Raw genomic sequence first — 288,358 nt, 5'->3', positions numbered from 1 at the left:
TATTCCGGGAAATCACCTTCTCTAGGGGCAATCACCTGGACACCAACTACTGTCTTCAGATTATGCAGGGAAATCCCTTTCTGTCCTTTGGGGAATTCCCTGACACCACATTGTGCCCTCAGAATGTCCAAGGAAACCCCCTTCTGTCAGTGGGGAATTCCCCGGAAACCAACTTCTATTCTCAGAATATCCCAGGAAACTGCTTTCAGTTGGGGAATCTGCCGCACTATACCTTCTGCCTTCAGAATTTACCAGGAAATTCCCTTCTGTCAGTGGGGAGCTCTGGACACCATCTTCTCTGATCAAATTCCCAAGGAAATCACTTCTGTCAGTGGGGAATCCCCCGGATACCACCTTCTGTCCTTAGAATATCAGGCAAATTTGCTTCTGTCAGTGGGGAGTCCTGTGGACACCAAATGCTGACCAGAGAACATCCCGGGAAACCCTCATCCATCAGTGGGGAATCCCCTGGACACTGTATTCTGACAACAAAGTATCCCAGGAAACCCTCTTCTGTCAGTGGGGAATCCCCTGGACACCACCTTCTATCCTCAGAATATCCTGGGAAATCACCTTCTCTCAGGGGGCAATACCCTGGACACCACAATGTCTTCAGATTATCCCGGGAAATTCCCATCTGTCCGTAGGGAATCCACTGGACGCAACATTCTGCCCTCTGAATGTCCCAGGAAATCCCATTCTGTCAGTGGGGAGTCCCGTGGACATCAAATTCTGACCAGAGAATGTCCCGGGAAATCCCATTCTGTCAGTGGGAAATCCCACAGATGCCATATTCTGACAACAAAATATCCCAGGAAACCCCCTTCTGTCAGTGGGGAATCCTCCAGCCACCAACTTCTGTCCTCAGAATATCCTGGGAAATCCCCTTCAATCAGTGGGGAATCCCCAGGACACCATCTTCTGTCCTCAGAAAATCCCAGGAAACCCTTCTTTAGTGGGGAATCTCCCGGAGAGCACCTTCTCTCCTCAGAATATCCTGGGAAATCCCCTTCTCTCAGGCGGCAATCCCCGGGACACAACCTTCAGTCCTAAGAATATCCCAGGAAGCCCCCTTCAGTTGATGGGGAATCTGTCGGAAACTACCTTCTGCCCTCAGAATTTCCCAGGAACTCACTTCTGTCAGTGGGAAATTCCCCGGACACCATCTTCTGCCCTCAGTAAACTGGGGAATTCCCCTTCTCTCAGTGGGGAATCCCCTGGACACCACCTTCTTTCCTCAGAATATCTCAGGAAACCCTATCCTGTCAGTGGGGAAACCCCCAGACAACCATCTTCTGCCCTCAGTAAACCTGGGAAATCCTCTTCTGTTAGTGGGGAATCCCCTGGACGCCACCTCTGTCCTCAGAATATCCCAGGAAACCACCTTCAGTCAGTGTGGAATTCCCCGGAAATCACCTTCTGTCCTCAGAATATCCCAGGAAACTCTCTTCTGTCACTGGGGAATCCCCAGGACACCAACTTCTGGCTTCAGAATATCCCAGGAAACCCTCTTCTGTTAGTGGGGAATCCTCCAGACACCACCTTCTGTCCTCAGAATATCCCAGGAAATGCCCTTCTATCCGTGGGGAATCCCCATGACACCACCTTCTGTCCTCACAATATCCGAGGAAACCACCCTCTGTCAGTGGAGAATCCCCTGGACACCAACTTTTACTCTCAGTAACCCCAGCAAATCCACTTCTGTCAGAGGGGAATCTCCCGGACACCACCTTCTGTCCTTAGAATATCCCAGGAAATCCTCTTCTTCATTGGGTAATCCCCTGGACACCACCTTCTGTCCTCAGAATATCTCGGGAAACCCCCTTTTGTCAGTGGGGCATCCTCTGGACACCACCTTCTGTTCTCTGAATATTCCAGGAAATCCCCTTCTGTCAGTGGGGCATCTCCAGGACTCCACTGTCTTTCTTCAGAATATTCTGGGAAACCCCCTTCTGTCAATGCGGAATCCCCTGGACACCACCATCTGCTGGTCGGAAATCCATCACAAACTCCCTTATGGGTCAGGAATCCCTGGAAACCGTCTTTTCTGGAGAATATCCCTGAAAACGCCTTCTACTCCTCAGGAATTCCCAGGAATCCTCATTCTGCCCCTCAGGAATGCCCCTTGGAACCCCCTTCTTACACTCAGAATCCTCTGTAAACCCCTTTTACTCAGTGGGGAATCCCCTGGAAACCACCTTCTATCTGTGGGGAATTCCTCAGTAACCCTCTTCTGCCCCTCAGGAGTCCCCATAAACCTCTTTCTCTCTGTCAGGATTTCTTTGGAATCCTCCGACTCTGTTAGAATTCCCCAGAAACAACCCTCTGTGTGTCTGAATCCCCTCAGAAATCTCTCTGCGGAATTCACATTAGGAATTATATACTTAACATTTCTCTTGGCCCTTTCTCACAGAAATAGTTGAACACATACTTTTAAAAAGTAATAATTTGTAGTTTGATATGAAACTATGAGAGAGAAGAGATTATGAGTTAAATCTAAGTTGATTTAAATTTTTGCAGGGAAGTATTTTGATGTTGTTCACTACTACCTCATGAGTTCATTGATCATGTGGGGAGAGTAATTTTGTAAACTACCTTTCCCTTGTGGGTAGGAGATCTCACAAATGAATGAGAAAGGACATATACACCCTTCTCTGGAAGGCTCTCTGTTGTAACACACTGAATTCACAAGTTATATCCAAATTGATTTCCACTAAGAAACTCAGATTTCTCTCAAAAGCTACTGTGAATGTATGGGTTTAAAGTGGGGATGTATAAGATATTCCTATTTTGTGCATTCAAGAAATCTGGAGAAATAAACATTGCTTCAGTTTGACATTTTTTCAAACTTATAAAAAATGTTTTTTGAAAGTGATAATTTGTGTCTTTTTACTTGTAGATAAAGGAATGAGAGAAGTTTATGAAACAGTTACTAAAACTTCAGGTTTGTATACCAGAACAGTTACAGATTTAAATCAAATAAGGTGATCTGTTCTCTACTATGCTCTGTGCAACCAAATAAACAAATTTCTGATTCCTTTATTCCATGAAAAAGTTAATGTTTCAGTTATTTAAAACACCAAGCCCACACATATTCCTGTTTCTCTTATAACTGTGTTTTACTAATGGAATAAGAATGCTTTACTTAAAAGGAAAACCTCTGTTTTTGTCCCACACTATTTTACTAAAAGGTGCCTTGGACACTTTGCAGGCAGAAGTAGACATCAGATATTGACCCAGAATGTGGTATACTGGAGAGCCTATAAACAGGGTTGTGTGTCTTTCCTCTGCACGAGAAAGCTACAGTAAACAACATATCATGACAGTATCAGCTGTGCATTCCAGCAGTTCAAATGTGGGGCTATATCCTTCCCCAGGGATCTCCAGCATCAGACATCCTCTGCCTCCAATACCTTAATTCTCATCTTCTATTGTGTGTGATACCTTGCTTAATGCACACGGTAGCAAATAGGAAAGGTGCAGGTTTATTTCCTAATGAAGATGTTCATTATTCCAAATCACCTGGCCTGTTGTATCTGTTTTAAATTTACAGAATATTTAAACAAGACAGTGTGTCCCCAAATTATAATGTAAGCCAAACTTGAAAAAAAAAAAAAAAGAACAGAAAACATTTAGATAAGTTGCGTTTTCTGGTGTTTACTTTATTCAGGTGTTCACACTGGTATCTTAGACATAAACTCTGTTCCAGGATCAAATGCAGAGAGGGTATATGAAATACTATAGTTCAGTCACAGTTGCTGGGTTTTGCATTTAATTCTTAGATGAAGCAAAAAGTTCTAACATGGTTAAAGGAATTCATGAATTGTACACCATGAAGTACCTACTTTAAAATTTTAAAATTAAGACCTACCGTAAATGTTTTTCTGGACTATTCTATGTAAATGTTATTTAAAAATCAAACACAGAAATCAGTGCTCTATCTAGGCAACATTTTCTTCGATGGAAGGTAATACAATGGGTGGTGGTGATGGTGTGTTTTTTTGTGTTGTTTGCTGGTTTTATCAAGGGCAGCGAAAAGTCTGAAGGCTCTTCTTTAAAACTTATTTTTAACTGAAGGATAACTGCTTTGGTTTCTACCAAATATCAATATGAATCAGCCACAGAGCTGCAAACTCTACATCAGTGTGCCCATCCTCTCTGAAGGCAAACATGATGAAATGGGCTTCTGTGTTTAGGGGCACAGTCTCACACCTCCACTGTGGTGGTTACCTTATGCTGCAAACACCAGCAAGAGGTCAGAGGAAAGGGACCCAAAAAGATCCTCCATGTCCCCACTGGTCACAGCTGAGCACAGCTAAGCCAACGCCACAGACCTGCTGCTGCTCCCGCTGCCCAGCCCTGCTGGCCCACCTGACCCGCCAGTGAAAGGACCTCGACAGGCAAACATCCCCTAGGGCTGGAAAGAAAAGCACAACCAGGGACACTGTGCTTTGTCCTCATCACGCTGTAGCTAAAAGTGCATTTGAGAGGTAACATGAACTCACCCTTGGAAAGAAATCACATGAAAAGAGGTCAGTTCTGCTAAATATGAGAAATGCAAATCGAAACCGCAGGAAGGAATCGCGTCACAGCGCTCAGAATGGCCGTTGTCAGTAACTTGACAAACACTAACTGATGGAGAAGGCGTGGAGGAGAGGGAATATTCCTCCCCCGATGCTGGCAATAGACATTGATAAGAGACACTGTGAAGGATCGTGAGAGGCTTATTAAAACAAAGGAAACAGGAATGAGGTTAGAACACTCTCTAACACCATACACGAAATGAACTCCAAATCATAAGTATCTAAAGGTCAGGAGGGATTCTATGAAAGTCTTAAAGAAAACATAGGCAGGAAATGTGAGGATGGATATAAACTTCAAGGTCTTTTTGGGTTTGGATGACTTCATTGCGAGGTCTTTTGGAATTCATCTCTTAGCACAATGAGAAATAAACACAAACCACGACCTACTTCAATTTCAAATCAGGTGTCCAAAAAAGTAAACCTTCAGGAATGAAGAAGGCAACCTGGAAGGCAAAGAAGTTTGAAAAACACACAAGCAGTTCATCTGCAAAACCAACAGAAAGCTCACAGTTTGTTAATATTTCAATAAAGTGGATTCCATAAAAATATTGCATCCCTGCGCTGTATCACAACACACATAAAGTTGTATTAATCAACTGCACTTCAATTACAAAAAAAAAATATGGAATGCATAGCTGCAAACACAAAACTGGAAGAAAAAAGGAACAAAAGGAAAATGGGAAATATTATACAATACAAAAAGCAATTGAGAAATCACTTTGGATGAGATTATTAAAAATCACACAAAATAGATGGGCCATTTGAATCTTTGCTTCAGAAACAACTAACTAGTCAAAAGAAGACAATGAATCTACCAGCAAGATAAATAAGGACAAGAAAGCCTTATTTAATGGGAAAGTCACATTTTACCAAGCCCACGTTCTAATAATGAGTACCATCATAAGATACATAAAAATTTTGATGATTTTTCAAAAACAATTCAAAAGGTGTTAACTCTGAAGATGTATTTCCCATATTTTATCTGTGCCACAAGCTTCCAGGCTGCACTATAGAAAATTTGGGCCTCAAATGTCCCTGCTGAAATAGGGAGAAGTTCCTATTTCAGGCTGGCAACTCTGTGCCCCAAGTTCCCAGGTCAACATAGGGAAAAGTTCCTATTTAAGGCTGGCAACTCTGAACCTGAAGTTCCTGTTCTGAAATAGGGAAAAGTTCTTATTTCAGGCCAGCAACACTGCACCCCAAGTTCCTGGGCTGAAATGAGGGAAAGTTCCTATTATTTCAGGGTGGCTACTCTGTGCTTCAAGTTCCCAGGCTGCAACAGGGAAAAGTTCCTATTTCCGCCCAGAAACTCTGCACCACAGGTTCCCGGGCTGAAATTGGGAAAAGTTAGCATGTCAGGTCAACAACTCTGCGGGTTGAAAGGTGAACAAAAGTCCCTTTCACATTATACTATTCCTGAGAATTTTTTCAGAAGAATTTATTTACATATTCTCATCTAACGCAAGGTTGTCAGAAACACAAAGAAAACTGCCATAGGAAATCACACTTAATTCCCATCTAAAATTAGACAAATGGAGTTATCTATTAAACAGAAAGAGATTCACAAATGCAGAAACTAAGAATGCCTGTGGGGATTTGGTTGTGGATGTTGCCAGACTGAAGTAGAAATTAAGAAATAAAATTCACTATGTACAATGTAAGAAAAATAATAGCATATTGTATGCAGCAGAGAGAACTATAGCCAAGATTTTTGCAATATGTTTATATAGCATATATTTCATGAAAATATTGAATCACTCTCTTGTATCCCAAAGCAAATAGAGTAATGTGAATCAACTGTACCTCAATTGAAAAAGGAAGAGTGGATGGATGGCTACAAACACCAGAAATAATCAAGAATGAAGGTTCACAAAATAAAAGTGGGAAAAGTTTAGGAATAGAAACTCCCATCAAGAAATTATTTTGGATGGGAGTACTAAAAATCTCCATTGGTTCAGCCACTAGAAAGATCAGCATGGAGGAGCTTTAGTGTTTTCTAAAACATGGAAGCGCATGAGGAGACAGCAATCACGTGTGTGGGCATACAGTCAGGGAAAAGAAACATTTTCAAACACAAGGGGACCCATGCCTTCCCTGCCGGACCGGTTTCCAAGGAAAGTACACTGCTGCAAAACTGAGGGGACAAGGACAAGGAAACAAATAAAGAAAATGGGTTCTATACACACAATGGTACACGCATCAGCCACAGGGAAGAATGAAACGATGCCATGTTCGGGCACAGGCAAGAAGGCAGAGATGATCGTAGCAAGCGCAGTAAGAGAGACATGGAGTGAAAAATAGAATGTGATGTCACTTGTAGGTGGAATCTAAAAATTGAAACATAGGAGCTCTTTGAGCCAAGAAAAACAGTTCACAGACAGAAAAAGCTCGTCTCACTTACTGTTAGCAGAGAAGAAAGGTGTTGGGCGCTTAGAAATAAGCTAATTCTCTAATGTGCACGTTCCTATTTAGAAAATAAGCCACAAGGACCTACTGGATAACACTAGGAATGATACTCCAGTTTTCGTCACAATCTATATAGGAACATTCAGAAAACGAAGACCATGGCATCGGGTCCCATCACTTCATGGGAAATAGATGGGGAAACAGTGGAAACAGTGTCAGACCTTATTTTGGGGGGCTCCAAAATCACTGCAGACGGTGACTGTAGCCACGAAATTAAAAGACGCTTACTCCTTGGAAGAAAAGTTATGACCAACCTAGATAGCATATTGAAAAGCAGTGACATTACTTTGCCAACAAAGGTCCGTCTAGTCAAGGCTATGGTTTTTCCTGTGGTCATGTATGGATGTGAGAGTTGGACTGTGAATAAAGCTGAGCACCAAAGAATTGATGCTTTTGAACTGTGGTGTTGGAGAACTCTTGAGAGTCTCTTGGACTGCAAGGAGCTCCAACCAGTCCATTCTAAAGGAGATCAACCCTGGGTGTTCTTTGGAAGGAATGATGCTAAAGCTGAAACTCCAGTACTTTGGCCACCTCATGCGAAGAGTTGACTCATTGGAAAAGACTCTGATGCTGGGAGGGATTGGGGGCAGGAGGGAAAGGGGATGACAGAGGATGAGATGGCTGGATGGCATCACTGACTCAATGGACGTGAGTCTGAGTGAACTCCGGGAGTTGGTGATGGACGGGGAGGCCTGGCGTGCTGTGATTCATGGAGTCGCAAAGAGTCGGACATGACTGAGCAACTGAACTGAACTGAACTGATACAGGAACAGTCCCTGAAATACAGCATATACACATCAATGTGTGAGTGAATCAAGTGACTATGAATTAAAAAAAAAAAAAAAAAAACCCACCGCCTGGTAATTCACCTATATACTCAAGTTCAAATAACTGGATAAACACAATAAATATAGAAACATATGCTGATTCTATTCCCCTCATCCCATGGTTACCTTGACTAATCTCTTGGTAATTCTGGATTATGTCGATAGTCTCTGGAGACTGGGCAGGCTTGGGTCCCAAGGCTGGATTGTTTTGGGGCTCAGGGTCCTGGGAGGATATGGTAGGCAGTGTGACCCCATAATGTTTGTGGAGTGCCTCTTGCCCTCTGCAGGAGCCCTCAATCTCTAGGTACCGGTGATGTAAATGAAGAGATTTGAATTAATATAGACACACATATATGTATCCAATAGATGACCCCAAATGACCTACTGAATAACAGGTGGAAGTTTACTGAATGCACTGTAATCACCTAGATGGTAACAGGAACTTGAAAGAGAATAGATAAACATATCAAGTTCCTATACACTTGAAACACACATTAAATCAGAAATCACTTCTATTCCAATAAATAATCACACAGAAATCAGAAATCGCCTCTATTCCAATAAAAAAATCACACAGGGGGTGGGGGGAATCTTGTGGGATGAGTAATTCTGCCTTGCAGCCATTTTCTGTAACAATAGCCTGAAAAGCTGTGCTGATGGGCATTGAATAGTCTCAAGGCCAAAGGGTCTGAAAGTCAAAAACAGCTGATCTCAACAAACGTCCAAGGGGTGGTCATCAGAAGAGAATTTAAAACAGGGTTGAGTTACAGGAAGCTCCATCAAGAGGTAACATGAACTCACCTTTGAAAAGAAATCACATGAAAAGAGGTCAGTTCTGCTAAATATGAGAAATGCAAATCGAAACCGCAGGAAGGAGTCGCCTCACAGCGCTCAGAATAGCCGTTGTCAGAAACTTGACAAACACAAACTGATGGAGAAGGCGTGGAGGAGAGGGAATATTCCTCCCCCGATGCTGGCAAAAGACATTGATAAGAGACACTGTGAAGGATCGTGAGAGGCTTATTAAAACAAAGAAAACAGGAATGAGGTTAGAACACTCTCTAACACCATACACGAAATGAGCTCCAAATCGTAAGTATCTAAAGGTCAGGAGGGGTTCTATGAAAGTCTTAAGGAAAACACAGGCAGAAAATGTGAGGATATAAACTATAAGGTCTTTTGGGGTTTGGATGACTTCATTGCGAGGTCTTTTGGAATCCATCTCCTAGCACAATGAGAATTAAACCCAAACCAGGAAAACACGACCTACTTCAATTTCAAATCAGGTGTCCAAAATAGCAAACCTTCACGATTGAAGAAGGCAACCCGGAATGCAAAGAAATATTTGCAAACCAAGATACACACAAGCAATTCATCTCTAAAACCAACAAAAGCTCACAATTTGTTAATATTTCAATAAAGTGGATTCAATAAAAATATTGCAAAACAATCCCCTATGCTGTATCCCAACCCACATAGTTGTGTTAATCAACTGTACTTCAATTACAAAAAAAATATGGGGTGTATAGCTACAAACACAAAAGAAAATAGAAGAAAAAAGGAACAAAGTGGAAATGGGAAATGTTATACAACAGAAGAAACAACTGAGAAATTACTTTGGGCGAGATTATTAAAAAGCATACAAACTAGACGGCCCATTTCAATCTTTGCTTCAAAAAGAAGAAACCAGTCGAAAGAGGCCAATGAATCTACCAGCAAGATAAATAAGGCCAAGAAAGCCATGGGGAAGTCACATTTTACCAAGCCCACACTCAGATAATGAGTGCCATCGCAAGATACATAAAAATGTTGATGATTTTTTCAAAAACAATTCAAAGGGTGTTAACTCTGAAAATGTATTTCCCTAATATTTATCTGCGTGCCAAGGTTCTGGGCTGAACTATGGAAATGCTGGGCCCCAAATTTCCAGGCAGAAATAGGGAAAAGTTCCTATTACAGGTGGGGAACTCTGCACCCCCAGTTACCAGGCTGAAATAGGGGGACAAGTTCCTATTTTAGGTGGGGAACATGGTGCCCCAGGTTCCGGGGCTGAAATAGGGGTGAAAGTTCATAATCGAGGTGGGGAACTGGGCTCCCCTAGGTTCCTTCACTGAAATGGGGGGGGGGGGAATTCCTAATTGAGACGGGGAACCGGACGCCCCGGGCTGAAATAGGGCAACAAGTTCCTATTTCAGGTGTAGAACGCAGCGTACCAGGTTTCCAGGTTGAAATCAGGGGATAAGATTCTGTTTCATGTGGGGAACTGGGCTTCCCTAGGTTCCTGGGCTGAAATAGGGGGAAAAGTTCCTAACTGAGGCAGGGAACTCAGTGCCCCAGCTTCCCGGGCTGAAATAGGGGGAAAAGTTCCTAACTGAGGCAGGGAACTCAGTGCCCCAGCTTCCCGGGCTGAAATAGGGGGCAAAGTTCCAATCTCAGGTGGAGAACTCGGTGCCCCAGGTTCCAGGGCTGAAATAGGGGGGAAAGTTCCTAACTGAAGCGGGGATGAGTGCCCCAGTTTCCCAGGCTGAAATGGGGGAAAAGTTCCTATTTCAGGCAGGGAACTGGGCTCCGCTAGGTTCCCAGGCTGAAATGGGACAAGTTCCTACTTCAGGCGGGGAACACAGCATCCCAGGTAGGGGATAAGTTCCTATTCCATATGGGGCACTGGGCTTACCTAGGTTCCTGTGCTGAAATAGAGAGAAAGTTTCCTAACTGAGACGGGGAACTGGACTCCCCAGTCTCTTAGGCTGAAACAGGGGGACAAGTTCTTATTTTAGGTGGGAAAGGCAGCATCCCAGGTTTCCAGGTTGAAATCTGGGGATAAGATTCTATTTCATGTGGGGAACTGGGCTCCCCTAGGTTCCTGGGCTGAAATAGGGGGGAAAGTTCTTAATTGAGGTGGGGAACTGGGTGCCCCAGTTTCCCAGGCCGAAATAGGGGGGAAGGTTCCTATTTCAGGCAGGGAACCAGGTTCTGCTAGGTTCCTGGGCTGAAATAGGGGCACAAGTTCCTACTTCAGGGGGGGAACACAGCGCCCCAGGTAGGGGATAAGTTCCTATTCCATATGGGGAGCTGGGCTTACCTAGGTTCCCGGGCTGAAACAGGGGGGAAAGTTCCTAACTGAGGTGAGGAACTCAGAAACCCAGCTTCGCAGGCTGAAATAAGTGGGAAAGTTCCTATTTCAGGCAGGGAACTGGGCTCTGCTAGGTTCCCAGGCTGAAATAGGGGGACAAGTTCCTATTTCAGGCAAGGAACGCAGCACCCAGGTTTCTTGGCTGAAATAGCGGGATAAGTTCCCATTTCATGTGGGGAACTGGGCTCCCCTAGGTTCCTGGGCTGAAATATGGGGGAAAGTTCCTGTCTCAGGCAGAGAACTCAGTGCCCCAGGTTCCCAGGCTGAAATAGGAAAGATTCCTCTTTCAGGCCAGCAACTCTGCACCCCATGTTCCCAGGCTGAAGTAGGGAAATCAAATCGCACCTGTTAGACTGGCCGTCCTCACAAGTCTACAAACAAGACATGCAGGAGACAGCCAGCAGGCGAGGTAACCCCACTGCGTGTTCAGCAGAAATGGACATATATTTCCTTTCTGTAATGATAGAAATACGGATTAAAATCACAATGCTATATTTGTTCCCATTCACTAAATGGTTATAATCAAGATCAAGATATTAACAGCAATGTAGAAAATCAGAAACATTACACTTTGCTTGTGGACATGGAAAATAGTACAGACTATATGTATAATAGTTTGGCATTTCCTCAGAAAGATAAAAAGATACGTACTGTTTACTTCACCAACTCCACTCTTGGATATACATGCCAATGAACTGAAAACAGCTGTTCAAACAACAAATGGTACACAAATATTCATAGCAACATTATTCACAATAGCCCAAAGGTAGAACCCATTCAACTGTCCATCAGTGGGTGAATGAATATGCAAACCAGGGTACATGCAAAAACTTCAACAATATTCTGCTATACAAGAGGTACCGTGAAATGGTGTAGCACTCTGCAAGACATGACAGAAATTCCTCAAACACCAGCAAATGGAATTAACATACAATATGTCAACTCCAATTCAGGTTATGTACCTAAAAGGTTTGAAAAAAATGGGCTGAAAAAAAATAAACTCATATTTCTACACTCGTATTCTGGCAAACAACTGGAAGGAATCCAAGTGTCCATGGACAGACAATTCCATAAACAAACTGCGGTATACACACAATGGAATATGATTCAGCCTTTAAAAACAGGTGATTCTGACAATGCTACAATGTGGATGAACCTTATAATCATTATGTTAAGTGAAACAAACAAGACCAAAAAAGGACAAACATTCTGATTCCACTAGCATGAGAAAGTGGAATCATCTCAAAGCAAGTCAAATTCGAAGACAGAAAAAGCAGAAAGTGATTCCCAGCTGCTGAAAAGAGTTGATGTTTCATGGACGCAGTTTCACTTAGGGAAACCGACTTCCTATGATATCTCCAAAAATTCTTACATAAATAATTGGAAACCATATGCAATCAAATTAAAGTATAAAGAAGCTTTACAACTTACACCAAATTCACTCAAACTTCTCAACAGATAAAATGCAAAGCTGTGTCTACAGTACCTCAGTTTTGCTTATGAATTTTAACAAAAAAAAACCTAAATTCTATCCAAAAGAGGATATAAAATTTATAAAACAACCTTTAAAAGATTAAAAATTTAAACTCTATAAAAGACCTTATTCAGAAAACCTAAACACAAGCCTCAAAAAGAGAAATACATTTACAAAATACATATCTGATAAAGGGTTGTACTCAAACAATACCAAAAAATCTGGAGCAAACAACCTCATTAAGGATGGATAAATCTGAACACCTAGCCAAAGAAAACATACAGATAGTAAATAAATATATCAAAAATACTCAAAAATCATATATCATTAGAAAATTAGAAATTAAAACTACAGTGAAGTAGCACTGTACACTTATTAGAACCAATAAACTTAAAAAAAGAAAGAAAGAAAGAAACCCGGGGCTTTTCTGGAGGCTCAGTGGTAAAGAATGCTCCTGACCTTGCAAGAGACTCAAGCTCCATCCCTTATCTGGGAAGACCCCACATGCCACAGAGTAACTGAGCTGCTTTCTTCCAAAGCTAGAAAGATAAATAAGGACAAGAAAGCCATGGGAAAGTCACATTTTAGGAAGCCCATGTTCGGATAATGAGCACCATCGTAAGATACCTAAAAGGTTTGAAATATCTTCTGAAATGCCACCCAGCAAGAGAAAGGCAGCGCCCCTGGCATCCCCTATGGCCCAGTAAGACTCCACCCTCCACTGCAGGGAGCCCAGGTCTGATGCCTGGTCAGGGACCTAAGATCCTGCATGCCCTGAGGCCAAAAAGAATAAGTAACTGATTTAAATTTGGAATTTGACTTAAGAGGTATAAGAGAATTTTTTTATATAAATTCAAAAATTATTTTGAATCATTTAAAATATCTTAACATCCACTACCGCAGCATTGTGTTGCCTTAACACAATTTATTTCTGCTTCAGCATGCTGTGTGTGTGCGTGTGTGTGTGAACAGTTGCTCAGTCATGTCTGACTCTGCAACCCCCTGGACTATGGCCTGCCAGGCTCCTCTGTCCATGGGATTTTTCCCCAGCCAGAATACCCGAGTGGGTTGCCACTTCCTTCTTCAGGGGGTCTTCCTGACCCAGAGATGGAACCCTCATCTCTTTAGTCTCCAGCACTGTAGGCAAATTCTTTACCATGGAGCCATGGGGAAAGCCCCTGTAATAGGAGAGTGCTGGCTAAAAAAAAAAAAAGCACAATTTAAAAGCTGGGAGTTGGGCTTCCCTGGGGACTCACTGGAAAGGATCTGCCCACCAACACAGAAAGCACAGGTTTGCTCCCTGATCCAGGAAGATCCCCCATGCCACGGAGCAGCTAAGCCCACGCTTCACAAGTGCTGCTACGCTCTAGAGCCTGGGACTGCAACTGCGGATGACTTTGCACTCTAGAGCCCATGCTGCACGATGAGAGAAGCCGCTGTGAAGAGAAGCAACTGAAGGGTAGTTCCCGCTTGCCACAGACAGAGAAAAGCCCAAGAAGCAATGGAGACCAAGCATGGCCAACAATAAATTTAAAAGTAAATAAATAAATAAAGATTTTTTTAAGCGGAGAGTTATGTTTTATTCAGTGGAGAAATGGAGGATTTCAGCCCAGGATATAGCATCTCAAGCAACTCTGAGAAACTGCTTCCAAAGAGGAAAATGGGGAGCCAGGAAATATATAGGAGCTTTTGCAACAAAGACCAGGTAGTCGGAACATCAAAAGATTATTGATAATTAATGAAAACCAGATATCCCAAGTTAAGGAACTTAGCACTTTTCTGCGTATTGGAAGACATAAGAGTCTGGCTGCTCAGCTATCAGGGGCCAGTATTCTTGTTTTCTTGAGTCTTCCTAGGGTGCACCGTCCGGGTGGCTGCAGTGTCTGATGACCTGGTGGCAGGCATCCTGCCTCCATCCTGAGCTCCCTCAGGGTTCACTGTTGTGGCAGCTGTAATGTGGTGGCTGAATGGCTGCAACATCCTTTGGTTACTAATACTGTTATCTAGTCCAAGCTCATTCTGCTCACTGCACAATAGGCCAATAAATCCAGGAGATGAGTTGTTGAGGAAAGGAGTATGACTTTATTCGAGAAGTCAGCTGACTTAGAAGATGGCTGACTCATCGCAAAACAACTAGTTTGTCAGGGATTGGATGCCAGGTTATTTTATGGATCAGAGATGGAAGGAGGTGAGGAAACAAAGTAAAAAGATCATTTAATTCTTGCAAATATCTTCTAGCTGGCAAACCTCAGGCTAGGGGATGTGTTAATTTCTTTCTTCACCCTATAGGTGGACAAGGTTATAAACAAAGGTACTTTAACAGTCAGGCAGTGGGGGGCAGGCTTCCCTGGAGCAGGCTGTTGTTATTCAACCATGAAGTCTTGTCTAACTCATTGCAACCCCATGGACTGCAACACTCCAGGCTTCCCTTTCCTTCACTATCTCCCAGAGTTTGCTCAAATTCATGTCCACTGAGTCGGTGATGCTATCTAACCATCTCATCCTCTGCCACCCTCTTCTCCTTTTGCCTTCAATCTTTCCCAGCATCAGGATCTTTTCCAATGAATTGGTTCTTCGCATCAGATGGACAAAGTGTTGGAGCTTCAGCTTCAGCATCAGTCCTTCCAATGAATATTCAGGGTTGCTTTCCTTTAGGATTGGCTGGTTTGATATCCTTGCCATCTAAGGGACTCTCAAGAGTCTTTCCTGGCACCACAGTTCTAAAACATCAATTTTTCAGCACTGAGCCTTCTTTATGGTCCAAGTCTCACATCCATACATGACTACTGGAAAAACCATAGCTTTCACTCTATGGGCCTTTGTCAGCAAAGTGATGTCTCTGCTTTTTCAGAGAAAAATAGCTGTCAACTGCTCACTCTGGGCAGGCACACTACTAGACCCTGGAGAGACAGTGATGAGCACACAAATGTGTGGATGTGTAACAGCATCATAGATTCCTGAGTGTGCAGGAGTGGGTGGAACAGTGGGGTCTGCACAATAGAGAGGGCAGATGCCGAGAGGGAGAGGTGGGGACCAGATCTTGAGGGCCTTGTACTTAGTACTCCCGGTGCTAAGCCAGGAGTTGGAATTGTATCCTGAAAGCCATGGATTACCACTGAAGTATTTTAAGCAAGAGAGTGATGTAATCTGATTTGAAAATGATACCTCTAGCAGTCACCAGGAGAAGGCTTTGGCCAAAAGCACAGGATTAGCAACGGTGAAACCAGCTAGCCATCTGTGGCAAATGCTATCACTGACCTTTTCTTTGTCCGTGTTTATCCATTCCTTATTTTTAAAATTTCCTTATTTTTGGTTGCACTGGGTCTTCATTGCTGCACACAGACTTTCTCTAGTCGTGGTGAACAGGGCCTACTTTCTAGGCACAGTGTGTGGGTTTCTCATTGTGGCAGCTTCTCCTGTGCAGAGCATGGGCTCTAGGCCCCCGGGCTCAATGCATGGGCTCAGTTGCTCCACAACGGGTGGAATCTTCCCGGACCAGGGATCAAACCCATGAGACGTACATTGTCAGGCGGGTTCTTATCCATTGCACCACCAGGGGAGTCCCCTGTCCTTATTCTTTAAAAAGAGAATAGTGCTAAGTAGCTATGACTTCTATCTTCCCTCGAAACGGACGTGACAACGGTTCTGGCAAAAATAGAATTGTGCTGGGAATTCCTAGCGCTGTTTCCCTTTCCTGATAAGATGCTGCTCTCCCTTCTCACCACTCCTCCTGCCAGCAGGGCCGTTAGGAGGCTCTTGGTCAGTCCTTGGTAACTTCCTTGGGCTGTTGCTCCAGCTCCGCACTGTTCATTTCAGTTTGTTTAAGACTCTATATTGGGTTTCTTTTACATGAAGCCAAACACAATCCTGATATTATTGTTGCTACAGCAATTCAGGTAATGATGTAAGGAGAGCCTGATCACCACTCTGAACTAAGGCAGTGAAATGAAACTAGAGGTGTCAGGATTACCTTAGAAGCTATTAAGGAAGCAGGATCAATAGGATTTGTGATTAACTGGATGTGACCTATTAGGAATTATCATCAAAGAGGTGACTATTCTTCTGAGTTCTCTGTATCTTCATGGTCCTCCTCCTGATTTTTTCCCTACCTGGTATCTTTTCTTCTTTTAGTAATTTATCTTCCCCAATTTAGAGAAGCTTTTATGTGTCTTTGTTCAGAGGCATTTGTGTAGTAGACCAAAAAAAAAAAAAGTTGCATAAGACAGTCCCCTCTCCTGGCTTTTGTTTTGAAAAATCTAGTTTCATTTGGGGTTACACTGGTCACTTTCCAGGGGAAGGAGACTGATCACTCGTGGCCTTCCATGCAAGGAACTAAACCCAGTGAGAGTCGCTGGAGAGATTTTCTGAGACTAAAACAGGGCATGTAGGGCTGTGGTCTCCTCCAATGTTCCCTGCCTCAGGGAAAGGTCTCATTGAGCAGTGCAAGCCACCAGCCTATGACTCACCCTCTATTAGAACCTCTCCTGTATTGCCTCTTGCATTCAGCCCATCACCTAGACCTTTCTATCCGACCAAAATATCTCCTGTGTCTCTTCATTTCTTTCCAATGTCATCGTCAGAACCCTACAACATTATTTCAACCCTGGCTGCTGCAAAATCCGATGTGTTATCTGAACATACTCCATAAAATGATCTTTTTAAATTTAGAATATTTTAGGAAGGATATAGATATTGCAATGGCGTCCCTTTGCCCTTAGGATGAAAAAATATGTCCTCCAAAGACTGGCCTCTGTCTAGATCACCAGCCTCATCTCTCCACTCTTTGCTCACTGCCCAAACTCCTGCCATGGTGATCTTACAGCAACTAGAAAGCTCTTTCTCCCCCCAAAGACTTTATCCTAGCCTTTTTCTCTCTCCAGTCAGGTCTGCTTAACTGCCAAACCCACTTGCAAACACACACATGCGCAAGCACACACACACACACACACACACCTTAGCTAACTTATTTTCAACTTTGAATTTCAACCCAAGTGTTATTTCCCCAGAGAAGCCTTACCTGATCTCACCCCACTGCACAGCTAAATCAGGGGCCCTGATTTTAAGGTATAGTTTTCTTTCATAGCACATTTTATGTATATAGTTGTGTGATTATCTATGCGTCAGAAGTTCCATGGAGAAGGGACCCTACTCATCACTGTCTCTCCAGGGTCTGATAGTGCGCCTGCCCAGAGCAGATGTTTGATGGCTGTTTGTTGAACACAAAAAATAAAATGAAGAAAAAGAGAAATAAGAGAAGAAACAAGAAAGAAAAGAAGAAATAATAGGAGAAATGAAAGAAGACAAAAGGAGTCTAGAACGAATATCAGGCTTCTGGCAAAAGCTACTAGGTGGATTGTGAAATTCAATTCAGCTCAATTCCATTTAATTATTTTATTAAGTAAAGTGCAAAGATATGTATGTGCATGTGTGACAAAGAGATCCAGAAGAGATACGTACTCTTTTGCCTCTGAGGATTCCTTCCCATAGGCTTCTCTGGGGATGAGATTTGCCGTCTTACCATAGCATGCTTTTAAATTTAACAATCAGGTTTTTTTGCCATCTTGATAAAACCTCAAGATAATCTGTTGAGGGATCATTGTACCCAAAGACAGTCTGAATAGGTCCCCCAGCTGAGCACATCCAACCTGCCCATTCAGAGATCTGCCCTCACGCACGGCTCTTCTCTCCAGGTGGGCTCCGTGTTTTAATAGCCTTGCCTGGATTGCTTTTCCCTTTCCTTTGAACGTACTCTTGATTTTATTCAGACTTCAGCAGGTTGTGTAATTTCTTCCCAGAAGTCTTTCTCTTTTTCTCTCCTAGAGTTCCTCAAGTTTACTACCTCTTTCTTAGACGGCACTTCTCACCCTTTCTTCTGGTCACTGGCTTACTGGGTGGTGAGTGCCTCGAGGGTAGAGAGACTGTGTTTCACTCATTTCTCTGTTCTCAGCTCTAAATGTGTCGTCAGTCGGCGTGTTCTGAAGGAGTGACTCCAGCCCATTTGCAGTGGTTTCTCCTCTGTAGCATAGATGAATGTAGAGAGCTGTCCATGTCTTACATATTTAACAACCTCCTTTCCTAGAGGAGAAGCCGGAAAATCAGACACGATGCTTCAGGCGGAATCTCTGGAGCAGTTAAGAGCTTCAAACTTCCTTTCCCAGAGAGTGTTTTCCAACCCAAGAGGGAAAGAAAACTTTCTCTAATCTCACTTCCTTTCCTTACCTCATTTATCCAGCCTTGGTGGGAATTCCAAAAGATAATAATGTAAGTAAAGCAGAAAGAGGCAGAAACAGAGTTTGCACCATGAATTCCTACATTAGTGAGAAGTGGGCAAACACTGCCTCATTCATCCGTAGAGACTTCACAGCGTGTTACAGGCTGCCTGTTTGGTTTTCCTCTCCCCAGTTTTTTTAGCTGAAACCCTCACCCCCAGCATGATTGTATTTGGATGGAGTAAGGAAGTAATTAAGGTTAAATGAAGTCATAAGTATGGGCCCTGATCAAATAGAATTAGTGTCCTCACAAGAAGGGACACCAGAGAGCTCCCTCCTCACCCCTGACTTGTACAGCAAAAAGGCCATGTAAGGACAGAGCAAAAGGGTGGACATTTGCAAGCCAGGAAGAGGACTCTCCCAGATACCAGACTGACTGGACTTGCCACCTCCAGAAAGGAAAGGAAATAAATTGCTGTTGTTTAAACCACCAGCCTATGATGCTTTGTTATGGCAGGCCAAGCATACTAAGACATGGCCCTTGGAATATGCTTTCTCCATAGTGAGTAGCCAATAAGTATTTGTCCAGTGTGCACATGTCTAACAATATGTCTATAAAGGAGTTTACAAATAGCTATCTGTGAAGATTGTGACTAGGGGTGATTTTCACTTTTGTTACTTATATGAGGATAATTTGAATTGTTTGGGGGGTAGGTATATTACACTGTAAAGTTTTTAAAAAGCAATTCAAACGTCAGAGCTAGATGGTTTAAAATGCAAAACAGACCAGGATATAATGGTGAGTCCTGGAGACAATGCTCTGGGCCTTGGAGCAGAGAATACTTCCTGTGTGGGCTGCACACAACGTCTCCTATCAGGGCAAAGGCAGCTGTGGGGATGAATTTCCTGAGAGTCTGCTCAGAGGTGCTAGCATGGATGGCACCAGTGTGAGCTCCGCGTGGGGTCAGTGTCTGGCTCTGCTCATCATTATGTTCCTAGCACATAGGATAGTGGCACATTGTAGCAAATCTTTATGTGCTGAGTTTTAAAAAGGCCCATCATTCTTTTGGTTAAATATGAAAAGAGGAATAAATATTTACAGGACAGTCAAATGAATGAAGCAAAGGCATCGCAGGCTTAAAATGACTGTATTTCTTTTGAAATTTGAGAGTGACTCTGTCTAATAAGAGTCGAGTTAGAGATCTTGATGAATGAAGGAGGGTGGGAGGTGGAGTGCAGAGGCCAGGGCAGCTTTCTAAATGGTGCAGCTTCTATCCCTTGCCCTCTTCCATAATTCTTGTCGCTGTTAGAAAGGCTGTCTTATGAGGCCAGGACAATTGTTTGGAGGTTGGAGTGAATGAACCTGTCCACTCCTGAAGATGCTGACTGGTTGGAACTTGAGCCCAGTGGACTTCAAATTTTGATATAATTTGTATGCTAGGGCCCTCTTGTGGTAACTCTGTGTACTTCATCTCTCAGTACCTAGAAAACACACACATGGCTTCCCAGGTGGCGCTAGTGGTAAAGAACCCATCAGCCGATGCAAGAGACTTAAGAGACTCGGGTTGGATCCCTGGGTCGGGAAGATCCCCTGGAGGAGGGCATGGCAACCCACTCCAGCATTCTTGCCTGGAGTATCCCATGGACAGAGGAGCCTGGCGGGCTACAGTCTATAGTGTCGCAAGGAGTTGGACACGACTCAGTGACTTAGCATGCACACACTAGGAAGTGAAGTCATTACTGTTATTTGGGGAATAAGCACAAATGTTGAGTGTTAAAAATGTAGGAATACAGACGGTCAGTAGACATCTAACTTTTTTCAATAGCTCTAATAATTAAAGAAATTTAATCTGTGTGTGCATGTGTGTAAGTGTACTTAGTACCAAATTTTGAAGAGAGTTATACCCAGAATTGAGATGAGGAAAATAAGCATTAGGCATTCCTACAGACTTGGTGGGAGTGTACATTGACACCAATTAGCAAATTAGGTGTTAAAATTGCTTTAAAATATTTATATTTCCTGACCCACATAATTTACTTCTAGAAAATTTCCAATTGAAGTGACTGAAGATACAGATAAGTTTTTCATATTAGGATTTCCATTCAGATATATAGAAAAAAGGAAATATATAAAAATAGGAATATGGCTAAATAGATATTTCCACATGAAGGAATATTACTTAATATTTAAAATTATGTTTCCAAGTGATATTTATTGACATGGAAGTATGCTTATAACACTAATAGAAAACTCAAATTGGAAAGGATACATAGACCCCAAGTTCACAGCAGCACTGTTTACAATAGCCAAGACATGGAAGCAACCTAAATGCTCACTGACAGGTGAATGAATAAAGAAGATGTGATACATATGTACAATGGCATATTACTCATTCATAAAAAAGAATGAAACAGTGCCATTTGCTGCAACATGAATGGGCCTAGAGATTATCATACTAAGTGGAGTAAGTCAGAGAAAGGCAAATATCATATGATATCTCTTACATGAGAAATCTAAAAAAGTATGTGTGCTGTGCTTAGTCATGTCCGACTCTTTCCAACCCCACCAAGGCTACAGTCCATGGGGTTGGAAAGAGTCGGACATGGGATTCTCCAGGCAAGAATACTGGGTTACCATTTCCTCCTCCAGGGGATCTGCCTGACCCAGGGATCGAACCAGTGTCTCCTGCACTGCAGGCAGTTTCTTTACCACTGAGCCACCTAGGAAGCCTCCCTAAATGATACAAATGAAGTTATTTACAAAACAGAAAGAGACTCGAAGACATAGAAAACAAACTTATGGTTACTTAGCAAAGGAGAAAGGAGGAGGGGGAGGGATAAATTAGGAGTCTGGGATTCGCAGCTACAAACTATTGTATATAAAATAGATAAACAACAGCAAGGTCCTGCTGTATAGCGTAGGGAACCATATTAAATATCTTATAGTAAATTATTACGGAAGAGAATACAAAAAGGTATATATATACACATATATGTAACTGAATCCCTTTGCTGTATGCCAGAAGCTAACACATTATCCATTTCTTTTACTTCAATAAAAAGTTCAATGCTAAGACAGTAAAGAAGAATGACAACTGTAATATCTGTACATATGTATCTATATCCATACACACATATGACACAGACCGATGAGAGACAACGAGGGAGAGCTGCAGAGAAGTCAGCATGGCGTAGACAGGCGAGAGACAGAGACGGAGGAATCGACAGTCACACAGACATATTCTCATTACAAAACCGTAAGTCTGGGCTTTCATTTTTTAAACTTATAGTGGTAATATATGTGAGGTGAGGTGAGGTGAAGTCGCTCAGTCGTGTCCGACTCTTTTCGACCCCATGGACTGTAACCTACTAGGCTCCTCCATCCATGGGATTCTCCAGGCAAGAATACTGGAGTGGGTTGCCATTTCTTTCTCCAGGGGATCTTCCCTACCCAGGGATCGAACTGGGTTCTCTCCCATTGGAGGCAGACGCTTTAACCTCTAAGCCACCAGGGAAGCCCCGGTAATATATGTATATGTATATATTGTTCCAAAACTAGTTTTTTCATTGTATGTTTTGGAGCTATTTCTATACTATTAATAGTTCAGACTCACTTCAATGAATATAAATGTTTATTTACAGAAAAAGATACCATTTAAAACTGCAAATGTATGACAAGCACTGCTGTTAGCTCAGTTCAGATATATCCTTTTTGGGGGGAAATATCTAGTTCCACCAAAGAGGATGTGAGAGGTCTGATGAAGTCACCCATTTCCTCTTTAATGAGAATCTAAGATTACATCTTAGAGAGAGACGCACTGCATAAGCAGATGAAAACCTTGCAAGCAGGCTGCTTCTGCACCCCTCTGCTGTGACTTGGAGCCGCCCTCAGCACCTTGTTTAGGCGCCTCTGTGAAGCTGGGAGGTTAGAGTAGAAAGTTATTTAATACATGAGTTCTTCAAAGCAGAAGTTCCTGTGAATCTATAGCAGTTTGGTTGCAACTTGCAACAAAAGATATCACTTAATGCATTTTCAGTGGAAACTAGAGGTGAGAACTCCCCTCAGAAAATTTAGGTACGTTTTAAAAATTAAACACATACACCCAGAGTCAAATATTCAAGCAATATAAAAATGCCCTCCTCCCTCAGATCCCCAGTTCCCTGTTCTCAGGAAGGAACTGTTGGCAGTTACTGATGTATCAGTCTAGAAGTCTTTTATTTAAATCAAAGTATTGAACACTTTGATACAAATAAAGTATACAAGACATATACCTGTCCCCCTTAACTAAGACACAGGTGGAAGGGCACTATTTACACACTCTTTGGTATCATGTGATTAAAAAAAAACAAACAACTAACGGTTTATCTGGTAGATGTTGTGTGTGTGTGTGTGTGTGTGTGTGTGTGTTTAAAGGCATAATGGGACTTCAATAGGATTTTATTTATCTTTTAATTTTAAAAATGTATTTCTTTTTGGCTGTTCTGGATCTTTGTTGGTACACGCGGGCTTTCTCCAGTCCTGGTGTGCAGGCCTTTCAGTGTGGTGCCGTCTCTTGTTGTGGAGCACGGGCTTTAGAGCACGTGGACTTCAGCAGCTGTGGTTTGCAGGCTCTAGAGCAGCATGTATTATCCTCCCAGGGACTGAACCCATGTCCCCTCTGCATTGGCAGTAGGGTTCTTAACCACTGGACCACCAGAGAAGGAACTTCAGTAGAATTTCAAAAGTTAACTTGGGAAACTTTACATCTCTAGCAATATAATATATATCCTGAAAAACACTTCTGCTATGGAATATCTATGAATGCTAAATAAAATAGAATATGTATATATATTTTTTTTAATGCATTGACTTAGCAGGTAAAAAGTGAGGGGAATGAAACAAGCCTAAGATCCAGACAGATGAGTGAGTTCTGAAGTTTCCTGACCAGACACCGAACTACCATCCCCCCGGATGTGAAAGCTCAGAATCCTAACTACTGGATCACCAGTGAAGCCCCTTGTCATGTTTAGCTATGAAAACTCTGTGCATACATTCCCCGAATTAAGTCTCCCTTCTATTCACTAAAGATTTAAACACTTTGCATTCCGTGAGGAGCATTAATCTCACGTGTTAGGTTTTGCTGTGGTTCACGCTGATGCGTGCCATGTTACAGATTCTTTGCTTTTAATTTTTATTTATTTAGTTTTGGCTGTGCTGGGTCTTGGTGGCTGCGTGGGCTTTTCCCTGGTTGTGGTGAGTGGGGGATGCTCTGCTGCGGAGCACGGGCTCCAGGGCGCACAGGCTTCAGCGGATGCAGCTCAGGGGCTTTAGAGCGCAGGCTCAGTAGCTGTGGGGCGCAGACTCAGTCGCTCCACAGCATGTGCGGTCTTCCGAGATCGGGATCAAGCCCATGTCTCCTGCGTCGGCAGGCAATTTATTCTTGATATTAAAAGTCCTTATGGGCTGGGAGGGGTTGAGTGAAGTAGGTGAGGGAGAGGAAAAGGTACACACTTCTAGTTTTAAAGTCAGTGAGTCACCAGGACGAAATGCATAGGGCAGGGAACACAGTCGACAGTATCATAACAACTCTGCAGAGCGACAGCTGGCGACTAGACTTACTGTGGTGATCATTTTGTTATATATAGATAATACTGAGTCACTGTGTCCTGCACCTGGAACTAATATACTGTTGCAGGTCAATTATACGTCAATTTTAAAAATAGAGAAAAGAAAAAACATTCAGTCAGAGTATTCTAATAGGTTCTGCAGTGAACAGTGTTTACATTGTTACAATGATGCAAACATATGTTGACATAACTCTATGATAAAACTTGGGGAAAGGATGAGGAAGGGGCAGTGCAGGTACTAAATCTTCATCTATTGAAACACTTATAAGTGTAAAAATTGCTTTTTTCTTCTCATTATGTCTATATGAGATGATGTTAAGCAAACCTAGGGTGGTAGTCATTTCACAGTATGTGTGAATCAAACCATTATGCTATTTGTCTTAACTTCATACAGTGATTATTAATATTAATATTAATAATATGTCGATTATTTCTCAGTAAGCCTGGGGGAAAAACAAAAGTACTTTCTGTTTTTTCCTGATATAAAATAAAAGTACTTATATAGTAAAAGTTTCTGTTATCCTAAGTGCTTTTTAAAAAATTGACTGAAAAAAAAGAAAAGAAGTTTGATGCTTGGAGGTCGACATTACCTTATAGGAAAGTTTCTCTTTCCTCTCAATAAGAATACTTATATCAATTGTACCAATCTGCCATTTCACTTTGTCTAGTCTTCAAGTTATTCTCAGAAGTTGAATACATTTGTGACTTTGAGAGGTTTATGTGGTGCTTCATGTTGTCAAAAGCAACCTTTTCTTAAAAAAGTAATTCTACACTATATCTTAACAGAAACAGATAAAAACAATAGTGGGTTTAATGAAACCTCTTTGAAACTCAGATAATTCAATGAAATATAAGCATTTTCAAGAGTTCAAATATTTTTCTAGATTTTCCCAGGGCTGTTACTAGAGCTGAGTTTTTTTCAAAAGGGTAACTATAGCCCCTGGAGAAGAGGGGTCGAATGGTTAAAGAGGGGGAGGTGGGGGGTTACCTAAAGAGTTAAGTGTTGGCTAGAATTGAGTCATAAATAACATGGGAGGTCAAAGTAGAATAAGACAACTCTTAGGACGACTGTTTTGGGATCAACAATATTAAAAAAAAAAATTTGCTTTTCAGTTGTACGACATAAGGAAATCAACCTAAAACAATAAAATTATGCTAGACATTTTCAAAATCCTTTTTTGGTAGCCAAAAAAACTCACAAAGGGGTTGTAGCTAGTCTAGACAAATGGGCGATCTATTTTCATTATACAAGTAATCACCTTGTTTGGGCAGAAACATAATAGTAGGATTCATAGTAGGATTTACGTACAAAATCACTTGGAGAATATACATATGGGTTATTATAAAAATCCTACAAAGAAGTCTTTACCTATTGATACAATGAAGGTACTTTTAAGAAAAGACAAATATGCTCAAACACACATACACAAGGGTGTCCAAAAACTACATCTTTGAGTTTTCAGGATGACCCAAAAGGAGGCATTCAGGCAAAAAAAAAAAAAAGGTTTATTTTGACTGAATGTCGCATAAGAAAGTGACTAATAACGAGAAGGTTTAAAATCTAAGCACCATGACTGTGGCAACCTAGAGGGGTAGGATGGGCTGCGGGGTGGGAGGAAAGCTCAAGAGAGGGGATGTGGGTATACCTGTGGCTGACTCACGCTGATGCATGGTAGAAACCAGCAAACTTGTAAAACAACTATCCTCCAATTAAAAATAAATAAATTTTAAAAGACAACATGTAGACCAGAAATAAATACGGGTCTAGCAGCGTTCTTGCCTGGAGAATCCCAGGGACGGGAGAGCCTGGTGGGCAGCCGTCTATGGGGTCACAGAGTCGGACACCACTGAAGTGACTTAGCAGCAGTAGCAGCCATAAAGAAACAGTGTAAGTACCATGAAAACCACAGTTAGAAAAACCCTTCCGTTCAGAAGTTCATTGTGATGATGTGCTAGCCATTGTTGTTAGTGAGCCCCCATCTCTCCCCACTCCTTCCTAACAGACGTAATACAGACCTCAAATGACCAAGACAGGGCACCACTTCCCTTCTATTCTGGTAAGGTAATGGGTGTTTTCAGTCGCTTAGCCATGTCTGACTCTTTGGGGCCCCATGGACTGTAGCCCACCAGGCTCCTCTGTCCATGGATTTCTCCAGCCAAGAATACTGGAGTGGGTTGCCATTTCTTGCTCTGAAGGATCTTCCCAACCCAGGAACGGAATCCAAGTCTCCTGCCTTAGCAGGCAGCTTCCTTACCACTAGCACCGCCTGGCGAGTCCTTATTCTCATAAAGTATGGTGCTTCCCAGGTGGCGCTAGCGGTAAAGAACTTGCCCTGCCAATGTAGAAGATGTAGGAGATGCGGGTTCGATCCCTGGGTTGGGAAGATCCCCTGGAAAAGGCAGTAGTGGCTATCCACTTCAGTATTTTTGCCTGGAGAATTCCATGGACAGAGGAGCCTGGTGAGCTACAGCCCACGGGGTCGCGAAGAGTGGGACACGACTAAGCGACTTGGCAGGCATGGTCTAAGATATAGCATGCAATTTTATTTTCCACCTCTAGATGGTGCAAGTGAAAAGTAATTTCTCTTTTTCAAGGTTCAGGTTTACTTTCGCTGCATAATCGCAGGAAAGGCATTTCCGATCTTATCTTTTTACAGTTTGCTTAGTCTATTTCATATATATATCTATTCTTATTTCATAATATTTTCATTATGGTTTATTACATGATATTGAATAGAGTTCCCTGTGCTATACAATAAGACCTTGCTGTTTCTCTGCTTAGACTTTCTTAACACACTTACCTATGATGTACAGAGGTCAGTAAACATGGAAAATAATTTTTACTAGATGTTCCTAACAACCATTTCCTATCAGATTCAACTGAGTTAAAATTTTAAAGCAAAACAGTTTACATGGTCTAACCTATATTCCAGGAAAGAAAATTTTTCTTACTTAATTCGACATGAAAATTTAGTAGGATCCTCGTAAACCATAATCCAACATAACAGATTCAGATCTGCTAATGATCAAAAAATGATGACAGTTGGCAAACTTTTTCTGTAAAGGGCCAGAGAGTAAATATCTGGGACTCCATTTGCAGCACAAAAGCAGCGCTGACAAGATACAAACAAGCGTGTGTGGCTGTGTTCCTATAAAGCCTTACTTAAAGAAAGGAGACAGGCTGGATTCCTCCGGGCTGTAATTTGCTAATTCCTATTATTTATGGTGAAAGGCTGATTTCATATAAGTCACTGTCATTTTCAGACTCCCCGCAGAACTGGATGCCTGAGTCTGTTACAGGTTACAGCCTTCTTTAGCGTTGGCCATGATATGAAAAACAGTTGAGTTCACATAAAAATCCAGATTTCCGTCTCGTCTTGGAAAGAAAAGTGAGGACCCGAAAGCCCGCGCCCAGGAAACCAGCTGGGGTTGAACACTCTGCCCTCCACGGACGGGTCGGGTGCCCTCCAGCCGCTGCGTGCTCCCTCGGGCTGGCGCGTCCACTCACTTTCCCCGACACTGGGCCCTGGGACTGATTCTTAGAACTGCAGTCTCCATCGGTTCTGTCCCCTAATGCTCTTCCTCATGCCTGGCTGTTGACTACCCGTTTATCTCCTATTCTGGTCAACATTTTCTCTATTTCAGCTCTCACCGTTTTCATTTAAACACCAAATCCTAATACCATGATAGCAATGAGCGGTTATTTATGACACGCTTTTGCTGCAAATATGAAAACAAGCATTCTAATTAGTTAAGAAATCTTCATTTTGATTAACTCTCTTCATATACATCATGAGAATGAAATAATATTACTGTCTCAGACACAAATCAGGAAACACTCCAAATTTTGAAAATCTTTTATTTAAAAATGATTTTTTAACTTAAAAAGCAATCTTTTTATAGTAGTGTCCATTTTTTCCCCAAAAGCTTTTATATACATTAATTAACTTTAATAGCCATGGATTTCTGGAATTGGAGTTAAATAATAAGTGAAAAATTTATTGAATTACTCGGATTGTATCATTATCCCATTCATAGATTTTGCTTTGTATTAATCAAGACATGTCTGAATCAGTGCAAGAAATGATTTCCAGATGAATGCCCTCATGAAAAAGACGCTTAGCCCTGCATTGTGCGGACTTCTCACATTTTTACCTTACTTAGTCCTGTATTTTCCTCTTTCGCTATTTTTCCCCTCCTTCAGCATTAAGGAGAAAATGCAGATCTTCTCCTTTCTTCATAGCATTTTCCTAAGTTTAGGTTTGAGGTTCCTGTGTGCTTGACATCATTAGCTCTTCTCCTTTCAAAATGAGAGGCATGAAGTTTAAAAAAATCCTTTGATTTTTTTAAAGCCCTTTGGTTTTGAGGTAGGTGGATTATTCCTGAGTCTCCGCTGGATGCAGCTGTCTTGTCTGGGTCCGCGTCAGGTAGCTTGTCAGTGGTTCATTTCTGGAGTTCTGTGCTGTTCACTTCAGCTCTTGGGAGAAGTGGGTCAACTGTATTATATTTTGAATCTCAGTTTGAGTATCTCAGTTCAAGACACACACATAAAATCAAAGCATACATAAGGGTGTGCATACCTTGAGGAGCCTTGTTCCTCGCCTGTCCTGTCCACGCAGTTCCCCCTAGGTAACTGCTTTTGTTAGTCACTTTTGTTTCTTGGATGACCTTTCAATATTTATTTAGGTAACATATTCCTATTATTCCTCTTTCTTGAGTAAAAACTAACACAGTATATCCTGAAGATCTTATCAATCTTATCACAGAGCTGTTTCTATTTTACAGAGATTTTACACTGTCTAACTTTTATTTTCCATTCTCAATGCTTGTTTTTTACTTTTTACTTTACTTTGTTATGTATTTGGTCGTGGTGCACGGCTTGTGGGATCCTAGCTCCCACTTCAGGAATGGGAGGCCTCAGCAGTGAAAGGGGTTCTAACCATTGGGTGCCAGGAAATACCCTTGGTGCCTGTCTTTCAAATTAATATGCCCATTTCTTCAGAAGTCTGAAAGTTTTACACAGAAGGTAATGATAAAATGCCTTGAGTCGTAGATTTAACGGATGCCCTTAGAACCATTTGTCAGTTTAGACATGATCCAATTAAACTTGGGGTGACAGGGGATGAGATGGTTGGATGGCATCACTGACTCAATGGACATGAACTTGAGCAAGGTCTGGGAGATGGTGATGGACAGGGAAGCCTGATGTGTTGCAGTCCATGGGGTCACAAAGAGTTGGACACGCCTGAGGAACTGAACAACAACAACTGAACTTTGCTTTCCTGTTCTAAAGTTGATAGGTTGCCTGATATGATTTTTCCTCTTGGTTTTTCATGTTAAATGTATTGGAGGTATTTGCACATTGCTGGGGATTCCTGGAGGGGCAATGTTTTAATTCAAGAGAGTGGCTCTCTTTTGAATGACTTGTAGGAAATGCTCCAGATTCGAGGAATAGATAATTTTGGAAAGGGGGTCATTCAAAAGCAGTCAAGGCTTTTCTGGAACGTGCATGGTACAAGAAGAAATATTTTGGCTTGTAGATGTAAACTGGATGCCTGGGGAAAACGAGCTTCAAGGACCAGAGCCTGAAGTGCAGTTGGAATCCCCTCTAATATCTCATCCCCGCCTCCATCGCTGATCAACCTCATTCTGTCATGTCAGCTTCTTCCATATGACTGAAACCTAGCTGCCTGCAGCTCCCAGACTCTCATCTCTCATCTCTCATCTCTGACCCTCGAGAGGGTATGCCTTACTTCTCTCAGTGCACGTTCACAAAGATCTGAGGGAATGACTAGCCTTGACCCAGATCTCATATGGCAGCCTGGACCAATTACCCGGCGGCAGAAGGCAGGGCGCCTTGGTTGGGATTGGCAGTTTGCAGCAGATGCAGTCAGTGCACGTCTCTCTTCGAGCTTGCCCTGGAGACTCACTGGACGGTGCTTGCTGGGCTCACCTAAGCGCCTCCCGTCTCTCTGGTTCAGGTGCATGCTCACCCTCCAGGTGCAGCAGACCGCGGGGCAGAGAATGAACGTCCACGGAGCATCCTTAGACAGACGACAGTTGGTCTTGGGAGTCCAAGTCCAGCACTTCACCTCTTAGTGAGCCAGTTCTGAAGCAGGCTTTATAGTTCCTCAGGCCCAGTGGGACTGAGCCCCATATTCCCACAGAGGTCACCCATTTGACAAGATACTCTTTTTCCTTTGTCTGCAGAGATCAAACCCTTGCCCCCTGCAGTGGAAGCATGGAGTCTTAACCTCTGGAACTGGAAAGTCCTTGACAATGCACTCTTTTTTATCTGTGGATGGATATATTTTACTGTTGGCTGTACTGTGTCCTTGTTGCTATGTGGGTTTTCTCTCGTTGAGGCGAGTGGAGGCTGCTCTCTAATTACGGTGCCTGGGCTCCTCTTCGTGGTGACTTCTCTTGTGCGAGCACAGGCTGTAGCGCACGCAGGCTCAATAGCTGTGACTCACGGGCTTCGCTGCTTCACAGCACAGTCAAAGATTCCTGCCCCTGGAGAATTTAGAATTTTCTACTTATCGATGTAATGTATGGTTTGGGGAAGAGAAGTAAAGAAAAGCTGTGTTGTTTTTGACTGTCCTAACCTGAGACACAGAGTCTTAAGTTGGTATTTAATATATGAACATGAGTTTCAAGTGAAGAAATACACAATCAAAAAAGGAACACTAAGTAATTCAGGGAAAAGAAAATGCTAAAGAATCCGACTATGTGAATATGTAAATGTTATTACTCTATGAAATGGAGGATATCTGAATGCTTGGAGAATATTCCTTTCCACCCACCAGACCCATTGTTTCTTTTTTTCCTTTTAATTTATATAATAGATACACATCATTGCATAAGTTTAAGGAATACATATCATGACTGGACCTACATATGTCATGAAATGATTACCACAAGTTTCGTGAACATCAATCATCTAATATAGAAACAAAATTAGAGAAATAGAAAAAAATTGTTTTCCTTGTGATGAGAACTCAGGGCGTACTCTTAACAGCTTTTACATATAACATTCAACAGTGTTAGTTGTCCTTACGCTGTACCTTATTCCCCTATTGCTTACAGCTGGGAGTTTGTACCTTTTGACTGCTTTCTTTAAATTGCACCTCACCCCATCCCTACCTCTGGTAACCACAGTTTGTTTTTGAAGTGTAATTGGACACTGTGTTAGCTCTTTTACACAACATAGTGACTCAGTACACAAATAAAAGATGCTGCCTTCCATTCCAGTTCTACAAGAATCAAGTCATTCACTGTTGCCATCCCAGAACTGTAGTACATCCTGAACGGAATTCAGTGCCGTGGATATCTGGTCCCCTAGGCAGTTAAGATGCATATCTAAGGAAGAATTTCAATGATTCCAGATTGTTGCATCTTTCCATCCAGAGATAAGCACTAAAATTATTAACTTATGTTATCTGGTTTTTGTGATTAGCTAAGATCTTTTTTTCCCTTGAGGTTTGCAGGATCTTAGCTCCTGACCAGGGATCAAAAACCCGCATCCCCTGCAGTGAGAGCTCAGAGTTTAACCACTGGGCCGCCAGAGAATTCCCACCAGCTGTTATCTTTTAGCAAGATGTGTGCTTGATTATATGTATTTCTGAACCAAAAAAATTCATCTATACACTGGCTCCTCCCCTATCTCTTTGGAGCAGTTCTTCAGAGCTATCTGAGAGGCTATCTCCTAGTCTTCAGTGAATATATTCAGTGAATATAACTGAACTCAAAGCCCTTACACTGTGAATTTTTTTTCCAACCAACAAATAGTTCTACACATTTCAAAACGAACTCCATAGGTCTAGTTACCATCCACCAGATGCTCTCTGAATCCAGTCGTCCAGGGTTTTTATGAAGGTTCCACCAAGCAGTCATGTGGACTTAATTGGTTACATCATCAGTCCTGGGTGATTAACTGGATCCTCAGCCTCTCTCGCCTCTCCGGTTGGGGAGTAGGGCTGAAGTCCCAACGCTTTACTGTCTGTGGTTGCTTCCTCTGGCAAAAAGCCCGCATCCTCCAAGAGTCACCTCATTGGCATAAACTCAGGTAGGCTTATTACAAATAAAGAAAGATGTGACTCTCAGACCTGTGCTCAGAAATTTAGAAGGGTTTTAGAAGCTTTGTGTGAGGAACTGGTATGAACACCAAATACATATTTCTTATGATATCACAACATCACAGGGTGTGTGTGTGTATGTGTGTGTGCGCGTGCGTACATATGTGGAGAGGTGGACATAAGGAGGAGAGAAAGAAAGAGGCAGCGAGAGAGAAAGGGGGAAGAGGGAGGAAACTGTTCCCTTTCTCTTACTCCATGTGAGTAGGTGGCATGGGGCCCAAGGGAAAGGCAGGGTCTCCTGCTGACCAGAAGCCTGCACTGCTGAGGGCTCTGGCCTAGGGGGTAAAAGAGGGCCTAAGAGTCAGCTGCCCTGGAGGGGTGCACGGACACCACCCAGGTGGGCTAGGGGGAAGAAGATTCATGTCCTCGCCCTCCAACGTCCTTCCTTCCTCTGGTAACAAAGAACCAACCGGTGCAATGCTCACAATTAACAGAGGGTTCTGGAAGGCTGCTGGGCTCAAAGAGAGCTGTAAGTGGTTGCGTCTTGTTTTCATGAAGCCTCGCCTGGGAACAGAGCTGCCCTGGACAGCCCAAGCTAGGAAAAGCAGCCGGGCTTCTGTTTTTCTCTTTTTCGAAGGGAAGAAGCCATCAAGTCATTTATTAGTATGGGCCCCAGTTCTGATCTGATGCCGAGGGGACCGAGGAAGTCCCCCAGCGTATACTGATGCAAGCTTCATGACGACGGCAGGCACGGCATTCCCACGCGCTGACTCACACTCGCATGTGGAGAACGCTTAACCCTTGGGAATGAGCCTCCTGCCTGTTGTGCTGACTGCAAGGCTTGAAGGCTTCATAGTCAGAACGTGACAGCGTCTTTCTGGACCATAATAACTGCATTACTTTGTATACAGATTCGTGAGGAATTAGATGAAACAGCATATAGGTGCTGCTAGAGCATGCTTCTATTTAAGGGGAAAAAAAATACTTTTCTGGGTTTCAAATAAGTAGACTAACAACAAGGTTGATTGTTATTATTGGTTCCATAGCAATTGTCTTTTTTTCTTGGAATGAAAGTGTGGAAGATGAGAAAGCACCTTTCAAGCCAATGGCTTAAATGGTGGATGTTTTCTAGTCAAATAACCTTTTTCCTTTTCTGATTTGATAGCATTGTTGACGATGTATGAACTTCATCTGTAGTTATCTAAGGTTTAGGACACCCTCCTGCCTCCCATTTTAAGGGAGATCAACCCTGAATATTCACTGGAAGGACTGATGCTAAGCTCCAGTATTTTGGTCATCTGACGCCAACAGATGACTCATTGGAAAAGTCCCTGATGCTTGGAAAAATAGAGTACAGAAGGAGAAGTGGGCATCAGAGGATGAGATGGCTGGATGGCATCACCGATGCAATGAACATGAACTTGAGCGAACTCCAGGAGATGGTGAAGGACAGGGAGGCCTGGCGTGCTGCAGTCCAAGGGGTTGTAAACAGTCAGACGTGACTGGGCTGCTGAACAACAACAACAACAACCTCCCACCCAAGCTCATGGACCACATTCCTGTGGAACAACAATGATAGCTGGTTCTCAGGATCAGGAGGTTCTCCAAAAGTGATGCCAGGAACATTGGTCTGGCATGTGGCATAGAGTGAAGCAGGAAATTCCTCACCCTTCTCTGTTGCTGTTAGTTGTCTTTCTTTTCTGTACGTCCTTTTTCCCTTTGGCCATTTCTCTGTTTTACGCAGCATCTCTTCAGTTATGCTGTTAGGAGACCTCTAGAGCTGTAACGTCTTCTTGATGTTGAGTGTGTTGTTGTTTGCTTGTTTATTTGTTTCCAGGTCTAGATGAGGAAGGAGACAGACCCTGGGCTGGACAGCTGGTGTTTGTCAAGTGGGGTAAAACTGAAGCTTTCTTCTCACCCAGATATCCCAAGGATAAAGCTAGTGGCAGAAGCTGGACTCTGCTAAAGTAAAGAGATAAAAAGGATCACTCCTGAGATCAGGGGAAGCTTCTCTGTTTGCACATGTGGAGGAAGGCTCCTTGGGGGTCAAAATGGGAGGGGTCCCTACCCATCCCCCTCCCACATAATAAGTGTGGACATGCACCCACAGGCCTCCGAGGTGGGATCCATCTTAGCAAAAAGATGCGCACATATACTGGGGGAGTGTCCTAGGGCTGGTCAGGTGTGAAAAAAGAAATAATCGTTCAAAGGCAAAGACCTAGAAGGACTGTCCTGTTGAAGTGTTTAAACCATCTCTTTATTACGCTCCTCCTCATCAGTGAGAACACCCACACCCTTTCTCTCCAGATCTGTTTCTGCTTTGCTTCTGACTTAAATAAACTGCTTCTCCGTGTGCTCTCCCATATGCTGTGCTGTGTTTCTAACAATAAAACGTTGTGCTTGTTTTTACAGTTTTTCTCTCCTTGAAACATTCTTGCTTTCTAACGGGGGACAGAGCCAAGGCCACTTTGCTTCCAGCCTCTAGCTGATGGTGGACTAACAGCTAGGATTCCTGATTTTCATCCAGGCTACTCAGGTTCAACTCCTGGGCAGGGAATTAAGGTTTCTCTTCAGAACTGCTCACTGCTGTCTCACTGAGATCACACTCAATGTTATGTGACCTTTTGTCTGTTTTGGTTGAGGATAATAAGTTCAAGAAACTGACACGCATAAACTTAAATCACAAGAAGCCAGTACAATTTATTATTATTTCTACTCTTCGAGTTTTCATCCTTGGGATTTAAGGCAGTGTGGTCCTACAGGAGTCAGAGCTTATCTTAAATCCCTCAGTTTCTTTATTAAAAATACGAAGAATGTAAAGATTAAGATTGAACTAGCATGCCATTATGGAAAAAAGGTTTAACAAAAACAGCTTTCCCTCACCCCATGTCCATTTGATGCTGCTCAAAACACATCACTGGCCATTCAAAAACAAAATTAAAATTCCCAAGTGCAATATGCTTGTACACAGACACATAAAGGAATGGGGAAAGAGAAAATGAAAGATTGGAGAACATGACACTAGCTGTTGGGAAGTGATGGGACCAAATTATAGCTTTCTAACTGAGAATGTATCCTTGCCTGTAGAACCAAGTTCCAGGATCAAGTAGCAGGTGTTTCTTTCAGTAGACACCTTGTTTTTACTGCCCAACACATCAACTGTATCTTCTTCAGCCACTCTCAGCTGTTCAGGTTATCTGTTTCATTGATTAGCTGCTCATCAAATGGAGATCTGATTTGTTTAACTGACAAAAGCTATCATTCGCAACAGGTACCAGCATTTGCAGGCTTGACTAGGGCTAGGGTCTGCTTCCAAAGTGGCTCACACATAAGCCTGGCAAGTCAGTGCGGGTGGCTGGCCGAGGTCTCAGTTCCTCACCCACGGGACTGCTTGAGAGTTTTATGATGGGCAGCTGGCTTCCCTCAGAGCCAGTGACTCGGGCCTCAGGCCTGTTTGTTGTTCTAATTTGGCTGCTCCAGGTCTCAGTGGCAGCCTGTGGGATCTTCGACCTTTGTTGGGGCGTGCGGGCTCTAGGTCCCTGACAAGGGATCAGACCAGGGCCGCCCGCGTTGGGAACGCAGATTCTTAGCCACTGGACCATGAGGGAAGTGCCAGCGCCTCAGGTTCTGATTCAAAAGAATTCCCAATAGAGCAATTCTCCCGACCTGTTTCATCACCTCTCGCCCTTTCTTGCCATGGGAGAAGGTGGGATTTCTGACTGCTTGGGGTTATTGCCCAGTCCTGCCACAGGGCCACAGAAGCAGGGTCCAGAACCAAGGTCACCTCTGAAGGTGACTGAGCCCCTTTGTAACCTTGCCCAAAGCCCCCTGATTATCACTAACAAGCTCCCACATAAGCCTGGCTGACTCCCAGCTAGGCAAAGATGCCCATTCCGGTAAACACCCTGCTGCTGCTGCTGCTGCTGCGTCGCTTCAGTCGTGTCCGACTCTGTGCGACCCCATAGACGGCAGCCCACCAGGCTTCCCCATCCCTGGGATTCTCCAGGCAAGAACCAATCACCTAACGCCAACCTTCTGGCAGGAGTTTTCTTTGTCTTGAGGCTATAAAAATTGGCTATGAACCCACAAAAACAGTCAATTTTCCCCGGTCTGTCAGGAGGTTGGCCAACTGTGTTCTCAGGGCCCAGTTTTTCTCTGATCTTTGTTCTTAATAAACTCACTCCCCTCCACTCCCTGTGTGTCTGGAAAGTCTTTTCCAACCCACGCTTGGACTGCCTCAACAGTGGTTTTCCTTTGGTGCAAGCATGTCTCCAGGACACAGGCATCCCAATCTGCTTTTGGTCAGACCAGCGTCAAGGGCCAGCACTCTGGGGAGTCCCTGACTTGTCCTGCTAGGCTGGGACCTGAGGAGGTAAGTTCATCTCACTGGGGTAAGTTGATGGCAAACCCACATGGCTGTACATCTAAAGTCATGATTCCCCATCAGCATTGCCAGGGATCATTTGAGCTCTCTTTGTATAACTCTTAATCTCAGCTAATTCTGAACACTGGAGGGAAAGATGGAGCCTCTTCAAATCTCAAAATTTGTGGGGAGAGAATACAACTAGAGTAAGTCAGCCCATAATCTGAAGAACTAAATTGCTTCCTGCTGGCTTAATTTTGGCATCTTCAAGACTGACGGTGTTACTGTGTTCAAGTTTTTCTTTTTTTTTTTTTTTTCTTTAGAGCCTAAGAAGGTACTCCCAAGACTTCTAGAGCAGTGTCTGGGTAGGGAGGGCACAGGGGGTGGGAAAGAAAGAGTCATTTTTCTTTATCATTCTTGCCCGCAAATTCTTTCCCCTGGTTCAGTCAAATGTCTAATCGCTGTAACAGTGTGAGAAATTTTCCTGGAAGACTTGACTCCAATTTCCATTTCCTATTCTAATTATCATGATGATGATAATAATAATAGCCATGATGGCGCTGACTATTTTGAGCACCCACCATGAGCCAACCAGTGTACTGTGAGTGCTACAAATACTGTGTCTAATCAGTACATCAACCCTAAGAGGCAGACATTTTCATTGACACAAAGATTATGCAATACGGTCCAAGTTTCACAGAGCAGAGACCAGAATCCCATTCTGGCAGCTCCCAAGCCCAGGCTCTTTTGACTTATGCATATTTCTCTGAGGCCCTGCTCCATCTCAGCTTTTCGGGGTAGGAAGAGCAGTTAAAAAAGAGGCCATTCTTGTTTTTCAAGGCTGGCTGACTTCTCTATAGAGGGTTTTTTTCCAAATAACCTAGAAACTCGGGAGACATGAAGACTGAGCATGCAGCTCAGAGGCTCTTTAACCTTTCTAACACCCCCATCCTACACTGCACTCCCCAAATGCCCTCCCTCCCCAACCTCCCCAGCCATGAAACTGCTCCTGTACCTAGCTCAGAGCTGTACTCAGAGGCCATCTGTTCAACCAGGGGTGCCATTATCTTTATGGTCCTTTAAAACGGCCATTTCCAGAAATTGCGCTTGATAATGGAAAATGGGTTTCTGTGTCTCTAAGGGACCATATCTACATTGCTATTTTCTCCTCCCATGGCAAAAGGAATTTGAAACAACTCTAATATTGAGATAGAAAAGCAACAATTCCCTTAATAGGTGTGGTAGGCAGAATAATGCTTCCCAGAAGATGTCCACGTCCTTTTCCCTGGAACCTGCAAATATGTTCCTTTACATAGCAAAGAGAATTTGCAGATGTATCTAAGGATCATGCAATGTGGGAGATTCCCATGCCATACCTGGTGGGTCTAATGTAACCACAAGGGTCCTTTTAAGGAAAAGAAGGCAGAAGAGTCAGAGAAGGAGACACACAACATGAGCAGCTGGACTGACGGGATTCATAACTGGAGGCAATGAGCCAGGAATGCAGGAGGCCTCTAGAACCTAGAAAAAGCAAGGAGATAGGCACTTTTCTAGAGCCCCGAGAAGCAACAAAACCCTGCCAATACCTTGAGTTTAGCCCTGTAAGACCCATTTCAGACTTCTGATCCCTCGGAACTGTGAGATAATGTTACCAAACTGAACGTGGGTCCGCCCACCCGCCACATGGACACCAGCTCATGGAGAATGGAAGTGCAGTGGTTTCTGCAGGTGTCAAGCAAGAACAGGGAGCTCGTGCTCAAGACTCAAACTTCTTAATACCTTTCGGGGAAGGGTTTTTAAAGGCAACACCTGGGATGAAGGTTGCAGCCTATGGACTTTCTTCTGATGGGTTGGTGGTGTGATCAGAGAGTAAAGTTTTGGGAATCTTAATCCTCAACCTGAGAGGAGAAGGGGATGACAGAGGATGAGATGGTTGGATGACATCACCGACTCGATGGACATGAGCTTGAATAAGCTCCCAGAGTTGGTGATGGACAAGGAAGCCTGGCATGCTGCAGTCCGTGGGGTTGCAAAGAGTTGGATGCGACCCCACGTATCCAACTGCACTGAACTGAATCCTCAGCCCTCTGGTTCCAGCCAGTCTGGGGTCTAAAGCTTGTGGTCAGCATACAGTCTCTCTACTCCATCTGTGTAAGGATCTTAGTGTCTGCAGAATAGCTCAAAGATATGCCTCAGGTTGTTATACATACACTTGGGGAGGAACCAGGACTCCTGTTTTACTACTGAACTATTGTTCCTTGACAGCTTTTCCTTTGTTTCTGCATTCCCTCACTTTCCTAATTATTAACTGCTTGAGTCTGTTCTTTGGAACTCAGGAAAGGCCTAGGAGATTAAAGTCTTTTTTTTTCCCTACAAACAAGAAACTTGGGGAACCTCCCTAGTGGTCCAGTGGTTAAGACTCTGCACTTCCAAGGCAGGGGGTCCAGGTTTGATCCCCCGTCAGGGAACTAAAATCCCACATGTGTTGGAAAGCGGTCAAAAGAAAAAAAAAAAAAAAAGAAAGAAAGAAACTGGGACACAGGGGCTTTTGAACCTGGGAAGGCCCCAGACGGTCCTGCTTAGTTTCAGTTCCCTCTTTTCTTTGATACTCCTCAATCCTGATGAGGGCAGGTGGCAAGAAAGAGTAAATAAAGTTTTGGACAGAGAAATTAGTCGTAAACTCAAGCAGGGGGACTCAGTTCCAATAATAAATAAGTGTTGCTTTGTTTGTGGTAATTTGTTGCAGGAGAAACAGGAAACTAAGACAATAGAATACTCTCCGCTTTTCTCTGCTGAATCATTTATACCACTGGCCACTAAATATCCAGGTCAGAAACTCCAAGTCAGCTAGTGACCCTGCCCTTTGAACTCTTCTCACAACATGGGAGATACCACGGCAAAATACGCCTGGTGTATGTGTTCATTATTGCCTTTTTTCATAACAGCCTTTTGGAAAAACAAGTTTATACAATCCTTTTTCATGGTAATAAGATAAGAATTCTTTATAGATCCAGACCGTACTGCTGGAGGTATAATAGATAAGTCAGCAACTATGTAACTAACAGTTGTCACATGTCCAGTTGTTGCTTGCGCTCCTGGAAAACAAGACAGCCTTATCACCACCGAGAACCGCCCCTGAGCTTCCTGATTCAGGTATTAAAATAGAGCTCTTTCAGTGCTATGGGAACTGGGGTGAAAAGGCCAATGACACCTAATCGGACTAGGAAGCAAGTTGTACAGCTAATGCAAGATCCACAGAAGCTGATCCAGTCTGTCAGGGCGGAAGGTTAATGGCCCAGGGCTGGGTCCCCAATTAGAGAGCAGGACAAGGAGCGTCTTAGCTGTTTTCAGCTGAACACTTTTGAAACTGCCTTGCATCAGCAAGGCTGCCACTGTTTCCATGCCAGCCAGCGGGATAATGATTTAATTAACCCTCCTGTTGAAGTTGGTGGGAACCCTAAGCAGTCATTCATCAGTGGAAACTTTCACCACAAAACAAATTCAATTGATTTCTGCCTGCTTTTCCCATTCTCTGTGGAGAACTGAAAGAGTAAACCACTTCTAGCTGGTAAAAGCAAAGATCCCTCCAGGAAGGCTTCACTGGCTAACACTTGTCCAGAAGGCGCTTGGTCCAAATAAATCTTACATGTTTATGGTGCCAGGTGGCAGATCACTTTTGGAATCTTGTACCCTCTGTGCTCTCGGCAGTCTCCTCCATTCATAGAAGGGGGAGGCTCCCATTCATTGATTAAAGTCTACATCTTTCCTTAATGGCTGTTTCTGCAACCCTGCACTGTAAGGAACACCATATAGCATTAATAATTTGTATACGGGAAGATAGCCATATGTAGACCAGGCATGATATACTCCCATGAGATTTTATCCCTGCCACATCACACTAACAGCTCATGAGTGTGGTCAACTCAGATCCCAAGATCTTCTTCAGATAAGCTGAATACTGAGAGAATAGAAATGGGACAGATAAACATACATGAAAGAAGGAAGCAGCTCTGACAGCTTGAGAACTAGAGGAGAGAAAAATACATGGAAAAGAGGCCTAGGAAACAGCATGATGATGTTGAGTGCGAGGCAATAGAAAGAAACAGTGCCAAAGGGGAGAGGTTCTAATAAGAAAGTGGACAGTTCTATTTAAGAATTCTACATGGGGAGGACTTCCCTGGTGGTGCAGTGGTTAAGAATCTAGCTGCCAATGCAGGGAACATGGGTTCAGTCCCTGATCTGGGAAGATTCGTCATGCTGTACTAAGCCCATGAGCCACAACTACTGAGCCTGCATGCCTACAGCCCATGCTCTGCAACAAGAGAAGTCACTCCAGTGAGAAGCCTGCACACCTCAACTGGAGAGCAGCCCCACTCTTTGCAATTAGAGAAAGCCTGCACACAGCAACAAAGACCCAGCACAGCCAAAAATAAATAAAATTGAAAAAATATATCATCGCTATAAAAAAATTCTACTTGGGAAGACCTTCATTTACACACTTTCATCACTAAGTATAACCACATTAATAAATGTGGTTTATTATTTAGTTTAACATTTCAATTGGTATATTCTGAGATTGGCAATGATGGAGCATAAGATGGTTTGGACTGGCGGCTCTCTGCAGGTTTAATCAACTGCTTTTGCAAACAGGACTTGGGTACAGAGAGCTCCAAAGTATTGAAAAGCAGCAAGTGTGTACTCAACAGGAAAAGGGAGTGAAGGAAGATGGGAAGCACCAGCTGTGAGAGGTGATCACCCTATGCTACCTAGTCCTTCTTTCCTTGCTCCCCTAGGGGGTCGTGAAGGCTGGGTCAGAGGTGACGTCAAGTGGCTATATTTGCAGGTTGGCAATTTAACTTGCAATAACACTCCAGAGGTTGTAGTTCATTTTAACAGAGGCCCGGAGTGAGTGCAACTTCCTCAAACCATAAAGAAATACACATACAACGGCCAACAGTTATCTATCAATCGAAAACAGTTACAGTTAAGTGGGATAGAAAGTTCACAGACTGCATCCCATTAAAAAATATTATGGCTAATGTCCCACTAATTATCAGCAAATGAGTCAGGATTTCACAAAGATTAGACACACACACAATTTATTACTTTTGAGGTTTGACAACTCTGCTGAATTATGAATCATCAGAGGAGACAGAATGATCTGTTACTTAACATAAGACAGAAGCAATAGCTTCCTACATTTTGTCAGCCAGCTGAAGAACTGATTCTTGAGGACTGACATCAGCACACTGATAAAAAAAATACATATATATAAAAATATTTTAAGAGAACTGAAAGACAGATATGAAAATTGAAGAAAATGATGGCAAAATAAACAAACACTATGAAACACTGATATCTTTCAAAGGCTGTTGATTAGTTTCTATGTGCAATTTTCTTTTCAAATGACTTAAGAAAGTAAAAAATTAATAAGACCATGAGAAGAATTTACCATTATTTTCAAAAGCTCTAGTAACTAACTGTTTAATTAAATATAGCAATCATCACTGCAAAAACTTGCATGATTTTCATACAAATAACATATATGTACTAGAAATATTAAAAATAGTGTATAATCTCACTATCCAGAAAGAATTTGTTAACTTTTTGGTGTGTGTGTTTTCAAACTGTTTCCTATATAGTAATGGCTTTGGGGCAGAGAAAAGAAATGAAGTAGCAGAGAAGAAACCAAATATTAATATGTTTTGAGGATCTGTTGAGGAATATTTAAAGGTATGTATAAATATTGACAATTATTTTCAAATAATCGACAAATGTGAACATTTGCACAATAAACAGTAAACACTAGAAGACAATGAAAACACCCCAGAGAATGAGTAAAAGGAGATGGTCCAAGGTGTGCATGTGATTAGTGCTTCTCAGGACCTGAGTGGTCATCAGTTTGTAAGGAACAAAATTAATATAGTCATCTTAACCAGTATTAAAATGAAAAAGGAAGTGGAGGGAGAGAAATAGGATAAAATTGGAAGTATCTGTAATTGCAGTAATCTGGAGAAGGCAATGGCACCCCACTCCAGCACTCTTGCCTGGAAAATCCCATGGACGGAGGAGGCTAGTAGGCTGCAGTCCATGGGGTCGCGAAGAGTCGGACACGACTGAGCAACTTCACTTTCACTTTTCACTTCCATGCATTGGAGAAGGAAATGGCAACCCACTCTAGTGTTCTTGCCTGGAGAATCCCAGGGACGGGGGGAGCCTGGTGGGCTGCCGTCTATGGGGTCGCACAGAGTCGGACATAACTGAAGCAACTTAGCAGCAGCAGTAATCTGTAAAAAAATTAATTCTGAAGCTTTTGTTTCAAGTGTGTCTGAGTGGGTATGTGTACGTACATGTGCTTAATTACTGCAAATAATGCACTTTTGCTCTGAGGTGAGGTTAAAAAAATGTATGAATGCTACAGCAGTTGACTGAAATCTAATAGACTGTGTCCTCAGAGAGTAGAGCAAAGAAAGCGTGGAGAAAGGATTCCCCTTCCAGGTAACAATATGGTCCAGTCCAAAGGGGAATAAGAAAGGAGAAAACCATTGCATCCAATGAGAACCTTACCTCTGATGCCATGTTTACTCTGCCTGGCTAATGGAGACAGATTAGCCTGCTGGATACACCATCAATATCTTAGAGGTTCATCACTGTCCCCCTCATAAAAGAACTGTCTCCTTCAGGACGCTTCTGACTCTTCACTGTATTCTTCAGAAGCAGTTGAAATATCATGTTTCTTCTGCCTGGCTTGCCTATGCCTGGCACCCCTGACTAAAAATCCCCTTAGCCTTCGGGGATTGGACAGGTCACCACCACCCACCTCTGGGCCAAACCAGGAGCCAGTAGTTCTCAATTAAATTAAATCCAACAAGAACTACAACGCTGCCTGTGGTTTGGGACATAACCCACTGCACTATTAAAATGCCAAGGGAACAGTACGACGTGCTGTCTTGAATTGCAGAAATACTGCCATCAAACCCCAAAGCAGGCTTGCTACAGGGCAGAGGTCAGGGTGACTCCTGGAGACCTCAGGCCATTAGCTCTAGTCAAATGTCAGCCCTGCCAATTAGTCCTAATTGATGACCCAGGCCAGTGCCTGGAGTCCTCTAGGGAAAGCTAGCCATGTGGCAGCTGTCATCCTGACAGCATCGTGTGGTGACCACATTGAGAGGACCGGGTGTCAAGGCTCGTGTGAGATGTGAGAAGTACAAGATGGCAGAGCTCACACACACAACTGTGAAATCCATCACTGCACTGTAGGGGACCTCAAGCTTGGTCTATCGTTTAAGTCATTTTTTGAAACAGAAATGGCAAATGCGGAATCACTGTCATTGTCAATCTTCCTCTTTCCATGAGATCACAGAGGGTGAAAACAAGCCTCAGCAAGAGTCCATGCTTGTTATTAGGCTTCAGGGGATACAAAAGAACAGAGAATGCATTCAGCTGGGGACATCATGCATGATTCCAAGCATCTGCAGAACAAATCATGCAACGTGGACTTTATTTGCATGGTGATTTTCCACCCACATCTTCTTCCTATTGGTTGATAGTTGCCACAAGGGAGGCTAGGACAGCTGCCTCTCATTCGCCAAATGCTCTGTTTCTCCTCGACTTCTGTCTGTGTCTCAGTCCTCCGTGGCCCTTCTGATTCTGAGGAGTAATCTGGAGTCATAGAGCCATCGGGTTCTTTTTTCTTTTTTTTTTTTTTAATCAAAGGCATTCAAGAGAATTTGAATGTAGAGAGGCAAACAAATTTTAAACAAATCTATTTCGGTCAAGACCACTACATATTGTCTTTCTTTCCTTCAGTTCAGTTGCTCAGTCATGTCCAACTATTTTCGAACCCATGGACGGCAGCACACCAGGTTTTGCTGTCCATCACCAACTCCCAGAGCCTGCTTAAACTCATGTCCATCATGTAGGTGATGCCCTCCAACCGTCTCATCCTCTGTTGTCCCCTTCTCCTCCTGCCTTCAATCTTTCACAGCATCAGGGTCTTTTCCAATGAGTCAGTTCTTCTCATCAGGTGGCCAAAGTATTGGAGCTTCAGCTTCAGCATCAGTCCTTCCAATGAATATTCAAGACTGATTTCCTTTAGGATAGACTGGTTGGATCTCCTTGCAGTCCAAGGGACTCTCAGAAGTCTTCTCCAACACCACAGTTCAAAAGCATCAATTCTTTGGCATTCAGCTTTCTTTATAGTCCAACTCTCACATCCATACATAACTACTGGAGAAACCATAGATAGCTTTGATTAGACAGACCTTTGTCAGCAAGGTAATGTCTTTGCTTTTTAATATGCTACCTAGGTTGGTCATAGCTTTTCTTCCACGGAGCAAGTGTCTTTTAGTTTTATGGCTACAGTCACCATTTGCAGTGATTTTGGAGCCCAAAAACAGAAAGTCTCTCACTGTTTCCATTGTTTCCCAGTCTATTTGCCATGAAGTGATGGGACTGGATGCCATGATCTTAGCTTTTTGAATGTTGAGTTTTAAGCTAGATTTTCACTCTCCTCTTTCACTTTCATCAAGAGGCTCTTTTTAGTTCCTCTTCACTTTTTGCCATAAGGGTGGTGTCATCTGCATATCTGAGGTTATTGACATTTCTCCCAGTAGTCTTGATTCCAGCTTGTGCTTCATCCAGCCCAGCATTTGTCATGATGTACTCTGCGTATAAGTTAAATAAGCAGGGTGACAATATACAGCCTTGATGTACTCCTTTTCCTATTTGGAACCAGCCCATTGTTCCATGTCCAGTTCTAACTGTTGCTTCCTCACCTGCACACAGATTTCTCAGGAGACAGGTCAGGTGGTCTAGTATTCCCATCTCTTAAAGAATTTTCCACAGTTTGTTGTGATCCACATAGTCAAAGGTTTTGGCACAGTCAATAAAGCAGAAGTAGATGTTTTTCTAGAACTCTCTTGCTTTTTTGATGATCCAGCGGATGTTGGTATTTGATCTCTGGTTCCTCTGCCTTTTCTAAAACCAGCTTGAACATCTGGGAGTTCTTGGTTCGTGTACTGTTGAAGCCTGGCTTGGAGAATTTTGAGCTTTACTTTGTTAGCATGTGAGATGAGTGCAATTGTGTGATAGTTTGAATATTCTTTGGCATTGTCTTTCTTTGGGATTGGAATGAAAACTGACCTTTTCTAGTACTATGGCCAAATTTGCTGGCATATTGAGTGCAGCACTTTCATATCATCATCTCTTAGGATTTGAAATAGCTCAACTGGAATTCCATCACCTCCACTAGCTTTGTTTGTAGTGATGATTCCTAAGACCCACTTGACTGCACATTCCAGGATGTCTGGCTCTAGGTGAGTGATCACACCATTGTGGTTGTCTGGGCCATGAAGATCTTTTTGTATAGTTCTTCTGTGTATTCTTGCCACCTCTTCTTAATCTCTTCTGCTTCTGTTAGGTCCATATGATTTTTGTCCTTTACTGTGCCCATTTTTGCATGAAATGCTCCTTTGGGATCTCTAATTTTCTTGAAGAGATCTCTAGTCCTTCCCATTCTGTTGTTTCCCTCTCTCCTCCTGTCTCTCATCTCTTTACACATACTGAACTCCTTTCTTGGAAGCACTGTAAGAAGAAAGCCAGAGATTTGCCACTGACTATGTTCTAATTCTGGCTGGATCTCTATCTGGTACTTTATGTTTCAGAGAATTTGAAAGGTCAGGGAAAATCCTAAACTGGACTGAAACTAGATGGTTAAGTGCTTTGTTCTTAGGATGACAAGACCATTTGTCAATAAATACTGATTGAATTCCTATGGTACTGCAAGGCTTTGCATGTAGGGGATGTACAATTTTTCTATTTCAGTGACGATTTTAGTCAAGTGGCAATCAAACCCTCATGACTTCTGAGACAATATTTCTTCTCTCCCACCTTGATGAAATGGTCTGTCCTCAGCTTCATGTGAGCCTCTTCTCCAAAGCAGGGTTGGCAAGCTTGAGAGACCGCCACTGCCACACCTCTCACTAATGTGAGAGCACAGAATGGGAGCCCCAGGGCTCCCAGCCCCATGAAGGTGAATGCTGGCCCTGAGAGAGCCTGCAGGCAGCTGAACTGCACACACAGCGTCTTGTCTGCAGAAGCTTCTGAGTGCTCTGAAAATGCTTGGGTCTTATGAGCCTCTTTCTTGTAAAAGGATCATTGCTGAGGTTAAATGACTTCCCTGGTTATCACTCGGGCAACTCAGCAGCTACACCAGAAATAGGATCCTGCCCAGTGCCCCTGACTGCCTGGTGGGTGCTTAAAACACTTCCAACACTTAGGGCAGGAGAAAGAAGTCACCCGTGCAGTCCTTGCCCTGAAAAAATACAGACGCTCACCTGGCCGCTGAGGTTGCAATGGTTCTTGCAACTTGGGGTGTGCCAGCATCCCCCCCAAACCCAGCTCAGTTGTGAGAGCAACCTGAGAAAGTTGCTGCCTTCTGAGTAGCTGGCAGTGCAGGCTGGTGCATCTGTTCTGTTGGCGTGCAGAGCCATGTTCAAGAGGTAATGGAAAGTCCTGGGGGGCGGGGCTCCCCGCATGCACTCAGGCTGCAGGAAGATGAAGCAGGCTGCCCCTCAGTTCTGCCCACTTGCTGAATGATTCATGGACAGAGGTGCTGGCCTCAGAGGGTGGCTGCCCAGTTGTTGGCTGGAGCAGAGACAGTCAAGGCTAAGATGCTGCAGTGAGACTCCTGCACTCAAAGCTCTCAGGCTTGTTCTGCTTTCTACCAGTGGGACAGCAGGCAATTTACTACTACTGTCTGCCTGAGTTTCTTCGTCTGCAAAATGTGGACGATAATTGCACCTACCTGATAGGTTCTGATGCTGGAATTAAATGGCTAACTGAGTAAGGTACTGAGTACCTGGTATGCAATAAGTATAACTACTCACTATCATGTATTTACTCAAAGGGCTATATGGTGGCCATTAAAACTGATAGTTGGGTCTCCCAGGTGGTGCCAGCGGTGAAGAATCCACCTACCAGTGCAGGAGATGCAAGAGATGGGGGTTCCATCTCTGCGTCAGGGGTGATCTCCTGGAGGAGGAAATGGCTAACCACTCTGGTATTCTTGCCTGGAAAATTCCATGGACAGAGGAGCCTGGTGGGCTACAGTCCCTAGGGTCGCAAAGAGTCAGATATGACTGAGTGCGCACACACACACAAATGATGGTTATAAACTGTGATGTGCTGGTAAATCTTTGACCACCTGTTCTCTGGGGGAAAGCTCTGATTTGTAATGTGTGCTGATTTCCACAGTTTGGATATTTCCATCATGAATGATTTCAACAACACAGACTTTGGAAGAAGTACTCTTGGTTAGCTTTCAAGGGCTGGTATGCCACTAGTTACAAAGCCCAAGTAGTAAAGTGAACGATGCTATGGTATATTATGTGGAAAAATAAGAATAAACATGAAATACAAAATCATTATCAACTATGTAAAAATCTATGTGTGTGTTCAAAGGAAAAAAAAATGCAAAGAAATATACAGAACACTGACCAAGAGTAAGAGTGGCGGGCATGTAGTTAACTCTTCTGGGTATTTATTTTTGTTTTCCTTAAAGTGCCTATGTTAATTTTAGAGTGGAAAAGCAAGCAGAGTTCTAGGGACATCAGCTAAGACAGTGGTGTAGAAAGACTCTGAGCTCACCTCCTCTCATGGGTACACCAAAATTACAATGATTTATTGAATACCTACCAATTAAAAAGACCAGAACCTACCAGAAAAGATCTTCTACAACTAAAGATATATGGAAGAAACCACAATGAGACCAGTAGGAGGGCTGGAGTCGCAGTAGAGTCAAGATCCATATGTTGGGCCACCCACAAACAAAAGAATAATTACGATTGCAGAGGTTCTCCCCAAAGAACAAGGGGGTCTGAGTCCCACATCACTCCTAGCCTGGGAGTCCTGTGCCAGGGAGATGAGCTCCCAGAGGGCCAGAGGGGCTTACTTTGCAGAGAGCCAGAGAGCTGTGGAAAACAGAGATGCCATTCTTAAACAGCACACACAAAATCTCACATGCTTTGGGACCCTGTACACAAGCAGTAACTTGAAAGGATCCTGGGTCCGACCCAGCCCTTGGTCCTGGAAAGCCTGCTGGCGAGGTGGAAGGCAACTGGAACTTACCCTGGGGACACAGTTACATGGGCAGTAGGCTTTTGGGGAGCTCTTTCCACCACATGGCAACATTCAATGCCAAAGAATGTTCAAACTACCGCACGACTGCACTCATCTCAAACCCTCGCAAAGTAACGCTCAAAATTCTCCAAGCCAGGCTTCAACAGTACGTGAACAGAGAACTTCCAGATGTTCAAGCTGGATTTAGAAAAGACAGAGGAACCAGAGATCAAATCGCCAACGTCTGCTGGATCATCAAAAAAGCAAGAAGGTTCCAGAAAAATGTCTACTTCTGTTTTATTGACTACGCCAAAACTTTTGCCTATGTGGATCACAACAAACTGTGGAAAATTCTTCAAGAGATGGGAATACCAGACCACCTTACCTGCCTCCTGAGAAATCTGTATGCAGGTCAGGGAGCAACAGTTAGAATCAGACATAGAACAACAGACTGGTTCCAAATCAGGAAAGGGGTACATCAAGGCTGTAGATTGTCACCCCTGCTTATTTAACTTATATGCAGAGTACATCATGCAAAATGCTGGGCTGGATGAAACACAAGCTGATATCAAGATTCCTGGGAGAAATATCAATAACCTCAGGTATGCAGATGATACCACCCTTATGGCAGAAAGTGAAGAGAAACTAAAGATTCTCTTGAAAGTGAAAGAGGAGAGTGAAAAAGTTGACTTAAAGCTCAACATTCAGAAAACTAAGATCATGGCATCTGGTCCCATCACTTCATGGCAAATAGATGGGGAAACAATGAAAACAGTGAGAGACTATTTCTTGGGCTCCAAAATCACTGCAGATGGTGATTGCTGCAATGAAATTAAAAGACACTTCCTCCTTCGAAGAAAAGTTATGACCAACCTAGACAGCATATTAAAAAGCAGAGACATTACTTTGCCAACAAAGGTCTGTCTAGTGTTTTTCCAGTAGTCATGTATGGATGTGAGAGTTGGACTATAAAGAAAGCTGAATGCCAAAGAATTGATGCTTTTGAACTGTGGTGTTGGAGAAGACTCTTGAGAGTCCCTTGGACTGCGAGGAGATCCAACCAATCAATCCTAAAGGAAATCAGTTCTGAATATTCATTGGAAGGACTGATGCTGAAGCTGAAGCTCCAATACTTTGGCCACTGATGCAAAGAACTGACTCATCTGAAAAGACCCTGATGCTGGGGAAGATTGAAGGTGGGAGGAGAAGGGGACGACAGGATGGATGGCATCATTGACTCAATGGACATGAGTTTGAGTAAACTCCGGGAGTTCATGATGGACAAGGAGGCCTGGCGTGCTGCACTTCATGGAGTCACAAAGAGTCGGACACGACTGAGCGACTGAACTGAACTTCCACCACACTTATACCAGGAGTGGTAAATGCCAGTTTGGAATCCTCCATCTACCTTATCAGCCTCAGGACCCAGCTCTGCCTACCAGTCTGCCGACCCCAATTCTGGGATGCAGCCAGAGTCCCCAGGACCCAGCTCCACTCAACAGTGGGAAGGCACCAGCCCAGAAATCCACAGTCCCACCCACCAGCAAGCCTGGTCTAGCCTGGGGACCAGTCTCGCCCACCAGTGGGTAGACAGTAGACTCAGGAAAACTTCCACCCCACAGCCTGCAGACACAGTCTCTGTATCAGCAGGCCAGTTCCAGCCTGTGAGCTGCTGGGCCCTGGCTCCAGGCACCAGGGAGCCTGCTCCAGCCTCAGGACTGGTCTTACCTACCAGTGGGAGTTCACTGCCCCAGGAGAACCTCATACCGCAGCCTATGGACCCAGCCCACCCACCAGCTGGGTCACCCACCAGCTGGGTCACCCACCTAGCAGGCCAACACAACCTTTAGGACACTGCAGACCCCATAGCCAGCCATGTCAGGAAGCAGCCACATTCACCAGTGGCCCAACACCAGCTCTGGGCCCTGCAGCTACATCCTAGGACCTGCCTCTGCCTGCAGTGGGCTGGCAAGAGCCCCAGGACCTGGCTTTATCAGACAGTAAGCCAGTAGCCCCAGGCTCTCCACAAAACTACAATTATCACATTGTAGTGGTATTGGCACCAAAACAGGCATACAGATAAATGGAACAGAATAGAGAACTCAGGAGAGAGCATACGCACTGTGGTCAATCTATGACCAAGGAGGCAAGAACGCACAGTGCAGAAGATACAGTCTCTTTAATAAATGGTGCTGGAAAAACTGGACAGCTACATGTAGAAAAATGAATTAGAACATTTCTTACACTATATCAAAAATCAACTTGAAATGGATTAAAAAAAACTAAATTTGAGACCAGAAAGCATAAAACTCATAGAAGAAAACATAGGCGGAACACACTTTGATACAAATCATAGCAATACTTTTTTGGCTCTGTCTTCTAAAGCGAAAGAAACAGAAGCAAAAATAAATAAATGAGACCTAATTAAACTGCAAAGGTTTTTCACAGCAAAGGAAACCACTTGCAAAAATATAACTGATAAGGGGCTAATATCCAAAGTATATAAATAGCTCATACAACTCAACATCAAAAAACACAAACAACCCAACTGAAAAGTGGGCAGAAGATGCAAAAGGGTAATTTTTCAGGGAAGACATACAGATGGTCAACAGGCAAATGAAAAGGTGTCCCACGTTGTTAATTGTCAGAGAAATACAAATCACAACCACAATGAGATTTTACCTTATACCTATCAGAATGTCTATCAATAACAACAACAAAAAAAAACAGAAATAACAAATATTGGTGAGGATGCAGAAAAATGGGAACACGCGTACACTGTTGGGGGAATCTAGATCGGTGCAGCCACTGTGGAGAACAACATGGAAGGTCCTCAAGAAAGTGAAAATAGAACTGCCATACGATCTATGAGCAAGTCCATAACCGGGTATATACCCAAAGAAAACAACAACACTAGTTCAAAGAGATGCACGTACCCCAGTTTCAAAAAAGCATGATTTATAAGTGCCGGGATGAGGGAGCAACCTAAGTGTCCGCCAGCAGAGGAACAGATAAAGAAGCTGTGATATACGTATACACAATGAATACTACTCAGTCACAAAACCAAATGCAATTTTGTCATTTGTCCCAACATGGAGGGACCTGGAGGATGTCATATTTAATCCAATATGTCAGAGAAAGATAATACATTGTATGCTATCACTTATAAGTGGAATCTAAAAAATAAACTAGTCAATACAACAAAAATAAACAGACTCATAGATAGAGAGAATAAATTAGTGTCTACAATGGGGAGAGGGATGGCCAAAGGGGCAAGATGGGGTAGGGGACCAAGAGGTATACACTACTATATACAAAATAAATGAGCTACAATATCCACAATATTTTATAATAACTACAAATGTAGTATAATTTATAAAAATTTTGAATCACTATATGGTACACCTGAAATCAACATAATATTATAAATCAACTATGTTTCAATTTTTAAAATATCTGGAAAAAAGCAAGCAGAGTTAACTAAAATACACACACAGCCTTTACGTAATGGAAAATTTCAAATATGCGTAATAATAGCATAATTGACTCATTAACCAACAACTGTCAACATTTTGCCAATCTACTTTCACTGTAATAAAATGAAATTTCTTGCATTTCATTTATCTCAGAAGACCATGTTATTTTACTTGAAACACTCCAATGTAATACATAGGATATTAAAAAAAATAAAAACGTACCACTAATCATATGCAACCAAAGTAATAATTCCTCAAATTCATTCCCAATTGGGAAAGATGTCTTTTACAGTTTGTTTCTTTGAATCATGGTTCAAACATGGCATTGGGTTGTTATTCTTCTAAGTGTCTTTAATTCCACAATAATTATCTTTTCTTTTTGTCTCTTTTATGCCACCAATTTAATGAAGAAGCTGATAATTTGTCCTATAGAGTGTCTTACAGTATAGATTTGGCCAAATATTTTCTTATGGTTACTTGTACCTCTGGTCCTCATATTTTCCATAAGCTGGTGGTTACATCTAGAGAGGGAGTCAGATAAGAACCTCCCTGGGTGACGCCATGGACTTCCTACTACATCGCAGAACGTTTGCTTCTGCAGCTTTTAGTGATGCTACGATTGAGTCATGGACTTAGAAATGTAAAAACAAAATTAAATAGGAGGAAACAATTGGGAGAATTCACTTAGGCAGATGATAAGAAGTACAGGGTCTAGATCAGTCAAGAGAAGGTGTACTTGTGTGTCAAGATTTGCAGACAGAAGGACTCAACCCAGGCCTTCTTGGCCTTCTATACTTTGGTGATAGTACAACCCATATGAATGAGTTTTGTGACTCCTTTTGATGACACCTTTCTCATAAAATTGGGGAGGATGTGACAATTTTAATATTGGTTCAGTTAATTCTTTGCAAAACCCTAAGGCATTCTCTGGTTTGAGTCCACTACAGAAATACCAGACACAGAGTAAACCAATTTCAGCCAAACGTGAGTCAAGGTCCCTACACTCCTTCAGCCTACTGAGGGCTCATTGCTCACTACAACAGTCAGAACAGCCTCCCTACCCAGAATGCCATCTCCAAGCCATCCTCCACACCCCAGCTGCCAGACTCTCAAGTACAAATCAAACCATCTCCCTATCTGCGCTGGTTAGACTTTTCCAGTGGCTTTCCACGGTCTGCTGGAAAACGTATAACTCTTTAATTGTCAGTCAAGGATGCTCCCCATCTTCCTTTTTGTCTGTCTTCCGTAGGCCATGCCTTCTCCCAATACTCTAACCTCATCCAACTCTATGTTGCTCTCCGGATGCTATGCTCCTTCACAGCTCAGGGTCTTAAGGCAATTATCCCCCTGCGTAGAATGCCTTTCCTTTGGTCAGGCTGGCAGTTTCCCAACCATCCCTGAGACTCCTGATGCCAGGCCATGCTGACCTCCCCGGTCTGACTTGAAATCTCCTCTCCCGTTTCTGTTTCCTCACCAGTCATATCATCGCACTGACCCAGCAGACTTTCCTGGGCCTGGCATGTTGCAGGCACTCAGGAAATAATTGTTGAATGCATTAACTGAAAATGAAGCCCAGGAGGAAGAGTGAAGAAAGCGCTGGGTGAACCTGCCGTTGGCTGAATAGGCACACTCGGAAGATGAGCTAAGTGCTATCTGACCACGTCTGCACTGGAACACCCCTGGCTTTGAACTTATTTCTGTCTGCTCAATGGTTTCATCCCTTTAAGAACTTGGCTTCAAATACAAATGACACCTCTCTACAGCTGTGTGGTCTTAGGCACTTGCCGTTTCTTTTCTTGCTTTTAAAGGCTATGCTGGGCCTTCATTGCCGCTCTCAGGCTTTCTCTAGTTGTGACACATGAGCTCAGTTGCCCGCCCCACCCCTCCACATGTGGGATCTTGGTTCCCTGACCAGCGATCAAACCCACACCCCTGCTTTGGAAAGTGGATTCTTAACAACTGGACCACCAGGGAAGTCCCTCTTACCAGTTTCATCATTTATAAACTGGAGACAATTATAGAATCCATGAGAAAGCTTCTTTTGAGGAGTCAGTTAATATATATAATGTGCTTAGAGTGGTGCCTGGAACATAGTAATAGGAAGCTCTATTTAAATGCTTGTTATTAACATTTCTGCGTAGGTCTTAACATCTCTACTTGACGGTTGGTTCTTCAAATGCATAATTTACATCTGATTGAGTTGTATTTACTCCATAGCATGTGGCATAAACAGCTGCAAGAATGAAATGAAATGAATGAAAGCAACCAGGGAGATTGTTCAGGGTGGCCGTAAAGAGGATGGGCTTTGAGGCCAGGCTTCCTGGGTTTCCATCCCAGCTTCCCCACTGACCACTATATGCACTTCAGCATACAGACTTAAGCCCTTGGTGTCTCCGTTCTCCTTGTCTGTAAAATGATAATAGTTGTGGGTCTGTTGTGATGGTTGTGTGAGATCAGAGATCATTTGTGTAAACGTCTTAGCACAGTGCCTGCACATGGGAACTGCTCAGTAGACGTAAGTTAATATTATTATTTATTTTCCTTCTTGAGGATATTTGCACTTTTGCATGAACTAAATAGGGAACCTATGCTGGGACAAATTAGTATTTTGGATCTATCCCAATAATCCATCCTCTTTGGTTATTTTTTTCATTCTAAAGTCTGCTTATACTTACACAAATAAGGTAGCTGGAATCCTGTCTGTTCACTAGAATGAATGACATATATGTCTGTCATTGGCTGTGTTCAGTGCAGCCCCTCCCACGAATTAAAAGGTATATTAAAAAAAAAGAGCAACCAGACCATTCAGGTCTAAAGATGGAACCAATCCAGGGAACTCAGGCCAAACGTGGTTCTTTAGCAGTCTACCTATCAGTCAGGATTCCCAAAGAATCCTGGGTGAGAATTCCCAAAGATCTATGACCTAATGGCTAGGGCATCTTGGGCTAAAAACAGGCCCCATTGGAGATCAAATTGGAATCCAGGCATGACTCCAATTCAGCACTAGGTTTGAGCTGAACTGACCACCCCTCTGGTCAGTATTCCTTAATGAAGAACAAGACCCTGTTAGCGAGCAGGATGGTGGACAGTGGCTTGGATCTCAGCATCCTCATAGGCTAAGAGCCCAGGGAAATGGACACCAGAAGAAATTGACTGGAGGTCACTTCATAATGACTTTTATATCCTACATACACCATATTTTTCCTGAAAGTTTATCTGGGGATGTTGTGAACATAGCTTCTTTGCTTTATAACCCAAGTTCAAATGTCCTTATCTTGTGACTACAGGTTAAAAATATATTTCTTTATTCTTTGAAAAAAAAATTTTATTGGACATGCATACTCAATTGCTGAACTGTGTTTGACCCTTTGTGACTCCATGGACTATAGCCAGCCAGGCTTCTCTGTCCATGGAATTTTCCAGGTAAGAATACTGGAGTGGGTTGCAATTTCCTATCCCAGGGGATCTTCCTGACCCAGGGATCGAACCATGTCCCTTGCATCTCTTGCATTGGCAGGGAGATTCTTTATCACTGTGCCAGCTGAGAAGCCCAATTTTGACTGGAGTATAGCTGATTTACAACGTTGGTTAGTTTAAGGTGTACAGCAAAGTGAATCAGTTATACATATACATATATTCATTCTTTTTAAAAGATTATTTTCCCATATGGGCCACTACAGAGAAAAAGAGCCTTCTTTCTTAAATCTCACTCCTCACTAATGCTCATAGATTATGGATATCAAAAAATTCTTATGATAAGCTATCAGACCATTCTAAAATATCTTCAGGCTGCCAAATGAAGTTCTATGTATCTATATAATTTGTAGGGATCAAGGAGGAAGATGATTTTAAGACTCTGGGGTCTTTCTTATAATAATAACAGCAGATAACATTTATTGAGCACTTCCTATGTGCCAAAAATGTTCCTTCATTATCTCATGCAGCCTCATAGGTGACAGGATTACGTACCAACATCCACCCCATTTTACATATCAGAAAACCAAAGAAGCAGAATTGAAGCAACTTTCCCAGGGTTGTCCAGCTAGCAAGTGACCAAGCTACATTTCAGAGCAGGAGTGTCTGACCTGGGAGCTGAACTTCTAAGTGTAGTGAACGGATGGTTGTCATGTTCAGCAGCTTCAGTGGTGTCCGACCCTTCGTGACCCTATGGACTATAGCTCGCCAGGTTCCTCTGTCCATGGGATTTTCCAGGCAATAATACTGGAGTAGGTTGCCATTTCCTCCTACAGGCGATCTTCCTAACCCAGGGATCTAACTCACGTCTCCTGCATTGCAGGTAGATTCCTTACTGCTGAGCACCAGAGAAGCCCCTATACCTCTCCTCTTTTCCCACCACTTCCATATAACTACAGATCTTCTTTGACTTAAGGTGGGATTATATCCAGATGAATTTACCATAAGGTGAAAATATTGCAAGTAAAAAATGCTTTTAATACCCCAACCTATTGAGCATCATAGCATTCTCAGAACATTTAATCTTAGCTTGCTGCTGCTGCTGCTAAGTCACTTCAGTCATGTCCGACTCTGTGCGACCCAATAGATGGCAGCCCACCAGGCTCCCCCAACCCTGGGATTCTCCAGGCAAGAACATTGGAGTGAGTTGCCATTTCTTTCTCCAATGTATGAAAGTGAAAAGTGAATATTAGCCTACAGTTGGGCAGTCATCTATCATAAACTCTGTTTTAAAATAAAGTACTGAATAACCCATATAATTTATTGAATACCATACTAAAGGGAAAAACAGAATGGTTGTATGTACACAGAATAATTTTATCAATTGCTTACTAGTCATGAGACAGTATCATAACACATGCCACTAGCCCAAGAAAAGATCAAAATTCAAAATCAAAGTACAGTTCCTACTGAAAGCATTACACCTTTACATGATCAAAAAGCTGAACAATCATAAGTCAAGCCATCATAATTTGGAGACTGTATATGCTAAATACATATGCCCCTAAATTCATATGCTGAAATTCTAACTCCCAAGGTGATGGAATTAGAAGGTTGGGCATTTGAGAAGTGATTAGAACATGAAGGTGGGGCCCTCATGACTGGAATTGTGGCTTCATAAAACAGAACCCCCAAAAGAGCTCTCTAGTTCTTTCCACCATGCGAGGGCACAATGAGAAGTCGGCAGTCTGAACCAAGAAGAGGGCCGCACTGGAACCTGACTGTGCTGTAACCCTGATCTCAGACCTCCAGCCTCCAGAGCTGTGAGCAATATGTTTCTGCTGTTTGTAAACCACCCAGCCGATGGTATTTTGTTAGAGCAGCCTGAACAGACCAAGACAGTCTATATGCACAGGGCAATATCACAGGGTTGGAAGCCCACGGTGGTCATACCCTAGTCCCTGAGGTCACAACCTTCTCCGCACTTACCACTCATCCTGTAAGCATCATTCAATGAGTATCTGAAACTGGGCATTGACAACATGTCACATGGAGAACAAGCCCTGGGGATGCAGAGGTGATCAATAATTAATGCAGCCCTGTTCTTATGGAGCCTACAGTTTACATCGGATGTCGACACACGTGAAGTAATTAAACACACACGTGAAATGGCAGCTGGGATAAGAGCTACAAGGCACAGGAATGAGACGCTGTGAATCTGGGTAAAGTGCACTGGTTTGGGAGGTCAGGGAAGCTTTCCCTGACTCAGTGACAAAAGAAGTGATAGCCAAAGAAAGAGGAGAGGGGAAAGTCCCCCAGTGGGAAGCACAGCATGGGAGGAGGCCCTGCAACATGAAGGGCTGTTGCACTCCTGGGACTGAAAACTGACCTGTGGCTGGAGAGCGCCCTGCTATGCTAAGGACTTGGTCTTGATCACAAGGGCAGTGAGAGGCCTTTGAATCCCAGTTTTGACTCCATTCTTAAAAAGCCGGTTAGAGCCAGCAGTGCCTCTAGAGTCAGCCCATGTCTGCCTGGTGCCTTGATGTCTGGAGCATCAAGGAGGCAGTCTCTGCAGCACCAGCATCCCTAGAATTCAACTTAAGTCATGGCGATGGCCAGCTTGGGAACAGGGAGAATGGGCCCTGGCAGCTTCCTGCTCTGCCTGTAAACACATGCCTTTGGCCTGGTAGCGAATGACAATTCCAGGAAAATGAAGGGTCACAAGATAGATAGTAACTATGGAATTTGCCCAGAACAAAGATTACCCATACTTCTTTGCAAGCAAATTGGCCCACAGTAAGGAGTCGTTTTCGTGCACTGTGAACAGGATTTCACAGATGATATTCGCTCTCTCTGCCTTTTCCGCCAAACAATGCTAAACATTCTTTCCTTGAGAAATGTGATTACATGTCATTTTCTGACACAGAGCTCTCTGCTGGCATTCCATGAGCATAAAAGAGTATTGATTATGGTGACTCATTTATTACACTTGCTGTGCTTGTGCTAAGTCACTTCCGTCGTATCCAACCCGGCGGACTGTAACCCGCCAGATTCCTCTGTCCATGGGGTTCTTCAGGCAAGAGTACTGGAGTGTGTTGCCATGCTCTCCTCCAGGGTATCTTCTTGACCCAGGGATAAAACTCACATCTCCTGTGTCTCCTGCATGGGCAGGCGGGTTCTTTACCGCTAGTGCCAACTGGGAAGCTTACTACTCCTGTAACTTGAATATTATTCACTAAACTTCACAAAGAATAAAGAGCTACTATCAAACGACTTCTCTGCCTCACCAGATACAATTTTCCCTTTGCATTCAGATGCCATTTCTAATGCCGTCTAAGAAAACTCACTTTTTGGAAAGGTTTCTTCAGGCTTGCTGTGCTGTGCCTAGTCACTCAGTCATGTCCAACTCTTTGTGTCCCCATGGACCACAGCCCGCCAGGCTCCTCTGCCATGGGAATTCTCCAGGCAAGAATATTGGAGTAGGTTGCTATGCCCTCCTCCAGGGGATCTTCCTAACCCAGGGATCAAACCCAGGTCTCCCACATTGCAGGCAGATTCTTTACCATCTTAGCCACCAGGAAAGCCCCAGAATACTGGAGTGGGTAGCCTATCCTTTCTCTGGTGGGTCTTCCCGACCCAGGAATTGAACTGGGGTCTTCTGCATTGCAGGCAGACTCTTTACTAGCTGGGTTACCAGGGAAGCCCTTCTTTGGTGTAGGCAGTGTTATTTACTTATTTATATCTCTCTTTCTCTGTGAGGGTTCATCATTTTCTGCATCTCAGTATCAAAGGATGGGGCAGGAGACAAAGTAAGGGAAACAGAGGTTTTGGCTTAGAAAGTTCAGACTCTTGGTTAGGTGGGAGGGAGGTGGAAGACTGGAGGTCTTCTTATCCTACCTCCTACTCAAGGCAGAAGGGCTTTCCACAAGGTGCTGGGCATGCCTAAGCATGCAGTCCTCTGGTTTAGGCCTGAACACCCTCATAGAGACAACGCTGCTGCTGGTTAAGAGCAAAGCTCGAAATCTGATGCCTTGGGTTCTTCCTGGTCTCCACCTCTTAGTAGCTGTTTGACCCTGAGCACCCACAAAAGGCCTTACTTGACTAATTTCTAAAATAGAGATAATAATAACACACATGGATTGTTAGGATTATCCCTTGAACTGGCTCGAAATGCAGAGTTCAGGTTCCAGGCAAAGTGTACACACCTTAAGTTTTGGCAGAAGGCTCTGACCAAGATGATGAAGTACACGAGGCTAGTGGTAGAATTCTACAATAGGGCCCTAGAGGCCCCTTTGCAATTTAAGCCTGCATAATGTTCAGCTCTGGCCAACATAATGAAAGTCAAACTTATAGGAGGGATTCTGAATAATAGAAAGAGCAGAACTAGGGGGAGGCAGGGCCAGGGCTGTAGTAGGAGCTCCTGGACTCTGCCACGGCACTGGCGCTAGGTGCCTCAACACCACTTGTCTGCGTGCTCAAGGCACACTGTCTGACTGGCACAGCCTGCGGCAGCGCCTTCTTCTCTTGGATCAGTTGGCCCTGCCCAGGTTGAGGGGGCAGCTGGGAAGGTGCTGAGCCAGGAGCCACCCCAGTTTGTCTCCACCACAGAGACCATCTCCCAGGAAGACAGATGAGTCCAGATTTTTGCTCCAAGCAGCCTTCACAGATGTCCATTTAAATGAGCTATACGCATTGACAATTTTAGACAAAGCTAATGCAATGTGAGGCCTCTTAAACCTTGCCTCAAGGAAGAAATCATGAAGGGAGCCTGACTCAGAAAGAATTATTTTGGGAGAATAGTAGTGTATTTCCCTGATCAAATCATTGGAAACTGCTAGCACGTTTGGTGTATGTTCTTCGTAGAGATTTTCTGGGGGGAGTTTAATCAGACAAAGGGTTCTTTGGGGATTGTAGCTTCCTCTGAAAGCATCATTGTCACCACCAATGGCTACTGAATCTGAAAAAATAGAGCCATTTTTGGCTGAATTCAGCCATTTGGCTGAATTTCCCAGACAGCCATATCTGGACACCAGGACAGGGCTATGGTAATCTGAGGGAGAAAATTAGAAGAATTTCCACACCTTTATCTGGACTGCTGCTTTGATAAAACCCCAACGATCTGGAACTCAGGTCAGGAAAAGGACAAGCACATTCTTGGCGCCCAGCCCTTTTATGCATTAAAGAAGTATCGTGGCCACATCTTCAAAAGGAATAACCCCACTGTTGTTTGAATTAGCTTGAGCTACACCTGGGGTGTGTCAGGTATGTGGGCTACCTTCTGAGCAGGGCGTTGGAAGTCAGAGGATTCCAGGTAAAGAGCATCAGAAAAATGAAGAGAAGTTCTGTATGTCGGATTACACAAAGAACCATATGGTGTAGAACCAGGAAATGGGAACCATGGAATTTAGGCAGAAGCTGCCTCTTCAGCCAGGGTGGCCAAGCAGACAAGGCAGTCTACAGATATGTTTTCTCCTGCTCCTGAGGGGCAAACTGAGATCCTCAAGTGGTGGTGATGATGGAGAAAGGGATTTTCAATGAATATAAATATATTTATTTCTGACACAGAATCTCTATCATGGAGAAGATTGTCTGTGATTGGAGGAGATGCTGTGATGCATCTAATTCATGCTGGAGAGATTTCTGAAGCAGAAATGTCAGATTTGAAAGAATTAGAGGAGGTGAGGGAAACTCCTATCAAAAGGCAAGGAGATTCATGTTGATGTATGGCAGAAACCAAGACAATATGATAAAGTAATTATCCCCCAATTTTAAAAAATTTAAAAATACATTTAGAAAAAAAGAGTTAAGGAGTGGGGGTGTTGATAACAGGCGAGACTACACATGTAGAGGGAGGAGGTGGAGGGGGAATCTCTGAAACTTTAGCTCAGTTTTGCTGTGAGGCTAAAACCACTGTAAGGAATAAAGTCTACTTTAAACAAACAGAGAGAAGCAAGAAGAGGAATCTGCTTGTTCCTGAGAGAGAGGAGGGAGTGGAAAAGGGAGATGGGTGAAGCGTGAAGCCAGCAAGAAGTGAGCAGGTAGGAGAATGGCAAGAGGCAGACCCGGGGAGGACAGAATGGATTTGGGAGTCAGAACATCTCTTTGCTCCTTCCTTCCATCATCCATCTGTATCTAGATCTAGAAATATTTTAAATGTTTAATTGAAGTATAGTTGGTTTCCTGTGGCTTCCCTTGTGGCTCAGATGGTAAAGAGTCTGCCTGCAATGCGGGAGACCCAGGTTCTCTCCCTGGGTCAGGAATATCCCCTGGAGAAGGAAATGGCAACCCACTCTAGTACTCTTGCCTGGAAAATCCCATGGATGGAGGAGCCTAGCCAGTTAAACAGTCTGTGGGGTCGCAAAGAGTCAGACACGACTGAGTGACTTCACTTTCTTTCTTTTTTTCCTCCTTTGATTTACAATAACATGTAAGTTTCAGGTGTACACCAAAGCAATCCAGAGAAAACTCTAATCTGAAAAGATACATGTATCCCAATGTTCACAGCAGTGCTATTTAAAATAACCAAGACATGGAAGCAACCTAAATGCCTGTCAACAGATGAATGGATAAAGAAGATATGATACATGTATATAATGGAATGTTACTCAGCCACAGAAAAGAATGAAATAAGGCCATTTACAGCAACAAGTATGGACTTAGAGATGACCACACTAAGTAAGCCAGACAGAGAAAGACAAGTATCAGTAGGTATTTTTGAGCGCTCAAACCTCTGTGCTAGGGGGTTAATACTGCAGACAGAGTGCCTACTCCCCAGCAGGCTCACATTCTAGCGGGGAGATGTCAATAGACCAACACATAAACATTCAGTACCTCAGCCCCTGGGAAGTGCCACGAGGAAAGCCAAAGCCAAGGAAAGCAGCTGGGTGAAGAGAGTGATAAGGCAAGGTTGTACAGGTCTGAGGCAGTATAAGAACTCACAGGAGCCTAGAGCCTGAGATAGAGGCCAAAATCCCTCACAACGTAAAGCACGTGCTCCCTCTTTGAAACTTGCAAATATCTTGGGGAAGACTTTAAACTTGAACATGCTCTGAAACTGTTAGGGTTGAAACCAATTTTACCCAGATTTTGCAGAAGCAAGGAAGTCTTACATACACTTGATCCTGAAATCTCTCTTCAAGGTTCTCACATGTGTATGAAACGTTCATCTCTGAAATAATCTACATCAAGGCTTCCAGAGGAGTGCTACTGCATCGCGTAGGAGGTTGAAATAAATAGTTTTTAAGTCTGACATAGTACCAGAGTCACCTGGAGATTGTTTTAAAAATAGGTTTCTCAGCCTCACCTCCAAAATTCTGAATCATAATCTGGAAAATGGAGACCAGGAATCTGTCCCCATTAAACAAAAGTTTCTGGGTTTCCCTGGTGGCTCAGCGGTAAAGAATATACCTGCCAATGCAAGAGACATGGGTGTGATCCCTGATCCAGGAGGATCCCACATGCTACAGAGCAACTAAGCCCAGGAGCCACGACTGCAGCGCCTGCGCTCTAGGGCCCGGGAGCCACGGCCGCCGCGCCTGCGCCCCAGGGCCCGGGAGCCATGACCAGAGAGCCTGCGCCCCAGGGCCCGGGAGCCACGACCGCTGAGCCCACATGCTGCATCTATGGAAGCCCCCACACCCTGAAGCCCGTTCTCCCAAAAAGGGAAGCCTCCACAATGAGAAGCCCTTGCACTGCAACTAGAGAGTAGCCCCCGTTTGCTGCAAACAGAGAAAAGCCTGAACAGCAGTGAAGACCCAGCAGAGCTGTAAATAAATAAACAAATAAAAATTGTAAAAATTTCCTACACAACCTAGAGATATGATCCAATGACAAAAAAAAAAAAAAGTTTCTTACAAAAAAGTTTCCCTGGTACTTCTGATGCAATTAGAATACAGATTGCATTTGGAAACCACAAAATTAGATGACTTTTGAGGTTTTCTTCAGCTTGGACTTTTTGATGGCATGAAATGTCAGCTCTTCTATGACGTCAGCTCTAAACTTTCAACTGGAGTTTTAAACATCTTATGGTTTTAAAGGAATACACGTTTGTTATGAAAAAACTTGACTGATATAGAACTACAGGCTATACACCCTCAAAAATAACCATATTAATATTTACTATTATACCAGATTTTTCCATATATATGTGTGTATACAATGGCGACCCACTCCAGTGTTCTTGCCTGGAGAATCCCAGGGATGGGGGAGCCTGGTGGGCTGCCGTCTATGGGGTCGCACAGAGTCGGACAGAACTGAAGCGACTTAGCAGCAGCAGCAGCAGCAGCAGCAGCATACACATACCTAGATGCGCAAACACACATATGATAAAATCATTAACCTTTGGTTGATAAAAATTGGCCATAATTTACTGCAATTTGCTTTATCTACTTGATATATCTTCAAGGTCTTTCCATTGTATAGCTATGTTGTAATATAGTGGACATTGGTTTTCAGTTTTTACTGTTACAAACATTGCTGCAATAAACACCATTGCAGTATATTTCCTGGTTTTCCTTCTAAGTGTATTTGGCATAAATTCCTAGATTTGGAGTTTTGAAGATATTCCTATAAGGCTCTACCAATTTAAACTTATACCAACAGTTGTATTAAAAAGTTCCTACTTCCCCATCCTCTCATTCTTGACTGGTATCATCAATCTTTTAAATTTAAGGTAATCAGGTTCATGAAAAATATCTTCTTTTTGTTTCAATTTGAACTTATTTTGTACCTGCTGAGAATAGTATCATTACATATTTATATCTATTGCTATTTGTTTTTCTTCTATAAATTACCTGTTCTTGCCTCTGATATTGTGACTTACAATAAGAAATGTGATATTTGTCCATTTCTGGCACAGAACTCCTAAAACCTTCAGATTTTCATGACAAGCGCCTTTCAGCCACACCTGAGTTTACATTAATGAAGTGAATTTGGAAAGCCCTTAAGGATGGGGGCTGGTTGCCAGGGGAACCAATCTTACGATTAGAGGGCTGGAGATTGATTTAATCACCAACTTGGACTTGTGAATGGCATCTGAAGTGTGTGTGAATGTGGAGGGGGGGAGTATTGTGGAACTGAACACTTACCCTATGAGATCTAATGCTGACTTTAGCTAGACAGTGTCAGGATTGAGTTATGTTGTATGACACCCAGCTGCTGTTGTAGGGTTGCTTGGTGTAGAAAAAATCACCGCACGTTGGTGATCAGAAATGGGAGTAGCATGCCGAGAGTAGAGGAGATAAACAACAGAGGACAGATTTTTCTGTGAGTCCCCTTTGCTAGCTTTTCTACCAGATCAAAATTTCTTATTTATTTGTGTGAACTTTTTATACTGTTTTGGAGAAGGGAATGGCAACCCACTCCAGTATTCTTGACTGGAGAATCCCATGAACAGAGGAGCCTGGAGGACTATAGTCCATGGGTCACACAGAGGGACTAATACTTAATACTATTTACCGTGGCTTCTCTTAGTCAGTTCAAGCTGCTATAAGATGAAGTGGCTTAAACAACAGGTATTTACTTCTTCCAGTCTTGGAAGTTCAGGATCTAGGCACTGACAGGTCTGGGGTCTGATGAGATCCGCTTCCTGGTTTGCGAATGGCTGACTTCTCATTGTGTCCTCACATGGCACAGAGAGAGGGGTGCGGGGGAGGGGAGCGCATGCACACGCTCCAGTGTCTCTCCCTGTAAGGGCACCAATGCCATCGTGTTAGTCACTCAGCCGTACCCACCTCTCTGTGGCCCGATGGACTGTAGCCCTCCAAGTGCCTCTCTCCATGGAATTCTCCAGGCAAGCATACTGGAGCAGGTAGCCATTCCCTTCTCCAGGGGAATCTTCCCAACACCAGAGATTGAGTCCTGGTCTCCTGCCTTGCAGGCAGATTCTTTACCACTCAGCCACCAAGGAAGTCATGTACAGTTGGACCATAAAGAAGGCTGACCACTGAAGAATTGATGCTTTTGAACTGTGGCACTGGAGAAGACTCTTGAGAGACCCTTGAACAGCAAGGAGATCAAACCAGTCAATCTTAAAGGAAATCAACTCTGAATATTCACTGGAAGGACTGATGCTGAAACTGAAGCTCCAATATTTTGGCCACCTGATGCAAAGAGCCAACTCACTGGAAAAGACCCTGATGCTGAGAAAGATTGAGGGCAGGAAGAGAAGGGCCAACAGAGGATGAGATGGTTGGATGGCATCATCGAATCAGTGGACATGAGTTTGAGCAAACTCTGGGAGATAGTGAAGGACAGGGAAGCCTGGCGTGCTGCAGTTTATGGGGTTGCAGAGATCGAACATGACTTAGTGACTGAACAGCAACATTGCCATCATGAGAACTCCAACTTCATGACCTACCTCCCAAAGTCCCTACTCCCTAATACCCATCACATTAAGGGTTAAGATCTCAACCATGAATCGTGGGGGGACAAAAACATTCCGTTCTCAACATTTCATGATACAAGCACTCAGTCCATCCCATGGCTGTTAATCCTTTATGTAGTTTCCCTAGAATGTCAATTATCTTTCTAATTTAATTTTAAGATCTAATAGATACTATATTTTATAAGATTCAGAAGTCAAAAACTATTCCGAAAGGTAAACAGAGAAAAGTCTCATCTCCACCTCTATCCTCCAGTTTGTTCCTCCCCATCCCCTGTAGGAAACTCCTTTCCTGGTCTTCATTTTGTAAACATAAACAAAATTGTATCTATAGTCTTTTCATTCCTTTTCTTACATAAATCGTAGCAAACAACAACAACAAAATGTTCTGCCCTTAGTCTTTCTCTTAATTCACACTGTAGATCTGCAGGTGACCACTCCATGTCCATACATAGGGGTCTTCTTCATCCTGCCAATCACCCAATAGACTACTGTGTGGACGCTCCACAGTTTATGCTGAATACTTGAGTGGTCTCCAGGTATTTTACAATTATAAGCAACACTTAAATGAATAATGTTTTCCATATATCTGTGAAGTATATTTACAGGATAGATTCCTAGAAATGAAACTGCTGTGTCAAAGAACTGTCACTTGTCTCTGAACTTTATGATGTCTTTCATTGTAAAGAAATTTTTAAGTTTTTATGCTATTTTTTTTTTCTATGTAATACTTTTGGGTTTTGTTTTGCCTTCCTTGGGAAGACCCACTCTGATCCTAAATTATAAAAGCATTCTATTTTCTCTTAAGGTGTGTAAGGACATATTTAAACACACACCTATCTTTATCATATATGGATTTTATATTGTCTGTGATGTAGGGTCCTACATCGTATTTTCTCCCATAGAGATATCCTGTAACACTTAATGCCTCATTCATGGAACTTACCACCTCCTTTCTCCTTCTTCCTGGAAAGATGAATTTGTGTCAAATATTAACTTTCTATGTAACTGTGAGTTCCTGGAGAGTAAACATTGTGCCCTATTTATTTTTATATGCCTGATAGCTCCTATCACAGTACTGGCTTGTAATAGATGTTAAATACTTCTTGATGAATTCAATAGCAACTATAAAATGGCAGCCAGCCTTCCAATCTCAGGCATGATAAAATAAGAGAAAATTGACTTATGGTGCCATTAGAAACAGTGGAATTTGTGTTAGGATAAACTTCTAAAACTCCAGCAATATGAGACACTGGTGTAAATGATAAACAAGAAGGAATTCTTGGAGGTCTCTTACAGTCTATGAAAATTCTGGGTGAAACAAGTCAGAAGTGTTAAAAAAAAAGAAGTTTTATAACACTGGCAGAAATAATTTTACAATACTGGGAGTGTGTTTCTGTGGCTTCTTTAGAAATCAACACCTTATGGGAGAAATCTCATCTGTTCAACAAGTATTAGACTGAACCAGATGAAAATGCTAATATTGAACTGTTCTTTATCTATGAAAGCTGCAGTTTCATAGGGTACCACCCAATATTTACTGAACTTTGATTGTGCCGCAGGTATTATATAAATAAAGTGACAGATGATATTTCACTGGAAAAAACAACTATGGTCCCCATCCTAATGGAGCTGAAAATTTAGCGAGCAAGACAGACTGTAAACAAGAAAGTAAGAAATAAAGAAGTATAAATAATGATAAATCTCTAGATTAGTATGTCTTTCTAATATTTATTTGACTCATTCAAAATATGTTGAAGTTGCTATAAACTATATAAGAAAGCATAACACTTTTTCATTATTTTATTATAATCCTTTGCTTCACCCTTAACCTTCTATATATCTTTTGTCTATATTTTCTAATCTTAAACAATTAAATTGTGCTTAGTTAATGTATGACTGTGAAGAAAGCTGAGCGCCGAAGAATTGATGCTTTTGAACTGTGGTGTTGGAGAAGACTCTTGGACTGCAAGGAGATCCAACCAGTCCATTCTGAAGGAGATCAGCCCTGGGTGTTCATTGGAAGGACTGAAGCTGAAGTTGAAACTCCAGTACTTTGGCCACCTGATGTGAAGTGTTAACTCATTGGAAAAGACTCTGACGCTGGGAGGGATTGGGGGCAGGAGGAGAAGGGGACGACAGAGGATGAGATGGCTGGATGGCATCACCAACTCGATGGACATGAGTTTGAGTGAATTCCGGGAGTTGGTGATGGACAGGAAGGCCTGGCGTGCTGCAATTCATGGGGTCGCAAAGAGTCAGACACGACTGAGCGACTGAACTGAACTGAACTGACCATACTTTAAGTTTGACTTTTCTTTCATGTATTGCCGCTGAGTAGGCTTGCCTCGAAAAAGTCACTGTTCCCTGTCAGAATTGTTACTATCAAAAAAAAAAAAAAAAAAACCACAAATATCAAATGTTGGTGAAGATGCAGAGAAAAGAGAACCCTTATACATTGTTGGTAGGAATGTAAATTGGTATAACCATTGTGGAAACACTATGGGGGTTTCTCCAAAAAGCTTAAAGTATAACTAACATATGACCCAGCAATTTTACTCCTGGGTATATCTGAAAAAAAAAAAAAAAAAAAACACCACTAATTCGAAAAGATACCTGTACCCCAATGTTCATAGCAACATTATTTACAAGGGGCAAGTTATGGAAGCAACTTAAGTGTCTGTCAATAGATGAATGGATAAAGAAGATTTGATTACATATATATATCACATCTTTTTATCCATATATCTGAATATATATGTATGTGTGTGTATATATATATACACACACTACTCAGCCATACCAAACATGGAACAATGGACTGGTTCAAATTCAGAAAGGAGTACGTCCAGGCTGTATATTGTCACCCCACTTATTTAACTTCTATGCAGAATATATCATGCAAAATGCCAGGCTGGATGAATGACAAACAGGAATCAAGATTGTCAGGAGAAATATCAATAACCTCACATATGCAGATGACACCACCCTAATGGCAGACAGTGAAGAGGAATGAAAGAGCCTCTTATGAAGGTGAAAGAGGAGAGTGAAAAAGCTGGCTTAAAATTCAACATTCAAAAAACTAAGATCATGGCATCTGATCCCATTACCTCATGGCAAATAGATGGAGAAAAATTGGAAACAGTGACAGACTTTATTTTCTTGGACTCCAAAATCACTGTGGACAGTGACTGCAGCTATAAAATTAAAAGATGCTTGCTCCTTGGAGGAAAAGCTATGACAAGCCTAGACAGTGTATTAAAAAGCAGAGACATTACTTTGCCAACAAAGGTCCATATAGTCAAAGCTATGGTTTTTCCAGTAGTCATGAATGGATGTGAGAGTTGGACCATAAAGAATGCTGAGCACCAAAGAATTAATGCTTTCGAACTGTGGTGCTGGAGAAGACCCTTGAGAGGCCCTTGGACTGCAAGGAGATCAAACCTGTCAATCCTAAAGGAAATCAACCCTGAATATTCATTGGAAGGACTGATGCTGAAAGTGAAGCTCCAATACTTTGGCCACCTGATGCGAAGAGCTGACTCATTAGAAGAGACCCTGATGCTGGGAAAGACTGAAGACAAAAGAAGAAGAGGGCAACAGAAGATGAGATGGTTCGATGGCATCACCTCCTCAAGGGACATGAATTTGAGCAAACTCCAGGAGAGAGTGAAGGACAGGGAAGCCTGGTATGCTGCAGTTCATGGGGTCGCAGAGTTGGACATGACTTAGCAACTGAACAATAACAACTAAAGGATCATATCTTCAGAGGGTTAAGGTCTTTAGGTTCCTGCTTCTCTCTTTTTTCCCCTCAAAGAGAAGACTTTGTTATTTCTGCCATCATGAGTACAACATATTACTTCAACATACTTTGTATCCATGGAAATGAAGGCAAACCAGACAGTTACAGTTTTAAAACAAAGAAACAAGAGAATGCTAATCTGCTTTCACTTTTTAGATTACATCTAATTCTATTATATAAAAGATTCATACATTTCGTCATCTGTATTTATCAATCTTCAAACACTTGTGAAAGTGAAAGTCGTGTCTGATTCTTTGCAACTCCATGGACTTTACAGTCCATGGAATTCTCCAGGCCAGAATACTGGAGTGGGTAATTTCACATATTACAGATGGAAAAACTCCATGCAACAGATTCCCAAAATGCAGATATTTGGATGGAAGGGTCATTCACAGCTAAGGTATGTCACTAGGAAATTTCAGAATCCGCTTCTTTCCCTTTTTTCAACCTCAAAACTCATTTTATTAAAAGTAGGGATGCATTTGCCAGCCCCTGTTTCTCTATCTTCACAATCAAATCTTGCTTTTGGCTATTGTCTTCTGTAAGTTTTCTGATGGCATGTACCACCCACGGGGTCAGAAAGGCGTGACTGTCATTGACGCTGCAGCTGTTCAGGATAAAGAAACTGCTGTCCAGCTATTTACCTTGTCCTGGTAATTTTTGTTCTTACAGCACAGTTTTCCAATCAGACAAATGAAATGAGACATAAACGCTTCAGTCAGTCTTATTTGTGGTATCACCTTCAGCTCTTCTGCAACCAGAGGTACTGACGATGTTTATGGTGTTTTTTGAGCTACATGAATCAGTCGTAAAAGACTTGATTGCAGGTTTTTAATAAAAGGATATAACTCAGAAATGGTCAGATGGAGGAGATGTACAGGACAAAGTCTCTTTTTTGTGATTTCCTGCTTTAACTGACTTTTTCAATTACCAAACAAACCACCAATTTTAAGAGCTGGCAAAGAGGTTTGCAGAAAATATTATCTCCCCCTCACTGTTCATTCTTCCCTTCTTCCACATTAAGAGAGTTCTCATTTTTAGCTGTGCTCTAGCCACCTCTCCACCCCACATAAGAATATTTCTCTTAGTCCCTTGAAGTTCAGCATAACCATGTGACTAAAGCCTGGTGAACACATAGACATATACTGAAATATCTTTTGGCAACTCCTGGGAATGTTCTTTAAGCTCTTTGCTCCTCTCTTCTTCGTCTGCCTTCCATCCTGCTACCTGGAATGCATATGTGATGGCTGGAGCTCTAGCCACCAACTTGAGTAATAAGGAAAATGTAGAGGAATCCTGGTCCTCAGAGGACTTTATGTGCCCCAGCTGTCAGAATAACATGGAAATTTTATGTCTGCCTTCCTTAAATTACTATTATTTTAGCTCTCTGTGATTCACAGTCAAGCTTCATTATAAACGATAAAGAGAGTTTGGGTCTTATTATTTTTTCTGAACTGAATTACAACTTGACCTGAATATTCTGACCACCAATATTTATGTAGACATTATTACAACACTTAGGGGCTTAATAGAAGCAATACTGGAACTAGGAAGAGAACCCTCCTCAGGTCTTTTAAACTCAAAGATTCCACAGTGCTACAATTTACTTTTTTTTTTTTTTAATCATAAAGTGTACGCCTTGCCCTGAGATAATCCTATTAAAATCAGTAATTCAGCTTAGTGGTCATAGTAAATATTTCTGCGTGCAAAATTTCCTCAGGCCATATTGATTTATTTTCCCTTGTCTAACTTGGAAATGGTTGCAGTTTTAGAGCCAGGACCAGTGTGTTAACACATATTAATGACAGAAGTACCCTGTTCCCTTGGTTCTGAGATGCTGTCAAGAGAAGATGCATCACTGGCTTCATAACAGCTTTTGAGAAAAATATATTAAATCAACTTTTTTTTTCCTTAGTAATGTTAATAGTGATATATATATATATATATATATAAAATGTGTGTATACATAATATGAGTGAGTGAGTGAGTGAAGTTGCTCAGTCGTGTCCGACTCTTTGCAACCCCGTGGACTGTAGCCTACTAGGCTCCTCCCTCCATGGGATTCTCCAGGCAGGAGTACTGGAGTGGGTTGCCATTTCCTTCTCCAGGGGATCTTCCCGACCCAGGATCGAACCCTGGTCTCCCGCATTCCAGGCAAATGCTTTAACCTCTGAGCCACCAGGGAAGCCCATATATACATTTTATACATATACATATATATATATATATATATATATACACATTATTTTTTTCATCTTTTCCACATCTAATCTGAAGATTCTTTTGAATTCCTTTTGTTTCACAACACACTGAGTCTCTGCTTTATCGAACAAGTTCTCGTGTTTTGGGGTCAATTTGCATCTGTGTTACTAATACTGTGAATGGTTAATACTACGTGCTCCTATTTAATTGTCTTTCGATAAAGTTCTTTTCATCCTTTTCTCTATTTTTTCCCAATAGAATTCATCTTTAGGCCTGATTGTTGTTTTGAAAGTTAATGAAATTCCAGAATCCGGCTTTAAAATGCAACTCCTCATAATGGACAAGAAGTTTCAGAAAAAAATGGATCTGTGTCTTCCCCTGAGCTTCAGAGAAGAAGGTTGATAGGGTCACACTGTGTCTGTAGACAGCTTGGGGCAGTCTGGCTAACACAATGGCAGTTTACAAGTCACTTCCTAGGAGGGTCACTGTTGGCATCCTGCCTAGAAACCCTTGGCTACTTTTACTAGCTCTGTTTAATCACTTTCTTTTCCCCCAAACCCCCTAAGGCACCAACAGAATATTTTACATAAAATATTTTACTTAAAAAAATGTTATTGAGTAAAGGGGGAATGTAGATAAATGGGTGGACGAATATATTTGTAGAATTAAAATTAACTGTGTCGAATAATTCATTAACTGATAAGGGAGAAAGCTTGTTAATTATTATCCATTTGCCAGAATAGGTTTCAGAATAACAGAGATTTCACTCAGGGAATGAAACTGAGGCAGGAACATTTATTCTCTTTTCCTGTGATTTGATGACTATTTTTAGTGTTGTATTTAGATTCCTTTGTGTGTGTGTGTGTATTTATTATAGATTTTTAGGTTGCAGTTACCATGAGGTTTTTTGTATAGCAGTCTCTCTGTCTCCCTCTCTCTATATATACACACACATATATATGATTGTTTTTAAGTTGCTGAACTCCTAATTTCAAAAGCATTAAAAATACTCTGATTTGTACTCTTTTCCCCTCATGATAACTGCTTTTGATACCATATTTTAACATTTAATTGTTTTGTGTATCCTTTAACTGAAAACATACGGGGGACTTCACGAATTTGTATGTCATCCTTGCCCAGAGGCCATGCTAATCTTCTCTGTATCCTTCCAATTTTAGCATCCGTGCTGCTGAAGTAAGCACGAAGACAGGAACATTTACGGAGAAATTTCCAAGACTGGGCATGGTAACCAGAGAGGCTTGCCCTGGTTGAGTGAACATAGTGGAAGGAAGATCTGCTGCTGTGGGGACTAGCACAAAAGGAACACAAAGGACACGTTTATTTGGTCTTCATTTCCCTTAGGTGGACCCATAAAATATCTCAGTTCTCTGTGCAAGGCAGACTAAGCCAGGGGAGGACAAAGCAAAGCTCCACCCTCTGGGGACCAAATCTGGCAGGGTCAGAAACTGGCCAAGACACCACCCCAGAGGCCAGTGAGGCTGTTCCGGGCCCCTAGACTGAAAAGAGCTTTCCAGGGTGGAGGGGCCACGAATCACCCGGCTGCGCGTCTTCCTGTCTGCCCTCCTCCCAGCTCATTGATTGGGCTGAGTGCTCTGCCGTCTCTTCCTGCTGAGAAAACTGCCTAAGTGCGGCTCTCTGCTCTCCTGCTCTTTCCGACACGCACGCACAGACCCACTCCCAGCAGGAGATGAGCTCCAAGAGTCGCAGCAGTCATCTAATCTATTGATTGCCCCTTCCCGGTGGCCTTTCCTGAGAAGCTGCGCTTACTGGGACGGCAATGTGTGGAACTGATGTTTGAAGAAACAGAAGTTGAAAGGAGGAAGCAGCACAGACTGAGGTGCCTTGCTGTGAGAGCCAGGGTCTCATGGGCGGCCTGCACAACTTCCGCGGGCCTCCCTGCCCAGGAGGGCCCACGGGGGACCTGCCCTTTGAGGGGGTTTGAGTGGTACCCAATGTGTACATGCTCACTGCCTCAGCTCGGGCACTGTGAGTGACAAGACACAGGAGAGGGAAAGAGGTGGGACTGGGGGATTTTGCTCACCCACAGCTCTCACCAGCATCCTCCAAAGTTGCCCAAAATAAATATTAGATCCATATAATTGTTTCTGGCTATGTAAATGCAGTTTCAAAATAAGTCCCTGACAGCTCTTCCAACCATAAAGCTGCCCCAAGCCCCTTCTGGGAAGAAATCCTAAACTGAGGGACAGCTTGGCACAGAACAGTTCCCTAAGAGAAGTTCTGCAAATTAGGGCGGACCTCACCCTGTCTACCAGTATCGGATTCCTTTTGTAATCCAGGCCTGTGGAAGGCTGCGCTTCTCAGCTTTCGTGTTCCCTGAAGTTGAGGAGGGCCACGTGACTGGTTTTGATGGCCACTGTAATGGCACACACCATTTCCAGGCTGAGACAGGGAATCGCCCGTGTGTGATTCTCCAGGCTTTTTCTTGCCCTACTGAGGCAATCGTGAGATGGAAGGTCCAAAAGAGAGCAGCAGCCTGGATGCTCAGTCCCCATGCAGAGGACAACTATCCTAGAGAAATGCCTGGGCCCGTAAAGGGCTTGGCATGAGAGAGAAATAAACTTTTGTTGTATAAAGCCTTTGAGATTTGGGGCTTGTCTGTCATTACAGCATAATTTAGCCAATCCCTACTAATTAATATAAGAAGTACTATTCAACAGAGTGCCTATTTTTTCTCCAAATATGCTATATTTTATTTGATTTGACTTTTTTTGTTTAATTGGAGGATACTTGCTTTACAGTGTGTTGGCTTCTGCTATACATCAACATGAATCAGCCTATTAATTCTCCTCAGATGCCACGTTCCCTTCCTTCAGCTGAGTACTATCCTCTGAACCAGACCTCTCTCTTCCAATCTTCTCCCAAGCCAGATACCCCTTCCAGGCCTTTCTTCCACAGAGCCTGCTCAGTTGTGGAGTTTATACTTAACCACTCAAATCTTAGGGTGCTACAGACTCAAGAATCTTTCTCAGCCAGACTGGCCAAAGCAGGAATTCTGTTGAAAACTTATCCATTTGTTTCATGAACCAAAAAAATGTTAAGCCCCATGGGGAATTAGTTTGAGTATCCAGGGAAGAGAGACTATTTGACTGTCTTCACTCAATAAGTATCTTTACCTGACTCAATTGTGAAGCAGATCAAGTATGTCTTCACTAGGTAAAGATAAGACTCAGTTCAGTTCAGTCGCTCAGTCGTGTCTGACTCTTTGAGACCCAAATTGCAGCACGCCAGGCCTCCCTGTCCATCACCAACTCCCGGAGTTCACTCAGACTCGCGTCCATCGAGTCAGTGATGCTATCCAGCCATCTCATCCTCTGTCGTCCCCTTCTCCTCCTGCCCCCAATCCCTTCCAGCATTAGAGTCTTTTCCAATGAGTCAACTCTTCGCATGAGGTGGCCAAAGTACTGGAGTCTCAGCTTTAGCATCATTCCTTCCAAAGAAATCCCAGGGCTGATCTCCTTCAGAATGGACTGGTTGGATCTCCTTGCAGTCCAAGGGACTCTCAAGAGTCTTCTCCAATACCACAGTTCAAAAGCATCAATTCTTCGGCAGTTAGCCTTCTTCACAGTCCAACTCTCACATCCATACATGACCACTGGCAAAACCATAGCCTTGACTAGACTACTTTCCCTTTTTCCTGACACCTATAAGTCAGTCTTAGGACTTAAAATGTTGGTGTAAAAATAATTGCTCTTCTATGTCTATGAAGTTAACACGTAAGTGCCTGGAGGCTCTGACAATGACCAAACATGAAAACCCAAGCATTTCCACAGAAGGATGCCCCCTTGACCAAATAAAATGTCTCCTTGCTCTAAAAGTCAGGCTTGCAGGCTTGTGCACTGCTCCATCAATTTGTCTGGAACTTGCCATGACTGCTGGGAAGAACTAACTGGGTCTCCTTTCTCACTGATCACCTCTGAGCCAAGCCTACAGGATAAACAAAGCAATGTCTCCTCAGATGGGCTGTAAGAAATCTTCCAAGGTCACCTTTGAAGTTAGTGAAGTAAGCATCACTTGGATGGTATGTCCACTTGCAACTCTAACTTATTTAGAAGCAAGTAACAGAAAGTCTCAACACAGAGGTTTGGACAATCAGCATTCAATTGATGATTTCTCCTTGGTTTAATATTTTAGAGCTTCAAAGTCCTCTTGAAGGTAAGAGGCATCCTCCAGAGAGCACTGGAATGTTATCCCTCGTCCCCAGGACACAGAAACTTTTTTTAAAAATCCGCTATAGAAAGGCTGGAAAGCAGCCAGTTGTCAGGAAAGTCTCTGTGGGATATGTGCAGGGCAGTCATGCTGATCTTACTTTCTGCAAAAGACACTGGTAGTTGCCTCAGTGCTAGAATCTGCTGCTTATCTATCCAACATCCAATATTTCTCTCTCTTTGCTTCTCCAGTTCTTTCAGGGTAGCAATACGTCTACTGATAAGTCGTACCCAGCTTAAGCCAGTCACGACAGTACCATGTCCTGCTTTCTCAGATTCACAGATAAAGATGACCTCATTATGGCCACTGAGATAGAAGGGTAAGTTTGCTAGGGAACTTCTGGGAAAATACTCGTGTTCGTAATGAAATGAACAGGCACGGCTAGCACTAAATCCTGCCTTAAATGTAAAGATAATGCTTAGGGATAGAGGAATCATTTTGTAATCATTAGACCAAGCAAGAGGGAGACGTTTCAAGAAAAAGCTTGAGATGCTAGCTAGCTCTCCCCTCAAAACCTCTGCTTCTGGCTAAGATGGAGTGACAGGGATCAGGTTTACCCTTCTACCTGAAATGGACAAAATATACGAAATGACAGATTTCAAGGCAATGAAAAACAGTGATATATACGAAGCTGAGAGGAAAAAACATGAGCTCTGTGATTGCTCCAGATTTCTGCCTTGACAAGGGTTTCCAGGCTGTGGGACAGGAAGGAGGGACCCAGGCAGAGACTAGCGGCCTTCCTGAGTTGAAAAGATAGAGGAAGAATCTGAGAGGAAATGGGCAGCTAGGTTTGCAGGATGGGGCAGTGGAGAAGAGGCAGCTACCAAGACAGAAATCCAGCAATCTGCAGAGAGTTTTCCTTGAATTTCAGCCAAATATTGATTAACACGGCATGTAAGAAAATTATGTAAGGCCAGGGAAAAAAACCAAATGGATTATGGCATGTTGCCTGACCACATAGAATCAAATTAGAAATTAATAACAGAAAGATTTCTGAAAAATCCCTAAATATTTGGAAATTAAACACTTTTCAAAATAACTAATAAAGGAAAGAAAAAGGAAAATTAGAAATTAGTTGGAACTGAAAAAAAAAGAAAATATATCAAGTTTGATGGGATGCCACTAAAACAGTACTTGGCAGAAAGTTATAGCACTATTTTAGCAAGAAAGATTTTTAAATACTTTCAAATTAGTGATCTAACCTTCTCTCTTGAAAAAAGAGAAAAAACAACTAGAAAAGAGCCAGTGAGAACCAAGACACACAGAAGAAGGGAAATAATAAACTTCAGCACAGAAATCAGTGACATAGGGAAAAAAAAAAAGATTGAAGAAATCAAAAGCCAGTCCTCTGGGAAGATTAATATATGTAATTAACAATCCTTATTAGTGAAAAAAGAAAGACAAAAATTAGCAATGTCAGGAATAGTAGAAGTAAAATTACCACAGATTCTACAAATCTTAAAAGGGTAACAGTGGAGTATTATGAATAAGTTTATGTCAATAAGTGTGATAGACGGAAGGGAAAAATCCTTTGAAAGACCCCCCCCAAAAAAAAAAACCACACATAAAAAGAAATAGATAATCTGAATAGCGCTATGTCTGTTAAAGAAATTGAACTTATAGTTAAACTTGGTCCACATGACTTTGCTCATAAACTCTACCAAACACTTAAGGAATATTAATCCTAGAGAACTCTGTGTTAACTCTAAGACAACTGACCCCATGGAAAATCTCCCCCAAAAATTGAAGATAAGGAAAATGTTTCCTAATTTGGTTTATATGGCCACGTAACCCTGAGATTAACACCAGATAAAGTCATTACAAGAAAAGAAAACTCCAGTGTAATATACCTCGTGAATATGTATGCAAAATTTTTAAACAGACATTAGAAATGCAAGATTGGTCTAATATTTGAAAACTCTATCAATGTAATTCACCAAATAAACAAACTAAAAACCAAACAACTTTATATGATCATCTCAGTAAATGAAGAAAACATTTTTTTAAAAACTCAGCATCCATTCCTTATATAAATTCTCTGCAAACTAGGAATGAAAGGAATTTTCCTTAACCTGATAAAAGACATTTATAAAAAGGTACAGTTAACATCATGCTGTACATTGTACAGGAGACAGGGATCAAGACCATCCCCATGGAAAAGAAATGCAAAAAAGAAAAATGGCTCTCTGGGGAGGCCTTACAAATAAATAGCTGTGAAAAGAAGAGAAGCAAAAAGCAAAGGAGAAAAGGAAAGATATGAGCATCTGAATGCAGAGTTCCAAAGAATAGCAAGGAGAGATAAGAAAGCCTTCCTCAGCGATCAGTGCAAAGAAATAGAGGAAACCAGAATGAGAAACCTAGAGATCTCTTCAAGAAAATTAGAGATACCCAGGGAACATTTCATGCAAAGATGGGCTCGATAAAGGACAGAAACGTTATGGGCCTAATAGAAGCAGAAGATATTAAGAAGAGGTGGCAAGAATATACAGAACTGTACAAAAAAGATCTTCATGACCTGGATAATCACGATGGTGTGATCACTCACCTAGAGCCAGACATCCTGGAATGTGAAGTCAAGTGGGCCTTAGAAAGCATCACTACAAACAAAGCTAGTGGAGGTGATGGAATTCCAGATGAGCTCTTTCAAATCCTGAAAGATGATGCTACGAAAGTGTTGCACTCAATATGTCAGCAAATTTGGAAAAGTCAGCAGTGGCCACAGGACTGGAAAAGATCAGTTTTCATTCCAATCCCAAAGAAAGGCAATGCCAAAGAATGCTCAAATTACTGCACAATTGCACTCATCTCACACGCTAGTAAAGTAATGCTCAAAATTCTCCAAGCCAGGCTTCAGCAATACGTGAACCATAAACTTCCTGATGTTCAAGCTGGTTTTAGAAAAGGCAGAGGAACCAGAGAGCAAATTGCAAACATCTACTGGACCATGGAAAAAGCAAGAGAGTTCCAGAAAAACATCTATTTCTGCTTTATTGACTATGCCAAAGCCTTTGACTGTGTGCATGACAATAAACTGTGGAAAATTCTGAAAGAGATGGGCATACCAGACAACCTGACCTGCCTCTTGAGAAACCTATATGTAGGTCAGGAGGCAACAGTTAGAACTGGACATGGAACAACAGACTGGTTCCAAATAGGAAAAGGAGTACTTCAAAGCTGTATATTGTCACCCTGCTTATTTACCTTATATGCAGAGTACATCATGAGAAACGCTGGGCTGGAAGAAGCACAGCCGGAATCAAGATTGCCAGGAGAAATATGAATAACGTCAGATATGCAGATGACACCACCCTTATGGCAGAAAGTGAAGAGGAACTGAAAAGCCTCTTGATGAAAGTGAAAGAGGAGAGGGAAAAAGTTGGCTTAAAGCTCAACATTCAGAAAACGAAGATCATGGCATCTGGTCCCATCACTTCATGGGAAATAGATGGGGAAATAGTGGAAACAGTGTCAGACTATATATTTGGGGGCTCCAAAATCACTGCAGATGGTGACTGCAGCCATGAAATTAAAAGACGCTTACTCCTTGGAAGGAAAGTTATGACCAACCTAGATAGCATATTCAAAAGCAGAGACATTACTTTGCCAACAAAGGTCCGCCTAGTCAAGGCTATGGTTTTTCCAGTAGTCATGTATGGATGTGAGAGTTGGACTGTGAAGAAAGCTGAGTGCCGAAGAATTGATGCTTTTGAACTGTGGTGTTGGAGAAGACTCTTGAGAGTCCCTTCGACTGCAAGGAGATCCAACCAGTCCATTCTAAAGGAGATAAGTCCTGCGTGTTCTTTGGAAGGACTAATGCTAAAGCTGAAACTCCAGTACTTTGGCCACCTCATGCGAAGAGTTGACTCATTGGAAAAGACTCTGATGCTGGGAGGGATTGGGGGCAGGAGGAGAAGGGGACGACAGAGGATGAGATGGCTGGATGGCATCACCGACTCGATGGACGTGAGTTTGAGTGAACTCCAGGAGTTGGTGATGGACAGGGAGGCCTGGATGCAATTCATGGGGTTGCAAAGAGTCAGGCACGACTGAGTGACTGAACTGAACTGAACATCATACTCGATGGGAGATTGACTAGTGTCTTCCTAAGATCAGAAAGAGGACAAAGATGGCCACTCTCAACAGTTCTATTCAACACTGCCATTGAGGGCAGTGCAATCAGGCAAAAATAAACAAATGAAATGGAAAACAAACCAAAACATTCAGATTGAAAAGAAAGAAATAAAACTATTTACATACATACACAGAAAACTCTGTGTAATCTATAAGAAAGCTACTGAAAGAAAAAGGTGAGTTTGGCAAGGTTGCAAGATACATGCATAATCTATAAAAATGTATTTTATTTCTATATATTAGCAATGGACAATCAAATATTGAAAGTATAAAAAACAATACCAATTACTATAGCACAATATATTTAAAATATTTAAAGATAAATCTAATGGAAGTGTTCAACATCTGTATACTATAAATAAGAAAATTCATAAGTTACAAATAAATGGACAAATCAGTTGTGTTTATGGGTCTGCAAACTCAGTTATTACTATAATGCCATTCCTTCCCAAACTGTAGATTTGATGAATCTCAACCAAAATCCTAGGAAGCTTTTTTTGTAGAAATTGACAAACTGATTCTAAAATTCATATTGTAATACATAAGACCAAAACTAGACAACCATCTTTGAAAAAAATTGTTGAAATTAAATTATCTGCTTTGAAGATGTTACAAACCTACCATAATTGAGACAGGATGATAATGACACAGTTAGATAAACAGATGAATGAAACTGAATGGAGAGACCAAAAATAAGCCCATAGCTATGTCAATAACATATTTTTCACAAAATTCCAGAAGCAGTTCAGTATAGAAAGATAACGCCAGAATAACTAAATATCCATATGCAAGAAGAAAAAGTGGATTCTGAGCCTTGTGTGTGTGCGCTCAGTCATGTCTGACTCTTCGCAACCCTTTGGGTTATAGCCCACCAGTTTTCACTACCCATGAGATTCTTTCGGCAAGATTACTGGAGTGAGTTGCCAGTTTCTCCTCCAGGGGATCTTCCTAACCTAGAGATCGAAGCCACGTCTTTTGTGTCTCCAACACTGCAGGCGAATTCTTTACCCCTGAACCCTACCTTATACTACACACACAATTAACTCAAAATAGATCATAGACTTAAATGTAAAACCTAAAACTACATTAAAAAAAACTTTTAGAAGAAAGTATAGAAACTTGTGGTGACCTTGGGTTATACAAAGGTTTCTAGATACTACAGTAAAAGCATAATTCAGAAAAGAAATAATTTATAAATTGAATCTTATGGGAAAAAAAAAAAAACATCTGGGGACTTCCCTCTTGGTCCAGTGGCTAAGACTCCATGCTTCCAATGCAGGGGGGCCAAGGTTCATTCCCTGATCAGGGAAATGGATCCCAAATGCCACAAATAAGAGTTTGTATGCCACAACAAAGATCCTATAAGATCTAGAGTGCTGCAACTGAGAACTGGCACAGCCAGAATGAATGAATAAATAAATACTTTTAAAAATGAAAAACGTCTGCTTTTTTAACAACACAAAGAGAATGAATAGGCAAGCCAAAAACTGGGAGAAAACATTTGCAAATAACATATCTTATAAAAGATTTGTTTCCAGAACACACAAAGAACTTTTAAAACCTGATAAAAAGGAAACAACAGTCCAATCAATGGTGGGCAACATTTTGGACAGATGCTTCACTAGGAAAACACAAGGAAACAAACACAGAAAGAGAAAAATGTTAGGGAAATACAAATTGAAAACACAATGTGATACCACTGTAAACCCATTAGAATGGTGAAGATTTTTTTTAAATATTATCATACCAAGTGTTGGCTGAAGGATGAAGAATGGGAAGTCTCATACTGTACTGGTGAGAAGTTAAAATAGTGGAACCATGTTGGAAACAGAAGATCCCCTAGAGAAGGACATGGCACCCCACTTCAGTACACTTGCCTAGAAAATTCCATGGATGGAGGAGCCTGGTGGGCTGCAGTCCATGGGGTCACAAAGAGTCTGACACAACTGAGTGACTTCATTTTCACTTAAAAAAAAAAAAAAACAGTTATTTACCATATGATCCTGCCACTCTATTTCCAGGTATTTATCCAAGAGGAAAAGAAATAAATGTCTACAGGGAGATTTTTACACAAAGATTCATAGAAACTTTATTTGTAATAGCAAAAAACTGACAACATACTAAATACCCCTCAATAAGTGAATGGATAAACAATCTGTGATACAGCCATCCAATGGAATACTACAAGAAATAAAAAGAATCAACTATTGACTTGATGTTGCAACATGAATGGACCTTAAAATAATTATGCTGAGTGAAAGAAGTCAGAGGAAAGGAGCCCATACTGTTGATTCTATTTACATAAAATTCAAGAAAATAGAAACTAATCTATAGTGACAGAAAGCAGATTAATGGTTGCGTGAGGAGTGTGGGGACATGGAACAACAGGCTGGTTCAAAATTGGAAAAGGAGTACCTCAAGGCTGTATATTGTCACCCTGCTTACTTAACTTATATGCAGAGTACATCATGTGAAATGCCAGACTGAATGAATCACAAGCTGGAATCAAGATTGCTGGCAGAAATATCAATAACCTCAGATATGCAGATGACATCACCCTCATGGCAGAAAGCAAAGAGGAATTAAAGAGCCTCTTGATGAAGGTGAAAGAAGAGAGTGAAAAGGCTGGCTTAAAACTCAACATTCAGAAAACTAAGATCATCACATCTGATCCCATCACTTCATGGCAAATAGATGAAGAAACAATGGAAAGAATGAGAGACTTTATTTTGGGGGGCTCCGAAATCACTGCGGATGGTGACTGCAGCCATGAAATTGAAAGATACTTACTCCTTGGAAGAAAAGTTATGACAAACCTAGACAGCATATTAAAAAGCAGAGGCATTATTTTGCCAACAAAGGTCCATCTACTCAAAGCTATGGGTTTTCTAGTAGTCATGTACAGATGTGAGAGCTGAGTGCAGCAGAATTGATGCTCTTGAACTGTGGTGTTGGAGAAGACTTTTGACAGTCTCCTGGATAGCAAGATCAAACCAGTCCATCCTAAAGGAAATCAACCCTGATAATTCATTGGAAGGACTGATGCTGAAGCTGAAGCTCCAATATTTTGGCCATCTGATACAAAGAGTTGACTCATTGGAAAAGGCCCTGATGCTGGGGGAGGAGAAGGGGACAACAGAGGATGAGATGGTTGGATGGCATCACCGACTTGATGGACATGAGTTTGAGCGTGCTCCGGGATTTGGTGATGGACAGGGAAGCCTGGAGTGCTGCAGTCTATGGAGTCGTAAAGAGTTGGACGTGACTGAGGGACTGAATAGAACAGAACAGAAGCGGGGGGACAGGAAGAAGGGATGAAAGAAAGAAAGGAGTAAACTTTTGGGGGTGACAGTCATGTTTACTATTGTGAGAACAGTGATGGTTTCATGGATATATACAAATGTCAGAATTTATCGTATATTTAAATTATGCTGAGTCTCCTCCATGTCAATTATACTTCTAGAAAACTGGCTGGAAAAAGATGCTATCCCTGATGTTGTTAAGCCATTTAACCAATGGCTGCTTATTTCCAAATCATTGATTATGAAAAAAATCTAAATAATCCAAAATAAGTTAAGTTTCCCATATTTGCAGCTGGAAGCAAAATTTAATACTATATCTACCCAACATCTTGGCTTACATAAAAAATCACAGCATATTAAAGCTTGAAGAGACCTTGGGGATTAGCCATTAAACACTTCCCAACAAACCTCCCACCCCCATTTTTTTTTCCCAAATGAGGGAAATAGAAACCCAGAAAAGTGGACGTTGCCCAGATCTTTCAGGAGATCCATGACAAGAACCACAGTGTTCTCATTCCCAAAGCAAAGCTACTTCCAGGATGCCATACCACAGTTTGCCATTTTAATTTTTTCCATTCTCAATTTTATTTCCTTAAAACAGCAAAGAGAAAAAAGAAATAACACAGAGTGGAATTTCATGCTTACAAGGGGAATTACCTAAAGGAACACTTGCATGTTTTATAAATGAGGCAACAGAGCCTTGTGGTACAGGAAAGAAAGGTGATATTTTCTCCTAGAGTCTCAGCAAACATGAAACTCGCTGGTCTCTTGAAGCAAGTAAAGGAAAATGACATCACTCACCCCAACAGTAATTCTCAAGTGTAGACTCACTTCCAGGAGCCAGTGTCTGCTTCCCTTCACTGCCCCTCTGAGTTCGCACAGCTGGAATACTATCAGACATTTCAGTCCCGAGGTTTCCAAGGGTATTCACATGTTAAAAGTGAAGTGCAACCACGCAGTCGTGCTGTGTGGATTGACGTTTTTTAAATGGCATGGAGTTTTTGTTTGTTTGTTTGTTTGTTTTGTAACTTTAAATTTGTTTTAGATTAGGCTTACTCATGAAGAGCAGAAAGTTTCATTCCTTAAATGTTCCCCTCTTTGAGCAAAGGCCAAGCAATGAAAATTCTAACTGAGGTATGAGGGGAGCATGAATGTTTCTCCAAACCATGGGAGCCTGAGAAACCTTCCTGGCTCCGCGTGCTGGGAGGGAGGCTGCTTTCTACTCACGCTTCTTCTTTTACCAGAAGGGTGCCTTCAAATCTGGGCTCATAGGAGATGCTGGAAAGTCACAGTGACTCGCGGAAAAGTTACTAGAATGACTAAGCTTTGAAAAATACCAATGAGCTCTGAGGAAAGATGAAAGGAATGGCAATCACTGAGCCTCAGCGACAGCTTCGGAGGATACTGAATCTCCAGCCAGTATTATTTCCCAGCCTTTCTGTCCAACTCCTGCTGGAATTGCTCATGACGTTAGTTACACCGCATGGTGGACTCTGATATTTGCCCCCTTGATATCCATTCCAGTTTGTTCCTCAAAAACAGAATTACGGTTTCGTTGAGGCATGGCAACGTGCCCAGCACAATTACTCTCTACATCCCCTTGCAGCAAGGGTGCCCATGTGACCCTCATCTGATCAATGTGAGACGAGCTGGGAGTTTCGGGGAACGCTTTCTCCCCTATCTTCCAGCGCCCGCTGCTCCACACCTTCTTTTCTAACACACGGACAGGAAGCCTGGAGGCGCAACAGACAGCTGGGGATGCAGGGGACAAGCCGAAGGAAGGCGTCCCAGGCCCAGCTGCCTTCCCAAAATTCTGCTAAGATGCTCTCTGGCATTTCAGTCTCAGCATGCCCCAAAGGGAATTCAGGATCTTTCCATTCCACCCTTCGAGATTTCCTATTTTGCTAAATGGCATCACCACTCCTGCAGTTAAGACTGATCAAACACCAGGACATTGTGTTGACCCACTCCCCTCACGCCCAAGTCCCCCTAATTCTACTAATCAAAATTTCCCTTTTTTTGTTGGGTCTTAGTTCCCCAACCAGAGATCAAACCCAGCCCCGCAGCAGCGGAAGCCCTGAGTCCTAACCCTGGACCCCTGGGGATTCTTCTAACCAAACATTTTCTAACAGGGGTCTTGCTTCCCGCTTTTTTCTCATGGTGGTAAAGTGCACATCAATATAAAATTTAGTCTTTAAACCAAAGTGTAAGTTCGGCGGCATTTAACACAGTCACAAAGCTGAGCAAGCATCATTACTTGTTCTACACTTTTAAGGGTTTCCAAGTGCCCTCATACGTTTCATGATGAAAACATGTTTTCATCACCCTCACCCCTCAAGAAACCCCAGTGTCATTAAGCAACAATTCTTATTCTCCCCTACCCTTGGCTCCTGGCAACCACTAGTCGACTGCCTATGAATTTGTCTATTCTGGATATTTCATATAAATGAAATCATACAGTATGTGGCTTTTTGCATCTGGCTTCCCTCATTCAGCGTGATGTTTTCAAGGCCCATCTGTATTGCAGCACACATCAGTACTGTGCTCCCTTTCACGGCCAAATAAATTCAAGTGTCTGCATATACTGCATTCTGTTTAACCATTCATTCCTTGAGGGACGTTTGGATTGTTTCTACAGTTGACTCTCGTGAATAGTATTGCTATGAACACTCAGTACAAGTGTGTGTTACAACATCTGTTTTCAATCTGGGGGGAGGATATGTATTGCTGAGTGGATTTGCTTGGTCATATGGTAATCTACGTTTAAGCTTACTGGGGTACTGCCAAAATTTTTTGATAGTGGCTGCACAATTTTACATTCCCACCAGAAACTGAAGGGTTCCAATTACTCCACATCTTCATCACACATGTTCTTTTCTATTTTGTTTTAAGTATAGCCATCCTAAGGATTGTGAAGTGGTATCTCACTTCAGCTTCGATTTATATTTCCCTAGTGATGAATGGCACTCCGCATCTTGCCATGTCTTGTGGCCTTGTATGTCTTCTTTGGGGAAATGTCTATTTAAGTTATTTCCCATTTTTCCTTGGCCTGTTTGGTTTCTTGTTGTTGAGCTGAGAGGCCCTTATCAGGTCTATGTTGCTGTTTAGTCACCAAGTCCTGTCTGACTCTTTTGTTTGCCCATGGACTGTAGTCCACCAGACTCCTCCATCCATGCATTCTCCAGGCAAGAATACAGGAGTGTGTTGCCATTTCCTCCTCCAAGGGATCTTATCCACCCAGGAATGGAACCCCCGTCTCCTGCATTGCAGGCAGATTCTTCACCACTAGGATGACTGTTGAGTATTTTCTCCGTTCTGCGGGTTGTCTTTTTACTCTCTGGGTAGCCTCCTTTGATCTACGAAAGTTGTTAATTTTTATAAAGACCAACTCATTTATGCTTTTCTTGTGTTGCTCGTGTTTTTCTTGTCTTTCGCCCACTTTTAATCCTTTACCTCATACGTGGCTCAGCTGGTAAAGAATCCTCCTGCAGTGCGGGAAACCTGGGTTCAATCACTAGATTGGGAAGATCCCCTGGAGAAGGGAAAGGCTACCCACTCCAGTATTCTGGCCTGGAGAAGTCCACGGACTACAGTCCATGGGGTCACAAACAGTCGGACACGACTGAGCGACTTTCATTTTCAGAGAATAATAATATTTTAAATACTTAAATCTGATTGTCACTTTCCTGCTCAAACCTTCAATAGTTTCCCAGTGTGCTCAGGATAAAGTCCAAAATCCTCTCCATGGGCCACAAGGTTCTGCATAATTAGGTCCCTGTCTTTCTCTTTCATCTCACTTTTCCACATTTTCCCTCACTGTCTTTGCTGTCGTTTCTCAAGTATGCCAGGCCCTCTTTAGTCCTAGGACTCGCTTACCTGCTAACGCTCCTGCCTGGGGAGGGTGTCCTCACCCCTTCTGTACGGCTCATTTCGCTAATTCCAGTTCATCTTTCAAGGTCAGTGTCACCTCCCCAGGAAAGCCTTCCTTAACCCCTGGCTCCAAACGTGTTCCCACTTGTGAGAAATGGAGTTTTACAAGCTGGATATTAAACAGCCACAATTAAAAATTGAATTATGTAAACACAATTCGGAGAAGGCAATGGCACCTCACTCCAGCACTCTTGCCTGGAAAATCCCATGGGCGGAGGAGCCTGGTAGGCTGCAGTCCATGGGGTCGCAAAGAGTCGGACATGACTCAGCGACTTCACTTTCATGCATTGGAGAAGGAAATGGCAACCCACTCCAGTGTTCTTGCCTGGAGAATCCCAGGGACGGGGGAGCCTGGTGGGCTGCCATCTATGGGGTCGCACAGAGTCAGACATGACTGAAGCGACTTAGCAGCAGCAGCAAACACAATTCAATACAATAAACACGTGGAACTCTTGACATCCTAATCTCACATTACATTTACTATTACCTTCGTGAGGCATTCTCTACATAGAAATAGAATGTAATGGTCTGCTATTGTGCATCCCGTCCCACCTTTTCCCTGGTGACAGGGATAAGCTTGAAATCCATCATGGTGGGAGTATTTAGCCAAAGGCTACAAACCCGGCGTGGTTTTTTAGAGAGCAAGTGTTAACATTTACCAGTATACCATCACCAGTCAGATTTCCCATTACATGCTGACACGGCACTCTGAACTTGTCTGTGGTTTTTCTTTCCATGCTCACACTCTTTTAGTTTTTTATTCATAATAAATATTGCATTTCACCCCTGTGTTTCTCACAAGAGTGTGAACTCTATGAGGGAAGAACCAGGGTCCATAGTGTTCCCTTTTGATCTCCGCACCCATAGTACTTAGCATACTTCTTGACACATGGTAAATAACTAAATAACTTTGTCAACAGATTGTCAACAAGGCCCAAGAAGCAAACTTTAATATTTTAAACATAGATGAATTGATGGCAGGGATTCACCTATAAAAGTATGAAATGTTCCATTTCACTGACTGGCCTGTCTTGAGGATTTAAATACTGATGAAAAGTCAATTACATTCAAAAGGCTAAAGCATTTCTTTGATGCCTTTTTCATTAAAAGAGAGCCCGTGATGGCCAAGGGCAATTTTCACCTGGCTCTCTGCACAGGCGTACAACCCCTGTGTACTGGTTTTTCTAACATGGTTTCCAGCTTCATACATCCAGCCTCTGCCTGTTTCCACGTAGTGTTCTCCTATTTTTTCCACTGTTTTCTTCTAAGGACATCAGTCATATTGGATTAAGGGCCCACCTTACTCCAGTAATGACCTACTCTTCACTAATTGCATCTGCAGAGACCCTATTTCCCCATAAGATCACATACAGAAGAACTGGGAGTCAAGACCTTACCATATTTTTTTGAGACACAGTTCAAAATAACACACCTACAAATGGCCCATTTCAAATAGCGCTTTCTCAGTGTGTTGCAACAATTTGAACCCAGCAAATTGCAATTTGTCTATGCAAGCTTCACATGATCAGCCAAGGCGGCTCTTTACTTCCTCTAGCTCCAGAATTTGCCTTCACTGTCAGAGGAAGGAGTTCCTGGAACCTCAAAATAACCCCAAATTCAAATACAGTCATTATGTTTTGTTTGAGGGTTTAAATAAACCCACCCACAGGCCATCATTGCCAGGGATCAGCAGCTGGCATCAGGGCATTAGGACACACTTTCCAGCCCTTGGCTACCTGTGAAGAGGGGGCCAACGTTTACACCAATTCTACATAAGCCTTGTAACATCAAAAGTGACCACCATCCTTAGGACGCAACCAGTGTACCAGGTGGCTGACATAGAGGGTGGCCCATCTGGGCATCCCTGGTGGCTTAGTTGGTAAAGAATTCACCTGAAATGCAGGAGGCCCAGGTTCGATCCCTGGGTCAGAGAAGATCCCCTGGAGAAGGAAATGGCAACCCACTCCTGTATTCTTGCCTGGGAAATCCCATCGACCTGGTAGGCTACTGTCTGTGTCTATGGGGTCACAAGAGTCAGACACAACTTAGTGACTAACCCACCATCACCCTTTCAGGGTCATTTCTCAAATTATATTTCTACCCTCTGGGGATAGCCTTGGTATATAGATTTAGTGATTGTAGAGCTAGAAATATCCAGGAAAGCTCTCTGTTCCAAGCCTCTATTTTACAAAACCCAGAAGCCTAGAGGAATGGAAAGGTAGCTCGTGTCATCAGGCTGGAGAGTGACAGAGCCCAGGCCAGACCCAGGTGGTGGCCCCCCATTTGGGTGCTCAGCCCACTGCTCTGTTAGCAGAAGCAATAACCAGAAGCTTCTGCCCCTCTGTCCAGGCTTAAGGTTAAAAACTCCAGAGAGTAGAGGGGTACAGACACGTTCTCTGATATCCAGGAAAAGACATGATTGTTATGACTTCCTAATGAGAAAAGAATAAACTTAAATATCCTATTTTCATTCTGGTCAATACAACCTATTAGAATGGTTTCCTTATGACTTTCTGCAAGAACAAAATACATGAGAGATTTAACTGTTACCAGCAATATACGATCATCTTTGCAATCAGTTCTGAGTGTACGGGACTTAGAGTTCTGTGATTCAATTTCCGGTGATATAGAGACATAAGAAAAATTACTCGCTGTGAACTCTGACCAGGAGAACCGTCATCCTACTCCATGCTAGTACCCCTAAATCTCAGAGGCCAAATAGTTCACATCCTACATTTTCCATGAAGGTTGTTGATTGGATGAGATTGCTGTAATTATGCAACCTTGAATTTCAAAAAAGATTCAACACATGGTTTTATCTCCACTGTCTTCTGAAATCCCACAAAGTGATAGTAAAGGAAGAAAACAAGTCATAAATCACAAATTTCAGGAGAATGGAAATGGAGCTGAGACAAGATAAATGAAAGGATAAAAGTTTGGAGGAGCCAGAGTATGTTAACTGACTTATCAGACCAAAGGAAAAAGAAACCAAAGCCCCCAGTGGGGGAAGCCAGTACATTTACTCAGAACCCTGAAAAGCCTTAGGAATCTGAAAGCAGGGGTGCAGAAACTGGAAAAATCATTTCTGTCTCTTTGCAGTTTGGCAGGAAACTCAAGACTGACTCTGTGGCAAAACCAAATTCAAGGGGACATATTTAAAGGGCCCCAAGTAGGGCTGAGACACCGTACTGAAATTGGGTGAAGGCCTACAGATGAAAAGGGACAATGCCAGCCCCCTTCTCCTGCTTTGCTTTTAGAATACCAGCAGCCAGACACACAAAATCTGTGTAAGAGATTGGAGGATTGTCTTCCAGAGATTCTGACCAGCCCATGATGGAAAATGACAAATGTATGGTAGGGTAAGGCCTTGCTTGATCTCTCAGCAGTGGCTCTCACCCTGGGCTACACACTGGAATCGCTTGGAAACTCTAATCCATACTGATATCTAGCTTCCCAGAGATCTAATGCGATGGGTCAGAAGTGCAGCCCAGGATTGGGGCTTAAGTTCTCCCTGGGTGATTTCAATGCATAGCCAAGACTGAGAAACGCCAATGAACCTACCAGTCAATATCTTCTTTTAAGTGCTTCATTCCTGATCTTTTCAAAGAACCAACTTTTAGTTCTGATTGTCTCTGTTCTTTGCCCATTTCCTGTTTATCTCACTGATTTCTCAACTTATTTCCTTTCTTCTGCTTATTTTGGGTTTAACTTGCCCTTCTTTTTTCAGTTTCTTAAGGTAGAAACGTAGAGCACTGATTTTAGACCTTTCTTTTTTCCTCAGAAAATACTCCAAATGCCCCTTAAGGTACCGCTACAACGTGTGTGTCCCACAACTGCTGATGTACGGGCTTTCATTTTCATTCTGTTCAAAATATTTCCAGGTTCTCTTGTGAGTTCTTCTTTGACATCTTGTTTAGAAATACGCTGCCTGATTTCCAAGTATTGGGGCTTTGTGGTCACATATCTTTCTGTTACTGATTTTAAGTTTAATTCTACTGAGCAGAGACTATGCTTTGCATCATCTTGATCCTTTTAAATTCAGCGAGACTTGTTTTAATGCCCAGAATATGTACTGCTTGAATATTCTATGTTCTTTTGAAAAGAATGTGTACCCTACTGTTGGGTGGAATGTTCCATAAATGTCAACGAGGTCAAATCGGTTGAGAGTATTACGAAACTGTCTATACGCTGATTCACTTTCTACTTCATCTGTTCATTATTGAGAAAGAAGTATTAAACTCTTCAACAATAATTTTAACTTTGTCTACTTGAAGTTCCAAAAGCTTTTGTTTCATGTGTTTGGAAGCTATGTTATTGCGGGCCTACACACTTGGAATTGTTATGTTTGCTTGACAAATTGTTCCCTTTATCACTCTGAAATATCTTTTTGTCTGTGATAATATTCTGTGTTCGAAGGACATTATTTTATTTGAATATGATCCAATACAGCCACTCCAGCTTTCTCATGGTTAGTAATTGTATGGCCTACCTTTGTTATTTACTTTTAACCTATTTGTTTTTATATTGTAAGCAGGTTTCTTACAGCCTATAGACGGGTTGTTTTATAAGTTTAAAGATTCTTTTGATGGCATGACACAACACGATGACCCTCAGACAGCTGAAAGGCAAAACTCTGTTACTTTTGGTCCAAAGGAGAGTAGAACAGGGCCATACAGGGCTCTACACTCAGGGTAATAGCAAGCTGGAGCTACAGAAGACAGTTTATGTATGGTTAGCTAGTTTCTCCAGGGTCTAGGAGATGGGGATCTCAAACAGAGACTGCAGGAAGCCCCCAAACAATGCTGAAGGGAAGCTGCTCCTTTAATAGCTACTGAAGTTCAGCAAACTTTTCTATAAAGGGTCATGTATTCAATGTTTCCAGCTTTGCAGACCATCTCCGCTGCAACCAGTCAACTCGAGGGTTACAGAACAGCCACAGATGGTACGTAAATGGCGTGGCAGTGCCCACGGCCCAACAGAACTTTACCTGAATCCATGCGGATGCCAGCTGGCCTGCCTGCCAGAGCTCTGTCCCCTGACAGGCTGAGAGACTCACAGATTCTTATTCTCTGACTTCTCCTTTCTCTGTCTTCATTCCAATAATCTCAGAGTGTCTTTAAACTTCGGAGAAGGAAATGGCAACCCAATCCAGTATCCTTGCCTGAGAAATCCCAAGGGACAGAGGAGTCAGGCTGGCTACTGTCCGTGCGGTCACCAAAGAGGTGGCCATGACTTCGCGACTAAACAGCAAAAACAGAGAAACGGTGACCTAATTTTAGTTCTAAATGACAGCATCTGGGTTAGATTAAGGAATCATCATAAGGTCAGTGGTGGATCAGCCTCCAAATCAGCCTGCCTCAAAATTACTTGGGAGATTTTTTCCACAGAGGTGATGGGACAGAGGAACATGGGTTCTGTCTTTCAGAGGGGGAAGTTCCTTGCTTCCTCTTGCCCTCACTCCCTCCCCTCCTTCTTCCACGTTCCTCTTCTCCTCCTTTTTCTTCTCCCTTCCCTCCCTTTTAAGCCTCTGTAGTTTTCATCACCATTGTTGCTAGACATTTTTTCTTAATCTACATGGCATAAACATCTTTCTGCGATACATCATTATAAGCAACCTGTGATATGGCGCGCATGCCCAGTCACTGAGTAGCGTCTCTCTGTGACCTCATGGACTGTAGCCCACCAAGCCCCTCTGTCCGTAGAATAATTCTGGCAAGAATACTGGAGTGGGTTGCCATTTCCTACTCCAGGGGATCTTCCTGCACCATCTGAGAAGCCCCCTGTGCTATGGCATAAAGATCTTTTTGAGATATATCATTAAAGTGCCCTCTGAGATGTGTTTGCAGTGTTTGCACTCTTTGGGAGAAAAGGCTGCCTATATCAGGTGTGAACTAGGGTCGAGCTGGGTTGTAGAGCTGGCGAGCTGCTTCTGCAGTGATCCAGGCTCCATCTGTAAGGAAAGCACCCAGCACACATTAAGGGGTGTCGGGTCAACTCTTGCTAAGATGCTTCCTAGACCCTGCTTTGGCCTCCTGTGAGGGCATGATGCTATTCCTATATGATAAAGGAAAGGATTTCCCTCACCTTCTCAGAGTCACAGAGCCCAAAACCCAAGGCCAGGCACATTTTCAGAACAAAGGCAGAGGGCTGGATAATTCTGGCAAAGTAACTGCTTACTTGTCCTAATCCCCAGGTTTGATTCCACAAATCTGCTTGTCTGGGATTTTATCCTGGGATTACCCATTGATATGATTCTGAACCGCTTATACTCCCTTTTAGAAATTCATGTCTTATTGATCCAGAGATCTGGCTTCTCAGCAGATCACCAAGTCCAACAAGAGTTATAAATTTGAAGGGGATTTTGGCCATTCATGTAGTCATTACCAGGCCAGGTGCTCTGGAAAAGATAAAAAGTTCATCCTTTAGGAAATATTTCACATCCACTGTGTGCCAGGCATTGTTCTAAGTGGTGGAAATGTTGCTGTTAACAAAAATCTGTGCCTTCCTGTAGTGGGAGTGTGGTTCTAGGCAGTGCAGAGTGAGGGGACATAGAGAATAAACACATCTGAGTCAGATGTGAGAGCTATTAAGAGAAATAAAGCTCAACAAAAGGACAGGCCTCTAGAGTTGGGAGGGGTCGGCAGGCTAGTTAGATGGGTGCGCAGGGAGGCCTTGCTTGGATATGGTGATATCAGAGCAGAGACTTCACTGCAGTGACAGAGGAACCGTGTGGATACAAGGGGATGAGGGCTCCTGGCAGAGGAAACAGCGACTGCAAAGTCCCCAAGGGCTGATCGGTCTCAGCTGTACTCATGGGATTTCAGTTCATGAAGGTGACCAAGCGATGACGTGGAAACAGTGAAGCCACTGACAGAAGATTTCATTGCCTGACGTGCTGGGGGGATGGGGCATGCCACACCACGCAGGGCCACTCAGGGAAGAATGAGGTGGGGGCAGAGGGGAGTGAGGGGAGAGCCTCCCCGCCAGAGCGTTGGATGGGGCTTCCACAGAAAGGGCAGGACCCGGCAGAAGAAACAGCAGAGGAGAGGCTAGTCTGAATAGTGTAGCTGGGCTTTGGCTATAGAGGTGGTCCCTACCTGTTTGGTCACTGGCCCTTGGGTGATTTAGGGCCGTGGAAATATGGCTCGGTGTGTGAGGATTAGACTAAGAAGTGGTTCAGTGTGGGCTCTGGATCACAGCAAAGTGTAAACAACTTTGAGTTTTAGTTTGGTGCTGTGAAGAATGGATGCCAAACAGACAGAGAATCTCAGAAGGGCTTCCCTGTGGTCCAGTGGTTAAGAATCCACCTGCCGATGCAAGGGACACAGATTTGATCCCTGGTCCAGGAAGACCCCCAAGCCGTGGAGCAATAAGCCTGTGAGCCACTGCTGCCGAAGCCCACATGAGAAGCCCCGCAACGAGAAGCCTGCTCACCACAACTGGAGAAAGCCCGTCCATAGTGACAAAGGCCCAGAGCAGCCAGAAATAAAATAAGTACAAAAATTTTCAGAAAGAATCTAAGGAAACTCAGAACACAATCACGTAGGGTCATGCTAGCATAATAAGATCATGTTTAAATTCCTACAGTGGGAAAGCTGGACGCACCTCTGGAGAGTCAGGAATCCTTCCAGTCACCAGGACCTGTGTGAGAGGAACAAAGATGAGCCCTGACTGCTTGTACTCAGTTCTGAAGATTCCTACTGCCTCCGCTCTGATTTTAGACTCTATCTCTATGCACATTCGTACAGCTGGTTACAAGTTTTATCTGACCATTCTTGGTATCATTTAGCATGTTTTGTTTTTCCTATTTTTTGCCCTGTTCCAAGTCCTATTTTGTTTCTCTTCCAAGACAAGTAACAGCAACTCTTTTAGCCAGGGACTTTCTAGAACAAGACCGATGATGACAAAGATGCCAGCAAGAGCCTGTGCTTTGTCATTTGTCATTAAGCTTTCATTTCATGGAAGAATGTATCATGAGATTCACACTCATATTAGGACAGTTTAAAGGTTCATTTTGTGAACTTAAAGATGCTTCTTAAAAAATTAAAGATGTCTCTCACAGCCTGGCTGTCTGACCAGCTCTGGCTTTTGTTCATTTTGTTTTCACCGCAATTAAAAACCACAGCAATTATTCAAATGCCAAGAACCGAAAGGGCAAGAACCTTGTCATTGTCTAAACCTTGGAAATGCACATTTCGCTTCCCATATGCTGCATTCTGGCTTACTCAATCTGCTGAAAGCAAAAAGGCCAAATAAACAATGTCTTTGTAGAGCTGCCTGAGTTCATATGACAGAGAAACGTCAGTTGTAGGTTCAGTCACAGAAAGCTCCAAATTTCATTCATTTGGCTAACATTGATGGGGCACTTACCGTGTGCCGGGCACACACAGAGACATAGTGTTGAATGAAACAAACGTGGTCTCTGGCTTCATGCAACTTAGGTCTAGTGGGCAAGACATTTAAAAATGAAAAAATGCCTAACTACGTATGCAACGATAAACTGTGATATGTGCCAGAAAGGAAAAGAGGGGAATGTAACTTAGACTTGGAGGTGGCGTCCAAGGAGGACTCTTTGAAGAAATGTTATCTGATCTGGGGCTTAAAAAAGGTGAATAGGAATTTCTAGTTATCTATTACTCCCTGATGAAGTGAAGTTGCTCAGTCGTGTCCGACTCTTTGCGACCCCATGGACTACACTCCTCCATCCATGGGATACTCTCTGATAACCCATCCCAAATTATATGACATAGAATACCATGTTATTATACTCAAAAGTTCTATAGGTTAGGATTTCAAACAAGACATGGTGATCACGACTTATTTCTGCCCCATGATGTTTAGGGTCTGAGCCAGGGAAATGTGAGTGTCTGAGAGTAGCTCAAACACCTGGTGGGCAGGAATCATCTCCAGGCCACCTCACACACATGGCTGGGGCTGAACAGTGGCTCAAAAGAGGTGGGCCAAGTCCTAGGCCTCCTTAGCTGTGAACTTTGACCTTATTTGGGAAAAGGGTCTTTGTAGACACAATCACAGTTAAGGTGCTTGAGATGCTCGCATCCTGGGTTTAGGGTGAGCCCTGAAGCCAATAACTGGTGTCCTTACATGAGAAAAGAGAGAATTGAGAGGAGAAGCACAGGGGGAAGGAATACGAAGGTGGGGCAGAGGTTGGGGTGAGGTGTCGACAAGTCAGGGACCGTCAGGGATTGCCAGATACCATTAGAAACTAGGATAGAGGAGTGGAATAGATGCCCTCTTAAAGACACAGAAGGCAGCAGCACCTGTTAACGCCATGACACCCGCTGACATCTTGATTTCCGACTTCTGGCAGGATTCAGAACTGCAAGGAAATGGATTTCTGTTGTTTTAAGCCTCCAAGTGGGCGGTAATTCATCATGGCGGCCACAGGAAACTAATATAGGTGCCTGGGCGGGATGCCCCGAAGGATGGAGCAGCTGCACGTGGCCTCTCCGCACGGCTGTGGCCTCTCATAGGGTGGTGACTACTTTCTGTGATGGAGCTTCCTGAGAGCAAGTGTCCCAGGCCTACAACCTAGAAGAGACCAGGGCAGAAACTGCAAGGATTCTTCTTTCCCAGCCTCGAAAGTCCTGTTGGAATCACTTCTGGGACTTCGGGTAGCACGATGGTTAAGACTCCGAGCTCCTGACGCAGGGCATGTGAGTTTGATCCCCGGCCAGGAAACCACGACCACTTTGGTTGTAGTGTTAGTGGCTCAATCATGTCCAACTCTATGCAACCCCCTGGACTGTAGCCTGACAGGCTCCTCTGTCCATAGTATTTTCCAGACAAGAATGCTGGAGTGGGTAGCTGTTTCTTTCTCCAGGGGATCTTCCTGACCCAGGGATCGAACCCACATCTCTTGGGTCTCCTGCAGTGCAGGAAGATTCTTTACCATCTGAGCCACTTTGGCTGTACGTGTGCTGCCCAACCCTAATCACTTCTGTCACTAGGCCGTGCCCGACTCTTAGCAACCCCATGGACTGCAGCCTACCAGGCTCCTCCATCCATGGGATTTTCCAGGCAAGAGTCCTGGACTGGGTTGCCTGCCGGAAGCCAGTGTGAGGAATCCCACCCATGACAAGGTCATGAGGAAGGAAGCTGACATACGCAAGGCGTGATCAGACTTCAGGAGCCCCCCTGGAAATTCCTAAGCATGTACCCCAACCAAAAAGAAAATCTGCTGGCTTTTGTGCTCTGCTTTTCCACTTTTCTGATATTCTCTGGAAAAACGTCAATTCAGGGCTTTAGTCTTCTGCATTTGAAAGGGATGTTTCAGTTAAACCCCTCTGATTGCTCTCTAGCTTGTCTAACAGGTTCCCTGGACCTCTTACAGCTTGTGAATTGCTTGCAGCCCCCAATCTCGAGAGGCACAAAGCTTAAAAGCATCTTAAAGATACAGAGTCTTTTCTAAAGAGTTAAAAATTATATTGGTGATGGGTTTTCACTGTTGAGTCAATGACTGCTGCCAGACCTCCATAGTCTTTATCTTTTAACACCTGAAGGATATTAATCAATGTAATTGGGATATAGAAAAAGGAATATAGTAGTTTTGATGTTAGCAACACTAGACTTTTGAGTTAATTACTTTTCTTTTGTTATAAATCACTGTACTCCTTTCACTTGTTATAAACTGCTGTATCTTTGCTATGTAAGAATGTAACTTTATTTAGTGCTTTCTGAGAATGGCACCAGACTTTGGGAAGATCAACACAAATAAGTCTTCTGGTTAACAAACCCTTATCAGAAAAAAGGCTGTAAAATGTTAATTGGCCCTTCTTAGCCAGAAGATGATGTAAATCACCCTAAGACTTGTGTATACAATTAGGTATGCAGAGAGAAAAGCCTGGTTTTGATAAGAGTCTGGACTGCTAACACTGCATAACTTTGTGTTACCCACTGATCTCCATGTTTTATCAAAAGTATAAAAGGCCTTCTGAACAATAGAAGACGGAGCCAGTCGCTGGACTGGTTTCCCCCGTGTCTCTCTCTTTTTCCTCTTTACTTAAATTTCAGGCTGAATTCCCATCTGGGGCGCGGAGGCTCGCCAAGTCTACTTACTTGCCCTGGCTGTTAAGACCTGCGCGAAAGGGAGCCTAAGGCGAGGCATCCTTAGATATTCAAGCGAGCACCGGCGGCCCAACGTAGATGGTGCAAATTCCTTGTCTGGAATTTTATTGGTCTTCCGCGTAATCCAAGTTATTCAACCCTCTTTCTCCACTTAATTTTCTTACTACACTATTGTTTCTTAATCTAATCTTATATCAATAAATAAATAAGTTTTTTCCTCACCGACTCTGTCCACCCTTCAAATTCCCTGGATCCACCGGGGCTGGACCCCGGCAGTTGCCATTGCCTTCTCTGTCACTAGGCACAAGCCCAGCTAGATCCAAAGAGAGGGGATATAGACCCATCTCTCAATTAGAGGAGTGTCAGAGAATTTGTGATGACTTTCTAGAACCACCTGAAGGTGTAAGAAGCTGTGTGCCCCAGAGTAGTTGGGATCTGTACTGTCTATCCTGGCAGCTGCTAGTCACGTGTGATTGTCTAAATATCAATTAATCCAATTTAATCTAAATATAAATTAATCTAATCTTAGTTTCTCAGCCATACCAGCCACATTTCAAATACTCAGTGGTTACATACAGCTAGTGTCTACCATGTTGGACAACACAGATTAAGAATATCTCTATCCCTGGAGGAGTCCTATTGGGCAGCCCTGCCTTAGACTGAAGGGACAGCACGGGGCAAGGCTCTGAGTTGGAAAATAAATGAGCTTATAAGCCAAATAGATAAAAAGCTGTCTCTAAGGGTAGGGTCTGCTGCCATGTGCCCACGTAGCTCATGCACGTCCTCACAAGGTATTTGTGTTACAAACAGCATAAGCCTGCAATATTCCATGTGTCCTGCCAGAGGACAGTGGTATTAGATGAGACTAGACAAGCTGATAGGGGTCAGATCACACAGGGCCTTTTTGACCCCTCTAAAGGAGTTTATATTTCATTCGAAGTGAAACGGAACTTGCCTATAACTTATTTTGCATTGTGAATACTTATGAGAGGTCCAAAAAGAAGCAGATTTGTGGTTAGTTGATACCTTTGTTAGTAAAACGTTCTGCTACGAGACAGAAACCCAAACTATCACAAAGGCTTCAGGAAATTAGAAGTCTGTTTCTTAGTTTCTGCTGTTGTTACCAGAGCTTTGCTCTCAGCTCTCCAACCCCCACCTTTGGCAGGGGTTCACCTAAATCTTTAAGTTAAAGTGTCCACAGATAAGAAAAGATGCTACAGACAAAAAACCAGGTGGAACCAGCTGGGACCAAGATGGCAATGAATCTGACCTCCAACAGAGCTGAGCCTCATTATACCTTGATTTTACTACATTAGCATATTAAATGACATACCTACCAGTGTGACCAGGTGGCGCAGCGGTGAAGAATCTGCCTGCCAAGGCAGGAGATGCTAGAGATGCCGGTTTGATCCCTGGGTTGGGAAGATCCTCTGGAGGAGGAAATGGCAACCCACTCCAGTATTCTTGCCTGGGGAATCCCACAGACAGAGGAGCCTGGGGAGATATAGCAGCACCAGTGGCCATGACGGAACATTAAGGATCAAAAAAGGATTAAAAAAAAAAAAGGTGTGGTGCAACCTACTCCCTGAGAGAAAGCCTTTCCTGGTAGATTAATTCATACGCTTCCCAGCCACATACAACAGAAAAGGGAAGATGGAGAGCTGTTGCCCCTCATATCCAGGGAAAGCTCACTGCCAAATCTGTAACTTCATTATGTTTGCAAAAACCCTTTTCCCAATGAGGTCATTCACAGTTACGGGGCTGAGGGCTTGGACACCTGCTTGATGTACATCCCATTGGCCAATACTTTGTCATATGACCACACCTGCCTTCTGAGGAGGGCTGGGAAATACATGACCACACTCACTTTGCAAGGGAGGCTAGGAAATAGAATCTTTCTTCTGGGGAGCATGTGCTCAGCTAAAGGAGAGTTCTGTTACTATGCAAGAAGCAGAGATAAGATGTGAACGGGCAGCAACTATCGGTCCCTGGCATCATGAAACAGGAGGGAAGTGGGCAGGACACAATGTTTAAAAGAATGACAAAGGCTGGTTAGAACTGACTAGGTCCAAGATGGTGGAAGATCTGACTTCCAGTAGACCCTAAGCCTCATTGTACACTCATTTAATGCATTAGCATGCTAAATGGCACACCCATATGGTCATGACAATTCTGAGGCTGTGAGCATTAAAAGCCCCAAATCGGGAAGTGGCTCAGTTCCTGGGAATTCCCTCATTAGACTTTGAAATTACCCAGCCCATAAAAACTAGCCACCCTATATTTAAGGGCCTGTGCCTTCTGACCTGACCCAGACTCTGTCCATAGACTGTGTGTCTCTCAAGGCCCTTCTAGCCTATTGAGATGGACTGCGTTCCATCTGTAGAATGTGTACCTCTCTAAATAAATCCACTTCTTATCACTTTGCTTCTCACCGAACTCTCTCTACGAGGAGACATAAAGAACTTGAACCTCATTAAGTCCCGAGGCCAGATGTGCCATCTCGATTCAGACAGTGGGCTTGATTTCCACAACCTGTACAGTTTCAGTTGTATGCACACATGCATTTCCCCCTAGACTATGAGCTCCTTGGGGAGAGGGAATCCCCAGCATTTAGCATGTAACAACCCATCGGTGGTTACCCATGTAACCAGCCTGTCATTCTTTTAAACGTGGTGTCCTGTCCACTTCCCTCCTGCTTCACAATGATGCCACGGACCGATAGTTGCTGCCCATTCACATCTTATCTCCGCTTCTTCCATAGCAACAGAACTCTCCTTTAGCTGAGCACATGCTCCCCAGAAGAAGGATTCTATTTCCTAGCCTCCCTTGCAAAGTGAGTGTGGTCATGTATTTCCCAGCCCTCCTCACAAGGCAGGTGTGGCAAAGTACAGTAACAACCCTGCCTGCTTGATTTTAAGGTTGTTTCCTAATTCCTGCATCTTTTTCAGAAAGATTTATTTTCTTGAAGCCACACTGTCTTTTCCCCTCTACTTGTTGGAAGTATGAGGGGATGTTTCTCTATTCTTCTTCTTGAGAATCTGATGATGCTTCAGGAAATAAAAGAATAGACATCCTCACCTATAAGCACCCCCATCCCTCCCCTCCCCATTGCCTTTGGAATTTTCAGCTCTCAAATTAGCCCACTCTGAGCCTCCAACAATTTGTCACTTACGTTTGCAATGCTCCCACTGGCTCCAGCTGTGGACTCATGCTTCTGGTAGACTGTGTATTTTCTCATCCCTCCAATTTTCAGGGTGATGGTTGCCTTGTGACCTCAGTTTTCTGAGGGATCTAGGAAGAGGTGTTGATTTTCAGGTCACCTTTTCTCTTTTTGAGATGAGGATTTGAGAAGTGGATGGATTAGTAAGGGGAAATGAAGAGAGAGTGACATTGAGGAGAGGCAAAAAGCACAGGCAATGAAGAGGCTTGAAAGCCAGGAGCCCCACCATCCTGTAACCATCGCACTTCTTCTATCTGGCCAGGGATTCATCCAACTGACCACCCAATATCTGCTGCTGCTTCAGTCTCCAAAACAGTGTTTTTCAACTCTGACTGTTCATTAGAATCAGCTGGGGAGCTTGTATAACTCCCTGCACCTAGGTCCTCCCTAATTAGAAGCACATTAGGTGGCTCTAACGTGCTTCTAGGAGGTTAGGGGAGTTAGGTTCAGTCCCTGGGTTGGGAAGATGCCCTGGAGATGGGAATGGCCACCCACTCCAGTGTTCTTTCCTGGAGAATCCCAGGGATGGGGGAGCCTGGTGGGCTGCTGTCTATGGGGCCGCACAGAGTCAGACACGACTGAAGCGACTTAGCAGCAGCAGGTGGCTCTAACATGTTTCTAGGGAGGTTAGCAGAGTTAGGTTCGATCCCTGGGTTGGGAAGATGCTCTGGAGAAGGGAATTGCAGCCCACTCCAGTGTTCTTGTCTGGAGAATTCCATGCACAAGTAGTCCACGGTTTTGCAAAGATAGGACACAACTGGGTGACTAACGCTTTCACTTTAGGTGGCTCTAACACGCAGTTGGTGCTGAGACTCAGTGCTCTGGATTCTTGTTACTCGACAAGTGGTCCACAGACCAGTGGTGCGGGTATCGCCTGTTAGCTTGTTAGAGACACAGCATCTCAGGAGCTGCCCTAGACGGGTGTGCGCGGGTGCTCAGTGGCCTGTCCAACTCCCAGCGACCCCAGGGACTGCGGCCCACAGGCTCCTCCGTCCATGGGATTCTCCAGGGAAGAACACTGGAGTGAGTTGCCATGCCCTCCTCCAGGGATCTTCCCAACCCAGGGACTGAACCCACGTCTCCTGCACCTCCTGCGCTGGCAGGTGGGATTTTTACCACGGAGCCAGCCGGGAAGCCCCACCCTAAAGCTACTGAATCATAATTTGCATTTTAACAAGATCCTGGTGGCATTTGCATGCATATCAAAGTTTGAGAAGAAATGATGAGGTAATCCTCCTATACTTCCACTTCTAGTTGTCCTCATGAAGCAGCCAGCTCCCTGGGAAGTGCCATGTGAACTGGGCATCCTACTGACCGCATCAGAGCACTGGAGAAGTCCAAAGCAGCTGGGATAAATGGTGTGCCTGCTGTAATTCCCCAAGGCTAATATATTTGAAACGGACAGAATTAGATCTTCCAGCTGAGGGAGGTGCAATGCTGGGTTCACTAACTTCTGGGCCCACCAGGCAAATCACTGTTATTGAATATGTTCTAGCTGAAGAGCTGGGGTTAGCTTGGAGGCTGGGGTTGGAAGGAGGCTAAAGAGACTGAGCAAAAAAGAAAATAAATCAAGAGTTAAAAAGGAATGACCACTGGGGTGAGGAGGTGAGGGAAGGAAGACTAGAGGTCATCCAGTTTGGTGGGGGTGGGGGTGGTGAGGAGCGTGGCAGCGAGGCTGGTGGACTCAATCAGGAATGCCTGGGGGTGGTTGACTAAAGAAAAGAAGTGCAACAGACCATCCCAAATCCTGACTCCCCTGGGCCACATGGATGCGGTCCTTCAACCCTGCTTGCTTCCATAAGCTCTCATGCCCTTCTTCCCTACAAGATCTCAGCACTTTGTGAAATAAAATAACAACAGGCGTGTGTTTGGCACTTTATTGCTCAGCGGGACTGGGGAATACTAGGCACAGATGGGGAAGGGCTAAGAGGTTGGGCTTTGGAGCCACATGGCTTGATTCCACCCTCAGCTCTGCTCCTTACTACCTGATGATCTTGGGTGAGTCAGCCGACCTCCCCGGGGGTGCTTCCTTGTTCACAAAACACGGACAATACTGGTAACCCCTTCATGAGGGTGAATGCAGAATGGATGTGAAGCAAAGAGTGCCCTGCCTGGCAGGGGTGTACACCCACATGCAACACACATATAAGGCATATTATTCAGTGTAGTATGTGGGTGTAGTAAGCAACATAAACAAGAAGCTGGCACCTGATTCTTCTGACTTCCGTCTGAGGATTGCCCACCATCTCATATCACCTTTCTAGATTCCTTCAAGAGTGCTAAATGAAAGTGAGAACACTTAAAATGATATTTTAACCAAATCACTGTGGAGACCTTATTCAGATTCTGTTTGAACAAATAGTGGATACGGAGACATATTTGATACAAGTGGGAATATTTGAAAATGGACTTGGTGTTAGATATTAAGGAATTAATCTTAATTGTGTTAGGTGTGATAATAGCATATATCCAAAAAAAAAAAAAAAGTCCTTAGAGGTGGGATTAGATTCACATAGGGCTTCCCTGGTGGCTCAGATTGTAAAGAATGAATCCACCTACAACGCAGGAGACCAGGGTTCAGTCCCTGGGTTGGGAAGATCCCCTGGAGAAGGGAATGGCTACATGCTCCAGTATCCTTGCCTGGGAAATCCCACAGACAGAGGAGCCTGGCGGGTTACAGTCCATGGGGTCCCAAACAGTTGGACAGGACTGAGCAACTAACACCTTCACTTTTGATTCATTTTGAGGTGTTAGATCAAGCCATATAATATTGCCAATATTTGACCATAAAGTTTAAATATGAACAAAATTGGCCTTTGTCTGGCACCTTACTTTTCACCAGGACCAGAGCATAAAGCACAGGTACATTGTAGGGGCTGAGTCAAACGTCTGGGATTTTCTTTTAACATATTTCTAAGGAACAGAAAGGGTAGAGAGATAGATGGAACAAGATAGTAAAAACATTAACAGTTGTGAAGCTGCGTGATGCAAAGTGGAAATTATGCTCCTCTTTCTACTTCCGTGTTTGTTTGCAACTTTCTGTAATAATATTATTTTAAAGTTTTGTTCGATGCTTTTTGACTGTGTATCTATGACTACAATGGAAAGAAACCCAAGTCAATCTTGCTTAAGCAAAAGGAGGGATTTAACTGACCAATGGGCAGCATAGAGCTGGTCTGCAGGAAGATTGGACTTACTCCCTTGAATACTTTGAGGACCCTCTTTGTCTTTCTCTATTTCTTCTCTGTTTGCTTTGGTACATTAATTCTGTTGGCTGGAAGGAACTTGTCCAGAGAGTGAGGTAGAGGACTGCCCTTACAAATATATCCTTGGTTTTGTAATCAGAGAAGAACCAGGGGTTCTCACCCGTGGGCCGGAATTTGATGGCACGTAACTCCGTATCAGCTCTCGCCAGCAGAGCTGATTGGCTTAGTTTAAGTCATGTGCCCACTTCTTAGGCCCATCACTGTGGCTGTGAGGATCTATAATTGGCCTACTACCCTGGGTCACCTGACCACCTCTGTAGCGAGGACGGTAGTTTTCCGAAGACTTGGGAGGGATGAGGGGAGGGACAAGGGCTGAGCTGACAGAAACAACAGCTGCGCTTACAAGGTTTCTTGTTATTTGCACTAGCTGTTAGATTACAATCAGCCTTTGATCACAGATCACGTCTTTTTCCTTTCCAGTGTCTGTTCCCTCCCCCCCCAGTTTTTATTTTAAGGTTTATGGAGCTGCTTGCAAGCCTTGTTGAAAACAAAAAAATTAGCAGTTTCCATCTCTTCCTCCATTTCCCGTCTTCAGAGGAAACTAGTTTCAGCTCTCTCGACTGGCTCTTTGGCTTTACTTTCACATATCTGAATAACATCCTTATACTCCTACACTTGACGTTTCAGTCTTAGGCATTGTCATTGATTACCACCTTGAGAGATGATTTTGATATCTCTCACATACACCTACACTCCCCACCCCCACGGGTTCAATCCTTTTAATCTCCCCAGGTTCCCAATAAATTATATCAGCATCCTGTTGATTAGATCAACGTTTAAATATTACATGGTTAACAGTCTATGATTATGCCTATGAAAACAGTATCTAGTTAGGCCATAACTGTACTACTCTTTGTTCTCCTTAAATAATAACTTTTTCTCATAGACTTTCATTCAGTCCTCAGTTCTCTGATGATCTAATTTGCCTCTAAATAAATGCTCCCCTTATAGCTCAGTCGGTAAAGAATCTGCCTGCAATGCAGGAGACTCAGGTTTGATCCCTGGGATGGGAAGACACCCTGGAGAAGGAAATGGCAACCCACTCCAGTAGTCTTGTTTGGAGAATCCCATGGAGAAGGGAGCCTGGCAGGCTACAGTCCATGGGCTCGCAACAGTCGGACACGACTTATCGACTAAGCCACCACAAATACACTCAGATTTATTATGTATTTCTCATCCTGGGGTGTCCATTCAGCATCACCCTTGGGATCCCTTTCACCTCTTCCTGCCTTGGAGTCCCTTTGTCCTGCACAGTGCTCTTCTCAACAACAGTGAGAAAAACTACCTGTAAAACTGGATTAATAATAATCTTGAAAAAAAAAATTAGTAGCCGTTAAGACTAAATTCAGAGAAGGCAATGGAACCCCACTCCAGTACTCTTGCCTGGAAAATCCCATGGATGGAGGAGCTTGGAAGGCTGCAGTCCATGGGGTCGCTACGAGTCAGACATGCCTGAGCGACCTCACTTTCACTTTCACACATTGGAGAAGGAAATGGCAGCCCACTCCAGTGTTCCTGCCTGGAGAATCCCAGGGACGGGGGAGCCTGGTGGGCTGCCCTTTATGGCGTCGCACAGAGTCGGACACGACTGAAGCGACTTAACAGCAGCAGCAGCAAGACTAAATTAAGCAATGGTGAATCTTATCTATTCCTTGTTGGAATTTAAAACAAAGCAGTGAAAAAGACTCTAAAAATAGGAAGCAATTTCCTATTATCAGGCACATACATTTTGCTGAGTTTTCTTGGTCCCTCCCCTCCGCCTTTTTTTTTTTTTTCCAGTATCCACTCAGCCTTGAAGTAAACACTTGAAAGCATTTATGAGATGGCATGTGACTCTGTATCTATTTTGCATTGGCATTCCTGTGATGGCCTGGACTAGTGAAGAGTTAGAATGATAGGGCTGTTTCACTCTTTCAATAATTTCTCAGGACTGTCACACTAAAATGTTCCTGAAAAATTCCTTCTGGGTAGAGTCTGCCTCACCAGCAAATACCTTTGTTTAACAGGATTAACGCATCATCAGTCTCAGCTTGAGACTTTGCCACCCCAACTTCAGGTTAAATTCATTTATTTTTATACATTTTATAAAATAGTTCCAAATAAGGTAGCAATGTGGTTGAAAATAACTTCAGGAGGACATGCAGATATGGAAATGTAAATCAACCGTAGTCATTATTCAGAAAATAACAGATAGCTATTTCCTCAGTGGCGTAAAGAAAGCACATAAAGCAAAGCATCTGAAAGATTTCTGGACTTTTGACCACAGTGTTTTAGGATCTGAAGGTATGTATTTTTATTGCCATGTATGTTTACTGATGTTTTCTAAATGTATTTGGCCTAACGTTTACAACATTGAAGAAGTAATTTGGGGGAAAGATACCCTAATAGTAGTTCTCAAAGTATGGTCCAGAACAGCCTCATCTGGGAATTTGTTAGAGGTGCAAATTCTCTCCCCACATCCACCCCATTTAATGAAAAGTTCAGGGAAGGAGGAGAGATCTGTGTTTTAACAAGCCTTCTAGGGCAAAGTTTGAAAAGCATGGTCTTAGAAAAACATTGTGTAAGTTAGGGCTCATGTTGTTCTGCGGTTAGTAATAGAGAACTAAAATAACAGTAGTTTAAATATACTTTTTTTCCTCCCATAAAAAAATACTGAAGGTAGGTAGTATTGGCTGATTCAAGTGTCATATTTTCATTGTCTTTGCTTATAACTTATATACTCCTGGTTTTAAAATGGCTGCTAAAATTCCAGCTATTACAAACACATTCCAGACAGTAAGAAAAAGTAAGGGAGGTGGGAGGAAAGCAAGCTAAGTCAGCCACCTTTAAATTGCATTCTCAGATGCCCCATGCAATGGGGCAGAAGTCTCTGCTTTTTCTCCTTTGCCACCACTGATCGAAAGTGACTGTATATTTCAGTTCAGTTCAGGTCAGTTGCTCGGTCTTGTCCAACTCTTTGTGACCCCATGAACCGCAACATGGCTGCAGTCACCATCTGCAGCAATCTTGGAGCCCAGAAAAATAAAGTCAGCCACTGTTTCCACTGTTTCCCCATCTATTTGCCATGAAGTGATGGGACCGGATGCCAGGATCTTAGTTTTCTGAATGTTGAGTTTTAAGCCAACTTTTTCACTCTCCTCTTTCAATTTCATCAAGAGGCTCTTTAATTCTTCTTCACTTTCTGCCACAAGTGTGGTGTCATCTGCTTATCTGAGGTTATTGATATTTCAGATCATTTGCTGCCATGAAATTAAAAGATACTTACTCCTTGGAAGGAAAGTTATGACCAACCTAGACAGCATATTCAAAAGCAGAGACATTACTTTGCCAACAAAGGTCCATCTAGTCAAGGCTATGGTTTTTCCATTGGTCATGTATGGCTGTAGGAGTTGGACTGTAAAGAAAGCTGAGTGCCGAAGAACTGATGCTTTCGAACTGTGGTGTTGGAGAAGACTCTTGAGAGTCTCTTGGACTGCAAGGAGATCCAACCAGTCCATTCTAAAGGAGATCAGTCCTGGGTGTTCTTTGGAAGGAACGATGCTAAAGCTGAAACTCCAGTACTTTGGCCACCTCATGCGAAGAGTTGACTCATTGGAAAAGACTGTGATGCTGGAACGGATTGGGGGCAGGAGAAGAAGGGGACGACAGAGGATGAGATGGCTGGATGGCATCACCGACTCGATGGACGTGAGTTTGAGTGAACTCCGGGAGTTGGTGATGGACAGGGAGGCCTGGCGTGCTGCGATTCATGGGGTCGCAAAGTGTCGGACACGACTGAGCGACTGAACGGAACTGAACTGAACTGAAAGACCAAAAAAAAGAGTTAACTATAGTTCAGGCAACTAAAGTGGAGCAGGGTGGCCACTGTGGACATAATTTCAGACACTTTCCTAAACCACTGAGAATTTGAATCATCTCTGAATTATATCAAACTCAGCACACAACCAACCATTTTTAAATCAGTATCTGCCAGCAGCTGCAAGCTGCAAACTTGTAGCTACAAAGTTCCCTCCGTCTTTGCAACTACGTAATCATTTCAGACCCTAACTAAAGCTTGCTTAACAAACACTCACCTTCTTGCCAGCTTCAATCCTAATTCATGACAATTTATTTAACCTTGTAGGGTTTTGCCTTGATAATCCTCCCCCATTTGCAGTCCAGGGCAATATAAGCACTTGCTTCTTGAATCTGTGTCTCCCTGCCTACAGTCCTAACAACTCCCCAGTAACTGTCTCCTTACCTCAGTCAGGTCTCTGTTTCTGAAATTTTGGTTAACAAAAGGCTGGGAATTAATAGTTGCCCAGAATTAAGTCACAGAAGCCAGGAAGAATGGATACGAGAAGGAATCAGCAGCCTTTAGATCCTTGCTGGAATGGAGTCAGTCATCAAAATGCAAACCTTGAGAATAATACTATTCTGAATGGGCTTTCACTAACCACACAGCAAATGCCGTCTTTGATTTGTTAGAAGACTGGTTGCGTCCTTGCTTTAGGCCAAAGTCTTTGCTTACCTTTGAGATTCAGACTAGCCTTTTACTGGAATAAATAAATACAATTTATTTCAAATAGGTTGAGGTTGTAGTTGATATATACCAACTGGATGTCCTATACAATTTCTTGAGAGGGAGTTTTGCAACATACATTAAAAAACAATGCATTTTTAAAAATCCTTCATCTTCAGGATTGTCACTTCTCTCTCAGAAATAAGGAAGTGACTCAAGGAAAGGAGAAGATTTATGTATAAACCTGTTTATAACACTGTTATTTATGACAGAAGGGAAAAAGCAGTTTACAATCCAAATGTCCTACAATCAAGGAAGGACTGAGGGAATTATGGTATGACCATTAGGTAGCCATAAAGATTAGGCAGCAAGCAATACGGGAAGTGATTGAAAGTATGTTGGCAGTGGGAAGAGATAGAGGATGTATATGGAAATGGATAAGATTAGAAGGGCATTCAAGATAACTCTAATGGTTTTGTCAGGATGTTAGAATTATGAATACAAACGATTTCTGTTTAACTTTCCTTTATTGCTCTGTAGAAAACAGCAACATTAACAACAAAACAGGTGAAATAAATTTACCCACGTCATTGAGCATGCTTTTTTTCTCAGATTCTTTCCTGGCTATTTGTCCTCTGCATGACTTGGTCCAAGCTGCTCCCAGGAAGGTCCCTACATGAACGCCATAATCGAGGGCAGGTGAATAGTCTTTCTGGGGCTTTTATGCATCCTTGTGGGCTGACATCTATCTGTGAGACAAAGCTCAAGCTGTTTACTATGCATCATCATAGGAATTTTTTCCCAGTAGTAGGAATAAATTTGCAATCATCTACTTTCTCTTGCCAAGCTTTCCTCATAATCGGTTTCATGAAACTAGAAGCCAGTTGTCCTAATTTAGATATAGATTTGTAGGCACCAAATGGGATTTTTAAAATATGGAATTGCTAATCTGGGAACCAAATAGATTCTTTTCAAATACCTATGAAGAGAAGTGAAAGACAAGGGAGAAAAATAAAGATACATCCATCTGAATGCAGAGTTCCAGAGTTTAATGCAGAGTTCCAGAGAATAGCAAGGAGAGGTAAGAAAGCCTTCCTCAGTGATCAGTGCAAAGAAATAGAGGAAAACAATAGTACGGGAAAGACTAGAGATCTCTTCAAGAAAATTAGAGATACTAAGGGAACTTTTCCTGCAAAGATGGGCATGATAAAGGACAGCAATGATATGGACTTAACAGAAGAAAAAGATATTAAGAGGTGGCAAGAGTACACAGAAGAACTGTACAAAAAAGATCTTCATGACCCAGATAATCACTATGCTCTGATCACTCACCTAGAGCCAGACATCCTGGAATACAAAGTCAAGTGGGCCTTAGGAAGCATCACTATGAACACAGCTAGTAGAGGTGATGGAATTCCGGTTGAGTTATTTCAAATCCTAAAAGATGATGCTGTCAAAGTGCTGCACCCAATATGCCAGCAAATTTGGAAAACTCAGCAGTGGCCACAGGACTGGAAAAGGTCAGTTTTCATTCCAATCCCAAAGAAAGGCAATGCCAAAGAATGCTCAAAATACCACACAATTGCACTCATCTCACTGCACACCCTAGCAATATAATGCTCAAAATTCTCCAAGCAAGGCTTCAGCAGTACGTGGACCATGAACTTCCAGATGTTCAAGGTGGATTTAGAAAAGGCAGAGGAACCAGAAAAGGCAGAGATCAAATTGCCAACATCCATTGGATCACTGAAAAAGCAAGAGAGTTCCAGAAAACATCTACTTCTGCTTTATTGACTACGCCAAAGACTTTGACTGTGTGGATCACAACAAACTGGAAAATTCTTAGAGAGATGGGAATACCAGACCATCTGACCTGCCTCCTGAGAAATCTGTATGTAGGTCAAGAAGCAACAGTTAGAACCAGACACAGAACAACAGACTGGTTCCAAATTGGGAAAGGAGTACGTCAAGGCTGTATATTGTCACCCTGCTTATTTAACTTATATGCAGAGTTCATCATGCAAAATGCCAGGCTGGATGAAGCACAAGCAGGAATCAAGATTCCCGGGAGAAATATCAATAAGCTCAGATATGCAGATGACATCACCCTTATGGCAGGAAGTAAAGAAGAACAAAGAGCCTCTTGAAAATGAAAGAGGAGAGTGAAAAAGTTGACTTAAACCTTAACATTCAGAAAACTAAGATCATGGCATGCGGTCCCATCACTTCATGGCAAATAATGGGGAAAGAGTGAAAATGGTGAGAGACTTCATATTTGGGGGCTTTAGAATCACTGCAGATGGTGACTGCAGCCATGAAATTAAAAGACACTTGCTCCTTGGAAGAAGAGTTATGACCAACCTAGACAGCATATTAAAAAGCAGAAACATTACTTTACCAACGAAGGTTTTTCCAGTGGTCATGTATGGATGTGAGAGTTGGACTATAACGAAAGCTGAGCACCAAAGAATTGATGCTTTTGAGCTGTGGTGTTGGAGAAGACTCTTGAGAGTCCCTTGGACTGCAAGGACATCCAACCAGTCCATTCTGAAGGAGATCAGCCCTGGGATTTCTTTGGAAGGAATGATGCTGAAGATGAAACTCCAATACTTTGGCCACCTGATGTGAAGAGCTGACTCCTTGGGAAAGACCCTGATGCTGGGAAAGATTGAAGGCAGGAGGAGAAGGGGGTGACAGAGGATGAGATGGCTAGGTGGCATCATTGACTCAATGGACATGAGGTTGAGTAAACTCAGGGAGCTGGTGATGGACAGGGAGGCCTGGTGTGCTTCAGTCCATGGGGTTGCAGAGTCAGACACGACTGAGTGACTGAACTGAACGGAGTCTGGAAATCAAGCCTAATGGGTCGTCGATGCCATGCTGTATCCCCGCCCTACCACTGCCGCTACCTAAAGCAGCCCAGATTCTTCCATGGGATTACTGTGGGTTTGCAAAGTTGTCCAGCTTGGTAAGACCTAGAATTAACCTTAGGTTAAAGGAGATGTTCATGTTTTATATTGAGTTTTCCTAAAACAGCCTTATTCCTCAAGATGGATTGTGAATTATGAGTGTGACATGCATACTCCTTGTTAGTTAGGGAGGATGGTGACTGTTGCCACTTTAGAAGGGTGCTAGAAGAAAACTAACTGGCCAGGAGGATCTTCAGAGCAGGGGTGGAGGTGGGGCCAACAGTGATGCCAAATACCCCTCAGTTTAGTAGAGCTGCAAAGACGGTGTTACCCAGGACAGAGAGAAACTCATCCAGAATCACCCACCCATCGAGTCGGAGGATCCTGGTGCAGCCTCCTCATACCCATGGGGCTCACAGCCAGGGCAGGCATCCTGGTGTAGAGAGGAAGTGTTGCTTTTCCAGGGACTGAGGAATGAAAGAGAAAGAGCTCAACCTACTCTATTAAGAACAAACTTCCATAAAGTAATCAAGCAAGCAAGAATACTACTCTATATAGTTAATCTGAGAGGAGAAACTAACCTGAAGGAAAATTAAGAGAAATTCTAGAACATCCTTTGAGACTTTGCCAAATTAAATTCAAGTTTGTACACCTATATTGTGCATATAATACACACACTGATTTTTTAATTTTGACTCTGAGGTGAAATTAACTGTCCTCTTTGAATATTGGGCAAGTGTCATCAACTGAAAGAATGTGGGGAACCAGTACAACCAGAAAAATGAAACATCAGAGATTCCAAGGTCTTGGTTTTAGAGGCACATTTTATTTGACAGTACTAGAGATTAACATCTAGTAACAGCATAATACAAAAATGCAACCCCAATCTATTTTAAACTCATATAATGGGAACACATCTTTCAAGAAACATGGGAAAAAAAGTTGGAGATTTCAAGACATGTTGATAAAAATGTTAACAAAAATCAAACCTCATTCCATCATCATCATTCACTTTACATTCTCATGAAAAGATTGTCGTTTTGTTTTCTTCACAATATGTTAAAAATATATATACTTATGCATAATATTCACATTCTGGAAGGCAAGAGAAATCTTCAAATTTAATTCCCTAAATTTAAACATTACATATATTTCAATTAAAATGACCCACACATTTAAAATAGCAGCAACACTGGTCTTTAAATTACAGTAGATTATTCACATAATGTAGACATATTTGCGTGGCTCTTTCACTATTATCTAATTTACAAACTCCAAGGTAATGGTCTCATCATCAAATAACATAGAATCTAGTATCAATAAATACTATGCAAAGAATTATTATAAAACACAGATTGCCAAAACATTCTCCAGACTAGAGAGAATCATACTAAAACATTTTAGGGGAGAATCAGGTTTGAAGGAGGTTTGAAGGCATGCAGGAATCTGCGGGATTCCCAAGGCAAGAGAGAATGATCTGACAAGCTCCCCAAAACGACAGGCAAACTGCCAGGAACTGAATCCTGAGAAGTGTGTCCATGGGGACAAGGCACCGCCACCTCTTCATGGCGCCACGCTTCACTTGAATATGGCATTAAAGTCACTAACATCTGGAAAATTTCCCACTAAACAAAGGCTAGGATCATTTCTCACCAGGAGACAAGACATTGGACCAGAAGGTCGGTATTTATCTCTCATCATTTACATTACACTGATGACCAAAGGCATAAAAAATATTTCAGCTGAGCTTTGTGTTTTTAAGCCTGGGTGGTAGGAAAAGTATTTCTACCCCTACTCCTCATTTAAGCCACTGGGCCAATTTCCTAATCCTACTGGCTTAAAAAGGACCCCAGGTGTCGGGACAGGGGTTTCTTCATAACTGGACTCAGTTACAGAAGTTGCCTTGAAGATTGTGCCTTCTTTGTATATTTGGAAGGTTTTTCAGAAAAGGTGAATGGTTAAGTATCACAATGGGGTTGGGATCTCTGTTTCCCTCACAGTAAGACTGCTTGCTGGTATTTCAATAATTTGTCCCCATCTTCAAGCCACTTCATACATGATTGCATTTGATACCCTCAAACAGAAATCTGTGAGGCAGCCAGGACACACCCACGTGTTCCCTTTATAGACGAAGAAAACTGAGGCTCCTGGAGATGAAAGCAACAAGCTTGTCACAGTCACACACACGGACAAACTGGTAATTTGAAGGAGGCAGAAAAAAAGAGAGGATAAAAGAGTTCATAAGAAAAGGAAAGGGAGACGGAAGCAGTGCCACTTGGCAGACTGTATCATAAACTTCAAAACAAGCAAAAGGCATCTCCCACATAGAACACAGACATTTTAAAACAATTTAAATACTTCAATCTTCCCAACTGTCTCAGACTAGCCTGGATTACCATATCTTTATGTAGTTACTGAGGCTGACATTGAAACATAAGATCACCAAGAAATTCTGACATGAGTTTCATGATTTCCCAGTAGACATAAAAATACTATAACCTGTTCTGAGGACCCTCACTCCTGTCTCATTTCACCTCCAGCACAGTAATTACAGGAAAATACATGTATATTTTGACTCATTTTGGTAGTTTTCTAAGGTGTAGTTTCACAAAATATTATTAGTGAATTCCCTTGCTATGTCCTTAGGAAAATTAGCTTTTTCTCTCTTGGATCAAAGCTGAGAACACTGCAATAAACTTAGAGCTTTGATGATTTTACGTTTGAACTCTACTTGATAGCTGTTGAAGAAGAACATGTTTTAAATGACTAATAGTTAATTTAGAAAGCTGTCTTATTTCATACCATCTTTTGAAGAAAATTCAGTAATTCTTAGCTTGACAGTTTCATGAAACAAAATTAAACCTATTGCGCTGTAAAAAAACAACAACAACTTACATATACTGATAATCTGTGAACTGAAAGACTTAGGTTCGATGCTCTGGAGAGTGACACTGAGCTGTTGAGCAGTTTTTAATTTTAACCAGAAAATATGTTTTAAAGAAACAGCTGAATTAAAATAGGAGGCCGTTCAGGACACCATTGCGAAATGTGACGGAAAATCATACGGATCCCTTCATTCCCGCTCAGCAGCACCCGCCCTCCTCCAGGCCCCCCACCACCTTCCTGACACTCACACAGTAGAAACGCAGGCCGTCAAAGTCCTGGGCCCTGCGCTCAACAAACAAGGCTCCACAAGGTAAGCTGCGCTTTGGCAAGTAGGAAATTGACCAATTCTTTGAGTTCTTCTGAGGTAGTACAGTCTTTCTAATATCCTAATGGTTGAGGAGAGTCTAAGGAGCTGAATTAACCGGCAAGTGGAGTGTGGTCACTGTGCTTAAACACTGCTCTGAAACTGGTGGTGAACACGGTTATGTGATCACTCCACTACTCTTCAATGGCACCCGATTGTTATGCGGAGAACCTAAGATATAAAGATTGCTGTGTGACTGGGGTAACTGTACTCATGACAACTTGGATTTAATTCCTGTACGTTTTTTTAAAAAGTGCCTGGTATACAGCAGAAACTCAATACAGATCAGATTACTGACTGTTTAAAATCTCCCACTTAGCTCAGTGAGATTACAAGTGAAAACACATAAAAACACCCAGCCAATTGCAGACTAGTTGTCACCAAAGGCCAGGTCACTTTCCCTTGCTCATGGAATTGTAGACACCTTTCCAATGGTACTGGCCATGGTATAGCATGCAATTCCATCTTCACCTTTTATCCATTACGATTTTATCACGAGGTGGTTATGGAAGGTTTAACCATCAATAACTTTGCTGAAGACAGTGTGATCCACTTTCTCTGCTGTTCCTCAAGCTTTTCTGCCAAGCATTTAATCAAGACGGGGTCCACCTTAGAATCAAATTTATTAGCAAACCAATGTCCGTACTTCATAAGCCACCTTAGTTCCGCTGCTCCATAGATACACACACTTCGGAGGTGAGAGCCAGTACAACTGGGATAGAAAAGGCCTTCTAGATAATTCCATTTGACCAGGCGGGTCTTACTCTGCAGGTCAGACACATCCTGGGCTGTCTTAGAAATCTCCCCAGGGATTCCTGGTACCCGAATTAAGGTAGCCCAAAAGTGCTCATCAGGTGAGTATGTATCTTTAGACCAGGCGAAAAAGTCTTTAACAAAGGAGTTGTTGAAAATATATTTAATGAATGCTCGACTTAACACAAAATAAGCACTGCCAACAAATATCTCGATGTTATGAGGGGGGGCCTCCTTGGAAATGTTCGTCCTCATCGGTAGTTTCACATATTCATAAGGTACCTGTTTGAGTTCATGGTGAAAAGTGAATCTTTCCGTCTTAGTGCTAGGGGGTTTCACTGTCTCTAACATATTCGATCCATTGAGTTTCTTCAACTCTGACACTAATTCGAAGTTTGACTTCAAAGGAAAATCCTGCCCACACAGGTTGATAACATATTTCCACTGAACTGAAGACTTGAGGAGGTCTGACAAGCAATTCAAATCAGCCTGGAGTCTGGAAATGTGTGCATACTGCACAGCCTCTAACTTGGAAGCAATGAAAATATTGGAGAAGCACTTAGCTAAATTGTTCATGGCAACTTTGAAGGTATCCGATGATTTTTGGTCATAATGGATGCAATAAATATTGTGCTGGTTGTATATAGCGAGGATTAGCCTTTCAACCATAATTGCATCTTTGTGAACAACCAAAGAATAGGCTATTGGGAAGCTTTTCTCCTCCTCTGAAACAAGCTTTTCATCGTAGCTTCGTAGCGCCTGATAAATCTCACAATCACTGGTGATTGCCACAACGTCGTCATCATCCAAGTCGACGATGGTTCTTCTTCTTATTTCCAGACTCTTGCCAATTTCCAAAGGCTCCTGTTCATAGACACCCGAACAGTTAATCTCATATCCGATTTCATTCTTGACATGGGTGTATCTGTTCCTTACAAAAGGCGAGGTGCTCAGAGAGTACTCAACCAAGTAAATGCCCCGTTCAGGGAAGAGGAATCGTTTAACATTTAGGAGCTTCAACAAGGAGAATAGCCATAGGGTTAGAAACAGGATGAAAACTTTCTGTTGTAGGTGATATTTAAAACAACATTTGAATGTCTTCATTCTGTAAGAGAACAGACGAACAATTCAGTTGAAATAGGAAGAGAAAATTAGCTCAGTTCAACCAACATCCACTAGGTGCCTACCACACACTAGGCAGAATGCTGGGCCCAGAAATGATTTAAATAAGGGTTCTTGCCCTTTAAAGAATCCAGAAATAAGGAAATGGAAATATGTTCAAGGGTTGTATTTTGTCGCATTCTCTGTTAGATATCTAATTTTGAGAGATATTGGTTACCAAATATTAGAATGAAAAATAATGTTAACTCCTTAAATATAGGTACTAAGTATCTTAATTGTCTGATTTTATGCTTAGCATATTTGCAGAAGGATTGCTGTGGTTTGCACAGAGGTCTAGAAGACTGGATTTTTCAGTAGTCATATACAGATGTGAGAGTTTGACCATAAAGAAATCTGAGCACCAAAGAACTGATGCTTTTGAGCTGTGGTGCTGGAGAAGACTCTTGAGAATCCCTTGGACAGCAAGGAGATCCAACCAGTCCATCCTAAAGGAAATCAGTCCTGAATATTCGTTGGAAGGACTGATGCTGAAGCTGCGGCTCCAAAACTTTAGCCGCCTGATGCAGAGAGCTGACTCATTGGAAAAGACCCTGATGCTGGGCAAGATTGAAGGCAGGAGGAGAAGGGGGTGACACAGGATGAGATGGTTGGATGGCATCACCGACCTAATGGAGATAAGTTTGAGCAAACTCTGGGAGATGGTGAAGACCAGGGAAGCCTGGAGTGCTGCACACAGTTCACAGGGTCGAAAAGAGTTGGACACAACTGAGTGACTGGATAACAACAACAAAGAGGTCACTGAAAATGTAAACGACCCAACTGAGGCTAAAAGGGATACCCATCTTAATTTTTACCTTCAGATTCTGATTAGACCTAGATCTGAAGTCAAATGGTGAAAGCGCACTCAACTCCACTGCTATAAACCGAATGTCTGCATCCTCCCCCCAAATTAAAGTTGAAACCTGATCGCCAATTTAAGTTGATCAGGAAGTGGGGCTTTGGGGGAAGTTTTTAGGTCTTGAGAGTGAAGTCCAAATACATAGGATAGGTGCTCTTATAAAAGAGACCTCCCGGCTAGCTCCCTTGCCCCTTCCATCAAGTGAGGGAAACTGTGGGAAGACTGCTATCTGTGAGCTAAGAAGCAAGCGTTCATCAGGCATGGAATCTGCTGGAGTCTTGATCCTGGACATCCCAGCCACTAGAACTGTGAGCAATATATTTCTGTTGTTTATAAGCCACTCAGTCTGTGATATCTTATTATAGCTGCCTGTGTAGACTAAGACAGTCGCCTTCAGAAATAAGAGCATTGGGCAGACCCTAAAGGAGGCTACAGTAAATATTAGACATTGTAAAATTTTATTCAGATTGCACAAATGTGGTAAACTTGCACATTTCCCTTATTTTGTTAGCTCCCTTTTCCTCACAGGGATTAGCAATTTAGCCCTTAAAAGGAAAAGAATCTGACTCACTGAGGGTATGTGGTAGGGGGCCAGTTTGGCTGAATCTGTCAGCTTTATGTACTTATCCAGAAGAGTTCATGTGTGTGTGAAGGTTCCCTGCAGGTCAGGCTAAAACCTGAAAACCACTAAGATGTCCTACAGGGCAGTGATTAATTACACCCAACCTGAGACGAGTGTGCACGTGCCTCTGTGGGACAGCCCACACCACAGACTGTGAAACAGAAACAGGAGCATGCAGAAAACAGTGTGGAATGAGCTCACATTTGTGTCCAAAAAAAGACTATATATACCCAGCAGCCTACACACAAAGAGCACACGTCAGTGAGCTTTTTCTTTCTCTGTCACAGCTGCTCAACTCTGCCACTGTAGTGGGAAAGCAGCCACAGACAGTGGGTAAATTGACTGGATGTGACTGTGTGCAAATACCCGTGTGCCAATAAAACTTTATTGACAAAAACAGGCAGCTGAACACCAACATTTTCATAAGGACTAAGAATCTGGGGCCTGGGGGAGAGGGGATTCATTTTTCATCAGATAGCCTTTTGGACTATTTGAATGTTAAAAATGATTATATTACTGCACCCAAATAGACGAACATGTTTAAAAAATGATTATATTACTTTATCAGATAAAAATGGGCTACCGAGTGGACGGGCATTACATGTACTTATTTGGGGAGCAGCAGGAAATAGGCAAATCCACAAAGTATTACCCCGAGGCTTGAGGACAGCAAGGCTGGCCAAGCTCCTTGCAATGCTTCCAGCAGGTTCAAATACTGAGAACTGGGGAGGTCTGAGGAGCCCACATAGAACTTCCCTATACATCTCAATAAATCTTAGACAAGGACATAATCATTGAACCCAATTTCCTTAGAAATAGCAAGACATTTGAACCTGATTTACTTTTGTAGATTTATTTTATATAGATTAATTGAAAAAGCTCCTGTAGGAATGACATACTCTGATCCACCTTCACCTGAATTATTCCTTTTAAAGAATGACACCTTATTTATCAACAGTGAAGTGCCCTGCAGAGTCTGTGTTCTCCTGCCACGCCTCAGACTCTCCTCTGGTTTCCCCAGGGTCCTATTCTCAGCTTACTGCTCTTCTCAGGAACACTTTCCCTTGCTTTCAGGATTCCACCTTCCATGTACACACTGCCAGCGTCTTTATCTTCACCCTCCACCTCTTGCCTAAGCTTCTGACATGAACATCCAATTGCTTGATAGACATCCCCACTTAGACACCCCTTGGGCACTCCACTTCAATGAGTCCGTAAGTGAACAGGACACCTTCACCTCTCCTGTGTTTTCCATCTCAATTTATCCACTCAATGACTCAAGCTTGAAATGCAAGAGCCACTTGACTCTTCCATTTCCTGTACACCCATATGGTCATCTCACAAATACCCCTCAAATGCATCCTTTCTTCTCCTTCCCAGTTACCAGGCCCAGACAACATCTTTGCTGACCATCACCCTCACACTTATTAAAAGCAAAGGCTTCAGCGCCCGGGGGGATAACCTGCTGACTCTCCCCAGAGCTGGGAAGAGGCTGAAAGCCCCTTTCAGGATTTGATAAAAGCTCTTTCTGATCCAAAGGCTTGTACCTCCACCCCTTGTTCCTTCTAACTTGGGAAAGGGAGTGCTTTCAAAAGCATTTTTGGCCATAGTGAGCAGGTTAAGATGCTTCACGAGGACTTAGGACAGGACAGAACTGGAAGGCTGCTGGCTTCCCTGATGTTAAAGGCTACCCTGGAGACAGGTAAGTTCTCCTTCTTAAAAATGCCTGGCATGTGAGGAGTCAGAAAGCAAGCTTCTGGGCCGGCCCGATTCCCTCCCTGTCTTCCTTTAGAATTAACTCTCCTCCCTGGTTGGCAAAGCTCAGACCCAGGGCCCAGAGCCCTCCCATAGGACTTCTCTCAGTAGGCTGCCACCTCTCCTGCCCCAGGCGCCCTGCGACCCTCCCCTGGGCAGCCACGGCCTCCTGGCCCAGCTCAGACTGTCCTGGGAACCAGCACAGCCATGCCCCCTCGACAAGCACCCCATCTGCTCTTTCCCTCTGAATGGCTCATGGGCAGAGAGCAGGCAGGTGTGTCTCTTCCTTGAAGTAGTCTTATAATTACATTACAAATAATTCCCCGCTCCTGGGAGAAGGGGTGTTTCCTTCCTACCCAGCCAGGCAGGAGAGGAAGCTGACGTGCTGGGGAGTCATCACTACACTACACGGGTGCAAGTGCCTCGTGATGACGCAGAAGGAAATGGCAACAAAGGTTGACTCATCAAATGAGTTCTATCTGGATAATTCAATAAAACCCCAACAGGGACGAGGAATAAAGCATTCTTCCCAAACCATCTTCTCTCCCCCTGCCCTCCCAGGCATCGTTCACAGTCTTAAAAGGAAACAGCAGGCACACCAAAGCACACCCCAGCTAAGTGGGTATAACTGCCTTCAGGGTTAAATGGCCACAGCCATTAGCAGCTCTTCAGCGACCTCTCCTTCATCGGCAGTTTAAAACCCAGGGCTGTCACTGCAGTGCCTGCCTCCTCACAGGGGCAGGAAGGGAACGGGAATAACCAGGGAAGGAAAATGGCGAATGTGGTCTAGCTTGGGCACCGAGAATGCGGGGCCCACCGTCCATGTTGCAGGCGAGCTGGCCTCCGCCCCGCACCTCCCTCCCCTGCCTGCTCCCTCCCTGCACACCCGCACACCTTCCCAGGAGCGCACAGGGGGAGGCCGGGGAGAGAAAGCAGATGGGAGGGCTCAGGGCCTCCAGACCCAGGCTGCAGTCCCCGGAGTGGCAATAGCTTTAAGACTGGAAAAGCAACCCTCTTGAGACCCTCTTGAGTCTCAAACCGGGGACTGGAAAGGCTCCCCGCTCCCTGCGCTGGGAGGGTTCGGGAGCCTGGGTTAAAGGAGTCCCCACAGACGCCCTCGGAACACGTCCCAGGTCTTTTCTTTCCCAGTGCCCAGCTTGTCTGGGAAGACTGAATCTTGGTTTTTTCCCCAGTATTACACAGGATGTACACTGATTGTTTTTTTTTTTTTTTTTAAGAAAAGAATCCACTAGGTAATTATAGGCAGACAGTGTGAAGGAAAGGATCTGCACTTTTCTGGCCACATGAGGAGGTGGGAAGGCAGAAGGCAGAACAGAGCGGCTGAGAGTTACCTTCCTGCTCCAGGCTGAGCGGGAGAAGAGGCGGTCACACGTGGGCCTGGCGCACAGCCAGGCTTTAGCTGGTGGGAGGCCCCGGGTGGGTCCCTGGGCGAGCCCCTTACCCGCCACCCCCCTGCCCCATCAGTAGAAGGATGTAACTAACAGTAACTACCTAAAGGGATCTGAAGGCCAAACGAGGTAATGCACGGAGCTTGGGCACAGTCCAGACCCTGGCTCCCTGGGTAACGCTGGTGTGGCTTCCCCCTCGGCCTCACCATCTCCTCCTCGGCCCCCCAGCCTCCTTCCTCCTCCTGTTTCTACCACTACTCACTGACTTCGTTAAAGATCCTGCCCAGACCTAGGGCTTACTGGGCTACTTTTCAATCTGTCTCCCATTTTACCCCAAAGTGTTGACATCAATTCAATATTTTAGAGTCAATGCCTGAATGCTTTCATGTAATGCTCTTTATTAATTTAGCAATACCATGATTATTAATGTAGAACCACTCAGGAAAGAGCTGTTACATGATTCTAGGTACTCCACATGTAGCAGCAGTTTCCTCCACGGATCAACCAGGTAGATGCTACCTGTATCCCTCTAACACGACAGGAAACGGAGGCACATGGAGATTAAGAGATTGCCCAAGGTTATAAAGCGCTAGCACTGAAGAAGTGATGACTTTGAACTGTGGTGTTGGGGAAGACTCTTGAGAGTCCCTTGGACTGCAAGGAGATCAAACCAGTCCATCCTAAAGGAAATCAGTGCTGAATATTCTTTGGAAGGACTGATGCTGAAGCTGAAGCTCCAATACTTTGGCCACCTGATGTGAAGAGCCACTCATTGGTAAAGACCCTGATGCTGGGAAAGAGGGAAGGCAGGAGAAGGGGGTGGCAGAGGATGAGATGGTTGGATGGCATCACCGACTCAACGGACATGAGTTTGGGTGAACTCAGGGAGTTGGTGATGGACAGAGAGGCCTGGCGTGCTGCGGTCCATGGGGTCACAAAGAGTCAGACACGACTGAGCAACTGAACAACGACATAAAGAGCCAGAAAGTGCTTCAGCTGGAACTTGAACCCAAGGCAGTTTTGCTGCAGGGACAAGCCCTGTAGGCAATGCTGGTTTTTGGAATATAAATAAAAAATATTTTCACAACAGTTTTACTCCTCAGTTAAAATTTCTCATTACTATGTCTTATCTAACTGTCTTAAAGTTGGAGCAGAAGTGAACATCGAACCATGTTTGAGGTCCAGAGACCTTCCACTCGGTAGTTTAAGGGCTTGTTTAAATGGAGAATTCAAGGAATGCTGGCTGATGAACAAGGTCTGTTCCTGCAGCCAGGGGCTGGAGTCAGCCCACATGCTGATGAAGAGATTAGTCCATGCTTCAGTCAATGGAATCTAAGAAAGGAGAAGAAAGTGAGCTCACCCTACGAAATTCCGCCATCAGCTACTCTCGTGTCCTGTCACTGACTATTCACTGATTCACTTGTTCTTGCAGTGACCAGTGCTAAAAAGTGGGTTCTCTGAGAATCCCTAATTATTTTAGAAAAATTTCTGGGTGCAATTTCTGTCTACATAGTGAATATACCCTGTGTGTGTGTGTGTGTGTGTGTGTGTGTGTGTGTGTGTGTGCTCACTCAGTCGTGTCTGACTCTTTGTGTGTGTGTGTGTGTGTGTGTGTGTGCTCAGTCACTCAGTCGTGTCTGACTCTTTGTGACCCCATGGACTGTAGCCCACAAGGCTCCTCTGACCATGGAATTTTCCAGGCAAGCATACCAGAGCAAGTTGCCATTTCCTACTCCAGGGCGTCTTCCTGACCCAGGGATCAAACCTTTATCTCCTGCGTCTCCTGCACTGGTAGGTGGATTCTTTACCACTAGCGCCACTTGGGAAGGCCTCCTGTAAATTTTTAAAGTTTGAATCACTACATGTCAGTGTAAAAAATAAGATTTGAAGAGTCTATTGATACAAAAATGTCAGAATTTTGTTTCTTTCTTACAGAGAGGAATTACTTAAAAACACTAATACAAACATGAGTTCCCTAAGAAAGAAATCCTGTCCTACTGCACTCATTCTCCCCTCGATGACATACTCATCATCAAACCCAAGGAAAGTTATGGAGTAAGACCATGAGAGGAGGGATGGCACAGCCTAGATGCATTTCTTCAGAGCCCCCAGAGCACCTGAAGTCAGCAAAGGAGCAGGAAGGCCAGTTTTTTGCTCTGATGACCTTACATCATTGTTCTACAGGGACGATCGCAGTCAGTTCAGTTCAGTCGCTCAGTCATGCCTGACTCTTTGTGACCCCATGGACTGAGCTTGCCTGTCCGTAACCAACTCCCGGAGCTTGCTCAAACTCACGTCCAACCAGTCAGTGATGCCATCCAACCATCTCATCCTCTGTCATCCCCTTCTCCTCCTGCCTTCAATCTTTCCCAGCATCAGGGTCTTTTCCAATGAGTCAGTTCTTCGCGTCAGGGGGCCAAAGTATTGGAGTTTCAGCTTCAGTCCTTCCAGTGAATATTCAGGACCGATTTCCTTTAGGATTGACTGGTTTAATCTCCTTGTAGTCAAAAGGATGATTGCAAAAGGCAAGTAATTACCAGGCTGTGAGCAGGTAAAGAGAAGCAAAAAGCAAAGGAGAAAAGGAAAGATATAACCATCTGAATGCAGAGTTTCAAAGAAGAGCAAGGAGAGATAAGAAAGCCTTCCTCAGCAATCAATGCAAAGAAATAGAGGAAAACAACAGAATGGGAAAGACTAGATCTCTTCAAGAAAATTAGAGATACCAAGGGAACATTTCATGTGAAAATGGGCTCAATAAAGGACAGAAATGGTATGGATCTAACAGAAGCAGAAGATATTAAGAAGAGGTGGCAAGAATACACAGAAGAACTGTACAAAAAGATCTTCATGACCCAGATAATCATGATGGTGTGATCACTCACCTAGAGCCAGACATCCTGGAATGTGAAGTCAAGTGGGCCTTAGAAACCATCACTACGAACAAAGCTAGTGGAGGTGATGGAATTCCAGTTGAGCTATTTCAAATCCTGGAAGATGATGCTGTGAAAGTGCTGAACTTGATATGCCAGCAAATTTGGAAAACTCAGCAGTGGCCACAGGACTGGAAAAGGTCAGTTTTCATTCCAATCCCAAAGAAAGGCAATGCCAAAGAATGCTCAAACTACTGCACAATTGCACTCATCTCACATGCTAGGAAAGTAATGCTCAAAATTCTCCAAGCCAGGCTTCAGCAATACGTGAACCGTAAACTTCCTGATGCCCAAGCTGGTTTTAGAAAAGGCAGAGGAACCAGAGATCAAATTGCCAATATCTGCTGGATCATAGAAAAAGCAAGAGAGTTCCAGAAAAACATCTATTTCTGCTTTCTTGACTATGCCAAAGCCTTTGACTGTGTAGATCACAATTAACTGTGGAAAATTCTGAAAGAGATGGGCATACCAGACAACCTGACTTGCCTCTTGAGAAACCTATATGCAGGTAAGGAAGCAATAGTTAGAACTGGACATGGAACAACAGACTGGTTCCAAATAGGAAAAGGAGTACGTCAAGGCTGTATATTGTCACCCTGCTTATTTAACTTATATGCAGAATACATCATGAGAAATGCTGGACTGGAAGAAACACAAGCTGCAATCAAGATTGCTGGGAGAAATATCAATAGCCTCAGATAGGCAGATGACACCACCCTTATGGCAGAAAGTGAAGAGGAACCAAAGAGCCTCTTGATGAAAGTGAAAGAGGAGAGTGAAAAAGTTGGCTTAAAGCTCAACATTCAGAAAACGAAGATGATGGCATTTGGTCCCATCACTTCATGGCAAATAGATGGGGAAACAATGGAACAATGTCAGACTTTATTTTTTTGGGCTCCAAAATCACTGCAGATGGTGACTGCAGCCATGAAATTAAAAGACGCTTACTCCTTGGAAGGAATGTTATGACCAACCTAGACAGCATATTCAAAAGCAGAGATATTACTTTGCCAACAAAGGTCTGTCTAGTCAAGGCTATGGTTTTTCCTGTGGTCATGTATGTGAGAGTTGGACTATGAAGAAAGCTGAGTGCCAAAGAATTGATGCTTTTGAACTGTGGTGTTGGAGAAGACTTTTGAGAGTCCCTTGGACTGCAAGGAGATCCAACCAGTCCATTCTGAAGGAGATCAACCCTGGGATTTCTTTGGAAGGAATGATGCTAAAGCTGAAACTGCAGTACTTTGGCCACCTCATGTGAAGAGTTGACTCATTGGAAAAGACTCTGATGCTGGGAGGGATTGGGGGCAGGAGGAGAAGGGGACGACAGAGGATGAGATGGCTGGATGGCATCACCGACTCAATGGACGTGAGTTTGAGTGAACTCCGGGAGTTGGTGATGGACAGGGAGGCCTGGCGTGCTGCGATTCATGGGGTCGCAGAGAGTCAGACACGACTGAGCGACTGAACTGAACTGAGTCCTATTCTAAACTGGGTCTGTGAACTGTTAGAAAACAAAGGATTTCTAACTGAGGTCAGCATACTTTTCTACAGGAAGAAACACTGAAACATTTTGTGGGGCCTTTCCCACAAAAGCTGATTTAATTATCGCATAATTCCTGAAGAAGCTTAGAAGCAAAAGCTAAAGTTGCCAGGGACTTCGGTGGCGATCTGCGTCCAAACTCCTCCTTCTCTAAGTGAGGGAGCAGAGGCCTAGTTATCAACAGATGCTGTCTCACTCCTCACCTTCCCCCACCACATGCGCCTTTGTATTTCCAGCTGCTTCTCTTCAAGGGACTGGGCAGAGGGGGCTGTCTGCTGCCCCCCAACCCCCCGCCAGGTCCCTCAGAAGCCACTGGGTCCATCTGGCTCCCCTGCCCCCTTAGCTGAGGCTGTTCTCCCAGCGTCGGCGCACACAGGCCCATCTGTCTAATGGCCCATGCTGAGCGCCAATACCATTTACACTCTTAGGAATTTCAGCCAATAAACCTGTGGGGGAGGTACTATCATCTCCATGTTTCAGATTCGGGAACTGAGTTTCAGAGGATAAAGAGCTAGGATGTGGAAGAGCCAGGATTCTCAACGGTGGCTGATTTCAGAGCCTACACTAGTAACTGTAAAGCAAGCCCGCCATGCAGTCTCCCGGCAGTAGAAGAACCCTGTTGGTTCTACAACTAAAAGGTCGGGGAATCCACCCATCCGTTTCCACGCTGCAGGAGCCACCCTAATCCAGGCCAGCACCACCTTTTGCTTGTATATGAAGTAACCTCCTTACCCGCCCGCCTTGTTTCCCTCTAACCCACTCTCTGTACTGTAGACAAAGGGATCTTTGGAAACCATCAGTCAGATCACACACCTAGCCTGGCCCCACTCCCAACACCTACACCACCTTCATTTGGGTTTCACTGCACACAGAACTAAAATCAGAAGTCCTTTCCATGGCCAGAAGGCCTAGCCAGCTCCTGCCCCTGCCTTCCTCTCCAACTAACTTCAGTTTTTTTTTTTTTTTTTTAATCACTCATTAAGCTCTAAGCAATTCCAGCCTTTCTACAAGTTCCTAGAACACCACCTCGGGACCTCTGCACTTTCCTGCCTCAGGACCTCTGCACTTGCTATTCTCACGCTGCGATCATTTTTCCTGAATCCTGGCCTGACCGGCCCTTCCATATCCCTCAGGCTGTAAGAGAAATATTCTTCCCTCTGGTCCTCTCTAATCACCCTTCTTGCATCTCTTTCCTGAATGGCGTACTCCTGTTTGCTTCTCAACACTCATCCAGCATTGGAGGCAGACTCTTTGCCCTCTGAGCCACCAGGGAATCCCACCCTCATCACAGCAGCAGTTAACTTATTTATGTCTGTCTCTGGGACAAGCCTTATTTATACTCTACCGCCTGCCCCAAGTACACACCTACCTGGCCCAGAGTGCTGCTCAGCAGGACAAAGTCAGAAGACTCATGTTCCATCTGGGCTCTGCCACCAAAATGCCTCAAGTGACCCTGGTTAAGCCATTTAATCTTATCTGCACACGCATGCATGCTCAGGTGTGTCTGACTCTTTGCGATCCCATGGACTGTAGTCGTCCATGGAATTTTCCAGGCAAGAATACTGGAGTGGGTTGCCACTTCCTTCTCCAAGGGCTCTTCCCGACCCAGGGATCGAACCTACATCTCTTGCGTCTCCTGCATTGGCAGGCCGTGCCACCTGGGAAAGCCCTCAGCTCATCTTGGGTAAGTTTTTATTTCCCAAGTGTTGAGCAGGATAACACCCAACAGTGCTGTTATGAATGTCTTATACCACCATGCATGTGAAATAACTATGCAAAGAGAACTGTGGTATGCAGAAGTCAGGTACTAGGACCTTTACAAGATGGATGATTTCTCGGGAAACCAACATATTGACTCTTTCCCAGTTTTATAAAATAGTACATTCATTATATTTCTAAAAGAGTACATTCATTATTCTCTTCATTCTGACATTCAATTATTATTTGTTTTTCACTTCCTGAAAACATTCTTTTTTTGTTAATGCCTGCCGCATATTGTTCTTGAAGACATCCACCCATCTTGGATTTTCAAAGGCAGAAAAATTTACTCTAGTTAAATTTAAAATTTTAAAATTTAGAATTTTTTCCCTATGTCTGCTCTATATCTTTTGAAAGATCAAGAGCCAAAGAATTCCTTTAAAAGACACCCAAGGAGAGCCAATAGAACTACTTCCGTGTGGTTACAACCAGCTGAACTGTTCCTGTAACTCCCTGCATTGCAGTGGCTATAAACTTTCCCCGAGTTCATTATCTTTAGGGCAATTCTCTAGATAGTACAAAATTGCAGTGACTCCCTCTAGGATCCCTGGCAAGCAAAGCCATCTCCAGGAACCACTAACAAAGCAGTCCTGAGAAAGCTGCAGCAATTTGAGTACACAAAACACACCCTTGAACAGGGCCTCCCTTGGCTCAGTTGCTCAGATTGTCCATTCAGTTGAAACCGTCTCACTGGGGCAACCAGATGCCCTTTATCCAAAGGGGATCTGATTATGGTCCCTGGGAAACATGTCACAACTGAGAGTTTCTTCTACAGGCAGCAGGCTTCTGTTGACAAGTACAAGGACTATGCTCACAACTTTTCTTAAACAAAGGTTTACTTAACCCACAAGATGTGAGAACAGAAGTCTGAATAAAAATGCTGGATGGGAATCTCAGTCTATCAAATACCTCTTTACATTATAATTCTTCCAAATAGCGACTTGGCTGGCTCCTCTGAAGCTTGGGAGAGATTTATAGGGTCATTTAAGGTCACATGGGAAACGAGCAACCCAAATCAGGATGTATTTACCTCACGTCCGACCCTCAAGGTCATCAGAAATCTGGGCTTGCAGCAATGGAGCAAAAAAGTGCCAAACTCAGCCAGCTTTTTATAGTCACACCAATGAGGAGACAGCCAAGGATTCTGGGCTTTGTTTCATCTGCTCCACAGGGCAAACCTCAAAAGCTGCTTGTGTATCCTGCTGGGCAAAGCTATATGACTTAAGAAGTCTTTGCTGCAGTCCATGGGGTCGCTAAGAGTTGGACACGACTTACCAACTTCACTTTCACTTTTCACTTTCAAGCGTTGGAGAAGGAAATGGCAACCCACTCCAGTGTTCTTGCCTAGAGAATCCCAGGGCCGGCAGGCTGCGGTCTATGGGGTCCCATGGAGTTGGACACTATTGAAGCAACTTAGCAGCAGCAGTAGGAAGTTGAAAGGACCAGAAATGATCCTACTGGGTGAAGTTTTTATTTTGTAACCATTTGTGCCCCCTCATTATGTTGCAAAACATTGGGTTTTTCCATAGGAAGAAAGAAAGAGAAAAAAAAAAAAGATTGGGGCTGGGGACCGGGTTGAGGGTTGGTTCAAAAATACCTATGCTCTCATATTTTAGCTCTGATGGCAACAGCTTAAATCAAATATTTCCTTCTCTGTAGATATAAAAGGTTACAAACAAGACGTTTATTGCTGTACTTAATCTTTACCTCCCAAGTTTATAAACAGCAAAGTTACATTCCTTTCTCTAGTTCTTCTCATCTCTGCCTTCCATACTTGGCTGGCCCAGTACAAACCAATACATAGTTTATGCTTTATGTTCTAATTTAAAAATGTGGCTTTATTTTGGCTTCTTTTTCTATAAAGAGGAAAAGCTTAACTAGAAAACATTTAACTCCTTTAAACAAACAAATGAACAAACAAATGCATGTTTAGTGTGCTAGAAAGAAAAAAGAACTTTCTCTGTCCAGCGTGTACCTGGGGTCCATCCCACTCCAGAAACTTCTATATGGCTAACTCTCTATTTCACACTGGCCAAAATTAATTCCTCAAAGGTTACGCAGCTACTGAAGAGGTACAATAACTCTGATTTCCACATGTGCATTTAAAGTAGAATCTCCAATGCTCATAAATCACTACATCCCAGAGACAGCACAGGGGCCCGCAGATGTGAGTCAAGGTTATGGACAGCAGAAATGGCTTAAGGCCAGGCCACACTCTTCTTGAACGGATTAGACACACACAGTTTTAAAATCATCAGAAAGGCTCCTTTGTTTGTCTTCTGTGGTGGGGAGCCGAGCCGGAGATTCAATATGCTTCTGCACTTTCACTAAAAGATTCTAGGCTGGCAACACTGTCAGGCTGCCACGACCGAGTCAAGATCTGAATTGTCCTGAGAACTTGTGTGCACAGAGACACAATAAAGTTAAGACCCAGGAACTTAAAGGGATGGAACAAAGAAAATCGGCAGGTCTCAGGAAAATTCTGCCAAAACAGTAACTTCAAAAGCAGAGGTTTTGTGTAAAATGTCTTACCCAAAGTCAAATCTAGAAACGACTTCAGAAAATTCTCCAGCTGGCATCTCCTAAAGGAGGCATTGGAGCAATGGTTCTTATTACTATTTTTATTTTTACTGAGGTGTAGTTGGTTTATAATGTTAAGTTTCAGGTGTACAAAACAATGATTCACAATTTTCAAAGGTTATAGTCTATTTATACTTATTATAAAATATTGGCTATAGTCCCTGTGTTGTACAATATACTCATGTAGCCTATTTATTTTATACATAGTAGCTTGTACCTCTTAATCCTCTATCCAAATCTGGCCCCTCCCCCTTCCCTCTCTCTACTGGTAACCCATAGTCTATTCTTTATATCTGTGAATGTTTCTTTTTGGTTATATTCTTTAGCAATGGTTTTAATTAAGATAACAGGTCTCAACATGGAGGTTTTATTTTGGGCTAATATAATAAAAATTTTAAAGATTATTTAGTTAAAAACTAAGTATCTCAGCAGACTTATATGCCAACTCAATAGAATGCAAAAGTAAAAATCAGACTCTTCGGTCTCCAAGTGAATTATAATGTTACAATCACCGAAACAGTGTGGCCAGAATAGACAGAGTTCAGTGGGATGAACTTCAGAAACAGATCTGGTAGGGAAGGACTGTATTAACAGGTATGGCTCTGGTAAAGATGGCAATTGCCTCCCAACATCCACCCTCCCTTTATAAGAGAATCTCTATACTGTTGACAGCAGAACCACACCCCTCTAAAAGACTTTTCCCCAGCCTCCACTGTAGAGGAGCAGTCAATGAAATACAGTGTGGGGTGTCTGCGAAAGCTCTTCAGATGAACCTGATTCAGGGCAGATGGCACGCCAGTGTGGCTTTCCGTCCCCGTTCATCCACTTTTTCGCTTGGAATTCTGACATGATGGTTCGTACAGCAGCAACCACCTTGGGACCATGAACAGGCCAAGAGTACACTAGCAACTGCGGCCCCCAAATCCTCAAACCATGCAACCAGCAGCAACCACCCACTCTACAGTTTTATTATGTTAGAAAAATAAGCCTTTATATGTGTAAGCAAATTTGCAAAGGTGCAACTTTGAAAGAACATATGAAAATGGTAATGCTTCACACACACACGAATCAAGCTTAAATTGAAACCAGGTTAAAGTGTCCACTTGAACAATAGTATAATCCTATATACAGGCAAGCACAAACATGTCTCACATGAGGCTGACATTCTCATCTGTTTGGATTTAGAGGCAAATGGTGGCTTTAGATAAACCTCTGAAGAAAAGCAAACTCTCAGAGTTATCAATTTAACTCTGATATTGGCATGAACTGAGCAGTCTGCTCACCAGGCTTCAGGTAAGCTCTCTTCAGCTTACAGCATACCCCCTCTTGGATCTCTGAAGGTCACCTTGCAGGTTGGCTGCCTTTGTGAGAGCATGTTTTGCAACAAACTTGTTGTATGTCAAGAAACAGAGTTTCAGCACCATGGAGGGTGAAATGTGTCCAGCGGTTCTTCCCTCCACCTCTTGCATGCTCCCCTTTCTCTCCTCCCTGCCATACCCTCAGCTGCCTCCATCTCACCCTCCTGCTTTATTTGTGTATAACATTAAGGTTTGGAATTTAAAGCCACGGTTTCTGAATTGAAGTCCTAAACTGCACTGACAAGAGGTCACTAATCTCGTTAAAACTTTGCCTCCTCATCTGTGAAAGAGGGTCAGGGGCGCTCACTCCCATGAATACAGTGATGACTAACTCAACTCATGCACTGGGTATATTTTGGCAGGAAAAGCCAATGGGTGCCATTTGAGAAAACCATTAAAAAAGTCAGTAGTGTTAAAAAGTCTTGTTCCTTAGCCTATCCTAGCAAAGCTGTCCCATAAATGTTGGCGAGGTCATGGGTGGGTGAGTGGCTAGATAGATGGACGGAAAGATGGGTGGCTGGCTGGCTGGAGAGGTAGATGGACATGGATGGATTCATGGTTAAAATTTCAACCATTTTTTTTTCCTCTTAAAAAAATTTTTTTTTAAGTTGAAGGATAATTGTTCTACAGAATTTTGCTGTTTTCTGTCAAACCTCAACGTGAATCAACCATAGGTATACATATGTCCCCTCCCTCCTGAACCTCCTTCCCACCTCCCTCCCCACCCCACCCCTCTAGGTTGATGCAGAGCCCCTGTTTGAGTTTCCTGATACACATGGCAAATTCCTGAGGGCTGTCTATTTTACATATGGTAATGTCAGTTCCCATGTTACTCTCTCCATACATCTCACCCTCTCCTCCTGTCTCCCCATGTCCATAAGTCTGTTCTCTATCCACGTTTCTTTCTTTTTTTTTCTTTTTTTTTAAATTAATTAATTTTAATTGGAGGCTAATTACTTTACAATATTGTGGTGGTTTCTGCCATACACTGACATGAATCTGCCATGGGTGGACATGTGTTCCCCATCCTGAACCCCCCTCCCACCTCCCTCCCCATCCGATCCCTCAGAGCTGTCCCAGTGCACCAGCCCTGAGCACCCTGTTCCATGCATTGAACCTGGACTGGTGATCTATTTCACATATGATAATATACATGTTTCAGTGCTATTCTCTTAAATCATCCCACCCTCGCCTTCTCCCACAGGATCCAAAAAGTCTGTTCCATACATCTGTGTCTCTTTTGCTGTCTCGCATATAAGACTGTCGTTACCATCTTTCTAAATTTCACATACATGCGTTAATATACTGTATAAGTGTTTTTCTTTCTGGATTACTTCACTCTGTATAATAGGCTCCAGTTTCATCCACCTCATTAGAATTGATTCAAATGTGTTCTTTTTAATGGCTGAGTAATACTCCATTGTGTATATGTACCACAGCTTTCTTATCCATTCGTCTGCTGATGGACATCTAGGTTGCTTCCATGTCCTGGCTATTGTAAACAGTGCTGCAATGAACACTGGGGTACACGTGTCTCTTTCAATTCTGGTTTCCTCGGTGTGTATGCCCAGCAGTGGGATTGCTGGTCATATGGCAGTTCTATTTCCAGTTTTTTAAGGAATCTCCACACTGTTCTCCATAGTGGCTGTACTAGCCTGCATTCCCACCAACAGTATAAGAGGGTTCCCTTTTCTCCACACCCTCTCCAGCATTAATTGTTTGTAGACTTTTTGGCAGCAGCCATTCTGACCGGTGTGAGATGGTACCTCATTGTGGTTTTGATTTGCATTTCTCTGATAATGAGTGATGTTGAGCATCTTTTCATGTGTTTGTTAGCTATCTGTATGTCTTCTGGGAGAAATGTTTGTTTAGTTCTTTGGCCCATTTTTTGATTGGGTCGTTTATTTCTCTGGTATTGAGTTGCATGAGCTGCTTGTATATTTTTGAGATTAATTCTTTGTCAGTTGCTCCGTTTGCTATGGTTCAGTGGCACTAAGCACATCCACACTGATGCACAACCATCACCATCACTCATCTGCAAAACTTACCATCTTCCCCAAGTGAAACTCTGTGTCCATCAAACACTAAACACTCCCCTCTCCATGGCCCCTGGCAGCTGCCATTCTAGCTCATCTTCCTACAAATTCAACTCCTCTAAGGACCTTGTTTGAGAGGAATCATGCAATACGTCACTTCATAGCTGGTTTATCTCACTTAACACCAAGCCTCCAAGGTTCACTCACGTTACAGAGCATGTGAAAATTTCCTTCCTTTTAAGGCTGCATAGTATCTCCTTGGATGTACAAAACCACATTTTGTTTCTCCATTTGTGGAAAGTGTCTGTTTATGGGCGCTTGCATTGCTTCTACCTTTGTGTAACCGTGAATGCTGCTGCTGTGGACATGAGTGAACAGATACTAGTTCACGGCTTTGCTTTCACTTGTGTCCATATTTTACACGCCTTTATTTTTATATACCCTATTTCTACCCCCTTTCACTGGCTGCCCATCCATCCAGCACTCACTCACTGGGTGTCTACTACATCCCAGGCAGGCACGGTGTTAGAGCCTGGAGAGATGCAACTAGAGACTATGCTGTCTGGCGGAATAAATACACAGAGAAAGAGCCATGAGGTTCTGGGAGACTTGGCAACACCGTTTGAGGAATCCCAGTGGCTTTGTTACATTGAAATTTTGTTGTTTAGAGATAAACTCCCAGAAAAGGTAAGTCACTAGCTAGCATTTAGAAAAGTCTCTTTTCTTTAGAGATTCTTTTGCTGTGGGGTTCATCTTACGTCAGGGCTTCCCTGGAGGCTCAGACAGGAAAGAATCTGCCTGCGGTGCGGCAGACCCAGGTTTGAGCCCTGGGTTGGGAAGATCCCCAGGAGAAATGAATGGCTACCCACGCTAGTACTCTTGCCTGGAGAATTCCATGGACAGAGGAGCCTGGCGGGCTACATACAGTCCATGGGGTCGCAGAGTCGGGCACGACTGAGTGACTTCCACATTTTCGCTTCTCCTTCGCATGCCCCCTCTGGTTCCACATCCCTTCCTCCAGTTCCACAATCTCCACATCACTCTGGCAGGATTTTTCCGCGATCCAGCCTTTGCGACTTATTTTGTGCCTACCTCGTGTGTCACTCCGCCTCTCTCTCCCAACCCATCAGCTTTGACTTCTCTCTGCTTCTGCCCGCGAGTAGGGCAGGCTGTGGCTGGACTTCTCTCTGCTTCTGCCCGCGAGTAGGGCAGGCTGTGGCTGGACTTCTCTCTGCTTCTGCCCGAGAGTAGGGCAGGCTGTGGCTGGACTTCTCTCTGCTTCTGCCCGAGAGTAGGGCAGGCTGTGGCTGGAAGGGCTGAAGGAAGGGAGAACCCGGGGAAGACGACGGCTGGCAGAGAAAGCCCTCCTTGCTGCCCCCAGAAGATACGTGGGGGGCGTGGGGCAAGGATACCACAGTGCAAAACTTCCAGCCACGCCGCAGTGACGCAGAGAAGGAGGAAGAGAAAGGGAACCCAGGGGCTGCGCTATGTCTTGTTCTTGCTGATCCTGGGCTTGCCCTCTGCTGCCATCTGAACGAGTTCTGCCATAGGCTGTCCTGGTAGGAGAAATACCAAGGTCTACAGAAACAGGATTGAAAAACAGGGTTTCCAAGGTTCTGCAGAACCTTTATCCAAGAGCAGACCGGCTGATAGACCTGAGTCTGAGCGCAGCCAGGAAGTCTTCCTCCAAAGTGACAACCTCATCTATTTTCCCCTGAACTACACTGGAAAAACAACAAGGGGGGCAGGAAGAAGGAAAAGCAATCAAAGAGGCAGATGGACAGGGTATCATGGAGATTTCCTAGAGATTACAAATAGTTCCCTTATCACCCAGCACTTTTTTTTTTTTCTTGCCATGCTAATCTCGAATGTCACATTAAAAAAGGTTTGGTAGCATCGTGGAGGAGGAAAGTAGGCTTGGATTTTATGGGGATTTTTTGCAGTTTGGTTTAAAGCTGGTCTTTCAAAGCAGCCTGATGGAGGTGGGAGAGGGCTGGAGTGGGACTGCATAAAGTGCTAGTTGCTTAGTGGTGTCCAAGTCTTTGCAACCCCATGGACTCAAGCCTGCCAGGCTCCTCTATCCATGGGATTTCCCAGGCAAGAATACTGGAGTGGGTTGCCATTTCCTTCTCCAGGGGATCTTCTCCAACCAGGGATGGAACCCGAGTCTCCTGCATTACAGGTGGATTCCTTACCATCCGAGCCACCGGGACTGGATAAAGATCAGGAATGATCATGAAGGACCATGAATGTGGGAGTGCAGGAGTCCAGGCATTTTTTCACGCTCTAGCAACCATGGTTCAAAAGCATTCTCGCCACAAAATTGTTCTGCTTTGCTTTCTGACTTTTAAAACTTATTTTGTGTGTATGATTATATTATTTAAGTGTACTCCTTTAAGAATCATATATGAGTAAAATCTCACATAAAAAAAATTAAATAACCCTAATCTCCCAGCAAAATACAGACTTGACCACAAAATATCTGAATTCTAGAGCCTGGATGGCTAGGGTCCTGAAGCAGAGAGAAGTGACAAGGCACATTTTTTTGCTTCCCATTAGTTGAAAATTTCTGAATTCACCTTAATCTGACCATTAACAAGCTGAAACTTACCTTGGGTCACCTATACAAAAAACCAATTCGCTGATGATATAAACATAATAGGGAGGGAAAAGCAACTGTCAGAGACCAACTGCTCCAGCCCAAAGTACTAGGGAGACTGAATCGTGTAGGAGGGGAGGGCACTCAGGAAGGATCTGGGAAACATGCCTTACCTGGCGAAACCACACCAGGGGCACTCCCAAACAGCAGTAATTTAAATGCAAACACCAATGGGGCTGATGATAAGCATCCTTCTGATTTTAGGCCCCCCCAGGGTCCACGAAGATGCCAAGTTTTTAAGCCTCATTAACTGTGACAAAGGCTGCTAACCAAGATGCTGCTGTTGTTATTACAACCTCGGGCCAGGACACCAGCAGAGAGATCGGCAGAGGGCTCAAAGGTTCACGTGAAAAAGGACAGAAGGACCCAAACAGATCTGGGCAGACTTGGGTCTAGTAAGATGAAACTGAACAGAGATAAATACAAAGGCTAACAGTCAGGTCCACGAAATTAACTGCACTGTACCAGATGGAGAAACGTGATTTCACAGGAGCATCTGGAGAGAATGGTTCAGGGTTCTGGCTGACTGTATATTCAGGAGGAGTCACAGTTTGTTTGGTACAAGACTGACAAAAGATTTTTAAAAGGTAGAAAAACCAAACCAGAAACCAAACCAGTACAATCCTGGGCAACATGAAAATCACAAGCTGTAGAACGTTAGAGCCTAAAGGGATCTTACCGTTTTCCATCAGCGTAGACTGTGGGACAGAGGAATGAATGGGTCTGTGTCTGAGTACCACCCTCTACCAGGACACTGATGGAAAAGTAAGCAACACAGTGAGCTAGTGACCACAGGAGGGAAACGGAAGGCTAAGACCAAAGAAGGGAAAAAACAAAGAGGCATGAAAGCTGGCTCCAAATGTTAAATCATAGGTTTACTGGGCCCCATTGGCAGAGGTTCTGATTCAGCCGGTCTGATGGATGAAGAATCTTCATTTCTAACAAGTTCCCAGGTGACGCTGGTGCAGCTTGTCCACAGATTACACTTTGAGAACCAGTGCTCTAAGGAACAACATCATTGTTTTCACAATATATATATTTCTAAGATTTTACTAGGACATAATGGCCTGTTTTCTGCTAAGTCCAAATTAGGGAGAATTTACTGGTTTTGAAACGCCACACATTTATATTTAAGAATATGCTCCTTTTAAAACCTCATTGTTTAGCAGAAGTTCCACCTTTGCTTTCTGACCCTCAGTGTTTCTTATTAGTTCAGCTTGACAAAGCAGACTTCTGCTTCCATTTCTGGCATTTTTATATAATAGGCAGTTTCCCTCTGGCCTTCTACTTTTCCTTAATTTTCTATTGTGTTCAGCAAATCAAGCTTCATTACATATTAAGATGTGACCTGCTTTTACCAAGTGGTATCTGGTTTCCCATATCTTCTAAAATAGTAAATATTGACCCAATCCTTTCCCTTAAAATCCACACTGAGCACACCATGCCTGGGGGCCCATTAGGTTTTGAAGCAGCTGCATTCAACTCCTGATTAATATAATTTGATCTTATATATGTGAAGCTTCAGCCTGTAGATCCCACTTGGTAAATAACCAGCCTGTGAAAATGCATATAAAATGACATGCAAAGCAATGCAAATTAATACAAAACATATGTCTCTAATTTGCTTGGGAAAAGTCTGTACGCCTTGACATTGTTATTATCGGCTTTGCTTCTTGCGTTCTGACAAGCAGTGACCAGATCCTTTTATGAATTTCATGGAGCATCCAGTACGTGACACTTGTTGACATGCTAAGGGGGAAGTGACCCTGCCGGTGAGTCAGGCAAATGGGATCCTGGCCTTAACTTCCACCGCTGTTGGGCTCTCTGGACTTGGACAGGATCTCAAAATTCTGAGTCTCCGATTCTATGTCTGGAAATGATGGGAATGAGATCATCGTCATAAAACCGCCTGCTCTACGGCTTACCGAGCACTCATTATGCACCAGGTACAATGTACACAGGAACACACTGAACAAAGATGAGGTGCACACAAGTGTAGTGCGCACACGCCTACCTTGTGCACACCTCATGCACACGGGCAACCCTCCCCACAGCCCCTGAGCAGCGACAGAACACACACACCCCTCTGACGCGGGGCCGTTTCAGAGCCCAGGAAACCAGGGCAGAAAGGCAAGGAAACGTGTGCAAGGCCATAAGGTAGGCAGCGGAAGGGTCAGGGCCAGGGACGCTCAGCAGTCACACTCCAGGGGCCGCTCTGAGCTCCAGTGCCGCTCTCTTCCATGGTTTCCATCCATGTTCCTCCTCACCATTAAATTTCCCCGATCTACAAAGTAAAACTTCAAATTTCACGGTCATGCAGGCTTCAAAACATCATTTCAGTAGATGGTGATGGTTTATGTTTTATGAGTTTGATAGTAGAATGGGAGCATAATCAGACTGTTTTTAACCCATTGCAGCTTAGTTATGTGGCTTCTGCTTCGTTATGTGGCTTCTATTCATCCATCAGACCACAGTGATTGTGTGCTTAGTCACTCAATTGTATCCAACTCTTTGCGACCACAGGGACTCTGGCCTGCCAGGCTCTGCCCATGGCATTTTCCAGGCAAGAATACTGGAGTGGGTTACCATTTCCTCCTTCAGAGGATCTTCCCAACCCAGGGATTGAACCCAGGTCTCCTGCGCTGCCTGCCTTGGCAGGTGGGTTCTTTACCACTGAGCCACCTGGGAATCCCACTCATCCATCAGGTCCACCTTAAATCTCCCCAAGAAGGCTTCCTGCCTCCCCCAGATCAGTGAGCTACATCTGTCCCACTGCACCCCAATATGGGCCTGGCACACAGTAAGGGCTCACTGAATTTGGACGGATTGGCTTTTCAACCTCACATCACACAACCTTACTATCTTATTGCCTTCTTCCTGCATCTAAACCAAAAAAGGAAATCACAGTTTTACTTCATAATCATAGTTTTAGCCATCACAGTTTTACTTCCAGTATGTGGGGCTACGATGAGGCCCAGGGCACCAAATCATACTGAGCAGTCACATTCCAGGGGCCGCTCTGAGCTACAGTGCAGCTTTCTTTCTGGGTTTCCATCTATGTTCCTCCTTACCATTAAATTCCCATGATCTACAAAGTAAAACTTCAAACTTCACGGTCACGTGGGATTCAAAACACTGTTTCAGTAGATGGTGAACAGTGTGGCTTCCCTGGCTTCTGTCGTTATTCTCAGAGGACCAAGAACTGGACATCACTACAGCCCCACCTGCCCCCGCCCGCCCAAGCGAGCTCATGCAAAGTCAGTTTCGTAACTACTGACTGCCCACCTATCCTGAGGGAACTTAGTGTGATGCCAAGCGCCCACCTTGACTTACTGCCCAAAACGCGCCATTCACTCTTACCTCCCTCTGGGCAGACCTTGTGGCATTCAGTCAATGTGCCTCTCAAAGGAGACAAATTTACAGTTGTCCCCACTTCCCGCCCCCAAAGGAAATCCTCCTTTCGCTCAGGGCCACACAACCTGATTCTTTGGATACTGTTTCTCTGCAATACAAGCATGATACGATTCAACAGCAGCTTAATCGATCATTTCTCACAGAGAATTGATTCTTAGAAAGTGCAACAGAGGAACTGCTCCCTGCAGTAACCTCCTGACTTCTACAGATTTTACTTCCTCAAGACGCCATCAACAAAACCTGTTAAAACTGACGGCTAGGTTCTAGATTGTCTTAAACTGATAGGTGGTTCAATAAAGGCATGCTTCTGTAAAACCAGAAGAGGTGACTTCTATCTACCAAACCACATGAACATTTAATTTAATATCACTGAATGTCATTCCCAACTCCCTTAATCTGGTTTGCCTCTTTTCAGTTTAAAGGACTTCTGAGAAGAGGGAACGACAAGCGCCTAAGGGCGAACGTCACCTCTCCCTTTTTCCAGCGAGAGGAAAACACGGTTCCCACTACAACCACAAGGAAAACCTCACCAAGGCAGGACAGCTCAGTCCTGAAATGCACATACAGTATCCATCCGCTCGCACTGTTAGCCTACGTGAAGATGCTTAACTGACTCGAGAGTCCAGATCTCTGGGCTCAGATCCTCGGAGGCTCCCAGCTCGATGGAGGAGGTACCGCCACCTCACAAGGGGACGATCCGGGCCAGCTCTGCGGTACGAAAACTTGACCGTAAGCGGCAGGGGCGGCGGGGAGGACCGCTCCGCAGCTTCTAATCCGCGACCTCCTGAAAGACGCGCACTCCCCCCTGGTCCTAAAGGAGAAGCCGCGCCAGCAGCCCATTCCCGCGCGCCGCGCCCCGCGCCCGCCCCTCGCCTCCGCCGCCCCCGGGCAGCGCGGCTCGGCGCCGCGGGTCCAGGCTGCGGAGAGGCTGGCCATGGCGCGGCGCAGCGCGCGTCCGACCCCCGGCTCCGCAGGTCCCTCGCGGACCCGCCCCTCGCCCCTCACCTGGGCGGCTCTCGGGGGCCGGGAGGAGCGAGACCGCAGGACCCCAGCCCGGGAAGGGGCGCGTCGGGGAGCCGCGTCCTCACCGCTCGGGGAGAGCCCGGGACGAAACCCAGGTACGGGTGCGCCCGGCTGCTCCCGGCCTCCCAGACCGGCCCTGCCCGGCCCCGGGAGCCCGGGATGCGGGCACCACGGCCGCGTCTGCAGGGCAGCCTCAGGCACACGCGCGCTGACCGCCCCGCAGCCGGCCGGCCTCGGAGAACTTCCCAGCGTCCGGCCGCCGCAGGGGCCCGAGTCAACGAGCGCGCGCAGCCGGGCCAGGGCTCAGCTGGGCTCGCGCGGCGGCTGCCCCGGGCCGACCCCTTCCTTGCTACCTCTCCCTCCCCCGCCGAGCGAGGGACGCGGCGCCCAGGTTCTCCCCGGCGGGGAAGTGAAAGTCGTGAGCAAGGGGTCCCGGGCATCCGCTGCTGCGCCAGGAGCCCCGCGCGCTGGCCCCGAGCGTTCCTCGCCGGCCTGCGTGGCCGTGGACTTACGAAAAGGGAGCGGGGGCGCCCCGGGCGCGGAGTCCCCGCGGATGGACGAGTCGCTCCGGCCCGGCCGCGAGCTGCGCTTTGGGCTCCCGGCCCCTCGGCGGCGGCGGCGGCGGCGGCGGCAGCCGCTGGCTCCGGGCTCTCGCCTCCTCCTCGTCCTGCGCCGCCACCTCCTCGGCGCGCCCGGCTGGGGAGTCGCTCTCCCCCGGCCGGGGGCTGGGAGCGCGCTGAGCGGCCCCCGTGACGTGGAGGGAAAGGAGGAGCGTCGCCGCCGCGCTCCCGCAGAGGGAGCTCCGGCCCCGCGCCCCGGGGCCCCGGCGCCGCGCCCCGGACTAAGTTCCCAGGTGCGCGGTGCGCTGCGCTCTCCGCCGGCGCTCGGAGCCTCCGCCAGCCTCGGTTCCCTCCCCGCGTTCAACAGCACGAAAGCAGAGGTCTGGAGAGCCAAGTGACTTGCCCAGAGATGATCAGAGGGCGGTGACGGAGCAAACACATCTGCGACTCCTTGCTTTTTCCTTTGCGAGGTCCTGCAGGAATCGCCTCGCTCTCGCTGGTTAAGACCCACAGGTCAGTGTCCCAGGCAGCCTGGAGAAATATCTAGGAGCGGCGTGGGAAGGTGGAGTTTTATGCCCCATAAATAGACTACAAAGTTGTTTTCCCGTCTGTACCTGCAGGTCAAATAGACACTCTAAGGCTTCCTCTTTACCCTCAAGCGGGGGTGAGGGTGGCGGGCCGTGCCGGCATGGTATCCGGTCCCATTTCTGTTCACCCTATTGCCGGAAACACGCCTACTTAACCAACTGGGCAGTATCTCCGCCTCAGCCTTGGTGGCGGGTTCTTGTGAATAGACCAACTCTGAGAAGTGGATGCTCTGCCTTCCATACCTTCTAATTCCCCACCTTCCAGACTTATCTCGCTGCCCTCCAGTCCTTGGTGGCCAGCGAGGCTCCTGGGGGCCTGCCTTAAGGACCGGGGATGCACCAGGGAAGTCAGTCCCAGCCGGTTTCTTCCTTCCGTCTTCAGTTAACCCACGTAGACTGAGCGCCTGCTGTATGCCAGGTGTGTTGGTGAGGAGCCAGATCGGACCAGGTAAAACCGGTTAGGCCTTATGACCCAGGAATCCTAAAAGAGGGAGCTGCATAGGACCCCATATCCTTTACTCCTAGGCTCTGAAATCTGCCCACAGTAGTAGAGACTCTGAGACCAGCCTGCCTTAAAAAAAAAAAAAAAAAAAAAAAAAAAACCCAGTGTTTGGAAAAAGAAGTATTTTCATAAAGTAATACTTTGCAGACTTATTTTCAAGCAAATGGCCAACTTTGCATGAATCTCTCCAGTGGGGCCCCCTGTTTCTGGAAGAATCATTAAAGGTCACATTTTTCACCCTTCTGGTCTCGCTCATGATAATGATAAGAACAACTAAGCCTTCTGCTACCTGCTGTGAGGACTGTTCTAAGCCATTTGGGCAGATTAATCTTTTAACCCTCACAGCTTTATGAGGGAGATGCTATTTTTTCTATTCTGATTTTCCAGAGGAGAGGGAGGCAAGTGAGGGGAAATAACTTGCCAGTAAATGGCAGAACCGGAACTCAGACCAGCGTGGTCTGTCCCAGTGTCCATGAGATAACAGCTGAGGAAGCTGTGACTTCCAGGGCTCAGGGGTCCACCAGCCACCATCAGCCCGGCTCCCACCATAGGCCCCAGTTATCTAAGCAAGGGCTGCTATGAAATCCAAACACATATAGTTTCTCCCAAATTGGTCAGTTTAAAAATGTGGATATATCGTATCATAAAGTAGTTGTCCATTCACTTACTTGCAGCCCTGTTTCCAACTCCAGGATCAACCTTTTGTCACAAAGTAAACTGTTTCTATGATAAGACCTTAAAAAATACCTGTATGAACTTCCCTGGTGGCCCAGCAGTTAAGAATCTGCCTTCCAATGCAGAGGACACCCATTAGATCCCTGGCTCAGGAACTAAAGATCCCACATGCTGTGGGACAACTGAGCCCGAGAGCTGAAGATACCGAGCACTGCCACTAAGACCCAACACAGCCAAAACAATTAAATCAATACCTATTAAAAAGTACCTTTACCGTAATGCTTGTAAACCCTTTCTTTTCTACCCAGACTATATTCAGTTCATTCCCTGTCCTCTTCAGTTACCCTCTTCCCTTAAAGCCTTGCTCTGATCAGCACCCCAGGTCTTCAGAAAGGATGCCTCTCAGCTGCACATGTATGGGTTTATGCTTAGTCACTCAGTCATGTCCAATTCCTGTGACCCCATGGACTGCAGCCCACCAAGCTCCTCTGTCCATGGGATTTGCCTGGCAAGAATACTAGAGTGGGTTGCCATTTCCTTCTCCAGGGGATCTTCCCAACTCAGGAATCAAACCTGCCTCTCCTGTGTTGGCAGGTGGATTCCTTACTGCTGAGCCACCAGGGAAGCCCCTAGGCTGCATGGTGGCCCCCTAAGGCCCCCACTACACCCTACAGTGTGCTTAGCACTCCTAGGGTATTAGTTTCCCGGGACTGCCATAACAAGTCTCTACAGACTGGGTGACTTCAGACAGTATAAATTTATTCTTTCACAATTTAGAGTCTAGAAGTGTGACATCAAGGCATTGGCCAGACTGTGCTCTCTTTGAAGGATCTTAAGTTCAGTAGGGGCTTCCCTGGTGGCTCAGTGGTAAAGAATCTGCCTGCCAATGCAGGAGACTCGGGTTCGATCTTGGGTCAAGAAAGATCCCCTGGAGGAGGAAATGGTAACCCACTCCAGTATTCTTGCCCAGGAAATCCCATGGACAGAGAGGAGCTACAGTGGTGGGCTACAGTCCATGGGGTTGCAAAGGAGTTAGACATGACTTAGAGATAAAACAACAACAACGAAGTCCAGTATGACCTATTCATAACGTGATTACATATGCAAAGACATGAACTTTGAGGGGACACTTGTCAACCCAGTACAACACCCAAAAGTCACTGTTAATGAAAACACATTGTTTGAGCTAAGAATACAAAGAGGCATGCATAAATCACAGACCTTGCCCTCAAAGAAAAGACACTGTAGTTAGAGAGGTCGTAACTCCACAGTAACTCCACATGTCCTGTACGCAAAACATGCATCACCAACAAGACAGGAGATGCTTAGAATCAGCTGCCTGGGACCAAAGGGCAGCCATGCCAGGGGAATTCACTGAGGATTCACTCAGAGTACAGGGAGTTCCGAGCAGGTCCTTGAAGGAAAAGCAGGAAAGGCGAAGCTAAGTAAGGAGGGCTTGTCAAAAGCACAGCTCCAAAGGGGAAGATGTGCCTGAAAGAATCTTACTTCTGAAGTTTTGCTGTAGAAATGGGAGGCTGAAAAGGATGTAGATAAGTGCCATACAGAGTGGAAGAACTCAGTGAATTACTCTATGATAATACTATGCTGTAATACTGCAGCAGTGAGCATGCTGTGAAGTGGTCCCTAATTCATTCATGTTATTTGGTCTTTATGGCAATCCTGAGTGCTGTTATACAGCCAAGGATCCTGGGGCTCAAAGAAATACTAACGTGTCCAGGTAAATCAGCAAATCAGTTGTAGAACTAGTAGGAAACACATTGGTCTTGCTATTCTTCGTTTAGGAATTCCACCACAAAATAATGTGCCTCCTGGGTTACCCTTCCAGTCCTGATTGTGTTGTTCTTGGCCCAAGGAAACCATTTGAAGAAGACAGTAATCCTGCAAGAAATGGAAATGTCTTCTAAAAGTCATGTAAATCCCAAATTGGAATTGTGGTAAGCCCTTCCCAGCCATCTGAATTACTTTCACGAAACCTTATGAGGAATTTCTAATGTATTTAAAAAGTCTTCTTAGGCCTTCAGAGACATCATAGGATCCAGTGTCTTTCTGCAGAACTAACTTAGCTGGTTATCTTAAGGAAATAGGGGCTGAATGGAACTTGAAGGCATGCAGAGACACTGATAAGAAGTTGAGGGGAAGTTGAATACAAAAGACGAGAAATTACACCACAGGTCAGCAGAAACTGATAATTCAAGCTCTAGGTCTGGGCTCACCAGCGTGGAGTCAAGCACAGATGACCAGATCTTGGCATGTTTTGGAGGCTTTCTAATAGTAATTTGTCACAGGCTACCAACGGGAAGCAAGCAGGAAGTCTAGCCTTGGGTTGGCTATCTGATACTTACTGTGTTTCCCTGGATTTTCCTTTACTTAGCAAGCATGTAGCTTGCCAGATTCTCTGCTGGCTGAGTGTTTAAAGGTATATTTAAGGATGAAATGCTTTGGAGACTAATGTGATTCACTGAACTCTTGCTTGTGCAAAATGCTGCACTGGTTGCTATGGAAGAATACAAAAATACAACAGCCCTTGACCTTGGAGAAAATCCCATTTAATTTAGGAGACATGAGACATATAAAGTGTACATGATATAAGTGAGACTAAATGAAATTTGTAAGCAGTTTCTCATGTTTAGATACAACTTCTTACGACGAGGCCCTCCCAGCTCCCCTTTTTAAAGCCAAGTTCTGCTTTGGAGAAAGGACCAGGAGGGGTGAGGCGAGTGGGACAGAGGGATGTGTGGGTGGTGGGGGTAGTGGCTGAGAGCACTGTCCAGGCCCGGAGCCAGCTGGCCAGCTGATGGAGTTTCACAGAAAAGCGCTACAAGGGAAGAGCTTGCTCTCGGGACAAAAGAGAAATAGGGGCCCCTAAGGCTGCGGAGGCAGTAGACTTTTCCCTGTATGTCGACTGAGGGACTCATGTCATTTGGCTTGGCTTCTAAAGGAAAAGGAGACCCACCACTACAGAGACAGGGCTCTAGGGCTCACATTACTATACATAAAGTCATTTGAGGCACAGAGCTAAGCTCTTCCAAATTTAACTGTTCACTCCTTTTTTTTATCTTGGTTTTTTATTTGGGTCAAAATCACCATTTTCTTTTTTTCCCCCTTTTCAAAAAAATTGAAGTACAGTTGATTTATAATGTATTGGTTTCATGTGTACAGCAAAGTGATTCAGTTATGCACACATATATGTTCTTTTTCAGATTCTTTTCCATTATAGGTTATCACAGGATATTGCAAACCAACATTTTTTTAAACCTCTTCATTTCCATCACCAGTATTTCTTTGGGGGACATTTTTACACAGAGACATAGTCTCTGTTTTGTTTAATCATTTCACGACAGTTAATGAGTAGGCAATAATGAACAGAACCAAAAAAGCTGTGCTGAACTGAAGATGCTAGGGGATTGGCAAGGCTCACCCACTAGCTGGGTAACTTGCCTCACCATTTCCTTGCCTCCAGCTTTGAAGGACATGAACCAACTTCGCATCTCAGCCACAAGGCCAGACATCATCGAACTTTAAGGTGTGTCGTGAACAGCTGAAAACAGAAATGTTAACTGCTTTTACCTTTAGAAGTATCACTACTTACATTACAGCTTCAAATGTTTGCACCTACTGTTCCTACTTTAAAGAAGCCTAAATGAAAGAATATGAACTTACAAATACAGCCAACGAATTTAGAAGTTAACTATGCAGCCTATCGGAGAAGGCAATGGCACCCCACTCCAGTACTCTTGCCTGGAGAATCCCAGGGACAGGGGAGCCTGGTGGGCTGCCGTCCATTGGGTCGCACCGAGTCGGACACGACTGAAGCGACTTAGCAGCAGCAGCAGCATGCGGCCTATATGAGGGACTTTAAGATACAGGCAGCTTGATCTATTGTTCAGTCACCAAGTCGTGCCCAACCAACTCTTTGCAACCCCATGGACTGCAGCACACCAGGTTTCCCCGTCCTTCACTGTCTCCTGGAGTTTGCGCGAATTCATATCCATTGAGTCAGTGATGCTTATCTAACTATCTCATCCTTGATCTGGCATGGCTTCAAATTCCATTCTTCTTATTTAACTGGTAAGAGAATTCAGGACATGAAAACATTACAATTAACATTTAAGCAGAAACTTTCCACATTTCTTGGCTTTTATGTGTTTTGAGAGAGATGTATCCCTGGTTTCCTTTTGCAAAGCAGGCTTCAACAAAAATGAAATGAGAATAAATAGAAAATGAGACCGTCCAAAGAAAACACATGTGGAGGTTATGTGCTATTATCCCTCACAGTCTTTGAGAACCCAATGAGACTTCAAATCCAAGTCTTATGGGCACATGCAGTCAATTAACAGGGTAGTTTTCCATGAAAACTGAGTTTGGGCAGTATCTCAGATGAATCAACTTTACTTTCTTTATGCCTGGGGCTCCTAGATTGAAAAAGAGAAAGCCCAAGAGCAGGGATCAACGGATTTGTACTGAAGCTCTTCCAGCAGGAATTTTGCATTCCATTTTCCACCAGCGAGCATCTCTGTCTGCCCTGCCTGTCATTCACCAAAGTGAGTCAACACTGACTCCTCAGAATGTGTAGGTGGCAGGAGTCAGTAGGGCCGCTGTCACTCAGAAAGCTGTCAACACTTTTAATCATAATGTCTATTTTTTAGGCAGATACCTTTGATTTAGAGAGAGGAAACATATGATACCTAACAGCGTGAGTTCTGAAACCAGATTACCAGGTTTGAATCCCAGCTCTACCACTTGGTGGTACAAGTGTGACTTTGGGCCAGTTTACTTCATCCTATACCTTGATTTCCTCATCTGTAAAATGGGGACAATAGTTCTACCTCATAGGGTGCGGTTAAGATTAAATGAGATAATACATTGGAAGTGCTTATAACAATGACTTGGTATATGTTAGGTGCAATAAATACTAGCTCTTACCCCACCCCAGCCTTACTCACATGCTTTTTTTTTTTTTTACTAGCTGAGTCCGGAGTGTGTACTCCTGACTACTCTTCTGCACGTGGGCATGTACTTAAACTTTTCTCAGCCAATCAAGAGTAGCCCGCTTCCCTGGCTAGTGACTGATGTAGGAACAAGCAGAAGGTAAAATTTTGCCTAATGAAATAAACTTTCCTGAGGTGGTGGTGGTGGCGTTCAAGGAAGGTTTCTTCCCAAATGATGTGTGTTGGAGGGAATGTTTCTTTCTTCTTCTAATGATGCTGTTTCTGCATCTACATCTGCCTGAAACAGCAGAGTCATCTTGGCACCCTGAAGGGAGCTGGAAGAAAGATGGAAATAGTCATAACACTGTTGAGTTAAAGAGCTAACCAACCCCCAGATTCCTACCTCTGGACTTGTTATATGAAAGAATAAATTTCCATTTTGAATATGGTTTTCTGTTATGACTTGAATATACTCTGTATTTCTTGAGTATCTAGTGTGTCTGAGATATTTTATTGGAAACATGAAGTATAAAACTATAAAGCTGACCTCGACAAGTTTTCCAGCTACTTGAGGGAAATAAGCCATGAAAAGAACACTAATACCAAGCAGCAAATATTCAGTGCTTGGCCTGAGAAATTAACCCAGGAAGATATGTATAAGGAGAGGGCTCAAAGAATAAGGAAAACATAAATGGACAGATGAGAGAGGGAACATTCTTGATAGTAAACAAAATATTGGGTAGAGTTAGGGATCGTGTTAGTTTGCCAGGGCTGCCAAACCGGACGGCTTAAACAACAGAAGATTATTTCTCTGGAGGGGAGAAGTCTAAGATCGAAGGGTCAGCGGGGTTGATTTCATTCAGAGGCCTCACTCCTTTGTTTACAGATGACTGCCTTTTAGCTCTGTCCTTATAGGGTCGTTTACCTGTTCACATGCACCCCGGGATCCATTAGTACAGCCAAAAATTTTTCATAAAGGACACCAGTCAGACTGTATGAGGACCTACTTCAACTGCCTTATTTTAAACATCTCTTTTAACGATCCTATCTCCAAATACAGTCACATTCTGAGCGACTGAAAGCTAGGAATTCAACATATGAATTTTGAGAGGACACAATTTCAGCCCATAGAAGGGATGAAAAGGGAGTTTTAAGAGTGAGTCAAAGGTTACAGATGATTGGGAGATTAAGCTGGAAAGTTATGTCAGGACCAGAGAGTAGGAGCCTCAAACCTTGGGCTGAGGTTTACTCCTGCAGCAGCAGCAAGGAAGTAAAAATAGACCTTTAGGAAGAAGACTGTGGCACAGTGTGCTGCAGGTTTTTATAAGGCGAAGAACTGGGGTGAGAGAAATGGGATGAGGTTGCACGTAGTCTAGTCCTGATAAAGGACAACTCAGGAAGGGAACTTGAAGGGACTGAATGAAAGAGAAGTGTAAGAGAAAAGGACAAGATGTATTCTTGGACACTGCCAGCTGTCAGGCCAGTGGAAGCTAATCTGTAATTCAAGTCTTAAAAGAAAGTGTTATTTTGTCATAACAGGATTCTGAGTCCAATTCGGGTGATTGGGGTTCCAGCTCTCTGATACTTAGGAGTACCTGTCTGAACGGCTTCCTTGTTGGGTGTGAAGTATCCTGGAGGTGTTCAGGAAGTTAATTTTATTGAAAGGATACAAATATCAGGGATTGTATAATTGGATATTCTTGGAGGTCTCTTATAATAGTTCAAGGTCTAGAAGTTAAACTAACTTTTTAGGGTCTAAAAGCCTTTCATTTAGAACCCAGAATAGACAAAAGTCTTGCCATCACTCCAAACTGCCCAGTCATCTCAGAGGGAAGATCTGGGGTAAGGTAGCTCTCTGGACCCGAGTCTGGCTTGACGTAGACCCTTATGTTTGGTTTGGGCAATACTCATATGCCTCTATCAGGTGTTATGTTAGTTACCAGTTGGTATATTTAATGTTAAATGGGCTTAGAAAATTAAGTTTAAGAATTTGATTACTAAAATGAAAACTCAGAATTGCAAGATTGGAAGAATTGATGCTTTTGAACTGTGGTGTTGGAGAAGCCTCTTGAGAGTCCCGTGGACTGCGAGGAGATCCAACCAGTCCATTCTAAAGGAGATCAGTCCTGGGTGTTCATTGGAAGGACTGATGCTGAAGTTGAAACTCCAATACTTTGGCCACCTGATGCGAAGAGCTGACTCATTGGAAAACACCCTAATGCTGGGAAAGATTGAAGGCAGGAGAAGAAGGGGATGACAGAGGATGAAATGGTTGGATGGCATCACCAACTCGATGGACATGAGTTTGAGTAAGCTCCAGGAGTTAGTTGGTGACGGACAGGGAAGCCTGCTGTGCTGCAGTCCATGGGGTCGCAGAGAGTCGGACACGACTGAGCGACTGAACTGAACTGAACTGAGAACGTATGACTTTTATAAACTGTAATCACTAATAAACAAAAGACCTGCTTTTAAGTTATTTTCTTAAAACTATTTTTAAATTACAAAAGAAATGTTTGGCTTTTTAAATTTTATTTTTTGGCTTTTTTATTTTTAAAATGTTGAATGTAAGCTGCAAAACATCTTTCTACCTTCCCCAGTCCAGCTCCCTCAGGGATAGGCACTACAGTTTTATTTGTAACATTCCAGACCTTTCACTGGACATTCCCAACACCACACACATACTTATGCATACAAATACACATTTCATAACTTATAAAGTATATATACCATATATAAAATATGTATAAATATAAATATATGGCTTTACATATTACACATGTACTCAAGGCATATAATTTTTATTTAACATAATCAGGAGTTATACTAAATACTGTCTAACAATCTGCATTTTTTTAGTTACTTATATATACAATTTCCCATGTAAGTACATATATTCCCAGATGGCCCATGTTTTAAATATCTCCTTAAGGAATGAAAGCCAAACAGATCACCAAATAAGGTAGGCTATTCAAAAATTAGAAAAATAGGGTAGTCTAAGAAAATGATAATGGAATAATTCTTGTCAGGTCTCACACATTACAACATGTAGGGTCACTTTATCCTGAACATTTTCAATTGACTCTCAAAGGAAGGAAAAGTAAAATGATCTGTCTTTACACTTTTATTAATAGGTAAAACTTTTCAGCTGCTTTCTTTTCAGATATTTTAAATTTTTATCTGAATAGAAAGAATAAACACAGTACCAATTTCAAAGTTGCCAAAGGGTGCACGTAGTTAGAAGTCCTTCTTTCCCTGTAGCTCTCCACGGGCAACTGCTGACCAGGTCACTGTGTATTCTAAAGATATTTAAGATGCTGTACATTTAAAATAAGAAAATATCAAGAAGCAACACATTATGGCTCCTCTGCATCCCCACCAAATCCTAGCACTTGCTGCTGCTGCTAACTCACCCCAGTCGTGTCCAACTCCGTGCGACCCCACAGACGGCAGCCCCCAGGCTCCCCTGTCCCTAGAGTAATCTTTATTGCAGTTTGACATTGCTACCCAAAAAATGAGAGAGAAAGGATAGAATTAGGCCACAGAGTTAAAAAGCATATTTGGGAATCTGGGGTAATTACAGATAAGAATAAGATGGCTATCAAAGACAGCTATTAAGACACTTGTTTTTTAAAAAGCTTATGAAAACTTATAAAACCCTTGAATATAATCCTTTAAAAATAACTTCATGGCAATGTAGCAAACTTTACAGGTAAAATATACACCCTACTTAAAATAATCAGCCCCCAAATCAACCCTTGATTCATTGTTTATTGTAAGACAGCACAGCTATAATTCTATCGACACTAAATTTTATGAAACTTATGATAAACCTCTTTCATAATTCTACATTTTGATTTCAATATAAATTCCAAAGTAAATGGGGGGTAGATAGTAAGGTTTTAAGTTCTTTTTTGAAGTAGATTCACTTTATCAGGGATTTTTTAAGACCAATTATCACTCCTAGTTGTATCCTTACTTCCCATAAAGAACAACTGTTATTTATGCAAAAGTGAGGTGTTGATTTAAAGATTAAAAGTCTGTGATAGTAAAAAGAAAGCCAGAGAGTCAATACTGTTTCTGTCAAAAATGTCTTTAATTGCAAAAAGTATTAATCTTACTATAATAGCTGAAGAGTTACATGTTTTCTTATATAGACATTATACTTACACATCTTAAGCAGCAGCTCATAAAGTGTGTGTTAAATAGGTTCACCAGTCCAAACAAGATGAAATATGAACACTGACTAATAACATGAACAAATATCAAATAAGTTATTTAAAAGCAAGGCTTTAGAATGTTAGCTCCTCACATTCCACATAGAACTTCCAATGCTCATCCATTATATGGCATGGGAGGAATTCTTGATCGCTGCTTAACAGTATTTCTTTTATTTGAAGATAATGTGGGATGCTTTGCATTGATTCTTTGGAAGTTCCTGTTTAAAGAAGTGTCAACAAATTAGAAACTGCCTTTTGAAAAAATAAGATTTAAATTTACTTATTACAAACCTTAGACCCTGGTCAAGTGTATTAGCACACATAACGGGTTTTCTTGCCAGGTCATTCTTCACTCACTCCATTTTCTATACCCAAGAGAAAGCTGTAAATCAGCACTGACCCATCTGGGAAGAAAGAAGCCTGTTTGTAGTCTAAAGTACCAAGGCAAAAAAAGGATAACTGACGGTTCTGAAGGTAGTTAAACAAATTCCCTCTGTGCCTCCATTTCCAATAAACTGAGGGTAAAGTAGTTGTGAAGATTAAATGAGACATCGCATGTGAAATGCGTGGCTACTGCCTAATACACAGCAAACACTCAATAATACTAGCTGCTGTTATTGTCTTATTTATCACTGAAGACATTGTTAGGCTGGAAGATGGGTGATCAGTTTTCTAGGTCACACAAACTTGGTTGTGACCTCAAACAAGTTATATGGCTTCTCTAGACTTCCATCTCCTCTGAGAGGTGAGAGGAGATGACCCACGGGGTCCCTTTCGGCTCTGCCCATCTGAATCAATGATTCTAAAACTGGCTTCTTTAAGCTCCCTGCCAGTCTCAGAGAGTCCTTTCTTGGAGACTGGCTATATGACCTGTAAGTCACTCAGCTAATTAAATCTTATTCCAGGGATAGCACCAATATGCGTCTGTGTGACCTCGGCCAGGCAGTTTCAGATAGACACGCTCTAAGTCCGAGAGCTCTGCTCATAATTCTAAGCAGTACAAATGTTTACACAGTTACCCATCTGCATAGATATCTGGGGTTTCTAATAACTAGGACTCATTTATCTTTCTAGTGGTGATCCCACACTAATTTGCCTCTGGAGGATGATCCTTTCCTGTCACACTTGGCCTAGGTGCTTCTGGTGAAATTGCTCTCAACCATGTGGCTGAACCACACTGCCTGCCTCTTGTCAGCTCCATCTTAGGTCTGCAGTCCATCCCCTCCCCTTTCTGCACGACCACACCTTAGTCTGCTCCTGAGGAATGTGCCCATCAACCCACTCCAGTATTCTTGCCTGGAGAATTCCATGGACAGAAGAGTCTGGCAGGCTTCAGGGAGTTGCAGAGAGTCAGGACTGAGCAACTACCACTCACTCACTCAAGGAATGTGCCCAAGCCAGATAAACTCCCTAACATCTTGCCTTACCCTTGCTTTCAACTGATGTGAAAGCTGGAAGAATGCCTTTTGCTGAGGTATGGTAAATGGTCGTGAGACCCCCAGGGAAGGGCGGGGAGTTCCATCAGCACGGCCCAACCAGGCTTCTCCCTAGTAGTCAGGTTCTGTCCTTAGCTTTGGCCCCTTCAAGTCCTCCTTACCCTCTGCAGAGGCACGCAGTACCGCTGTGAACGCTTCTGGATCATCTCCTGATCCCTCCCACCTGTACGTAAGTTACCCACAATAAACACTTCACAACTGTACTTTAAGGAGTTGCCTGCTTAGTGTTTTGGTCTTCAAGTTTCTTCTCTGTTCAGGGGACATTATTCAATGTCTCTGCTTTCCAACATCAATCTGATTGGTCTAGATGTAACCCAATTAGTGAACAGGTATTGATTCATGGTAAGAACATGACCCATTCAGAGTAGGTTACATGCAATGAGATCTTTGCTTCACCTTCTAGAAAAGAGTCACATCCAGGTTCTTCCCCTCTGGACTTGGATCTGAAAGCATGGAGCTCTGGAATGAGGAGAGGAGAGGCTGTTACAAAGGAGCTAAGAAATGGAGAGTGAGAAACACTAGTGGTGAGAAAGTGAGAAACAGGCGCTGCCACTTCCTTGGTAAACACACAGTCATGCTGTCTGAACCCGGGCTTATGAAAACCTATTCCTGGTACACGAACCAACAAAATCTCTTTTTAGGGGGTTTTAAGGCAGTCTGACTTGGGTTTTAATCTGTTACATATGACTCAAAGAATTTAAACCTTTTTACACATGGTCCATACGTAAACAAAATAATTCCTTTATTAGCAGCTTTGTTGTAGACAAAGCTGTCTATCTGAGGCAAGGTATCCCACCAAAGCTGGAAGTGGAGAGCATTCTTTCAAGAAAAACTCATGGAAATAAGTTTAAATATGTACTTAGGTTCATTTTGCTATTATTATCTTAGTTTCATAAGAGCAAGGATGGGCTTGTATACACAAAAGACCTATTTCCTCTGTCCACTGAGTGGGCCTTGCCTTGAAAGTCACAGACCCATACAGGGGCACTTGTGAAAGATGGCTGGGAGCTTTATCTTATCTGTAATGGGCGTAACCAGAAAGGATCAGCACAGTGCTCACACAGCAAAGGTCACCAACAGACCTGCAGGGTGATAAGCAGCAGTAGCTTCAAGGGGAGTGACCTGCCCATTTTCCCAGCTGACATACTTGAAACAGAGGGGCCCAAATCTGGGGTGCGGAGATGACACACCTGAAGTGTTTGAAAGACAGTGTTTTCAGATGGACGTCTGTTAATCTATTAAGCCCTAGAAGTGGGGTTTTCAACCAAGTAATGCTAGTGCTAAACACTCTGATGCTGGGAGGGATTGGGGGCAGGAGGAGAAGGGGACGACAGAGGATGAGATGGCTGGATGGCATCACCGACTCGATGGACGTGAGTCTGAGTGAACTCCCGGAGTTGGTGATGGACAGGGAGGCCTGGCGTGCTGCGATTCATGGGGTCGCAAAGAGTCGGACACGACTGAGCGACTGAACTGAACTGAGTGTTAAACATTCTTTTCCTTTTGCTTTACCATTCCCATCATTCATCACCTTTGTCAAATGAGGAAGTAAGAAATGTGAAAGCTTTCTATAAAACTGTAAAGTGTTATTCAACATTGCTTTGCACTCTAAACGAGCTTTGCTTAGAGATGATTTGGGTTTCTCTCTCCCTCATGGGCTGTAATAAATTGAGAGAAAGGGACCATTTTAGGTCCATCTCCTCTTTTTGTTGTTGTTTTTTGTTTGTTTGTTTTAAGCAGTGCTGACTTTATCAGTAAAGTCAGTAGGATGTGCTGGTTTTGATGTACCACTTTCTCAACAGGTTAGCTGTGACAGTATCCACAAGGGTTATTTGGTTGATAGCTAGTAGCTGTTCACATGGCTTCTCTTTCAAAGGGACAGAGGTCATGGCAGCCAAAATCCCACTCCCAGATCCACTTCTCACTGTTAGCATACTGTTAGTAATTAGAATTACTTCTGAATTTCCTGTAATCACAGGACTTTAGGAAAACTGCAAGGGGCTCCGTGGTAACGGGCGGTGCCACTTCCTTGGTAAACCCATGGACAGAAGTCCTGGAAACACACTATCACACCACAGAATGCAGTATTAAGGACCACAGTATTAAGGACATCTCCTCGTTTCTCACAGTACAGCCTCTTTTCCACAATAACCAGACTGGAAAAATCAGAGGTCACTCTGCAAAACCCCTGCCCTCATCTCCTTTGCCTCTCGCCCTCTGCTGCCTCTCCCTTCTCCCCTGCCTCCTCTTCTGCACCGGGGATCTCTGAGCTCCGTCCACCACTCACTCCCACCCATTTCATTCCAGCCAGTGCTGCCAGGAGCCGGAACTTTGGCTGACCACAACTTCTAACGCTTCCAAGTTTCTTTGTTGTTATCTACTTCTCGATACGTTGGGACCAGGCGAGCAACAAAACCAACAAACAAAACACACACAAATATACAGAAAACTGAGCTAAACAGAGTAAGCCGCATGTAAGGAAATGTAAGAATGCAGCAGATTAATTTCAAATGTACGATCCTGGTTTGAATTGTGTTAAGTAACTATACAATTGCTACATTATCCTAGTACATAACAGTACAAGCTTCAAAAACATTTGAATCATTCTAGACAAGTCACATTCAGCAAAGTTAAAAGACAAACAGCTTCACTAACTTTCCTTCCTTTTTTAAAGCTGAACAAACCTTTTCTCCATGCCACATATGAAAGCATATCTGAAAGCCTGAATGCCAGTATATAATGTTCTAATAACTCTTCACTTTTTCTTTTCATAAAAAATTAAATATATATCTAGTAGAGTATATGTACATAAAATGAGTAAAAATATATCATGAGATGTATTATCAGTCTTCTGAGAAATAATAATAATCTGTTATTAACAGCAGCTGAGGACACAACTACAGACAGAATTACGAGTCTCCTCAGTGGGTCCGCGTCTGGGCTCACTCTGCAAGCCTCCTGGCTTCAGGGCTTTTAGAGCTGAGCTCTTATGTTTTCAGTTCAGTTCAGTCGCTCAGTCGTGTCCAACTCTTTGCGACCCCATGAATCACAGCACGCCAGGCCTCCCTGTCCATCACCAACTCCCGGAGTTCACTCAGACTCACGTCCATCGAGTCCGTGATGCCATCCAGCCATCTCATCCTCTATCGTCCCCTTCTCCTCCTGCCCCCAATCCCTCCCAGCATCAGAGTCTTTTCCAATGAGTCAACTCTTCGCATGAGGTGGCCAAAGTACTGGAGTTTCAGCTTTAGCATCATTCCTTCCAAAGAAATCCCAGGGTTGATCTTCAGAATGGACTGGTCGGATCTCCTTGCAGTTCAAGTGACTCTCAAGAGTCTTCTCCAACACCACAGTTCAAAAGCATCAATTCTTCGGCACTCAGCCTTCTTCACAGTCCAACTCTCACATCCATACATGACCACTGGAAAAACCACAGCCTTGACTAGACGGACCTTAGTCAGCAAAGTAATGTCTGCTTTTGAATATGCTATCTGGGTTGGTCATAACTTTTCTTCCAAGGAGTAAGCATCTTTTAATTTCATGGCTGCAGTCATCATCTGCAGTGATTCAGGAGCCCAAAAAAATAAAGTCTGACACTGTTTCCCCATCAATTTCCCATGAAGTGATGGGACCAGATGCCATGATCTTCATTTTCTGAATGTGAGCTTTAGGCCAACTTTTTTGCTCTCCTTTTTCACTTTCATTAAGAGGCTTTTTAGTTCCTCTTCACTTTCTGCCATAAGGGTGATGTCATCTGCATATCTGAGCTTATTGATATTTCTCCCGGCAATCTTCATTTCAGCTTGTGTTTCATCCAGTCCAGCGTTTCTCATGATGTACTCTGCATATAAGTCAAATAAGCAGGGCAACAATATACAGCCTTGACGTACTCCTTTTCCTATTTGGAACCAGTCTGTTGTTCCATGCCCAGTTCCAACTGTTGCTTCCTTACCTGCATACAGATTTCTCAAGAGGCAGGTCAAGTGGTCTGGTATTCCCATCTCTCTGAATTTTCCACAGTTTATTGTGATCCACACAGTCAAAGGGTTTGGCATAGTCAATAAAGCAGAAATAGATGTTTTTCTGGAACTTTCTTGCTTTTTCCATGATCCAGCAGATGTTGGCAATTTAATCTCTGGTTCCTCTGCCTTTTCTAAAACCAGCTTGAACATCAGGGAGTTCACGGTTCATGTATTGCTGAAGCCTGGCTTGGAGAATTTTGAGCATTACTTTACTAGCATATAAGATGAGTGCAATTGTGTGGTAGTTTGAGCATTCTTTGGCATTGCCTTTCTTTGGAATTGGAATGAAAACTGACCTTTTCCAGTCCTGTGGCCACTGCTGAGTTTTCCAAATTTGCTGGCATATTGAGTGCAGCACTTTCACAGCATCATCTTTCAGGATTTGAAATAGCTCAACTGGAATTCCATCACCTCCACTAGCTTTGTTCGTAGTGATGGTTTCTAAGGCCCACTTGACTTCACATTCCAAGATGTCTGGCTCTAGATTAGTGATCACATCATCGTGACTATCTGGGTCGTGAAGATCTTTTTTGTACAGTTCTTCTGTGTATTCTTCCCACCTCTTCTTAATATCTTCTGTTTCTGTTAGGTCCATACCATTTCTGTCCTTTATCAAGCCCATCTTGGCATGAAATGTTCCCTTGGTATCTCTAATTTTCTTGAAGAGATCTCTAGTCTTTCCCATTCTGTTGTTTTCCTCTATTTCTTTGCATTGATCACTGAGGAAGGCTTTCTTATCTCTTCTTGCTATTCTTTGGAGCTCTGCATTTAGATGCCTATATCTTTCCTTTTCTCATTTGCTTTTCGCCTCTCTTCTTTTCACAGCTATTTGTAAGGCCTCCCCAGACAGCCATTTTGCTTTTTTGCATTTCTTTTCCATGGGGATGGTCTTGATCCCTGTCTCCTGCACAATGTCACGAACTTCATTCCATAGTTCATCAGGCACTCTATCTATCAGATCTAGGCCCTTAAATCTATTTCTCACTTCCACTGTATAATCATAAGGGATTTGATTTAGGTCATACCTGAATGGTCTAGTGGTTTTCCCTACTTTCTTCAATTTAAGTCTGAATTTGGCAATAAGGAGTTCATGGTCTGAGCCACAGTCAGCTCCTGGTCTTGTTTTTGTTGACTGTATAGAGCTTCTCCACCTTTGGCTGCAAAGAATATAATCAATCTGATTTCGGTGTTGACCATCTGGTGATGTCCATGTGTAAAGTCTTCTCTTGTGTTGTTGGAAGAGGGTGTTTGCTATGACCAGTGCATTTTCTTGGCAAAACTCTATTAGCCTTTGCCCTGCTTCATACCGCATTCCAAGGCCAAATTTGCCTGTTACTCCAGGTGTTTCTTGACTTCCTACTTTTGCATTCCAGTCCCCTAGAATGAAAAGGACATCTTTTTTGGGTGTTAGTACTAAAATGTCTTGTAGGTCTTCATAAAACCGTTCAACTTCAGCTTCTTCAGCATTACTGGTTGGGGCATAAACTTGGATAACTGTGATATTGAATGGTTTGCCTTGGAGACGAACAGAGATCATTCTGTCATTTTTGAGATTGCATCCAAATACTGCATTTTGGACTCTTTTGTTGACCATGATGGCTACTCCATTTCTTCTGAGGGATTCCTGCCCGCAGTAGTAGATATAATGGTCATCTGAGTTAAATTCACCCATTCCAGTCCATTTTAGTTCGCTGATTCCTAGAATGTCGATGTTCACCCTTGCCATCTCTTGTTTGACCACTTCCAATTTGCCTTGATTCATGGACCTGACATTCCAGGTTCCTATGCAATATTGCTCTTTACAGCATCGGATCTTGCTTCTATCACCAGTCACATCCACAACTGGGTATTGTTTTTGCTTTGGCTCCATCCCTTCATTCTTTCTGTATTTATTTACTGTTATCTATACTTTGAATTAGGCCTATAGGCATGGTTTTCCTGAAACCCTCTTCCTGTTCCATCTCCCCGCCTACCCTGGTAACTAACCATAACAACCCAAGGTATATTACCAGCTTCTGTAGTTGGTTCTGTGTTGACAGTATAGCGCACATTTGCCCATCAATTTTCAATACTCTACTCTTTCCACAAAAATGTGAGACAAGAAAAGGAAAGAATCCAAGTAGTTGGGAAACTGGGATTGAGATTTTTTAAATTTAATAACTCATTTATAGTATTCAATACATTCATTGTTACTTAGTAGGTCCTTAATAGGTTGCACAAAATACAGGCACTTAGAAAAGAAAACAAGTCTGGCCTCATCCATGCAGTCTATACTCTTACTACAAGCCTTACTATTCCCATCAAGCTCTGGGCCAGTTTGGAAGGATGGGAACAAATAAAGCACGAAGGGCGTACTTAAAAGACCTGCTTCCAAACTGGAAGCTCCCAGACACTGGAGTTTTGCTTCCACTCTAACCCGGACAGTCATGTTGGAGGTGGTAGCTGAGAGGGAATGAAGCAGCAAGATTCAGAAACTGCATGTAAAATGCTTAAACATAAGATACTTTATAGGGAATGAGTCTACTCTGGGTCCAGGAGCAATTGTTCCTGTGCCGTGGCTGCTGTGATCTGCAGTGACGTGAACTCACAGGCAGGATGCTGTAACACCAGGAGCAAACCCACACGTGCAGCCTAAGCCGTCTGGCAGGATCTACTATTCATCTTCCCAGTCTTCACTGTGCGGAGGATTAATGTGTGGACTAGTGCTCAGAAGTTCTGTTCTGCTTAAGGGGCCCGACACCTCCTGGTCCTGAAGCCTCCAAGAAACTAAGAGGAATACGAGGATCTTATAAGTTCTATCACTGAAAGAATTCTTGTGAGTGAGGAAAGGAGAAATCAGAACCTTGAGAAACACTAACTTAATTCGTTCTTTGGTCAAGAAATTGTCTTCTTTGCAATGATAACCAAGGACATCTATTTGTAGCCTTGTGACAAAAAATTTATTCCATCAGCACTGTGAAAACTACCGAATCACCCCACTAGTAGGTAGGAGCCCTTCTCCCTTTAATTTTCACTTTTACTTGAGGTAGATTCCCTAGACAAAGTCAGTGCCCTCTGAGACCAGTAAATAAAATTACTGAACAGTAGCACATTTAGCCACCCAGTACAGTCAGGAAGAAAGCCATTTAATTGGGTCTTTGGCTCATCTTGATCCTAATCTCCAACAGGAAAGGCACAGCTAAGGAGACATTCTGCCCATGGACAGGGTAGGGAGAAATAAACCTCCTTCAAGTAGTATCACTCCATGTTAGCTACTCTGCACAAGTCTGCTCAGACTGAATTCTAGATTCACTAGTAGGCAAAGGAAGGGCTCATGCAACTATTCATGTTATCTAGTTGCAGAAACTGGCACTTCAAAAATGATAAACTAGTTAGTTTAAAAATAATTTTAACTTTTACTGTTCTTTTTCCTGTTTTTTTTTTTAGTTCTCTTGATATGTCAAAACCAAAAAATAATCAGATTCATTATTTTAACTGATAGTTCACTTCAGACACACCCCTAACCCATTTTACTTCTCTTGCTCTCAAGCTTCATTATCTGTAAAACAGGTACAAGACCAGCTGATGTATTAAAAGTTCACTTCTAACTTTAAAATTATTGAACTGAGACTTCGAAAACTTGTGCTTACAAATGAAGCATTCTACACTTCATTAAGATTATGGGATGAAACATCACTTACTCTAGTTAAAAATGAAAATGAATATACTTATGTATACATTCTCATTCTGAATCAGAAATATAATTTCAATCAAAGGGAAATGATTAAGAATAATTTTAATAGACTGTAAAAATACATCTGCTCTAGTTATGATGGGGAAAAATTCTATAATGGCTATTTAAATGCCAAGTTCAATGCCTTCTGATAAATGAAGGATCCTAATTCAAAAGCAGAGACATTACTTTGCCAACAAAGGTCCGTCTAGTCAAGGCTATGGTTTTTCCAGTAGTCATGCATGGATGTGAGAGTTGGACTGTGAAGAAAGCTGAGTGCCAAAGAATTGATGCTTTTGAGCTGTGGTGTTGGAGAAGACTCTTGAGAGTCCCTTGGACTGCAAGGAGATCCAACCAGTCCATTCTAAAGGAGATCAGTCCTGGGTGTTCTTTGGAAGGAATGATGCTAAAGCTGAAACTCCAATACTTTGGCCACCTTATGCAAAGAGTTGACTCATTGGAAAAGACTCTGATGCTGGGAAGCATTGAGGGCAGGAGGAGAAGGGGACGACAGAGGATGAGATGGCTGGATGGCATCACCGACTCAATGGACGGGAGTTTGAGTGAACTCTGGGAATTGGTGATGGACAGGGAGGCCTGGTGTGCTGCAATTCATGGGGTCACAAAGAGTCGGACATGGAGAGCAACTGAAGTGAAGTGAAAGGATACATATGGTGATAGAGTATTATATGATTGGATATCTAAAACTAAATTAATAATTTGGCATATATTTACACTGAAGGGCTTCCCTGGTGGCTCAGCTGGTAAAGAATCCGCCTGCAATGCAGGAAACCTGGGTTAGGACAACCTCCTGGAAAAGGGCCCAGCTACCCACTCCAGTATTCTGGCCTGGAGAATTCCATGGGCTGTATAGTTCATGGGGTTGCAAAGAGTTGGACCCGACTGAGCGACTTTCATTACACTGATAAAATCAAAAGCCATCTGTGAAAACTGGACTGGAATCAAGAAACAGACTTGATCATAATATTTAGAAGTTTAAAACTATTTAGGCCTTCATTGTTCAGGGGAAAACTGAAACTAACAGGCAGTTCCTTAAGCTGAACTGGGTTTGAAGGACTTGATTGTAATTGTAAGGTGTTCGGGTTTTCTGTGTATCTGTCGTACAGATGTGAACTTTGGAGTTCACATCCTGAAAAGAAGCTCCTATCTACCCTAATGTATGTAACATAATCCAGCAGCGGGATGGTGCATGGCAAGTGCTCAACAGATCATTTGTTTTCTTCTCTTTCTTCCTCTATCAGTAGATGTAAACTACCAGGGTGAAAAAAAAAAAAAAAGACCTGTTAAAATAGTGAAGAACAATCAAAAGAGTTTAAATAGGAGCTGAAAGAAACACCCACTGCTCTGTTATCAGACACCCGTCTTCCTTGGGTGTTTAACTTTAACCACATCAAACAGAAGCACCTGTGAATGTTTGTCTTCTATTACATATTCTTTTACAGAGAAATGAAGCACAATAACAGCACTAAAATGAATAAAACTCTTTCTTTAAAGTCATGTATTTACAACAGCTTGCACACATGTCAAAGACTTTTCAAAACAAAAATGTCTACTTTTTAGAACAGAAAAATTGTGTTCTATTTCCAAATGAACTAGTAATGTTAGATCCTCATGAAAGAAAATTATAAATTATATAATCAGTGTGCATTACATGATAGCTTGGGAAAAGAAAAGGCCTCAGGAGACACCTTTTTGTTTTGCTTAGATAAATACACTGAGCTTCAGGTGTTCTGAGTGTCTTGGTACTATGGTGAGAGGGGATATAAACATAAAATTGACTTTCCAGGTAAATGATGAAATGTGATCTATATTAACATAATGCTTTTTCAGAGAACTTTATGAAAAGTATATCAATATGTTTATACACAGTGTTCACAAATGATGAAGAAGTTTTGGGAATGTTCCTTTTTTCCTATTCCAATATATACTGAAATATCAATGCAGAGTCCCTCAATAACACAAAAGGGAACTATAGCCAAGTACGCAGTGGAGAGAGAGGCTTGGGAGGAAGCTGTGAAATTTTAAGGGAAAGTGCACCACAGACTCACTCCATTTTAAAGCTTAAAAGGACTTTAGAGATAAATACTTCAGGGATTCAATCAATATTTCATCAACAGAATTTCATTTTTAAAGGTTATCTCTGGTATGTTTAAAATCTTTTATTAGACTTAACATATACCCTAAAACGTGTTAATATACCACATGTTAACACCCTGTAGTCTATCAATATGTTGCCTCGTGTTGCCAAGTTAACTAGTTTTTGTGTAGAACTCGAAAAAATAAAAAGTTCTTCCATTATCTCTGACTTATTGAACAAAGTCATATGATCTCTTATCTTCAAGACTCAGGAGTTTCTTGATACCATGAATCCAAAATGATATGTATTAACAGAAGTAAACTGGATGAGGGGTAAAGAGAAATAGTTCTCTTAAATTTCTGGATGAGAAAATGTGAAGGGCCATCACTTCTTTTTTTTTTAAGTATAGTTGATTTATAATGTATTAGTTTCTAATGTACAGCAAAGTGATTGAGTTACACATTGTATGGCTTTCATTGTGGTTTACTGAAAGATACTGAGTGTAGTTCTCTGCGCTATACAGTAGGACCTTGCTGTTGATCTCTTTTACGTTTAGCAGTTTGTATCTGCTGATCCCAAACTCCTTGTTTGTCCCTCCCCCCAAACCTCTTCCCCCTTTGGTAATCGTAAGCTTGTTTCCTATGTCTGTTAATCTGTTTCTGTTTCATAAATAAGTTCAGTTGTGTCATATTTTAGATCCTACATACAAGTGGTATCATGTGGTATGTGTCTTTCTCTATTTAACTTACTTCAGTTAGCATGATAATCTCTAGGTCCATTCACGTTGCGGCAAATGGCATTATTTCATTCTTTTTTATGGCTGAGTACTATTCCATTATGCATATATACCATTCCTTCTTTATTTAAAAAAATGTATTTATTTAACCGCATCAGGTCTTAGTTGCGGCATGAGGGCTTAGGTGCCCTGCGCCATGTGGGATCTTAGTTCCCCTACCAGGGATCAAATCCACATCCCACACATTGCAGGATGGATTCTTAACCACTGGGCCACCAGGGAAGCCCCTACTACATCTTCTTTATCCATTCAGCTGTCAGGAGACATTTAGGTTGCTTCCATGTCTAGGCTATTGTAAATAGTGCTGCTATGAACACAGGGGTGCCTGTATCTTTTTGAATTATAGTTTTGTCCAGATGTATGCCTAGGAGTACCCACTCCAGTGTTCTTGCCTGGAGTATCCCAGGGACGGGGGACCCTGGCAGGCTGCTGTCTACGGGGCTGCACAGAGTCGGACAGGACTGAAGCGACTTGGCGGCAGCAGCAACATGCCTAGGAGTAGGATTGCTGGGTCATGGGACAGCTCTGCTTTTGATTTTTAAAGGAACCTCCACGCTGTTTTCCACAGTGGCTGCACCAATTTAAATTTCCACCAACAGTGTAGGAGGGTTCCCTTTTCTCCACACTCTCCCCAGCATTTATTTGTAAACCTGTTAATGATGACCACCTCTAACAATGAAGTGGTACCTCACTGTAGTTTTGATTTGCATTTCTCTAACAATAAGCAATGATGAGTATATTTCCGTGTTCCTGTTGGTCATCTGTATATCTCTGGAGAAATAAGACAGCAACCTTGCTTGTAATAACATTAGAGACTTTACATTTTTCTGACTTGCCAGGTCTTTTGATTTCTTTTAGGTACCACAAAACCAGGTACAAAAGAATCCTAAATCAAGGAAGGTTTAAATAAAACTTCAACGGCAGCCTACAGACCTGTTTTATAGATTCCTAGGTCCAGATCAAGGTAGCAAGATGCTAGTTGGCATACTCGTGCCTCCACAGTTCTCAAATTAGTGCTAACAGCTGAAATTTCTAAAGGAAAGAAAATTCAGGATTTCTGGAGAGAAATTAGTAACAGGAAACGGTTTATACTGCCAGCAACAGAAGCAGAATCCGTTTTTCAAGTTTCATGCTCACTTAGCAGGTGATCTATGAGCCCTCTGAGAAAGGAGATGTGTGGCTGGGGATACACGCCTGGAGCTAGAGACTCTGAGGAGCAGACCACCTTGCTAGTATGAGGAAGGACCTGTATTTCCGCTTTGACTCTCAAGGATAAAACTAGGAGAAAGGTTTGCTTATCTTCCTTCAAGAAGTATGTGTCGTGTGTGTGTGTGTGTGTGTGTGTGTGTGTGTGTGTGTGTGAGAGAGAGAGAGAGACAGAGAGAGACAGAAAAAGGGAGAGGGGAAGGGACAGAGAATGTGAGTATGCAAGCCCTGGGGTGGGGATGCTTTGGAATCAAAGTGAAGGCCTGAATATAAAGAATTTTCAAATTATTACCTGCATAAGAAATCAGATACTACTAATCATTCAGAGTCAGCAGTCAGGCTGGCTGCCTAAGAATCACTTCTAAAAACTGAGTCCTGGGCTCATCTCCAAGATTAGGTAGAACTGCAGTCAGGGTTAGGAACCAAAGGCCACGAATCACAACTCCTTCCAGCTCCTTAAACCCTTTAACTTCGTCACAACTGTTTTATTTTACGAGCTTCCCCAAAATGATGAGAAACATTTTTGAGGCTATCCTTAGAAAACTGGGGAAAATGTATCTTATTCTGAAGACAGTTTTTGAGACAAAGGGCTCTGTGTAAAGTTAGGAACGTGCTGAATTATTGGATTTGTTGTAAGGGAGCGAGTGACCCTGGAAAGCCCTGGTTAGGGGCCTGGTGACAGTAATCCTGTTTGATTTTTGACTGGTTATTACAGAATTATCATTTCTGTTTTGTACCTCTTTTCCTCATATATTGTCCCCAGCTGGTCTAAGACATGGACACTGGGGGGAAAAGAGGGAAGGCTGCAGTAGAGGAGGGTAACAGCGTTAGTTACGTCCACTTTTCATAAATGTGTGCTGGCCTTTCCAACAACTCTGCAATCGACTGCTGACTGAAGACTGCATTCTCCTCGGTTTTCTGAAGGTTTATTCCATCAAATGAAGTGTATCAGTCTCCATTAATAAGCAAAGCTTTATTCTAGTATCTAGTATTTATTTTTAGAAAGTATGAGAAACTAATCAAATCATGCCTGAAAAGAAAGGAAAAATATCATTCTCCCTTTTGTGCTAAGTTGCTTCAGCCATGTCCGACTCTTTGCGACCCTATGGACCATAGCCCACCAGGCTTCTCTGTCCATGGGATTTCCCAGGCAAGAATATTTGAGTAGGGTACCATTTCCTCCTCCAGGGGATATTCCCAACCCAGGGATGGAACCGGTGATTCTTACATCTCCTGCGGTGGCAGGCAAGTCTTTTACCACTAGCGCTACTTGGGAAGCCATTTCCCTTTTATGACACTTTAAAAAATCTACCTTACCAATTTTTATTTGCAGGTTGAGTTTTTACATGAAGTCGCATTATTGAAGACTTGGCTGTCTTGTGATGAATTTTTCATATGTATTCTCTGCCATACTATTGTTAAAATGAACTGCTGCTACTGTGAGATGGGTTTTAACTGATCTATTATAGGTTTCTTTCAGATGGCACTACTTTAGGGACATTCAAGCATTCGCTGCTATTGTTTGGGCCTCGTGGATAAAGTACAGATTTAAAAACAAATCTTATTGCTGATATGTCCATTTCTTTCCCTGCACTTTTTTATATCTGGGATGTAGTCAAACTTATCTGATTTAATATGCATTTTTTAAAATGCCATGACTATTAAATACCTTGTTTATAAACAGGTGAAATAAATTTATTCCAACAAAAAGAAATCTACCTAAAATAAGTACATCATAGATTCACAGAGAAAGGAGCTGTGAGGAAAGGGTTATTCTTTTAGAAATTAAGTTAAATGGAGTTTAAATGGAGTGCTGTGAACAAGCAGAAAATAATTTTTGGTGGGAATGTGGGAAAACTGGAACCCATGTACACAGCTGGTAGGAATGTAAAATGATTCAGTTGTTGTGGAAAACATATGGCTGTTCCTCAAAAAAAGTAAATATATAATATATATTAGTAACATAGCAATTCACTCCTTGGTATATATCCAAAAGAACTGAAAACAGGTACATACAAATATATGTATACACCTGTTAATAGTAGCACTGTCCAATAGCCAGAAAGTGGAACCCCAAATGTCAAAGAATGAATAAACAAATAAATAAACAAATTCCATTATATATATAATGGAAGCCATGAAAAGGGATGAAGTGCTGACAGATGTTACAGTTCAGACGATCCTTGAGAGCACTGTGCGAAGTGAAAGATGTCAGACACAAAAGGTCACAGATACTAGGATTCCATTTATGTAACATATTCAGAATAGGCAGATCCACACAGACAGGAAGCAGACCGGGAGTTCCCACAGATAGGAGGGAGTGGAGAACGGGAAGTTGCTGCTGAATGGGTATGGGTTTCTTTTTGAGGTGATGGAACTCTTTTGGAACAGAGGTGGTGATTGTACAACATTATGAACGTACTAAATGCCACTGAATTGTTCACTTTAAAATGGTTAATCTGAACAGTAGGTGAATTTAACCTGAATGAAAAAAATAAAAAAAGACAAGTGAAATGCCTTCTCAGTGGATTAGGGTGTCGTTTTCCACAACTAAGAAATAGGTTTTGGTCTGCACATACCTGGAAGACAAGGTTGATGCTGTTGAGGTACCAAGTTTGGGTCTGGAGGCATGGGTAATTCCTCAGAAACATACTTTAAAAGTTCCTTTCCCTGGTATGTTATCTGCACATAGGTAAACACAGAATTTCAAAATCATACAAAATCACAAGAAGAAAATGCACCTATCTCTTGCAAATTGTAACTCCAGTAGAGTACTCACTGTTGTATACTATGTATTGGCAAACTCACAGCCAAATGTGGGCTGCCATCTTTTCTGTGACTAAAGTTTTATTAGAACACACTGATACCATTAATTTACTTAACATCTATGGCTGTTTTTATGCTACAAAAGGATCAAGTAGTTTGGACAGAGATCTATGCTCACAAAGCCTGAAATGTTTCTTATCTGTCCCTTTATGGATAAAACTGTTGATCTCTGATGTATATCATTAATTCTCTCATACATTCGTTTACTCAACAAATATTAATTCAGTACCTGCTACTTTACAACATAAAAAAAGTAGTGTTGCATTAATGAAATTAAGCCATAAAAGTAAAATGGTACTTTTCAAGAAAGCAGACAGGTAACTGATTAGATTAACAGCATTTCAGGTCTAAACATCAACGTTTCCTCTCCCCCACCACCTCCACCCTTGGTTTGCTTGTAAACTTAGCTATTGTTTATCAGCCCCAAAGTTCAGAGCTTAGAAATACATACATAAAAATGGGCTGGACTGAGGCAGACTGGCAAATACCTGCCAGAACTGTTTGAGCCCAAGAGTCTTTGCTTTCTCCAGACTGAGTTCTAAAGCAGGTAAGGTAAGGTAAAGTCGCTCGGTCGTGTCCGACTCTTTGCGACCCCATGGGCTATGTAGCCTACGAGGCTCCTCTGTCCATGGGATTTTCCAGGCAATAGTACTGGAGTCGATTGCCATTTCCTTCTCCAGGGGATCTTCCCGACCCAGGGATCGAAAGCAGTCTGATAACATAATCCCAGAAGCTAGGTTCACTATGGTTAACCCAGCAAGCCTTGGCTTGAACACCCCTTCCTCCAGGATGCTCACCCAGAGATGCTCAAGTAATGACCTCCCTACAGGACCCCATAACCTCTGTGCTTATATTTCTGTCAAGCACTAAACCCACTTAAATGAAATTATGTATTAATGTGTCTGTTTTCACTAAGGATCTGTATCATACTAAGTTTTATTTTCTAGCACTTCACATAGTGCCTGACAATATAGGGAAAAAGCTCTGAAGTCCCAGATCTTAATCAGGATTCTTAAATTCTTTGAGTACCTCCAGATTGTTAAGTTGTGGGGAGTAAAAGGGATAGTACTTATGAGAAATATCCCTTTGGCATACTGTCGAGCACACCCTCGGTGCTCAATATGTGCTTGTTACTGAAGGGAGCAAGGGCGGCCTAAGGAGCATGGAATGGTTAGGCAGACTTAGAGCTCAATCCTATGACCAAACAGAGCCTCACGTGTTAATGGAACAGACCTGGCCTACTCAGCATGTTAAACCCTCCTTACCTGCAATGGAAGAAGAAGTGCTGAGCCCACTAAATGCCTTCTGTCATTGCTCCAAATAATAAACAGGTGAAAACAATGGATTTTGACCATTTATCCAAAAAAAGAAGAATGTACCTTTAAAGTGCACATGAAATCATATCAAGCATCTTTTCTAACCACAATATTAAGTGACTAGAAATCAGCTACTAAAAAGAAGAAAAAGAACAAATACAAAACACACAAACAACTGGAAGCTAAACAACATGCTACTAACCAACCAATAGTTCACTGAAGAAATGAAAGAAGGAATAAAAAACACCTAGAGACAAAAGAAAATAAAATCACAATGATCCAAAATCTATGGGATACAGAAAAAGCATTTCTAAGAGGCAAGTTTATAGTGATACAAGCTTACCTCAGGAAAAAGAAAAAACTCAAACAACCTACCTTACACCTAAAGGAACCAGAGAACAAAGAACAAAAAAACATATCAAAAAGATTGGAGCCGAAATAAATAGAGACAAAAAAAAAAAACAGAAAAGATCAACAAAACTAAAACCCGGTTCTTTGAAAAGATACACAAAATTGATAAACCTTTAGTCAGACTCACAAAGAAAAACAGGGAGAGGGCCCAAGTCAATCAAACTAGAAATGAAAGAGAAGTTGTCACCAACACCACAGAAATACCAAGGATCTTAAGAGACTACTACAGACAACTACATGCCAATAAAATGTACAACCTGGAAGAAATGGACAAGTTCTTACAAATGTACAGTCTCCCCAAACTGAACTGGAAATAAATACAAAATCTGAATAGGCCAATTACCAGTGATGAGACAGAATCAGTAATTTAAGAATTCCCAGCAGGGGGACTTTACCGGTTGTCCAGTGGCTGGGACTCCATGCTCCCAATGCAGCGGGCCTGGGTGTGATTCCACATGCTACGAGTAAGGCGCTGCGTGCCACAATTAAGACCCAACATGGGCAAATAAGTAAACAAACATTTAAAAACCCCACGAAACTCCCAACAAGGATTTCCCTGGTGGTCCAGTGGGTAAGAGTCCATGCTCCCAATGCAGGGGGCCCATGTTAATATCAACTAGCCTGGACACTAGATCCTACATGCCACAACTACGAATTCACAGGCCACAACTAAAGACCCCACAGGCAGCAGCTAAAGGGCAAAGATCCTGCGAGTCATAACTAAGCCCTGGTGCAGCCAAATATGTAAATGTTAAAACAACAAACAAACAAACTCCCAACAAACAGAAGTACAGAACCAGAGAGCTTCGCAGGTGAATCTTACCAAACATTTAGAGAAGAGTGAGCCCCTATCCTTCTCCAGCTATTCCAAAAAACTGCAGAGGAAGGAACACTTTCGAACTCATTCTAGAAGGCCAGCATCACCCTGACACCAAAACCAGACAGGATATCACAAAAAAAGTCCCATAAATTACAGGCCAGTATCACTGATGAACACAGACACACAGATCCTAAACAAAACATTAGCAAACAGGATCCAGCAACATATTAAGAGGATCATAAATCATGATCAAGTGGGATTTATCCTGGGGTTGCAAGGATATTTCAGTGTCTGCAAACTGATCACTGTGATACACCACATTAACAAACTGAAGAATAAAAATCATACAGTCATCTCAATAGATGAGACAAAGATTTTGACAAAATTCAATATCCATTTATGATTAAAAAAAAAAAATACTCCAGAAAGGGGGCAAAGAGAGAATATGCCTCAACATAACAAAGGCCATTTATGACAAACCCATAGTTAACATCATAGTCATGGTGAAAAGCTGAAAGCATTTCCTCTAAGATCACAAACAAGACAAGGATGACCAGTCTTGCCACTTTTATTCATGTAGTATTGGAATTTCTAGCCACAATAATCAGGCAAGAAAAAGAAATAAAGGGCACTCCAATTGTAAAGATATAAGTAAAACTGTCACTGTTCACAGAAGACATGATACTATATATAGAAAACACTAAAAACACCACCAGAAAACTACCAGAGCTCATCAGTGAATTCAGAAAAGTTGCTGGATACAAGATTAATATACAGAAACCTGTTGTATTTTTGTATGTTAACAATGAACTATCAGAGAGAGCTAAGGAAATAATCCTGTTTACCACTGCATCAGAAAGAATAAAATACCTAGGAGTAAATCTACCTAAGGAGGCAAAAGTCCTGTACATGGAAAACTGTAAGACATTGATTGAAAAGAAACTGAAAATGACACAAATAAATAGAGATATACTGTGGGCTGGGATAATTAATATTGTTAAAATACTACACTAGCCAAGGCAATCTACAGATTCATTGCAGTCCCTATCAAAATACCAATGGCACGGAACTAGAATACATAGTTTTAAAATGTGTATGGAAACACAAAAAATCCTGAATAGTTACAGCAATCTTGAGAAAAGACTCTGATGCTGGGAGGGATTGGGGCAGGAGGAGAAGGGGACAACAGAGGATGAGATGGCTGGATGGCATCACGGACTCGATGGCCTGAGTCTGAGTGAACTCCGGGAGTTGGTGATGGACAGGGAGGCCTGGCGTGCTGCAATTCATGGGGTCGCAGAGTCGGACACGACTGAGCGACTGAACTGAACTGAACTGAGAAAGAATAGAGCTCAAGGAATCATACTCTCTGACTTCAGATTGTACTACAAAGCTGCTGTAATCAAAACAGTCTTGAACAGGCACAGAAACAGACACACACATCCACAGAACAGAATACAGAGCCCAGCAGTAAACCCATGCACTTACAGTCAATTAATCTCTGACAAAGGAGGCAAGAATATACAATGAAGAAGAGACAGTCTCTTTACTAAGTGGTGCTGGGAAAACTGGACAGCAACATGTAAAAAAAATGAAATTAGAGCATTTCTCACACCATATACAAAAAGTACACTCTAAATGAATTAAAGACCTAATGTAAGACTGGAAATCATAAAATTCCCAGAAGAAAACAAAGGCAGAACACTCTCTGACATAGATTAGAGCAATATTGTTTTGGATCTGTTTCCTAAGGCAAAGGAAACAAAATAAAAAATAAACAGGATCTAATTAAACTTAGAAGCTTTTATACAGCAAAGGAAACCACTGACAAAATGAAAACACTGAAGGGGAGAAAATACTTGCAAATGATATGACCCATAAGGGGTTAATATACAAAATGTATAAATAGCTCATACAACTCAGTATCAAAAAACAGCCTGGTCAAAAAATGGGCAGAAAACCTGAATAGAAAATTTCCCAAAAAAGAGACATACAGATGGCCAACAGTCACATGAAAAGATGTTCCACACTGCTAATCATACGAAAAATGCAAATCAAAGCCACACTGAGGTATTACCTCACACCTGATGATGTCAGAATGGCCATCATCAAAAAGAACACAAATAACAAATGTTGCCAAGGCTGTGGAGAAAGGGGAACTTTTCTACACTGTTGGTGGGAACAAAAACTGGTGTAACCACAATGGAAAACAGTATGGAGGTTTCTCAAAAACTTAAAACTACCATATGATCCAGCAATTCTGCTCCTGGGTATACATCCAAAAACAAAAACACTAATTCAAAAAAGGTGAACGTGCACTTCAATGATCAAAGAAACACTGTTCACAGTTGCCAAGGCATAGAAACAACCTAAGTGTTCATCAGGGATTCCCTGGTAGCTCAGCTGGTGAAGAATCCACCTGCAGTGCAGGAGACCCCGGTTCGATTCCTGGGACGGGAAGATCCGCTGGAGAAGGGATCGGCTACCCACTCCAGTATTCTTGGGCTTCCTTTGTGGCTCAGCTGGTAAAGAATCCACCTGCAATGCAGGAGACCTGGGTTCGATCCCTGGGTTGGGAAGATCCCCTGGAGAAAGGAAAGGTTACCCACTCCAGTATTCTGGCCTCGAGAATCCCATGGACTGTATAGTCCATGGGGTCATAAAGAGTCGGACACGACTGAGCAATGTTCACTTTCACTTTAAGTGTCCATCAACAAATGAATAGATAGAGAAGATGTGCTGTAAATGTACAATGGAATACTACTCAGCCATAAAAAAGTATGAAATCTTGCCATTTGCAACAACATGGATGGACCTGGAGGGTTTATGGTATGTGAAATAAAAAACACAGAAAAAGACAAATATTCTGTTATTACACGGGGAATCAAAAAATAAAATAAATGAATATAACAAAATAGAAACAGACATAGATAAAGAGAACAGGCTAGTGGCAACCAGCGTGGAGAGGGAAGACCAGAGGGGCAAGAGAGGGGCAGGAGACTAAGAGGTACAGGTGACCACATATGAGATAAATAAGCTCTGGGGATACATTCTGCAGCGCAGGGAACAGAGCGAATATTCCACAATAAATTTGCATTAAGTATAACATAAACATGGTGAACCGCTATGTTGTGCCGCTGCAACTGACTATGCCTCAAAAATAACAATGTTTATCTGCAAGTATGTAAAAAGAAGAAAGACTGGGGTTCGTTCACATTATCGTCCTGATGATATCCAACACACGCTATGCCCTTATCAACGTGTAGGCTCAGTATGTTTTCACCTGTATCTCAAAATTTAAAGTATATTTTTAATCAGTTAGTGGTGGGTAGACTTAGGGGTCCTGAGTCCCCTGTAAGCCCCAGACATATCACTAGGGATAATTCACACATTCAAAGAACACAGCTTTTAAGAAAATACATTGAGTTAAAAGTCTACCTTCCATACAGCAGGAGTGATTTAATGAACAATGAACAGGCCTCAGACTGAACTGGCACTAGGTCACTCCAGGAGACTGCAGCAGCGAGAGGAGCGCGTGCTGCCTGGCGGGGTGAGCAGGAGGACTCCCCGGGCGAGGCCGTGCATCAGCTCGGCTGCCTGGGTAGGCCCGAGTCAGTTCTGGGGCTCGTGGCTCTGTCCTTCTGTGGACATGGATGCAGACGTAGGTCGAGACCTGGTTTTCTGGCGTTTCTCGCCCAACAACCTGGCGCTACATCCCCACACCACCTAGTCAGTGAAAACGTCCCCATTTACCAAGACAGTAGAAACCTGTCCTCATCAAGAAGTGACTGTGAATTCAGCAGTTACCCCAAGGCAAGAAGAGGTAAAGGTTACTGTGGTAAATTTTGAAGGAGGCTTTAAAAAAAACTGTAAGCAAACTCAGTTTCTCAGCCTGTGTTATTTATGAGAAGTACATGAGTGCCCTCTCGTAATTTTTGAAACTATTTCTATTTCTAGGATAATTTTAAAGGTCTAAGCTTGCTTCGATAATCTGTATGAATATCTCATATCCAAGAATTGCCCTAATTTTAGTGCCCACATTTGTATTTGGCTTCACCATCACGTAGATGTGAAACCGTATGACTCTAATTTACATGGCTAATAAGGGAAGACCAGAGGCAAAGTGATATGTAAACGAGGCATATACGTACAGAGTGAGGGCCAAATGATATCACACCCAGATGTGCAAAACCAGAAAATGCGGTAACTCCAACAGAGAGAGAGTGGGAAGACTGAGTCATCACGGGCCACGGGCATGTCAGACTCCAGAGAACCTCGCTAGGCAACTAGCACCACGTTCGCTCCGTGAGCAGAGACTCAGTTTCAGCAAAACAGTATCATCCATCACAACTCTAAGGAGCTTTGCAGTCAAAAGGGATTTCCATGGGTAGAATGTTAATTACCAACACGCAAATACAATTGATGAAACCAAGGAAAGCCACTGAAGCAGGCTGAATTGAAAGCAGGTGACTCGAGTGGTCAAAAGAAAAAAAAATCACAGGAAAAGAGGAAGACAGAGAGACTATAAAGTAGAGAAAATTTTACATGTGCTCATGTAAGTGAAGGAACTGAAAACTGTTGTGGAAACACCTGCAGCAAAGGTCCGGGAGACCAGAGTTCATAGTTTAGGGACAAAAACTGAGACAGAAGCCAGCAAAGAGGGTGTGCAGCGCCAAGCTGGACAAAAACGGGGAGAGGAAAGTGCCTTCTACTCCTGGTGCACTAAGGCTTCCTATAATGGCTAGTGGAGGCTGAAGGTATCTGCAGCTCTTTAAAACAGTAATGGTGACTGTCTGATGATTCACACTTTCCTGGGTAAAACATTGCCACACTGTTCCCTGAAATGGTGCCATGGACATCTGGAGGTGGCTGATCATCGGACCTCAAGGGTGTGCGTCATCATACTCTTCATATAGGTCGTTAAACTGGGCTTATAAATCAGAAGACAGAGCTGAAGGGGGAGACTAGTAAGTCTGGGAAGTCTGAATAAAAATTCAGAAATTTTTCCTTCTGAGAGGCTAGCAGTTCGTGGGTAAGACTATGTTCAAACATGCGAGTCTCGGGCTGCTACATCATGCCTTTCACCTTTGGGGGAAGACTCTGCTTTATCCTATCAGAATACTAGTAACATATTACTAACTGAATTCCACACATCAGTGGTCCCGCATCTTCCACGAGGAATCACAAGGACCTGATATCACTGTGGGGGTGGGGTGGCAGGAACGAGAGAGGAAGATCAGGGCATTCAGTTCTCTGACACAGGTGAGGCGCGAGGAAGGAGAGGCTCGGTCAGTCGTGTGGCCCTGCTGCGCGGCATTCCGGCAAATGCAGACTGCGGGAGAGCTCGTGGCGTGCTGCAGCAGGGACACACGGGCACAGAACTAGTCTGGAGAACTTTCAGCGTCCTTTTTAATAAAGGAGACAGTTTTATCAGCAAAAAAATATGATGTTATCTCCAACCGAATATGAAGTTAAAGATTAATTTAGGAATGACCCACCTTACTCCAAGCATAATTCCAGGTCACGTAACTGTCACCTCCTAGAAGATCCTTGAGCCAGGTGACTGGGTTTTGATAAATCTGACCATTTTCTACCTTAATTTTGCCACTCAATAAAACACTGGCTTTGTGGGTAGCCTCCTGAAGTGGAAAATAAAACAAAAATTAGGATTGAGAAAATACCTGAACTTCTGCTTCTGTCCATGATAAAGTAAATGGGGACCAGAATTATGTTAACACCTGACACAAGCAAAAAAAAGACAAACTAAATATATGAAACAATTGTTTCCAAGATACTAGACATCAGGGGGAAATGCATAGTTTTACTGAGAACTGAGGAACTACTGAGGTGAGCCCTACAACTGTCCCAGCTCACTGCCCTGAGAGAGCTTCCAGGTCTTCGTACAGGGATAGGAAATCCAGACAAAACCTGTGGATTCTCTCAACTGAGTAGACAGAGTAGGCTCCAGGGAGGCATGATGGCTAGAGTTTGCAGGACAGAGTACTAAAGAAGAAATACACAGAGAGAGAACTCTATAGAGCTTCGGAGGGTCCTCTTTAAGTATTCTGCTGAGTTGTGATTGGCCATGTGTAAGAGGAAATTAGCCAAGCCTGGGAAAAGAACCATCTGAAAGAATTAGATGTAATGGCATTCTCTGGCATTCTCAAAAGGCAGAAACAACACCTGTTCCCAATAGTAAGATTAGAAAAACAAACTGATGGGGCATTGGTAGATACACAGAAGTCTTGCCTTTGCAGTGGGATATAATTAGCCTTAGACTGAACACTGCTCCAATCCTGCCTAACAAACTGTAAAAGAAAGATGCGAAAGGACTGGAAAAAATCAGTTTTCATTCCAATCCCAAAGAAGGGCAGGGCCTAAGAATGTTCAAACTATCATACAATCACTCTCATTTCACAAGCTAGTAAGGCTATGCGCAAAATCGTTCAAGTTAAGCTTCAGCAGAACATAAACCAAGAACTTCCAGATGTACAAGCTGGGTTTAGAAAAGGCAGAGGAACAAGAGATCAATGGCCAACATTTTCTGGGGGCTTTCCTGGTAGCTCAGCTGGTAAAGAATCCACCTGCAATTCAGGAGATCCCGGTTCGATTCCTGGGTTGGGAAGATCCACTGGAGAAGGGATAGGCTACCCACTCCAGTATTCTGGCCTGGAGAACTCCATGAACTGTATAGTCCATGGGTCACAAAGAGTTTGACGCGACTGAGCAGCAACTTTCACTTTCAAGTTCTGGATCACAGAGAAAGCAAGGGAATTCCAGAAAAACATCTGCTTCTGCGTCATTGATTATGCTAAAGCCTTTGACTGTGGGGATCACAACAAACTGGAAAATTCTTAAAGAGATGGAATACCAGACCACCTTACTTGTCTCCTGAGAAACCTGTATGCAGGTCAAGAAGCAACAGTTAGAACCTTACACTGAACAACTGACTGGTTCAAAACTGGGAGAGAAGTAGAAGGCTGTATACTGTCTTCCTGCTTATTTAACTTCTATGCAGAGAACATCATGTGAAACGTTGGGGTGGAAGAAGCACAGGCTGGAATCAAGACTGCTGGGAGAAATGCCAACTACCTCGGATATGCAGATGGCACCACCCTTATGCAGAAAGCGAAGAGGAACTAAAGAGCCTCTTGATGAGGGTAAAAGAGGAGAGTGAAAAAGCTGGCTTAAAACTCAACACTCAAAAAACTAAGATCATGGCATCCAGCCCCATCACTTCATGGCAAACAGAAGGCGGAAAAGTGGACGCAGTGACAGATTTTATTTTCTTGGACTCCAAAATCACTGTGGACGATGACTGCAGCCATCAAAGTAAAAGACGCTTGCTCCTTACAAGGAAAGCTATGACAAACCTAGACAACGTATTAAAAAGCAAAGACATCACTTTGCTGACAAAGACCTGTATACTCAAACCTGTGGTTTTTCTAGTCGTGTATGGATGTGAGAGTTGGACCATAAGGAAGGCTGAGCGCCAAAGAACTGACGGTTTTGAATCATGGTGCTGGAGAAGACTTGAGAATTCTTTGGACTACAAGGAGATCAAACCAGTCAATCCTAAAGGAAATCAACCCTAAATATTCATTGGAAGGACTGATGCTGAAGCTGAAGCTCCAATATTTTGGCCACCTGATGTGAAGAGTCAACTTACTGGAAAAGACCCTGATGCTGGGAAAGACTGAAGGCAAAAGGAGAAGGAAATGGCAGAGGATGAGATGGTTAGAAGCATCACCAACTCAATGGACATGAATCTACGCAAACTCCAGGAGATAGTGGAGGACAGAGGAGCCTGGCGTGCTGCAGTTCACGGGGTTGCAGAGCTGGACACAACTGAGCGACTTAGCATACACAAAACCCTTCCTGCTGAGTATAACTAATTCTGGTCTGAGAGCCCAAAGGTGCTCGTGACTAAAAGGAATAGGGCAATTTTAGGCTACCCTGGTAGCTAAGCTGGTAAAGAATCTTCCTGCAATGCAGGAGACCCCAGTTTGATTCCTGAGTTGGCAAGATCCGCTGGAGAAGGAATAGTCTACCCATTGTAGTATTCTTGGGCTTTCCTCTAAGCTCAGCTGGTAAAGAATCCACCTGTGATATAGGAGACCTGGGTTTGATCCCTGGGTTGGGAAGACACCCTGGAGAAGGGAAAGGCAGCCCACTCTAGTATTCTGGCCTGGAGAACTCTGTGGACTATATAGTCCATGGGGTCGCAAAGAGCTGGACATGACTGAATGACTTTCACTTTCACTTGCTAAGAATATAATGGTCAGGTTTCTCCATTTAAACAGCCCAACCAAACCCTTTCCCTCTAATAAGTGTTATACACTGACACTATGTGACAGCAGCCTTTTGGTCACTTATTTATAAATTTTACATAATTTTAGAGAGGAAAAAAAACAATAGGATACCTGTGTTTTGAATTCCAGAATGTTATTTCCTGGATTAAGTCTTCCTAGCAATATGAGATCCTTTATCTGCATACATTTCTTTTTGGCAGTTGTGTTGTAGTTTGAAGGTTTTTTCACAGTATGTTGGTAGCCAGACCCAGAGGAGGAGCAGCTCTGAGTATCATTTGCATGAGGAACAGTGAGAGCTGATTTTTTCAAGTAAGGTTTCAGCTGTTGCCCCATGTCACTGCCAAAGACATCAACCCCTTGCTGTGCCAGGGATTCTGATGTTCCCCCGGGTGCTTGGTGGGGAGCTGTTTTCCTGTTTCCTTCTTTTGGATCACAATCAGAAGGACCCTGATCATAAATAACACTTGATGGATGGGCATCATGGTGGGCAGACACACTCGTGGTTGCTGAAATCTTTAATGTGCCAGTTACTGCTGAAGGACTAAAGGACACGTGCCCCTTGGCTGTACTACCTGTAAGATCATTCTCTTTTGGTGAATACTCTGCTTCAGCAATAAAAGTAACAGATTGGGATTGTAATTTAATCTGATTAGTGCCATCTGAATGTCTGGATTTTGATACTCTATCTAAGGTACAGTCATTGATATTTTGTTTAGAATTCAATTCACTTCCAGAAAATTCTTCCCTTCTCACTGTCTTTGAATTTAGACAAGTGTGGGTACTTTGGTTGTTGTGCCAGACTTCCTGAGACAACTGTGTTTCCTGCATGCCTTTGCACACAAGGCTGACAGGAGAAAGTGAACCTGACTGGGGCTGCATGGAATTTTCCATACTGATACACTCTTGCCTGTCCTTTTCATTAGAGGTTTCTGAGCTTGATGGCAGCTTCCTAAAACTAAGACCAGACAAAGATGTAGCATTCTTATAGGTGTGAAATTTCTGGCTTATTTTTTTCTGTTTTTTTGCTACGAGTAGGAGGCTCTTCTGCCTTGCCGCCAAGTTAGCCAGTTGCTCCCTCAGGACTCCATGCTTAAATGACTCTATGGACACCCTGTAGAAAGAAACAGAAAAGGGAAAAATACAAAAACAGTGGAAAACTTTTTTTTTCAAGCAGTCATTTAGATTTTATAGATACTCTGTGTCAATTTAAATTTAATCAGCTCAAAGTACACAAGAGTCTATCTTTGCCCTGTGTATTCTTCGAGAGCAAACTGTTGCGCTACATGAGGCAAATAAGCATGCCTTTTTTAGGAGCTGACAGTGTGCTTTTAGGACGTGACAGTGTGCTTATCCTGGAGAAGGCAATGGCGACCCACACCAATACTCTTGCCTGGAAAATCCCATGGGTAGAGGAGCCTGGGAGGCTGAAGTCCATGGGGTCAGTAAGAGTCGGATACGACTGAGTGACTTCACTTTCACTCTTCACTTTCATGCGTTGGAGAAGGACATGGCAACCCACTCCAGTGTTCTTGCCTGGAGAGTCCCAGGGACAGAGGAGCCTGGTGGGCTGCCGTCTATGGGGTCGCACAGAGTCGGACACGACTGAAGCGACTTAGCAGCAGCAGTGTGCTCATCCACATTTATATTCACATTATTTATCAGTTGTGAGTCAGCCCTAAGACAGAAACACAACTTGAGTTGTCCATCTAGCTATCTACTAGTCCTTTAGTTGGAAGGTACCAACTGATGACCAAGGAGCAATGCCACCTTCTTTAGGTTTGGAATTGGCTTAACTGTTTACAGGTAAATGGTGAATCAGGAAGTCAAATTCTAGAGTAAGTTCCACCCAAATTCACTTAGCTATGGGGGACTGGGGTTGTTTTGTGAATAATCATAAGTAAGCTAGACACAGGAATGTCAATGCATCCAGTGATTACCGTGACTGTACTTTCTGAACCTGCAGTGACGTGCCTGGAGTCCAGACGACGGCCCGGAGAAGCACTGTCCTGTGTGTCCTCCCCAGACCACGTCTCTGGGGCTTGAGGACTGAACGGGAGGCACTGACTCGCCCACGCCTCTCACTTCTGCTTCTACTACCTATGCCACACGCATCTGCAGGAGACTGGACACTTTTGTTTCCAGTGGCTCTCAAACCTTTTGGTCTCAGGACTTTTTTGTACTCTTAAAAGTTACTGAGGAACCCAAAGAGCTTTTGTTTCTATGGGTTATATCTATCAATATTTACTGTTTTAGAAAATAAAACTGAGAGAATTTTAAAACACAGAAACACACAAGTGTACATTCCATTAGATATTAGGATGATGATATCATATATACCATGTAGCCTCTAGAAAATTTCATTGTACACTTATGAGAAAATGAGAGTACAAAAGGGCAAATAACATCTTAATATTATTATAAAAATGGCTTTTGACTTCTCAGACCCCTTGAAATGGTCTCAGTGACCATCTTTTAAGAGGAGCTATTTTAAAGGAAAGCAACAGTGTAGATAATTCTCTCTCCTAACACAGGTTAGAGTTGTTGGTACTAAACTCCAAACTGCCTGGATATTAAAGTAAGTAGCAGATGCAAGTGGAAGAAGTGTCAAGAAGAAATCAGAATTAGCAAATAAGAAGTAGTATTAAATGTAAGAAGCTGGTTGAATAGAGAAGAAAAAAGAAATTAATATCACATTGAAAACTATGTGAAACAGAGTCCAGATAGAAAATGAAAATGCTCTTTAGATTACAAAATTTCAAGACTAATAGCAACATTAATAAGAAGACACATATATAATGGAATATTTTTCAGCCATAAAAAGAAACAAATCCTGCTGTTTGTGACAACATGGACGCATCTTGAGGGCATCATGCTAAGTGAAACAAGTCAGACAAAGACAAATAACGTATGATCTCACTTATATTTGGAAGCTAAAAACCAAAAGTCACAGGTTCAGAGAACAGACTGGCGGTTGGCAGAGGTGGAGGACGCATTCGGGTGAAATGGGTGAAGGAATCAAAAGGTTATAAACACCCATGGTGACTACAGTTGATAATACTGTATTGTATATTTGAAAGTTGCTGAGAGTAGGCCTTAAAAGTTCTCATCTTAAGAAATAAAAGAATAAAAAATAATAATACCCAAACAAGAAAAAATATATATAACAAGTTTCTCAAAAAAAAAAAAAAGATAAGAGGTATATAATCAATATAACTAGGATAAAACTCTTTAAGGACCCTGAGAACTTAGAAGTACACAAGACTACAAAATATACATGATTACACTGCTTAGAAGAACATTTGTAATAGCACAGAAGAACCAATTTTAACGTTAAAAAAAAATGTGAGTTTACTAAGGAAAGAAATTTACTTACGGGATTCATGGCCAGAAAGGCTTTCATGAAATTCATGGCTATGGACATTTTAATATCCTTTCCAAACATTTCAAGTAATAAAGTAGAAAAACATCTCTCTAGGAAGTATATATCAGAGAAGGCAATGGCACCCCACTCCAGTACTCTTGCCTGGAAAATCCCATGGACGGAGGAGCCTGGTGGGCTGCAGTCCATGGGGTCGCTAAGAGTGGGACACGACTGAGCGACTTCACTTTCACTTTTCACTTTCATGCACTGGAGAAGGAAATGGCAACCCACTCCAGTGTTCTTGCCTGGAGAATCCCAGGGGCGGGGAAGTCTGGCGGGCTGCCGTCTATGGGATCATACAGAGTCGAACACGACTCAAGTGACTTAGCAGTGACTTAGGAAGTAAATATAATTACTCATGGGCATAACAGATTAGATGACCTCATAAAGTCCTTTTCCAGTTCCACAAAACATCTGTAATCACAAGAAATTCGAGGCCAGGATTTCCCTGGTGGTCCAGGGATTTAGAGTCTGCCGGCCAGTGCAGGGTCACAGATTTGATCCCTGGCCTGGGAAGATTCCACATGCCACGGGGGCAACTAAGCTCGTGCACCGCAGCTACTGAAGCCCATGCTCTAGCGTCTGTGCTCCGCAACAAGAAACATGCTCTGCCACTGCAATGAGGGCCCATGCGTTGCAACTAGAGAGTAGCCCCTGCTTGCTGCAGCTAGAGAGAGCCGGTGTGCAGAAATGAAGACCCAGCATAGCCAAAAATAAATAAAGTTAAAAAAGAAATTCTAGACCTATTATAGATTAAAAATAGATGAATTCTGAAAACTCCAAAGCATTCTTACCTTTTTTTAACTCACCTGTATTTTTTAGCTAGATCATCCCTTTCTGCCTTCTGTTTAGCAAGCACGTTGTCCATAACTTCCTTTATCTCTAACATCTTACCAGCATATTGTTCTAGAAGCAAGGTAATAAAATAAAAAGTCAGCTAACTGAGAGATAGCAAATGTTAAATTTGGTCACAAAGGACTTAGCCTTATTGTTAAATTTAAAAAGCCATTATTTTCCTACCCTCTTCCACCATATCAATGGTCCAGATATCAAAGCTAATGGACTTATGTCACTCTAGAGAAGTACCCTGAGGTGTGTGAGACCACACCAAGAAGGAGCAGGCAAGCCTGAGTTCTAACCCTGTTATCCCACTGACTAAGCTTGGTGATCCTGGACAAGTCATTGACCTCTCTGGTCGCCGCCTTAACTGTGAAATTAGGGTACTAAAAGAAGATAAATAGTAAGATAATTTTGTCTGTTACAATTATTTACTTTTTAAAATACAAAAGGAAAACACTGTCAATGTAAAGGAAATTTTGAAATAATATGAATGTTTACAGAGAAGAATGCTCAGAAAGATCAAAGGCAGGAGGAGAAGAGGGTGACAGAGGATAAGACGCTTGGATGGCATCATCAATTCAATGGAAATGAACCTGAGCAAACTCAGGGAGGTTGCATGGGTCAGGGAAGCCTGGCGTGCTGCAGTCCATGGGGTTGCAAAGAGCTGGACACGACTTGAAAACAACAGGGAAGAGAAGTCAGGGTATTCCCACTCACCCACTCCTTCTCAACATTTCACTCCATGAAAGAGACTGCTTTTAATACTTTGGTAAGTGTGTGTGTTTAAAACATGTTTACTTTATATATAGCCTACATATTTATACTATATATAACTATTTATTATATGTACTTAAAAATAAGAATCATGCTATCAGTTCTTGTTCTTTGCTGCTAAGTCGCTTCAGTCGTGACCCCATAGACGGCAGCCCACCAGGCTCCACTGTCCCTGGGATTCTCCAGGCAAGAACGCTGGAGTGGGTTGCCATTTCCCTCTCCAATGCATGAAAGTGAAAAGTGAAAGTGAAGTCGCTCAGTCATGTCCGACTCTTTGCAACCCCATGGACTGCAGCCTAGCAGGCTCCTCCATCCATGGGATTTTCGAGGCAAGAGTATTAGAGAGGGGTGCCATTGCCCTCTCCTCTTGTTCTTTACACTTAACATTTAGGGTTATATGATATATAGTCACTTATGAAGTGAAGTGAAGGTCGCTCAGTCATATCTGACTCTTTGTGACCCCATGGACTGTAGCCTACCAGGCTCCTCTGTTCATGGAATTCTCTAGGCCAGAATACTGAAGTGGATAGCTGTTCCCTTCCCCAGGGGATCTTCCCAACTCAGGGATCGAACCCAGGTCTCCCCCACTGCAGATGGATTCTTTACCAGCTGAGTCACCAGGGAAGCCCAAGAATACTGGAGTGGGTAGCCTATCCCTTCTTCAGAGGAACTTCCCAACCCAGGAATCAAACCAGGGTGTCCTGCATTGCAGGTGGATTCTTTACCAGCTGAGCTACCAGGAAAGCCATCAGTTCAGTTCAGTTCAGTTGCTCAGTTGTGTCCAACTCTTTGCGACCCCATGAATTGCAGCACGCCAGGCCTCCCCGTCCATCACCAACTCCAGGAGTTCACTCAAAATCACGTCCATCGAGGCGGTGATGCCATCCAGCCATCTCATCCTCTGTCGTCCCCTTCTCCTGCCCCGAATCCCTCCCAGCATCAGGGTCTTTTCCAACGAGTCAACTCTTCCCATGAGGTGTGGCGAAGTACTGGAGTTTCAGCTTTAGCATCATTCCTTCCAAAGAGCATCCAGGGCTGATCTCCATTATTTTTTTTGTTTGTTTTTTTTAATTTAAATTTATTTATTTTAATTGGAGGCTAATTACTTTACAATATTGTATTGGTTTTGCCATACATCAACATGAATTCGCCATGGGTGTACATGCGTTCCCAATCCTGAACCCCCATCCCACCTCCCTCCCCATACCGTCCCTCTGGGTCATCCCAGTGCACCAGCCCCAAGCATCCTGTATCCTGCATCAAACCTAGACTGGCGATTCGTTTCACATATGATAATATACATGTTTCAATGCCATTCTCTCAAATCATCCCACACTCGCCCTCTCCCACAGAGTCCAAAAGACTGTTTACATCTGTGTCTCTTTTGCTGTCTCGCATACAGGAATGTTTGGATCTCCTTGCAGTCCAAGGGACTCTCAAGAGTCTTCTCCAACACCACAGTTCAAAAGCATCAATTCTTCGGCGCTCAGCTTTCTTCACAGTCCAACTCTCACATCCATACATGACCACAGGAAAAACCATAGCCTTGACTAAACGGACCTTTGTTGGCAAAGGAATGTCTCTGCTTTTGAATATGCTATCTAGGTTGGTCATAACTTTTCTTCCAAGGAGTAAGCGTCTTTTAATTTCATGGCTGCAGTCACCATCTGCAGTGATTTTAGAGCCCCCAAATATACAGTCTGACACTGTTTCCACTGTTTCCCCATCTATTTCCCATGAAGTGGTGGGACCAGATGCCATGATCTTCGTTTTCTGAATGTTGAGCTTTAAGCCAACTTTTCCGCTCTCCTCTTTTACTTTCATCAAGAAGCTTTTTAGTTCCTCTTCACTTTCTGGCATAAGGGTGGTGTCATCTGCATATCTGAGGTTATGGATATTCCTCCCAGGAATCGTGATTCCACCTTGTGCTTCTTCCAGCCCAGTGTTTCTCATGATGTACTCTGCATAGAAGTTAAATAAGCAGGGTGACAATATACAGCCTTGACGTACTCCTTTTCCTATTTGGAACCAGTCTGTTGTTCCACGTCCAGTTCTAACTGTTGCTTCCTGACCTGCATACAGATTTCTCAAGAGGCAGGTCAGGTGGTCTGGTATTCCCATCTCTCTCTGAATTTTCCAGTTTATTGTGATCCACACAGTCAAAGGCTTTGGCATAATCAATAAAGCAGAAATAGATGTTTTTCTGGAACTCTCTTGCTTTTTCCATGATCCAGCAGATGTTGGCAATTTGATCTCTGGTTCCTCTGCCTTTTCTAAAACCAGCTTGAACATCAGGAAGTTCACAGTTCACATATTAATGAAGTCTGGCTTGGAGAATTTTGAGCATTACTTTACTAGCATGTGAGATGAGTGCAACTGTGTGGCAGTTTGAGCATTCTTTGGCATTGCCTTTCTTTGGGATTGGAGAGAAACCTGACCTTTTCCAGTTCTGTGGCCACTGCCGAGTTTTCCAAATTTGCTGGCACATTGAGTGCAGGACTTTCACAGCATCATCTTTCAGGATTTGAAACAGCTCAACTGGAATTCCATCACCTCCACTAGCTTTGTTCGTAGTGATGCTTTCTAAGGTCCACTTGACTTCACATTCCAGGATGTCTGGCTCTAGGTGAGTGATCACACCATTGTGATTATCCAGGTCGTGAAGATCTTTTTTGTACAGTTCTTTTTTGTATTCTTGCCACCTCTTCTTAATATCTTTTGCTTCTATTAGGTCCATACCATTTCTGTCCTTTATCAAGCCCATCTTGGCATGAAATGTTCCCTTGGTATCTCTAATTTTCTTGAAGAGATCTCTAGTCTTTCCCATTCTGTTATTTTCCTCTATTTCTTTGCATTAATTGCTGAAGAAGGCTTTCTTAACTCTTCTTGCTCTTCTTTGGAACTCTGCATTCAGATGCTTATATCTTTCCTTTTCTCTGTTGCTTTTCGCTTCTCTTCTTTTCACAGCTATTTGTAAGATCTCCCCAGACAGCCATTTTGCTTTTCCGCATTTCTTTTCCATGGGATGGTCTTGATCTCTGTCTCCTGTACAATGTCACCAACCAACAGCAGTCAGGACCTGCTCACGAGCCAAGAACTCTAGTGTTCTACTGCGTTACCTCTCCTTCCCTAAACGGGCAAAGAGACTCAAAAAAAGGATCATGATTAGAATAATCCCAGTGATAACATGATCACAACAGAATAAAATTAAGTTACAAAGCCTGGGAGTGGGGAGGGGAAAAGAGTTTCTAATCTTAGAAGCATTAAAAGCAACAGCAAAGAGGCTGATACATTCTACTATACAGAATTTGAGAATCTCTGTATTTAACACACACTAATACGTTATAAATAAAAACACCGTTAAGGGACAAAAAAAGTATTTGTAGCAGTTATGGGAGAAAAGGGGTCAATAACTTGATTATACAAAATGGCTTCAATTTCCTAACAAACAGGAATAGTCAATTTATGAAAGAGAAGATAAAATTAGTGAAAAAGTACCATTAATAAGCAATAAGTGAAAGTAATATACATATTTTTTACTAAAATAGTAAAAACTTTTTCAGTAAAATTATTTTAAATGAAAATACTGACGCTATTAGCAGTGTAAAAGCAAACACAAATGTGTGTTGGTGGAAGTACAAATTATTATGTAACACTATAGGAAATCAACTTATCAATATGAACCAATAGATTTTACAATGTTTATATATTTTGACCCAATAATTTCAATTATGTTAATTTTTCCTAAGAGGATAATCCTAAATCCAGAAAAAACTATGTATGGTGGTATAATAGCAAAAAAAAATGGAAAAATATACATGCTCAACAAAGAAGGAAAAATTAAGTAAATCATGGGACATTTATTGAAAAGGATATGATGTAACCACTAAGAATGATGACTGTGACAAAAAGAAAACACGGCACATCTCACACGATCCCATCTACACTTTTTCACAATTTTATTGAGGTATAATTGCATAAGCATTCTCTTAGAAAAAAAGGAAAACTAAACACCAAAATATTACAGTAGAGCAGCAGGTGATTTTTAGCATGTTTTTCCTCATTATTGTTTTTGAAGTGTATCTATATACCTTTTATAATGAAAAAAGTATATTCTTATAAAATTCATCTTAGATGTATAAGATACTATAAATACTAAATAAAATATATGAACTATACATACTGTTTGGGGATATAAACTAATTTGGATTATTTTCCTCAAAATACCACCTGTATCATGTGTTAGGCCAGGATGAAAAGTAGAATGGGTATAGTTTAAAAAGAAGTAATTTTTTAAAAAGGTATACAACATGAATTAGTGCTTCCCTCATAGCTAAGTTGGTAAAGAACTTGCCTGCAATGCAGGCGATCTGGGTTTGATTCCTGGGTCGGGAAGATTCCCTGGAGAAGGAAATGGCAACCCACTCCAGTATTCTTGCCTGGAGAATCTCATGGACAGAGGACAGAGGAGCCTGGCCTCCATGGGGCCGCAAGAGTTAGACACAACTTAGTGTCTAAATCACCACCACCACAACATGAAATTAAGCTAACAGACTAATTAACAGTTACATCCTGCTACAAAAAAAGACTGATGAGGTACTATTTTGACTTTTAAATTAATTTTTATTAGAGTATAGTTTATTTACAATGTTGCATTAGTTTCTGTTTTACAGCAAAGTGAATCAGTTACACATATACAAATACCCACTTTTGTTAGATTATTTTCCCAGAGAGGTCATTCTAGAGTACTGAGTAGAGTTCCCCGTACTCTGCAGCAGGTCCTTATTAGCTGTCTATTTTCTAAATAGCAGCATGTGTGTGTCAATCCTAATCTCCCGATTTGTCCCTCCTACACCCCTTCTCCCTTGGTAACTATACGTTTACTGTCTACATCTATGACTCTATTTCTGTCTTGTAAATAAGCTCATTTGTACCATTTACTTAGATTCCACATATAAGTGATATCATATGATACTTACCTTTCTCTGACTTACTTCCCTCAGTATGACAATCTCTAGGTCCACCCACGTTGCTGCAAATGACATTACTTCGTTCTTTTCGATGGCTGAGTAATACTCTACTATATGTACAGACCACATCTTTATCATTCATCAGGGCTTATAATGTGGACATTTTTTGCAGGGAGGACACCTTCAGCCTCACAGCACTCCTATTTTGAATTCTATCAAAAGTTTAGTTTTGCCTGTTCTTGAACTTTTTAAAAATGGAATCATACTATACCCACCCCATCCCTAAAAGAAAATGAGGCAGCAATGCCTTGGATGACTGAAATAATCAAACTTAAACATGAGTGCATATTTACCTGCATCTTCAGGGGTTCTTATCTCAAACTCTAATAAATTTTCTTGTTTTTCTTCTATATCTTGTAGAATGGCGCTGATGGTCTGATGCTATCAGGTAAAATATTAAAAACTTCATTACAAGAAGGTAGATGTTTTTCTCTAACAGGCAACTGACAAATGAATAGTAAAAGTGCTACATAAAGCACCACAGAAAATGTGATCTCCCTTTATGTTCCACATGTATTCAGGCCTCATTTAAACTTAACTACATATATATATATGTGTGTATTTGGGAAAAAAACTAAACTTAAATACATCTTGATTTATGTAGCAGATCTGCTCCTGGAAAACAGAATGTTGAGTGGCAACCAATCACAATTTCTCAATGACTCCTTTTATAGGTGTAGGAGGAAAAAAAAGAACTCAGCAAATAATATTGAAAGATTACATATATACAAGAAGTTCACTTTAAGGCTTTATGATTATCATTGTACACTATTAAGATTTCACATACAGTCTTAGAAAAACAAAACACTCTCAAAAACCCACAAAGAGGATTTAAAACAACCTCTTTATATACTTGTCAGTATTAATTAATCGTATTAATTAAACTATTAATATTAATAGTTTAATAATATTAAACAATTCAATGCAGATAGTTTCTTGGTTCATCGTTAGAGAAATTAAAATAGAGGAATATTAATACTGAAATGCCTTCAACATATTGGCTTGGCCAACAAATTTGTTTGGGTTTTTTCATAACGTCTTAAGATCATTTTTGCTTCTGACACATCTTTCATAAATTTGTATATTAAAACATACTGGTTGAGAGCACAGGCTCTGGAGTCAGATTACCTGGATTTTAATTCTGCCACTGCTATGTAATAGAAATGTAATTTTGGATTGTTACCTACCCTTTCCTACTTCAGCTTCCTTAGCTGTAATGAGGAAGGTAATGATATTAACAGAAACTACTTTCATTATTATGGAGGCTAAATCGATTAACATAAAGCACTTAGAGGAGAGCTCACCATGTCATAAATACTTTGTGAATGCCAACTATTATCATTATGATAATCACTTTTGTACTCTATATGGAGGGAGAGAAGGAGGCTGCCTAGATGCTGTGATCTAAAGGTGTTAGAAGGTAGCATCAAACTAAAATCATCTCATTTCCTTTGCATCTGGCCATAAAGTCACCCCTCATCCTCAATTTGGTTTGAAATTTTCAGCACTCAAAAACAAATTTACATTTACAAAGGATAAACCTTTAATGACTTTAAAGTCTGTATATTTTAAGTTTTTTCTTAAAGTTGGTTTTCATTCAACTTTTATATCTTCATTATATTTCCCTGAGGCTTGGCATCTAAAGTGATACACATTATTCCTGAAACAAATACTCATACAGTTAATAACCATAGGGTTAGGATGATTTTTCCATAATGTTTTAATCTTTACATGAAAATATACCTTAAAGATACTAATGGTCAATACAGTGAGCTGAGCTGATACAGAAGGACCTCTGTCTACTCCAAACACCTGGAAAAATACACTAGACAAAATACAATAAATTTTAACCACCCATGCCCAGCTAAAATTGGAAAAATAAAGGGAAAGGAAATGAAGCTGGTAGCAGCCCATGAGGGATGTGGAGCAAACATAGGTTATTAGGAATTAGGGTCTGGGTTTTTAATACCTACAAAGGAACAGGAGATAAGGCCTCAGGGCCACATAAGGAAGGGGTTAGAATCAGTCAGTTCGGTTCAGTTGTATCTGACTCTTTGCGACCCCATGGATTGCAGCATGCCCGGCCTCCCTGTCCATCACCAACTCCCAGAGTTTACTCAAACTCATGTCCATTGAGTTGGAGTTAGAATGGAGCCCCACATAAAACTAGTGACCATGAGTGGGTGTCCTTTAGCTTAAATAAGGATTACTAAAAACTCTACTTGTCACCCACTCAGCCTTTCGGTAGAAAATCAGAGGTCAAAGGGTATCACCCAGAATATAGTGTAGAGAATTAAAGAGATGGAAAATACAAAAAAGATATAGAGAGACTGGTCTAACAACCATCTCAAAAACTATGAGTTTCATAAAAGGAGAATGCTGCTAATGGGAGAGGGGTAATAGTCAACAATCTAAGGGCTAAAAGTTTCCAGAATACCAGGAGAAATCTGTCTTCAGACTAAACGAACATGTCTAGTCCTTTTAGAGTAAAATTAATTAAAAACACACCTACATTTAGACATAACCTAGTGAAACAGCAGAATATGAACAAAAAAAAAATCTTTAAAATTGTAAGCCTAAAAGATATATTAGAAAGACAATTAACTTTTCATTCATTACAAGAGATACCAGGAACAATGTAAAATATTTTTGAAATGTTGAGGCAAACACAATTCATTTTAAACAGCATTTAAAATATTTTAGGTATAAAATAGTTGGTCAATCATAGTTTATGTTCAACGAATAGTATTTTCCTCTCTACACTAACAAAAAGTATGTAAGGGAAGTCTAATCCACACACACAGTCTTATCCAAAATATTTCTTTGAGGGGTCTACTTTGCTTAAGAAGTTAGTATCTAGGATGCTATGTGTTTTAATCAAACTAGTTTTAATCAAACTAGATGGATATCCATCTCATAAATTAATATATGGGCAACTAAGTTATTTTCTTTAAAAATACACCTTCACATGAGGGATTTCACATAGAGCAAACTACCACTATAAACCACACAGGGTCCGGGTTGGTTAAACCGGGCTGCTTTCCTATTCTCCGTCTAGGTTCCAAGGTCTTTCTTCCTACTATGTATCCGAGATACTTCTTGGAAGTTGGATGGATGCAGACACACTAGAACACTGCAACAGTGACACTGTCTGTGGGATAGGTAAGCGCCAAAGAATCCAATCCAGGAGTCAAGGATAGCAGCTAAACTCTAATTCTCTGTTCAGGGCAGGCAGTTTCTTGGTTCCTTGTTAGGGAAATTAAAATAGAAGTCTTATTCTGGATTCAGAAACAGGACAGCAGGCCTCTCTGACCACCTGTCTGGGCACTGCCTAGATTCTGAATTCGGTGCCTGCCCTCAAGCACAGCAAGTCAGGAGTCACTTTACATAAGAAAGGGAGTGGGTTTTGGAATTCTTGGGCCCCTGGAGGTCTGGTCAACCCCAGGATCTAAGGAAATTCTGTGACTGGCTCACAGGTGAAACAGCACTGGAAGAAGGTATGAAGTGAATCCAGTGCTGCATTTCTGCATGCACACTGATGTTCACGTCAGTCTGTGGCCTGATTATAAGCAGGAGTCCCTGAAACTACCATCTGAAGTCGCCCACAGGGCAGATGCACTGCCCAGAACCTGTCCCGACTGCGACTCCAAATTGCTGTTAATGAGGGACTTCCCAGTGCTGTTCAAGGCTGGATGTAGGCTGGCCCAATCGGTGATGCATATACATGCTGTTATCTCTCTCTTTACCTGGTGGCTCAGAGGTTAAAGCGTCTGACTCCAATGCGGGAGACCTGGGTTCGATCCCTGGGTCGGGAAGATCCCCTGGAGAAGGAAATGGTAACCCACTCCAGTATTCTTGCTTGGAGAATCCCATGGACGGAGAAGCCTGGTAGGCTACAGTCCATGGGGTCACAAAAAGTCGGACACGACTGAGCGACTTCACTATACTATACTATTGCTTCTATTTCTTTTCTTTTAATGCTTGTATATTGAAATTAAGTCAAATAATCTTCTATAAAAGACTGAAACTGTCTATGTGTGTAACGAGTGGTTTCTTTGGCTGACGAGTCCTTCAAACCTAAAACAAAAGTAAAACTTTTGGCAAAACATTCATTCTGCTCAATTATGCTGTATTATTATCTTATGACAAAAAAAAATTTTTTTTTAACCTACATGTCCTTAAAAATGGAAAGAATGCTGCCACTAGCCAATGGCTGGCTGGCGCAAAGAATGGCATTTTCTAGGCTAAAGAACAAAAGCATTTCAACTTCACTCACCATGGAAAGGTTTTCTTCTGTTTTTTCTTGGTGTGAGATAGAAGGTGTATCAACAGTTTTGGAATCATCACAAATGCACTGTTTACGTCTTCTTGCCCGGACGTAAGGAGTTTTTACTTTAAAACATAAAATCAGAAAATATATTAAGAATGTGCAAAAATTTGCCTACTTTTATCAATTGTAATGGTGACAAGAATAGGAAGGATAAATTAAGTCTATAATTACCATGATATCTTAATGTTGATTAGCACCTCATTATTTATTATCAATTGACTAATTTTAGCAAATCTACTGAATACGTATCACATGCTGGATATCCAACTCTTTCCGTGAATCATCTTATTTAATCCTCATATGAGCCCTGAGGGGTAGGTAGTTAATCACATCTATTTTACAGAAGAGGAACATGAAGCTTAGAGGGATTCAAGAAGTTGCCTGATGTGTTGCACAGCTAGTACCGAAACCAGATCTGACTTCCGGTCCAAGCTCTACTATGACCGTAATTCACCGTCTCTATAAGATTCTCTCTGAACCTTCTCCCATTCTGGATTCCTTTTCTCCACATACGGTTACCCTATGTCCCTCATTCTATCGGGTTACCTGAAAGGAAAGGTATATACAAGGAACAACAGAAGAGTGGGAATGGATCTGCTGCTGCTGCTAAGTCGCTTCAGTCGTGTCTGACACTGTGCGACCCCAGAGACGGCAGCCCACCAGGCTCCCCCGTCCCTGGGATTCTCCAGGCAAGAACACTGGAGTGGGGTGCCATTGCCTTCTCCAATGCATGCAAGTGAAAAGCGAAAGTGAAGTCGCTCAGTCGTGTCTGACTCCTTGTGACCCCATGGACTGCAGCCCACCAGGCTCCCCTGTCCCTGGGATTCTCCAGGCAAGAGTGCTGGAGTGGGGTGCCACTGCCTTCTCCAATGATCGAGATCTAGCACTTTATAACAGAGTGCGCAATAGCTCCAAACACGGCTGTAAAGAGAAAGTCATGCCTGGGGCTGTAAGAAAAGCCTCACACCTTAAGGGCTTAGCATATGGGAGCAGACAAAGAAATGAGGATCTGTGCGTCAGTCCCCTGACTTTGGCCTACATGTGATCTCGCGCACCAGTAAAATAGGACACAATGGCTGTCCTTGCCTCTCACCAATCCTATCAGTTGGTAAGGGGAGTGGCAGGCCAGGGGAAAAGCACATCACAGGGGTTCTCTTCCCAATAATCTCCCTCATAGACAACACAGATAAGCTCCTGGCTTTCTTCTTCCATGAGTCAAGGCTCACACATGAAGGAAAAGGAAGATCAAGTCCCTCTCCTCAACACTTCCGAAATTGGTTTTAACTGCCTGTTTTCTGGTTTATCTCTCCACAAGTCTGGAAGCTCCTCCAGGGCTGATCTGTATAGCATGTGCTCAACAAATGTATGTTTTCTAAGTCAGTGCTCACTAAATGCTTCTTTAAAAAAAACACAAACACACCCGTCACCTCACATTGTTACCTTGTGTGTTTGTGTGTGTGTGTGTTGGTGAGAACATTTGAAAGTTACTTTCTTGGCAAACTGCAAGTATACAATTTATTATTAAAAACTGTAATCATCGTCTTATACATTAGAAGACCCGTGGAACCAATTCATCTTCTAAGCGAAAGTTTGATCAACATTTCTCCATCTCCTCCACCACTTCCTCCCCCAAGCCCTTGGCAACCACCATTCAACCATCTATCTGGTTCTTTCAGCTTGACTTTTTAAGGTTCCACATATAAGTGACACCACAAAGAGTTTGCCTTTCTGTATCTTTCTATGCTTATTTCATTTAACGTGACATTCTCTAGGTTCACCTACGTTGCTACAAATGGCAGGACTAAATGCTTATCTCTTATAGACAACTCATTATATTAGTTAAGTGCAAAGTACTGCTAAAAATGGTTCATAAAAATTTCCCTGACTATATATTTCCTTGAAATATTCTTTCCACTATAATATATATTACACATACACTCACACACATATATAAGTATAGTATAGTTGCTTAACAAATTCATATTCTAGCATTAGAATATCAGTATTGAAAAGTTGGCATGAGTCCAACTTCTGCATGAATCATTATAAATTTTGAAGTAATGGAATCTTAGCCGCAAAGACTTTAGTATAATGTCATTCTTTTCCAGCCCCACTATAAAGTAAACCAATCTGCATAGTTTCAGTAACACTCAGATCCAGTGTTATGAGAGATGAATGTTTGTTTAATGAACGTGTTTTGTTTCAACATATAATTCTAATACAATAGAACCATATAATCTATAAATTAAACCAAGTTTTGAAATGCCATTTGTAAAAATTAATTATGCTTTTCAAGAGTTTAATAAACAGACAAAAAGTTATCCCTAGTTATGAAACAATTTACACAAATCTGCAGACTTTGTTTTTCTAAGCAGAGTTATACACCTGTATAAAGTAGCAAGAAACATTGCTATTCATACCAGTGGCTACAGCATCACTCTCATCTCTACTGTCAGTCTCAACAGCACCACAAGATTTCAGCAGCTCTTTCATATTTTCATCATCTGCTTCATCCAAAGCAGTCTTCTGCTTTTCATCCTTTTGATTAGGGTTTGCTCCATGTTGTAGTGGCATCTCAGCTGCCTAGAAGGTATTTTTCCAAAGTTATCTCTACAGACACCTAAAATCAATCATTTCTGCTTTCATTATAGTATAACACTATCAAATATTAAAAGTTATCAAAAAATTACTCAAACTCTGACCAAGAAAATTTCGATTAAATTTGATATGACAGTTGTAAACTGATTCACTGTTTGGCCTGATCTGTCTTCACAGGAGAATCAAATACAGTGATATGAAAGTACCAGATATGCTGCTTTCATTGTCTAAGAGCAGACTTAGACAGACTGATGTGCAAAAGGATTTACTCTCTCTCTGTTACACAGCCCTTTGCCCTCCCCTAAGCTGCTGGAAGATGGGGTACAGAAGGGAGAAAAGATCGTTTCAGGATTATATTATATTGTATTATATTATACTATACTATGCACTGTATTATAAACCACCATTAGACAAAGTTGAATAAAGTTTTACTTGAACTATAATACTTCAGATATGTTACTTGTTTAGGAGTTTTTACAAGTTAGCTTGGGAACCTAATGTCCATTCTAATACCCTCTATGCAAATATGTTTCCTAAATAGATGACTTGTATTCACAGAATCTTAACAAGATAAAAAGAAACAGAAATAATCTACCCCAACCCCATCTTCACAGAGGAGAAAACTGAGGTCAAAGATAAATGTTGTGACATTCTGGGGGCAAAAGTTTCTGATATAAATAATGCTTTCCTGAATAACTCAAACTTGGGTATTAGAATTAAATTTGTGACTCATCAGAGTTAAAGACTGTCACTTATTATTGATAGTAAAAGTCAAGTTAGTAAAAAACAGTCAATGATTCCATCTGCATAATACAAGCAACTCAAATCACTGAAAAACCTTTTGATCAGGAAAAGATGGTCAGTATTTTGTTAAAGATATGCTATGTTCTAGTAGCTTTTCTCTTTCCACTTGTGTTCAGGTATGGAGAAGCATAAAAATTTAGAAGCAAATGCACCAGTAGAAATTATGACAGTTCCTTATTTGTTCTATCAGCCTAGAATTAGCCCAGCATGAAGGAAAATATATTTGTTTTAAGGTCAAGCATACAAAACTCACTCCTGCTACTTACTAGCTATGTCCTTGGGCAAGTTACTTACCATTTGAATCTCATTCTTCTCACCCATGAGGCTTAAATGTGAACCCATGTCTAAAGTATTTGGCACATGGTGGGGCTTCAGGGGAAACAGTCCCCTAATCAGCTGTGTGTAAGCCCCAGCAACGGTTCTGCCAGTCCTCCCTGCAGCATTTACGTGCTTTCCTTACACACATTTGTAGATCCGCCAAAGAACTGAGGAAGTTCCCCCTTTACATCGCTGGAGAGGTCTCTCTACGCAGATACATTCTGTCTGGTATCTTGCTCTCAGAATTTTAGCTGCTGGAGTCTTTGAAACTCCAAATTCTGTCTTCTCAGCTCTCTGAGATCATAAGGCTATTTGTTTTCCTCCTCCCTACATGACTGCCTGGAAACTCCTCTGCCCAGAAGGTGGGGCAATCCACAAGGCTCATCCCGTTTGCTTCTGTTCTCTCCTGCACGTTGTCTAATATCTCAAAACTGTTATTTTACATATTTTTCTCACTTTTCTAGCTTTTAAGGTGGGAGGGGATATCTCATCCCTGTTACCCTGTCTTGCACAAAAGTGAGTGTCCATTCCCATCCATATTTTAGCTTTAAAAAACAAATCTTTTCCTCTCATTCTCCTTTTCCTTATCTTTTAATACTCCACAGTTTATAAGGTAGAATACAAAACCACCTTGGAAGATAATTTACAACAGAAACTAAGATTTTTTTTTTAAATATGCAAGTTGAAAAAGAAAATAAGATGATGAACTCAACTTTGTCTATAGTCATGCAAGAGAGAAAATCACAGGATATTATAGAATTGATACTTATTAGTTCTACAATTGGGCTTCTCAGGTGGCACAAGTGGTAAAGAATTTGCCTGCAATGTAGGAGACCTGGGACGGGCAGATCCCCTGGAGAAGGAAATGGCAACCCACTCCAGTATTCTTGTCTGGAAAATCTAATGGACAGAGCAGCAGGACTGGCTACAGTCCATAGGGTCACAAAGAGTTGGACACGAATGAAATGACTTAGCACACACACAGGTCTACAATACCATATATTTATATATCTTGTTCCCTAACTTATCTTTCTAGATTATCTATCAATATCCTACCTCAAAAAAAAAAAAATAGGGACAAAAGGGAGAAAGTGAATCAGAAATAACAAACGAAAAACTGTTGCATGGAGGGAAAGTTAATGAAGATATAAGGAAAGATGCTGGCCAATACAAGTGTCAAAGTAATTAAAATTTCATTAAAAACACTACCTCCATTTCAAATAGAATATTTCTCTTTAAAGTGAAGGCAATAGAGATATGGAAGATTAATCCAAAAGCAAACTTTACCTGTATCACCACCTAGGTATCAAGAACATCAGTGATTCTCTAGAACAAGCAATAATAGCACACTATGGTCCATGGGCCAAATCCTGTCTGCTGCCTGATTTTGTAAATGGAGTTTTAGTGGCGCACAGTCAAAACCCGCTCATTTACAAACTGTCTAGGGTTGCTTTTATAACAGAAGAGCAGGTGAGTGGTTGCATAGAGGCTGTGTGGCCCAGAAAACCTAAACTACTGATTATCTAGTCCTTTGCAAGAAATATTTACCAATCCTTGCTCTAGACCAGAGCTGTCCAACAGAGGTCTCTGTGATGATGGAAATGTTCTAATCTGCATTGCCTAATACGGGAGCCACTTGCCACATGTAGCTACTGAGTACTTCAAATGTGGTTAATGCAACTGAAGAACTGAATTTTTAAATTTAATTGATTTTAGGTGATTTAAATTTAAATAGTCATCATGTGGTTAGTGGCTATAGTATAGACAGTGCAGCTCTAGATCAAACTCCTTATTTCAAGGGTAAAGTTATCTTTATCTTTTTCAAGCAGCAGAACTAGGCCTAGACTTCAAGTTCTCCAGTTCTGTGTCTTGTCTGCTAAACCAAGTTCCTTTCTGCTGTTTCCTGTGGTTAATTTTCAGTTCTTGACAATTATCTTTACAGAAGACCCTCAACGTCTGAGTAATCATCTTCTCTACCCCTTGAAGTTACCAAATTGCTATGAGAGAAGCTAGAGTCTTCAAAATAGGAAAATTCTCACTTATGAAGAGAAAGTCACTCAGTCATGTCTGAATCTTTGCAACCCCATGGGATGTAGCCTGCTGGCTCCTCTGTCCATGGAATTCTCCCGGCCAGAATACCAGAGTGGGCAGCTGTTCCCTTCTCCGGGGGATCTTCCCAACCCAGGGATCGAAACCAGGTCTCCTGCATTGCAAATGGATTCTTTACCAGCTAAGCCACAAGGGAAGCCCAAGAATACTGGAGTGGGGGCCCTATACCTTCTCCAGGGGATCTTCCTGACCCAGGAATCGAATCAGGGTCTCCTGCATTGCAGGCGGATTCCTTACCAACTGAGCTATCAGGGAAGCCCAGGATTTCCTGAAGTCATATATTAAAATAACGTAGAAATGCTTAAAGCACCTGTGAAGCAAAACTGATAAGGGATAAACTAAAAGGTAAAACTGTTAACCTAAAAAAAAGAAAAATCAGGATTTTAATATGGTGGTGGTGGTGGTTTAGTCGCTAAGTTATGTCTGATTCTTGCGACCCCATGGACTGTAGCCTGCCAGGCTTCTCTGTCCATAGGATTCTCCAGGCAAGAATGCTGGAGTGGGTTGCCATTTCCTTCTCCAGGGGATCTTCCCAACCCAGGAATTGAACCTGGGTCTCCTGCATTGCAGGCAGATTCTCTACCAACTGAGCTACAATTAGAAAGAGAAAGAAATTTTATTATATAAAAATTTAAAGTGTGATGTTGACTCTTTTGAAGATTTAATGTAGATTATAATGAACTAGCAGTATTAAAAATATAAGACTTGTCTTTAAATTAGCTTATCTAAATTCCTTTGGAATATGGTGTTTTCAGCTGGATACTGTAGAGCTAAAGCCAAGAAGAACTACATGATCACTATATTCTTACTTATAAATCACCAAGCTTTCTGGAAAGAGCCAGAGAGTAATGATTTTGTGTGTGTATGCCGTGGTTTCCTTGTCACAACTACTCAGCTCTACTGAGATAGCACAAAAGCAGTCACAGACAACATGCAAACAAATGAGCGTGACTGTGTTCCAGAAAAGCTTCATCCATGTGCACGAAAATGTGAATTCCATGAAATTTTCATGAAATATTCTGTCTTCCCCCACCTAGTCATTTAAGACTATTAAAAACTACTTTCAGCTATCAGCCGCTCCAAAACAGGCAAAGGGCCAGAACTGCCCTGGAAGCTGTTTGCCAGCCCTTGCTCTAGAAGAGAAATGTGTTTTACACAGTGATATGGATTAACAATTCTGAAAATGCTTTACATTTATATGCGAGTTGGACAGATAAGTAAATAAACTGTGGATAAAAATAACCAGGTTTATCATTGTCAGAAAAAGAAGTTATAAAGAAACAAGATGGATAAAAGCTAGAATGAACTCTGTGAAGCTGGATTAGAGTCTGAGAAGACAGTTTTAATTCATGTTTATTTTAATATATACAGATAGATTAATTCATAGATATACAAATGAGTATACATGTATTAGTATACTCACATATTTTTCTGTCTTTACCCTCTGAAAGGGCCTAGAAGGAGTGACAAGCTGATAGCAATAAACATAAAAAAAGAAAAATCAGGATTTTAATATAAGTGTATTAATACAGGACCTGGGGCCAAAACTGTGGCACCTTGCAAAATTTTTGAAAAAATGAACTTCCCTGAGACCATGAGGCAAAAAGTCAACCGTGAGATGAAGGATGTCCTATGTGCTGTCATACTCTTTTGCCAGAAAAGCTAGGCCAAGAAAACATACTTTATTGTGTCTCTGCTGAACCAGAAATCAATCAGTATATATTTCAGTTAGAAACTAAATACAATACTACTTGGAGGAGTTAACACAGCGGGCCTAAGACTGCTCTCTAGAGAGGCCGCTTACGTGGTTGGCCTGTAGCTGGCATGTGAGAACCAGGCTGGCAGTGAGTGTCCAGCGCTGATATAAACCTTTCCCTAATTGCTGTGACTCTCTGTGCTTGAACTGTCGGCACACACAATGTGGTGTCTGCTTCTGGGAGTCTGGAATCTTGGTAAGTGCTAGGTAGAGGGTGCCCACATGACCAGCCCTCAATATAAATCATGAGCATTAAGTTTCTAATCAGCTTTCCCGGACAAAAGCTTTGTACTTATGTCACTATACTTTCACTGCTGAGGGAAAAGCAAACCATACGTGGCCTCTCGTGAAGAAGAGTACATAGTAGAGCCTGCGCACGGACATCTCCAGACTCCACCTTTCCCTCTGATAATCCAACCATGTATCCTTACTATATTGCTGGAATAAATCTTACCCATGAATACCATACGCGGAGCTCTGTAACACCACCTAACAAATTTCCAGGTATGGGGGTGATGTTGCGGGTGGGGTCCTTATATTCTATATTGCATATATGCAATATTCTATATTGCATTTTTCAGGATAGTCTAAAATCCTAATTTTTCTACTATGAATTTTTTGCCCTTATTTAAGTGCTTTCACTTTAAATGACCTTTTTCCTGTGCAAATAACCAGCAGGTTCATCACTTCAGTGACTCTTCCTGTTTGTTTTCTTCCACAGCACGATCACATAACCTCAAGATTTTGTCAATTCCTTTTTAATTTAAACATCTTTAAGATCAAAGAGCTTCTTTGATCAAAAGAAGCCTCCCTGGACATTAGCCTACCCATCTGGTACTATTCTTTTATTATTAGTTTATACCTTTTATTTCTGCAAGTCACAAATTCAATATTTTTCTTTCACATGACTATGTTCAGGCTGAAAACAGTAGAGATACATTTTCACAAAATTAAATAACACTACCAGACTATTAAAAAATACCTAGAGACAGATAAAGTGGTATTAGTGAGAGATCCAAAATATTTTTTTACATGAATCTTGGTTTTATACTGTTGTTGTTGCTGGTAATTTCCTTAATGACTTTTCAAAGCGAAAAATTATTCCTGAAATCTATACTATCTACAGACAAATTTTCTCCTAAGGTTTGTCAAAAAAAGAGATAAGTTTAAAAATCTGAAGAATTTTAACATCTAGATTTGAAATTTAGTGTTACTCTAATAATTAACCTAGTAATTTTCCCCTGTTATTTTCACCATAATAGTTTATTTAAAAAATGAGAAAAAAAAATACAACAACCCCCAAAGAAACAAGCAACTTAAGCTTTTACTCATTTCTTTGAAACTTCAAACTCACTAAGAAATTTCTGAATTTAAAATTGTCTGGTTATCAAATATATCATCACTATATATACTCTTATGCACAACAGCAAATCATTTAAGACAATTAAAATTATAATGTATTACATTGATAGGCTGTGTTTACTCTTAGCCATTTCATTTTATTCTGATTTACATGAATTACACAATGAAGAGACAATGGAAACAGGATTCATTAGGAAACATATTGCTTTTCTAAACTGTATGTAATATCATATACACTTGTGCCTCTAAGAAGTTTTAAAAATTCTTTGTCTTAAGGAATCACTTTAATTAGGAATTTAAAATACCTTCACTGTCTTCATTCACTTTTTAAAGAAAAAGAAATAGGAACCTAATATGATGCACTATACCTTTAAATGGTTGTTTGCAACAGCATCATGTAAGGGTAGAATTCCATCTACATTTTCACAGTAAACATTAGCACTAGCTTTTAACAACTCTACATCACTCCATCCGTTACTAGCTGCCTTATGAAGTGGTGTCCAACCTAAAAAAGAGAAAACAAAAGAAGCTACTTACAAATCAATACTCAAGTAGTATCCTCATTATTAAGTTCATTTGCACAAATGGAATGAATACATATATTGATTCAAATGTATATACTAAGTACTAGACAGGAAATAATATTGAAAACAGGGTATTTTAACATCCTCTGAGCCCACAGCTGCCCTTGAACATGGCCCTGTCCACCAGAAGGCCCAGGACCCAGCTCTTCCCACAGTGTACACACAGTAGACCCAGGACACCCAGGGCCCTGCAGCCAGAGACCCTGGAGCCCAGTTCTACCCACCAATGAGTGGGGACCAGCCCCAGTAACCCCTGGGCCTAAGGTTTGTCCATCAGCAAGCCTGCTCTAGCCTTGGGAATAGACTCAGCCACTAGCAGGTGGACACCAGCCCCTGGACTATTACAGCTCCACAGCCTGCTGTGACAGAAGGCAGTCTACAAACAAGTAGGCCAGCACCAGCCCGAGGACCAGCTGGGCCCAAGTTCTGCTCAGCAGTAGGCCAACATAAACTTTAGGTCCACTGAACCCCACAGCCACCTGTATCAAGAACTGGTCCCAACTCATCAGCAGTCCAACATGAGCTCTAGAACCTGTGGACCCTGCCTCCAGTCCCCAAGACCTGGCTCTGCTCACCAGTGGGCTGGCAGTAGTCCCAAGAACTAGCTTCATCCACTGGAAGGCAGGAAACAGCCCTGGGATCTCCTATATCCAGTCTCTGCCCATCAGTAAACAAGCACTAGTCCTGGGGTCTCCTGGGGTTCAACAGCCAACTGCCTTGAGACATAGCTCCACCAACCAGGCCAGCAGCCTCCACACAAAGCAGGGCAACCAACCCAACTGGGGACAAGCCAAGCCTACCAGACCACCCACAGCAGTCAGACTGACACAAAAGAAGGACACGTGTAGCCCACATAGTGGGGACACCTAGAACATACAGCGCTGGTAATCAGAGGGAAGTGAGCTCCTAGAAGCATAAGACATTTCCTGTAAGAGGCTACTTCTCCAAGGTTGGGAAATGTAGCAAACCTATCAGATACACAGGAATAAACTAGTTAGTTAGGCAAAATGAGGCAACAGAGTTTAAAAGAAAGAAACAAGATAAAGCCCCAGGAGAAGAACTAAGTGAAGTGGAGACAGGAAAACTAAGAGTTCAAGGTAATGACTATAAGGACAGTCAAAGAACTTGGGAGAAGAATGGATAAACAGAGAAATTAGAAGTTTTTAACAAAGAGTTAGAAAACAAAGACCAACCAACCAGAGACAAAGAATACAATAACTGAAATGACAGACTAACAGGAATTAACAATACACTAAATGATATATAAGGACGTATCAGCAAGCTGGATGACACAGGAGTGGAATTCAAAAAGTAAGGACAGTTTAAGAGCTCTCTGGAACAATATCAAGTGTGCCAATATTTTCATTATAGGAGTCCCAGATGAAGAAAAGAAAGAAAGGGACTGAAAACATATTTGAAAACATAATAGCTGAAAGGTCCCCTAGCCTGGGAAAAGAAAGAGACATCCAGGCCCAGGAAACAAGATCAAGACAGTCCCAAACAGGATCAACTTTAAGAGGACCACATTAAGACACATTGTGATTTAAATGTAAAAATTTAAAGACAGAGAATATAAAAAGCAGCAAGAGAAAAGCAACAAATAACATACTAGGGAACTTCCATAAGACTCCTGGCTAACTTTACAACAGAACTCTGCAGGTCAGAAAGCAGTGGTACCATATATTTAAAGTGATGAAAGGGAAAAATGTACAACCAAAAATATTGTACCCAGCAAGGTTTTTATCAAATATGATGAAGATATCAAAAGCTGTATAGACAAGGAAGAGCTAAAAGAACTCAGCACCACCAAACCAGCTTTATGAGAAATGTGAAAGGGACTCCTCTAAGCAAAAAAGAAAAGGCCACAACTAGAAACATGAATATTATTATGAAAGGAAAAAGTTAATTGGTAAAGGCAAATACACAGTAAAGATAGTAAGTCAACTGGGTACAAAATTAATAGGAAGTTTAAAGATTTTAAGTTTACAGATTTTTCACTCATGGTTACCATGAATGTGTGTATAAGTGAAAAATCTACAATAGATGTGCAAAAAAGGAAATGGAAACTAAACATCACGTTAAAGATAATCATAAAATAACAAGAAAACAAAAGAAAAACATGAATAAAAAATTACAAAAATAACTCCCAAACCATGAACACAATGGAAAGAAGATCATATATATCAACAATTACTTTAAAAGTAAATGGACTAAATGCTCCAATCAAAAGACAGAGTGACTGAATGGATACAAGAACAAGACCCATATATATATATATATATATATATACTGCCTACAAGAGACTCACTTCAGATCTAAAGACACACACAGATTGAAAGGTAGGGAATAGGAAAAGGTATTCCATGCAAATGGAAACCAAAAGCAACCTGGAGTAGCAATATCTGTATCAGATAAAATACTTTAAAACAAAAATTGTTATAAGAAACAAATAAGCACATCACATAGTGACCAAGGAATCAATCCAAGAAGGTATAACAATTTAAAATATATCTGTATCCAATACAGGATCACCTAAATATATAAAGCAAATATTAACAGACATAAAGGGAAAAATCGACAGTAACACAATACTAGTAGGGGATTTTGACACCCCACTTTCATCAATGGATAGATCATCCAGAAAGAAAACCAATAAGGAAAAACTCATAAATGACACATTATATTAGATGGACTTAAACTGATATATATATAGAACATTCCATCCCAAAGCAGCAGAATACATATTCTTTTCAAGTGCACATGGAACATTCTCCAGGAGAGGTCACATGCTAGGCAACTAAACAAGTATCGGTAAATATAAGAACACTGAAACCATATTGAGTATCTTTTCATTCATATTGAAATCACTATGAGACTAGAGATCAACTACAGAAATAAAACTGAAAAAACACAAACATATGGCAGCTAAACAATATACTACTCAACAATCAATGGATCACTGAAGAAATCAAAGAAAAAAACAACAAACATGTAGAGACAAATGAAAATGAGGACATAATGATCCAAAATCTATGGGATACAGCAAGAGCAAGTTCTAAACCTCTACAGAAGAAAAGTCTCAAATAAACCTAAACTTATCCCTAAAGGAACAGGAGAAAGAACAACAAAAAATGTGAAAGGAGAAGGAAAGAAGTCATAAAGTTCAGAGCAAAAATAAATTAAACAGAGGCCAAATAAACAGAAAAAAAATCAGTGAAACTAAGAGCTGATTCTTTGAAAAGACAAAATTGAATACACTGTGGCCAGATATACCAAAGAAAAAAGAAAAGGCCCAAATAAAATAAAATAAAATATAAATAAAAATGTTACAATTAACAGCACAGAAATGCAAAGGATCATAACAGATTACTACAAACAACTACATGCCAATAAAAAGAACAACCTACAAGAAAAGGAAAAATTCCTAAAAATATGCAATCTCCTAAGACCTAACCAGGAAGAAATACAAAATATAAACAGATCAATTACCAGTAATTAAATTGAATCAGTAATTAAAACTCCCAACAAAGTCCAGATGGCTTCACAGATGAATTCTACCAAACATTTAGGGAAGAATTAACACCTGTCCTTCTCAAATTATTCCCAAAAACTGCAGAGGAAGAAACACTTCCAAATTCACTGTACATGCTCAGCATCTCCTTGACACCAAAATCAGAAAAAGATATCACACACACAAAGGAAAATTACAGGTCACTGTCACTGATGAACATAGGTGCAAAAATAAAATTTGCAAAAATTTTAGCAAATCGAATCCAACAATACATTAAAAGTAGCATACACCATGATCAAGCGGGATTATCCTAGGAATGCAAGGAGTTTTCAATGTCTGCAGATCGATTAATGTGACATACCACATTAACAAAATGAAGAATAAAAATCGTATGACCACACAGATGCAGAAAAAGCTTGTGATAAAATTCAACACCCATTTATGATCAACTCTCCAAAAAGTGGGCATGGGGGAATGTATCTTAACAAAATAATAAAGGCCATATATGACAAACTACAGCTAACATCCTACTCAACAGTGAAAAGCTAAAAGCATTTCCTCTAAGATTAGGAACAAGACAAGGATGCCCACTCTCACGTTTATTCAACCTATTATTAGAAGGTCTAGCCACAGCAATGAGAGAAGAAAAAGAAAAATAAAGGAATCCAAACTGCAAAGGAAGAAGTAACTCTGGCACTCTTTGCAGATGACACGATACTACACTAGAAAGATCCTAAAGATACCACCGAAAAACTACTAGGGCTTGTCAGTAAATTCAGTTAAGCTGCAGGATACAAGATTAATATACAGCAATCTGTTGCATTTCTACACACTAACAGCAAATGATCAGAAAGCAAAATTAAGGAACTTTCTCATCTTCAACTGCAACAAAAAGAATAAATACCTTGGAATAAACCTACCTAACGAGGTAAAAAAACCTATACTCAGGAAATTATAAAATAGTGATGAAAAAACTGAAGATGATACAAACAGTTGAAAAGATAAGATATACTGTATTAGAAAAATTAATAGTTAAAATGACTATACTACCCATGGTGATCTAAGATTCAATGTAAGTCCTATCAAAATACCAATGGAATTTTTCACAGGGATAGAATAATTTTAAAACTTGTATGATAGCACAAAAGATCTTAACTAGGCAAAATAAACTTGAGAAAAAAGAACAGACTGGAGGAGCCACATTCCCTGACTTCAGATTAGACTACAAATCTACAGTAATCAAAACAGTCTCATATGGGCAGAAAAAGAGACACACAGATCAATGAAACCAAATAGACAGCCCAGAAATAAATCCACACACTTATGTCAGTTAATCTATGACAAAGGAGGAAAGAAGAAACAATGGAGAGAAGATGGTTTCTTCAATAGTGGTACCGGGAAAAACTGAACAGTTATATGTTTAAAAAAATGAAATCAGAATAGTTCTCACACTATATATAAACATAAACTCAAAATGAACCAAAGAACCAAATGTATGACTGGAAACCATAAAACTCATAGAAGAAAACATAGACAAAATGCTTTTTAAGTAAATTATAGCAACACTGTTTTGGATCTGTCTCCTAAGACAAAGGAAACAAAATTTAAAAATTTAAAAATGGAATATAGTTGAAATTAAAAGCTTTTTCACAGCAAAGGAAATCATTAACAAAAATAAAAGAAAATCTACTGAATGGCAGAAAATATCTGCAAATGATATGACTGGTAAGGGGTTAATATCCAAAATAGATGAACAGCTTATACAACTCAACATCAAAAAACAAACAGGCCAATCAAAAAGTGGGCAAAAGACCTGCACAGATGTTTTTCCAAAGAAGATATACAGATGGACGACAGGCACATGAAAAGATGCTCAACACTGATAATCATCAAAACAATGCAAGTCAAAGCCACAATGAGATATTATCCCACTTAGGTCAGAATGACTATCATCAAAAAGAACACAAATAGTGTTCACAAAAAGAATACCAACAAATAACAAATGTTGGTGAGGATACGTAAGAAAGAGAGCCCTTACACACTGTTGGTGGGCGTGTGAATTGGTGCAGCCACTGCAGAAAAACAGTATGGAATTTTCTTAAAAAAAAAGAACTCCACATGATTCAGCAATTCTACTGTTGGGTATATATCTGAAGAAAACAAAAACACTAATTCAAAAAGATACATGCACCCCCAAGTTCACAGCAACATTATTTACAATAAGCAAACGAGTACTGCTACTGCTGCTGCTGCTGCTGCTGCTGAGTCGCTTCAGTCGTGTCTGACTCTGTGCGCCCCCATAGACGGCAACCCACCAGGCTCCCCCGTCCCTGGGATTCTCCAGGCAAGAACACTGGAGTGGGTTGCCATTGCCTTCTCCAGTGCATGAAAGTGAAAAGTGAAAGTGAAGTCGCTCAGTCGTGTCCGATTCTTCGCGACCCCATGGACTGCAGCCCACCAGGCTCATCCGTCCATGGGATTTTCCAGGCAAGAGTACTGGAGTGGGGTGCCATTGCCTTCTCCGAACGAGTACTACTTGGCCATAAAAAGAATGAAATTTTGCCTTCTGCAAAAACATGGATGAACCTGGAGGGTATCATGCTTAGTGAAATAAGTCAGACAGAGAAAGATAAATACTCTATGTTATCACTTCTACGTAGAATCTAAAAAATAAAAGAAACAAGTAAATACAACAAAACAAAAACAGATTCATGGATACCGACAATAAACTAGTGGTTACCAGAGGTCAGAGGGATGAAGAGAGGGGCAAGATAGGGTAAGGAATTAAAAGGTATAAACTACTATATATAAAATAAATAAGCTCAAGGATATACTGTACAGTACAGGGAATACAGTCAATATTTTATAATAACTAAGTGGAATATAGTCTATCAATTTTGAATCACTATGTTGTATACTCGAAACTAATATATTATAAATCAAGTATATCTCAATAAAAACATAATCTTCATTTTTTTAAAACAAATTAATCTCATCAAAATACTTATTGATACAAGCGACAAATGACTAACAGAACACAAGCTATCATGGGACCAAGTAAGCACCAATCATGCCAAATGGTTTCAAGTCAGATATTAAATTAGGGTAAGATCATGGGAACATTTCATGCAAAGATGGCTCGATAAAGGACAGAAATGGTATGGACCTAACAGAAGAAGAAGATATTAAGAAGAGGTGGCAAGAATACACAGAAGAACTACACAAAAAAGATCTTAATGACCCAGATAACTACGATGGTGTGATCACTCACCTAGAGCCAGACATCCTGGAATGTGAAGTCAAGTGGGCCTTAGGAAGCATCACTATGAACAAAGCTAGTGAAGGTGATGAAATCCCAGTAGAGCTATTTCAAATCCTGAAAGATGATGCTGTGAAAGTGCTGCACTCAATGTGCCAGCAAATTTAGAAAACTCAGCAGTGGCCACAGTATTGGAAAAGGTCTGTTTTCATTTCAATCCCAAAGAAAGACAATGCCAAAGAATGGTCAAACTACTGAACAATTGCACTCATCTCACATACTAGTAAAGTGAACTTCCAGATGTTCAAGCTGGTTTTAGAAAAGGCAGAGGAACCAGACATCAAATTGCCAGCATCTGCTGGATCATGGAAAAAGCAAGAGAGTTCCAGAAAAACATCTATTTCTGCTTTATTGACTACGCCAAAGCCTTTGACTGTGTGGATCACAATAAACTGTGGAAAATTCAGAGAGAGATGGGAATACCAGACCACCTGACCTGCCTCTTGAGAAATCTGTATGCAGGTCAGGAAGCAAGTTAGAACTGGACATGGAACAACAGACTGGTTCCAAATAGGAAAAGGAGTACGTCAAGGCTGTATATTGGCTTATATAACTTATATGCAGAGTACATCATGAGAAACGCTGGGCTGGAAGAAGCACAAGCTGGAATCAAGATTGCCGGGAGAAATATCAATAAGCTCAGATATGCAGATGACACCACCCTTATGGCAGAAAGTGAAGAGGAACTGAAAAGCCTCTTGATGAAAGTGAAAGAGGCGAGGGAAAAAGTTGGCTTAAAGCTCAACATTCAGAAAAGGAAGATCATGGCATCTGGTCCCATCACTTCATGGGAAATAGATGGGGAAACAGTGCAAACAGTGTCAGACTTTATTTTTGGGGGCTCCAAAATCACTGCAGATGGTGACTGCAGCCATGAAATTAAAAGACGCTTACTCCTTGGAAGGAAAGTTATGACCAACCTAGATAGCATATTCAAAAGCAGAGACATTACTTTGCCGACTAAGGTCCGTCTAGTCAAGGCTATGGTTTTTCCAGTGGTCATGTATGGATGTGAGAGTTGGACTGTGAAGAAGGCTGAGCACTGAAGAACTGATGCTTTTGAACTGTGGTGTTGGAGAAGACTCTTGAGAGTCCCTTGGACTGCAAGGAGATCTAACCAGTCCATTCTGAAGGAGATCAGCCCTGGGATTTCTTTGGAAGGAATGATGCTGAAGCTGAAACTCCAGGACTTTGGCCACCTCATGCGAAGAGTTGACTCACTGGAAAAGTCTCTGATGCTGGGAGGGATTGGGGGCAGGAGGAGAAGGGGACGACCGAGGATAAGATGGCTGGATGGCATTACTGACTCGATGGATGTGAATCTGAGTGAACTCTGGGAGTTGGTGATGGACAGGGAGGCCTGGCGTGCTGCGATTCATGGGGTCGCAAAGAGTTGGACACGACTGAGTGACTGAACTGAACTGAAGATCATCTGACCTTCCTATTTATATCTTATATTGTCACATTTCTCTTTAAAAAGACATGTGAACAATCAATCTGAGTTTTTTCCCTCTGGAATTTCTTATACAAGTTTTTTGTGTGTGTGTGCTTGAGAAAAATGTTAGAAGATCAATTTAAAAATGGAGCTTTAAGATAAAAACATGACCTGGAAGAAAAAAAGGAATATTATCAAGAAATAAGAAAAGAAGGGACAGGGAAAGAGGAAAATTTGGCATTCCCTATAATGTTAAGCAATGATATTAAAGCCTCCAAGGAAAATGCCTTAATAAAGCTTCTTTATTGAAAAATGAATGAAAATAAATGAATGCTCCCAAAGATATATTAAAAGCTGTTTCCATGGTTATTTTTGCAATTGGTGGGAACTAAGATAAACCATAAAATATTATAAAAAGAATTTTCAAAGTGAGCTTCTATGTAACAGTCAGGATCAAAATGGGGGAGGGTGGGTGAAATATATGTATCAGTGAGTTCAAATTATAAAGACATTTACAATTTAAAAATCCAAACCTGCATTATCTTTTAGATTCACGTCTGCTCCAGATTCTATCAGAGCTTTCGCCAGAGACAAACGTCCTCTTCTGGCAGCCAAATGAAGCCGGCTTTCCCCTGTGGCATTCCTCTCATCGATCCCAGATGTCTTCCCTTCTGTAAATTTGCCAAGCAAAACTGAGTTTTCTGCCAAGTGCTGATTATTATGAAGGATCTTAGAAAACACAAAGCAACCTCCTAAAAACATCCTAAAAAGCGTGCACTACACACAAAGTGAAAGTCGTTCCGTCATGTCCAACTGTTTGCAACCCATGGACTGTAGCCTGCCAGGCTCCTCTATCCATGGAATTCTCCAGGCCAGAATACTGGAGTGGGGTGCCAATCCCTTCTCCAGGGGATCTTCCCAAGCGAGGCATCGAATCCAGGTCTCCTGCATTGCACGCAGATTCTTTACCATCTGAGCCACCAGGGAAGTCCCACACAGAAACATACCTCAATTAATATTATAATTGCTGTTGCTGTTTTAAAACACAATTCGTGAAGAAACGGTAGAGCATCTGAGCACGTTAACGCATTCCAACTGTTGTTCACTCTGTCCTAAGCTTGACTGAGACAAATAAGACTTGCTTCATTTCTATGCTCATTTCACTTGGTAGTTCATAATCCGCTTTCTACATTTATTCTCATATCTCAACGAGTGTGTCTCTGATGACAAAAGATGTCAAGAACCAAAATATGGCCTATTGAGAATTTCATTTTTCTTTCACAGAAAATTCAGTACAATATTATTATATAAATATTTTTATTTATTTTCCTTACATCACAAGTTAGAAATACTAAAAACAATAAAATTTTTCCCTAAACTATGCTAACATTATATAAAGAAAACAGATGACACTGTCTCTTCTTTTGAGTGGCCTGCAGCCTCGGGGAATGAGAGACATGTAAAAAACTACATGAAAATCTGATTAAGTGCTACAAGAGAAACATATTAGTTTCTTGTGGTTCTAGAGACCAGAAATCCAACACCAAGGTGTCAGCAGGGCTACAATTTCTCTGGAAGCTATAAGGAAGAATCCTTCCTTGCTTCCTCCAACTTAGCTTCTTTAGCTTTTGGCCACATTGTTCTTTTGCCTGGCTCTTCACATTATCTTCTCTTTCCTTGCGTGTCTCAAAGCTGTCTCCATTTTTCTTTTATAAGGGTACTTGTTGTTAGATTTGGGTCCCATCTGGAAAATCCAATACAATTTCCTCATTTCAAGGTCCTTAACTATATCTGCAAAGATTCTTCTTCTAAATAAGGTAATATTCACTCTTTAAATGCAACAGTATCATAGATTCCAGGGATTAGGACATGGACATGGGTTTTTTGGGGGCCACTATTCAATCCACTATACTACTGCTACTACTGCTAAGTCGCGTCAGTCGTGTCCAACTCTGTGCGACCCCATAGACGGCAGCCCACCAGGCTCCCCCGTCCCTGGGATTCTCCAGGCAAGAACACTGGAGTGGGTTGCCATTTTCTTCTCCAGTTTTCCTTTAAAATTGGAGGAAGTTACAGTTCAGTACACACAGGCAAAGTCATACCCGACTCTGTGTGACCCCATGGACTGTAGCCCACCAGGCTCCTCTGTCCATGGGATTCTCTAGGCAAGAGTACTGGAGTAGGTTGCCATTCCCTTGGAGGTATGTATAAGAAGCGCGTTAGTTTACATGAGAGGGAGACAATGGGGAAAAGTTCCAAAAGGATGCCTAGTATTCCTACCTCTTACTCTATCAACTTTTTCTTACTAATCAACTTAGCAGGGCTTAACACTTGACCTGAAGTAGTCCAGCCTATGGTTCACCACAGAACTAGCTCCAAGAATTACCAAAGAATAGCCATTTATCCATATTGTCAAACACACACAGTTCATGTATCTGACAGAAAGAAACTAGTGGCCATGCTTCTCGACTTTCCCTTATGTTAAAAGGGCTCAGTGAAAGTTCTCAGGGATCTGACACAACTCAGACCTGCTGCCCCGACTCAACCTCCTTGCTGTCTCTACTGTTCACCGTATCCCCTCTAACATAACAAGCAGACAAAAATATGGCAGTATATTGGAAGACTAAGAGATTCTCAAGTGGTGTATTGTAGTAAAACCACCTAACAAATATAGCCAAAATAATCTTATAAATTAGTGAATGACTAAAAAAATAAAACAGTAAATATGAAAGTATATATAATTCTTTGAAGGAGAGTGGATTGCTAGGAGTGGTCATGCAAAAACCTTGTCCTTATATAGTACAGAAGTACAAACCTTGGCTGCAGGTAGCTTTGGAGACAGTTTTTCTTTTTCTGAAATTCTGAATTTTTTTGTGTGATTGGATATTAGTAGACATATGAATTCCTGAATCTGGTTTTTCTTTTTTCTCTTTACAATTTCTTATACCGTTTTCATCTCCATTGACAAATTCCTCACCTGAAAAAAAAATTTTTTTGAAGTATCAGTGTTGTCTTTCTCCTTACTGGTTGTAGGACTAAGCAAGAGTCTAGTCATATAACTGCTCCACGTTTCTGTTCCTTTCTAGACTGCTTTTTTATTTAAAGGAATGGAAGCCTTTAAAAATGTTTTCATACAACAAACGTAAATTAGATTCCTGGATGCAATTTCAACAGTGAATCACTAAAATCAATGGAGCTAACATTTTCCTGCTATGAAAATGTTGTTAGGTTTCTTGACATCAAGTAGGTGCTATATTAAAAAGAAAGCTAAAATCTCATAGAAATACTTTTTTTAACTTCTGTCAATATTAATTTAGTACCTTCTTTCAAAGAAAATACCATTACTTAACTAACTAATAGTATCTCCAAATTGTGATCCACACGTCCTCATTCTGATCAGTTTGGGCAGAGGTTAAGTGAAATTCAGTTGGAAATTTCTATGGAATAACTAAATCTATAGGAAATGTGTACAAATTGAACAATACTAGTAATACCTGGTTTGTGAGAAATCTCCCTCTCTTCTCTTTGACTAAGTTGTGAGATGTTGGTCAATTCTTCATTGTCAGTAGAATGAAAACCTGTATTTTGTATGGCTTTGCTCTCTTGTCTCCTTTTTTCAACTTCAGTTGTTTCCATTACTTGAGAAGGAACACCTCTGGATGAAGGCCTATTTGAAGGACTTGTTTCTCGGCCTGTGTCAGTATAATTCCTTTTGGTGTCTCCTTCCCTATTCACCTTTTCCACAATATGTATATCTGTTTGATTCATTAAAGGAGTTAGTGTGCTGGGGCTATAATCCTGAGGATTCTTGATCAGCTTTTCATGACTGGTCAACTCTGAAGCTTCCTGTGTCGAGAGTGTTCCTATACAAGCCAGAGGAGTATGTTCAGGACTGCCGTGTGAGTGATCAAAAGAAGTTCCACATAAACATTGCTCATAATCTGGAACATGTTCAGAAACTATTATATCATCTGAATTAGAAAAACGAACAGCTTCCTGTTGTGGAAGCGTGGTTAGGCTGTCTGCTTTTAACTCATTTTCCTGTGGAAAATGGTCTTGAGAAGGTAAAAATTGTTGAAAATCCATTTCTTCTCTATTTGTTTTATTTTCTTTATAATTATCATGGTTTTTGCCACCTGAAGAACTTATCACCTTTTTAGATATTACAGTCTCCTCAGAGGCACAGGAATCACCATGATCATCATTATTAAAGTTTTCCTTTATAAAGGATGGGGAAATTTTTTCCCACTTGAGGCTCTCATCTTTTTGACTTGAGTTACGGTTTTCATGAGATTTATAAGGGCTAATGTGCTCCTGGTCTTGGAGAGTATGAGGCTGCTGATCTGTAGTAACAGGTAGTAACCTGGTTTTTTCATGTAGAGAAAGTCCTAAGAGAGAAACAGCTTCAGCTTGGTCAGTGGATTCTACTTCCATACATTTTATTCCTTGACTGTCTGATAAATCCAGGCTTTGAGTATGTATCTCTCTGGGAATTGAACAAGTTTCAACATCATTACACAAACCATTTTTCAGGCCTGATAGAGCTTGGCTGAAAGGTTTACAAGACTTTTCTGGAAGGTCATCAAGGATTTGGAGAGCTTGTTGCTGACGAGTAACTGATCTGCTTCTCCTTCTAGAAGAAGAGACAGCCACTGTCTTTCTTGGACTGCTTTCTTGGCTTGTATCATCCACTTGAGTCCTTTCATGCTGTGCATTTCTTCTTCCTTTATCTTTAGACACACTTGTGCTGGGATCCTCAGCACTACGGAGATTGTCCTTTCTGAATCCTGTAGAGTGTATCTGGTTGAGAACTGATTGTTTCTGCTTGGATTTACCAATTCTCATGTTTGGGGAATCTTTTTGATAACGTTCATATATATCTGTATTTATAAATAAACTCTTTCTGCTTCCTTTATTGACTTCTACATGTTCTGGCTTCTGTCTGTTGGAATTTTCATCACAAACAAACCCACTGTGATTTTTAGAACTGAATTTTGGTTTCTATAGAAACAAAATACATAGTTAGCTTTAACTGTCAGCTGTAATTCTGCATTCAATTCATTCTGGACTGGAGAAAAAGAAAACTATTATTCCATTCAACCTTATAATTTAATCTAACCACAGGGCCTGCTAGGATATATACAACCTGATGTATATTTCAGAAAAAAATAGACAAAAAGCAGAAAGACAAATGTAATAGATTCAAATTCCATATATGCTCTAATTGTTATTTTTTCCTGTACATTTTACTTTGTACTTGCCAGTATTTTAGCACTATCAATCTTATTACCAAACATAATAAAAATTTTAATCAAGCTAATCCGTATAGGCTTTTAAAACAATCAGATAATTCCTTCATAAGGAATCTTTGTAAATATGCTTTAAAACCACTCTCTTCTCCCATTTGTTACAGAGATAGAATTAAGAGTTTCTTCCTCTGGTATCTGTGAGCATCATAGTATGCTTCCGCATAGGGTAGTGGAAGAAGGGATTTAAAAACAAAAAGACAGATAATGCAACCAAGTAGGCGTGTACGGAAAGATTACTTTGGGCTGACAAGACTGAGACAGGAACAGGGCTTCCTCTCACACATCACAACGGAAGCATCAGATGGGAAATAACTGCCCACCACGTAAAGTTTAACGGGCTGGATTAGCACCTTTGACTCTCATACTGTGCTCAGGCCAGAGGAAAGTCAACATGGCTGATAAACCTCATGGCTTTATAAAGAGGAGAAAGGAAGTAGAAATGGTTACCAATACATTAGTGTGCCCACATACACTACATTACTCAACTGCTTCCCACACTAACAGCCCAGAACCTTCTGAGTCTCATGTAATTATTCCAAAGTGTCTAAAAAGCAAAGGCGAAGTCACTGTTCCTGATGAATGCTTAACAGTCTTTCTTTCCCCTCCAATGATCAATAAAATAACCCACAGGTGTGCTCCATAAACACGTTCACTGCTGAACAGAGAGCTACCTTGTGCCGGTGTGCCTCCTCTCCATCTGAAGGGTCAAGGCTATTCTTCTGAGCTGTAAACAAAAAGAGAAAATCAAAGAAAACAGCCTCCAGAGGTCAGACTCTAGGCTTCTAAAACCACAAGGCCTTTGCCATGAGCAAACCAAGTGGAAAAAATAAAATTATGAAAACACATTTTATTAAAATTGGCACATATAACATTATATAATTTATGATTTCCATATTTATTATAAACCAAATACTATCTTGAGAGAGCTGAAAACACTTCTGTAGGAAAAGCAAAACAGACCCAACAACATAATGCTGAAGATGGGCAATGAACTTGGTATTTTTATATTCCCCACAGTTATACTCTGATATGCAAGTGTACAAGCTTTTATAAGGCAAAAATTCTTTCATAATGAATTGCATCATTATCACTTCCTAATACATCTGCTTACTAAAGTTGAAGGATACATGATTAATATACAGAAATCCACTGCTTTTCTATGCACTAATAGGGAGCTATCAGAAAGAGAAAGTAAGAAAAAAAACAATTACTTACATTCACAATTTCATCAAAAAGAACAAAATACCAAGGAATAATCTTAACCAACTTATACTTTGAAAACTATAAACATTAGTGAAGGAAACTGAAGATGATACATGGAAAAGAGAAGATATACTGTGTTCTTGGACTGAAAGAATACTATCAAAATTTCCATGCTACCCAAAGTAATCCACAGATCTAATGCAATCCCTATCAAAACAGTCACAGCATTTTTCACAGAACTACAAGTAATCCTATAATTTATGCAAGACCACAAAAGACCCTGAACTGCCAAAGCAATCTAGAGAAAGGTGAACAGAGCTGGAGGAATCATGCTCCCTGACTTCAGACTACACAAAACTATGGTGATGGCACAAAAACAGACACAGATTGATGGGACAGACTAGAAAGTTCAGAAATAAACCAATGCAGTTATTTTCAACAAACTTGTGACAGAGGAGGGAAAATACAATGGATGAAAGAAAGTCTCTTCAATAAATGGTACCTATGATAAGTAGTGAAACTGGACAGCTACGTGTAAAAGAATGAAATTAGAACATTTTCTCACACCACATACAAAAATAAACTCAAAATGGATTAAAGACATAATCGTAAGAACAGAAACCACAAAACTTCCAACAGAGAACATGGGCAGGATGTTCTTTGAAATAAATCATTGTAATATTTAATATTATTTTGTTACATTATTATATCTGTTTCCTAAGGAAACAAAGGAAATGAAATAAAAGATAAACAAATGGGACCTAATGAAACTGAAAAGCTTTGCATAGCAAAGTAAATCACTGACAAGACAAAAAGATGACCTACTAAATGAAAGAAAATATTTGAAAATGATATGACCAATAGAGGTTAATGTCCAAAATACATAAGCAATTCATACAATGCAATATAAAAAAAACCAACTAAAAAAATGGACAGAAGACGTGAATAGACATTTTTCCAAAGAAGATATACAGATAGCTAACAGGCACATGAAAAAATGTTCAACACTAATAATCACCAGAGAAATACAAATCAAAACCGTGGTGAGATGTTACCTCACACCTGTCAAAATATCTGTCATCAAAAAGTCTACAAACAACAAAAGCTGTTAAGGATTTGTAGAAAAGGGATCCCTTGTACACTGTCGGTGGGAATGTAAACTGCAGCCACTGTGCACCGACTCAGTGGACATGAGTTTGAACAGGGAAACAGTGAAGGACAGAGAAGCCTGGTGTGCTGTAGTTAATGGGGTCGCAGAGAACTAGTTGGACATGACTTAATGACTGAACAACAACAGCAACAATGGAAAACAGTATGGAGATATGGAGACTGCTCCTAAAAAGAAAAGTAGGGCTAAGATATGACTGGACTGCCTTGGTGGCACAGTGGATAAGAATCCACCTGCCAATGCAAGGGACACAGGTTCGATCCCTGGTCTGGGACGATTCCACATGCTGTGGAACAACTACGCCCGAGGGCCGCAACGACTGCGTCCATGCTCTGGGGCCTGTGAGCTGCAACTACTGAGCCTGTGTACCGCAACAGGTGAAGCCCACATGCCTGAGAGCACACGTGCTACAGCTACTGGGCCAGCGTGCTGCAATCGCTGAGGCCTGAGCACCGAAAGCCAGCGCTCGGCAACCGGAGACTCCATCGCAACGAGAAGCTAGTGCACTGCAAGGAAGAGCAGCCCCTGCTCTCCACAGCTAGAGAAAGCCCGCACAGAAAGCAGATGAAGACCCGCCGCAGCCAAAAATAAAATTAATTAATTTAAAAAAAGAAACCATGATATGATCCAGCAATTAAACTGCTGGATATACATCCAAAGAAAATGAAAACATGAATTCAAAAAGATACTAGCACCCCCATGTTCATAGTAGCATTATATATAATACCAAAGATATGGAAACAACCTAACTGTCCATAGCAGATGAATGGATAAAGAAGATGGAGTATATATTCATGCAATGGGATACTACTCAACCATAAAAAAGAATGAAATTCTGCCATTTGCAACAACCCAGAAGGTATTATTCTTGGTGAAATAAGAGAAGGAAAAATACTCTATATTACCACTTATATGTGGAATGCAAAAAAATAAAACAAATCAATGTATAAACAGAAACAGACTCACAGATACAGAAAACAAAGTAACAGTTACCAGTGGGGAAAGGGAAGAGAGAGGGGCAAAAAAAGGTTTGGGAATTGAGAGATACAAAATACTATGTATAAAATAAATAAGCACAGGGATATAGTCATTACTTTGCAATAACTTTAAATGGAGTATAACATATAAAAATACTGAATCACTACATTGTATACCAGAAACTAACATAACATTGTAAATCAATTATACTTCAATAAAATATAAATGATTCTTATATAATCTCTTTGAAACTGAAGTTTAACTGCTCCTTTGCTGTTTAACTTAACAGTGTAATGATGAATGACAAGGCAAAAGTATAGCCGTAAGAAAATATTCTTCAGGAATGAAAGTAAACAATCCTGACCATATTCATTGAAAAAGATGCAGCCAAACATAAGTTACAATTTATAACTCGTGTTGTTCAGTCAATGGATTATGGGGGGAAAACCCAGAACTGTATAAAAGTTCCTGTTTGCAATGCATATCCTGGGGAAAAGTACATTTAGTATTATCTTAGTTCCTTTAGAGTTCTTCCATTTGGTGCATTTGCAAATGAAGCCAGAACATCACTGGATGGGTTTTCTCAAAATTTTTGAGGAAAATCAATTTAATTTCTATAATTCTAAGCTTGATTTCTGTAACTCTCTACTCAGACTCTCTACTAAGGATGACATGGTTGGATGACATCACTGATTCAATGGACCTGAGTCTGAGCAAATTCCAGGAGACAGTGACAGGTCAGCCTGGTGTGCTGCAGTTCATGGGGTCACAAGGAGTCGCACACGACTGAGCGACTCAACAGCAACTGCTGACATGATGAACAGATGTAACAGAGCAGTTTACGTTTACCTGATGTAAGATGGTTTTGATGTTTAGGAACAAATCTCTCAAGGAGACGTATCATACGTGAGTCTTTGGCTTCATCTAAAGCACACTTTCCATTGTCATTTCTAAATAAAGGATCGGCTCCATTCAAAAGAAGTAACTCTGCCACCTAGAGGAAGATTGTTTTATGTGAGGAGCCCAGACAAAAAGTATATTATTATAAATGTATGCTAGCATACAACTCTAAGCAACATCAAATATTTCTTTCCAAATATTTGGAATTTACCAACCATACAGAGTTTGGGTTTACCTGTAACATCGTTGCCCAACAACAAAATTCAATGTAACTGCTACTGAATCATAATCTGTTGATGTACATATGACTTCTCTTACCAAAAAAAAGAGAGAGGAAGCAAGGAAGAGGGAAGAAAGCGGGGAGGGAGGGAGGGTGGACAGAATGTCTGTGGTTTAACTGATGATAAAATGGAGCTAGCATACATATGGTGAACTTGAATTCAAGTTCATTCTGCACTAGTAAATGCAATTTTAACAGGTTCCAGGAGATAGTGTCTTCTCCGTATTCCTTTGCTGCTGCTCCTCCTCCTCAGCATCAGAGAGAAACCGGTAAACTCTTATAATCTGTTACTACTCCTCAAGTAGCCTCCTCTATGAAGCGCTCCCTGACCTCCTCACCCACTGATGCCCTAGAGAAAGATGACCTCTTCCTTCTTTTATGTACATATTTTATGTCCAATATATGCTATATTATATTATACTCACCTCTTATACCTATCTCTCTCCTATATTTCAAGTTTTTTGAGGGTGGGACTCTGATTATCTTTAAAAATTAATATTTTTGGATAGGAAATCAATAAATATGGCTCAGAATACAGAAGGCTCAGAGAAACAGACAATGAAAGCTAAGTTTCCCTTTTCTACCCTTGTACTTCAGTCATCTAATTATTTCTCCTAAGTTAGCCCTAGTTACAGTTTCCCCTGAATTTTCCCAATAGGTCTAGTCCAACAGGTATATATGTGTATATCATAAATGTGTATATATGTTGTTTCTTACACAAGTGGGCCTATAATATATACATTTTTCTGTGCTTTAGCTTCTTTCCTGCCTACCCTACCCTGCATCAGACTCTGAAAACTGCTTCAAATCAGATAGATTGAACTTCCTCATTCTTTCTAGCAGCTGAATAATAATTTACTTTTTAATATACCTATATGAATGTATTAATGCTACAATTTAGAAGACTCTTGAGAGTCCCTTGGACCGCAAGGATCTCAAACCAATAAATCCTAAAGGAAATCAATCCTCAATATTCACTGGAAGGAGTGATGCTGAAGCTGCAGCTCCAAAGCTTTGGCCACCTGATACGAAGAGCTGACTCAATGGATAAGATCCTGATGCTGGGAAAGATTGGATGCAGGAGGAGAAGTGGATGACAGAGGACCAGATGGTTGGATGACATCACTGACTCTCAATGGACATGAGTTTGAGCAAAGTCTGGGAGATGGTGGAGGACAGGGGAGCCTGGCGTGCTACAGTTCATGGGGTGAAAAGGAGTCAGACATGACTAAGCAACTGAAAAACAACAACCCTACTAATGGATATTTAAGTTGCTTCCAAGTTTTCGCAACAGATATATGTCTTGATCATCTTTATATTCCCAGTGTCTATTTCAGTATCTGGCACAGACTGTATGTTTAATGAAAGAATGAATGTTGTCTAGGAGGATGTATGAAACAGGCTTTAAAGAACGTTATACCAAAAGAAGCCCAGATTTCCATGTAAATGTCTGGGATGAGAGAGAAGATCAGAATTTCTATAGATTTTAAGCATCTAAAAATTATATACATATATACTTATATCTATATATATTTAATATATATTTCCTTTTACATATATATATTCCCTTCTACCAAAAAAGCATTCTACAAGAGAAAAGTGCCCCATCACACACAGGGATAATCTAAGCTAAATCCTTTAAAAATTAAGATTCAGAAACTTGATGATTCTGCTTTTCAAATGACTTTATTATGGGAGTTTAAAGCTAGGTAAGAGGATTGAAAGTAATAGTAGGTATAATTAAATCTATAATTCATATGCCTGGATCTTCACATACTGTTCAGCAATACAGATGGAAAGCATATTGCTTTCTTTCAGGAAAAGTAATTCCATAAGTTTGTTTATCTCTGGAGGTTTTATGTCAAATAATGAAGCATGCAGTATGAGAGTATCTGAGGATCAAGGAACATGAAAAAGAAGACAGGAGGAAGGGAAGAGAGCCTCACTTCTCTGGAAATCCGGGATGGTTACCCTAAGGGAGGGAATACATTACTCTGGCAGTCCCTGTCTTATCCACTGTCCAGTGGATACTCTCTATCCATATACTCTATCGACACCAACTATCCACATTCACCAATTTCCTCTATAGCCTGCTATCAGGACTTCTGAAGCCTACTTATATTATACACTCTTTAACTTAAAAAACTCTCTCTCTTCTCATCAAATGGCAGTAAATAAGTTATTTCCATGGAGTTTTTAACCCTGTATTTGATCCTGTATTAGTTATCTGTTGCTACCTGACAAGTTACCGCAAAACTCAGTAGCTTAATAATAAATATTTACAATCTCATAGTTCTGTGGGTCAGGAATTTGGGAGTGGTGGAGGTGGTTAGTTTTGCCTCGGGGCCTCTCAGGAGGCTGTAGTCAAGAGGCTGGCTGGAGATACAATCATCTCGAAGCTCGACAGCACCTGGAGGACCCGCTTCTGAGATGGCTCACTCACGTGGCTGTGGGCAGGAAAAGGCTCAGCACACTGCCAGTGTGCCTCTCCACGGAGCTGCTTGAGTGGCTGCTCGATACGACATCTGGCTGCCTTCAGTTGTTGAACGAGTGACGGACAGAACAAGGCAGAAGCCACGATAGCTTTCAACCAGGTCTCAGAAGTCATATAATGTGTTGCTTCTGCCACATCCTATTTGTTAGAAGCAACTCACTGAAACTGCAGCCCCCGCTCCTGAGGAGAAGACTCAGGTTCCACCTTTCGGACAGAAGAGTGTTAAAGAATTTGTGGCTATTTTAAGGCCACCACGTATTCTTAACTGGAACAAGCAGAGCCATTTCAGTAAGTGGCTGGCCTCACAATCTCCACTTGTTTAGTTCATCAAACAGTAGAACCCTGAAGGAAATACTTCTACTGAGAGCTTGCCCGTAGCTTTTCACCTTCAACAACATTATTGACTCTAGTGCTTTTTTTCCTCCTTCTAGAATCAGCTGACTTCTGTGCTGCTGAACCACTCTGACTCCACCTTGTCAGCTCTACTCCAGTCCTTCCCCTCTCCTTTCTGCATGACTGCACTTCAGCCTACTCATAAGGAATGTGCTCAAGCCAGATAAATTCACTACCAACTTTGCCTTCATCAGATGTGAAAGCTGAAAGAATGCCTTTTGCTGACGCAGATGGTTAATGGTCATGAGACCCCAGGAGGAGGAAAGCTCCTCCGTTCCAGTCAGTGTGGATGTGCTTCTCACTTGGTGGTCAGAGTCTAATTTTAGCTCTGGCCCCCTTAAATCCCCCTGGACTCCTTTCTGTGGTGTGGAGCACAGCTGTGCATGCCTCTGGATTGCTCGCTGCCCAACCTTGCCAGTATATAAGTTATCCACAATAAACGTCATGATTGCACTGTATGGAACTGCTTTGTTAATAAAGCTTTGTTTTACAGACTCAAAGTTCCTTCTCAGTTTGGAGGATATTATTTCAAATCTCTTCCTTCCAATAAATCCCTTGTGTAAGAAGCCAATAAGACAGAGAATAAAATTCTTTCAAGACTGGAAAAGCCAATATTTTGACTATACATTCCTAATGGGTATAAACAAACAAAAAGCAATTCATTAGTAGTTCCATTGTTATTACTATTGTTAATAACAGAAATATCACTAATAGTAATATTGTAAATAAAATGTACAATAAAGAAATGTTAACGTATTAAGACACAAATGCTTAGCATAAAAGGAAAAGAGACACAAGTAAAGTTATTATGAATCTATAGTATTAAGTTTGAAATGGAAATATCAGTAAGAACTCATGAATTTTCTTTCTAAAAGTATGATTTCACGGAAAACGCCTAAAAACAATGACGTCCAATAGCAATGAGCACACCTCGCACCCAAACTATGGTCTCTAAATAGATTTTCCATTAAAACAGCCACTTACAGAAAATACAAGAAGAAACCATAAAAATCAGTCAAATCCAGAATTTCGGAAACCCCAACCAACAAATTACCCAGGCTCCAGAAGAGACAAAACACAGGAAGAAACATTACAGATCAAAACACACTTAAGAGCCATAAAAGCACATGTAGTACATAGACCCTGACAGGTCCTCATTCAAACAAAATTTTAATAAAAACCACTTTTAGATAATTTGGGAAAACTTGAATATGGACTGGGTATTATTAAATGGCATTAACAAATAAGTTTTATTAGGTAAGATGATTAAAAAAATGTGGGTGTGAGAAAAACGTCCTTATCTGTTAGCGATGCAGGTACAAGTATTTATCGGTAAAATGGTATGATGTCTGGAATTTAAAAAAAAATACTCCCAACAATGACAAAACACTATCCATGGTCCCGCCTACTATGCAGTATGACTTTTTATAGTGCAATAGAATAGACAATCAAACTTTATAAGACAGCTCACTCCAGACACAAATGGAATGGATAATCAACATGTCTGGGGATATCTTCTTAATATCTGTGAATCCCAATAACATAGTCAATGAACTTCTAATTCAACATCTCAAATACTCACATATCACAAGCACGCTCCATCAAATTAAAGCTTGCTGCTGTTGTTGCTGCTAAGTTGTGTCAGTCATGTCCGACTCTGTGAGACCCCATAGGTGGCAGCCCACCAGGCTCCTCTGTCCCTGGGATTCCCCAGGCAAGAACACTGGAGAAAAGCTTGCTAAAACTGAGATAACTTATATCAACTTGCCATGCCATTTCCTTCACAAATTAACCCTAATAAAGGAGGATCAAGGTCAGTCTGACATGATGTGTTCTTAGCGATGTCTGCTTATGCTCAAAGATCATTATGCCTGCCTAAATGTCTCCCACTGTATGTTTAATAATTTGTCCCAGAATTTTCTAAGCAACCACAGTGAGCTGATCATCTGAAATTCACAAATTCTACTTTCTCCACACTTGAAAGAATGTATTTAAGTGTTGTTGTTGTTGTCTAGTTAGTAAGTCATGCCCAATTCTTTGCAACCTCATGGACTGCAGCATGCCAGGCTCCTCTGTCCTCCACTGTCTTCTGAAGTTTGCTCAGATTCATGTCCACTGAGTTGGTGATGCGATCTAACCATCTCATCCTCTGCTGCCCCCTTCTTTTGCCTTCACTCCTTCCCAACATCAGGGTCTTTTCCGATGGGTCAGCTCTTTGAATCAGGTGCCAGTATTGGAGCCTCAGCATCAGTCCAATGAATAATCAGGTTGATTTCCTTTAGGATTGACTGGTTTGAACTCCTTGCAGTCCAAGGGACTCTCAAGAGTCTTCTCCAGCATCACAATTCAAAAACATCAATTCTTTGACGCTCAGCCTTCTTTATGGTACTTGATTACTGGAAAAATCATAGCTTTGACTCTATGGACCTTTCTCGGCAAAGGGATCTTTCTGCTTTTTTAATATGCTATCTAGGTCTGTCATAGCTTTCCTTCCAAGGACAAGCATTTAACTTCATGGCTGTAGTCACAGTCCACAGTGATTTCAGAGCCGAAGAAAAAAAAAATCTGTCACTGATTCTACTTTTCCCCCCATCTATTTGCCATGAACTGATGGGACTGGATGCCATGATCTTAGTTTTTTGACTGTTGAGTTTTAAGCCAGCTTTTTCACTCTCCTCTTTCACCCTCATTAAGAGGCTCTTTAGTTCCTCTTCACTTTCTGCCATTAGAGTGGTATCATCTGCATATCTGAAGTTGTTGACATTTCTCCCAGCAATCGTGATCTAGCTTGTGATTTATCCAGCTCAGTATTTCACATGATGTACTCTGCATAGACATTGAATAAACAGGGTGACCATATGCAGCCTTGATGTATCCCTTTCCCAATTTTGAACCCATCAGTTGTTCCATGTCTGGTTTTAACTGTTGCTTCTTGACCTGCATACAGGTATCTCAGCAGACGGTAAGGTGCTCTGGTATTTCCATCTCTTTAAGAATTTTCCAGTTTGCTGTGATCCACACAGTCAAAGGCTTCATTCAGTGTAGTCAATGAAGCAGATGTTTTTCTGGAATTCCCTTGCTTTCCCCATGACCCAACAACTGTTGACAATTTGATCTCTGGTTCCTCTGCCTCTTTGAAAACACAGCTTATACACTCAGAAGTTCTGCCTAACTTGTAGGATTTTGAGTATAACCTTCCTAGCACATGAAATGAGCTCAACTGCATCCCTTCTAAGATATTCTTGCCTATAGCCTTCCCCAGCTCTACCTGTGGCAGGTATTTCTTCTGGAGAAACAGAACAGATCTTCCTTAGCCCTCTTTCCTACTCTAGAGGTTTTAAGCCCAGAAGCAACTTCCACCACTTTAAATAAACAATAAACTATTTTCAGGAAATGCCTCAGCCCGATGCAGTCCCTGGACCAGAAAAAATGTCTAGGAAGCTCAGAGTACATATGATGAAGCACTGTGCCAGTCTTAATTAACAAGTTTCATAATTGTGGGCTTCCCAGGTGGCACTAGTGGTAAAGAACCCAGCTGCCAATGCAGGGGACGTAAGAGACCTGGCTTCGATCCCTGGGTAGGGAAAATCCCTAGAGGAGGGCATGGCAACCCACTCCAGTTTTCTTCCCTAGAGAATCCTATGGGCAGAGGAGCCTGGTGGACTACAGTCCATAGGGTTGCAGAGTCAGACATGACTGAAGCAACCTAGCATTCACGTACCATTACTTTAGTTACTATTAACCAACATATATGGAATTATAGCATTCTGATATTATAACCATTGGTACCTCTGTGCTGGTGTGTACTGGTTGGTCATTAAACCTGAGAGGTTCTCATGTCTTAGTCTGATTCTGAAAGTAACACTAGACTACAAAAAGCTGTGAGCCTGCTGCGACCCTATCATTGCATAACATACTAAGAAGGAAATGTTCTCCTAGAGCCTGTAAGGGTGTCCCTCATGACTCAAGCGGTAAAGAATCTGCCTGCGGTGAAGGAGACCTGGGTTTGATCCCTGGGTGGGGAAGAGCCCCTGGAGGAGGAAATGGCAACCCACTCCAGTGTTCTTGCCTGGAGAACCCCATGGACAAAGGAGCCTGACGGGCTATAGTCCACCGGGTCGCAAAGAGCTGGACACGACTAGAGCGACTCAGCACATGCACACAGAGCCTATAAAGTACTATACAAAAAAAGACCTAAGGAAGTTGAAAAAATACTATGTACAACCAAAATACACATCATGTAGTCATTAAAAGTAACATATGAAACGGGGTCTGCCATATTAGGCACAACCAATCCATCACAGTAATATTTTTTTATAAATTCTGAGTACTGATTAGCAGAATGAACTGAAACTGAATCCCTATCTGTTTTTCTACTGTTGGTCCCAGAAGTTTTTAATAGTTGAAGAGTGTAGTGTTCGCTCTGCAAACGAAATAATTACAGTACCTGATAATGTCCATTAATCACAGCATCATGTAGGGGAGTGATCTGGTACATTCCGCTGATATTCACATCTGCTCCACCTTTTAACAGTTCACTTACTGTCTGATAAAACCCTCCTAGACTAGCTTCATGAAGTGCTGTCCAACCTATGACACAAAAAAGTAATGGTGTTTGTTATATTTGGCATCTTAATAATGTCTGTGCTTGCCCTTAAAATAAGAACTCTAATTCTAAGTTGCTGCTTTAAAAATACTTTGGCTATGAAACAAGGTAATCTCACCATGAGGCAATCTGTATTATCTGTGGATTCAATTCAAATTTTTATTAAAACTCCTACCCTTAACACTGTTGGTATTAATATGGAAAAATATGAAAATAGTAAAAAATTTGAAAACACTCCTGCCCCTCTCAAATAAAAAGGCTGTAAGGAGAGGGGGTCATTATTAGCTCATAGAGACTGCTGGTTGCAGGTTACTTTTCTGCAGAGAAGAGGGGAAAAAAGGCTTATTCGTAGCTCAAGGTACTTTTGTTAAAGTAACCCAGCCAGCAGGACCTCAGTTTAAAAGTTGATTCTTGACCAACGTGGGTTTGAACTTCGCAGGTCTATCTTATACACAGATTTCTTTCCAACAGTAAATACTACGGTATCACACAATCTGAGGTCATTGAAGGAGAAACCATGGATAGGGAGAGCTAACTATAATTTATACTCAGATTTTTTACCACAATGAGAGTCAGGACCCTAACTCCCACGCTATTCAAGGGTCAACTGTATAATTTTTTCTCCCAATTTGCAAAAAGTTAGTTACAATAATTCAATTAACATACTATAAAGTGCTCCAAGGATACCAGTCAGCCAGATAAATCTTTTCGTTAGTCAGACACAATGATATAAGTCAAAGATATCTATTAAACTCCAAAATAACAAATCTTTTATTATCTCCCCAAACTGCAAGTTGGGAGATCCTCAAGCAAAATCTTTATTTCTTTTTAAAAATGTAACTATCTTGGAGGAAATTTCCTCAAAGCTTTCTGAGAAGATAGGTTTCCTATAAAGGCAATACAATTAAACCCACTGTTTAAAAAAATTCAACATCATAATGATATTAGCTGCATGATCTAATGCAGCAACTGTTAACACCCACAGAGATATGCAGTGTCCCTTCTTCTGTATTACAGTCCTCAACAATTTTGCTCCTCATTTTTAATGTTTTTATGTGTCTCTTACCTTGTTGTTGGCTTAAACTTCTTGCTATTATCAACATCCTGGCCTGAGCCAATCTTTCTTTTCAGTTCTAATGTGTCATAAGCTTAGGAGTCTGTGTAAAATAATCCTCAATTCATTGATCTGACAGGGTTTTAGCAAAGAAGCTTTATTAGATCTATTCTGGGTATTCAGAGCTTATTTTCAGGCTATTTCATGGTTGTCACCATTGGTTTTGATAGGTAAAGAATTATTGAAATAGTTTTTTTTAAATCAAAGACAAAGATATCACAAAATACAAATGAGGACTTATAAAATGCAAATGTTACCTATGAAAAAATAATTGGGTATATTACATTTTGTGTACAAACGAAGATCATGGCATCCGGTCCCATCACTTCATGGGAAATAGATGGGGAAACAGTGGAAACAGTGTCAGACTTTGTTTTTTTGGGCTCCAAAAATCACTGCAGATGGTGACTGCAGCCATGAAATTAAAAGACGCTTACTCCTTGGAAGAAAAGTTATGATCAACCTAGACAGCATATTCAAAAGCAGAGACATTACTTTGCCGACTAAGGTCTGCCTAGTCAAGGCTATGGTTTTTCCAGTGGTCATGTATGGATGTGAGAGTTGGACTGTGAAGAAGGCAGAGCACCGAAGAATTGATGCTTTTGAACTGTGGTGTTGGAGAAGACTCTTGAGAGTCCCTTGGACTTCAAGCAGATCCAACCAGTCCATTCTGAAGGAGATCAGCCCTGGGATTTCTTTGGAAGGAATGATGCTAAAGCTGAAACTCCAGTACTTTGGCCACCTCATGCGAACAGTTGACTCATTGGAAAAGACTCTGAAGCTGGGAGGGATTGGGGGCAGGAGGAGAAAGGGACGACCGAGGATGAGATGGCTGGATGGCATCACGGACTCGATGGACGTGAGTCTGAGTGAACTCCGGGAGTTGACGATGGACAGGGAGGCCTGGCGTGCTGCGATTCATGGGGTCGCAAACAGTCAGACACGACTGAGCGACTGAACTGAACTGAAGTCTTTATTGGATTGTATCAAAAAATAAATATATTTCAACCTCTCTAGTAGACAGCTTACTTCTTTGTTTCCACAGCATTTGGCGCAGAGGCGGCACACAGTAAAAGCTCAGGCCACACACCTCTTGTCAGTAGTTCTTGAACTTTAATGGGAATAAACATCACCTAGGGAGGGACTTCCCTGGCGGTGTGGTGGCTAAGACTCTGCACTCCCGACACAGGGCTTCTGGGTTTGAGCCTGGTCAGGGAACTAGATCCCGCACATTGCAACTAAAGACGCTGCACGTGCAACTAAAGATCCTCACGCCACAATGAAGATCAAAGATCCCATGGGCCACAACAAAAACCCTGCACAGCCAAATGAATGAATGGACATTTTAAAGCCATCTAGGGAAGCTCGATCTCTAGATTTTAACCTAAAGATTTTGACTGTGATTTTCAGTGATTTTGTGTGTGCGCTTCAGTAAAGGTTACATTTTTAACAAACATTGTAGGTGACAGGAAAATGGCTTATGGACAACCTTTTGCAAACACTGCCCTCTGCAATTCTGTAAGATATGGTAGTCAGAAGTAGCAGGGTCAGAGTAAGATGCCAACTGAGAAGAAAAAGTAGAAAACAAGGGAGTTCAAAAGTCTGGAAAATACGGACAGGTAAAGAATTCATGAAAGTCACAGAAGTACATGGGGCAGTGAGGAGAAGGTGTATGCTGCCAAGCAAAAGACAGGCAGGGAATAGCAACCAAGGATGCTAATAATGGCACAGGAAAGAGTTTAAAAAAGGTCAATGAACAGAAAGCTGCTCAGACTGATGTTTGGGAAATCCACAAATTCCAGTTAGAGGCATGCAGAACTACTCCTGAGCCTAAGAAGCACACAGAGACTTAACAGAAAGAACCATGGATTTCTCCAAATCAAAGAAGCAAGAGCTCTGGCTAGCAAGTAAGGATCCCTGGTTTAGGGTTATAAGACCATGATAGATGAACTGGTTACGAGACTTAGAATAACAGTCTTTAAAGCTCTGATTGATTACAGTATAAACCCAGGTCCTGCTAAAGTGAGTTCTGAGGGAGCACTTGTATCACCTGCTTATCTGAGGATTGTGCTGCTGATCTCTGTGTATCAAAAGACTTTGCGCACTTTTCATACACCAAGAGAGTCTAGAAACAACAGTAAAAGCGAGGACACATGAAAGGTGCTGGCCCAGTGCTGCTCAGCGCTTTAAGTACGTCAGCGCCATTGAGGAATCATTCCTCTCCAAGAGAACGTGCCAGGTTCTCCCCACAGGAAGACTGTACCAGAGATCCAACCTGGCAGGAAGATTGCTCTTTCTGGGCTTCCTGCTCCACCCTCTCCAACTCATATAGTCTGTTCTCTTCATTTCCCTGGCAACTGTTTTGCTGTCCCTCTACCATCAATTTTCCCAGAAGCTCAATGGATCACCAGCTTCTTTCAGCTCTGAACCTCATTCCTCTTCCATTAAAAGCTGAGTCTCACAGTAACAATGCTCACACAGAGCCAGCAAGCTGGCCCCAGGAGCCCCGTCCCTCTGTGGCAGCTACTGCACGTGGCCAGGCAGGCACAACCTTTGGAGGGGAAATGCCTCTCCGCTTATCTTACCACTTCCTGGAGAGGATGGTGAAGCATCACCTAAGAAGAAAAAATACTTGGAAGCTTTCTGTTTGAGGCTTGACTTAAGCCTACTTTGCCGTAATTTCATAGCAGTAATTCAGCTGAAACAAAAAACACTCTCAAGATAACTGTAGGTGATAACCACAACCTACCGGCATAACTTGGCTGATTAACATTTCCACCTTTTTTGATATAATGATGAACAAGACCAGTATCATTGTGCACAGCAGCTTTATACAGTAAGTTCTCTCCAAAAATGTTTCTCCGGTTAATGTTAGCACGAGTTACTTTATTCATCTTCATTTTTTCTGAAATGAAGGCATGAACAAAAGAAAACCAAAAACATGAATAACTCTTATTTGAAAATCAAGAGGAATATCAGTAACAGAATGATTTCAGTTAACATTCTAGAATAGAAATATATCATATTATGAAGGAGTATTTCATTCATTGACCCAACTATAACAGTATCTACATGCAAAAAGGTGAAAGAGGCGAATGTCATTAGTTTGAAATATTTGAGTAAACTATAGATCATGTAAGCATTCATGTTGATTGAAACTCTAGGAAAGCTGCATATGTAAGACTAATTGATTATTTTCTTAGAAGTTCTAATGAAACAGACTATTTAGAGGTTATTACACCTAACAAAATGTTACAATACTGAAGTATGTCTTATAAAACCATGAAGAGAAAATCTCAGAACTGTATCAGAAAGATTAAAAAAATTACCTCCAGGAAAACCAGAAAAAAGAATGTTACTAAATTTTCTTTCTTTGCTAAAAATAATTGCCATGAAATTAAATAAAGGACTATGATCTTGAGCTGTATAATAGTTTTGACTTCCTAAGCCAGGAGATACACAATTAAAATGGTTTTCCAGGTTCTGCATACCAACTATCATTTCTCCACTGTGCCTCCTAAAATACTGAAATTCTTCATTTAGATAACCCAAATCCTGTCCACTTCTACAGATAATACTCTTTTGATTTTCCCAAATCTCAGAAGAGCTTTGATGACAGCTTTTCTAGTTTTCATGTAAATGCCCTGCTCCATCTTAAAAGGGAACTGAGTACTGCAGCAGATTTTCTCAGTGGGTCACAATTCAACTGCTTTGTTTTTATGTGATTCTCTCCATTCAGTCCCACTGTAAACTAACACAAACCAACTGCTGAACACTTGAGCCTACCTTCCCCTACCCCAGACTGCAAAGCATTCTGCTCCCACCAGATAAACTATATGTAAAGACCAATAGTCTTTATTCCATCTCTGTTTTTGCCAGTTGTACTTGCTATTATAAATATGAAATTTATTAAAAACAAATTAAGAATATAAAAATTTTCAATGAAAACTAAGTTGTGAAAGATATTCACTTCCAATCAGGACTAAATAACTGCTACAACTTACTGTCCCGTTGTAAACAACTAGAAAACTAAATAACATATACGGGGTGGGGGGGAACCCGTTATCCAAAAATTAGAAAAACGGGTAGTTAGATCTATGGCTCCCTGAGTGAAGGCACACAATGCAGTGAGACCTGAAGTCACCCCAGCTTCCTGTCTGGGGGTTCCCGAGGATAACACCAGCCTATGAGGTGCTCCTGCTGGGCGGAGGAGACAGATCAGCGTCTGGGGAGGCTGGGGTAAAAAAATTTACAGGGCAGGGCACCAGAGATGAGGGTGTAGAGAAAAGGCACCAGAAATCTATAAAAAGGGGCTCTTTGAGTCATTATCCGAATACTAAACCATTCATGGGTAAATAGTCATATGAGACTGGGCAAGAAGTACCCAGAAACTATAAATTATTAATAACCACCATCGGAGATCATACAGGCTGGGGAACATTTACATTCCTGCCCATCTGGGGAGAGAGACTTTGTTGAGCAACTGGGGCATTTAGAGAGACCTTTAGCGGGTCATATCTTAGGGACAGAGTAAGGCCTACACTAGATCTACTTAACCAGGATTTTTTTAACGTATTGAAAGGACCAAGCTGACCTTTAAGTAACTTGTTGGCCAAAACAAAAATAAACACTCTTAAAATACAGAGAAAAACACTCAATAATATTCTGCAGCATACAGATTTTCAACTGTTCTCTACTATAAAGGCCTGCGCCTTTGTCAAAACTCAGGGTTTGCTTCTGAACTCCCTTCTCTTCCACTGATCTACTAATATCTCCCTATCTTGATGACAGTACCATGCTGTTTTGATCACCACAGCCATAAAATAACAATAATAATTCTTGAAATAAGGTAGTGTTAACTCTCAAAACTTTGTTCTTTATCAGAGTTGTCTATTTAAATCCTTTGCATTCCATATGAATTTTAGAACCAGCTTTTGAATTTCTAAAAAAAAAAAAAAATCCTACAGGGATTTTGATTAAGATTGTGTAGATTCCATAAATATATCTCAGCAGAAAAAAATCTTAACCATATCGAGTCTTCTGACTCAATGAACAAGGTATGTTTCCATTTCTCTCCATCAAATTTTGCTATGTGTAACATCTTCTAGGTTTCAGGGTACCTTTTACATCATTTGTTAAATTTTATCTGTATTTCACATTTTTTGAAATTTCAGCATAAATCTCACTTCCTAATTGTTTGGCTTTCAAATTTAACTTTCTAATTGTTTGTTGCTAGAATAAAGAAGTGTAATTAATATTAGTATATTGATCTTTTATGTTGCAACTTTGCTAAACTCACTTATAGTTGCTTTTATTGTAGTTTCCATCAGATTTTCTACAGATGATCATGTGACTTGTGACTAAAGACTGTTTTCTTTCAATGAGCAAAAGAAGTAGTGAGAACAGACTTTCCTATCTCACTTCTGATCTTGGGGGAAAGCACTAAGTCTTTCACCATTATGTATGAGAGCTGTGTATCTTCTTGTAGATGCCCTTTATCAGGCTGACCCAATTCCCCTCTATTATAAATTTGCTGAGTTTTTAACCAGTAATGGATATTAGGTATTACCAAAATCTTTCTCTGCATCATCTACTGAGGTAATCATATGATTTTTCTTTTAGCTTATTAATATAACAAATTACAGTGTTTGACTTTCAAATGTAAAGTCAACCCAACATTCCTGTGATAAATCTCACTTGGTTACAATGTACATATGCACATATGTTGCATATGATTTGCTAAAATTGTTTAGATTTTTGCACCTCTGCTTATGAAGGATACTGAACTGCAGTTTTCTGTTCTTGCAATGTCTTTGATTTTTCTATCAGTTTAATGGTGACCTCATAAGAGGAGCTGGAAACAGTTCCTCATCGTCAGGTTTTTGGAAGAGTTTGTGAAAAACTCTTTCCTGGCTTCCCTGGTGGCTCAGAGGGTAAAGCATCTGCCTGCAATGCGGGAGACCTGGGTTTGAACCCTGGGTCGGGAAGACCCCCTGGAGAAGAAAATGGCAACCCACTCCAGTATTCTTGCCTAGAGAATCCCATGGATGGAGGAGCCTGTTAGGCTACAGTCCACAGGGTCGCAAAGAGTCAGACACGACTAAGCAATTTCACTTCACTCATTTTGTGAAGAACTGGTATTATTTCTTCCTTAGTTGTTTGGCAGAATTCACTATTGAAGGTATAATGGATTGAAGTATATTCTCACAAAATTCATGTGTTGAAGCCCTAATATAATAGGGTTGGCATCTTTATAAAAATGGAAGACACACTAACGCTCTCTGCACACACAAAAAAGTCACTGCAGGAAGGCACTGTCTGAAAGCCAGGAAGAGAGGTCTCAGCAGAAACAGAATATTGTAGCACCTTAATTGTGGATTTTCAGCCTCTAGAACTATAAGAAAATAAGTTTCTGTTGTTTAAGCCACCCAGTTCGTAGTACTCAGCTATGTTAGCCTTAGCCAACTAAAGCCTCTTGATGAAAGTGAAAGAGGGGAGAGAAAAGTTGGCTTAAAGCTCAACATTCAGAAAACTAAGATCATAGCATCTGGTCCCATCACTTCATGGGAAATAGATGGGGAAACAGTGGAAACAGTGTCAGACTTTATCATTTTGGGCTCCAAAATCACCACAGATGGTGACTGCAGCCATGAAATTAAAAGATGCTTACTCCTTGGAAGGAAAGTTATGACCAACCTAGACAGCATACTGAAAAGCAGAGACATTACTTTGCCAACAAAGGTCCGTCTAGTCAAGGCTATGGTTTTTCCAGTGGTCATGTATGGACATAAGAGTTGGACTGTGAAGAAAGCTGAGCGCCAAAGAATTGATGCTTTTGAACCGTGGTTTTGGAGAACTCTTGAGAGACCCTTGGACTGCAAGAAGACCCAACCAGTTCATTCTAAAGGAGATCAACCCTGGGTGTTCTTTGGAAGGAATGATGCTAAAGCTGAAACTCCAGTTCTTCGCCACTTCATGCCAAGAGTTGACTCATTGGAAAAGACTGATGCTGGGAGGGATTGGAGGCAGGAGGAAAAGGGGATGACAGAGGATGAGATGGCTGGATGGCATCACCAACTCGATGGATGTGAGTTTGAGTGAACTCCAGGAGATGGTGATGGACAGGGAGGCCTGGCGTGCTGCGATTCTTGGGGTCGCAAAGAGTCAGACACGACTGAGTGACTGAACTGAACAGGAGGCATCTTGGCCTAGAAGTTTTTTTGGTTTGTTGTTGTTTGTTGATTTGCTTTTTGGTGGGGAAGTTTTGAAATAAAGATGCAATTTACTTAGTAGATTTGTTATTACTCAGGTTGCCCATTGGTTTATAATACTTATGTCTGTCAAGGGATTTGTCCATTTCATCTGATGCATTGGCAAAAAGTTGTTCATAATATTCCCTTATCATCCTTTTGCATATCTGTAGACTAGGTCATGATGTCACCTCTCTTACTTCTGACGTTGGTAATCTGTGCTTCTATTTTTTTTCCTGGTCAGTTTGAGAAAGGTTTATCAATTTTACTGATCTTCTCCAAGATTAGTTTTATTGATTTTCCTTATTCTGTTTTCAATTTCATTGATTTTTGCTTTACCATTGTTTTCTCCTTTACTATTTCCTTTCCTCTGTTTACTCTGGATTTCATTCACTCTTTTTTTTTTTTTTTTTCTAGTTCCCTTAAGTTAGAAGCTGGTATCACTGATTTGAGAGGGTTCTTTATTTCTAACAGGCATTTAGTACTACAATTCCCCCATCACTCTTTTCATGACATCTTCATGAAATTAGCTGACTGTTATTGACTATTAGCATTAGTTGACTAAGGCTAACATAACTGAGTACTACAAACTGGGTGGCTTAAACAGAAACTTATTTTCTCATAGTTCTAGAGGCTGAAAGTCCACAATTAAGGTGCTACAAAATTCTGTTTCTGCTGAGACCTCTTCCTGGCTTTCAGACAGTGCCTTCCTGCAGTGACTTTTTTGTGTGTGCCACGTTGTATTTTCACTCTATTTTAGTTAAACATATTCTCAAATTTCCTTTAAATTTCTTTGACCCATGGGTTATTTTAAAGTGTGCTACTTACTTTCCAAATATCTCAAGATTTTATACAGATCTGTTACTGATCTTCCATTACTTCTATTTGCAATTATAAAAAACACTTTATGATATTAATCCTTTTATATTTATTGATACTTCTTTTATGGTTCAGCATATAAACTATCTTGATAAATATTCTGAGTGCACTTGAAAAGAATGTGTTATCTTCTGACCTTGAGGGGAAAGTTACACAGATGTTAAACAGACCAAGCTGTCTGACAGCGTTCTTTGAATCCCCTCTATCCTTACTGTCCACTTGGGTCATTATAATGAGTTAATGATCACTGAAGACTGGCATTAAAATCACTGACTATAATTGTGGATTTGTCTATTTCTTCTTGCACTTTTATCAGTTTCCGCTTCATGTATTTTGAAACTCTGTAACTGTTTACTTCAGATAGATAACCAGGAGTGGAATTGCTGGATGATACTTTTTGAGGACTCTCCATACTGTTTCCATAGTGACTGCACCAATTTACATTTCCCAACAACAGTGCAGTGTTTCCTTTTCTCAACAACCTCCCTACCACTTGTCATTTACTGTCTTTTTGATAACAGCCATTTTAACAGGGGTGAGATGATATCTCATTGTGGTTTTGACTTGCACTTCCCTGATGATTTGTGACGTGGAGCACCTTTTCATGTGTCTGTGGCCATCTATATGTCTTCTGTGGAATAACGTCTATTCAGATCCTCTGTCAAAACACTTAACTAGAAAAGATGTATGCACCCTTACGTTCACTGCAGCATCTTTAGAGATATAGAAGCAACCTAACTGTCCATTAACAGACGAATGGGTAAAGCTGTGACATGTGTGTACGATGGAATATTGCTGTTGCTCGCTGCTCAATCATGTCCTACTCTTTGCGACCCCATGGACTGCAACATACCAGGCTTCCCTGTCCTTCTCTGTCTCCAACAGCTTGCTCAAACTCATGTCCATTGAGTCAATGATGCCATCCAACCATCTCACCCTCTGTCGCCTCCTTCTCCTCCTGCCCTCAATCTTTCCCAGGCTCAGGGTCTTTTCCAGTGAGATGGTTCTTCACATCAAGTGGCCAAAGTATTGAAGCTTCAGCTTCAGCATCAGTCCCTCTGATGAATATTCAGTGTTGATTTCCTTTAGGACTGACTGGTTTGATCTCCTTGCTGTCCAAGGGACTCTCAAGAGTCTTCTCCAGCACCACAGTTCAAAAGCATCAATTCTTCAGCACTCAGTCTTCTTTATGATCCAACTCTCATATCCACACGTGACTACTGGAAAAACCGTAGCTTTGACCATACGGACCTTTGTGGGCAAAGTGATGTCTCTGCTTTTTATGATCACATGGATCACAGTCTTGTGTACCTCAATGAAACTATGAGCTATGTCATGTAGGGCCACCCAAGATGGAAAGGTCATGGGGGAGAGTTCTGACAAAACATGGTCCATTGGAGAAGGGAATGACAAACCACTTCAGCATTCTTGCCTTGAGAACCCCATGAACAATATGAAAAGGCAAAAATGGAGTATTACTCAGCCATGAAAAGAGTGAAATCTTCCCATATGCAACAACATGGGTGGACATAAAGGGTATTAGGTGAAATAAGTCAGACAGAGAAAGACAAATACTGCACAATTTCCCTTATATATGGAATCTAAAAGACAAAACAAATGAACAAACGTAACAAAACAGAAACAGAGTCACAGATTCAGAAAGCCAACAGGTGGTTGCCAGAGTGGAGGGAGTGAGGGGACGAGAGACACAGGTAAGGGGTCCTAAGAGGTACAAAACTCCAGCTGCAAAATAAAGGAGGCCCAGGTATAAGTGTTGGAGAAGGCAACAGCACCCATTCCAGCACTCCTGCCTGGGAAATCCCAGGGACGGAGGAGCCTGGTGGGCTGCAGTCCGTGGGGTCGCTGGGAGTCAGACGCGACTGAGCGACTTCATTTTCACTTTTCACTTTCATGCACGGGAGAAGGAAATGGCAACCCGCTCCAGCGTTCTTGCTGGAGAATCCCAGGGACGGAGGAGCCTGGTGGGCTGCCGTCTCTGGGGTCGCACAGAGTCAGACATGACTGAGGTGACTTAGCAGCAGAAGGTATAAGTGTACAGTGTGAGAATACAGTAATATGTAATATCTTTGTATGGTAAAAGATGGTATCTAGACTTATCATAATGATCAATTTAAAAAGTATAGAACCACTGAATCACTATGAAGCCAATGCAAAGTTGAGGTCATTACACTTCAAAAATAAACAAGCAAATAAACAAACTCATTAGAAAAGAGACCACATTCGTGGTTATTGGGAGTAAGGGGAAGGGGTTGGGGGAATTGCATCAAGGAAGTCAAAAGGTACAAACTCCCCGTTATAAGTAAGTACTACGGATATAATGTACACTATGATAAATATAATTAACACTGCTGCATATTATGTGTGAAAGTGGTTAAGAGTAAATCCTAAGACTTCTCAACACAAGAAAAAAAAATTTTTTTCTATTTCTTTAATTTTGTATCTATATAAGATGATGGATGTCCACTAAACTTACTGTGGTAATCATTTCATGATATACATAATGTCAAATCATTATGTTGTACACCTTAAATTTATACCAAGCTGTATGTCAATTATATCTCAACAAAACTGGAAGAAAAAAGAGAGAAAAATTATTTAGAATTATTACGTACTCTTGGGGAAGAGTTCTCCCTGTAGCTCAAACGGTAAAAACTCTACCTGTGATGCAGGAGATCAGGGTTTGATCCCTGGGTCAGGAAGATCCCCTGGAAAAGGGAATGGCACCCCACTCCAGCACTCTTGCCTGGAAAATCCCATGGACGGAGGAGCCTGGTAGGCTGCAGTCCATGGGGTCGCACAGAGTCAGACACGACTGAGTGACTTCACTTTCACTTCTCACTCTCATGCATTGGAGAAGGAAATGGCACCCCACTCCAGCATTCTTGCCTGGAGAATCCCAGGGACGGGCGAACCTGGTGGGCTGCCGTCTCTAGGGTCGCACAGAGTCACACACGACTGAAGCGACTTAGCAGCAGCAGAGTGACTCACACACACACACACACACACACACACACACACACACACACTTAGAGAAGTAACCCCTGCATCGTTATGAAATAACTTTATCCCTGCTAAGATTCTTTGTTCTAAAATCTACTCTGTCTGGTACTAATGATGTATTATATAATGTATACAATTCATAATATATGCTGTTCTATATAACAGTATATAGTGACTTCAGTCATCTTCTAATTTGTGCGGTAAGATAAATAATGGTCCTCCAAAGATGTCCATATCTTTTTTTTGAGAGTTGCAATATTTTATTTTATATAAACATGTATCTATTCTTTTTCAAATTCTTTTCCCATTTAGGTTGGTATATTATGTCTAGCAAAGTTCCCTGTGCTATACAGTAGGACTTTGTTGGTTATCCATTTTAAATATACTAACGTGTACAGTTCCATCCCAAACTCCCTAACTACCCCATCCCCCCACTCTTTCCCCTGGTAACTTTAAGTTTGTTCTCTAAGTTTGTGAGTCTGTTTCTGTTTTATACATGAGTTCATTTTTATCATTTCTTTTTTAGATTCCATATATGAGATATCATACAATATTTCTCTTTCTCTGACTTACTTCACTCAGGGTGACAATTTCTAGGTCTATCCATGTTGCTGCAAATGGCATTACTTCATTTGTTTTAATGGTTAAGTAATATTCCATTGTATATATGTACCACGTCGTCCTTATCCATTCCTTTGTTGATGAGTATTAAGTTGTTTCCATGGCTTAGCTATTGTAAACAGTGCTGCAATGAACACTGGGGTGCATGAATCCTTTCAGACCATGTTTTTCCCCCAATGTGTGTCCAGGAGTAGGATTGCAGGGTCATATGGTAGCTGTTTTTAGTTTTGAAAGCAACCTCCATACTGTTCTCCATAGTTCAGTTCACTTTGGTCACTCAGTCATGTCCAACTCTTTGCAACCTCATGGACTGCAGAACGCCAGGCTTCCCTGTCCATCACCAACTCCTAGAGCTTGCGCAAACTCATGTCCATTGAGTCAGTGATGCCATCCAACCATCTCATCCTCTGTCATCCCCTTCCCCTCCCGCCTTCAATCTTTCCCAGCATCAGGGTCTTTTCCAGTCAGTCAGTTCTTCACACCAGGTGGCCAAAGTATTGGAGTTTCAGCTTCAACATCAGTCCTTCCAATGAATACTTAGGACTGATTTCCTTTAGGATGGACTGGTTGGATCTCCTTGCAGTCCAAGAGACTCTCAAGAGTCTTCACAAACACCACAGTTCAAAAGCATCAATTATTTGGTGCTCAGCTTTCTTTATAGTCCAACTCTTACATCCATACATGACCACTGGAAAAACCATAGCTTTGACTAGATGAACCTTCATTGGCAAAGTAATGTCTCTGCTTTTTAATATGCTGTCTAGGTTAGTCAGAGCTTTTCTTCCAAGGAGCAAGCATCTTTTAATTCCATGGCTGCAGTGATTCTGGAGGTCCCCAAAATAAAGTCTGTCACTGTTTCAACTGTTTCCCCATCTATTTGCCATGAAGTGATGGGACTGGATGCCATGCTCTTAGTTTTCTGAATGTTGTGTTTTAAGTCAACTTTTTCACTCTTCTCTTTCACTTTCATCAAGAGGCTCTTTAGTTCTTCTTCGCTTTCTGCCATAGTGGCTATACCAATTTGCATTTCCACCAATAGTGTTGGAGGTTCCCTTCTCTCCACTCTCCCTCTAGCACTTACTGTTTGTAGATTTTTTGAAGATAGCCATTTTGACTGGTATGAAATGATATCTCACTATAGTTTTGATTTGCATTTCTCTTAATAATTAGTGACACTGAACATTTTTTCATGTGCCTCTTGGCCATCTGTATGCCTCCTTTGGAGAAATGTCTATTTAGCTCTTCAGCCCATTTTTTGATTGGTTTGTTTGTTTTGATGATATTATGACACATGAGCTATTTGTAAATTCTGGAGACTAATCCCTTGTTGGTCACATCATTTGCGAATATTTCCTCCCAATCTGTTGTTTTGCTTACAGCTTCCTTCATATCTTAATCCCCCAAACCCTGAGAATGTTCTCTTATAGATAGCAAAAGAGACTTTGCAGATGTGATTAAGGATCTAGGGAAGAGAATCTTACCATGGATTATCTGGGTATCTACACAATCACAAGAATTCTTTAAAGATGAAAGGGTTGGTGGGAATGTAAATTGGTGTGGCCATTGTGCAAAAGAGTATGGAGATTTCTCAAAAAAATAAAAATAGAACTACCACATGACCCAGTAACTCCAATCCTGGGTATACACATGAAAAAAACAACAATATTTAAAAAGATACATGTACCCCAATGGTCATAGTAGCATTATTTATAATTGCCAAGATATGGGAGCCACCTAAGTGTCCATCAACAGATGAATGGATAAAGGACATGTGGTATGCATATACAATGGAATATTACTCAGCCATTGTTGTTTAGTTGCTCAGTTGTATGAGACTCTTTGCGATCCCATGGAGTGTAGCCCACCAGGCTTCTCTGTCCATGGGACTTCCCAGGCAAGAATACTGAAGTAGGTTACCATTTCCTTCTCAAGGAGATCTTCTGGACCCAGGGATCAAACCTACTTCTCCTACATTGCAGGTGGATTCTTTATCCCTGAGCCACTGGGAACTCAGCCATTAAAAGGAACTAAATTTTACCATTTGCAGGAATATGGATGGACTTGGAGACCATTATGCTAAGTGAAATAGTCAGAAAGAGAAAGATAAATACTGCATGGTATCCTTCTTATGTGAAGTGTAAAAAATACAAAAAACTAATGACTATAACAAAAAGACTCACAGATACAGAGAACAAACTAGTTATCAGTGGGGTGGGGAGGGGCAATATAGGAGTGGGGAGTGGGAAGTACAAGCTACTGGGTGTATGACAGGTCACAAGGATATGCTGTACAATATGGAGAATATAGCCAGCATTTTGTATTAACTGCAAATGGAGTATAACCTTTAAATTTTGTATTAAAATTAAACACAGAGGAAAGCAAAAAGATTAAAAGAGGGGAAGGCAAAGTGACAAGAGAAGCACAGATTGGACAGATGTAGCCAGCAGCAACAGCAGCAGCAGCCAGCAGCAAAGGAATGCCATAGCCTCCAGCAGCTGGAAGGGAAAGGAACACATTTTTCGCTGAGCAGAGAAGGAACCAGCCCTGCTGAGACCTTGGTTTTAACTCCCAGCACTCATTTGGACTTCTGACTTCAGGACTGTAAGAGAATGAATTTGTATTAAGTCACAAACTTTGTTGTAAATTGTTATCACCATAGGAAACTAATACAACTGATGCTAGCAAAGTATATTTTCCCTCTATTCTTTTCATTTTAACCTATTTATGCATTTATATTTCAAATATGTTTCTGAAAGTAAGCATATAGTTTAGTCTTGCTTTTTACCCAATATAACAACTCTGCCTTTTAACTGAGAGTGTCTTAATCATTTATATTCAGTGTGATTGTTAACGTATGGTTGGGTTTGAGAGTATCATCTTATTATTTTTTTTCAGTTTTTCTCATCCGTTATTTATTTCCTTTTCCCTCTTCTACCTCCTTTTGGATTAAAAATGAATATTTTTGTTAATCCATTATATCATCTGTGTTGACTTTCACTGTGATTAGTTATTTGTTAAAATGTTTTTTTCAGGGTTTATAGTGTATCTTCAACTTATCATGAGTGAGTGAGTAAGGGAAAGTCACTTAGTTGTGTCCGATTCTCTGCGATGCCATGGACTGTAGCCCACCAGGCTCTCCTCTGTCCATGGGATTCTCCAGGCAAGAATACTGGAGTGGGTTGCCATTCCCTTCTTCATCAATTTATCACAGTCTACCTCCAAATGATATCTCCTTACATAAATTTTACAGTGGTATACTTCCATTTCTCCCCTAAAAGTCTTTTTATGTTATTATTGCCAGGCATTTTACTTTTATGTACACTTAAAATCTCATAATCAATTGTTATTTTTGTTTAAATAGTCAATTATTCTTTAAAATTGATTAATAAGAAAAAAATCTGCATTTTTATCCATCAGTTTAGTCGCTCAGTCATGTCCAACTCTTTGCAACCCCACAGACTGCAGCACACCAGGTTTCCCTGTCCATCACCAACTCCTAGAGCTTGCACAAACTCATGTCCATTGAGTCAGTGATGCCATCCAACCATTTCATCCTGTCATCCCCTTGTCCTCCTGCCTTCAATCTTTCCCAGCATCAGGGTCTTTTCCAGTGAGTCAGTTCTTCGCATCAGGTGGCCAAAGTATTGGAGTTTCAGCTTCAACATCAGTCCTTCCAATGAATACTTAGGACTGATTTCCTTTAGGATGGACTGGTTGGATCTCCTTGCAGTCCAAGGGACTCTCAAGAGTCTTCACAAACACCACAGTGTAAAAGCATCAATTATTTGGCGCTCAGCTTTCTTTATAGCCCAATTCTCACATTCATACATGACTACTGGAAAAAACATTGCCTTGACTAGACAGACCTTTGTTGGCAAAGTAATCTCTCTGCTTTTTAATATGCTGTCTAGGTTGGTCACAGCTTTTCTTCCAAGGAGCAAGCGTCTTTTAATTTCATGGCTGCAGTCACCATCTGCAGTGACTTTGGAGCCCAGAAAAAGAAAGTCTGTCACTGTTTCCATTGTTTCCCCATTTATTTGCCATGAAGTGATGGGCCGGGATACCATGATCTTAGTTTTCTGAATGTTGAGTTTTAAGCCAGCCTTTTCTCTTTCCTGTTTCACTTTCATCAAGAGGCTCTTTAGTACCTCTTCGCTTTCTGCCATAAGGGTGGTGTCATCTGCAGATATGAGGTTATTGATATTTCTCCCTGCAATCTCGATTTCAGCTTGTGCCTCATTCCACATGATGTACTCTGCACAGAACTTAAATAAGCAGGGTGACAATATACAGCCTTGATGTACTCCTTTAAGTCTGTTGTTCCAGTTCTAACTACTGCCTCTTGACCTGCACACAGGTTTTTCAGGAGACAGGCAAAGTGGTCTGGTATCCCCATCTCTTTAAGAATTCTCCACAGTTTGATGGAATAATTTTTATACATATAGTTAACAAGTCCAACGATCTTCAAGGTGTAAATGTAGATTTCCATTGAGTGTCATCTTTCTACTGCCTGAAGAATGTCATTTAAAATTTCCTATAATACGGGTCTGCTGATGATGAGTCCTTTCAGCTTTTGTGTGTCTAAAACTATTTCACCTTCATTTCTGAAAGATATTAAGTTGGGTATGGAATTCTAGGTTCTAGGTATAGAATTCTAGGTATAGAATTTTTTTTAGTACTTTAAAACTGCTGCTTGCATTGTTTCCAACAAGAAATTTGAGTCACTCTTATTACATGAAAAAAAAATAGCTTTTTTTCCTTATCCACATATTTATAGTCTTCTGATTTCATAAATGACTGACTATTATTTAATTGGTTATATTGTAGTTTGTTAACTATTCAATTTAGGTTGTTTCTAAGTCATTCTATTATAGCAAACAACGCCGCGATGAACATCCTTATAAAATATACCTACGTATTTGAGTAAACATAGCCATAGAATAAATCCCTCTAAGTAGAATTGCTGATTCAAAAGAATTGTGATTTAAACTTCTGATGAAGATCAGTAAACAACCCTGTAAAAAGACTGAACACACACTATTATCAAAACCATACTTTGCTGCAGTCCTGTCACTGAGAATTCTCAAATGTTTACTGGCATTCTCTTAGGTGAAAATTACACCTCTTAATTTGCATTTTGTTAAATGTGAATGAGATGCTAATCTTTTCAACTATTTATGTATTTTTTTTCTGTGAATTCCTTGTTCATATCCCTTACCTATGTTCTTTATAGTTAACTGTTTGTAAGAGGTTTTTGCATACAATTATAATTAACTCCTTGTCATTGTTGTTAATATTTCTTCTGTGTTTGATGACTGATTTTCTTTAGGATATTTTTCCATACAATTTTTTTTAAATGAATGTAGTCAATTTTATCATCCTTTTCCCTCTTGGCTTCTGGGTTTGAGTTGTTCTACACAAAGGTTTTTCCAAGATTGGAAAAAGATTCACTTGTCTTTTCTTCTAGGACATTTTTTTTTAACTTTCTGGCCAAACAGGAATTAAATTTGGTATAAGGAATAATATAGGGATCCAGTTTTGTGTTTTTCACGACTTATTGCTTAGTGTTCTCTGCCACCAATTTTAGATGCCATATTTATCACAGACCTGACCCCATATTCCCACTGTATCTGGCTTCTACATCTAAACACTTTATTCTGCTTCATTGATTTATCTGTTGATTCTTGTGCCAGTATCAAATTATTTTAATTTTTACTGCTTTTCTAATTGCTTTCATATTATGTAGAGCTGGTTTGTTCCTCTCTATTCTTCCTTTGCTTTTATTTTTTTTCAGAATTTTCTTGGCTAGTTTTTATATTTACTTTTCCAATTGAAATTTTATATTATTCTCAAGCTAGCCTCCAGTCCTATAAAGCAAAAAAAAAAAAAAAAAAAAAAACAATTAACAAATACACAAAATCTGTTTCTGACTGCACTGCCATGCATTTACAGAATAATTTAGGGAGAAGTTTCTTACAATACTGAATCTTTATTGTCAAGAATACAGTTCTTCTTTCCATTTATTCATCTTTTTTATATTCTTCAGCATAATTTTTACACTGTCTTCATGAAGGCATGGCACAATGACAACCCACTCCAGTACTCTTGCCTGGAAAATCCCATAGACAGAGGAGCCTGGTGGGCTGCAGTCCATGGGGCGCAAAGGGTTGGACATGACTGAGCGACTTCACTTTCACTTTTCACTTTCATACATTGGAGAAGGAAATGGCAACCCACTCCAGTGTTCTTGCCTGGAGAATCCCAGGGATAGGGGAGCCTGGTGGGCTGCCATCTATGGGGTCGCACAGAGTCGGACACGACTGAAGTGACTTAGCAGCAGCAGCAGCACGTAAGTAGGTATTTTCTCACTTTTGTAACTATTGTAAATGGGTTCTTCTTTTATATTTTGAAAATGTGTAATATATATATGAAAGATATTTGTCATCTTTTGTTTTATTACAAAACAAAGGTTACATGTTTTTAAAGCTTTTTAGCTGGAAATAATTTCAGATTTATAAAACAGTTTAAAAATAAAACAAAGGCTCCACCTATTGTTAACATTTTGCCACCACTTAAATCATTCTCTCTCTCTCTTTATATATACATGCACACAGACATATATACACAGAAATAATAATTTGTATATACCATGCTCCTTTACTCACTAATATTTAAGGATATATTCTCTAAAAACAAGGACACTACCTTACATAATGATTAAATTAAGAAAATTCAACACTGATAAAATATTATTCTTTAATCTACAATCCATATCTCAATTCTACCAACTGTCTCACCATCTATTTTTTGTAACCCGTCTTTCTAGGTTCTTATTATTTCTGACAGTTTTAAGTTCATTCTTTGAGGTTTTACATATAGGAACAAAGAAATAACACCTACAAACATAATACGTTTGCCTTCTTTTCTCTGTTTATTCTTCTGGGTTTAATTTCCCAAAGCCTATGTTGGCTGGCCATACCACAAAGAGGTCAGACATCTGAATCCAAAAAGGATTCTGAAATTACTGTCTTAAAAGTACAAGTTTAGAAAATACATGACCCTGTGAGATAGAAGTTAGGACACTGACTGAGCCACCAGGGAAGCTTAGGAGGTAGAAGTTAAGGATCAAGTCCTAGTTACACTGCTGATGAGCTGCACGGCGCTGGGGAAAAGCCTTTCTGAACTTCCTCATCAGTAAAATGAGGAAGGTGAGACACAATAATCTCTAAATCCTCTTTAGTACCAGAATTCTGTTTCCATAAGTGACTTATTAAAGAAATAAAGAAAACAGGCCTACCTGCAGATTTTCTGTTTTTCTTGATCTGTTCTCCATTCTTGAGCCTGGATGAAGGAACAGTCTTCCCTTTACCTTCAATCTTTAAAGCAGGATTCTGCATTCTTGAAAATCAAACATGTTTTTAAAATTACTATCGTGTTCTCTACAAACATTCACAGAGAATCATACCAAATTTTTGACTAATACTTTTCAAAACTCAAAGGCATGATGGCAGTTTTATACAAGGAGATTGCTCCTGAGTAAGCTGCAGATAATTCAGTGACACACACGCCAGTTATTATGGTTTCTAGGCTTATCTTTTTGTCATCTATGGTATCTCTCCTTTAGGGACAGTCAGTCACAAGTGTGAGTATTTTGAGTCTCTTGTCCTTCACTCCCCACCTAGGCATGCCACTATCTACTCTATTTCCAACTTCTAGGGGAAGAGAGGCAGGCTCTCTGCAAGAAAGAAAGGGCTTGCCATGTAGTATGGCACTGATCAAAAACTTTAAAAAACTGAGATAAGAACAGACATATAGATCCATGAAACACAATAGAGAACTCCAAAATAAACCTACTTATATATGGTCAATTAATCTATGACAAAGGAGCGAAGAATATACCATGGGGAAAGGATAGTCTCTACAATAAATGGTGTTAGGAAAACTGGACAGTCATATGTAAAAGAAAAAAACTGGACAACAATCTTAAACCACATACAAAAACCAACTCAAAATGGAGTAAAGACTTAAACACAAGACATGAAACCATAAAACTCCTAGGAAGAAATGTAAGTAAGTACCTTGACATCAGCCATGGAAATGATTTTTTAGATTTCACACCAAAAGCAAAAATAAACAAGTGAAACTACAGCAAACTAAAAAGTTTCTGTATAGACAATGAAACTATCAACAAAATGAAAAAAAATTTAAAAAAACTACCAAAGGTAGAAAATATTTGCAAATCATATATCTGAAAAGGAGTTAGTATCCAAAACATATAAATAACTCATACAACTCAACAATAAAACAGAAAATAAATCCGATTAAAAAATGTGAGAGGCGCTAACAAGACATTTCCAAAGAAAGCATCCAAATGGCCTACCATCCAAATGGTACATGAAAAGGTGCTCAGTATCACTAGTCATCAGGGAAATGTAGATTAAAACCACAATAAGATATCAGCCCATACCAGTCAGAACAGTCATTATCAAACAGTCTACAAATAATAAATGCTGGAGAGGGTGCAGAGAAAAGGGAGCCTTCACGCACTGTAGCTAGGAATGTAAATTAGTGCCACCACCATAGAAAACAGCATAGCGATTCCTCAAAAAGTTAAAAACAGGACTACCATAGGATCCAGCAACTCCACTACTGGGTATCTACTCAAAGGAAACAAAATCACTGTCTCAAAACAATATCTGCAGTCCCATTTTCACTACAGCTTTATTTATAACAGTCAAGACACGGAAGTAACCTAAGTATCCATCGACGGATGAATGGATAAAGAAAATGTCACACACACACACACAATGGAAAAGTATTTAACCATAGAAAAGAAGAAAATCCTGCCATCTGTGACAACACAAATGGGCCTTGAGGGCATTATGCTAAAAGAAGTAAGCCAGACAGAGAAAGACAAACAATGTATGACCTCACTTATATGTGGAATCTAAAAAAAACAAACTAATGGATACAGAGCATAGACTGGTTCTGTAGGTTAGAGACAGGGTGGGTAAGTGAAATGAGTAAAGGTGGTCAAAAGGTAGTAATGTATAGCATGGTGGCTATAGTGAATAATACCATATTACATGTTTGAAAAGCTGCTAAGAGAGTAAACCTTAAAAGTTCTCATCCACCCCCCCCCAAAAAAATGTGTAACTATGTGTGGTGATGGATTTTAAACAAAGAAAGAAAATTAGCATTAAGCTAAAATACAATTTCCCATTACTTCAGCCTAAAAAGAGAAAGTAAAGGTCTTTTCTGGTTTTTCTTAAATTGCAAAATAAATGTAACAACACTGAAAAATAAAGTTCTTTACTTAGACATAACTGTATAAAAGCAGAGACATTACTTTGCCAACAAAGGTCCGTCTAATCAAAGCTGTGGTTTTTCCAGTAGTCATGTATGGATGTGAGAGTTAGACTATAAAAAAAGCTGAGCACCGAAGAACTGATGCTTTGAACTGTGGTGTTGGAGAAGACTCTTGAGAGTCCCTTGGACTGCAAGGAGATCCAACCAGTCCATCCTAAAGGAGATCAGTCCTGGGTGTTCACTGGAAGGACTGATGTTGAAGCTGAAACTCCAATTCTTTTGCCACCTGATGCGAAGAGCTGACTCATTGGAAAACACCCTGATGCTGGGAAAGACTGAAGACAAGAGAAGAAGGGGACAAAAGAGGATGAGATAATTGGACGGTATCACTGACTCAATGGACACTGAATTTGAGTAAACTCCAGGAGTTGGTGATGGACAAGGAGGCCTGGCATGCTGCAGTCCATGGGGTCACAAAGAGTCAGACATGACTGAGTGACTGAACTGAACTGAACTGTAAACTTACTCTAATGTCCCAAGCATAAGTCTATAGCATACCTGAAATTCTCAGTTGAAGAACTATTATTTGTTTGATCCTCACAGCCAAGTATTTTGGATAAAATTTTCTCTGGCATCTTATACATGTCATCTGTGGGCTTTACCTCTCTGACTACTTTTAGTCTGGACGATCTCCTTAACACATGTGGAGGGTCCTGGTCAGAGTTATTTTCCAGATATGAGTTTCTCTTATTATTTATTGGATCACAAGAAGTGACATGTTGATGAACCAAAATTTGCAATTCAAATGGATTTGGGTCTTCTAGACTCTGTAATAAGATGTAAATACACATAAAAATGATTATAACAATTCAAAAAATTAAAATAAAATTAGGAGAAATTAAGTTTTATTTTGTCCTTTGATTACACAAAAATGCTTCATAAGATGAAAATATAAAAATCCATGACATATGTGAACAGAATGAAAATTTCATATTAATATAATAAATGACAATATAGATTTAAAAGCTTAACACAAAAATATATTACTTGTATTACATAAGTAATATTCATCCTTAAAACTCAAAGGTAGGGAATTCCCTGACAGTCCAGTGGCTAAAACTGCCTTCCAATTCAGGGGGTGTGTGTTTGATCCCTGGTTGGGGAGCTAAGATTTCAAATGTCTCAAGGTCAAAATAAGCAAAACATAGAACAGAAACAATATTGTAGCAAATTCAATAAAGACTTTTTAAAAATGATCCACATCAAAAAAACAAAAATCTCAAAAAAAAACCCTCAAGGTCAAACCTAAGGTCACCCTGGGTGCTTTCATTTTATAGGAAATGAGTAGTACAAAATGATTATCAGCACATAAAAACAGCAGAAATATCATGCCAGGCCAGATCAATGTTCTATACAGTCTAGAATTTTGCTATTTGACAGCAATGGTAAGTGGTATTTGTGGGACAAGATAGTATTAGCCTATAACTTCCATTACACTGATTTAAAAGGTTAGCCAGTATATCATGAATGGCTCTAATGTCCCCTCAATAATCCATTATGGATTTAACCTTCACAGGGATACATGTTTTTATACATACCATGTAAACCTTTCTTGAGCTTATTTATATATCCAGCACATGAAGCTTCACAAGGTAACAAATTTCATATTTTCATTACAGCTAAGTAAAAGAGGATTTAATTTGATCTGTTCTAAATCAATCTCCTTTCTACTTTTATGTAGACTTTTTTTTTAAGACTGCCTAAGTTAAAGCTTAAAGCTTACTCTATCAATATCAGTCATAATTTCCGACGACAGAGGATGAGATGGCTAGATGGCATCACCGACTCAATGGACATGAGTTTGAGTGAATTCCAGGAGTTGGTGATGGACAAGGAGGCCTGGCGTGCTGCAATTCATGGGGTTGCAAAGAGTCGGACACGACTGAGCAACTGAACTGAACTGAAGTTAAAGCTTACTCTATCAATATCAGTCATAATTTCCTACACTTTACTAATACCACCTCTTTTTAGATGAGAATCTTGGAATGTTAATTTAATCCTCATGTCCTATCCCCATGATTAGTTTCTCTTTTTCTGGATTTTAAAAAATATCATTAAAAAATGTCTGCATTGAAATTTTTTGATCAGAATACATATGTTATGTGAATAACATGAGCTTAGCATCACATTACTTAAACCTTTCAAGAAATGTTCAAAAGAGCATTTTGGTAAGAGCCAGAAGGAAAAAAGAAAAAAATCCAAATGACCTAGTGAATTGGCTAAATAAATTATATGTATTATTTTATACACACAATATATATATGGCCACACAGTGGAATACCACCCAACAAATAATAAGATTTAAGTAGTGCTACCTGGAGACGGAAATGGCAACCCACTCCAGTATTCTTGCTTGGAAAATCCCTTGGACAGAGGAACCTGGAGGGCTACACAGTCCATAGGGTCGCAAAGAGTCTGAGACGACTTAGTGACTAAACAACAACAACAAGTAATGCTACGTTCATTCACATAGAAAGATAACCAAGATGTATTATTAAAATTTAAAAATAAGTTACAAAGCATTATGTATAATATAATCCTATTTATATAAAATAAACTTACAGAGACTGTGCATAGAAAAAATGGAGACATACAGTAAATGGTTAACAATTATCTCTGGTAAGTGGAATTGTTGGAGACTTCCTCTTACTGTAATGTTTGATTTTTTTTTTTTATGAGGTTGTATCACTATTATAATCAGGAAAAAATTGCCAACGTGAAAAGTTGGTAAGTTGGTTAAGTGATAGGCACCGGAGGGTCTCCCAGCACAAAAGTCCAGGAACTCTAAACCAAACTGTGTCACCGGACAGTATCCTCAGCCACGAAAAGCAAAGCTGTACTGAAGCCAGGCAGACCAGCTACATTTCCCTCTCCTGGAAGACCAATTGCATTTATGTCCAACTAGAAATTAACATGGGGTATCTTACCTCTACTTTGCACTCAGGTAGACATAGTGATTTTCTGAGCTAACAGGGAAACAGTCTGAGAAAGAATTTTTTTCTTTCGTCTATATAAGCAATGTGATAATGATATATCTTCTCAGGTTTTCAGAGGAGAAACTTGACTATTTTAACTTTCAACTCCTTGAAAACTCTACCCTGGGAACTTTCAAAAGGATCACTATATGCTTCAAAGTCAAAAAGTATCTTCTGAGTGTTGTTGTTTAGGTAAAAGGTTTGAATTTAAAATAAAGTGTATGGGTAATGAAGACTCATCACTATAAAAGGTAAAACTGTCGGTTCATACTTACACTTATTTGCTGCACTGGAAGATGCTTGTCCTGCAGCTCAGCTAACTTGGAATCTTGTTCAAATGGTGGAGTAGAATAAAGAGTCTCAAAATCCACCTCTGCTATCTGTGTACAGTCTTCATCAGTCTGAGACATACTGGGCTCCACTCCCGAACATTCATTTCCAGCACTGAGCCTGATGCCTCCCTCTTTCCTGTGACAGATGGGTTCCACCTTGGCCTCTGACAATGTGTCTAAGGCTGTTGATACCTCAACTGGCAATGCATCATCCTTTGGGTCTTCTAGAAAATCTCTGTGACATGTCAAAGGTATTGATATGGAGCCTGAAGAGTTGCTCAATGGGTTCACCAGCTCTCTAGGTTCAAAATCATTCATTATTCTAAGCAGTCTTTCCTCCTGGCTGATTTCTGGTGATGTGAGTATCCTTTCTAAGGCAGACACAAAAGTTTCAAGAGAGCTTTCTTCATCTTTGTTTTCTTCCGAAGTCATGGTCAATGCACCTTCCTCACAAGGCTCCTTCTCTGGCTCTATTAATGACTTCTCCTTTACAGGAAACATATCAAATTCTTTAATATAAGTATTTGAGAGAAGGCTTATTTCAGGAGAGTCTCTGTCTCTACTAAGTTCCTATATATTCCAAATAGAAGTTACATTATTAGTACCTATACCAAAAAGTGTTTAAAATGAAAATGTTACAGTTTTCTAATTCACCATGTTGCTAAGTTCCACTAAAGAGCTTTATCAACTTTCCTCCCTTCCATAAATATAAATATTCTTTATTACTTCCTTATACCAAATTACTAATGACAGTGAACCCATGGTTAAACATTTAATAGTGGATCAAGGGTAAAACTGGCTGGACCATAATTACAGATGACAAATTATCTACTCATTTAAGTTTAAATTATCTGGGCTAAGGGAAGAGGCAGGGATAACATGGATAGTTAAACTAACAGATAACCTAAAAACTTCACTGCACTTAATGGATGAAAAGTTCTCCCTTGCTAAAAATCCCTATTGAATTTTATTAAAACTATTAACCAGGAACAAAATTGGTGTAGTCTCACCTTCTTTTTGTTCCCCATCTCTGTATGAATATGTAAATGTGAAGTAAAAAGGCCAGAGGACAGGAGGTCAGTGGGGAGAAAAGGAGAAATGAAAACACAGATCTATGTAAATATTATAAGCTCTGCTATAAATCAATGGTTCTGACCTGTGGTTATTTTAAGACAAAAAGCACAAAACTACAAAACTATTTTGAGAACAGATTTGTTCTCAAAGTATTTCCAGTGATCAAAATATTATTAGACTTCTTTTGAAAGTGCTTTTAAAATCATTTATAAGCCATTCAAGAAAATCAGTTTCAATAGCTTAAAGGCACTAAGCTATTTTTCAACATTTCAGATTGTTAATTTGCATAACCTTAAATAACAGAATGGGTTTCAGTGACTTTTGCCTGTTTCTAAAAATCAAGTCCACCTTCACTGACATACCACTGCACTGTAATTTGCAAGCCCTCTAATACTCTGATTTGACTTGAATAAGAGAAGTGAAGAACATTTTATTCTCCCTCTCCTCCTTTTCCACCTGCCACCATTTATATTCTCTGTACACAGCATGCAGAGCTTAAGAAGATATACTTGTTAGCAACTCAACCTATAAGTTGCTCCAAAAGATAAAAGAAATTTAGAAGGAACTGAAGAACTGGACCCTACCCATTATTTAAACATGTTCAAGCTTTCCTTCCTATCTGAAGTCCTTATATCTACTAAACTCAAGGCCCTAAATCAAATAAAACTTACATATATATTGAATTGAACTCTGCCCTAAAGGAACTTAACTCTTAAATTAAAATTGAAGGCATTAACACATGACATTAAATAAACTATAGACAACATCAAAAACTGCACTAACTCAAATTACTCAAATTAATAGTGTAAACCATAGCCCTAGTGTTATAAGAATAAGTTTTCTGGAGCAGAAAAAAGAGGAGGCAGTGAAGAGTTTTCAAGATAGCCTAAAATTGGTTAAATAGGTTTCTTTACCTCAAGACTTTTCAGAACGTGCATTACCAATCTCTGAGGAGAGTTTGGCATACAGTGCTCTCTAAACTTCTTTGCTCAAAAAATTCTTTTTCTCAAATATATTAATGTCATAGGAGGCAAGTGATAGGTAAATACTGACATAGTAAATAATGAATGCTAGATAAAGAGGGAGCAGTTACTTTGGTCAAGATCACTAAAGTCGTCTGAGACAGAGCCAACAAGATGGTACTTAAGCCAGAAATTAATGATTTGTAAAGGAATAAAAGAAGAGAAACATACATTTCTTAAGCACCAACTAGTACCAAACATCATTAGCTATCGTTGCTCACAGCCCTCATTGTAAGTCTATGAAGTGAGTATCATTTTCCATATATCACACATGTAAACGACATACTTCCCTTGGAATGCAGCCTATGTAGTTCCAAATGTTATGCTTTGTCTTGCTTTCTGGCTCCTGACTTGAACAAAGGCATAGAGGTGGGAATGCTCAGGTATACCTGAGATGAAGGAAGGTACAGCTATGATAGGGTTGGCCTGGGGAGGTCCTTGGCTGTTGGAGTCTGTTATGGATGGAGCCAGTCTTATTGTCCTCTGATTTCCCATAGCACCAAGCAGAAAGCAAAGCCAGAACAAGCACTCAGTACGTGTTTATCAATTAGCTACTGGAAGATGAGAAAGCAGTATCCAATAGAAAATATCAAAAGAAAGAGTGTAATAGATGTAAGAAAAGTGTCCTCATGCTTTCTGTCTGTCTTTGGCAGCCCAGATTGAATGGGGGAATGCAGAGGGAAAAAATATCTGCAATTCACAAAAAACCTTGTGAACAGCAAAAGCCTGCTTTATTCCAAAGAAGGATTTATAAGAGTTTATAAGGAAAGTATTGGAAAATTATTCCCCTTTAACAAAAACACTGAAATGGGTTGTTAGACACATTCTTTTCAGGGTAATAGACAAAGCAACAGAATGCATTTCTGCTACATTACCTCAGCAATTAATCTGACATTATATTCTCCTCCTCTAGATAATGAATTAAAGACTCAGAATGCCAGAAAAGAAGCACAGATCAAGAAAATTCTATTTAATTAGAAACAAGAATAAATACTGAAATGGGTTTCCACTACAGATGTAAGAAAAGTGTCCTCATGCTTTCTGTCTGAGGCAGCCCAGATTGAATGGGGAATGTAGGGGATAAAAATTTTTGCAATTCACAAAAAACCTTGTGAACGGTAAAAGCCTGGCTTATTCCAAAGAAGGATTTATATGAGTTTTCATGAAAAATATTGGAAAATGATTCCCCTTAAAAAAAGACAACAACACTGAAATGGGTTGTTACACAGTTCTATTGAAATGGTCTAGTAATATTTCTGCTTTTAGGGGAAAACTTAAATGGGCTTGATACTTATTAATATAATTTTAAAAAATCTAAACCCAAGATCTGAATAGCTAATTTCCATTATACAGACAAACCTTTTCTGGGTGTGTTAACAGCTCAGGATTTTCAGCCTCAGGTCCTAGAAGATAACATTATACGTTTTCATTCCAGTTTTCTTAAAGCAATAAAACATACTGTCTCACTCAGAATTTCTTAATCACATAACTTGAAATTATTTCCTCAGACATGCATGAGATATATCTAATATTTTATAAATGTTATACCAATTTATTAAAAGTATCATGTTAGTAATAAAGTTGTGAAATTCTTCCATTCCTTAAGAAATATTTCACATAAAGCAAGGTAAAATGATAATTTTTTGGAATTAGTCAAATTAAAACCAACCTCTCTGGCTTCCCTGGTGGCTCAGTGATAAAGACTGCCTGCCCATGCATGAGATACGGGTTTGATCCCTGGTTTGGGAAGAGCCCATGTGCAGTGGATCAACTAAGTCCCCGTGCCACAACTACTGAGCCCGTATGCCACAGCTACTGAAGCCTGCAAGCCCTAGAGGCCACGTTCCTCAGTAAAAGAGAGGCCACTGCAATGAGAAGCCCAAGCACGGCAACAAGTAGCCCCCAAGCAACCACAAAAAGCCCATGTACAGCACCAAAGACCTAGGGCAGCCAGAAACAGAAATAAATAAAATTACTAAAAACAGCAAAAAAACAAAAACCTCTCTACTCTGGCTGAGTCCTTCTCAGTATCTGCAACTACATGAGGAAAAATCATATCTGCTTTCTCAGTGTCATCATCTTCTCCATTACGTATAACAGAATTTAAATGAATTAATGTCATTGAGCATAAAAGGATCATTTGTGTAAGGGCCAAAATGAATCAGGAAATGTCCTAAATGTATATGTATTAAAAATCTTTACTTCTTAAAGTCATTAAAATTTTTTACACATTTTGCTATAGTTTTTATATATATATTGAGAGAGAGAGAGACTACACTGCTAACATTTTTTGAGTATATGAACTCGATTTTTTTCAAAAACTTATTTCCATAAACCAAAATCATTGTTCATTTCTCTCCTCAACTAATTTGCCACAGGTTGGACAGTGGGAGCACAACTGATCTAGCTCTTGATATCCTTTTAGCACTGGCCCCAGTCACCCTTGAAAACATTTTTGTTTTCTACCAATGGTAAGATGGTTCAGATCCATCCTATCTTCAAGCTCCAGATCAGCTATCCTTTTAGGATACCTGGTTTACTTGGCATTTGTACACCGATAGCATCCATACCAGAGAAGGCAATGGCACCCCACTCCAGTACTCTTGCCTGGGAAATCCATGGACAGAGGAGTCTGGTAGGATGCAGTCCATGGGGTCGCTAAGAGTTGGGCACAACTGAGCGACTTCACCTTCACTTTTCACTTTCATGCATTGGAGAAGGAAATGGCAACCCACTCCAGTGTTCGTGCTGGAGAATCCCAGGGGCGGGGAAGTCTGGCGGGCTGCCGTCTATGGGGTCACACAGAGTCAGACATGACTGAAGCGACTTAGCAGCAGCAGCAGCAGCAGCAGCAGCAGCAGCATGCATATGCCGGGCACTCAGCAGGCTCAATACATATTTGTTAAAATAATGAATAAATAATATTACAGACCAAAATCCAGGCACTAGGGGTACCTAGTTGAGAGCTTGGTGCTGGGCTTAAGTGGCAATTCTATTGTTATAGTGGCAACAAAACGAGAGAGGGAAGAACTTTTAAAACTTAACTTTTCAATTTCAACTATCCTGTCCTTGTACCTTTTCTTATAATACAAGGTTTCAATGACCACTAAGAATATTTACTACACTGTCATACAACATACTTAGGAGACACTCCAAAGAGAAAGACAGCCATCCTCTAATACAGCTGAAATCAGGCAAATGGCCTGCTATGAACAGAGAAAACAAACACTGGTTTTAAATTTGAGCCCCAGAGTTGCAAGTAAAAGAGCAGACATATGGGGAGCAAGTACTGACTGCATCTGAGCTGCTTCTCACATGAGCAGCTTCAAGCAGCACGATCCAAGGTCAACAACAACACTGATTTCATAGGTGAAAGTGTATGGCAGCAATTACAGTAGACCAGCCTAGCTGTAAATAAATCCCTACCTAACTAAGGCTTCTATTTTTAGGCAAAGACAAATTCATTTTATATGACTCTACCCGTAAGAGCGTACCTAGACTACTTCGGTGGTTCAGTGAAAGTTCAGCCTGGGGAAATGATACCGTGAACACTGGATGACTTTTTCTAAACCCCAGAAAAAAAAAAAAAATCAATCAATTAATAAATAAATACAAAATTTTAAGTAGAAAAAACCTCTACTATTTCTCATTCAGATAAATTTAAATTTCTTTTTAATTTAAAGGAGTTTCAAATAGGCTTTGTCTTTGCTCCATCATTCTAGTTAACCTTTTACAAGTACTACCAATTTATTAACATGTAAATTTCAAATGGCTTCAAAACTGGAGAGAGCCAGAATATTAAGGAATGAACTTCAGTAGTATAAACAAGCTAAAGTACACTTAGATCTGAAAGAACCTTTGAGATGACTGTCTACCAAATATAGGGGCGGGGTGAGAGAGAAAAATTTGTCTTAATTCATGTAGCATGGCTATTTAAATCCTCAAATACACTTAAAGTTTGTCATTAGAGTTTAAGATGTAAGTGAAAATCAGTAATGAGAAAATTCTCAGACATTATTCACCTTACTAGTATTTCACAGCAAGGGAAAAAGGGTAGGAAATGCTGAAGGGAAGAGATTACAAGCAAAATAAAGGTCATGCTTAATCTACAATTTTGATAATCTACCCTGGGATAATTAAAAGTTGATTGAAGAAAAGCAATCAGTAAACTAATTTTTTTCTCAATCTAATTTACTATACAAATGCAATCAAGATATCTTCCTTAAAAAAAAAAAAATTGCTTGTTCCAATTGTTTTAAGAACAGTTTTCATGCACCAGGCATAACTATTGGAATCCTAAGCAAGAATAATAAATTGAACATTCTCTCCTGCCTAAAAAATAGAAGCAATCAATATAAGCTATCTTGAAAATGAAACTGCTCATACAGAATAATTTCCATGAGGCAAACAGAAAAAATGCCAATTTTTTTCCTAAAATATGAATACAAGCTGATCTAAAATAAAACAAAATCATAGTCTGAATCAACACCAGGATTTTTTTTCTTTAATTATAAAAGAGAATTTTGAAATTAGAGCACACTTTCACCTAAGTTATTAAAAAACTTATTTATATTAGACATAGTTATTTATATTAGATAAGACTGCAAACACACATGTCCAATAAGAGAAAAATGATTATATGAATTATAGTATAATAAGTTATACAATGAAATAATATGAGGTCATTAATGCATGTTTTTTAAAAATATTAAAGATGTGAAATAGTAATTATGATAAACTACTACTTAAAAACTTTAAAACAAGAGGAATTCCCTGATGGCCCAGTGATCAGGAATCCAGGCTTCCACTGCAGGGGGCAGGGGCTTGATATCTGGTTTGAGAACTAAGACTCCGCAAGCTGCATGGTGAGGCAAAGAAAGAAAGAAAGAAAGAAAAACAGGAAACAAAACTATCTGCAGACGAATCTCAACTTGGTTGAAAATACAAACAAAACTAAAATATATAGAAAGCCTGAAATAAAATGTTCCAAAATGTTAACAATGGTTCTCTCCAGGCAGTGAGATTATAGATGTTGTATCAGTCTTGTCTTTTTCCAATTCTGAAGATGAACTTACATTGCTGATACAGTCAGTAAAAGGGTGATTCTCAAACTTTTGGCCCTTGGACTCCTTTATAATCTTAAAAATTAGTGATGAACTCAAGGAGTTTTTATTTATGTGGCTTATATTTACTTGTATTTGCATGTTAAAAATTAAGATGGAGAAAAAAACGTTAAATAATCATTAACTTAGATATAATAATCTAATAAATTAATATTCTATTAAAATTATTGTATTTTCCAAAATGAAAAAAAGTTAGTGAGAAAGTTTCACATTTTAAAAAATCTCTTTAATATTCGGCTTAATGGAAGACAGCTGCCATCTGAACTGCTACAACACATTCAATCTTTTGCCATATATTTTTTTATTTGAAATATATTACAAAAGTCTGGCCTCACACAGACATGCAGTTGGGAAAGGAAGGAGTACTTTAGTAGCCTTTTAGGATAACTGTGCATATTCTTTTTAGATAACATACCAAGACTCCAGAAGCAATCATTTCCTTAAAGGTTACTGGAAATGTGAAAACTGAAGCAAAACCAATCAACTTTTGTATTGGTCTGTCTTGCACTTTGAACGGATCTTTCACTTGTCTGTGGATGCTGTTGTAATATCATGCATTGGTCTTTCAGAAAATACTAAAGTGTTAAGTTATGCAGATCTTCCCTATATTGATATATTTTATTATAAAAATTTCAAAAAGGTCACCTTCATAAATATTTCCACCAATCTTACCAGAAAGTTCAAGAAAATATCTGCCATCTACTTGCGTAAATAACCAGTTTGTCATTCTTTCAAGTTAAAAAAGTAAACCATGTTTTTTGTTTTTTTTAAACAAATCTTGTAACTCAAACAAGTGCCCTTAACTATCACACTTTAAACAGAAGTATAAAAAGATACATATTCAAGGTAGAAATTTAATAAAACTAACAACTTTTCTGCTTCATCAAATACACTAAGTAAAACTGGCCTTTTTTTTCTCTTTCCTTCTTTGTTTTAACTGCAAGTACATGGCCGGGAAAAACACAGGACTACTAGTGCTATTTGGTGCCCCTGCCCTGATTCCTACTAAGGCGCCATCATTTTACCCACCATTTGCTTCAGCACCGTGAGTGCAAATGTCTGTACTGTGACATAAGCGGATGGTGTGCTGGCATTATTACGAAAATAGTTTTGACCTCACAGACCCTCTGGGCAGTCTCAGGGACTCCCGGGGGTCCACAGGCCATGCTTGGTTTTTTCCAAAAAATTTAAAGGACAGGGTCTCTTTAAATACAACAGTTCTATGAAATCTAATTTCAGTAAGCTCTAAAAATTCTTCCTTCATGCTATGCTACAAATTTGCTTTTTAAATAATCTTAAGTCAGAGAATCAACTTAACCTGATTCAACTTTGCTCATGAAATAAAACTTATCTAGAATGTTCGTAAAATAACATATTTATGCTGCTACAGTGGAGAAGGCAATGGCACCCCACTCCATCTTCCATTGCCTGGAAAATCCCATGGATGGAGGAGCCTGGAAGGCTGCAGTCCATGGGGTCGCTGAGGGTCGCGTCACACGACTGAGCGACTTCACTTTCACTTTTCACTTTCATGCATTGGAGAAGGAAATGGCAACCCACTCCAGTGTTCTTTCCTGGAGAATCCCAGGGACAGGGGAGCCTGGTAAGCTGCTGTCTATGGGGTCGCACAGAGTCGGACACGACTGAAGTGACTTAGCAGCAGCAGCATGCTGCTACAGGGACAATCATTCAAGAACATACAATAACCCTAAAATTCTTAAGAAAAAGACTGATTTTAAAATGATTTTTAAAAATCTACAATAATCCAAAAATCATTATACTTACTGTAACAAAGCTCCATTTTGTTCCATTTCATTCTGAGGTTGCTAGAAAGAAAAAATGTTTATTTTCAACTGAGGAATGCTAAGCTAATGCAACAACTAAAAAACTTGACATTTAATATAATTCTTATGTCAGTATTTGTTAGATTCTTTTTTATTGTAGCAAAATATACATGAGGTTTACCATTTCGACCATTTAAAAAGGTACAGTTCTTTGACATTACGTACATCCCCACTGATGCATAATCATCACCTCCATTTCAAGAACTTTTTGATCTTCCCCAGCTGGAACGCCATACCTAAATAATTTTCCGTTTACCCTTCTCCCAACCCCTGGCATCCATGCTTCTACTTTCTGTCTTTATGAATGTGACTAAGTGCCTCATATGGAAGGAATCATGTAATACCTGGCCTCTTGTGACTGGCTCATAATAAGTCATATTATTAGTCTTCAAGGTTTATCCATGTTGTAGCAAGTATCAGTATTTTGTTCCTTTCTCAGGCCAAATAATACTCCATTGTTCGTATGTACCACATTCTATTTATCTACTCATCTATCAATGGACACTTGGGTTGCTTCCATGTTTTGGCTACTGTGAGCAATGCTTCTATGAGTATGGATGGACAAATATATTTTCATGTCCCTGCTTTCACTTATTTTGGGTATATACCCAGAAGAGGAGTTTTTAAATCATACGGTAATTCCATGTTTAATTTTTTGAGGAATCACCATACCATATTTCACAGCTGCTGCACCATTCTACATTTCCCACCAGCAAGGGGCAAGAATTCCAATTTTTCCACATTCTCATCAATACTTGTTATTTTATTTTGCTAATAGCCATCCTAATGCATGAGAGATGGAATCTCATCATGGTTTTGATGTGCATTTCCCTAATGGTTAAAGATATTTAATATCTTCTCATGTGTTTATAAGCCATTTGTACATCTCTCTCTCTCTCTTTTTAAGCTGCACTACACAGCTTGTGGAAACTTAGTTCCCAGAACAAGGGTAGAATGCAAGCCCAGCAATGAGAGCCCCAAGCTGTAACCACTAGACCACCAGGGAATTCCCTTTATCTTCTTTACTGAAATGTCTATTTATGTCCGTTGCCCATATTTTTAGTCAGGTAGTTAGTTGCTGCTATGAGTTTCCATATATTCTGTGCATCAATCTCTAATCAGATTTATGATTCACATATATCAACATGTTCTCCCTTTCTTCAAGTTACTTTTTCACTCTGTTCACAGTGCCATTTGATGCAGATAGGTTTTTAATTTTCATGAAGTCTAGCTTACCTATTTTTTATTTGGTTGCTTATGCTTTCATATGCATGAAATCACTGCTAAAGAGAATGTCGTGATACTTTTCTCCCCGTGTTTTCTTCTAAGAGTTTTACGGGTTTGGCCCTTATGTTTAGTTTTTGTCTTAATTTCTTTTTATAAAAGAATTTGTGGAGCTTAGGTAAAGAGAAAGGGAGTGTCCCTTCTTTTTAATTCCTAGTTTTCTCCTTAGTTCATTAATCCATAACGGTTCTGATGAGGCATTCTTGTCAGGTTCTGAGTTCTATATTTCTCCTGAGGGCCAAAAATCATACAGTCTCTGCGTCACAGTGTTAAACGCTTAATGAATTCTACTCAACCCTCAGGTTAGGCCCCAAAAGCTGAAGTTGTTGTGTCCCTTTCAAAAAAGCTAAAATGCTCTGAATAAAATGCTTCCATTTTAAGATTTCACAGCACACTGGCTTTCATCACTTTAAAAGAAATCCTTACCTTAAATACCTTATTAGAATCAAAGAAAATCTTTAGAAAAAGATCTCTCTTTGGGGGGCCCTCTACATTTGTTTCTATGATCAATAATAAAGCTTTCTGAAAATAAAACCATTAGCCTGAACTTCCAAACTATTTTTGATCACTGACAGTCATAATAACAAGAAAACACAAAGTAATGTGAGAACTTCAATGTTCTCCAGTTAGTCAAAGTGAAAGTTACTCAGTCGTGTCCGACTCTTTGTGACCCCCTGGACCATACAGTCCATGGAATTCTCCAGGCCAGAATACTGGGGTGAGTGGCCTTTCCCTTCTCCAGGGGATCTTCCCAACCCAGGGATCAAACCAGGTTCTCCTGCATTGCAGGTGGATTCTTTACCAGCTGAGCTATCAGGGAAACCCTCTCCAACTCACTGTTCACTGTTATTTATTGATAGTGCATCTTTACACTGCTCAAGGTTATTACATTGGTTCCACACATACATACTTCCTAAGCAGACTTTACAAAAAGCTCAGAGACCCACAGTGAAGAAGGAATTTTAAGAAGTAAACTTAGAAAGTCCCAAGGAGTAATTAAACAGTTCAGTTCAGTCACTCAGTCATGTCCAACTCTTTGTGACCCCATGGACTACAGCATGCCAGGTTTCCCTGTCCATCACCAAATCCCAGAGCTTATTCAAACTCATGTCCGTTGAGTCAGTGATGACATCTAACCATCTCATCCTCTGTCATCCCCTTCTCCTGCCGTCAATCTTTCCCAGCACCAGGGTTTCATTAAACAGGGTCTAATTAAACAGGGTAATTAAACCTTGGCTTCCTAGGTGGCTCACTGGTAAAAAAAACTACCTACCAATGCAGGAGACATGGGTTTGATCCCTGGTTTGGGAAGATTCCCTGGAGGAGGAAATGGCAACTCATTCCAGTATTCTTGCCTAAAGAATCCCATGAACAGAGGAGCCTGGTGGGCTATAGTCCATGGGATCACAAAGAGTCAGACAAGACTGAGTAGGCACATGCGCACACACAGACACACACACACATACACATTCACTAGGTAATTTCTGAGTCTTCACAAAGCAGTTCATTCAAGTATCTAAAACACCCACTTATCTTACTAGAGGACCAGTGAATTTTCCTATTGAGGCCTAATTATTCCTTTGCTCCTACCCACATAAGGAAAATGCAAAAGATAAGAGAGCAAGTAAGAAGGAAGTTTACTCCTGACTGCTGATTTTTCCCCTCTTCCATAGGCAGAAATACTCCTCAAGAGATAATGCCTCAGAATATAATGGGTGCTGGAGCTGTTCATTTGCTGATTATCAAAATATAAGGATACACTCAATCCATTCTTTCTTAAGGGGTACAAATCGCTATCTGTGCTGTTGATACATGTGACATTTTCCCCCTGCCCCTTCCAGGTAATTCAAGTGCAGACATTAAAAAAAAAAAAACCTGTTGGGGGTTGGGTATGAGAGGTCAAAGAAGGTTTAATTTGTATTAACTAAGAGTACTTGAAAAAGGAAGAAGTCTGTTTATATATCCTTAACCAAAAAACCATATTCTACTATCTGAGCTCTTCTACACCTGAATAATGGATTACTGGGAGAGAAATGGGAGCCTGGCCGACCAGGTCAGCTGGATCAACCCTGGCTCCATAAGGCATGGGATGTCTGTCCTCAAACTAGCCTCACATTCCACAGAACGGAATACACATTCCTGCAGTGCTTCAGAGATCTTGATGAGTTATTGATAACATGTGCTTAAAATACTTTTCTCTCACACTGAGGCAGTGAAATTTGGTTATCTATACAGATTTTTTTATTATTTTAAAATACCCGCATGATTGTCTTTTAGACTGCTTGATCGGGATTTTGGGTACCATCTTTACATTGCTTCTGAGTTATAAAATGATAGAATGGTCATTTTAAACTGCACTATGTGTGCATGCTAAGTCATTTCAGTTGTATCAGACTCTTTGCAGCCCTATGGATTACAGCCCTCCAGGCTCCTCTGTCCATGGGATTCTCCAGGCAAGAATACTGGAGTGGGTTGCCATGCCCTCCTCCAGGGGATCTTCCTGACCCAGGGATCAGACCCACATCTCTTCTGTCTCCCGCACAGGCACGTTCTTCACCACTAGCGCCACCTGGGAAGCTCTAAACTTCACTGAGTAGTATCTAAATACAACTTAAACACAAAGCAATTTAAACACTGAATGACAATTGTCTTTACTCTGGCTGAGTTAGGAGCCAAGGCCCTGGTTACATCCTATTTCTTTCCAAAATAATCCTAAGCAATTGCAACTCTGGGCAGAGACAGCAATTCTAAGACCCTAAGAATTAAAGAAGGTCAGGATGGGTTAGAGTCAGGAAAAAGATACCAGAGACATTAATGATCAGCACAGTAGAGTCAAGGAGTTTCCTAAGTTTTGCTCAGTCACCTTGAATTTGACTGGTCCAGCTATTCATACCTCAAGAGAGGTAGCTAGTAAGAGAGAATGCTACCTTCTCCTGGGGCTTAAAAAGACCCTGCAGGATGCAACCTACTATATACAGAATAAACAACAAAGTCTTACTATATAGCACAGGGAACCATATTCAATATCCTGTGATAAACCAGGAATATGAAAAAGAAAATGTATATATATGTACAACTGAATCACTTTGTTGTACAGCAGAAATTAACAACATTGTAAATCAACTACACTTTAATAAAATTTTTTAAAAGCCCTTACAGTACCTATCAATATACACATAATCTCTGTACCCTCTGGTTTTACCAACAATGGTCCTTCTTCCATTACACAACTGTCAAACAAGCCTTTGGTTGTTCATTTCTCTTTAAAGGTTCTCTCTAATGTTTGTTTGAACTGATTTCACCTTTACATATGGATATGGGTGGAAAGTGGAAACTGCATAATGGAAAGGAAAAGTGAAATTCAACCTGATTCAGAACTCTTAGACAGCGTTTCAGAGAGCAGAAGATGGAAGAGGCAGCCTGACAGTGATAATCACAGGATTAATCATTATTCCCTGCCAAATAAGCATCTTCCAGATGATCAAAAGCTAATTATATTAACAGTGAGAACAATGGTGCCTACTGTATTAGTCAGGCTTCTCCAGAGAAGCAGAACTAATAGGATATGTATATACAGAGTGAGAGATGTGTCCTAACTGGCTCATGTAATTATGGAAACTGGCAAGCCCAGATCTGCAATGTGGACTGTCAGGCTCAAGACCCAAGAAAGCTGATAGCAGAGATACAGTCCAAAGGCTCTCTGCTGGAGAATTCTCTCTTGCTCAGGGGGGCTGGTTTTTTTCTTCTATACAGGCCTTCAACTGGATGCATGAAGCCCACCTTCATCCATAACGGGCCCATTCGATTACTGAGGGCAATCTGATTTACCCAAATCCACTGACTTAAATGTTAATCTCATTCAAAAACATCCTCAAAGAAACTCCCAGAATGTCTGACTAACTATTTGGGTACCCAATGGCCCAGTCAACATGTAAAATTAACTATTATACCTTCTAATTTTGATAATAATGTCTCTAATTATCTCTCCAGACATACTAGGCTCTCTAAACAAAATTTTAAAATTTTCTAAAGTAAAAAAATAAATAAAATTAAATTTAAAATTTTCTATGTAAAATTTAAAAACTGCTTGCCATATAGCACCTATAAAGAACAAGAAAAGGTACTGCAAGACCCATAAATGATGAGTATGAGATATTTTAAAACACTTCTTACGTTTTTAAAAATTAGCATGGTACTTGTCAAACCAAAGATCCTCATTATCATCTTCATGGTTTGCCCTTACTTAAAATGTTCCACTATTTCTTTTTTAAAAAATTTTTATTAGAGTATAGTTGCCTTACTATATGTTTACTATAACTTTAATGCTGTGTTAGTCTCTGCTGTACAGTAAAGTGAATCACTTATATGTATACATGTATCCCCTCTTTTTTAGATGTGCTTTCCTTTTAGGTCACCACAGATCACTGAATAGAGTTCCCTGTGCTAGACAGCAGGTTCTCATTAGCTATCTATTTTATACATAGTGGTGTGTATATGTCATTCCCACTCTCATCATTTCTAAAATTGTTTTGAAGTTGAAATGTCATTATTATATCTGAGTTTTAACAAAAATTTTGTTCAGAAATCTGTTTAGTAACTGAATTATTTAGAATTTACTTAACATCAGATTTTGAAGCAATACATATTCAAGTTGTGGAACAATACATTATTTTTTTATTTAAATTAACTTTGGGAAGTTATTTAAAGAGACCAGTGCCTTTCCTGGTCTATTTATTTGATAAAATCAGTATCTCTCACATAGTTAAATTTCTAAAGGTTTATTTTCAAAGAATAAAATTAAAAAAAATTTAAAACTGTGAAAGCAGCAGTATCTGTCAATTAAAAAAAAACATTAATTAAAATTTGCTACAGATGTTTAACACTTTGATAACATGGCCTAACTTACTGTTTAAAAAAATGAGGGAGAGGCAGGGGAAAGTTAGAGGAGGTATCTATTTTACTACCAATGAAATTCAATGAAGGCAAAAAGAGAAGGACAAATACCAAATACTTCATTCAACCTTCTTATCTGAAGAAGCCCATGGCCAGCAGATAGCTGATTTACAATCTGATGAAAGAATCTTTGAAAGCTAGTCAGTCCTCTAAGGCAACTGTTTCAATCTAGCTTATAATTAGAATTTCTTGGGAGGCTTTTGAAAAATGTAGAGTCCTAGGTTCTACTCAAATATGAGTTTGAGTCTATATTTTTAAATAGCTTTGATTACCAAAAAGGTTTGGTAATCAAGCTTTCAAAATTACCATTCTGAGGTACAATCTAGAGCCAAGTACAATATTCACATAATAAATGTTTCTGAGATAAAGAGAAAAAATTTAATTTTTATTTCCCATTTCACAGTTACTAAAGCTAAAGGGGAAAAAGTTTTTTTCTTCTTAATTCAGAAGTTATAAAACTGATATTTAAGCAAACTGTTAGAAACTAAATATAGGCATCTCCAGCTTTTAAAAAAATATTTGGTGTTGTATTTTTTTCTTTTGACTAGTTATACAAGTTATACACCCTCAGGTACAATATCACAGAAACTTTCACAATCACTCTTTGAAACTGTTGTCAATTTCTGCTATTAAAATACAAGTATTCTCTCTTCCATTCCTTAAACTCTGTAGTTATCTCTGGTTAGCTAACTTATTTGTGGCAAGGTGCTAAATGAATCATCCCTTACTTTTCCCCATGGTGACTGCATTAAAAAGAAACAAGTGAAAATTTGTGTATATAAGTGTATGCCTGCACACATGTACTCTTTCTCTCATACACACGCACACACACACACACACACACACACAGGACAATAGAGGGGCCTTTCAGTGGCCTGTATCTCAAATTATACCACACAGATTAGTATCTTATTCACAAATTTAAGGTGACCTCTGGCTGGATGGCATCACCGACTCAATGGACATGAGTCTGAGTAAACTGTGGGAGACGGTGATGGACAGGGAGGCCTAGGGTGCTGCAATTCATGGGATCGCAAAGAGTCAGACACGACAGAGCGACTGAATTGAACTGAACTGAACTAAAATACAGTGGAGATGAAAACTGTTAATTATTATATCTTATTTTAGCCTATTTTAACTTTCTCAATCCCACATTTCTATCAGAAAGAGAAATAAATAAAGGAAAAAGAGCCTAAAACATTTGACTTTTACATAAGAAACAGTGTGACTGGCTAAGAAATGGGAAAAAACTGAGTAAGAAAGAAAAGCAAAACAGTAGCAAAAAGAATTAATTATGAGTAATTTGCCCCTATTTCAAATAGCATTACTAATTTTTAAAAAGCATGCATTTAATCAGTATGCTACACACCTGTAAGACTGTATCCTCAATAAGAATAAGCATCGTTTGATTTATACTCATTTGCTCCTGTGGATCCTCTCTGAATCTGAATCTAACCTGAATCTCTGGAGAAGATGCACCTAAAATGAAATACAATCACAGGTCATTTGCAATAGTGTTATTGCTCTGCTTTAACAATGACCCAAGGCAATTCACTTACACATACACATACACAAAACTGTAAATGGTTAATATTAAAATATGCCTAACTTTGGTACTCTTCAAAAATGCAAATTAAAATAAACAGATACATTTTACTTACCAGTTTGGCAAAGATTGCATATATCCTGTGTTGGATCTAGAGAGAAAAAGTCATCTTTTATAGGAGGCAATATATGTCAAAATCTGACATGTGTTCATCCTTTAAAATGAAATTAATTTTAACTGCTTATTCTAAGGAAATAATCAGAAAGGTAGGCAAACACACTGAGAAACATCAAACATTATCAAATCATTATGTAAAGGTACATTCATATAATGGAATAAAGGCAGCAATTTAACAGGCTGAGGTAGATCAATATAACAAAGAAAAAATATATGTAGGACAATACTAATTATTAAAAAACATATTTATATTTGTGCACAAATGTCTAGAAAAAAACACAAATACTAAACACTGGCAAATGTTAGGCACTAAATTAACAGAGAAAATTACGCTATGGGATCTTTCACTTTCTACATTATATAATATTACACTTTAAAAATGTTATACTTTTAATAATTAGCAAAATAATTAAGGTCTATCCACCATTTGGAAAAGGGAAGGGAAGAAAAGGGAAGGGGAAGCAAAGGGAAAAAACTGTTGGAATATTGAAAACAGAAATCTAACTTCTTCCTAGTGGCATTTTATACATCCTAAGAATACATTTTGGAGGCCAATATTACACAAAATCCTTTCCAATTACATGTAGGAAAAACTGTTCCAAGATCAAACTGTAATTTGCCATTGGGGTATCAGGTGAGATGATGTACAGCGAGGACTTTGTGAACTACAGTTGACCCTTGAGTAACAGGGGGTTTGGACTACCTTAAACACGGTCCACTTAAACAAGGATGTTTTTTAATGGACATACATTCGGCCCTCCAGATCCGTGAGTTTGGCATCCACAGATTCCACCAACGCTACACGAAACCGTGTACTGTGTTTACAGTTCACAGCTGGTGGAGTCTGTGAACGTGCAGTACACAGATGTGGAGTGCTTGGGGATTTCGGTGTGTACAGGGGCTCCTGCAAACAGTCCCCCATGGAAACCTGGGCACAAGTGCATACACGCAAGAGCTCCATGATGGTTAGGACATTCTCCTTCCATCCTACACCTATTTCCAGGTATTCTCCAATAAAAAGTGGCTCACAAGAATCATAAAAGGAAATAACCCACTATCTGAATGGCTTTCTGCAAAACTGATCTTTCTGAACTGCAACAATCAGTGATAGATTTTTCTGGAAGTGTAAATACTGACCAAGAAGTGGACTCAGGAGGTTTGGAGAATCTGTAAGTGAAAGGCTCTTTTTAAAAAATATATACCAAGGATACTTGTACCTCAATTTTAGTCTGACAGAATCAGACTGATTACTAAAAAGTATTATTCACTTTGCAAATAGGAAAGTTCGAGGGTTACGTGGGAGATCTCTGAGGGGAGAACTGCTATCCCAGCGCTCCTTCCACATTATCAGTAGCCCTCTTTAGGAGTCATAAACACCTTCTAGAAGTTACAAACCCCACTGCTATCCTTACAACAACAGATCTTAAGATCTGTCACAGATGCCTGGAAGAAATTTATTCTGTGTAAAGTTAAAGAATAAGACTAAATATAAAAGAAGTTAATAGAATAATAATACTTGGAAAATTAAAGGGACTGCTTAGTGAAAAGAATTATTTCTCACCTTTACTGGGATGGAGACTGAACTCAGATCTAAGAGACGTGTCTTGATTAAAAAGCAACCTTTCAGAAACAAAAAAGATGATATAGATGTTATGATGTTTCTTAAAGACTAATAATTCAGCTGGCATTTAAGTTTTTTTTCCAGTTTTACTGAGACGTAACTGACATATAATATTGTATAAGTTTAAGTTATACAATGTGATGATACACAGCATGCATTGCAAAATGATTAAGTGAATAAACTTTTAATATAGTTCAATGTAAACTACTCATAAAATTATAACTAAATTTGCTAAAATTCTTAGTTATACCACTATTAATATTCTATATCAGTGCATTTTTTCAGAAGTATAGTCTTTAAATTAAAACTTATCCAAGATGACTCATGCACCTATGGGTACCTTATTTTTGACAAAGGAGGCAGGAGTATACATTGGGGCAAAGACAGCCTCTTCAATAAGTGGTGCTGGGAAAACTGGCAGCTACGTGTGAAAGAGTGAAATCAGACCACTTCCTAACGCCATGTGCTCAGTCACTCAGTTGTGTCCGACTCTGCGACCACCTGGACTGTAGCCCGCCAGGCTCCTCTGTCCATGGGAATTCTCCAGGCAAGAATACTGCAGTGGGTTGCCATTTCTTCCTCCAGGGGATCTTCCCAACCCAGGGATCGAACCCAGGTCTTCCACACTGCAGGCGGATTCTTCACCATCTGAGCCACCATGCAAGCCCTCCTAATGCCACACAAAGATAAACTCAAAATGAATTAAAGACCTAAATGTAAGACCAGAAACTATAAAACTCTTAGAGGAAAATATAGGCAGAACACTTCATGATATAAATCAAAGCAAGATTCTCTATGACCCACCTCCTAGAGTAATGGAAATAAAAGCAAAAAATAAATAAGTGGGACCTAATGAAACTTAAAAGCTTTTGCACAGCAAAGGAAACTATGAACAAGGTGAAAAGACAACCCTCAGAATGAGAGAAAATAATAGCAAAGGAAACAACTGACAAAGAATTAATTTCCAAAATATACAAGCAGCTCATACAACTCAACACCAGAAAAACTAAAAACCCAATCAAAAACTGGGAAAAAGACCTAAACAGACATTTCTCCAAAGAAGACATACAGATGACTAACAAAACACATGAAGAGGCTCAACATTGCTCATTATTAAAGAAATGTAAATCAAAACTACAACGAGATACCATTTCACACCAGTCAGAATGGCCATCATCAAAAATTCTACAAACAATAAATGCTGGAGAGGGTGTGGAGCAAAGGGAACCATCTTGCCAGTTGGAATGTAAATTGATACAGCCACTATGGAAGACAGTATGGTGATTCCGTAAAAAGCTAGGAATAAAACCATTATATGACCCAGCAATCCCAATCCTAGGTGTATACCCTGAGGAAACCAAAACTGAAAAAGACACATGTATCCCATTGTTCACTGCTGCACTATTTACAACAGCTAGAACATGGAAGCAACCTCGATGCCCATCAACAGATGAATGGATAAAGAAGCTGTGGTACATATACACAATGGAATATTACTCAGCCATAGAAAGGAGGGAATTTGAGTCAGTTTCTAATGAGGCTATTATACAGAGTGAAATAAATCAGAAAGAGAAATATAAATATCATATACTAATGCATGTATATATGGAACCTAGAAAGATGGCACTGATGAATTTACTTGCAGGGCAGCAATGGAGAAACGGACATAGAGAACAGATGGGCATGGGGGACGTGAGGAGGGAGAGAGTGAGATGTATGGAGACAGTAACACGGAAACTTACATTACCATATGTAAAATAGACAGCCAACAAGAATTTGCTGTTTGACTCGGGGAACTCAAACAGGGGCTCTGTGACAGTCTAGACAGGTGGGATGGGAAGGGAGACGGGAGGAAGCTTTGGGAGGGAGGGGACATGGGTGTACCTATGGCTGATTCTTGTTGATGTTTGACAGAAAACAACAAAATTCTGTAAAGCAATTATCCTTCAATTAAAAAATAAATTTAAAAAACTTATCTAAGATGAAAATTAAGACATTCATGTGCTCTGTTCTTTTTAAATAAATACTCTGCTATTTTTGGATATTTTGGAGTAAGGGGCAAACATCAATATAGTTTTTGAACAGAAGTGAAATGAGGAGATGATGTGAAGGAACCAGTGCTGGTGGGTTTTTTTCATTCACCTTTCTCTACATCACAGAGAATTTAAGATCCCAGGGTTAAATTCAAGTGTATATTTTCAGAACATAAATTATAGAAATTTAAGTTTTGGATTCACATCTTACTATGTTCTAGGCAGCACCAAGGTAAAGAGAAAAGATAGTCCTTGTTCTCAAGAAGCTTCAGATCCGGTGAGGGATAAAAACAGCAAAGATATATCATGCCAAGTATGCTACTAAGCAGAGCATTCTAAGTATGCTACTATATATCATTCTAAGTATGCTACTAAGAATTTCTCCTCTTTAAAAAATCTTTAAAGAATGAAAAAAAAAATGGGCAAAGGATTTGAATAGACACTTCTCCAAAGAGGATATACAAATCAGTTCAGTTCAGTCACTCAGTCATGTACGACTCTTTGCAACCCCCTGAACTGAAGCATACCAGGCTTCCCTGTGCATCACCAACTCCCGGAGCTTGCTCAAACTCATGTCCATCAAGTCAGTGATACCATCCAACCATCTCATCCTCTGTTGTCCCCTTCTCCTCCTGCCTTCAATCTTTCCCAGCATCCGGGTCTTTTCCAATGAGTCAGCCCTTTGCAACAGGTGGCCAGAGTATTGGAGCTGCAGCTTCAGTGTCAGTCCTTCCAATGAGCATTCAGGACTGATTTCCTTTAGGATTGACTTGTTTGCTCTCCTTGCAGTCCAGAGGACTTGAGAGTCGTCTCAAAAACACAGTTTAAAAGTATCAATTCTTCAGCACTCAGCTTTATGATCCAACTCTCACATCCACACTTGACTACTGGAAAAACCATAACTTTGACTAGACGGAACTTGGTTGGCAAAGTAATGTGTCTGCTTTTTAATATACTGCCTAAGTCTGTCATAGTTTTTCTTCCAAGGAGCAAGCGTCTTTTAATTTCATGGCTGCAGTCACCATTTGCAGTGATTTTGGAGCCCAAGAAAAGAAAGTCTATCACTGTTTCCATTGTTTCCCCATCTATTTGCCATGAAGTGATGGGACTGGATGCCATGATCTTTGTTTTCTGAATGTTGAGTTTTAAGCCAGCTTTTTCACTCTCCTCTTTCACTTTCATCAAGAGGCTCCTTAGTTCCTCTTTGCTTTCTGCCATAAGGGTGGTGTCATCTGCCTATCTGAGGTTACTGATATTTCTCTTGGCAACATGAAAAATGCTCAACAGTACTAAGCATTAGGGAAACCATAATGAGAGACCACTTCACACCAACCAAAAACAAATAAACAAACAAAAAACAAAAATGACAAGTGTGGCAAGTATATGGAGAAACTGGAACTCCTGTACATTGCTAGTGGGAATGTGAATTGATACAGCCACTGTGGAAAACAGTATGGTGCGTCCTCAAAAAATTAGACAGATTTACAATTTGATCTAATAATTCCATTTCTATGTATGCACACAAAGCAACTGAGAGCAGAGACCTGAATTTGTACACTTATGTTCACAGAAACACTATTCACAACAGCTAAAAGGTGGACATTGACAAGTGTCCACTGACAGATGAGTAGATAAACAATGCGGAACCTACATACAGCGGAATATTTTTCAGCCTTAAAAAGGAAGGAAATACTAATACATGCTACATCATGGACAGACCTTAAAGACATCATATTAAGTGAAAAAAGGCAGACATAAAAGAACAAAAATGGTACAATTCCACTTACATGAGGTACAGAGTAATCAGACTCATAGAAACAGAAAGTAGAATGGTGGTTGCCAAGGGCTGAAGACAGGGAAGAATGGGGAGTTATACAGAGTGTCAATTTGAGAAGATGAAAAAATTCTAGAGATAACTAGTAGTGATGGCTGTACAACATGAATGTATTTAATGTCACTGAATTATACACTTGAAAATGGTTAAAATGCTATGCTATATATATATATATATATATATATATCTCACTACAATTTAAAAAAAATGTTTTAAAATCTTCCCAGAATCCAAGAATGTAACAATGTACTAAGGCATAAATATATGATTTGGAATGATTGGTTTTTTTTTTACTCATTTAACCTTTTTATGGAAAATTACAAATAACAACAAATAAAAGACAATAGTACAGTCACCATCCGAGTGCAATAATTATCAGTACCCAGCCATTATTGCTTCTTTATAACCCTTGCCATCCTCTGCACCCAGTGTGAGTCTCTTACTAGATTATTTTTAAAGCAAATCCTGAACATCTTATTCCATTTCATCTGGAAATATTTCAGTATTCAACTCTAAAAGATAAGGACTCTTTTAACATAACCATAATAATCACACCTTTAAAAACAGCCAAAACTACATACTTAAAAAAGCTAATGATTACTTAACATTAATAAACGTCATGGCTCAGACGGTAAAGCGTCTGCCTACACTGCAGGAGACCCGAATTCGAGCCCTGGGTCAGGAAGTTCCTCTGGAAAAGGAAATGGCAACCCACTCCAGTACTCTTGCCTGGAAAATCCCATGGACGGAGGAGCCCGGTAGGCTACAGTCCATGGGGTCACAAAGAGCTGGACACGACTGAGCGACTTCACTACTATATAGTCTATAGCAAGCAACCTCTTTAATGGCTCTCAGTATTTATACCCTTGTATATGGTATTTATCCTTGAGTATGGACTGGATCCGGCAACTCTTCTCATAAACAAAACACAGCAAATAGGTTGGGATGTGACCTCACTAGCTTCCATCCTATCCTCTCATTCTCTCGCTGCTTCCCTCTTGTGGAAGCCAGCCTGCCATGTTGCAATGCCCTTTGCAGAAGCCTACACAGCAGGAAACTAACGGGAGGCCCCCATCAACAGAGAGGAGCCAAGGACTGAAGTCAACAGCCAGAGAAGGAGCTGAATCTCACAACCTCCGTTCGGGTAGTGGCTCCTTCTCATGAAACCGTGAGGCGAATGCAGCCTTCTGAGTCCTTGAGCCTGATCATTAGTTAAGCCACTCCTCGACTCCTGAACCACAGAAACTACACAATATGTTTACTGCTTTAAGAAGTTAATACATTTTGGAGTAAGCTGTCATACAGCAATGTAAACTAACAGATTGCGGTCAGATTTCCCTGTCTCTTTTTACAATGGTTTTGTTCATATCGGGATCCAAACAAGATACACACATTGCATTTGGTTGTATGTCTCTTAAGTCTCTTTTAAAATCTGTAAGTTATATCTTTCCCTGCCCCTTACAATTTATTTGTTGAAGAAACTGGGTTGTTTGTCCCATATAGTTTCCCACATTTGGGATTTGAAGACTGCATGTCATTTCACGTGTTCCTCTGTCCTGTGTATTTCCTGTAAACCAGTTATTAGATCGAGAAGTTTGATCTGATTCAACTGAGGAGGCAATATGTGTACTTTCTACAGGAGATAACAAAGAATGTGTTGAGAAAGGCAGTCATGCGCATACCATCTTTCACTCCTCCTAGGCCTTGGGTCTGGAACACTTTCCCACTAAAAGACAGAGTCCTCCCAGCCTGTACTGGACTTACCACCTTGTGTGGGAATACACTTCCCTGTTTAGCCTCAGGGTGTACTCCTCTGTTCTGTTGAAAAGCGCGTGTCCACTGCTCTATGTGTCCTCTGCGGAGAGAGGATGAAGTCCTTCGACCGGTGGCACCAGAGGGGAGTGTGCAGGCCATTGACCGGGCATCAGCTGAAGAGTGACTGCTGGCCATGTGGGACTGATGCCCACTACCGCAGCTAATCTTGCTCCATCTCTTCTCTCAGAGTAAACAGCTTTCAGAATGGTACTCGGCACCATTCTGTTTTAATCATTGGAGGAGTCATTATTTGGATATAGATCCTGACCCAAAATGTTGCTTTCTTTAGCTATTTTAGTCCAGTTATTTTGTCTCACTGTATCTTGCTTTATATTTTTCCCTTCTGCAATTGTATCCTTTATAACAGGTATTTCCTATCTAGACAATTCATGAGGACAGTGCTAGTCTATCTTAAAGGACAAAATGAACACTCACTTTGCAGGGTATTTTATTCAATTAGCCTTTAAATGCACTTATAATGTTCAGAGAATATGATTTGACCTGAACATATACCTAAATCTATGTAATAATGAACTAGCTTAGAAAGTGGTTCTGTTTAAATTTATTGAACAGGATTAGTTTGAGATGTATTCTTTAAATGTTGTTGATCAGTAAATATTTATCAGAGGGTGAGACAGAAATTAAGGATTGATAAAGGGTTCTCAGGGCACATATAAGAAAAATGAATCCTTGTTGTTGTTCAGTCACTCAGTCGTGTCCAACTCTTTGCAACCCCATGGAGCAGCACGCCAGGCATCCCTGTCCTTCACCATCTCCCAGAGCTTGCTCAAATCCTCGTCCATTGAATCAGTGATCCCCTCCAACCATCTCATCCTCTGTCAAGAACAGAGAACAGAGGACGAGATAGAGAATGAATCCTGCCTCTTAGTAAACAAAAAACAAGCAAACAAAATCTTTTTAGTCAGCAATTTAAATTCTTACAGATTAGTAGCAACACCTTCCAAGCCATAAAAGAAACTGGATGCATTTTCCAGTTTCATAAAGTTAGGACCAAGTCCAGGCTCTCAGAGTACTTTTCAGACACAGTTATGGCACCCTCATTCTTTGCAGGCCTTGCTTTATATAATTCCACTGGTTGTCAAATCCTTTCTCAGATTTTAGCAAAAGCACCTTAATCACTGCAACATTTAAGGATTATTTAACTATGTGAAACTGTATGTTTTGCCTCTTCTCAGGTCTTCTGAGACCTATTTTTCTCTTGTCGGTCAAAGTTGGAAGCTTGGGCGTGAAAAACAGAATAAACTGCATACAAGTAAGCAAAGAAGATGCAGGAGGAAAAAATGCAGTGGCCGTCAGCTCCAGCAATGCTTAGACTTTACTGTATTTCCATACCAATAAAAAGAACACTAATTTTTAACCCTGAGCTATGAGGTCTGAAAGAATGATGTTTATATGGCACTGCAGAGAATCATTTCAAAATGAATTAGAGGGGGAAAAAAAGATTGGTTAGCCATGACACAGTGAGCCATCTATAGCCTAGTTCTCCAGTGACTACAACTAAAAACTCTACTAGAATATTTTTTAAAGCTACCTGAGTAATCTGAAAAGTAAACAATAGCAGGCAAACTGGGGGCTGAAACTAAAATCTAAATAACAACCTTGTAGTAAGTGAGTCTCCTGGTTTGCTTGGGTTTTTTGGTTCAGTTTTTTGCTCTTATTTTTGTTTCCAGCTTTGACCCTAAGCCTAAACCTAGAACTGCACAGTGGGCACAGATACCAAAAACTTCAGGAGAAATCCTTCCTAGCTTTATCGAGAAAATTAGAGAAAGGGCCCCCTGAACACCAGAAGGTGTGGGGGAAATCCTTTAGTTTTGCCGTTTTCTCTTTTTAGCTACAGAGCTATACTGCTACCAACTATGGTAGCTTGGACACTTAAAACTCAAGAGAAAACCTGTTTCTCTCCTCCTAGAGGAACCATAATCCCAAGAGTATGAAAAGAATCTCTTTATTTTCTTCTCTCTTGTTTTTTTTTAACACTTTGCCCTGAAGATGGCCCCAGCTGCAGGAAACTACAATGAAAGGCTGACACTGAAAGAAATCCATCTTTCTGGTCATATAAACCCACATGTAGGGGTAGAGGGAGGAGAGGGTGCATGAAAATCCTGGAGAAAAGAGAGCAGGGAGGGGGACCATCTGATTCTGTATGTGATCCTACGTAAGTCTGAGGCATTCTTAAAGGAATGATGCAAAGAGATAGAGGAAAACAATACAATGGGAAAGACTAGAGATCTCTTCAAGAAAATTGAAGCTATCAAGGGAACATTTCATACAAAAATGGGCACAATAATGTACAAAAATGGTAAGAACCTAACAGAAGCAGCAGAGATTAAGAAGAGGTGGCAAGAATACACAGAACGATAAAAGAAAGGCCTTAAAGATCTGGGTTATCATGAAGGTGTGGTCACGCACCTAGAGCTGGACACTCTGGCATGTGACGTCAAGTAGGCCTCAGGAAGCATTATTATGAACAAAGCTAGTGGAATGACGGAATTCCAGCTGAGTTATTTAAAATCCTAAAAGATGACGCTGTTAAAAGTACTGTACTCAATATGCCAGCAAATTTGGAAAACTCAGCAGTGGCCAAAGGACTGGAAAGGGTCAGTTTTCATTCCTATCCCAAAGATGGGCAACGCCAAAGAATGTTCAAACTACCAAACAACTGCACTCATTTCACATGCTAGCAAGATAATTCTCAAAATCCTTCAAGGCAGGCTTCAACAATACATAAACCAAGAACTTCCAGATGTACAAGCTGGGTTTAGAAAAGGCAGAGGAACCAGAGATCAAATCGTCATCATTCACTGGATCACAGAGAAAGCAAGGGAAGTCAAGAAAAATATCTACTTCTGCTTCATTGACTACGCTAAGGCTTTGACTCTGTGGATCTCAATAAACTGTGGAAAATCCATAAAGAGATGGGAGTACCAGACCATCATACCTTACTTTTCTCAAGAGAAATCTGTATGAGGATCAAGCAGCAAAACTTAAAGTTTACATGGAACAGTGGGCTGGTTCAAAATTGGGAAAGGAGTACAACAAGGCTGTATATTGCCACCCTGCTTATTTATCTTATATGCAGAGTACATCATAAGAAATGCCAGGCTGGATGAAGCACAAGCTGGAATCAAGATGGCCAGGAGAAATACCAACAGCCCTAGACAGGCAAAAGATTCCACTCTAATGGCAGAAAGCGAAGAGGGACTAAACAGCCTCTTGAAGAGGGTGAAAAAGGAGTATGAAAATGCTGGCTTGAAACTCAACATTAAGAAAATGAAGATAATGGCATCCAGGCCTATCATTTTATGGCAAATAGAAGGGGAAAAGTGGAAGCAGTGACAGATTTTATTTTCTTGGGCTCTAAAATCATTGCAGATGGTGACTGCAACCATGAAACTAAAAGATACTTGCTCCTGGAAGGAAAGCTATGACACACCTAGACAGTATATTAAAAAGCAGAAATATCACTTTGCCAACAAAGGTCCATATATTGAAAGCTATGATTTTTCCAATAGTCATGCACAGATGTGAGAGTTGGACCCTAAAGATGGCTGAATGCTGAAGAATTAATGCTTTTGAATTGTGGTGCTGGAGAAGATTCCCTTAGACTGCAAGGAGATCAAACCAGTCAGTCCTAAAGGAAATCAACTACGAATATCCATCAGAAGGACTGATGCTGAAACTGAAGCTCAAACACTTTGGCTACCTGATGCGAAGAGCCGACTCATTAGAAAAGACCCTGATGCTGGGAAAGATTGAGGGAAGGAGGAGAAGGGGACAAAAGAGGATGAGATGGCTAGATGGCATCACTGACTTAGTGGACATGAAGTTGAGCAAACTCTGGAAGATAGTTTGGAGCCTGGTATGCTACAGTCCATAGGGCTTCAAAGAGTCAAGACATGACTTAGCGACTGAACAAGTCTTAGGCTCAACTCTGAGCTGTCCACATGCAGAACAGATTCAAAAAAGCATAATAAAGGCTTAGAGAATTGAACTATGATATTAACTACTTCCCAAATTCCAGATTAACCCCTGAATGGTACATGAGTCAGACAGACTCAAACAGCATAATAAAGGCTTTGAAAATTGAACTGATGTAACCACCACCCACAGAAGGCAACAGAATGGGCAGTCAGATCTAATCAGACTAACTGTCTCTTACAACAAACAAAAATCAACACCCTCTAGCAGATTTTAACAGGAACAAGAGTACAAAATATAACATTCAAAATATACAGAATATTATGCAGAATTACTCAACTTGCAAAGAAAGGGAAAATCTGACTAATTCTTGAAAGAACAGTGACTTCACTTTCTAAAGTTTGATATTAAGTTGACTGTGTTCCTTCCCTTACCGCCTCATTGTTCCCCTTCCCTTTCTTAAAGCAATAGTGCACAACTTAGATTATTTTTGCTTAAAAAATCTGAACGAAAAACTTCATGCCATGGATTTTTTTCTTTTGCAAGACACCTGTTTATCACTTTGTTCAAATGTGAATGTTCCCCTATGCTTTTGAAATAAATTTCCTTTTGTAATTAAAAAAAAGAAAAGATAACAGATTTGAATGTCCCAGCCTGTCCAGTCCAGATGCTGGATTTATAAGACAAAGATTTTAAAACAGCTATTTAAATAATTCTCTAAGAGATAAAGGTAAACATTTATCCAATGGATGACAATAAAGTTCTCAGCACAGAAATAAAAACTATAAAAGAGAATCCAATGGAAATTTTAGGAGATATAATTGCTGACAAAGGTCCGTCTAATCAAAGCTATGGTTTTCCCAGTAGTCATGTATGAAAGTGAGAGCTGGATGATAAAGAAAGCTGAGTGCCAAAGAATTGATGCTTTTGAACTGCAGTGTTGGGGAAGACTCTTGACAGTCCCTTGGACTGCAAGGAGATCCAACCAGTCAATCCTAAATATTCACTGGAAGGACCAATGCTGAAGCTGAAGTTCCAATACTTTGGCCACCTGATGCAAAGAACTGACTCATTGGAAAAGACCCTGATGCTGAGAAAGACTGAAGGCAGGAGGAAAAGGGGTCGACAGAGGATGAGATGGTCGGATGGCATCACCAACTCAATGGACATGAGTTTGAGCAGGCTCCAGGAGTTGGTAACAGACAGGGAAGCCCAGCTGGCTGTGGTCCATGGGGTCGCAGAGTCAGACACAACTGAGCGACTGAACCGAACTGATTATATAATACCTGAAATTAAAAATTCACTGGATGGTCTCAACAACAGAATGAATATGACATAGGAAAGGCTAAGTGAATCTGAACACAAAGCAATAGAAATTATATAGTCTGAAGAACTGAGAGAAAAAAAATGAAAAAAGTTAATACAGCCTCAAGGATTTGGGAAACTATCAGAAGGTCTAGCATCCACATCATTTAAATCCCAGAAAGAGAGAAGAAAAAGACTGGTACATAAAAAATATATGAAGAAATCATGACAGAAAACTTTCCAAGTTTGGTGAAAGATATAAGTTTACAGATTCAAGAAACTCAGTGAACCCCAAACAGGAAGAACACAGAGAAAATCATTACCAGACATGTCATAATCAAACTGCTAAAAACCAAAGATGGAAGGAATGGAAGCAGACAGATTTTAAAAGATGATATATTACACAGATGGAAAATGTGATTTAAATGGGGAAGGAGGTGCTTGACTACAAGGGACAGGGAGTACAAAGGAGGATTTGGTTTTTTTTTTAAGTAACAGAACTGTTCTGGATCTTGGGTGTAGTAATTATTATGACGTCATGGGCTAGTCAAAATGGTCCCCACATACCATTAAGAGCAAATGTTACTGTCTGTATATATAAAAGAACCAGAAATCTGAATACCCTCCTATACTGCTGCCCAGCTCTCATCCTCCATATCACGTCAATCAGCATTTCCTACCAAATTTACTTTCTAAAGATTTCTCAGATTTGTCCTTTTCCCTCTGTTCCCACTGTTTCTGCCTAGCCGAGTTCTCATCATCCCAGTCTGTTACCACTTTGATCCTAAAAGCTAACCTGAATAGCCGCGCTTTGCAAAAGGTAACCCATGCTCCAACAGTATCAACTTTAACCCAGACACTTGTGAGAAATGCAGAATCTCAAACCCCATAGAACTCCTGAAATTGGAATCCACCTTTTAACAGGATTCTGAAGTGATTTAAAGAAATAAAAGACTTTTCATTGGAATTTACAAAGCCCCAATCCAGGGCATGCATGAGTGAATGAAAATCTGATTATGCTACTCCTCCAGTTAAGATCTCACAGACGCATACAAGCTATAAGAAGCCTTACATGACCTTATCCTACCTTTCTCTCCAACCTCATCTTCCACCACACCTATCACAACATTTAACACGTCAGTAATACTTAACTGTTTGCACGTTCCAGCACACATAACACATTGCTATGTCCCACCACGACACCTTTAGCCAAGCAGTTCCCTTGGCCTGAAAACCTCTCCATCTGACTTAACTCCTATCCACCTTCACGCCTCTACTCAGAAGCCAACCCTGTATAGCAGATGGGAATCCACCTGTCGATGCAGGAGACACGGGTTTGCTCCCTGGTCTAAGAAGATTTCACATGCCAAGGGGCAGCTAGCCCCCTGCCACAACTACTGAGCCAGCGCCGGTGTGCCAACATCCTATGCTCAACAAGAGAAGCCACCACGATGAGGAAGCCCGTGCACCCCAACAAAGAGTAGCTCCCCAGTGACTGCAACTGGAGAAAGCATATGTGCAGCAACTCAAGGGGACCAAACATAAATAAATAAATTACAGAAGTCAACCCCCTCTGAGCTCCTAAACCAGCCTGCACCTACCTCCAACCCTGAACTTGCCACACAATATTGAAATGATCTGTTTATGGCTTTCCTGGCCTGTAGGTTTCTCAAAGGCAGTGGCCTCTCCTCTCTTATCTTCTCCCCATGCCCAGCACAGAGAACTAGCTACGTTTTGATGAAAGAACTACCATCTTCTCTTGATTCTTGTAAAGCTATCCATCTCCAGTTTGGCAGTAACCAGTTCCCCCATCACACGATCGTTTCTGCAAAGTATAGGAACTGCCCCTTACACCTGAGTTAGGAGTCGCTTGAAGCTTAACGCATGAAGGGTTTAGACCCAATACTTTTGTACCTGTGCAAAAAAAGCCCCAGGCTAAGAAAGCGGGCTTTTTAAAAATGCTATAATGGTGGCTCAGAGGTTAAAGCTGTCTGCCTCCAAAGCAGGAGATCCCGGTTCGATCCCTGGGTTGGGAAGATCCCCTGGAGAAGGAAATGGTAACCCACTCCAGTATTCTTGCCTGGAGAATCCCATGGACAAAGGTGCCTGGTAGGCTACAGTCCACGGGGTCGCAAAGAGACACGACTGAGCGACTTCACTTTCTTTTCTTTTCTTCCAGTGCCACTTAACTATAAAGCTCATTCGGTCCTAGGTGAGGGGGTGTGGGGAGGGTTTTGGGGTCTTTACCTACAAAGTTCTTAGCTCAGGCCTGGGCGCCCCACAGGCCCTACTCCCGCCTGCACGCAGTCCGGCTGGGCACACCTCCCCCTCAAATCTCCGAGGGCCACCCGCCGCCAGGGCCCCAGCCCACGGGCGGTCACCTTCTCCAGGGCAGCGCCTCTTCCTCGGGGTCGCTCTCCGTCACGGACCCCTCTACCACCGTTTCATCGCTGTCCCAGTCTGCGGCCTGGGAGCCTTCTTCCATCTCCACGTCGCACTCGGAGTCTTTCTTATGCTCCTTCTCCAACTCCTCCATTTCCGCAAAACAAAACAAAAATGTTCATTAAAAAAAGTAAAAATCACAAAACAAAGATTGCTCTGAGGGCCAGGAGAAATTATGAGTTAATAAGAACATTCTCGGCGCGAGACCGGCCTGTTCTGCGCGTGCAGCGCCTTAGGCCGCGAATGCGTTGTGAGGGAAGCGGGCCAGCGCCGCGCTGTGATCGCACGCGGCCGGCAGGGGGAGCCTCACGCGGCCGGCAGGGGGAGCCGCGCGCCGCCTGCAGGGGGAGCCGCGCGCCGCCCGTCGGCCCCGCCCCTCCGGCCCCGCCTCGCCCCGGCAGCGGCGGAAGGAGCTGAGCTAGCGCGAGAGGGCGCGGGGTTTCTCGATGAGCTAGGGCGTGGCTTGCTACCGCACCCGCTTTCCGCACCTTTGCCTTGGGGCCCGGCGGTCAAGGGACTGGAGCTGCGGCCTCCGGTATCAGACAGGAAGCGTTGCCGCAGACAGACCGCAGGCCGAGCCCGCCCGACGCTGCCGGCAGAGAGCGAGAGCTGGGTCAGGTCCCCGTGCAGCGCCATCTCCGGGCTTGTGAGACGCAGACCCCGGAAGGAACTGTCGCCTCTGACCGACTTTTCTGAAGCCAGAATGTGATCTTAGCCCCGAAGAGTGCTTTTGAGTCCACCAACTGCTGCCTTTTTCACACCCCCTTCCCCCCAAAGTCGCCTTAAGTAGGCAAAAACAAAAATATTAATCAGGAGTTTTTAAATCATCAGCTGATTTATTAATAACTGATGTATCTTGTATTTCTTCCCCCCCCCCCCATCAACTCTTTGGTTACCCTGGAATACAGATTGTGTAGGAAAAGCAGG

At 41.5% G+C, this 288,358-nt stretch overlaps 2 protein-coding genes and 1 long non-coding RNA gene across 3 annotated transcripts; 1 reads left to right on the top strand and 2 right to left on the bottom strand.

Moving 5' to 3' along the window:
* On the bottom strand, positions 113,531-142,426 carry GCNT4 (glucosaminyl (N-acetyl) transferase 4, core 2). The gene is made up of 2 exons (XM_018053704.1): positions 142,344-142,426; positions 113,531-117,832 (listed from the first exon to the last, which is right to left on the bottom strand). The coding sequence occupies exon 2, from the start codon at positions 117,829-117,831 to the stop codon at positions 116,467-116,469; it is 1,365 nt and encodes a 454-aa protein (XP_017909193.1). The 5' UTR covers position 117,832; positions 142,344-142,426; the 3' UTR covers positions 113,531-116,466.
* On the top strand, positions 142,661-149,548 carry LOC108636845. The gene is made up of 3 exons (XR_001918609.1): positions 142,661-142,904; positions 145,958-146,110; positions 149,143-149,548. It is a non-coding gene; the product is annotated as an uncharacterized LOC108636845 (long non-coding RNA).
* ANKRD31 (ankyrin repeat domain 31) lies at positions 153,190-287,667 on the bottom strand. The gene is made up of 26 exons (XM_018053792.1): positions 287,371-287,667; positions 274,004-274,062; positions 272,089-272,198; positions 264,424-264,464; positions 261,010-261,080; positions 258,875-258,918; positions 255,363-255,989; positions 252,611-252,879; positions 250,041-250,141; positions 233,722-233,877; positions 229,700-229,842; positions 222,035-222,179; positions 218,508-218,560; positions 216,022-217,528; positions 215,343-215,504; positions 213,061-213,198; positions 204,047-204,183; positions 197,152-197,314; positions 194,678-194,793; positions 190,695-190,782; positions 184,567-184,663; positions 180,448-181,447; positions 177,523-177,663; positions 169,231-169,333; positions 155,214-155,450; positions 153,190-153,539 (listed from the first exon to the last, which is right to left on the bottom strand). Exons 1-26 carry the CDS (start codon positions 287,523-287,525, stop codon positions 153,394-153,396), a joined length of 6,009 nt encoding a protein of 2,002 aa, XP_017909281.1. The 5' UTR covers positions 287,526-287,667; the 3' UTR covers positions 153,190-153,393.

The sequence above is a fragment of the Capra hircus genome, chromosome 10 (assembly GCF_001704415.2).
Source record: "Capra hircus breed San Clemente chromosome 10, ASM170441v1, whole genome shotgun sequence".
NCBI classification, from domain to species: Eukaryota; Metazoa; Chordata; class Mammalia; order Artiodactyla; family Bovidae; genus Capra; species Capra hircus.
Note: the sequence above shows the minus strand (reverse complement) of the source record. Positions and strands in the feature narration are given on the sequence as shown.

Coding starts and splice junctions, on each gene's coding strand:
- GCNT4 (XM_018053704.1), bottom strand. CDS start 117,831: ATGAAGACATTCAAATGTTGTTTTAAATATCACCTACAACAGAAAGTT.
- ANKRD31 (XM_018053792.1), bottom strand. CDS start 287,525: ATGGAGGAGTTGGAGAAGGAGCATAAGAAAGACTCCGAGTGCGACGTG. Junction 264,465..272,088: donor TTGAGGATACAGTCTTACAG/GTGTGTAGCATA, acceptor TTTTCTTTCTAG/CAACCTCAGAATGAAATGGA. Junction 229,843..233,721: donor TAATCAGCCAAGTTATGCCG/GTAGGTTGTGGT, acceptor TTTGTGTCATAG/GTTGGACAGCACTTCATGAA.